Source organism: Narcine bancroftii, chromosome 1 (genome assembly GCF_036971445.1).
Source record: "Narcine bancroftii isolate sNarBan1 chromosome 1, sNarBan1.hap1, whole genome shotgun sequence".
Classification (NCBI taxonomy): domain Eukaryota; kingdom Metazoa; phylum Chordata; class Chondrichthyes; order Torpediniformes; family Narcinidae; genus Narcine; species Narcine bancroftii.
The window spans coordinates 46,192,697-46,481,054 of record NC_091469.1 but is presented as its reverse complement, the minus strand read 5'-3'; the positions used below and the strand labels follow the sequence as shown (position 1 = coordinate 46,481,054).

Sequence of the window (288,358 nt, the reverse complement as noted above, 5' to 3'; positions counted from 1 at the left end):
TAGTTTGTTTAAATACCGAACGCTTACGGCATCGTGAGTGACATATGTCAGGCTTCTTTGTTCCAGATCCTCCATCTTGTGCTCCTGCTGATCTGGCTTAACAGCTGCTTTGGTGCCAGCAATTGGATTTGTAATGTCGAGGATGTTCCGAGGGAGTTGCCCATGGGGGACACGACCCGATGCATTACACCAATGAGGTCCTCGGTCACTCGCCTCAAGTGCAGCTTATATAAATATGTTATTGCTGGTCATGGTTCCTTTATTCTGTTTGTGGATGGCCCAACTGAAGGAGTCGATCCCTACTTCTGTGATAGTCATTTTTGTACCCGCTTTTTGTCTTGTAATAACTCTGCACCGCCTGTCGCTAAGTGGTGGGAGGATTCCGGTTCTGTGGAGGGTTGGTTGTCTAGTTCACCATCTAATATTCCTTCAGATTTGTCTGACAATTCCTTTCTCCATGTTTCCTATGCGTATGCTCACCGATTGAATATATCTGATTGTTGGATTTGTACCATAGGCCCTTTGCATACCGGTACAGGCATTCCCATGATCCCCATTCTTTTCACCCGAAAGGAGGTTGCTGCCTGGAAATATTTTGATCCCTCCAAAGGCAGGGTTCACATTGATGTTAATAAGCCTGTGCCTGAGGAGGCCTGGTTCTTTAGTCTAAGTGAAATTTTGGGTATTTTTCAAGGATGGCATATTTCTACCCCACTTTATAATATCACACCCCCCTATTTTATTGTTTCTCAACATGTGAAGGGCTCTATCTGCTTTTGTAAGTTCCCCGATAAGCCTGCTGATGCATTGGGATACAGTGACTATCTGGCATATTCCCCTTTTATTTCCAAGCACCCTATGAATGGGACCTATTGGGTTTGTGGGTCTTGTGCATTTGCATGGTTACCCCTTACCTGGGGTGGTTGTTGCTATTTGGCATACACCGTCCCCTATCAGCATCATATTTCCCGTTTACAGGATCATCCCTCGCATTTGCATATGTCCCCTGTTCTTCGGCATAGACGTGCCCTCTCAGGTGCCAAGATTTTCTTTGGAGCCTTGATCCCAGGTTATGGCGTTATTCGTATTTCCCAAGAGGTTCACAAATTATATGATCTGATGAGCTCTATTGCCAATGAGATATCCTTCGCCCTTTTGTCTGTCAGACAGGGCCTTAATGACCTTAGTCACAAGCTCTCTACTGTCAGGACAGTGGCTTTACAGAATCGTATGGCCCTGGATTTTCTTTTAGCAAAACAGGGTGGCACGTGTGCTATTGTCGGTTCTGAATGTTGCTCGTATGTTCCCGATGTATCCACTAATGTATCTGATAATGTTCAACATGTTTCAAAATCTGTTCGTGAGCTTCAGCGTCTGGGTATTGTGACCCACAAGGATAGTTTTTTAATTTTTATTTTTCACACCATAAACCACATTAACCATGATACATACTTTTTCCTTTTCAAATATATACAGTGCCATTTTCTCCACCCCCCCTCCTCCCATCCCACCCTCCCTACCTCCCCACTCCCGTCCATTTAAAGTACAAAATCTAGGATACATTAAACCAGTCAAACAATGTTGTCATTCAATAAAAATAAAAAAGAAATTCCACTGAGTCAATTCTTTTCATTTCCTTCTCCTTTCGTTAATTTAGGTAGTGAATGTCCCCAGTAGGTTTTCGCTATTATGTTTCATGTAAGGCTCCCATATTTGTTCAAATATTTCAATATTATTTCTTAAACTATATGTTATTTTTTCTAATGGAATACATTTATTCATTTCTATATACCATTGTTGTATTTTCAAATTATCTTCCGATTTCCAGGTTGACATAATACATTTTTTTGCTATGGCTAGAGCTATCTTAACAAATCTTTTTTGTGCATCATCCAAATCAAATCCAAATTCTTTGTTTTTTATGTTACTTAGGAGGAAGATCTCTGGATTCTTTGGTATATTGTTTTCTGTAATTTTATTTAATATTTGGTTTAGATCTTCCCAAAATTTTTCTACTTTCTCACATGTCCAGATTGCATGAATTGTTGTTCCCATTTCTTTTTTACATCGAAAACATCTATCAGATACTGTTGGGTCCCATTTATTTAACTTTTGAGGTGTAATGTATAGCCTGTGTATCCAGTTATATTGTATCATACGTAACCTCGTATTTATTGTATTTCTCATCGTTCCAGAACATAACTTCTCCCATGTTTCCATTTTTATCTTTATATTTAAATCTTGTTCCCATTTTTGTTTAGTTTTACCATTTGTTTCCTCATTCTTCTTTCCTTGCAATTAAATATACCTATTTGTTATAAATCTTTTGATTATCATTGTATCTGTAATCACATATTCAAAGTTACTTCCCTCTGGTAAACTCAGACTGCTTCCTAATTTGTCCTTCAAGTAGGATCTCAATTGGTAATATGCCAGCACTGTATCTTGAGTTATATTGTATTTATCTTTCATTTGTTCAAAGGATAATAATCTATTTCCTGAAAAACAATTTTCTATTCTTTTGATCCCTTTTTTCTCCCATTCTCTAAAGGAAAGGTTATCTATTGTAAAAGGGAGTAACTTATTTTGCGTCAATATTAGTTTTGGTAATTGATAATTTGTTTTATTTCTTTCTACATGAATCTTCTTCCAAATATTGAGTAGATGATATAATACTGGAGAACTTCTATGTTGTACCAATTTTTCATCCCATTTATATAATATGTGTTCAGGTATCTTTTCCCCTATTTTATCTAATTCTAATCTAGTCCAATCTGGCTTTTCCCTTGTTTGATAAAAATCTGATAGGTATCTTAATTGTGCGGCTCTATAATAATTTTTAAAGTTTGGCAGTTGTAAGCCTCCTTGTTTATACCATTCTGTTAATTTATCTAGTGCTATCCTCGGTTTCCCCCCTTTCCATAAAAATTTCCTTATTATTTTCTTTAACTCCTTGAAGAATTTCTCTGTCAGGTGTATTGGCAATGCCTGAAATAGGTATATTATCCTTGGAAAAATGTTCATTTTAATACAGTTTATCCTTCCTATTAGTGTTAGTGGTAAATCTTTCCAATGCTCTAAATCGTCCTGTAATTTTTTCATTAGTGGATAATAATTGAGTTTATATAGTTGTCCGAGATTTTTATTTATTTGTATACCTAGGTATCTTATTGCGTGCATTTGCCATCTGAATGGTGATTCCTTCTTAAATTTTGAGAAATCCGCATTATTCATTGGCATTGCTTCACTTTTATTTACGTTAATCTTGTAACCCAACACTTCTCCATATTCCTTCAATTTCTTATATAATTCTTTTATTGATAGTTCTGGTTCTGTTAAGTATACTATAACATCATCCGCAAATAAACTGATTTTATATTCCTTGTCTTTTATTTTTATCCCTTTTATATTATTTTCTGTTCTTATCAATTCTGCTAGTGGTTCTATAGCTAACGCGAACAATAAAGGTGATAGTGGGCATCCCTGCCGTGTTGACCTGCCAAGTTAAATTGCTTTGATATATATCCATTTACTGTCACTTTCGCCAATGGCCCCTTATATAATGCTTTAATCCAATTAATATACTTCTCTGGTAAACTGAATTTTTGCAATACTTTGAATAAATAATTCCATTCTACTCTGTCAAAGGCCTTCTCTGCGTCTAAAGCAACTGCTACTGTTGGCGCTTTACTCCCTTCTACTGCATGAATTAAGTTAATAAATTTACAAATATTGTCTGTTGTGCGTCTTTTTTTAATAAATCCAGTTTGGTAAATCCAGATTTACCATTTTCGGTACATACTCTGCTAATCTGTTTGCTAATAGTTTAGCTATTATCTTATAATCTGTGTTAAGTAAAGATATTGGTCTATATGACGCTGGTGTGAGTGGATTTTTCCCTTGCTTTAGTATTATTGTAATTATTGCTGTTTTACATGAATCTGGTAAGCTTTGTGTTTTATCAATCTGGTTGATTACTTCCAGGAGGGGAGGAATTAATAAATCTTTAAATGTTTTATAGAATTCTATTGGGAATCCATCCTCTCCTGGTGTTTTATTATTTGGTAATTTTTTTATTATCTCTTGTATTTCTACTATTCCAAATGGTTCTGTTAATTTATTTTGTTCCTCTATTTGTAGTTTTGGTAGTTCAATTTTAGTTAGAAATTCATCTATTTTCCCTTCTTTCCCTTCGTTTTCAGTTTGGTATAATTGTTCATAGAATTCTCTAAAGTTTTCCTTGATCTCCTTTGGATTATATGTGATTTGTTTGTCTTTTTTCCTTGATGCCAATACCATTTTCTTAGCTTGTTCTGTCTTAAGCTGCCATGCTAGAATTTTGTGCGTTTTTTCCCCTAGTTCATAGTATTTCTGTTTTGTCTTCATTATATTCTTCTCAACCTTATATGTTTGTAGTGTTTCATATTTTTTTTTTATCTGCCAATTCTCTTCTTTTAGTTGTATCTTCCTTCATTGCTAATTCTTTTTCTATATTTACTATTTCCCTTTCCAACTGCTCTGTTTCCTGATTATAGTCCTTCTTCATCTTGGTTACATAACTTATTATTTGCCCTCTAATGAATGCTTTCATTCCATCCCATAGTATAAACTTATCTTTCACTGATTCCATGTTTATTTCAAAATACATTTTAATTTGTCTTTCAATGAATTCTCTAAAATCCTGCCTTTTGAGTAACATGGAGTTTAATCTCCATCTATACATTCTTGGAGGGATGTCCTCTAACTTTATTGTCAATATTAAGGGTGAATGGTCCGATAATATTCTAGCTTTATATTCTGTTTTTCTTACTCTATCTTGCATACGAGCTGATAACAAAAATAGGTCTATTCTTGAGTATGTTTTATGTCTAGCTGAGTAATATGAATATTCCTTTTCCTTTGGGTGTTGTTTCCTCCATATATCCAAAAGTTGCATTTCTTCCATCGATTTAATTATAAATTTGGTTACTTTGTTCTTTCTGTTAATTTTTTTCCCAGTTTTGTCCATATTTGAATCCAAATTCAGGTTGAAATTCCCTCCTATTAATATGTTCCCTTGCGTATCTGCTATCTTCAAAAAGATATCTTGCATAAACTTTTGATCTTCTTCGTTAGGTGAATATACATTGAGTAGATTCCAAAACTCCGAATATATCTGACATTTTATCATTACATATCTCCCTGCTGGATCTATTATTTCCTCTTCTATTTTAATTGGCACATTTTTACTAATTAATATAGCTACTCCTCTTGCTTTTGAATTATACGACGCTGCTGTTACGTGTCCTACCCAATCTCTGTTTAATTTCTTGTGCTCCAATTCAGTTAAATGTGTTTCTTGCACAAATGCTATATCAATTTTTTCTTTTTTCAGTAAATTTAGCAGTTTCTTCCTTTTAATTTGGTTATGTATTCCGTTAATATTTAAAGTCATATAGTTCAGCGTGGCCATTTTATACTTTGTTTATCTTCCCTTTCCCATTCTCCATCATTACCTTTCCTTCTTATCCATTTCTGCTTTCTTGTTTTGAACACTTTATAAGACAACATTTCTAAAACATCAAACATTTTCCCTATTCTCCTATTTAAAACTTCTTTAACCCCATTCTCCCCTCCCCCTCCTGAGTTGTCCTTTATCCCTTGTCAGACAACCACATCTCCCCTCTCCATTTGGATTTGCGAATTCACTCGCAAACGTCAGCTGATTTTGCAGTGACCGTAACTCCTCCCCACCCAGCCCCCCCAGAAAAGATTTCAATTTTCATATGTAACAAAGGTCACTCTTTTAATTCCCTCCTTATTCCCTCTATTCCATTTCCCTCCCTTATTAATTCTTGTCTATACTCTATATAATTTCCTCTAAATACTTACATATAGATCGTGGTCATTTTTACTCTTATTACATGTCTTCATCTCTCTGCTTGTTTTGTAGTTGTTCTGCAAATTTCCTTGCTTCCTCTGGATCCGAGAATAGTCTGTTTTGTTGCCCTGGAATAACTATTATAAGTACCTTAACATAAACTTATATCCTTTTTTCCATAAGATCGTTTTCGCTGTATTGAACTCCTTCCTCTTCTTCAGTTCAAAACTTATGTCTGGATAGAAAAAATTTTTTTGACCTTTATATTCCAGTGGCTTTTTGTCCTCTCTTACTTTCTTCATTGCTTTCTCCAATATATTTTCTCTTGTTGTATATCTTAAGAATTTTACTAAAATGGATCTTGGCTTTTGCTGCGGTTGTGGTTTTGGGGCTAAAGTTCTATGTGCCCTCTCTATTTCCATTTATTCCTGTAATTCTGGTCTTCCCAGGACCCTGGGGATCCAATCTTTTATAAATTCTCTCATATTCTTGCCTTCTTCATCTTCCTTAAGGCCCACTATCTTTATATTATTTCTTCTATTATAGTTTTCTATTATATCTATCTTCTGAGCTAACAGCTCCTGTGCTTCTTTAACTTTTTTATTAGATTTTTCTAATTTCTCTTTTAAGTCTTTTACTTCCATATCTACAAATGTTTCTCGTTTTTCCATATTTTCCACTCTTTTTGCCAATTCTGATATGGCCACTTCCATTTTATTCATTCTTTCTTCTGCATTCTTAATTCTTCTTTTTATCTCATCGAATTCTTGTAATTTCCATTCTTTCACTGATTCCATATATTCTTTAAAAAAAGATACATCCATTGTCTTGCTTTTCTCTTCTTCTTCCACTTCTTTCTGTTCTTCTTCCTCTGGGTTGACCATCTGTTGTTTCCTTGTTTTCTTTTTACCCTCTTCTTTCTTGTTGTCGTTATTGTCTGTGTTCTGCACCTGCTGCTGTGCTGCAGGTGTCTCTCTCAGCTTTGGAGATCGACTCCGCAGCTGTTCCCCCCTCCCGTCAGTGTGTTTTTTTTCATGCGCGGTTGCGCACTTTTACTCGGCTCTGCGAGCCATTTTTGTAGTCCCGAGCCTGGGACCTCCACTGACCTGTGGGAGCAGGCCTCTCTCCCCGCGGCGGGCCTCTTCGAACAGGTAAGGCCTTCACCTTCTTCTTCCGACGTCTTTCCTTCTTCTTTTCTTCCCGTTGTTTTTGGTTTTTCTTTCTTCGCTGCCATTTTCTTCACACTTTTACTTTCACTTTGTTTTGGTTTTTAAGTTTGTGCCTTTGCTTTTTCTCTATTTTTTTTAACTTTTCTGGAGAGGGCTGGAGTTCCCCTACCGGCCACTACTCCATCACGTGACTCCTCCTCTCACAATGATAGTTTGAGCCTTGGTTAGAATCCTTTTTCATGGTTAGCTGGTACATTTGGGGGATTGGGCCACAATATTCTCCGTTGGTTGCTCGCATTATTGCTTGTTTTTGTGCTTATTATAGTTTTTGTTTCTTTTTTTCGCTCCTTCTGTACTCAAATGCTTGTTAGGTCTCGTAAGTGACAGGCTGCGACCAAGGGGTGGAATGTAATGGAGGATTTAGACCAGCTTATGAAAGAAGGGATGCAGTTGCATCAGAAGACATAATCTCAATTCCACTATGAGGCCCAAGATGCAGTTGAAAAGGAAGACATTATCTAAAAATTTACACTATGGGGCCCAGGGATGCATATGAATCAGTAGACATTATCCTCCATCAGCCAGCTCCCACCATGACTACCAGCCCATCCACATCTCCATCGGGCACACAAAACTCAAAACGGTCAACCAGTTTACCTATCTCGGCTGCACCATTTCATCAGATGCAAGGATCGACAACGAGATAGACAACAGACTCGCCAAGGCAAATAGCGCCTTTGGAAGACTACACAAAAGAGTCTGGAAAAACAACCAACTGAAAAACCTCACAAAAGATTAGCGTATACAGAGCCGTTGTCATACCCACACTTCTGTTCGGATCCGAATCATGGGTCCTCTACCGGCATCACCTACGGCTCCTAGAACGCTTCCACCAGCGTTGTCTCCGCTCCATCCTCAACATTCATTGGAGCGCCTTCATCCCTAACATCGAAGTACTCGAGATGGCAGAGGCCGACAGCATCGAGTCCACGCTGCTGAAGATCCAGCTGCGCTGGGTGGGTTACGTCTCCAGAATGGAGGACCATCGCCTTCCCAAGATCGTGTTATATGGTGAGCTCTCCACTGGCCACCGTGACAGAGGTGCACCAAAGAAGAGGTACAAGGACTGCCTAAAGAAATCTCTTGGTGCCTGCCACATTGACCACCGCCAGTGGGCTGATATCGCCTCAAACCGTGCAACTTGGCGCCTCACAGTTCGGCGGGCAGCAACCTCCTTTGAAGAAGACCGCAGAGCCCACCTCACTGACAAAAGACAAAGGAGGAAAAACCCAACACCCAACCCACCAATTTTCCCCTGCAACCGCTGCAACCGTGCCTGCCTGTCCCGCATCGGACTTGTCAGCCACAATCGAGCTTGCAGCTGACGTGGACATTTACCCCCTCCATAAATCTTCGTCCGCGAAGCCAATCCAAAGAAAAGAAGAAAATTTTATCCAACTACCACCATGAGGCCAAGAGACGCAGTTGTCTTTTGTTGGTCGCAGACTGTCATGAGACAGACCTTGAAGATAATTAAATCATTTGTTCAAAGAGATAAGATCTGAAGTAAACAACTTTTGGGTAATATAAGCCATGGTCCCACTGCTGAAGTTTGAGACTCTCCAAGAGGTGGCAACATCTCTCAGCAAGAAGAAGAACTTCAAGATTCCAAACTGACGTCCCGGTCCGGGGAGGTGGAGAAGCTGCTACCGGCGCCCAGACGACCTACTACAAGTGTGCAGTCGTCGCCTCGCTTTGGCAGTTGGGACCAGTCCAAGCATTGATAAGTATAATTGGGAAGGGCTTGCATATTGTAGTGTGAGTTCAGCTTTAGATTTAGTAATAATGACTTGTATAAACTGAACTGCTCTCGGTGTGTGTGTCTATTTTCTTTCGGTAGCTTGAACACTGTGACCAATCTAAAACGAACAAAGTGAGAGGTACAAGTTTACCCAAGACACTTGGTACCTCTCATGAACCAATTGTGATATTTACTGACCACAATCCTCTAGTGTTTTTGAATAAAATGAAGAATAAAAACAGAAGATTGTTAAACTGGAGTTTAATATTACAAGAATATTATCTGCAAATTAATCATATCAGAGGTACAAATAATGTGATAGCAGATTGTTTGTCAAGATGTTAAAATTGATCGTATAAAAATACTCCCAAAATTGAGTTACTTTATTATAACATGTTATAATTTTGCATGGACTACATGGGGTTTAAACAAGCCGCCAGTTTGCTATGCTGCAGAAACAAGTTATGTTTCTCTCTCTCTCTCTCTTAGAGAAAGCCTGTTTGGTCTCCTCTCTCTCTCTCTCTGCTTGAAAAAGCTCATGATCTTCTGATGACAGCAAACTGCATTCAGACAGATTGTGGCACCGGACCCAATGTTCTGATTCCTTTCATCTGTTGTTTTCCAAAACAAAAATCCATGACTCCACAGCATGTCCAATTAACATCTACTTGTAAAGTCTCTATAAGCATTCTTCAAAGTTTTTTCAAAGGCACTTGGAGCCTGGACTGTCTGGCTTGAGCAGAGCTCTGACACTTTAAATGAGATCTGTTTTGTGAAGTGTTTGTTTGTGACCTACGCTACCCCCACATACAATATAAAATATGATATAATCCATCACACCATGCAGCTGTCAGTTTTTTTTCAGCGCTATTTCAGTGCACCACTGCAGCACACGATCCTTTCTTTCCCCTGTAGTTTCAGTCCTGTTCCTGGTCCTAAAATAAAATTGTCCATGGAGACTGTTGAACAAACCTAGGAACCATAAATTATTTTAAATATTCTTATTTTGATTGCTATATACAAAAAATGTTTGTGTGCACTATGGTCTGGAAATACTCTGTTTTGTAGGGTTGTATGTGTACAATCAGATGACAATAAACTTGAACTAATTGTCTGCAGACTTTCTTGTTTCACCCCATCTTTGTGTTTTATTAAGTAAATCACACTTTTATCAGGGTATTACTAATTCGCCTTGATCCATTTAATTAAGACATAATACCTCCCTCCCTCCAATATCAGATCAGCCATGAACAAAAGAAACATCCTGAGCAGATCACAAAAATCAATGTTCAATGCACTTGTTTGCTAACCTTTACCTTTACAGTCACACTCTCTTCTCTTGGATTGATACGCCCTGCCAAGCTCGTTTAAACTCTGCTGGGTGAGTTTCCTGACAGAATATTATTCAGGTAGGTGTAATCTATCGCTCTCGTACAGGTCATCTCTGCTCCAGAAGAGATCCCAATTGTTTATAACCTGAAACTATCCCACTACCACCTCGAAGGTCCGAATTTTTAATCTATGTCCTAACTTCCTATGAAGAATGCGGTGGATTCGATACGACGTGGGCAGTTGGGGGCAATAGCATCTAGGGGTCTCGCTCGATCTTAGTTACAGAATCTCTTGTCAGTCCATCTGACTACTGAATCTCCGATCACTAACGCATCCAGGAAGCCACTGAACACTTGGAACTGTTCATGAGAGGAATTTGCACAAGTCACAGAAAAGAGTGAACAGCGCACGACCTCTCAATCACCGATCCCGTAAAGCATTATCAAGTTCCAGGTGAAACCCCACCCCCACCCGTCAGTCTGCTCAAACACCCCCCCCCCCCCCCCATCAGAGTGGATCCTAACTACTCTGGATTCCAGAGTCCATCGAAATAGATGGAAAATCGAAGACCATCTAATTGAGAGCTGAGGAATTTTAGATGGGCAAAGAATTTAGTCAATTGAATCCTTTTCCTCTGCCAAAGACTTAATATGACACACTCAGGTCAATTGAATGTATAAAACGGATTAGGGGACCAGTTTAAATTAATGTAAATGCGCTAAATGCTGGATTTTGGGGCATTGTGAGTATTACAACTGGTGTCCGGACACTTTCTTGTTTCACTCCAGCTTAAATGAATGATAGGGGTTTATTAAGTAAACACTTACTTTTATCAGGATATGACTTGATCCATTTAATTAAGTCATACCCCCACCCCCAAAATCAAGATCTGCTACGAACAAAAGAAACCTTGTTGAGCAGATCACAATCATCGATGTCTACCACACTCCGTCCTGCCCTTGCACCACTCACTCAAGACACCGGGCTAACCGAGGGATGCCGCAGTCTGATTCTCCCGAGCCACTGGACAAGACCATAAAAGGGCGCGGCTCGTTCTCTCTGAACCAAGGAGACGGCCTTGATAGCTTCACCGCCAGCAGAACCACAGCATCAACCACACCACCGACTCGTTCGTTCTTTGTCTCAAGCAGCAGGAACCAATCAGCCCGAGCCCCTCAACTTGGGACCCAATCGGGGCGAAGGAAGGGTGGGGTCATGCGGTGGAGGGGCGGGCCGGGTGGTGGCCGCTATAAAGTCGCCAAGGCGGCCGCCGCAGCTATTGTTCGTGGTGGTAGCGCCGAGGACGGGGGAGAGCGGCAGGACGATCCAGCGTGAGTCGGTGAGGTGTGGCACCAGCTTTTTCCGTGATTGCCGCGTGGAGATTGCAAGGCGAGGACCATTTGCAACGCCATTATGTTTTAAAAAGAGGGCACCATTCGCGCTCGCTCCGTTATTCCCACTCTCTTAGATTCGGTGGAGGTGCCGAGAGCGGGGTTGGGGCGAGGAGAGCGGGCAAGCGGTTGTACACAAAGAGAGAGGGGGGGGGGTGGTGTGGGGTGGAAGTGGAGATAGTACATGGGGAGAAGTTGAGGAGTAAAGGATGCGGGTCCGGGTAGAGGAAATGGGTTGAATGCGGTGAAAATGATTTCAGCCGGTGCTGTAGAAAGTAGATGACTGCGGTGGGAATTTGGGAGGGTTTGAGGGGGGATGGGGGAGGAAATTAATGTGTGAGTTGAATGCAAAATACAATTTTGTTCTCTTTCCCCCCCCCCCCCCCCCCCCCCCCCCCCGGTGCATTGATAGAGTCCGACGGTCTTTTTCTTCATTGAAGTTGAATTGAGTGTTTACTAATTATTCTGTAATAGATTGAACTGAAATGGCAGACAAACCAGATTTCAGGGAGGTTGCATCTTTTGACAAGAGCAAGTTAAAGAAAACGGACACAGAAGTGAAGAACACTCTTCCCACAAAAGAAAGTAAGGATATCCACATTATCTGTTATCCGAAATCAGGCTTGTACTTCGCTGACTTGAATTAAATTTGATATTTATTTTCCAGCTATTGATCAAGAGAAGAAGGCAGAGAGCAGCTAGTTTCTGGAATTGCACTCTGTCCATGGCGGAGGGAATCTTTCAGACTTTTTCTTAAATAAATCAATCCCTGATTCTTACTGTGAACCAAACTACTGAAGGGGCAGAGCACTGGCTACCTGGCTGCTGGTTCTGAGACCTTTTGGACCATGGCTGTGGGTTCTCCAGTGTTGTAAAGGAAATGAATAAAAAAAAAAATCAATTTGTGCACAATATTGCCTTGTGTGTTGCTTTCCAGTGTATGTAACGAGACAAATCATGATCTAAAACTTGAAAGTCGTCAAGAATAGAAAATAACACAAGCTACAACTCAACTCTTGTGCATTTGAGTTGAAGTAGCTGAAATAATCTTTGTATATAAAATTTATACATACAGCTCAGTAGCAGACCATTTTGGCCCACGAGCCCATACTACCCAATTAACCTACACCCCTTGTGCATTTTGAACAGTGGGAGGAGCCTGGAGCCCCTGTGGAAAACTTGGGGAGAATGAACCAACTCCTAATGGACAGCATGGGATTCAAACCCTGGTCTCTTGGCACTACAATAGCATTGTGATACCCACCCTGCAACCGTGCTGCCCGAGTTGGATTTTTGTACTTGCTGATGATGAGATGCTTACTTTGAGTGCTTCTTGTGCTTGTAGCAGTTTTCCAAGACAAGCATGTGGCAAGAGTATTTTGGGTTATCAATGTAGTATTGATAAGAAATTGCAAGGGTGTTTACCAAAGTTGTCATTACTTATCAAAGCAAATGGCTATTGAAGACTGGAAACTGGACAGTATAACCATGTCTATGTATGAGAAAGGTGGGGTGGGGCTGAGACTGAATTCAACACTGTCCAAATGACTGGTTCTCTACCTTGACCACTTGACACATCAGATGGTATCTGTGGGGAGAAATGGCCAATAGTTTGGGTCTTAACCTGTTTGGGCAATGATGCTTTCGGGTGGTTAAAGATGGCCAGAGTGGATAATTAGTGATTAGGAATGTAGGAGCAGTATGAACTTTGAACTGTTACAATCCAGTCCCGCTGACCTCCCAGTCCATAGCCCTCCATACTCTTTCTATCCATGTACCTACCCAAATTTTTCTTAAATGGAAAAACTGAGTGCATTTTTTATTTCAACTGCCAGCTTGTTTTACACTCCCACTATTCTGTGTAAAGTTCCGTCTAATGCTCCTCTTAAATTTTCACCCCTAACCCATATCCTTTGGTTTATATCTCACCTCATTTATTCCATCTATACCCTTCAATTTTATATACCTCTATTATATCTCCCCTCATTCTTCTATGTTCCAGAGAATGAAGTCCTAACCTGTTAAGCCTTTTCCTGTAACTCAGTTCTTCAAGTCCTGGCAATGTTCAAGTGAATCTGCACTCTTTCAACCTTATTGATATCTTTCCTATAGTTAAGTGACCAAAACTGCACACAATGCATACTCCAAATTTGGCCTCACAAAGTTTTGTATACAATATTACCAACTCCTATACTCAATACTTTGATTCATGAAGGCCAATTTGCCAAAACATTTTATTACCCATCTTCCTGTGATGCTCTATTCCCAGATCCCTCTGTTCTTCTGCACTCCTCAGTGCCTGACCATTTACCGTGTATGTCCTACCTTGGTTAGCCTTCCAAAATGTAACACCTCACCTTTGTCTATATTAAATCCTATTTGTCATTTTGGAACCTTTTTTTCCAGCTGGACCAGATCCCTCTGCAATCTTTAAAAGCCTTCCTTGCTGTCCACAATGTGTCATCTGCAAACTTGCTGATTCTGTTCACCTTATCATCCAGTTCATTGGCATAGATGACAAACAACAATGGTTCCAGTATCAATCTCTGAGTCACACCATAGAAATGAGCCTCCATCTTCCAGAAGACCATATCAGTTTATTGGTTCAAGGATGATCTTGGAGGTGTAGCCAGAAAATTGATGTATATCTCGACTTGTGCACATTAGGTAATCTTTGACCTTGATTACTAGGACAATAACTGAAGTGGCCTATTTTCTACATTACTAACCATGTCCAGATTACTAAAGCTTCTCTTCACTTCCAATCTTTGTATCACCTGCAAACTTGCTGATCCAATTTGCTACATCATCTGGATCAGTAGTTCTCAACCTTTATTTCTTTCCATTCACATTCTTCTTTGGCTTGGCTTCGCGGACGAAGATTTATGGAGGGGGTAAAAGTCCACGTCAGCTGCAGGCTCGATTGTGGCTGACAAGTCCGATGCGGGACAGGCAGACACGGTTGCAGCGGTTGCAGGGGGAAATTGGTTGGTTGAGGTTGGGTGTTGGGTTTTTCCTCCTTTGTCTTTTGTCAGCGAGGTGGGCTCTGCGGTCTTATTTAAAGGAGGTTGCTGCCCGCCGAACTGTGAGGCGCCAAGATGCACGGTTTGAGGCGATATCAGCCCACTGGCGGTGGTCAATGTGGCAGGCACCAAGAGATTTCTTTAGGCAGTCTTTGTACCTCTTCTTTGGTGCACCTCTGTCATGGTGGCCAGTGGAGAGCTCGCCATATAGCACGATCTTGGGAAGGCGATGGTCCTCCATTCTGGAGACGTGACCCACCCAGCGCAGCTGGATCTTCAGCAGCATGGACTCGATGCTGTCGGCCTCTGCCATCTCGAGTACTTCGATGTTAGGGATGAAGTCACTCCAATGAATTTTGAGGATGGAGCGGAGACAACCCTGGTGGAAGCGTTCTAGGAGCCGTAGGTGGTGCCGGTAGAGGACCCATGATTCGGAGCCGAACAGGAGTGTGGGTATGACAACAGCTCTGTATACGCTAATCTTTTGTGAGGTTTTTCAGTTGGTTGTTTTTCCAGACTCTTTTGTGTAGTCTTCCAAAGGCGCTATTTGCCTTGGAGAGTCTGTTGTCTATCTCGTTGTCGATCCTTGCATCTGATGAAATGGTGCAGCCGAGATAGGTAAACTGGTTGATCGTTTTGAGTTTTGTGTGCCCGATGGAGATGTGGGGGGGCTGGTAGTCATGGTGGGGAGCTGGCTGATGGAGGACCTCTGTTTCCTTCAGGCTAACTTCCAGGCCAAACATTTTGGCAGTTTCCGCAAAACAGGACGACAAGCGCTGAAGAGCTGGCTCTGAATGGGCAACTAAAGCGGCATCGTCTGCAAAGAGTAGTTCACGGACAAGTTTCTCTTGTGTTTTGGTGTGAGCTTGCAGGCGCCTCAGATTGAAGAGACTGCCATCCGTGCGGTACCGGATGTAAACAGCGTCTTCATTGTTGAAGTCTTTCATGGCTTGGTTCAGCATCATGCTGAAGAAGATTGAAAAGAGGGTTGGTGCGAGAACACAGCCTTGCTTCACGCCATTGTTAATGGAGAAGGGTTCAGAGAGCTCATTGCTGTATCTGACCCGAATTTGTTGGTTTTCGTGCAGTTGGATAATCATGTTGAGGAACTTTGGGGGGCATCCGATGCGCTCTAGTATTTGCCAAAGCCCTTTCCTGCTCACGGTGTCGAAGGCTTTGGTGAGGTCAACAAAGGTGATGTAGAGTCCTTTGTTTTGTTCTCTGCACTTTTCTTGGAGCTGTCTGAGGGCAAAGACCATGTCAGTAGTTCCTCTGTTTGCGCGAAAGCCGCACTGTGATTCTGGGAGAATATTCTCGGCGACACTAGGTATTATTCTATTTAGGAGAATCCTAGCGAAGATTTTGCCTGCAATGGAGAGCAGCGTGATTCCCCTGTAGTTTGAGCAGTCTGATTTCTCGCCTTTGTTTTTGTACAGGGTGATGATGATGGCATCACGAAGGTCCTGAGGCAGTTTTCCTTGGTCCCAACAAAGCTTGAAAAACTCATGCAGTTTGACATGCAGAGTTTTGCCGCCAGCCTTCCAGACCTCTGGGGGGATTCCATCCATACCTGCTACTTTGCCACTTTTCAGTTGTTCAATTGCCTTATATGTCTCATCCTGGGTGAGGACCTCATCCAGTTCTAGCCTTAGGGGTTGTTGAGGGAGCTGGAGCAGGGCAGAATCTTGGACTGAGCGGTTGGCACTGAAAAGAGATTGGAAGTTTTCTGACCATCGGTTGAGGATGGAGATCTTGTCGCTGAGGAGGACTTTGCCGTCTGAGCTGCGCAGCGGGCTTTGGACTTGGGGTGAGGGGCCGTACACAGCCTTTAGAGCCTCGTAGAAACCCCTGAAGTCGCCAATGTCCGCGCTGAGTTGGGTTCACTTGGCGAGGCTAGTCCACCACTAATTTTGGATCTCCCGGAGTTTGCGCTGAAGATGGCTGCATGCGCAACGGAAGGGTTGTTTCTTCTCTGGACAGGACGGCTTTGTAAGGTGAGCCTGGTGGGCAGCTCACTTCTTTGCCAGCAGCTCCTGGATTTCCTGGCTGTTATCGTCGAACCAGTCCTTGTTTTTCCTGGAGCAGAAGCCCAGTACCTCTTCAGTGGATTGCAGTATGGTAGTCTTCAGCTGATCCCAGAGGGTTTCAGGGGACGAGTCCGTGAGGCGGATTGCATCGTCGAGCTTTGCTTTGAGGTTTGCCTGGAAGTTTCCCCTCACTTCGTCTGACTGCAGGTTTCCAACATTGAACTTCTTTCTAGGGGCTCTACTGTTCCTGGGGTTTGGCTTGAAGTGAAGGTTGAGCTTGCAGCGAACCAGCCGGTGGTCAGTGTGACATTCCGCGCTGGGCATGACCCTGGTGTGGAGCACATCTCGTTTGTCTCTTTCTCGCACCAGGACGTAGTCCAGGAGGTGCCAGTGTTTGGATCGGGGATGCATCCAGGTAGTCTTCAGGCTGTCCCTCTTGCTATATACCTCTCTTCTTAATAGAATCTCTAATAGCCCTTGAAAATCAAGGTTCTTTGTATATGTCAATTTTACCTTTAATCTTTATAGGAAACATGCAAATTCTGTATTTTCAAAATTTTACCTTTAAAAACCTTCAACTTGCCAGAAAACAACCTAGCTCAATCCACACTTTCGAGAACCTTTCTCATTTCCTCAAAACTGGTCTTTCTCCAATTTAGAATCTCAACCAGAAGTCCAGACCTAACCATAATTATCTTGAATCTAATGGCATTAAGATCATTGGACCCAAAGTGTTCTCTTACACATTACTTCTGTCACTTGTCCTGTCTCATTCCCTAATAGGCAATCTAATATTGCACTCCCTTTAGTAGATACCTCAATATAATGATTTAGAAAACTTTCCTGAACATATTTGACAAATCCTAGGCATTCCAGTCCTTTTACAGTATGATAGCCCCAGTCAATATGTGGAAAGTTAAAATCGTCTATTATCACAACTTTGTTTCAGATTTAGTACCAGTACATGCATGACTTACATGCAACCCTGAGATTCTCTTTCCTGGGGTTGAGGCAGAATTACCACTTATTGGTAGTGCAAAAAAAAACTACAACATGCACATGTAAATAAATAAAGAACTGTATACAGATAAAAAATGTAAACATACTACAATACAGAGAGAATTTAAAAAAAATCAATAAAGTGCAAAAGTAATAATCCTTAAATGAGTATCTGATTGACTTTGTTGTTGAGAAGTCTGATGGTGGAAGGGTAGCAGGTATTCCTGAACCTGGTGGTGCGAGTCTTGTGGCACTTAGACCTCTTTCCTGATGGCAACAGCGAGAACAGAGCATGTGCTGGGCAGAGTGGATCCTTGATTCCTGCTGCTCTTTGATGACAGCATTATTCTCAAAAATGCATAAGGTTTTGCCTATGACAACCTGGTCTGTGCCCACTACCTTTTGGAGGGCTTTATGCTCAGGGGTATTGGTGTCCCCATACCAGATTACTGCAACTCAGCTCTTTCTCTGCAGATTTGCTCCTCCAATTCTTGCTGCCTATTGGGTGATCTATAATATAATGCCATTAATGTGGTCCTGTTCTTCAGCTCCACCCACGGAGTCCCAGTAGACGAGTCCTCTGGTCTGTCCTGCTTGAGCCACGGATGTGATATTTTCCTCTTATGAGTAATGGCACTCTTCCCCCTTTCATATCCCCGTTCTATCACATCTGAGACAACGGAAACTGGAACATTGAGCTGCCAGTCCTGCCTCTCCTGCAACTAAGTTTCACTTATGGCCACAATGTCATGTCCACATACCTTTTCCCACTTTAAGCTTGTCTTACAATATTTCTTGCATTGAAATAGATGCACCTGGGAACATTACTTTTAGCATGCACAACCTTTAGATTTATGCCTTTATGTACAGTCTTATCATTTTTTGATTCTTCCATAGCACCACTCTCGTTCTAATCCCCCTGCAATTCTACTAATCTAGTTTAAACACCCCAGAGCAACACTAGTAATCCTTCCCACAAGGATATTAGTCCTCCTTCAGTTCACTTGCAAACCATCATGCCAGTACAGGTCTCACCTTCCCTGTAAGGAAGCCCAATGATCCAGAAATTTGAAGATACCCCTTCTGCGCCATCTCTATACCCACATGTTAAGATGCATTGTCTTATTTCTAACCTCACTAAAATGTGGTATGGGTAGCAATCTTGAGATCACAATCCTAGAAGTCCTGTCTTTTCACTTTGCACCTAACTCCCTGAACTCATTATAGGACCTTATCGCTCTTCCTAGCAACGCCACTGGTCCCTATATCGACCACGACATCTGGCTGCTCATACTTCCTCTTTAGAATGACATGAACTTGATCTGAAATTCCATGGACTCTGGCACCAGGGAGGCAACAGACCATCTGGGTTTCTCGATCTCTTCCCCAGAACCTCTTCTCATTCCTCTAACTATCAAATCCCCTATCACTACAGCTCACCTCTTCACCCTTCTTTTCTTAGCCACAGGGCCAGACTCAGTGCAGATAATCTACAAAGTGGATGGCCCATTGATGTTTATTTCCTCATTTCCTCCACCCATGCAGAGACAGTCTGACCATCAAATGCAGTATGCCTTTAGAAGCAGCAAGTGAATTGTTCTCCACTTGAAGGATGTGTGAGCCACTAGATAATGAGGAGGGCTGCATTGGAAGGAGCAATCCTGAGTTTGGTTGTGGATGATTGAGAACCATGGTGTGAAGAGTTCCTGTGAAATGCTGAAGAGTTTAGGGAAGATTCCTGGAGGCAGAATCCTATTAGAGGAGATAGACATGTGAAGTACCAGTTGATGAAGTAGACAGTGATACAGTGGGGCCACCTGAAATCCCTGCTGGGTGAGGTCCCTTTTGCTGTAATGCAAGGAGCAACCACCCTGGCTATAGCTTGGGAACGTCTGACTGCTTACTATGTGGCGCCATGAAATGTGGTGCTTGCTTGACACCAGTTGCTGACTAGATGCCAGAAACCTGGGGCTCAGTGCTCAGCTTGAAGGGCTAAAAGAGATCCACAGCAGAATGTGCAACCCAGGGCATCATGAGATTCTTCCACTACATAAGAGCTAACAACCTTCGTTACTCCCCAGAAGAAGTCAAAAAACTGACTAAAAGCTGTCCTGTTTGCACAGAATGCAAACTGCAGTACTTTAAAGCTCCGGAGACCACTCTCATCAAGGCAACCTGACCTTTTGAGAAGATTAGCTTGGATTTTAAAGGGTCGCTACCTTTCAACAACTGGTTCTGCCCCACCCTGTGTGATTCTGGTCCCGTCCCACCTTGTGTTATTCTGGTTCTGTCCTCCCCTATGTGATACTGGTCTAGTTACATTCTGTGTGATTTGGGTCTGGTCTTTTATCCACGTTGTGTCCCTAAGTTTTATACAGGGTTACCTATTGAAGCTTCTCAAAGCTGAATTAAGGGAATTGTTTCATGGTCATGTTGAAATGTACCCAATTCCATATTATTCTTGCAGTTTCTCATAAAACTAGGGTCTCATCCCAGAGAGAATCAGATGTCGATGTGACTACTCTTAAAGTTTGTGCTCTTGGATCATGCACAGTGTTTATGTGTTTCTTTACTTGAAATTTTTTAGGCTTCATACAGCCGGCTACAGAAAGTAAATGCACAGCTCAGCATTGGATGTGCAAGTAACATTGACCACCGCCAGTGGGCTGATATCGCCTCCAACCGTGCATCTTGGCGCCTCACAGTTCGGCGGGCAGCAACCTCCTTTGAAGAAGACCGTAGAGCCCACCTCACTGACAAAAGACAAAGGAGAAAAAACCCAACACCCAACCCCAACCAACCCATTTTCCCTTGCAACCGTGCCTGCCTGTCCCGCATCGGACTTGTCAGTCACCAACGAGCCTGCAGCAGACGTGGACATACCCCTCCATAAATCTTCATCCGCGAAGCCAAGCCAAAGAAAAAAAGAAAAGAAATAAATTCCAGTGTACATGCTGCAGATGGTGTATTTGGAGAGAAAATGATGAACAGGAACTACATTGGTACCTCTTAAAGTTCAGCTGCTGAGGATTTCAATGCAATCCTTGCAGGTTCTTTGGGAAGGCAGAGAAAGCAATATTGAAGATCTTCATCTCTTCAAACCTAATGAATTTACTAGGTAAATAGTTGGACAATGAAATCCACAATAATATTAAATGTAACACAGCCACAGCTAAACATAGTTAACTTCAGCAGAAGTTCAATGTCCTAGTTTCACTGCCATACTTTGGGGATGATATCAAGGTTTAGTTTGGGATGTGGAGAATGTTTGACATAATGATGCTGTTGAGAGGGTGTGCAGAGACCCTAGTGAAGAATTTCAAGGAAAGTGAGATTGGACTGTGAATCAAAGAACTTTTCTGTACTTATTATTACATTAAATACACGTGCGCTAGAATTAGAAGGGGGTTAAGTTAATAGTAATAAGTTAAAGTTTGATCCTGTTTTCATGTTTGAAGAACGTTAAAAGTAACTTTTATCTTGGTGAATTTCTATTGGTGCTGGCTTTTGTAGTCCTCTGGGCCCGTAACATTTTGGGGACTCATCTTTTCCGATAGAACATTGGAGTTTTGGGAGCTTAAACTTTTGGAGTTTTTGTGATTTATTAGTTAATTAGTTTTTCCAAGCTAATTTATAGTGTGCATGTGTGGAAAACAGCAGTAATGGATGTTAGTGCATTTTTAACACAACCATCACCTGCAGAGCAAGAGAATAGGGGGACTGAAGGTCATTGCTAAGGCATTAAAGCTGACTGAAGTCAAGCATTGGGTGAGGAAAATACAAATACAGAGGATTATAGTGAAATATTATATAGGTGAGGGAACATTTGTTGATAAAGACTTAGAAAATTTTCCAGAGGATAAATCTGTTGAATTGGAACTGGAGAGACTGAAGGTGGAGGAAGAGAGAAACAGAGGGTGTTGGAAGAAAGAAAGAAAGAGAACTTTCAGTTGCAGAAACAACAGTGTGAGGCAGGAAGAAGCTGGAAAACAAAGAGAGGTGGATGGAAAACAGGATATATGAGTTAGAGGTAACTGAAAAACAGAGGGAGGAAATTGAAAGAGACAGATGGTTTCAATTAGAGAAGTTAAAAATTGAGATGGAGAGAGGTAAGAGAATTGAGGCTGTAACTCCTGGGGAGAGGTAAATCTAGTTCCTCCTTGTGACTAGGGAGATATAGATACATATTTTCAGATTTTTGAAAAGCTTGCTGAGAGTTCAAGATGGCCAAAAGAAATGGCCTCATGTTCCAAAGTGTAGTGAAGAGAAAAGCCCAAATTGCACACTCTAGTTTGACTACAGAGGAAGTGGCAAATTATGATAATGTTAAACAAGCAGTATTGAAAGCTTATGAGTTGATTCCAGAAGCATATTGGCAAAAAATTAGGAGTTTAGTGACAACATGGAACCAATCTTGTATGGATTTTGCTCTGAAAAAATCTGTATGTTTTGACCGCTGGTGCATCTCAAAAGGAATAAATAATGATTATGATAGATTGAGAAAATTGATATTAATTGAGGAAATTAAAAGGTTTGTTTCAAATGAGATTAAATTATACCAGGATCAGAGAGATGTGGGAGCAAACTGCAAGGTTAGTGGATGAATATGCCCTGGTTCACAAAAACAAACTTCAGAAGAATAAGCCTTTTCAGAGGTTAATGTGGAACAGACTAGTAAGTTTGAAATTAAGACCAGGGAGAATGTTAAGAGAAAAGATAAGGGTAAGGTGGGAAAGGACAGAACTTCTGGATTTGTATGTCATTTTTTCAAAAAACCTGGTCATGTTATTGTGAATTGTTTAGTGTTGAAAAGGAGATGAGAAAAGGAGGTTTTACCGGAAGCGTGTATTCAAACAGTTGAATTTAAAGAGAGCATATATTCCAAGCCTGGTAAGGGTGTCATGGATGTTTTCAAACCTTTTGTGTCAGAGGGCTTGGTTTCAGAAAGGAGGAAGAATTACAGGTTCCAATTAAAATTCTTAGAGTTACTGGAGCTGCCCAGTTCACTGCTATTGGAGAATGTTGATCAAAAGACTGGCACAGGGGAGTCAACTTGGATTTTAGAGGTGTTGGAGCTGAGGTAAATTCAATATCTCTTCACAACATAGTGCTGAATTCAGAATTAGTTAAAGGACCTGTTGTAGTAGGAGTTATTTCAAAGTTACCCATGCAAGGGTAACTTTTTATTAGGGAATGATGTGGCAGAGGATAAAGTTGGGTCAGTTTTGAGATGAACAAATCAGCCTAGTAAGGATGAGGTTGAAGAGGATTGTGAGATTTTATCCTGCATGTGCTGTAACAAGGTCTTTGTCTAAGAAAATGATGAGAGCAGAGGAAGATCCAGTTGATAGAGATTTGCCCAGTACTTCTGAAATAGTCTGGGAAGAGCAGGATAATTGTGAGAGTAAGGATTTCTCTTTGTCAAGGGAAGAGTTAATTCAGCGACAGAGGATAGATAAAGATCTTGTTGACTTAAGGGATCAAAGCAGTAAGTGAACAGGAGATTAAAGAAATGGCCTATGGATATTACGAGGGGTGAATTGTTCATGAGGAAATGGAGACCTCTTGATATTCCTGCTAATGAAGAGTGGAGAGTGATTCATCAGGTGGCCATTTCTAGAACTTAATGGAAAGACATTTTAAATCTAGCCCACTGTATACTTTTGGGTGGTCATTTTGGTATAAAGAAAACTACGAATAAGATGTTGAGACAATTTTTCTGGCCTGGTTTGAGGAAAGAATATTTTGGCTTTTGTAACTCCATTTGGTTTATACCAACATACTGTGTTACCTTTTGGCATGAAAAATCCCCCTGCAACATTCCAAAGGATGATTAATTTGGTAATCCAAGGGTTGACACATAAAGACGGTTATATTGATGACTTGGCCACAAAAGGTTACACATGGGAAGAACATCTGAGGGAAGTGGACAAATTGCAAGATTATCCAAAGCAAAATTAACTGTCAATTTAGCTAAAAGTGAATTTGGACATGCTACTGTAACATACTTAAGTCATTGTAGCTGGTCATGGCAAAGCTGTACCTTTTCAAGCTAAGGTGAAGGCAATTTCTGAATTTCCTATTCCCAATGGCAAGAAAGTGTTGAGGAGGTTTTTAGGAATGGCAGGGTATTATAGGAAATTTTGCTGAGGTTGTCCTTCCTTTAACTAATCATTTGAAGAAAGGGGAGAAATTTGTGTGGGCTGAAGTTTGTCAGAAATCTTTAGAAAATTTTAAGGAGATGCTATGCCATTACACTGTTTTAAAATCTCCTGATTTTTGACAGACCATTTTTTTTAACAGTGGATGCCAGTGAGGGGGAAGCAGATGCAGTTTTGTTACAAAAGCATCCAGTTCCTTACTTTTCAAAATAATTCAATGTTCATCAAAGTAACTATTCCACTACTGAGAAGGAACTGTTGTCTATAATACTTGCTCTGCAGAATTTTGATGTCTATCTCAGTACCCCTCACAAACCAATTGTGATATTTACTGACCACAATCCTCTGGTATTTTTGAATAAGATGAAGAATAAAAACAGAAAAATGTTAAATTGTAGTTTAATATTGCAAGAATATAATCTGCAAATTAACCATATCAGAGGTACAAATAATGTAATAGTAGATTGTATACTCTCAACATTGGGTTACATTGTTATAATATGATATATATTGTGTATGTTATCACTTTAGTGATTTTAAAGTCAATTTAACACTTGAATTAAAATTCCTTTGTAGGGGGAAAGTGTGACAGATTATATTTTGTATTGTATATAGATATGTTTTAAAGGAGATAAATTGTGGGTTTTTTTCAGTTAGGTTACACCCAAACACTTTAGCACAGATCTCATTTTAAAATGCCAGAACTCTGCTCAACCCAGGCAGACCAGCAGCAGCAATTGGGACTGGAACATGACAAGCTGGCAAGCTTGTGGAAAAACCTTATTTTGAAGATGGGTTGTGAATTCTTAGTTCAGCCTGGTCAAAGCACTTGTGGTCCATACAAGAGGAGATGGCTGGCTGTATGGTGTTTCACCTAAGATAAGGGAAACAGAAAAGGAACACTGTGATAACCTGAAAGAAAGAGGTTATCATCTGAAAAACCCTGATGAGGCAAGTTTCTTTGGCAAGATACTGAAATGGCTGATCGGAAGGAATCAGTTTGTGTGTGTGTCCAAAGAGCAACAAATTTCTCTCTGAGACCAACAAGAACCTTGCACTAAAGCCTGATGCAATTCTTAAATGTTAAATTCTGTGTACAGTATAAGAATTGCCTGCAACCAGTGAACTTGGAGGAGTGAGATGTGAGATTGGACTGTGAATCAAAGAAATTTTATGAACTTCTACACACATTACATACACGTGCACTAAGAATTAGAAGGGGGTTAAGTTAATAGTAATAAGTTAGAGATTGATCCTGTTTTTATGTTTGAAGAACATTAAAAGTAACTTTTGTCTTGGTGAATTTCTATTGCTGCTGGGTTTTGGGGTCCTCTAGGCCCATAACAGGAGAAAGCAGATTCAAAGGAAATTTTCATACTTACAAGACAAATCATTGAAAGATTCTTGTATATCTTGTTACATAAAAATAAAATGAATCTTGAAGTAGATCTAAACAGAATAGCCCTTTCAGAGATAGGACTGGGACTGAATGGTCTCTTTTGTGCTTTTGGAATTTCTGAAAGCACCATTTCCCATAAATCGCAACTATTTAGTAGGCAGTGAGTTAAATCCAGTCATCCTAATGGGTTCACCTTCTCCCTGAGTTACTATTTTATTATTGCTTCCATCCCAATTAAAGGAAGTGAGTTCAAGGTTATGCTCAAATCATAGTTAAAAGGTAATTATTAGTCAACTTTTTTCTACAAATAAATAATTTTCAATCTATTGTAATTGACTTTAAAAGCCAACCTCATTTTATTTCACTACTTCTCAACCAGCATCTTGAGATCAAGAATTACTTGATTCCAATCCAACCTTTTGAGGAACAGGAGATGCCTGTTACTGATCCCTTTTAGTGTGAAATGGCCTTTGCCCACTGTTATCTCACAGGCTTGACAGAATGAGATCTGGGTACAATGGTTGGGAGGTTTATGATGACAAGAAACTAAGATCTGCTGAACAATAGTAGCATATGCCATTTATGGATACACCCAAACACAGACACAATCATATGCACACATGTGCACGCGCACGCACACACACAAGATGTAAGCTGACCAAACGCAGGAGCACTCTGACCAGAGAAACATGTGAACGCATGCACTCTATCATAGCTTATTCCTTAGCCCTGCAACAATACTCACCCTCCCCTAATCTCTCTTTCCCTCCCCTTTAGTCATTCTCCCTTCTTCCTCTGCCTCCTCTCTCTACTTTTTCCATTGTTGACCCTCTCACAATCTCTTCAGTGTCTCCTGCTCAGTGCCTAGTTCTCTTCACCTTCTTCCCACTCTCTTTTCTCTCATCCCTTGCTCTCCCCACCCCACACTTAGTAACCCTCTCTATCACCTTTTCCCTCCCCTCTGCTTTCTCCTTTTTCCTCTGTTGCGCTATCAATCAACCCCATTAGACAGGGAGTTGTGAATAATAGGCTTTAATCACCTTAAGGCATCAATACATCGCACATGTTGCTGGCCCAGTTCGAAGGCAGGTACTGAGGGAGGAGTTTGGGTGTAACAGCCTTTATGGGGATTACCAGGGGAGGAGTCACAGGTGCAGGGGGTGGGCCAGCTCATACAGTACATTCATACAGACAGTGCTAATATCTATATAGTGCTTGCACCACATTCACACCTTCTTTTGAAATGAAGCCTGGTGGGGTGAAGTGAATAAATGTCCATTATAGGTTCAGCCTGTCCAGTGGTCTCATCTATCTGTCATTGCAACATTCATTGGGTTTGCTGTGGTTCAGCTGCTAGTTCCTGCGTGGTGTCTTGTGCCACAGGCTGTGCTTCTGGTTAATAGGACCGTGGGTTTGTTCGATCTGGGGTCGGGTGGGGCAGGGGTAAACAGTGGGGCTGGCTGGCTGGGGTTAGTATGGCTAGATGTTGTTTGGTTGGTCAGGGGGTCCTCTGCATGTGCCAGGTCTTGGATGGAAATCATGTCCTGCCGCCCATCCTGGTACTTCACACAAGCGTATTGGGGGTTAGTGTGGAGGAGGTGGACCTTCTCGACCAGAGGGTCAGTATGGATCCAGGGGTCATCAGCCAGGATGGCAATGTGGTTCCCGACACTGACTTCCTAAGGAAGGAAAAGCACCTTTCATGCAGTATCACTTTAGTAGAAGTACAGAGGAAGAATCTCGCTGATAGGTGCGCATGCCTTTCGACCTGAAGGCTAGGAGGATTGCCTTCCAGATGGTGGCATTCTCCCTTTTTACCTGACCATTCCCCCATGTGTTATAACCCATGGTCCTGCTTATGATTATGCCCTTGGCCAGCAGGTACTGGCGCAGCTCCTCACTCATAAACGAGGATCCCCAGTCACTATGGATATAGCAGGGGTATGAAAAGAGTGAATATGCTGCGCAGTGACTTTATGGCTGTAGCCGTGGTGTTACGAGCCCAAAGGACCCCAAAACCCAGCAGCAACAGACATTCACCAAGACAAGTAGTTACTTAAACAAAAGTTGTTTTTAATCAACTTTAAACATGAAAACAGAATCAAACTTTAACTTATCTCTATACTTAACTAACCCATATTAACCCCCTTCTAATTCTAAGCACACGTGTATGTAATGTGTATGTAAATTTAAGAAAAGGTCTTTGGTTCACAGTTCAATCTCACTTCTCCTTCTTCCAAGTTCTCTGGATGCAGACAATTCCTATACTGTGCACAGAATTTAACAGGTATAAAGTTCACCAGGCTTTGGTACTTGAAAGGTAAATGTCTACCACTCAGGAAGGTTCTTGTAGGGTTTGCAGAGAGAAATTTGTTGTTCCAGGATTTCCACAACTGAGGTACCACCATTAGTCACCTCAATGTCTCGCTGATTAAACTTGCCCCATTAGGGTTTTCCAGATGGTAACTTCTTTCTTCAGGCTAATACAGAGTTCCTTTCTGTTCCACTTATTCCAAGAGAAACATCAGACAGATAGCACTTCCAGCCATCCACTGCTCTGGAACTTTCTGTTTCCAGCCAGCTCTTCCTGGCTTGCACTGTTCAGCTCCTTTTAGTGTCAGACACACAAGCTGAGAGAGCTTATTGAGATTGGTCTCATAGCTCTCTCTCTCTCTCTCTCTCTCTCTCTCTCTCTCTCTCCCTCTCTCTCCCCAACTGCCAGAAAGCCCATGTGACTCACTTGCAAAACCCCCCTCTTTCAGCAAACCACAGGAGTTCTCCTCATTTTGTCAAGCTGTTGTCTTAGATAAACAAAACCCAGGAGTGACCTTTCTGTGAGCACACTGTAGGTACTTGCAGCCAGTTTGTCTCCTCCAAAACAATGGCTATTCATTTCATGACATTATTTCAATTAGCACCTTCTTGTGAAATGTGCATAAAAGTCTCCAAAGATCCTGCAATGTTACTGAATAGATCTGTTTTAAAATGTGTGTATGTATGTAACCTACTAATCTTACCAAATTCTCCCAATATTTATCCATTACAGTGGTTATGTCTGGGCAGAGGATGGTGAAAGGGAAGCGGGAGTATTCATCGATGATATTTAGGAAATATTCATTCTTTTTTTTTTAATTTTTTATTTTTCACACCATAAATCACATTAGCCACGATATACACTTTTTCTTTTTCACACATATACAGTGACTTTTTCTCCCCCCCCCTCCTCCCAAGACACCCCCCCACCCCCCCCTCTCATCCATTTTAGGTATACAATCTAGGTTGCATTAAACCCGTCAGACAATGTTGTCATTCAACAAAATTACACCAGAAATTCTACTGAGTCCATTCTTTTCTTTCCTTCTCCTTCCATCAACTTAGGTAATGTTTGTCCCTGGTAGGTTTTCGCTATTGTATTTAATGTAAGGCTCCCATATTTGTTCGAATATTTCAATATTATTTCTTAAACTATATGTTATTTTTTCTAATGGAATACATTTATTCATTTCTATATATCTTGATGATGGAAGGGAGGGGGCGCTTGAAGTCCACACTCAGGCATTCAAAAGGGCAGTTCACTTTAAGCAGGTAGATTTTTTCTGGCTGATAGAATTAGGGCTTACATTTGGGACAAATCGAGCAGCTCTGGGTCAGCTCCCTGATATCTTTGACTGAGTAAGGGAGGTTGCGAGCTCTAATGAAGTGATAGAGCCTGGTGACCCCAGGGTGGCAGAGGTTGTTGTGAAGGACTTGGAGGCAGTCCAACTGTGCGTTGGCACATGTGCCTTGGGACAGAGTATCAGGAGGCTCGTTGAGCTTCCTGGGCCGTTACAAGTTTTTGTAGTTGTAGGTGGATAGCTCAATTCTCCACCTTAGAATCGTGTCATTCTTAATTTTTCCCCACTGTTTGTTATTGAATATAAAACTGACTACAGGTTGGTCAGTCAGCAGGATAAACGGTTTGCCAGCCAGGTAGTGCCTCCAGTGGTGCACAGCTTCCACTATGGCCTGGGCCTCCTTCATGATAGTTGAGTGACTGAGTTCAGGGCCCTGGAGGGTTTGGGATAAAAAGGCACAGGCCTGCCCACCTGGTTTAACGTGGCAGTCAAGGCAAAGTCAGACACATCACTTTCCACTTGGATGGGGATGGATTCATCCACAGTGTGCATTGGCGCCTTGGCGATGTTGCCCTTGATGAACACCATTTGGGCTTCTGCCGACAGGGGAAAGGTGGTAGTTTTCACCGGGGTGGGCTTTGTCCATGTTATTTGGGACCTATTGGGCGTAATATGAAAAGAAGCCCAAGCACTTTTTCAGGTTATTGACAGTATGGGGAAATGGGAGCTCCAACAGGAGGTGCATGCAGTCAGGGTTGAGTCCAATGACGCCATTCTCCACTACACAACCAAGGATGGCCAGCCGTGAATTGCTGAACACACACTTATTTTGGTTGTATGTGTGGTTGAGGCTTTTGGCCATCCGGAGAAATTTCTGTAGGTTAGCATCATGGTCCTGCTGGTCATGGCTGCAGATAATCACATTGTCCAAGTAAGAAAATGTGGCCTTTAGCCAGTAGTCATCCACTATCCAGTTTATCTCCCTCTGGAAATCAGAGACCCCATTGGTGACCCTGAAGGGGACCAGGAAGAAGTGGTAGAGGTGGCTATCTGCCTTGAATGGGCTGTTCTCCGGGCAGATCGGAATTGGTGGTAGGCTGACTTGAGGTCAGTGGTTGTGAAGACCCAGAAATGGGTGATATTATTCACCGTAGCCTATTAATCACAACTCTGTCTAATGTGGTTGATCGATAGTGCTACAATTTAATCACCTTAAGACATTAACCCATCTCACATGTTGCTTGCCTGATCCCAAGACAGATACTGAGGGAGGAGATTGGGCGTACAGCCTTTATGGGGATTTCTGGGGGGGATTCATAGGCACAGAGGGTGGGCCAGCCAATACAGTACATACATAATAGCTAAACAGTGGGTTCACCACAACCTTCCACCCTCCTGAACTACATTCATCACAGTTTCAGCCAAACTATATAATGAGACATCCCTTTGTGTCCTATGTAACTTCCTTTTTTCTTCACCAAGGTTTCCCTTCCACAGTAGTCAACAGGAACATGTTCTAATCTGTCATTTCTTTATCCACTAAAATCTTTGAAGATCCCCTGTTCATTCACCTTCACTACCAGCCTCAAAATTCGACAATTCTGCTTCAATGGAGAACATGGGACAGAAATGCCCATTGGGAGCCCATAGGACCCCAAAACCTAGCAGCAATAGATATTCATCAAGACAAATGGTTACTTAAACAAAAGTTGCTTTTAATTATGTTTAAACATGAAAACAGGATCAAACTTTAAGTATTATTATTAACCTAACTAACCTCACTTTACCCTCTTCTAATTCTAAGCACACGTGAATGTAACGTGTGTATATAAGTTCAGAAAAGTTATTTGATTCACAGTCCAATCTCACTTCTCATTACTCAAGGATCACTGGTTGTAGGCAATTCTTATACTGTGCACAGAATTTAACATTTATGAATCTTCACCAGACTTTTGTTCTGGAAGGGTAAATGGTTACTGCTCAGGAACGTCCTTGTCAGGTTTTAGAGAGAGATTTATAGTTCGCTGGACACAAACTGATCCCTTGCAATCAGCCACATCAGTGTCTTGCTGAAGAAACTTGCCCCATCAGAGTTTTCCAGATGATAAGCTCTTTCTTTCAGGTCACCCCAGATTTCCTTTTTGTTTCTCATATTTCAAGTGAAACATTAGGCAGCCAGTCCTCTCCTCTTGTATGAACCACAAGGCCTTTGACCAGGCTGAACTAAGCACTCAACCTGTCTTCCAAATGGGTTTTTTCCACAAGCTTTCCAGCTTGTCCTGTTCCAGTCCCAGCTGCTGCTGCTGAACTGTAGAACTGCAGAACTGAATTCTCTTTCTCCCCCTCTCTTTCACAGAGAGAAAACCTGTTTGATTCTCTCTGCTTGCAAAACCACATGACCCTCTTAGAACAGCAAGTTCCACTCCAGACAGCCTGCAGCTTCAACGAGTTCTTTCATGGAAACAACAATCCATTAGTGAAGTCTCTTGGACACTCTCGAAAGTGTTTGTATGTGACCTACACTAAAAAAAACCTTCCTCAATTTATCTTCCAAAAACATATCTATAACTGTCACACTGGGTACATCTGAAAATGTAATGTCAGTTTAAGTGTCAACTAAGAATAACATGCCAGACATTGAAGAATTAAACTGTATGCACAGCTAATCAATGTCACAACAAGTGGACCAGTTCAAGGATTTTTTAACAGCCCGTTTCAAGTCTACAACCTCCAGCTCAAAGGACAAGGGCAGAAAGAACTCAGGAACACCACTGCTTCCAAGTCACACACCATTCTAATTTGAGGATTTTTTGGACTGTCAGTAGCTCAAAGATCCTGCTTATAGCAGGACATCTTTGCCATCTGGGTTGCGGTACGCTAGAAAGATATTTCCCCTCAAACTTTAGGCAATAAATGATAGGAATGCCTAAATTCAGTGAAATTTGAGTGGTTCTTATAGAAAAATACTTGGCTTTTTGGATGCAGTAATAAGCTTCAAGGAAGGTTAATATGAGGAGAGAGATCAGTTGGTGAGTTCATTGCAAGTTGTTTAAATATTTTGAAAGTAAGTTGATAGCTCAGTCAATAAGTGAGAAAAGCAGCTTGTCAATAATCTCTGGAGTATTTTGGTCACTGTGACAGGTGAAAAGGGATTGGGGTAATGGTTCAGGCCAGAGGTTCAGAAGAAAATATGTAGTATATCCCTAGATGGCTATGTTTTAGCAGACTTCCCAGTCTGGTTGTTCAGAGAACTCTCCAGGAATGAAATAAGACACCCTGACATTTTGTTCATGTGTTCAGAGTTGCTGGAAAATCCTCATAGGTGTTCCCATAGCAACACTGACTGGATCCTGTTCAGGTCATTTAGGTTTATTTAAAAGAAACATCTTTTTCTTTGTGTGAGAGAAAGATAGACTAGCAGATAGATAGAGTTACAAATGGGGAATAAGAAACAGGAAAAGAGAGGAATGCATCAAGGATGAGAAGACAGAGACAGAAAGAGAGGACAGGCAAATAAGTGAGAGCTGTGCATAAAGAGAAAGGTAAGGAAATAGAAAAGTAAAACATGAAATAACAACATAGAATAACAGAAGTTATAAAAGTTATTCTGCACTCATGGCACAAGCTGGCAATGTATTCATATCAATATGTTCAAAATAATGACTTCAAATGAAGCAGAACCTTTCATTGCTTTCCTATAGAGAATTTTGGTCGTGTCTGTTTAAAATATTGTGTATGAGGATATTGCCAAAAAAATTACATTCAAACTTCCCTATACATCATATGTAGATGTTTATGAACATATGCAGATGTTTTAGTCATAAAATTAACTAGTTTGATCTTGTGATACAAACATATTAAAATAGGGGAAAATATGGAAGAATTACAATTGTTAAACATGGATTGGAGTTGACTAGCAGCAAGGCCATTCCGCCTCTCTTGAACTTGTTCTTGCCTCTCAAATTTCCTTGACTCAGTGGTAGCTTCCTCTTCTGTTGGGTTTACACTTTCCATTACTATTAATCCACCTTTACTTTCCATTATCTATCCTCTCTGCGATTAGGTTGAGAGGCTCAAGGCTTATGCTCCTGAAGTATGATGTAAGTGGTTGAAAGAACAGACATGGGGGGAGGATTTTATTGTAAAGACAAGGGATTTGAGGACAGGAGAGAATTTCAGGTGTGTGTGGTGTTGTTTTGTGCTATGGCTGCCCTTGGTTCAGCCTGGTATCCTCAATAGGGAGAATACTGGGGTTTGGAGTGGTTAAGGAATGTACCCTTATCCAAGGGTACATTAGGGATAAAGTTCTTTTTTTTTGTTTTTGTAGGGTTTTGGGTGTGGTGGTAAGTTATTACACCACTAATCACCAGGGACCACCACCATTTTACTTGCACTCTGTCTCGTGTGGTTGATGCTAGTCACCATCAATTTAATAGGCTAATATATATATATATCCAGAATAGATGTTGCTTCTGCCCTCGCCCATACTCCTGACTCCGCCGAGGCCTAGCTCAGGGACCTAGAAATGTGGATAGATCCCACGCACGTGCCGCCAAGTACAGACTGAACAGAAAGGATGGAGAGCTGCGGGATCGAAATCACGGGAGAGAGAAGGACTTACCCATTGGTCATAGTGGACTATGAGAGGGACAGGTAAAGAGAGGCCAAGGGCCCCACCTGTTAGCTAATTCACCGGGACTGGGACCGGCTAGACAACCCAATGGTTGTATCAGCCCAAGAGTATGCAGATGATCTTGTAAGGGACAGGATCGTGGCTGGCATCAGATCTACAGAAATCAGACAAAGGCTGCTGGAAAAAGGGATGCTTAAGCTGGAAGAGGCAGAGACTATTGCAGAGGCTCTGGAGGACTCCAGGAGAGAACTAGAAGAGTACTTACTGCTGGACTTGGTAGCCCCTCACAGGGAGAGGAATATGAGTGATCAAGGGCAGCATAGAGCAGCTGCAGCCCCACTGGAGTGCTCCAAGAACCCTTTTTGCAAACAGTCCAAGCACCCCAGAGATCACTGCCTGGCTAGGGAAAAGGACTATTCAAAGTGTGGAAAAACAGGACATTATGCGAAAGTCTGTAGAAGCCTCAAGGCTCTCACCAAAGCCCTTTCTCATGCAAATGAGAGGCAGGAAAGCTCTTTTACTTTCTCCTCAGGCAGGCAGAAGCAGAATGCCATGTGCTGTCAGCCATCTTGGGAAAAGGATGCTGGAAAGAGGACATCACTATCAGGAGATGACTACGAAACAGAGTGCTACTACAACCAGGATGCCGAGTACTACCAAAACGGAGAACGTGCCATGATATCCTCTCTGCGCTTGAATCAAATGAGTCCACACAATTTATTGGATGCTACTGTTAGTATTGTTAGAAATTAAAGTACCTTTAAAGAAATTGCTCGAGACAAAAATTGAGAACAAAGAACATTTATTACTACAACAATGCAAAGTTGGGTGCTTCCCCTTACCCTGGGAATACACACATACACTGGGGCTCACCCAACTTTTATACAGTTGATTTCAGTATAGGAATACCCTCCCCCTTACATTCTTCTGCCTCTTGCTGGAGAGGTTTGGCATAGGCAATCCTGCCTGCCTACGTGCAATTTCAGTATACTTGGAGGACCAGGGGGTATCCTGTCGGTGTCCCTTCATGTTATCGTCCTTATTCACACCTTCCTGATTCTCGGGGCTACAGTCTTTTGATATGCAGAGTTGGCTCATCCTGTCTAGGGTTGGCTAATTTAATATGTATAAATCTGTGTAAGGTTAGCTAATTAGATATGTAGGACTTGGTACTTCTGTCCAGGGCTAGGAGACCCTTATCTGATCCAGACTACCTCAACTTCCTACATTCTATTGTTCCTTACCACTCCTTATCTTAGTCTTATGGTCTTGTCACAAAGACTAGAAGATTCTTATGTTAATCGTGCTGACTCTGCTTTCCTGCATCCTAACCCCCAAGCTTATCCTGTTTGTACTGGTTACAGCCATTAACTGATGAACTTTAGTTTCTTCCATGTTCATAATTTTAGATCAATTTTCCCATCTCTCACAGTATTAAAGTTAATGCATTGACAATAAATTGCTTGATGGACAGTAGGAGTACAGAAAGTTTCATAGACCAGGGGCTGGTAGAACACCTTGCTCTAAACACGTACCCGAGTGACCACCAGATTTTATTAGTGTCTAACAGAGACGTAGCTAAGGTAAAACATTTCTGCAGGGTCACACTGGAAATACAGGGCACAGAGTATGAAGAGTTTAAGTTGCTAGTTCTCCCACACATCTGTGCTCCCATCCTACTGGGGCTGGACTTCCAGTGCCAATTGAAAAGCATCACAATAAAAAGGGGGAAGGTGGTGGTGAAGAAGCAGAAATGAGATGTAAACAGAATATGAGATGGCCATGTTGAACTTTATGACTATAAATATTAATGGAATACATAACCAAATTAAATGAAAAAGGCAATTAAATTTCCTGAAAAAAGAAAAAAATAGACATAGCATTTGTGCAGGAAATGCATCTAACTGAAGTGGAACATAATAAATTAAGGAGAGACTGGGTAGGGCACGTAGCGGCAGCAGCATATAATTCAAAAGCCAGAGGTGTAGCTATTTTAATCAATAAAAATGTACCAATCAAAATAGTGGAGGAAATAATAGATCCAGCAGGGAGGTATGTAATGATAAAGTGTCAGATATATTCAGAATTCTGGAATTTGATCAATATATATGCACCTAATGAAGAGGATCAAAAGTTTATGCAAGATAATTTTTTGAAGATTGTAGCTACACAGGGGAATATATTGATAGGAGGGGATTTTAACCTTAATTTGAACTCAATGTTGGATAAAACCAGACAAAAGACTAGCAAAAAAGAATAAAGTGGCCAAACTTATGGTTAAACCAATGCAGGAAATGAAGCTTATGGATATATGGAGGAGGCAGCACCCAAAGGAGAAGGAATACTCATATTATTCGAGTAGGCATAAAACATCAAGGATAGATATGTTTTTGTTGTCAGCCCATATTCAAGGGAGAGTTAGGAAAACTGAATATAAAGCTGGATTGTTATCTGATCACTTACCCCTGTTATTAGCAATAGAACTGGAGGACATCCCACCAAGAACATATAGATGGAGATTAAACTCCATGCTACTTAAAAGACAGGAATTTAGAGAATTTATTGAACGCCAAATTAAAATGCACTTTGAAATAAATACGGAATCAGTGAAAGACACATTTATATTATGGGATGCAATGAAAGCCTTCATTAGAGGGCAGATAATAAGTTATGTAACTAAGATGAAAAAGGACTACAATCGGGAAATAGAACAGTTGGAAAGGGAGATAGTAAGTACAGAAAAAGAACTAGCAACAAGGGAAGATATAACAAAAAGAAGAGAATTGGCGGACAAAAAAAAATGAAACATTTCAAACATATAAAATGGAGAAGAATATTAATGAAAATAAAGCAAAAATATTATGAGCTAGGAGAAAAAACACACAAAATATTAGCCTGGCAACTTAAAATAGAACAAGCTAAAAGAACTGTATTGGCATCAAGGAAAAAGGACAAACAAATTACATATAATCCAATGGAGATTAATGAGAACTTTAAGGAATTTTATGAACAATTATACCAAACTGAGAATGAGGGGAAAGATGATAAAATAGAAGAGTTTTTAGCTAAAATTGAACTGCTGAAATTGCAAGAGGAACAAAACAAATTGATGAAACTATTTGAAATAGAGGAAATACAGGATATATTAAAAAAGCTGCCAAACAATAAAATGCCTGGAGAGGATGGATTCCCAATAGAATTCTATAAAAATTTAAAGAGTTATTAATTCCTCCTCTCCTGGAAGTAATGAACCAGACAGAAGAAACACAAAACTTGCCAGATTCATGTAAGACAGCAATAATTACAGTAATACCAAAGACGGGAAAGGATCCACTAACACCAGCATCATATAGACCAATATCTCTACTTAATTCAGATTATAAGATAATAGCAAAATTATTAGCAAACAGATTGGCCAACTGTGTACCAAAAATAGTAAAACAAGATCAAACTGGATTTATTAAGAAAGGACGAACAGCGGATGATGTCTGTAAATTTATTAATTTAATTCATGCAGTTCAAGGAAATAAGATACCAACAGTGGCTGTTGCTTTAGATGCAGAAAAAGCCTTTGACAGGGTAGAATGGAATTATTTATTCAAAGTATTACAGAGGTTCAACCTACCAGAAAAATATATTAATTGGATTAAAGCATTATATAATGGACCATTGGTGAAGATAACAGTAAATGGATATGTATCGAACCAATTAAATTAAGTAGGTCAACTAGGCAGGGATGTTCACTATCTTCCTCATTGTTCGCTTTAGCAATAGAACCATTGGCAGAACTGTTAAGAACAGAAAATAAAATAAAAGGGATAAAAATAAAGGAGAAGGAGTATAAAATCAGTTTATTTGCAGATAACATCATTAACAGAACCAGAAATATCAATAAAACAACTACATAAGAACTTGAAGGAATATGGAGAAATCAATACAAGATCAACACAAATAAAAGTGAAGCGATGCCAATGAGTAATGCGGATTATACAGAATTTAAAAAAGAATCACCATTTAAATGGCAAAAACAAGCAATCCGATACCTAGGTATTAGATTAGATAATAATTTAAGCCACCTATACAAATCAAATTATCAGCCATTAATGAAGAAATTACAGGAAGACTTAGAACATTGGAAAGAATTGCCACTAACATTGATAGGGAGGGTAAATTTCATTAAAATGAATGTCTTCCCAAGGATACAATATTTATTTCAATCGTTACCAATTCCCTTAACAGAGAAATTCTTCAATGAACTAAAGAGAATAATAAGGAAATTCTTATGGAAAGGGGGGAAAATGAGGATAGGATTAAATAAATTAACAGAGTGGTACAAACAAGGTGGTTTGCAGTTACCAAACTTTAAAAATTATTATAGAGCAACACAATTAAGGTATTTTTCAGGTTTTTATCAGACAAGGGAAAAAAACAGATTGGACAAAGAGCTAGATAAAATAGGGGAGAAGGTATCGGAACATATACTTTATAAGTGGGATGAAAAGCAGGTGCAATGATAAAAGCTCACCAGTACTGCATCATTTACTCAATATATGGAAGAAGATTCACTTAGAAAGGAAAAAAACAAATTACCAACTACCAAAATTATTATTGATGCAAAATCAACTAATCCTTTTTACAATAGATAATCTTTCCTTTAGAGAATGGGAGAGAAAAGGAATTAAAAGAATAGAAAATTGTTTTTTGGGAAATAATTTATTTGAACAAATGAAGTACAAATATGGAATAACTCATGGTACAATGTTTGCATACCATCAACTGAAAACCTACTTAAAGGATAAATTGGGAAGCAGACTGAGATTATCAGAAGGAAGCAGGTTTGAATATGTGATTACAGAAACAACGATAATAAAAAGATTTATAATGAACATGTACATCAAGCTGCAAGAGAAGGAAAATGATGAAATAAGCTATAAACCTGAATAAAAGTGGGAAAAAGATTTAAAAAAAGATAAAAAATGAAATATGGGAAAAGTTATGCTCTGGAATTATGAAGAATATAATAAACACAAGGTTATGCATGATACAGTATAATTTGTTACACAGGTTATATATCACGCCCCAAAATTTAAAAAAATTGGGATCCAACCTTATCAGATAGATGTTTTTGCTGTAAGAAGAAAATGGGAACAACAGTACATGTAATTTGGGCATGTAAGAAAGTGTAAAAGTTTTGGGAAGATCTAAATCAGGTATTAAATAAAATCACAAAAAGCAACATACCAAAAAATCCAGAGATCTTTCTTCCAAGTAATATAAGAAGTAAAGAATTAGGCCTCAAACTGGAAGAAGCGCAAAAAAAAATTATTATGATAGCCTTAGCTGTAGCAAAAAAATCTATAATGTCAACTTGGAAATCAGAAGAGAGCCCGAGAGTACACCAATGGTACATGGAAATGAATAAATGTATTCCATTGGAAAAAATAACATATAATTTAAAAAATAAAGTCACATTATTTGAACAAATTTGGGAACCGTACATGGAACACAACAGAGAGGGCTTGCCTCGGACCTCCACCCCTTAAATTGATAAGAAGATAAAACGACTTGATCCAGTGTGTAAAAGTAGATGACACAATTTTCTTGTTTATTTTCATTGTATAATGACATTGTTTAATGGTTTTATTGTTATGTATATGTTGAATGTTTAATGGTTTTGGGGGGTGGTGGGAAGGTAAGGGGGAGAAAAGGGGAGAAAATGCCACTGTGTATATTTAAGAGGGAAATGTTTGTATGTATTTTGATTGATATGGTTCACAGTGTGAAAAATTAAAAAAATGTAAAAAAAAGAAAAGCATCACGATAGAACATAATGGGCCCCTTCCCTCACTGCTTCTTGAGAATAGATGACACTGTAGCCTGATGGCTCTGAATAAAGAACCCCCTCCCCCCACTATTCACTCACCTCACTCCCAACTGCACCCCAGTAGCCACCAAGAGCAGGAGTTACAACCAAGGGTCAGAGAGTTCATTAGAACAAAAGTCCGCAGACTCCTGCTGGAGGGCATTATAGAAAAGAGCTCCAGCCCCTGGAGAGCACAGGTCATTGTAGTGAAGTCAGGGGAGAAGCGAGGCATGGTGGTGGATTACAGTCAGACGATCAACAAATGGATGTCTAACCACTACCATATATTGTGGACATGGTAAACAGCATTGCTCAGTATAAAATGTTCTCTACCATAGACCTCAAGGCAGCATACCACCAGTTGCCCCATAGAGAGAGTGACTGCATATACACAGCATTCGAGGCAGACGACAGGTTGTATCAGTTCCTCCACCTCCCCTTTGGCATCACCAACGGGATATCCCTGTTCCAGCGGGAGTTGGACCACATAGTGGGTGAGTATCAACTTCAGGTGGTGTTCCCATACCTGAACAATGTTATGATTTGCGGCCACTCGCAAGCTGATCATGACACTAACCTTCAACATTGTTTTCAGGCAGCAGAGGAACGCAATCTAACGTATAATAGGGATAAATGTGTCTTCAGCACTAGGAAACTGGCCATCCTGGGCTATATGGTGCAGAACAGGGAAATCATCCCGGACCCCACCTGCATGCGCCCCCTTCTAGACCTTAAGAAAACCTTAAAGAGATGTTTGGAACTTTTCGCATATTATGCACAGTGGGTCCCCAACTACACCGACAGGGCCCGCCCACTCATAAAAGCCTCAGCTTTTCCTTTCAGCCCAGCAGTTATCAAAGCCTTTACGGAGATTATGGATCTGATTGCAAAAGCAACCCTGCGATCCATAGATGAAACTATTCCTTTTCAGGTAGAGACCAACGCCTCAAACATAGCGTTAGCTGCCACTCTGAACCAAGAGGGGCGACCGGTAGCCTTTTTTTCACAGACCCTACAGGGGTCCGAGTTAAAACACTCTGCAATGGAGAAGGAGGCTCAAGCCATTGTAGAAGTGGTAAGGCACTGGAGACATTATCTGGTATGGAAACACTTCACCCTTGTCACGGACCAACGATCCGTGGCTTTTATGTTTGATAACCAGAACAGGGGGAAGATTAAAAATAATAAAATCCTGCGCTGGAGGATAGAACTGTCTACGTATAGTTATGACATTCTATACCGTCCAGGGAGGCTCAATGAGCCCCCAGATGCACTGTCCAGGGGTACCTGTGCGGCCCTCAATCACATGTCCCAGCTGCAGAGCTTGCACAATGGGACTCACTAGACTGTTCCACTTCATAAGGGCCCAAAATCTCCCATTCTCGGTAGAGGAGGTACGGATGGTAGGCAGCGCCTGCCCCATTTGTGCGGAGTGCAAACTGCAGTTTCACCGACCGGATAAAGCCACACTGATAAAAGCTACAAGACCTTTCGAGTGTCTCAGCCTCCACTTTAAAGGCCAGCTCCTTTCCTATGACAGGAATGTCTATTTCCTTAATGCCATAGACGAATACTCACGCTTCCCTTTTGCTATTCCGTGTCCCGATGTATCCGGAGCCATGGTAATAAAGTGCCTGCAATCTATTTTCAGCATGTGTGGGTACCCCAGCTATATACCCACAGATAGGGGTTCCGCTTTTATGAGTGCTGAGGTCCAGCAGTACCTGAGAGATAGAGGCATAGCCACCAGTCGCACCACAAGCTATAACCCCAGAGGTAATTGACAGATAGAAAGGGAAAATGCCACTATCTGGAAAACAGTCCAACTGACCTTAAAGGCAAAAGACCTACCAGTAGCAAGGTGGCAAGATGTGTTACTGGAGGCCTTGCCCTCCATGGGATCGCTGTTGTGTACCGCCACTAACACGATACCTCGTGACCATATGTTTTCTTTCTCGAGGAAAGCCGCAACAGGCACGGTGCTGCCTCGATGGTTAATGACACCGGGACCGGCGCTCCTCCGGAAATACCGCAGGCCCCACAAAACGGACCCTCTGGTGCAGCGAATGGAAGTGAGACATGCGAACCGCCATGACGTGTACGTCGCATTCTCCATCTCCGATCCTCAAATGATGACTGGTTTTTCCTTCCTAAAGTCAACAATCAGCTCCTTGGCTTCGATGACACTGAACGCGAGGTTGTTGTTGGTGCACCATTCAGCCAAGTTTTCAATCTCTCTCCAGTATGCTGACTCATCACCCCTTTTGATACAATTATTAGCAAATTTGTAAATGGTGCAGCATTAAAGAAGGTAAGAGGAATAAGGACACAGAGAGTGAAATGTGAACACACCTCTTCGTGATGTTTTTATCATCATGAGACCAATCTTCTTGTTGGGTATCAATATAAACTTCAGAGTTAGCACGAGTTATTGTTAGCATATGAAATCTTGTCAGCTGCACTGCTGTGGTAGAACCCTGTATTGCAATCATTGTACTGGTTAGCTCACCTCCAATACTGTAACTTCTCCCCCTCCAAGATCCCTAATAAAGGAACTAGAGATGGTCCAACAGAATGCAGAGGTTTATTCCACCAGCAGCGGAGCCACCACGTGGGAAATTTGGGCACTGCCATCTTGGGATGTGGGGTCCAAAATTGCAGTGTTATCGCCGAGCACTCGAAGTTCTATTACTGCAGCCAGACAACGCAACCATGGAAGAACTGCCCTGCAAGAACCACGACCTATTGCAGCTGCAAAAGGACACTACGCACTGCCTCCCCCTTGCAGCCTACCCCCTCCTCCACATAGCTGACATAGTGAATGAGATTGCCCAATACTGGGTCTTCTCCACAATTAACCTCAAGTCGGTCTATCACCGGCTCCCAATCCGCCCAGAGGACAGCCCATACACAGCATTCGAGGTGGATGGCCACCTCTACCATTTCTTCAGGGATCCCTTTGGAGTCACAAACAGAATTTCAGTCTTCCAGAGGGAGATGGACCGAATGGTGGACGACCACCAACTGAAAGCCACGTTCCCCTACCTGAACAACATACCTTCTGTGCCCATGACCTGCAAGACCACAACGCTAACCTGCAGAAATACCAAAAGCCCTAAATCTCATGTATAACCAGAGGAAATGCATGTTCCACACTTCATGTCTGGCTATACTAGGGTGCGTGGTGAAGTCATTGGACCCGACCCTAAGCTTATGTGGCCCCTGCTGGAGCTCCCACTCCCCCATAACCTCAAGGCCCTGAAAAGGTGCCTGGGGTTCTTTTCATACTGTGCACAAAGGGCCCCAAATTATGAGGACAAAGCCCACCCCTGGTAAAAACCACTATTTTTCACCTGTCGGCGGAAGCCCAAGCGGCCTTTCCTCGCATCAAAGATGATATTGCCAAGGTGGCAATGCATGCTGCAGACAAATCCATCCCATTCCAGGTGGAGAGTGATGTGTCCGACTCCGCCCTGGCAGCCACGCTGAACCAGACGCCAGGCCAGCGGCATTTTTCTTCCATACCCTCTGGGGCCTCAAACTCCAATACTCAGCCATTGAGAAAGAGGCTCAGGCCATAGTGGAAGCTGTGTGCCACTGGAGGCATTACCTAGCCAGCAAACTGTTCACCCTGCTGACTGACTAACGTGCAGTTGCATTTATGTTTAACAACTAACAGTGGGGGAAAATTAAGAATGACAAGATCTTGAGGAGGATAATTGAGCTGCCCATCTACAACTATGAGATCTTTTGCTGGCCTGGGAAACTCAATGAGCCTCCCAAAGCCCTGTCTCGGGGTACCTGTGCCAACACGCAAGCAGATCACCTCTAAGCCCTGCACAACAGCCTCTGCCACCCCAGGGTCACTAGGTGTAAATATTAAAATCTCGTATTTTTTAACTCTTAGTTAATTTTGTGCTTGTCTCTTTAAGAGTTACCATAGTGACTATGATGTAATATGTTGTAATATCCACCCAGACTAATGGCTTGCCTTCTTTTACAAGATGTGAAGAAGTGTGAGCATAAGAAAATTTTCTTTGAATTGTGTTTCTCTTTCAATACTTTTTTGCATCTCTTCAAGTATCATTATATGTCTCTTTAAAGTTTGAGTTTCTTTATATATGTTTTATATCTTTATCATTAGACAGCAAATGCTTTGTTATTCATTGTTATGAAAATCTTAATGCGGTTATGCAAAATTATCCATTTTATCAACGAGTTAAAGCTATATAAAGCAGCAGTCACAGTGTTGGATTTATTGGAATAAAGAGATCAAAATTCAGAAGTCTAAGTTATATTTCCAACCAGCCCACACAAAACACACAAGATTCACAAAACTTCGAGCTCAACCGTAGCAAAGATCATAAACAAAATTCAGTTTTTGGTAAATTGAAGCCAAAAGATCTTTGAGAAAGAGAGAGAGAGAGAGAGAGAGAGAGAGAGAGAGAGAGAGAGAGAGGGAGAGAGAGAGAGAGCACAAAATTTGAAGTTGTCTTGTGTTGCTTGCAGAGAGAGGAACAACTGGCTTGGACCGGATCCTTTATCCTTTTTGAAATCCCAACATTCTAAACTGTCCTCCAGACAATGACTCATGCTCTGGGCCTTCTTCCACTCCACATCCACTCCATCATCCAATTCCAGAAATTTTTAGATAATTTTCTGCACATGCTCAGTCTGTCTCCCACTCTCTCAGCAGTCCACCTTCACCTTGGCTCTCTAAGGCAAACTGTCACTTTTCAACACAAAACCACACAACACATAGGCCAATACACAACACAGAACTCTGTAACACCGGGACCTGGCTTGTGCAGGGGCCCCCACAGCTGAGACACTTGGTGAACTGACCATGGTCTATCAACCAGCACCCTTTCCCTTCCCCATAACTAGCAGAGACATGGCTGAGGATCTGACCCCACAATCAGCACCTGCTGCACTGCCCCTATCCAAATCCACATTCTGCCCCTACCCGAACCCACATTCACCCCCCTCCAATCCAGCCCCAACTGATTCTGTTCAGCCATCCGAATTGCAGCCCATCACACAAAGCACTGCCCAGGAGCCTACAGCAACATCACAGCCGGCATTGCAATGGTCAGTTCGACAGACGAAACCACTGGACAGGCTGAACCTGTAAATAGACTGAATTGACACTTCACCCCGACAGACTTTGTTTCAAAAGAAGGGGTGAATGTGGTGGAACACTGTATTGCAGTCATTGTACTGGTTGGCCCGCCTCCAATACTGTAACTCCTCCCCCTCCAGGATCCCTAATGAAGTCAGTATTGCCTTGGATCGGGCCAACAGCATGTAAGATATGACTGTCAGTTTATAGCGATTAAAGCCTGCTTATCTCGAATTCTGGCTTATTGGGTCTAATTTGGCACTTTCAGATGGCCACAGTACCTGACTGTAAAGCTGCATATTATACTCCTTTGAGGCTGTCAGGTGGCCGTCTGAAACAGGAGAACCTGGCCAGGACTTACCTAACCCTTCTCCAGTAGGTATAATATCCTGCTTTGAGTATCCCCCGTTGCAGCTGAAAGCAGCCAGGCTGCCAGGAGACGGGCCGATGATGTCGCGGTGACGTCGTCAGCCATTCACTCTTGGCGCGATTTTTTGAAAATCCAGTCATTGTGCAGACTTGTGGTGACCAGTGCAGTTTAATATTTGCAGCATAATATCCAGGTTTGGCTTCCAACTGGTCAGATGCAGAGGTCAGACTTCTTCTGGACCATTTATCTCAGGGGGCACAGGAGAAGGAGCTGATGGGGACTATGAGGGACGGTCCTACATATGAAAAAGTGGCCACTGCACTCTCAGCCAGTGGCCATGCATGCACAAAGTCTCAGGTTGTGACCTAGCTGAAAAACCTCAGAAAAAAATTTCATGCCGTGCTGGATCACAATCGCAGGAGTGGCAGTACTTCCAGCAATGCCACACTCTCTGGGGGTCCAGCTGCTCAGCAGAACCGTTAAGCATTGCCAGTGCCACAGGATCTTATCCCAGAGATATCTCAGGCTGCCAACAGCTTTGCAGAAGCACCGGAGATGCAGACCCAGGAGGTGCAGGACACCGTGGATGACTCAACTGGCACAGCCCTGGATAGCCCCCAAGACAACAATTCACCACTCGCTAACTGTGCAAGTAGCGAGGCGACACTCGCACCAGGGGACACAGGTATACTAGCACTAAAGAGGTTTTGTTTATTCAGATCCACATTATTTAAATACTGATGCACTTTTCATGATTTGACGCTCAGTGCCTGGTCCAAGACGCAAGTGGAGGAGGCCAACAAAGGTGCAGGTTGTTGCCAAGGAACTTCAGAGCATGATGTCCGCAATGGACCAGGAGGAAGAGGAGAGGGTCAGCCAGCGTGCAGAATTGGCTCTGGAGCAGCAGAGAGAGCTGGTTGGAGATTTAAGGAACCACGAGAATGCTGTTCACTGGTCTGAGGGTGACAGGCAACTGCAGGCGGCGACATGCCTGTCATCCGCGCTTGAGCACCTCAGTGCAGCATTAGATAGGCAGTCCTCCACCTTCCAACAATTCTTTACCCAAATGGCTGCCTGTTCCCACACCCTTATGGATCACCGTCCATGTACCTTCCCCCCCCCCCCATGCTGACCCAAAATATTGTTCCACACCATCACATAATGGTGCTGGCCATTTGGAGATGTTGGAGATGCTGGGCTGCAGCAGTGTTTCCCCACCCAGCTCCTCCTCCTCCTCTTCCCCCCCTCCTCATTCATCTCATTTTTGGAATGAGTTGTGTGTCTGCCTGTAATCATGTTAATGCTGCCCTCAGTTACCAGCTACTTTTGATGGTAATTTGAGCAATACTCTATGCGTAAAGTGAAGGATTAGTGGGTGCCGGGTGGTGAAGTTGTAGTTCTTTAAATGTTTTTTTCTCCTTTTGTGACATATCTGTTGACCTGCTGTATGGGGTGGATTTGCACTGTCTTTTCTCCATTCCATTCAACAAAGCAAGTCTTTTGCAATAAATTTAATGTTTATGGCACGTTATCTACCTCAGGTATATATGATTGCGTACAAGTGTTATTGAACAATTTTTTAATTAAAGTTTTAAAAAGAATACAAGTTTCATCTACTTTGTCACTGCTCTGATCAAGCAATAAGTCTGTAATCTGGGGCTAGGCAACTGGTTCCTGTCACAGCCTTTAATCCAGGATTGGGGGGGGGGGTGGGGAGAAGACGGTGGTGGGAGTTGTGTTGGTGGATGTGAGGGACACACCTGCATCGCACGGGCAATCCTTCAGAGACACCCCGCTACAGGATGGACATAATCGCCGAACATATGACCTGTATTCCAGTGGGTCGGGGATCGTTACAGTTCTGGGTGCTGGGTGATCAGCTCGAACCAATGCCCACTCGGGCCAAAAGTTCTCCTTGTTGAGCTCACATATATTATGCAGCACGCATCAGGCAAACACAACATCTGGGACGAAGGCAGTCGCAACATCAAGCGTCTTGGATAAGCATCGCCAGCGGCCTTTTAGATGGGCAAAGGCGAGTCCACCATTATCCTAGTGGAATTTAGCACCTTGTTAAATTTTCACTGGTCTGCATCCAGTACTCGATGCTGTGTGAAGCCCTTCATCAGCCAGGTTCTAAGGGGGTATGCCGCATTGCCCACAAGATGAGCTGAGACCTCCACTCCATCAACATTTCTGGACACCTGTGGGGAAAAAAGTGCAGAGATGCCGATAGTTCACTGACCTGCCCGTTTAGCCAAGAGGCATGAACAACGTCACCGCGAGGAGCGTGTAAAGGTTATCACTCATGTCACGTGCAAAGAGGTATCCACCCTGCTCCTCCGCCTTTCTGTACAGAGGGGAGTTGGCAAGCACGGGCGGCCAGGCTAACCCACAAACATGTCCGAACATGGACAAGCGAGATGCAAAGAAGAACAAAAAATTAGGCTGTAACTCACCAGAAATTGTGGTCAACAATCACCTGCAGAACCATGGAGTGCCACCCTTTGTAATTGTAGTAGGCTGCAGGATCCACGCTGGGGGTGATAATGGGAATATGCGACCCATTGATGGTGCCAGCACACACTGGGTAGCCCCTTTCCGCAAAGCCGTCAATTGTCTCCTGGAGGTGTGTCCACTTGGCAAGGAGATGAAACGCTTACCAAGGTCGCCCTTCAAGGATCCTGTCACCTGCCATACCTCCATGCACACAGTGCTGATGCCTATCCTGAAGATGGCACTGATGGATTGATACTCACAAGGGGATGCATACCACCACAGGGCCACAGCCAGTCGAATTCCCGGGACCAATGGATGCAGCACATCTGGTCGATGAGGCTGCAGGTGAGGTTCAATGAGTTCCAGCATGAAGTCGAAGGTGCCCAGCGTCATATGGAAGTGTCTCCTTCACTCGTCATCATCAAATTTGGTGAGGACATTACTCCCGGATGCAGCCCCTGGGATCTGTTCAACCTTCGTAGAGACCGATTTGTGATTATGGCCAGTTGACTGAAATGCAGCATTCGCATCCGCATCCGTCTGTGGCGCCTACGCTCTGCAAGCCTTTCCACCTCCATCTACTGCCTGCTAGCAAATAACCTTTGCAGGAATTGTCCTCTGATTTCACTTACATGCTGTTCAGATCGCATGGAGCTGATAAGACCCTCCACAAATTTCATGATCTCACCAAGGATTTTGCTTATCTCGTCCTGGACGCAGACACAGGCTGACAACATCCCCATAAGCATTTCCCTTCTGTCCTCCATGCTCCTGATTCTGTTGTGTTCCGCTTCAGCCTGACGCGCTGCTATGGCGTCAGGGCAGCGTGGACGGGACTAGGCCACTGTCCCGAGGAGCCGGCGTTCGCTGATAGATGTCCATCAGTCAGCTGGCACGTTCAAGTGCCACCTAAACATACCAGCTGAACTTCCCTAGCCACGACTGCCGGCACATGATCATTGTGGGAAGACCTAAAAGCGGCTAAAGATAGTGGTATAACTGCATAAAACATTTGTTTTTCACATCTCCTTTACAATGTTCCCTCTTACCTTAAACCATTTCCACCCTGGTAAGAAGAATCTGACCTACCTTTTTGATCCCTCTCATAGAACATAGTACAGCCCAGGAACAGGCCATTTAGTCACACGTCTGTGCCGAACATCATGTCCAAGTCAAACTTAATCTTGTCATAGTCTTACACACTTCCATCAGGGTCATTCCTTGGCCTCTGTTCATCCAGAGGAATCGATCAAAATGTGTCCAACCTCTTTATAGCTAATTCATTCCAGTGCACCATGCTGGTAAACAACTTCTGCACCTTCTGCAGAGTCTTCACATGTGTACTGTAATGTGGTGACGAGCACTGCACACTCTACTCTAATTGTGACCTCACCAAAGTTTTATACATCTGCAACATGACTTCCTGGCATCTCCACTAAATCCCCCAACCAACAAAGGCAGGCATGCCTACACCTTATTTACCACTCAATGCCACTTTTAGAAAGCTATGGAATGCCACCCGAAATCCTTTGGTATCTAAAGGATTGTCCTATTTAATGTATATTTTCCTCTTGTACTTGACCTCACAAGGTGCATATCTCACCCTTCTTCCAATAAATGCTCTACCCAAATTTCCAGCTGATCTATATTCTGTTGTATGCTTTGACAACCTTCCTCATGATCCACAACTTCACAAATTTTTATGTCATCTACAAACGTACGAATTAGACCAGCTAGATTTTCATCCAATTCATTTTCATATATACCTAACAAACAACAGAGGTCACAGTATTCAAAAGAATAAAGTATTAGAATCCCAGTAAAAGACAGTTTCATTACATCCTCTGTCATCTCTGACTTTTGACCAAGTTAATTTGTGTTGAGCTTACCATTATCAACCCCATGTGACTTAGTTTTCTGGACCAGCCTATCATGAGGAATCTTGTCAAATGCTTTAATACAGTATAAATAGACAACATCCACTGACCTACTCTCATCAATCATCTCCATCACTTCAACAATAAATACTGAATTAAATTTGTGATACAGAACCTCCTGTGCACACACATGCTGGTGTATGAGGATCAACATTTGTGCTATAAATATTTCATAAGTGTATGTGCTGATTTCAATCAATTTAAAGTAACAGTGACAAGTTTTGAACATCCTTCTCATTATTTTTATAGGATTGATTTTCCTTTAAATAGTCAATCTATTTGAATGATCATATATTCAGAAAAAAAATACCAGGAATTTAACCGCAAAATTAAGAGATGAGGTATGGACTGCTGCAATCATGTAAGTCTCTATTGATAGTTAATTCCATCAATTCTCCTGTGCCTGTTGTGTCCCATTGAGTATCCTATGCCTGTTGTGCCCCATTGAATCTCCTGCAACTGTTGTGTCCCATTAAGCCTCTTGTGGACATTCAACATCTCCTCACATGTCAGACATAAAGGCAACTGCATTTCCTGAGAAAACAGGTGGATAATCTGAAGCGGGTAAGGCTGCCAGCCACCATTACGTCAGCCTTCTATAGGAGCTCTATTGAGAAAGTCCTGCCCAGCTGCATTACAGTGTAGTACAGTTACTGCAGAGAAATGCATCGGAGGTCAATCCTCAGGACCATGAGTGGCAGAGAGGCTCTCTGGAGTCTCCCTCTTCCCCCCCCCCCCCCACACCACATTGACGTGGTCTACCAGGATCGTTGTCTGAGGATGGCGTGCTAAATCATTGAGGACCCCTTCCACCCTGCACTCAGCATCTTTCAGCTGCTCCTGTCAGGAAATAGATACAGGAGTATCAGAGCCAGCACCACCAGGCTGAGAAAGCGCTTAGAACATAGAACACTTTAGAACAGTACAGGCCCTTCAGCCCTCAATGTTATGCCAATCCATATATCCCTTCCTAAAAAAAATGACTAAACCCTCCATAACCCATAACCCTCTATTTATCTTTCATCCATGTGTCCATCTAAGAGTCTCTAAAATGTCCCCAATGTTTCATCCTCCACCACCATCCCTGGAAAGGCATTTCAGACTCCCACAACTTTCTGTATAAAAAGTTTACCCCTAATGTCTCCCCTAAATCTCCCTCCCTTCACTTTGTACATACGCTTCTGGTGTTTGCTGATCCTACCGTAGGAAACAGGTGCTGGCTGTCCACCATATCTATGCCTCTCATAATCTTATATAATCATATAACAATTACAGTACAGAAACAGGCCAATTTGGCCCTTCTAGTCCACACTGATCCAAGCACTCTACCCATATCCCTCCACCCCCCTCCCATCCATATACTTATCCAACTCTTTCTTAAATGACAAAATTGATCCTATCCTTTCAACCTTCTACACTCCAAATTGAAAAGTCCCAGCTCTGGTGACCTTGCCTCATAACACTCGTTTCCCAACCCAGGCAACATCCTGGTAAATCTCCCCTGCATTCTCTCCATACCTTCCACATCCTTCCTATAATGAGGTGACCAGAACTAAACACAATACTTACCAAAGATTTGTAGTGTTGTAACATGACCTCTCTACTCCTGAATTCAACCCCCCTATCAATGAAATCCAACATCCCATAGGTCTTCTTAACAATCCTATCAGCTGGTACAGCCACCCTGGGGGAAGTATGCATTTATACCCCAAGGTCCCTCTGTTCATCCACACTCTTAAGTAACCAACCATTAACCTTGTACTCAGCCTTCTGGTTAGTCCTTCCAAAATGCATCACCTCACACTTATCCAGATTGAAATCCATCTGCCACTTTTCTGCCCAACTCTGCTTCGTGTCTATATCGTCTTGTAACCTTCAACAACCTTCAGCTTCATCCACAACTCCTCCAACTTTCACGTCATCCGCAAATTGACTGACCCATCCTTCTGCCTCTTCATCCATGTCATTTATAAAAATCAGAAAGAGCAGAGATCCCAGAACAAATCTCTGCAGCACTCCACTAGCTACTGATCTCCAGGCAGAATATTCCCTTCCACTACTATTCTCTGCTTTCTTCCAACAAGCCAATTTTTTATCCATACAGCTAATTTTTCATGACCTTCTGGATGCCTTTCTCATGGGGGACCTTGACAAATGCCTTTCTAAAATCCATGTAGACCACATCTACTGCTCTACCCTCAACTATTTCTTTTATTACCTCCTTAAAAAACTTAATTAGACTCATGAAGCATGACCTTCCCTTCACAAAACCATGCTGACTGTCCTTGAGTAGAATGTACTTCTCCAAATGCTCATAGATCCTTTCATTTTTTTAAAACTTTATTTATTCGTTCAAAAAACAAATAATATATGACATATACAGCAATTAAACATGAACATTTTTAAAATATATATAGAAAATAAGGAGAGCCATAAAGAAAGAATATTAAAAAAAGTTAAATATACATATTAAAATCTAATCAATATAAATTGAAATGTAAATATTCTGAGTATAACAGCCACTTATTAATAAAAAAATTATAATTATCATGCAAAACATACATAATTTTTTTCCATTATTAAACAATATTTAATCTCATTATATCAATCATATTTGTATCTTTCCACATACTAGCAATACATTTTTTCGGTATGGATAAAGCTAAATATACAAAAGCAAGCTGGAATTTATTTAATCCCAAACCTTTCAGAGGTTGCAAACTACCCAATAAAAATACTGTTGGATCTCAAACTATTTTAATCTTATAAAGGTATTCTAAACACGATTGAATTTTCTTCCAAAAAGATTGTGTATATATACATAACCAAACAGCATGAAAAAAAGTTCCAACCGTATCACCACATCTAAAACACAAATCTGATTCATTAAATTTTCAGGTGTCAAATATAATTGATGTAAAAAATTGTAATTAATCATTGCATAACGTGCATTTATCAATCGAGTTACACTATCATAACAAATATCTAACCAATCATCTTCATAAAAAATAAAACCAATATCTGCTCCCCATTTAATTTTAGATCTATCCCAACCCTTTTTATCCATACCATCCTGTAATATTTGATACATAAATGAAATATAACCCTTCTCTGGTACCTTCATAAGAAAAGTCTCAAATTTAGTCATTTTAGGTAAAATCATATCTCTACCAAACATACATTTTACCAAAGATCAAATTTGATAATAAAGAAATAAAGAATTCTTATCAATACCAAAATTTTCCCTCATCTGATTAAAAGATAAAAATTCACCCTCTTTAAAACAATCTCCCAAATTTTTCACACCTTTAAATCTCCAATGCAATAAATTTTGATTATGTATTGAAAAAGAAATAAGTTGATTATTATACAACGGAGTCAAAGCCAATAATTTACCCCTAGAGCCTATCATTTTATTTTTTCTTTATCCATAACTTCATTATATTTTTTAGTATAGGCACATTATATTGTTGTAACAAATTTATATTCCACCTAAACAAAAATTGATGTATTTCAAATTCAGAAATACTTGCCATCGCAATTTTATCCAACTAGGAGGCTGTACCAAATCCATCAATGAACTAATAAATTTAAGTTGGGCTGCCTCATAATAATTTTGAAAATGTGGTAAACGTAGTCCCCCTAACTCATATTTCCAAGTTAATTTATTCAAAGCTACTCTCGAAAATTTACCCCTCCATAAAAACTCCTTAACCATTTTATTCAAATCTCGAAAAAAAATTTATCAAGTAAATACAGAATAGATTGAAACAAATATTGTATACGTGGAAAGATATTCATCTTAATTGTATTTATCATTCCCATTAAATTAATAGGTAAATCTTTCCATTTAATCAAATCAGTTTTAATTTTTTTCATTAATGGAGCATAATTTAATTTATATAAAGATTGATAATTAACATTCAAAATTATACCCAGATATTTAATTCGATCAGTCCACTTCAAATTAATAATATTCTTATAAACTGAATAATCTCCTTCACTTACCAGTAATATTTCACTTTTTTCCCAATTAACTTTATATCCAGAAAGGCATCCATATTGTATTAAACATTCCTTCAAATGCAAAAGTGACTGAGCTGGGTTTATTAAATACACCAATACATCATCAGCAAATAAATTAATTTTATACTCCTCATCTAAAACTTTCATACCTTGTATCTGTGCATTTTGTCTTATCAACTGCGCTAAAGGTTCAATCACTAACGCAAACAATGCTGGTGATAAAGGATAACCTTGATGAGTTGATCGCGTTAACTTAAAAGATTCTGAAATCAAACCATTCGTCAATACTCTAGCTACCGGTTTACTATATAGAGCCCTAATCCAACCAATAAAAGAAGGACCAAACCTAAATTTCTCCAAAACTTTAAACAAAAAATTCCATTCACGAAGTAACCACTGAGCTAAAGCTGACGCCATAGATCCTTTCATTAAGAATGTTTACACACCACTGATGTAAGACTCACCAGTCTATAATTCCCAGGATTCTCCCTGTTGTCCTTTTTAAACAAGAGGACTATACTTTCCATTCTCCAATCCTCCGTCACCTCCCCTTTGGCCACAGGGGATTCAAAGATCATAGCTACTGCCCCAGCTATCTCTACCCACAGCAGCCTGAGGTATATCATGTCTGTCCCCGTGGACTTATCAATCTTGCTATGTTTAAGAAGATCCAACACTTCTGCTTCCTTAATGTCCACATTGCCCAGCACACAGGCCTGTTCAATTTCAACCACACTGTGATCAAGGTCCTTTTCTCTTGTGAATACTGACACAAAGCTTCTTCCCATGGACAGTGAGAATGCTGAATGACCAAAGGAATTGCTTACACTAAGTCTCCGAGACTCACATACAAACAAAACAATTTTTATTTATTTATTTATAATTATGAATACTTCTCCTGTATATATATGTATTATTTGTCTGTATGTGTGTTTTGCACTGAGAACCAGAGAGCACTTACATTGGGTTGTACTTGTGCAATCAGATGATAATAAACTTGACTAATGTTACTGTGAAGAAAGTGCATCAGCACCTTTGCTTCCTCAGGAGTTTGTGGAGGATTGGCAATGACAATGGAAACCTTGGCAAACTTCTGCAGATTAGTAGTGGAAAATGTGCTGACTGTTTGCATCACAGCCTTGTATGGGGGAACTTATACCACTGAGTGGCAAACCCTGCAAAAGGAAATGTACAACACCCAATACAGGCAAAACTCTCCCCATAATCGAGAAAATCTACAAGGAATGCTGCCATTGGAGAACAGCAGCAATCATCAAGGATCCAGATCACCCTAGACATGCTTTGTTCTTGCTACTGCCATCAGGAAAGAGGTATAGGGGCCACAAGACTTGCACCACCAGGATCAGGAACAGTTGCTACCCTTCCAGTATCAGGCTCCTCAACAAACTCAATTAGAGACTCATTTAAGGTCTCTTTCTTTGCACATTATTTATGAATGAATATTTATTTTTTTCTATATTTACAGTCAGTTTGTTTACACTTCTTACTCTGTTGAAATTTCTCTCTTTTATATATGTATCTATTCTTGAGTCCAGTTTATATTATCGTTAACTGCCGGGCCCACAGGAAAAAAAACCTCAGGGCTGTATGTGATGGCAATAAATTTGAACTTGAACTTGAAAATTCTACCTGCACTATTAGAATTTGACTATTTTTGCACTAACTCCAATCCCCTTGGCTCCTTTCTCTCTCCTTCTGACCCACCTTGGCGTTCTTATTCATTTCTTCTTCTCAAGCCTTCCCTCCCCGCCCCCCACCCCCTGACCCAGTTCCTTGTTATTTATTTGCATCCGTTCAAAATCCTCCCACTGAGTCTCGATATTCTCCCATGGCATTCTCATCTGACCACCACCCCTCTCTTATCAGATTCCACTCTTCATCTTCCTTTTCATTTCCGATCCCATAATAGACAGCCATTTGTTGTCTCCACTTACCAGCATCTGTCGTCATTTCCCTCCTTCCTTTTCCCATCCTCCTCTATCTGCTCTTTTCACCTGGATCCACCTATCACTTGCTTGCTCTTGCCTTGTGTCTCCCCCTGTTTATGCCTGTTATATCTCCTTTACACTCAGCCCTGATGCAGGGTCTTGAACTGAAATATTGACTATTTCTTTCCCTCCACACATCCTGCCTGACCTGCTGAGTTTCTCCAGCATTTTGATGAGAGCCATCTCACACCTGCACCTCAACAAATCTGATCGCCTGGCTGAATTTCTACTCCCGGAGTACGAGCAGAGATTGAGGACTACTGTTGAGGGAGGTGGAGGAGCACCTGTACAACTGCTTTGAATTGGTGGACCTGGACCATATTCAATGGCTCATCTTCATATTTGAATGAATATGCCATGGCTATCACTGACTTCATCAAGCCTGTATAAATGAGTGTGTGCCCACTTGCACATACCATAAGTACCCCAACCAAAAGCCATGGATAAATCCAAAGATTTGTATCCTGCTGAGGGTAAGGTTTTTTTTTAATTTTTATTTTTTATTTTTTATTTCTGAGGGTAAGGTTGATGGCGTTTTTGACTGGTGATCCAGATATTTCTAGGAACTCCATGCGTGACTTACGGAAAGCTATCTCAGCAGCAAATAGGCAGTTCCAACAGATAGTAGAAACAGGATCAGATACTCATCAGCTATGGCAGGGTTTGCAGGCCATTACATACTACAAGGTGATGCCTAACATCATAAATGGCTGTGTTGCTTCACTACCCGATGAGTTGAACATATTTTATGCTCACTTTGAAAAGGAGAATTCAACAGTACCACTGGAAATTTCTGCAGAAGCTGGTGACTCTGTGATATCTGTCTCTGAGGCCAAAGTCAGAACCTCTTAAGAGGGTGAATCTTTGCAAGGCCACAGGCCCTGATGGTGTATTTGGCAGGGTATCAAAAATCTAGCTGGAATGCTCACAGACTCTCTCATTGCTGTAGTCAGAGGTTCCCATCTGCTTCAAAAGGGCATCAGACAATCAGTCATGCCCAAGAAGAACAGGATGACCTGTATTGCCCAGTAGCACTCACATATACTGTAATGAAATGCTTTGAGAGGTCAGTCATGGCCAGAATTAACTCATACTAAGTAAGGCTGCATTTCTCCTACCACCACAATCGCTCCACAGCAGATGCAATTTCACTGGCTCTCCACTCAGCCCTGGTTCACCAAACTAATAGCGCATACATCAGGATGCTTTTCATCGACTACAGCTCAGCTTTTAACACCATCATACCCTCAATACTGGTCAAAAAGCTTCAAAACCTGGGGCTTCGCACCTCCCTCTGCAACGGGATTCCTAACTTCCCCATGGGATAGCCCCAGTCAGTATGAATCGGAAACAGCGTTTGCTCCTAACTGACCATCAACAAAGATGCACCTCAAGGATATGTGCTCTACACCCAAGACTGTGTGGCTAGGCACAAGTCAAATGCCATCTACAAATTTGCCAATAACACCACAATTGTCAACATCACTGAAGACATTTCCTGAGATCTCCATGCCAATGCAATTATGAAGAAGGCTCACCAGCAACAATACTTTGTGAGAAGTTTAAGGAGATTCGATATGTCACCAAAGACTCTTGAAAATTTCTACAGGTGTACCATGGAGAGCATTGGCTGGTTGGTATGGAGGTGACAAGGCACAGAACAGGAAAAGACCACAGAGAGTTGTGAACTCATTATAGACATCAGTCTTCACTCCATCAGGGACATCTACAGGTACACGATCCTTTATCCGGACATCTAAAATCCGAAAGCACCAAAATCCAACAAGTGGGGACTGGCAGTTGGGGGAGGTGGCCGAGGGACTGGCGGTTGGGGGAGACTGCTGGGCGGCTGAGGGACCGTGGTTGGGGGAGACTGCTGGGCGGCTGTGAAACCGTGGTTGGGGGAGATGTCTGAGTGACCAGTGGTTGGGGGAGACAGCCGAGGGACCGGCGGTTGGGGGAGGTGGCCGTGCGGCCAAGGGACTGGTGGTTGGGGGAGGCGGCCAAGGGACCGGCAGTTGGGGGAGATGGCCGAAGGACCGGTGGTTGGGGGAGGCGGCCGAGGGACCGGTGGTTGGGGGAGACTGCCGGGCAATTGGAAGGTGGTGGGAATGGGTACGGCAGCACAATTCGGGTGGGCTTTCTGAAATCTGGAAAAATCCGAAATTCAGAACACACTGCCCCTCAAAGGTTCCGGAAAAAAGGATTGTGTACCTGTACAAGAGGCAGTGCCTCAAGTAAACAGCCTCTATTCTTTTTTTTTAAATTTTTTTTATTTTTCACACCATAAATCACATTAACCATGGTACACACTTTTTCCTTTTCACACATATACAGTGCCATTTTCTCCCCCCCTCCCTCCTCCCATCCCACCCTCCCTACCTCCCCCCTCCCGTCCATTTAAGGTATACAATCTAGGATACATTAAACTAGTCAGACAATGTTGTCATTCAATAAAAATACACCAGAAATTCTACTGAGTCCATTCTTTTCATTTCCTTTTCCTTCCATTAACTTAGGTAATGATTGTCCCCGGTAGGTTTTCGCTATTGTATTTAATGTAAGGCTCCCATATTTGTTCGAATATTTCAATATTATTTCTTAAACTATATGTTATTTTTTCTAATGGAATACATTTATTCATTTCTATATACCATTGTTGTATTTTCAAATTATCTTCCAATTTCCAGGTTGACATAATACGTTTTTTTGCTATGGCTAGAGCTATCTTAACAAATCTTTTTTGTGCATCCTCCAAATCAATTCCAAATTCTTTGTTTTTTATGTTACTTAGGAGGAAGATCTCTGGATTCTTTGGTATATTGTTTTCTGTTATTTTATTTAATATCTGATTTAGATCTTCCCAAATTTTTTTTACTTTCTCACATGTCCAGATTGCATGAATTGTTGTTCCCATTTCTTTTTTACATCGAAAACATCTATCAGATACTGTTGGGTCCCATTTATTTAACTTTTGAGGTGTAATGTATAGCCTGTGTATCCAGTTATATTGTATCATACGTAACCTCGTATTTATTGTATTTCTCATCGTTCCGGAGCATAACTTCTCCCATGTTTCCTTTTTTATCTTTATATTTAAATCTTGTTCCCATTTTTGTTTAGTTTTACCATTTGTTTCCTCATTCTCCTTTTCTTGCAGTTTAATATACATATTTGTTATAAATCTTTTGATTAACATTGTATCTGTAATCACATATTCAAGGTTACTTCCCTCTGGCAAACTCAAACTGCTTCCTAATTTATCCTTCAAGTAGGATCTCAATTGGTAATATGCCAGCGCTGTATCTAACAGCCTCTATTCTTAAGGGCCTTCACCACCCAAGCCATCTCCTCCTCTCACTGTTACAATTAGGAAGGCTGAAAAACAAGAATAAAACAGTAAGAGACATCACCCAAACCTTACGATGACTAAAATCAACAGTTTGGAACATCATTAAGAAGAAAGAGCGTGCAGGTGAGCTCAGTAATGTCAAAGGGACTGGTAGGCCAAGGAAAATCTCCACTGCTGATGACAGACAATTTTCACCATAATGAAAAATTAACCAAATGTAAGTCCGACAGATCAGAAACACTCTTCAGGAGGCAGGTGTGGATATTTCAATGACTACTGTCTATAGAAAACTTGATGACAGAAAATCATATGCTACACAGGACTATCTGCACCAATGAAGCAATTAAACATGCTTGAGTACTCACAAACACCTGTGAAGCCAAATGTCCCAAACATTATGATGCCCTGAAATGAGGGGACTATGTATAAAAAGTACTGTAATTTCTACATGGTCAAAACAAGAAGTATACAAATAACCTGGCTGATTACAAATTGAAAACTGAGGAGGACAGGGGCAAATAAAAGAAAAAAGTGCCTTTGTACCAAACTTAGGGAGGGCACTGTAAGTAAACTGGTGATCTCATGGAGGTGGGCAAAACCATGAAAGGAATTGTTCGGGTGAACACAGAATGCCTTTTGCCCAGAGTCGGGAAATCAGAAATCAGAGGACAATGGTTTAAGGTGAGAGAAGAGAAATTTAACAGAGACCTGAGGGATGTGGTGCGCTGTTAGCCAGAATCAAACACACACAAGGTAAAGTCTGTACAACAACAGGCTTTAATCCATAAAGATTTCCACAGAGCCAGGCTGGTTTTAGGTGCAGAAAGTCTGAGTGAGGCTTTGGGAGGCCGGCGCAGGCTTATATCCCAGAGGTTGATTGACACCCGACCGAGTGGGGCTTGATCCATTCAGGCCAACTGATTGACAGCCGGCCAGGTGTTGTCCTCTCCCCTTACACTCCTGCAGGTACAGAGGTTGCCCCCTGCAGTAGGCCAGTGGTACACACCTGCAGGTTCAGATGTTGCCCCCTACAGTACGCCGGTGGTGTACCGCCGGGGTCACTGTGACTGTTGTAGGACTGCCTCTTGGTCACTGGTCGGAGGGGAAGTGGAGGGGCTGGCGGGAGGGGTCGGTGTGACTTGTGTGGTGCCGTGCGGAAGGGTGGTCGAGGGGACCAGGGTCAACGTATGAGAGTCGTATTGGATGGGTGGGGGAGCAGGTTCATTCCCCCAGGGTTGAAGCAGGCCCCTGGTGGTCAAGGAGGTCCTGCACACCCCATAGCTGCCTGGGGATGGGGATGTACGCCCAGTCGGCGTCGTCCTGGACTGAAGGATGCTGTGGAGTGGTGGGTGCTCCTGCTATGGCCAGGTCCCTGGTTGAGACGGTGTCCTCCCTGCCACTGCTGAACCTAACATAGGCATAATTGTGGTTCGGATGTAGGAGGAAGACCTGCTCGACCAGGGCTTTGGCCTTGTGTGTCTGTACGTGCTTACACAGGAGAACCGGTCCTGGGGATGTGAGCCATGTTGGGAGGGACATTCCAGTTGCCGACTTCCTGGGGAATGAGAACAGACGTTCATGAGGGGTCTCGTTGGTAGCTGTACACAGCAGCAACCGAACGGCATGGAGTGCCTCGGGCATGTCATCCTGGCAGTACTCAATGGCCCACCCTTTCGACTTGAGAGCCAGCAGAACTGCCTTCCAGACCACCCCGTTTTCATGTTCAACTTGCCCATTGCCTCTCAGGTTATAATTTGTCGTGCGACTGGTTGCGATGCCCCTCGCTGTCAGGTACTGGTGCAGCTCATCACTCATGAAACTAGACCCCGGTCGCTGTGGATGAAAGCGGGGTAGCCAAACATGGTGAAGATCTGCCCCAGGGCCCTGATCACAGTGGCCGTGGAGGTGTCCGGGCAAGGGATAGCAAAAGGGAAGCGTGAGTACATGTCCACAACCATGAGGAACTAGACGTTTCGGTTCATGGAAGGCAGGGGCCCTTTGAAGTCCATACCGAGATGCTCGAAGGGCCAAGTGGCCTTTACAACAAGGGCCTGGGGCAGGCGGAAGAAACAGCGTTTACATTCCATGCAGACCCGGCAGGCCTCGGTCATGTCCCTGACATCTTTGATGGTATACAACAGGTTCTAGGACTTAATGAAGTGGTACAACCTGCTGACAACCGGATGGCAGAGGGGCTCAAGTAATGTCTGCAGCCTGTCATCATGCATAGATGCGCAGGTCCAAAAGAGTGCATCGGGGGAGTCGTTAAACTTCCTGGGGTGGTACTGGATGTTGTAGGTGTAGATTGCCAGCTCGAATCTCCAGCGCAAGATCTTGTCGTTCTTGATCTTGCTCTTGTGGGTAGTATAAAACCTGAACATCACAGCCCGCTGGTCGTGAGGAGGGTGAATCTCCTGCCGGCCAGGTAGTGGCGCCAGTGGCGAACCACCTCCACAATCGCCTGGGCCTCCTTTTCAATGGTGGAATGCCCGAGGTCGGAGCCATGGAGGGTCCTAGAGAAGAAAGAGAAGGGGCACCCCCCCTTGGTTGAGAGTGGCAGCGAGGGCTATCTTGGAGGCATTGCTCTCCACCTGGAAGGGGGAGTCCTCCCACAGCCTGCATTGTGGCATCCGCGATGTCCTGCCTGATATGGCTGAGGGCTGCCTGCGCCTCGGGTGGGAGGGGAAAAGTTGTAGCTTGGGCCAGTGGGCAGACCTTGTTGGAGAAGCGAGGGACCCACTGCGAGTAATAGGAGAATAGGCCAAAGCACCTGCGGAGGGCCTTTAGCGTGGGGTGGAGAGGTAACTCCATTGATGGGCGCATCCTTTCTGGATCTGGGCCGATGACCCCATGGGCCACGATGTACCCCAGGATGGCGAGGTGGGTGGCGCTAAACACACACTTCTCCTTGTTATAAGTAAGGTTCAGTTCCCCAGCCATCTGGAGGAATTTTTCCAGGTTAGCATCATGGTCCTGCTGGTCACGGCTGCAGATAATGATGTTATCCAGATACTTGAATGTCGCCTTTAGCTTATGCCAGTCTACCATGCGATCCATCTCTCGCTGGAAGACGGAGACCCTGTTCGTGACCCCCAAAGGGAACTTGGCGGAACTGGTACAGGCGCCTGTCACCTCGAAGGTGTTGTAGGGCTTGTCCTTCGAGTGGATGGGGATTTGGTGATATGCCATCTTCAGATCAATCGTGGAGTAAACCCGGTAGCGGACTATCTCGTTGACCATGTTGGCGATCCTCAGCAGGGGGTAGGTGTCCAATTAGGTGTACCGGTTAATGGTCTGGCTGTAATCCATGACCATCCTCGGCTTACTTCCCCCTTTTACCACCAGGACTTAGGCTCTCCAAGGGCTGTTACTGGGCTCTATGACACCTTCCAACAGGAGTCGCCGCACCTCTGCCTTGATGAAGTCTCTGTCTGCAGTGCAACAGTGCCTACTTCTGGCGGCGTTCGGCTTGCAGCCTAGCGTAAGATGTGGGAAGAGCGCCAGTGGGGTGATGCATAGTGTGGAGAGGCTTCAGATTGGCCGGGGCTGCTAGGTTGGCGTGCTGTGTAAAAAGAGTGGAGGTTGAGGCCCCCCAAAGGCAAGGGTGACACTCTGCAGGTGGCACTGGAAATCAAGGCCCAGGAGGACTGGGGCACAGAGTTTGGACATGACCAGGAGCCTGAACCCTGTGTATGTCTCCCCTCCCACAGTTATATTGGCCGAGCAGCCCCCAAGGGTACCAACAGTTTTATCCTTGGCGGTGAGGGCAATCGAGCAGGTGGTAGGGTGGACTTTTAATCTCGAGGAGTGGGTCACGCTTAGGTGAATGAAGTTCTCGGTGCTGCCACTGTCCAACAGGCACTTTGTTACCTGCCCGTTGACTTGCACCTCCATCACAGAGTGCCTGAGGTCATGAGGGATGTCCCTGGTCAGTGTGGTGGCAGCCAGGACTGACTCAGAGTCGGAGATGTCGCTCTCTGGTTGTGCGCAGTGACTTATGGCGTCCAGAGGCATGGGGAGTGTCGGTAGGCAGCCTGGTCATCGCCCGTGTTGACCACATCGACGTCGGTCATGGGGTGTGGCATGCGGCAGCCAATAACATTTGGAGGCATGGGGAGCATCGGTAGGGCGGCTTGGTCATCGCCCGTGTTGACCACATAATTCTTATCATCATTGAGGGCCCTCCGTGTCAGCCGCTGCCTGGGCCAAGATGGTGGCGGCACATGGGGGCCCGCTGCATGGCTGGCCTCCTTCCCTAGTTGTGTTCGTTGCATCGGGGGAAGTGACATCATTGCAGCCAGTGGCAGTGACGTCATTACGTCAGCCAGAAGCGACATCACGTCGTGAGCTGGAAGTGACATCACTGTAGTTCTCGGTGAGCGGCGGTGGTGAGGGCAGGGGTGGTCCAGGTGCTCAGGGCACACACTGCGATCGTCGCTGGCAGAGCCAGATGCTGCACCATCAGAGTCGGGGAAGGCGGAAGTTGTAGCGGGGACAACGGCGCCGCCTGGCATGCGCACGTGGAGGGGTCCGCAGGGGAGGTGGGGAGGTCATAGAGGGCCGCTGAGCTGCCAACTGGTTTTGAGAGGCACACTTTAGCAAAATGGCCTTTCTTACCGCATCGGAAAAAGTACTGGTTCCTAGCTGGGCAGTTTCAGCGCGATCGTTGGTCTGACTCACACCAGGACCCACAGTTCTTACAGGGGCGCCAGGCGCCTGCTGCAGCGACGTTCTCCTCCCCAGTTCGGTCTGGGGCTGCAGCTGCAGTGTGAGAGGGCCATGAGGGAGCCTGGGGGAACCTGAAATTGAAGGCTTCGATGTGCAGGGCTACAGCTTCCAGGGTTCAGTCCACTTCCACTGTCTTAGCCAGGGCATAGATATTATCTTCCAGCAGCTTCTGCCGGATGGCCCTCGAGCATAGCCCTGGGACGAAGGCGTCCTGGATCAGCCTCTCGACCTCCTCTGCGCCTACCCCGGATTCAGCCGGACACAGTCGGGCCAACTCTCGTAGGTGTCCCAGGTAAGACTCAGCCATCTCCCCGGGTTGCTGGGCTCGGGTGTTGAGGAGGTACCTTGCACAGACTGCATTCATGGGGAGTTTGTACAAGTGCTCGAGAGTGTCCATTGTGCTCTTGTACGTGGAGCAGCCTTTGGTTGCCTGGAAGGTGTGGGGACCCAGCTTTGACCAGAGTAGGACCTGCCTCTTCCAATCTGAGTCCAGGATGCCGCCTGCGTGCACCTCGATGATTGCCTTGACCATGTGCCGCCAGATCTTAAAGCGTGTCTGGGCTTTTGGGTGGCGTGGGTCAACTTCAAGGCTCCCTGTGCTCAGGAGGTTTTCCATGGCAGCTGTGGGAAAGTTGGCCCGACTGTGTCCGGCTGAATCGGGAGACTGGTGCAGGCTTATATTCAGGAGTGTGATTGACACTCGACTGGGTGGGGCTTGATCCATTCAGGCCGACTAATTGACAGCTGGCCAGGAGTTATCCTGTCCCCTTACACTCCTGCAGGTACAGAGGTTGCCACCTGCAGTAGGCCGGTGGTACACTCCTGCAGGTACAGATGTTGTCCCCTGCAGTAGGCTGGTGGTGTACCACCACAAGGGGTAACTTTTTTTACACAACGGGCATTAGAAGTATGGAATGGGCTGTCAGTCGAGGTAGTTGAGGTAGATACTATTGCAATATTTAAGAAAAATATTGGACAGATACATGGATAGGATGGATTTAGAGGGATTATGGGCCAAATGCAGGCAGGTGAGACTAGTGTGGCCAGGACATTTTGGTTGGCAGAGACAAGTTGGGCCAAAGAGCCTTGATTCCATGATGTATGACTCTGTGACCTTCAACTTGATGGGTTCTTTCTACTTCTAATGGAAACTTGGAAATTGGGTGTGATCCTCAATGCTGAAAATGGAACTATGCCCTCTGTCTGAAATCACTTTGTGAAATTAACACAGGTTATTTTTGTTTTACAATAACATGGAATAAAATGACTACAGAAGGATGACCAGAGATAATTATCTTCAGCATCCACCAGGGCTTTTGGTAATCATAAGGAAATTCAGGACTCCAACAGCTTCGATGGATTCAAGCACTTAGAGTCACAGAGCATGGAACAGGCTCTTCAGCCCAACTCTTCCACGTTGACCATGTTCGTCTTCTGGATTTGTTGCCTTTGCCTGCATTTGGTCCAAATCCTTCCAACACAGTGGTTCTCAACTTTTTTCTTTCCTCTCGCATACCACTTTAAGTAATTCCTTTGCCATTGGTGCTCTGTGATTAGTAAGGGATTGCTTAGGTGGTATGTGGGTGGAAAGAAAAAGTTTGAAAACCACTGTTTTAATCATATCTAATTGACTTGTTATGTGCACAGTTTCATAACTCCAAAGGAAATGAACCAATGACAAGTTTTTTCAAGCAAAATATTTCAGTAACAATTGGGTCTAGAGCAGTGGTTCTCAACCTTCCCTTCCCACTCACATCCCACCTTAAGCAATCCCTTACTATGGCATAGGGATTACTTAAAGTGATATGTGAGTGGAAAGAAAAAGGCTGAGAACCACTGTCCTAACCCCTTTCTATCCACACATCGATCCAAATATTTTACGAACATTGTAATTGTACTCACTTTCTCTGGCAGCTCATTCCAATTACGGATTACCCTCTGAGTTCTTAAGGTCTCTTAAACCTCTCCCCTTTCATCTTAAATCTTAGTTCCAGAATTGGAAAAAGACTGTGAGCATTCACTTTAATCATGCCCCTCATTACATCGACAAGATTACCCTCAATCTCCTACACTCCAGGAATAAAGGTCCAACCTGACCAATCTCTCCTTAAAACTCAAGTCCACCAATTTTGACAATATTCTGGTGAACCTCCTCTGCACCCCTTTGAACATATTGATAATTTTCCTATAGCTGGGTGACCAGATTGCATACGGTACTCCAGGTGCAGATTCATGAGCTCCCAAATTCTTCACAAGATTTATATACAGTATCACTTTCTGATAGCATGGTGTTAATTTGAGGAACTGAAAGCTACACTGACCTTGCCTTCTTCAGAATTATGTCCAAGTTATCCATGTTTGGGTTGCTACACTCACTGATCTTTCATTGTATCAATAATTTCCTTTTAGGAAATAAATTTTAATTTATTGGGTTCTATTCTTATGTTAACGAATCAATGTAATTCCTTTATAGAGATTCCATTTTTTAAGGGCAAGCAAATTAATATTTCAATGGAGTGAAAAGGTAAATGAAAATAAATGTGGCTAAATATTGCTTGTAAACTTGGACTTCCTTACATCCATTGGACATTTTATGTCAAGATTTGATTTATTTTTTACGATCTATACTTTCATGGATCAACCTATTGAGAGACAGAACTTGCAATTACGTAGATCCATCTCACAGATTTATTTTTATGTGTAAGGAATTACTTCTAATATGCAGCTACTCTTTTTCTGTATCAAATTGGCCTGAGCATTATCACACAGAGGACAAATGAAATAAATGGATTGTGAATAGACTGGCTGAGGGATCTAGGACCCTAGACAAATTTCCTGTCCTTCAAAACTATTTCTTTTATTTAAAAAAATAAACAAGTAAATGGTTCCTTACATTTGTAGTATTATTCAATCCATACATTCACAGTGTTCTTGGCTCTATTCCTGAGTAGCATTGGAACATTGTTGGGTACATAGTACCATTGCCACTCATAACATTACATCTCAGTCCTTTCCCAGTTCTCATGAAATGACATAATTTTAGTTGCATACTCCCACTTGAAAGGCCATTCTAAGAACAGAACATTCTTGCAAAGAAAATTCCCCCAGTTCTGACTTTGACTCTATGCTTTTCCACACCAGCAAGTGATCCCTTGGTTTTGACAACATTGCAGCAACAAAGATGAAGAGAAGTGTTGGGGCAATAATGCAGTCCTGTTTGACACTAATATTGGTACTATCTTAGAATTATCGGCTAATATCATGCCTAGTATGCTACGGTGAAGAAAATGGAAAATTGGAACTGAGTTTTTGTGTTCGTCAGAGGCTTCCACAATCCCTTTTGATTGACGGAGCCAAAGGCTTTGGTGAGATTTAGAAAGAAGTGTACATAGGCTGGTGCATTCTGCTTGTTGTTGCAAGGTGAAAGTCATGTCCACCCTGACTCTGGATGGAAAGAATCTCCACAACGATTCAGGAAGCAGTTCTTCAACCACTTGAAAGAGATGGTCCAGAAAGAACTTGCCAATGGTGTTCCCTGTGGAAACACATGGTTTTAACCTCCTACACATCCACAGTTTGCTTGATACAAGAAATAAAACTGGGCCTTGTGAATTCAAGCCTTGCTACAGCATTAGCATGGGATTTTTCAATTCAGTGCTAATGAAACCCTTTGCCTGTTTTGGTGAGGCTCAAAAGCTTCATGACATTACTTGATGTCAGGTTAGGCTAGCATTTCCTCCTCTATACCAGAAAAATCAATCCCAGTTTCACTTAGCGACATGGGCAGTACTTATGGAAGTGCTGCACTGTTCGAGATGCCATCTTTCACATAGGCAGATTAACAAAGGCTTCATCTACCAACACAGATAAATTCATACAATAGTAGAACAGCACAGCAAACAGTCAAGTTCTGCATTCAAATATTTATCCTATTTTCTTTGCAAGGTGTCAATTAATCATCGAATCAGATAGAACATTTCTCCTTGTTACTGCCTCTGTGTTTTTAAATTAATCACCATTGTAAATAGATTATCTGCATTTAATCCATGATTTTAAATGTTTATGGTGAATTCTTCTCAAAGCATTTTCTGCTTGAAGGAAAAATATCTCAGCTTCTCCAGCCTGTTTCTATAACTTCATTGCTAGAATCATAACAATTTCGACAGGAGACCAAGTTGAATTACTGAGCTAAGGTTAGGAGACAGTCAGGGTTAAAGTCAGTAAAGGAAATAATGAAACAGGACAGGCAAAGAATGCAGAGAGAAGATAACTGAAAACTTGCTGTGGGGGAATATAATTTTTCTCTGGGAATTCTTGGTCAAATAATTACGTTTGTTGAATTTGAACAAAAGCTGAAAACTGAATTTAAAATGGATGCTGCCGTGATCTCAGGCAAGTGATTTGACATCTGGTGCAACCTGCTGGTGGTACTTCTGTTATACTTCTGATCCCAGTGAGCAACAGTGACACCTTCAGCCAGCCCAGTGCCTGTCAGCTGTTTTGAAAGTTCTCTGTGGAATTTAATTCAGGGTTGATTGACTGCTCCCATGTTGAAATGTGAGAGCTGACATGCAATCGAAGGAGACCACCTGGGGAAAATATAACAGGGGTGGTCTGCTGGTATCAAAGGATCTTGTCATGATGCATTATATTTTCTGCAAATTGTGAGGTGACTGTGTGACAAAGTGATTTGGAATTCCATTGAGAATCAGGAATAAGCCATGTGATAACATTGGGAGAGACAGCACCCACATCAAAGGGACAAGGATTGTCTGTGCAAGAGCCCTGGGAAAGTAAAAACATTACTTGTCAAAGCTGGGAGAAACTTAAATTATGGCCATTACTATAAAGTGCAGGCTGCCTACGCCCAGCAGCAATCCTAACAGGCAGGAGTGAAAATCTGGTATCTGAGCCCAACGGCTGAGGGTCTTTGCAATGGCTTCCAAGGGCAAGCAGGTGGTAAGGAGGTGGGATTGGATGGGAAAGGCACCCCAAGGTTTCCTCACGGGGCTGACCTATCAAAAATATTGTGATTTTAAAATGTCTTTCATGCAGAAAAAAAATCTAATTATTATTAATTTTTTATTAAATTGTTGAAAAATAAAAAAAATGTTGAGCAATATGTTCAACATTTTCATCTCAGGACATCTTCCAATCACAATATTTGCCTATTAATCGTTTATTTTTAAACAGCTCTTAGATTCCATCTGCAGTGGTAGAGGGTCCTAAGATGTGGTCCTTTACCATGGAGTCTTATCAGTGGCTGCGCTCTTACCTCGGCCCTTGGTCCTGAAACCCAGTTTGTAGCAGTCAATCATTGACCACATTTTTTAAGTCATCGACCACATTTTTATTACCTGCAAGTTTTCGTCAGACCAGTAGGTGTCAGTCACAATGCTGATATTTATCTCTATGTCTTCCTGGGAAGAGCCCATACAGCATACTTTGTGATATTATGTAGTTGTTGGGGACAAACCTTGACCAATGCTTCTGCATCTCTTTTCTGAACTTACAAACGGAACGTGCTGGAAATATTTAGCAGGTCAGGCAGCAGATGTTAACGAAGAAGAAACAGTTTTCTTTTACTGTTCTCCTCCCACATATGCTGGTTGACCTAAAGAGTGTTCAGCATTTCCTATTTTTATTTCAGATCAGATTTCCAACATCTGCAATTTTAAAACATTCATCACAGCAAGTAGCCTTCAAGAGGGAAGCATGCAGTATGGCCAATATACCTGCCATATATGAAAGATGTCAAGGGGAGAGCCAATCCTGCTGACAACCTTAGTCTTGATGTTTTTTGAGAGAGGCATAGTGCCGGAGGATTGGTTTATCACACATGTGTTTTCTTTGTTTAAAAAGGGTTTGAGGAGTAAGCCTAGCACTTATAAGCCTGTATGTTTGACATTGGTGGTCGGTAAGCTAATGGCAAGTATTCTTAGAGATAATATATATAACTATCTACAAAGGCAGCATCTGATCAGGAATACTCAACATGGGTTTACGTGTGGAATTTCACGTTTGACAAATCTCGTTGAATTTTTTGAAGAGGTGACTCGGAAGGTTGATGAGGGTAGGGTAGTAAATGTAGTCTATATGGATTTTAGTAAGGCCTTCAATAAAGTTCCATATGGAAGGTTGGTGAGGAAGGTTCAGGCGCTAGGTATTAATTTTGAGATAGTCAAATGGGTTCAACAGTGGCTAGAAGGTAGATGCCAGAGAGTCATGGTGGATAACTGTCTGTGAGGATGGAGGCCGGTAACAAGTGGTGTGCCTCAGGGATCGGTATTGAGTCCTTTGTTATTTGTCATTTACATTAATGATTTGGATGATGGCGTGGTAAACTGGATTAGTAAATATGCAGATGATACAAAGATAGGTTGAGTTGTGGAGAGTGAAGGCTTTCAGAGATTGCAAAAGGATTTGGAATACTTAGAAGAGTGGGCTGAAAGATGGCAGATGCAGTTTAATATTCAAAAGTGTGAGGTGCTTCTTTTTGGAAAAAATAATCAAAACAGAACATATGTAGTAAACGGTAGGGCACTGAAGAATGCAGAATAACAGAAAGATCTAGGAATAATGGTTCATCGTTCTTTGACGGTGGAATCTCATGTGGATAGAGTGGTGAAGAAAGCTTTTGGCATGCTGGCCTTTATGAATCAAAGCATACAATTTAGGAGTTGGGAAGTGATGTTGAGACTATTCAAGGCATTGGTTAGGCCACATTTAGAATACTGTGTACAGTTCTGATCACCAAATTATAGGAAGGACATCAATAAGGTAGAGAGGGTGCAGAGAAGATTTACTAAAATGTTGCCTGGATTTCAGAATCTAGATCACAAAGAAAGATCGAGTAGATTAGGTCTTTATTCAATGGGGTGTAGAAGATTGAGGGGGGATTTGATAGAGGTATTTAAGATTATCAGCTGTGAATAGGCTCTTTCCCTCAAAGGTAGGTGAGAGTCAAACAAAAGAGGTCATGAGTTAAGATTTGGGGGCAAAAGTTTAGAAGTAATATGAGAGGGAACTTCTTCTCCCAGAGACTGGAGGCTGAGTGGAAAGACCTTCCAGAAGAGGTGATCGCAGCAAAGTCAATTTTGTCATCTAAGGAAAAGTTGGATAGGTGTATGAATTGGATGGGATTGGAGAGTTATGGGCAAAATGCAGGTAGGTGGGACTAGAGGAGATCACTTAGATTGGTATGGACTAGATGGACCGAGATGGCCTGTTTCCGTACTGTAATTGTTATATGGTTATATATGATTTTCCTTATTGAACTGTTTACATGTTTTGTGCAACATTCATTTAGTATTTTTACAAATAATTTTGATATTTTTATCATAATTAGTTAAATTAATAGTTATGGAAGTACAGCATCAGGTTGCGATGTCTCTAGTCACTGCTCAAGGTCCAATTTACTTGTGGGATGGTTGGAGTGCTAAGACTTGAAGGCCACTGGAAACTTTAAGGCCACAAAATTTGCATAAGGGTGCAGTGCTCAAAGAACTGAGTGGAATCCAATCGAATAGGTAACCTACCTCCACCAAGGGAGTTGTGTCAAAATACCTCAATGCACTTGACTGAAACACAGCAATGACCTCATTGGAGAAGACACCCTTAACCTATCAATGTTTCTCCACCTCCACCAAGACACTTTTTCAGGTAATAATTGCCCCAAATTGATTTACCATCCAGTTTTCCACTATTTATCAGAACTGTACATTATTTGGAACTGTTAATTTCTCTATTTTAGTTATAAAATATTTCTTTAGACTCATTTCAGGAAAAAAACCTTGCAACTGCTCCAGAATCTTCTCAAGTGTTAACTTGCTACAGCATTTTAACCCTGCACTTTCCTGTGAAGTACCTGTGGACAATTTGCTATGGGACAAGCTGTTTTCTGGCTTGGTAATGGGAGGCCTTCCTAGGTTAAGTTTTGAGAGCAGAGTTTGCATGTTCCTGTTCAAATTAAAGGCAAAGTTAACAGGCATATTACGTGCTCCCAGTTAATTTTCAATTATGTGGGACTATCAGTTTAAGGAAACTATGTGGGACTATCAGTTTAAGGAAACAAATTTAACAAAGCCCTGTGGGCTTTGGAGAGTGACTGTGAACTGACAGCAGGCTGAAGACAGCATGTTCCTAAATTGGATACATCTGAAGAGAGAGAAGGTGCAGGTGCAGAGACAATGTGACCAACAAATTCATGACTGAGTACACAGTTTTGCTCATGGGCCATTTTGAGGAGGCAGTACTGTGGAGCAGTGCTCTTGGAAGTAATAGAATACTGAATGTGGCCTCTTGTGTGGTAATAGACAATCTGTCCGATTTCCACATATTATAGGGCAATGAGTGTGACCAATTTGAAGAGTCAGTACTTGGAGAAGCATCCTTTGGAGGGATACTGTGCTGATTTTGGCTTTGTGTTGTGATAAACAGTGTCTAATTTCTCCAGGTTATAGGGGAATGAGAATACCACGTTGTGACCAACAAGTGAAGGTCATTTTGATCAGCTGTCCCACGGAAAGGGTTCTGGAAGCAGAAGAAATACTGCATTTGGATTGTGACCATTGTGAGGGTTACTTGAATTTGGCTGACCCAGGAAAAGGGTTTTGGAAGCTTCATAACCATCTCTCCCTTCGTGTACCCTATGCCAAAAAAAGGGGGAGTTCTGGTTGTCACTCATCTAAAAAGGAAATTTCGCTGGAAGCATCTCAACAAGGGTTTCGTGTGTTAATAAACATTCTGTCATCCCCAGTCTCTTCCACCCACTTCATGAACTACTTCTCATACATTTAAAGCCTGCATGTTGCACCCATTTAAAGCCTGCTTGTCACATCCATCTAAAACCAGCGTGTCGCATCCATCTCAAGCCTATGTGTCAACACTGAATTTCTGAAACGGAACTTTGAATTGCCTTTCAAGAATTGTGCCTTGAGATATGGTGGCTTGGGGTATTCCACACACACACACACACACATACGTACATTCACACATAGCTGGGGGATAAGCTGAGATAAGGTAAGACAAGTTAGGTAAATTAGATAGTGTTATTGTTTATTAATAATTTAAAATATTATCTTAAATATAAAAGTCTGGGCTAATTTCTATTGCTGCTATGTTCTTTGGCTTGGCTTCGCGGACGAAGATTTATGAGAGGGTAAAAAGTCCACGTCAGCTGCAGGCTCGTTTGTGGCTGACAAGTCCGATGCGGGACAGGCAGACACGATTGCAGCGGTTGCAGGGGAAAATTGGTTGGTTGGGGTTGGGTGTTGGGTTTTTCCTCCTTTGCCTTTTGTCAGTGAGGTGGGCTCTGCGGTCTTTTTCAAAGGAGGTTGCTGCCCGCCAAACTGTGAGGCGCCAAGATGCACGGTTTGAGGCGTTATCAGCCCACTGGCGGTGGTCAATGTGGCAGGCACCAAGAGATTTCTTTAGGCAGTCCTTGTACCTTTTCTTTGGTGCACCTCTGTCACGGTGGCCAGTGGAGAGCTCGCCATATAACACGATCTTGGGAAGGCGATGGTCCTCCATTCTGGAGACGTGACCTATCCAGCGCAGCTGGATCTTCAGCAGCGTGGACTCGATGCTGTCGACCTCTGCCATCTCGAGTACTTCGACGTTAGGGATGTAAGCGCTCCAATGGATGTTGAGGATGGAGTGGAGACAACGCTGGTGGAAGCGTTCTAGGAGCCGTAGGTGGTGCCGGTAGAGGACCCATGATTCGGAGCCGAACAGGAGTGTGGGTATGACAACGGCTCTGTATACGCTTATCTTTGTGAGGTTTTTCAGTTGGTTGTTTTACCAGACTCTTTTGTGTAGTCTTCCAAAGGCGCTATTTGCCTTGGCGAGTCTGTTGTCTATCTCATTGTCGATCCTTGCATCTGATGAAATGGTGCAGCCGAGATAGGTAAACTGGTTGACCGTTTTGAGTTTTGTGTGCCCGATGGAGATGTGGGGGGGCTGGTAATCATGGTGGGGAGCTGGCTGATGGAGGACCTCAGTTTTCTTCAAGCTGACTTCCAGGCCAAACATTTTGGCAGTTTCCGCAAAGCAGGACGTCAAGCGCTGAAGAGCTGGCTCTGAATGGGCAACTAAAGCGGCATCGTCTGCAAAGAGTAGTTCACGGACAAGTTTCTCTTGTGTCTTGGTGTGAGCTTGCAGGCGCCTCAGATTGAAGAGACTGCCATCCGTGCGGTACCGGATGTAAACAGCGTCTTCATTGTTGGGGTCTTTCAGGAGCAAGGGGGAGACGGCGGCCCCAGCCTCGGTCGAGAGAGGCAGGCGGAGGCCCCGATACGGGCAGAGAGTTGGAGGCGGCGGCCCCAGTCCGGGCACAGGGAGAGCAGCAGCGGCCCCAGCCCCGGTCCGGGCGAAGGGTAGACGGCGGCGGCCCCGATACGGGCAGGAGCAAGGGGGAGACGGCGGCCCCGGACTCGGTCGAGTGAGGCAGGCGGAGGCCCCGGTCCAGACAGGGAGTGGGAGGCGGCGGCCCCAGTCCGGGCACAGGGAGAGCAGCAGCACCCCGGCCCCGGTCTGGGCGAAGGGTAGACGGCGGCGGCCCCGATACGGGCAGGAGCAAGGGGGAGACGGCGGCCCCAGCCTCAGTCGAGTGAGGCAGGTGGAGGCCCCGATACGGGCAGAGAGTGGGAGGCGGTGGCCCCAGTCCGGGCGCAGGGAGAGCAGCAGCGTCCCCGGCCCCGGTCCGGGCGAAGGGTAGACGGCGGCGGCCCCGATACGGGCAGGAGCAAGGGGGAGACGGGGGCCCCGGCCTCGGTCGAGTGAGGCAGGCGGAGGCCCCGGTCCGGACAGGGAGTGGGAGGCGGCGGCCCCAGTCCAGGCACAGGGAGAGCAGCAGCGGCCCCGGCCTCGGTCCGGGCGAAGGGTAGACGGCGGCGGCCCCGATACGGGCAGGAGCAAGGGGGAGACGGCGGCCCCGGCCTCGGTCGAGTGAGGCAGGCGGAGGCCCCGGTCCGGACAGGGAGTGGGAGGTGGCGGCCCCAGTCCAGGCACAGGGAGAGCAGCAGCGGCCCCGGCCCCGGTCCGGGCGAAGGGTAGACGGCGGCGGCCTCGATCCGGGCAGGAGCAAGGGGGAGACGGCGGCCCCAGCCTCGGTCGAGTGAGGCAGGCGGAGGCCCAGATCCGGGCAGAGAGTGGGAGGCGGCGGCCCCAGTCCAGGCACAGGGTGAGCTGCGGCGGCCTCGGCCCCGGTCCGGGCAGTATGTACCGACCTAGGAGGGGAGGCAGGCCCCTCCAGCCCGGGTAACAAACCTGCATAGGAGAAGGCCACTCCGATATAAAACCTACGACCCAAGGACCTCGCTGCCACGTCCCAGCTTGCTCGGCCACGGCACACGAACCATGGGTGTAAAGGGTGGGGCCAGTACTGCGCGCACTGCACTCGAGATGTGCTCCACACCAGGGTCATGCCTAGCGCGGAATGCCACACTGACCACCGGCTGGTTCGCTGCAAGCTCAACCTTCACTTCAAGCCAAAGCCCAGGAACAATAAAGCCCCCAGAAAGAGGTTCAATGTTGGAAACCTGCAGTCAGACGAAGCGAGAGGAAACTTCCAGGCAAACCTCAAAGCAAAGCTCGACGATGCAACCCGCCTCATGGACCCGTCCCCTGAAACCCTCTGGGATCAGTTGAAGACTACCATACTGCAATCCACTGAAGAGGTACTGGGCTTCTCCTCCAGGAAAAACAAGGACTGGTTTGACGAAAACAGCCAGGAAATCCAGGAGCTGCTGGCAAAGAAGCGAGCTGCTATGTGGTATATAACAAACAGGCATAATGAACCTTTGTTTCTGAGGGATATTAAAGATCTTGTTGAGAAGATGGAGGTTTATAACAGGTATGGTAAACAAGGAATAAGTGAGATATTGGATGAGTATAGAAAATACAATAAAAATCTTAAGAAAATCAAGAAGGCAATAAGATGACATGAGTTTGCTTTGGCAGACAAGGTGAAAGAAAATCCTAAGGCCTTTACAGAAATATAAAGAGCAAAACGATAGAAAGGGACAAAATTGGTCCTCCTGCAGATCAAAGTGGTCAGCTGAAGAGATTGGAGAGATCTTAAATGTTTTTTAGCACCTGTGTTTATTTATTTATTTATTTTTAAATTTTTTTTATTTTTCACACCATAAATCACATTAACCATGGTACACACTTTTTCCTTTTCACACATATACAGTGCCATTTCCCACCCCCCCTCCTCCCATCCCACCCTCCCTACCTTCCCCCTCCCGTCCATTTAAGGTATACAATCTAGGATACATTAAACTAGTCAGACAATGTTGTCATTCAATAAAAATACACCAGAAATTCTACTGAGTCCATTCTTTTCATTTCCTTTTCCTTCCGTTAACTTAGGTAATGATTGTCCCCGGTAGGTTTTCGCTATTGTATTTAATGTAAGGCTCCCGTATTTGTTCGAATATTTCAATATTATTTCTTAAACTATATGTTATTTTTTCTAATGGAATACATTTATTCATTTCTATATACCATTGCTGTATTTTCAAATTATCTTCCAATTTCCAGGTTGACATAATACATTTTTTTGCTACGGCTAGAGCTATCTTAACAAATCTTTTTTGTGCATCCTCCAAATCAATTCCAAATTCTTTGTTTTTTATGTTACTTAGGAGGAAGATCTCTGGATTCTTTGGTATATTGTTTTCTGTTATTTTATTTAATATCTGATTTAGATCTTCCCAAAATTTTTTTACTTTCTCACATGTCCAGATTGCATGAATTGTTGTTCCCATTTCTTTTTTTACATCGAAAACATCTATCAGATACTGTTGGGTCCCATTTATTTAACTTTTGAGGTGTAATGTATAGCCTGTGTATCCAGTTATATTGTATCATACGTAACCTCGTATTTATTGTATTTCTCATCGTTCCGGAGCATAACTTCTCCCATGTTTCTTTTTTTATCTTTATATTTAAATCTTGTTCCCATTTTTGTTTAGTTTTACCATTTGTTTCCTCATTCTCCTTTTCTTGCAGTTTAATATACATATTTGTTATAAATCTTTTGATTATCATTGCATCTGTAATCACATATTCAAGGATACTTCCCTCTGGCAAACTCAAACTGCTTCCTAATTTATCCTTCAAGTAGGATCTCAATTGGTAATATGCCAGCGCTGTATCTTGAGTTATATTGTACTTATCCTTCATTTGTTCAAAGGATAAGAATCTATTTCCTGAAAAACAATTTTCTATTCTTTTAATCCCTTTTTTTTCCTATTCTCTAAAGGAAAGGTTATCTATTGTAAAAGGGAGTAACTTGTTTTGCGTCAATATTAGTTTTGGTAATTGATAATTTGTTTTATTTCTTTCTACATGAATCTTCTTCCAAATATTGAGGAGATGATGTAATACTGGAGAACTTCTATGTTGTATCAATTTTTCATCCCATTTATATAATATGTGTTCAGGTATCTTTTCCCCTATTTTATCTAATTCTAATCTCATCCAATCTGGCTTTTCCCTTGTTTGATAAAAATCTGATAGGTATCTTAATTGTGCGGCTCTATAATAATTTTTTAAAGTTTGGCAGTTGCAAGCCTCCTTGTTTATACCATTCTGTTAATTTATCTAGTGCTATCCTCGGTTTCCCCCCTCTCCATAAAAATTTCCTTATTATTTCCTTTAACTCCTTGAAGAATTTCTCTGTCAGTTGTATTGGCAATGCCTGAAATAAGTATAATATCCTTGGAAAAATGTTCATTTTAATACAGTTTATCCTTCCTATTAGTGTTAGTGGTAAATCTTTCCAATGCTCTAAATCGTCCTGTAATTTTTTCATTAGTGGATAATAATTGAGCTTATATAGTTGGCCGAGATTTTTGTTTATTTGTACACCTAGGTATCTTATTGCTTTCATTTGCCATCTAAATGGTGATTCCTTCTTAAATTTTGAGAAATCCGCATTATTCATAGGCATTGCTTCACTTTTATTTACATTTATCTGGTAACCCGACACTTCTCCATATTCCTTCAATTTCTTATATAATTCTTTTATTGATAGTTCTGGTTCTGTTAAGTACACTATAACATCATCCGCAAATAAACTGATTTTATATTCCTTGTCTTTTATTTTTATTCCTTTTATATTATTATCTGTTCTTATCAATTCTGCTAGTGGTTCTATAGCTAACGCAAACAATAAAGGTGATAGGGGGCATCCCTGCCGTGTTGACCTGCTTAAGTTAAATTGCTTTGATACATGTCCATTTACTGTCACTTTCGCTAACGGTCCCTTATATAATGCTTTAATCCAATTAATATACTTCTCCGGTAAACTGAATTTTTGCAATACTTTGAACAAATAATTCCATTCTACTCTGTCAAAGGCCTTCTCTGCGTCTAAAGCAACTGCTACTGTAGGTGCTTTATTCCCTTCTACTGCATGAATTAAGTTAATAAATTTACAAATATTGTCTGTTGTGCGTCTTTTTTTGATAAATCCAGTTTGGTCTAAATTTACCATTTTCGGTACATACTCTGCTAATCTGTTCGCTAATAGTTTAGCTATTATCTTATAATCTGTGTTAAGTAAAGATATTGGTCTATATGACGCTGGTGAGAGTGGATCTTTCCCTTGCTTTAGTATTACTGTAATTATAGCTGTTTTACATGAATCTGGTAAGCTTTGTGTTTTATCAATCTGGTTGATTACTTCCAGGAGGGGCGGAATTAATTAGTCTTTAAATGTTATGTAGAATTCTATTGGGAATCCATCCTCTCCTGGTGTCTTATTATTTGGTAATTTTTTAATTATCTCTTGTATTTCTACTATTCCAAATGGCTCTGTTAATTTATTTTGTTCCTCTATTTGTAGTTTTGGTAGTTCAATTTTAGTCAGAAATTCATCTATTTTCCCTTCTTTCCCTTCGTTTTCAGTTCGGTATAATTGTTCATAGAATTCTCTAAAGTTTTCCTTAATTTCTTTTGGATTATATGTAATTTGTTTGTCTTTTTTCCTTGATGCCAATACCATTTTCTTAGCTTGTTCTGTCTTAAGCTGCCATGCTAGGATTTTGTGCGTTTTTTCCCCTAGTTCATAATATTTCTGTTTTGTCTTCATTATATTCTTCTCCACCTTATATGTTTGTAGTGTTTCATATTTTATTTTTTATCCGCCAATTCTCTTCTTTTAGTTGTATCTTCCTTCATTGCTAATTCTTTTTCTATATTTACTATTTCCCTTTCCAACTGCTCTGTTTCCTGATTATAGTCCTTCTTCATCTTGGTTACATAACTTATTTGCCCTCTAATGAATGCTTTCATTGCATCCCATAGTATAAACTTATCTTCCACTGATTCCGTATTTACTTCAAAATACATTTTTATTTGTTTTTCAATAAATTCTCTAAAATCCTGCCTTTTAAGTAACATGGGGTTTAATCTCCATCTATACACTCTTGGAGGGATGTCCTCTAACTTTACTGTCAATATTAAGGGTGAATGGTCCGATAGTATTCTAGCTTGAAATTCTGTTTTTCTTACTCTATCTTGCATACGAGCTGATAACAAAAATAGGTCTATTCTTGAGTATGTTTTATGTGTAGCCGAGTAATATGAATATTCCTTTTCCTTTGGGTGTTGTTTCCTCCATATATCCAAAAGTTGCATTTCTTCCATCGATTTAATTATAAATTTGGTTACTTTGTTCTTTCTGTTAATTTTTTTCCCAGTTTTGTCCATATTTGAATCCAAATTCAGGTTGAAATCCCCTCCTATTTATATGTTCCCTTGCGTATCTGCTACCTTCAAAAAGATATCTTGCATAAACTTTTGATCTTCTTCGTTAGGTGAATATACATTGAGTAGATTCCAAAACTCCGAATATATCTGACATTTTATCATTACATATCTCCCTGCTGGATCTATTATTTCCTCTTCTATTTTAAATGGCACATTTTTACTAATTAATATAGCTACTCCTCTTGCTTTTGAATTATACGATGCTGCTGTTATGTGTCCTACCCAATCTCTCTTTAATTTCTTGTGCTCCAATTCAGTTAAATGTGTTTCTTGCACAAATGCTATATCAATTTTTTCTTTTTTCAGTAAATTTAGCAGTTTCTTCCTTTTAATTTGGTTATGTATTCCATTAATATTTAAAGTCATATAGTTCAACGTAGCCATTTTATACTTTGTTTATCTTCCCTTTCCGTTTCTCCATCATTACCTTTCCTTCTTATCCATTTCTGTTTTCTTGTTTTGAACCCTTTATAAGACAACATTTCTAAAACATCAAACATTTTCCTTATTCTCCTATTTAAAACTTCTTTAACCCCATTCTCCCCTCCCCTCCTGAGTTGTCCTTTATCCCTTGTCGGACAACCACATCTCCCCTCTCCATTTGGATTTGCGAATTCACTCGCAAACGTCAGCTTATTTTGCAGTGACCGTAACTCCTCCCCACCCAGCCCCCCCAGAAAAGATTTCAATTTTCATATGTAACAAAGGTCACTCTTTTAATTCCCTCCTTATTCCCTCTATTCCATTTCCTTCCCTTATTAATTCTTGTCTATACTATCTATATTTTCCTCTAAATACGGATACATTCATGTATGCACATTATACATATACACGCATATACCTCTTTACCCACATATATATAAATCGTGGTCATTTTTACTCTTATTACATATCTTCATCTCTCTGGTTGTTTTGTAGTTACTCTGCAAATTTCCTTGCTTCCTCTGGATCCGAGAATATTTTTTTTTCCATAAGATCGTTTTCGATGTATTGAACTCCTTTCTCTTCTTCAGGAGTTCAAAACTTATGTGTCTTTTTAGTTCTCAGTCTTTTGTACTCTCGTTACACGTCTTCATCCCTCAGTCTATTTTGTAATTGTTCTGCAAATTTTCGTGCTTCCTCTGGATCCGAGAATAGTCTGTTTTGTTGTCCTGGAATAAATATTTTCTTTTTTTATTTTATTTTATTTTTTTATTTTTTTAAATTTTTTATTTTTCACACCATAAATCACATTAGCCATGATATACACTTTTTCTTTTTCACACATTTACAGTGACTTTTTCTCCCCCCCCTCCCTCCTCCCAAGCCACCCCCCACACCCCACTCTCATCCATTTTAGGTATACAATCTAGGTTGCATTAATTCAGTCAGACAATGTTGTCATTCAACAAAATACACCAGAAATTCTACAGAGTCCATTCTTTTCTTTCCTTCTCCTTCCATCAACTTAGGTAGTGTTTGTCCCCGGTAGGTTTTCGCTATTGTATATAATGTAAGGCTCCCATACTTGATCGAATATTTCAATATTATTTCTTAAACTATATGTTATTTTTTCTAATGGAATACATTTATTCATTTCTATATACCATTGTTGTATTTTCAAATTATCTTCCAATTTCCAGGTTGACATAATACATTTTTTTGCTACGGCTAGGGCTATCTTAACAAATCTTTTTTGTGCATCCTCCAAATCAATTCCAAATTCTTTGTTTTTTATGTTACTTAGGAGAAAGATCTCTGGATTCTTTGGTATATTGTTTTCTGTTATTTTATTTAATATCTGATTGAGATCATCCCAAAATTTTTCTACTCTCTCACATGTCCAGATTGCATGAATTGTTGTTCCCATTTCTTTTTTACATCAAAAACATCTATCAGATACTGTTGGGTCCCATTTATTTAACTTTTGCGGTGTAATGTATAGTCTGTGTAACCAATTATATTGTATCATACGTAGCCTCGTATTTATTGTATTTCTCATCGTTCCAGAACATAATTTCTCCCATGTTTCCTTTTTTATCTTTATATTTAAATCCTGTTCCCATTTTTGTTTAGTTTTACCATTTGTTTCCTCATTCTCCGTTTCTTGCAGTTTAATATACATATTTGTTATAAATCTTTTGATTAACATTGTATCTGTAATCACATATTCAAGGTTACTTCCCTCTGGTAAACTCAAATTGCTTCCTAATTTATCTTTCAAGTAGGATCTCAGTTGGTAATATGCCAGCGCTGTATCTCCAGTTATATTGTACTTATCTCTCATTTGTTCAAAGGATAAGAATCTACTTCCTGAAAAACAATTTTCTATTCTTTTAATCCTTTTTTTTTCCATTCTCTAAAGGAAAGGTTGTCTATTGTAAAAGGGAGTAGCTTATTTTGCGTCAATATTAGTTTTGGTAATTGATAATTTGTTTTATTTCTTTCTACATGGATCTTCTTCCAAATATTGAGGAGATGATGTAATACTGGAGAAGTTCTATGTTGTACCAATTTTTCGTCCCGTTTATATAATATGTGTTCAGGTATCTTTTCCCCTATTTTATCTAATTCTAATCTCGTCCAGTCTGGTTTTTCCCTTGTTTGATAAAAATCTGATAGGTATCTTAATTGTGCGGCTCTATAATAATTTTTAAAGTTTGGCAATTGTAAGCCTCCTTGTTTATACCATTCTATTAATTTATCTAGTGCTATCCTCGGTTTCCCCCCTCTCCATAAAAAATTCCTTATTATTTTCTTTAATTCTTTGAAGAATTTTTCTGTCAGTTGTATTGGCAATGCCTGAAATAAGTATAATATCCTTGGAAAAATGTTCATTTTAATACAGTTTATCCTTCCTATCAGTGTTAGTGGTAAATCTTTCCAATGCTCTAAATCGTCCTGTAATTTTTTCATTAGTGGATAATAATTGAGTTTATATAATTGGCCTAGATTTTTGTTTATTTGTACACCTAGGTATCTTATTGCCTGCATTTGCCATCTGAATGGAGATTCCTTCTTAAATTTTGAGAAATCCGCATTATTCATAGGCATTGCTTCACTTTTATTTACGTTTATCTTGTAACCCGACACTTCTTCATATTCCTTCAATTTCTTATATAATTCTTTTATTGATAGTTCTGGTTCTGTTAAGTACACTATAACATCATCCGCAAATAAACTGATTTTATATTCCTTGTCTTTTATTTTTATTCCTTTTATATTATTATCTATTCTTATCAATTCTGCTAGTGGTTCTAGAGCTAGCGCAAACAATAAAGGTGATAGTGGGCATCCCTGCCGCGTTGACCTGCTTAAGTTAAATTGCTTTGATACATGTCCATTTACTGTCACTTTCGCGAATGGTCCGTTATATAATGCTTTAATCCAATTAATATACTTCTCCAGTAAACTGAATTTTTGCAATACTTTGAACAAATAATTCCATTCTACTCTGTCGAAAGCCTTCTCTGCGTCTAAGGCAACTGCTACTGCAGGTGCTTTATTTCCTTCTACTGCATGAATTAAGTTAATAAATTTACAAATATTGTCTGTTGTGCGTCTTTTTTTGATAAATCCAGTTTGGTCTAAATTTACAATTTTCGGTACCTGTTCTGCTAATCTGTTTGCTAATAGTTTAGCTATTATCTTATAGTCTGTGTTTAGCAAAGATATTGGTCTATATGACGCTGGTAAGAGTGGATCTTTCCCTTGTTTTAGTATTACTGTAATTATTGCTGTTTTACATGAATCTGGTAAGCTTTGTGTTTCATCAATCTGGTTGATTACATCCAGGAGGGGCGGTATTAATAAGTCTTTAAATGTTTTGTAGAATTCTATTGGAAATCCATCCTCTCCTGGTGTCTTATTATTTGGTAATTTTTTTTATTATCTCTTGTATTTCTACTATTCCAAATGGTTCTGTTAATTTATTTTGTTCCTCTAATTGTAGTTTTGGTAGTTCAATTTTAGTCAAAAATTCCTCTATTTTCCCTTCTTTCCCTTCGTTTTCAGTTCGGTATAATTGTTCATAGAATTCTCTAAAGTTTTCCTTAATTTCTTTTGGATTATATATAATTTGTTTGTCTTTTTTCCTTGATGCCAATACCATTTTCTTAGCTTGTTCTGTCTTAAGCTGCCATGCTAGGATTTTGTGCGTTTTTTCCCCTGGTTCATAATATTTCTGTTTTGTCTTCATTATATTCTTCTCTACCTTATATGTTTGTAATGTTTCATATTTTATTTTTTTATCCACCAATTCTCTTCTTTTAGTTGTATCTTCCTTTATTGCTAATTTTTTTTCTATGTTTACTATTTCCCTTTCCAACTGCTCTGTTTCCTGATTATAGTCCTTCTTCATCTTGGTTACATAGCTTATTATTTGCCCTCTAATGAATGCTTTCATTGCGTCCCATAGTATAAACTTATCTTCCACTGATTCCGTATTTACTTCAAAATACATTTTTAATTGTTTTTCAATAAATTCTCTAAAATCCTGTCTTTTAAGTAGCATGGGGTTTAATCTCCATCTATACATTCTTGGAGGGATGTCCTCTAGCTTTACTGTCAATATTAAGGGTGAATGGTCCGATAGTATTCTCGCTTTGTATTCTGTTTTTCTTACTCTATCCTGCATACTAGCTGATAACAAAAATAGGTCTATTCTTGAGTATGTTTTATGTCTAACCGAGTAGTATGAGTATTCCTTTTCTTTTGGGTTTTGTTTCCTCCATATATCCATAAGTTTCATTTCTTGCATTGATTTAATTATAAATTTGGTTACTTTGTTCTTCCTGTTAATTTTTTTCCCCGTTTTATCCATATTTGGATCCAAATTCAGGTTGAAATCCCCTCCTATTAGTATGTTCCCTTGTGTATTAGCTACCTTCAAAAAGATATCTTGCATAAACTTTTGATCTTCTTCGTTAGGTGAATATACATTAAGTAGATTCCAAAACTCCGAATATATCTGACATTTTATCATAACATATCTCCCTGCTGGATCTATTATTTCCTCTTCTATTTTAAATGGCACATTTTTACTAATTAATATAGCCACTCCTCTTGCTTTTGAATTATATGATGTTGCTGTTACATGTCCTACCCAATCTCTCTTTAATTTCTTGTGCTCCAATTCAGTTAAGTGTGTTTCTTGCACAAATGCTATATCAATTTTTTCCTTTTTCAGTAAATTTAGCAGTTTCTTCCTTTTAATTTGGTTATGTATTCCATTAATATTTAAAGTCATATAGTTCAGCGTAGCCATTTTATACTTTGTTTATCTTCTCCTTCCGTTTTTCCATCATTACCTTTCCTCCTTTTCCATTTCTGTTTTCTTATTTTCAACTCTTTATAAGACAACATTCCTACAACATCCAACATTTTCCTTATTCTTCTATTTATATCTTCTTTATCCCCAATCTCCCCTTCCCCTCCTGAGTTGTCCTTTATCCCTTGTCGGACAACCACATCTCCCCTCTCCATTTGGGTTTGCGACTTCACTCGCAAGCGTCAACTGATTTTGCAGTGACCGCTATTTCTCCCCACCCAGCCCTCCCCAGAAAAGATTTCACTTTTCATATGTAACAAAGGTCACACTTTTAATTCCCTCCTTATTCTCTTTATTCCATTTCCTTCCCTTATTCATTCTTGTCTATACTATCTATATTTTCCTCAGATACCTTCACATATGCACATTTTATCTATTCACTCTTATACCTCTTTTCCCACATATATATCAATCGTGATCATTTTTACTCTCATTACCCGCCTTCATCCCTCAGTCTATTTTTGTAATTGTTCTGCAAATTTTTGTGCTTCTTCTGGGTCCGAGAATAGTCTGTTTTGTTGTCCTGGAATAAATATTTTCAATACCGCTGGATGCTTTAGTATAAATTTATACCCTTTCTTCCATAAAATCGCCTTTGCTGTATTGAACTCTTTTCTCTTCTTTAGGAGTTCAAAACTTATATCTGGATAAATGAAGATTTTTTGCCCTTTATACTCCAGTGGTTTGTTGCCCTCTCTTACTTTTTTCCATTGTCTTCTCCAGTACCTTTTCTCTTGTAGTATATCTTAGGAATTTTACTACAATAGATCTTGGTTTTTGTTGTGGTTGTGGTTTAGAGGCCAATGCTCTATGTGCCCTTCCTATTTCCATTTCTTGCTGTAGTTCTGGACATCCTAGGGTCTTAGGGATCCAATCTTTTATAGACTCCCTCATATTCTTGCCTTCTTCATCTTCCTTAAGGCCCACTATCTTTATGTTATTTCTTCTGTTATAATTTTCCATTATATCTATTTTTTGAGCTAACAGTTCTTGTGTCTCTATCGCTTTTTTATTAGATTCCTCCAATTTCTTTTTTAAGTCTTCTACCTCCATTTCTGCTGCTACTGCCCGCTCTTCCATCTTGTCCATTTTCTTTCCCATTTCTGTTAAGGTCATATCTATTTTATTCATTTTCTCTTCTGTGTTGTTTATTCTTTTTCTTAAATCATTAAATTCCTGTGTTTGCCATTCTTTAAATGACTCCATGTATCCTTTAATAAGAGAAAGTACCTCCTTTATCTTGCCTTTCCCTTCTTCTTCTATTTTACTGTACTCTTCCTCTTCCTCTTCTTCTTCCTCTGGGTTGGCCATCTGTTGTTTCTTTGTTGCCCTTTCCTTCTCTTCTTTCTTGTTTCCATTGTCTTCTGTGGTCTCTTCTTGCTGCAGGTGTTCTGCAGCTGTCGTTGCCGGCTGTGGAGATCGACTCCCCAGCTGGTCCCCCCTCCCGTCGGTGTGTTTTTTTTCATGCGCGGTTGCGCACTTTTTCTCGGCTCAGCGAGCCATTTTTGTAGTCCATTATCTACCGACCTGAGGGAGCGGGTTTCTCTCTCCACCGCGGGCCTCTTCGAACAGGTAAGGCCTTCACCTTCTTCCTCCGTTGTCTTCTCTTCCTCTCTTCTTACCGTTGCTTTCGATTTTTCTTTTTTTGTCGCCATCTTCTTTCCACCTTTATACTCACTTTTTTTTCACTTTTATTTCTGTGCCTTTGTGTTTTCCTTTGTTTTTCCCGACTTTTCTGGAGAGGGCTGGAGTTCACTGTCCGGCCACTACTCCATCACGTGACTCCTCCGAATAAATATTTTCAATACCGCTGGATGCTTTAGTATAAATTTATACCCTTTCTTCCATAAAATCGCCTTTGCTGTATTGAACTCCTTTCTCTTCTTCAGGAGTTCAAAACTTATATCTGGATAAATGAAGATTTTTTGCCCTTTGTACTCCAGTGGCTTGTTGCCCTCTCTTACTTTTTCCATTGTCTTCTCCAGTACCTTTTCTCTTGTAGTATATCTTAGGAATTTTACTAAAATAGATCTTGGCTTTTGTTGTGGTTGTGGTTTAAAGGCCAATGCTCTATGTGCCCTTTCTATTTCCATTTCTTGCTGTAGTTCTGGACATCCTAGGATCCTGAGGATCCAATCTTTTATAAACTCTCTCATATTCTTGCCTTCTTCATCTTCCTTAAGGCCCACTATCTTTATGTTATTTCTTCTGTTATAATTTTCCATTATATCTATTTTCTGAGCTAACAGTTCTTGTGTCTCTATAACTTTTTTATTAGATTCCTCTAATTTCTTTTTTAAGTCCTCTACCTCCATTTCTACTGCTGCTTCCCGCTCTTCCATCTTGTCCATTCTCTTTCCCATTTCTGTTAAGGTCATATCTATTTTATTCATTTTCTCTTCTATATTGTTTATTCTTCTTCTTAAATCATTAAATTCTTGCGCTTGCCATTCTTTAAATGACTCCATGCATTCTTTAATAAGAGAAAGTATATCCTTTATCTTGCCTTTCCCTTCTTCTTCTATTTCACTGTACTCTTCCTCTTCCTCTTCTTCTTCCTCTGGGTTGGCCATCTGTTGTTTCTTTGTTGCCCTTTTCTTCTCTTCTTTCTTGTTTTCGTTGTCTTCTATGTTCTCTTCTTGCTGCAGGTGTTCTGCAGCTGTCATTGCCGGCTGTGGAGATCGACTCCCCAGCTGGTCACCCCTCCCGTCGGAGTGTTTTTTTGCATGCGCGGTTGCGCACTTTTACTCGGCTCAGCGAGCCATTTTGGTAGTCCACTTTCTACCGACCTGAGGGAGCGGGTTTCTCTCTCCACCGCGGGCCTCTTTGAACAGGTAAGGCCTTCTCCTTCTTCTTCTGTTGTCTTCTCTTCCTCTCTTCTTACCGTTGATTTTGATTTTTCTTTTTTCGTCGCCATCTTCTTTCCACCTTTATGCTCACTTTTCTTTAATTTTTATTTTTGTGCCTTTGTGTTTTCCTTTGTTTTTTCCGACTCTTCTGGAGAGGGCTGGTCTCACCGTCCGGCCACTGCTCCATCACGTGACACCCCCTCAGCACCTGTGTTTATTCAGGAGATGGACACAGAGCCTGTAGAAGTAAGGCAAATGAGTAGTAAGATCATGGAACTTATACAGATCAAAGAGGAGGAGGTGCTTGCTGTCTTGAGGAAAATAAAGGTGGCTAAACCCCAGGGTTTACAAGATATTCCCTCAGACATTGAGGGAAACTATAGTAAAGCTATGGTTTTACAGGATGAAGAGACAACAAACACCACCTACAAACCCAACAAATACTTCCCAGGCTCCCTTTGTTCAGATTATTAAAAATAATGTTGTTTCATGAATATGAAAGTCTCAGATGGCAATTTATTTATTTACTTATTTGTATAGATGAGATACTTGTCCTGCATTTGTACTGTTTGTCTGTTTGTGTGTCGGCGTGTTTTGCATTGGGTTGTATTTGTACAATAAACTTCATTTGACTTGACTTATTGAAGGAGGTTTGTTTGCGGTTATGTACTACATTTTCAGTGGCCCAACCTTACATTTCCAACATTCATGCTTTATTTAATTCTTGAAAGTGGAAAATGTATTGTTACGAGCCCAGAGGGCCAGAAAACCCAGCAGCAATAGATATTCACCAAGACAAATGGTTACTTAAACAAAGGTTGCTTTTAATTATCTTTAAACATGAAAACAGAATCACACTTTAACTTATTAACTAACCTAACTTAATCCCCTTCTAATTCTAAGCACACGTGTATGTAATGTATGTATAAGTTCAGAAAAGTTATTTGATTCACAATCCAATCTCACTTCTCATTCCTCCAAGTTCACTGGTTGTAGGCAATTCTTATACTGTGCAAAGAATTTAACATTTATGAAGTTCACCAGGCTTCGGTGCTTGAAAGGTAATTGGTTACTGGTCAGGAAGGTTTTTGTCAGTTTTCTAAGAGAGATTTTTGGTTAGCTGGACACCCACAACTGATTCCTTGTAACCAGCCACTTCAGTGTCTTGCCGAAAAACTTGCCCCATCAGGGTTTTCCAGATGATAACTTCTTTCTTTCAGGTCACCACAGAGTTCCTTTTTGTTTCCATTATTTCAAGTGAAACATTAGGCAGCCAGTCCTCTCCTTTTGCATGAACCACAAGGGCTTTGACCAAGCTGAACTTAGCAAGCACAACCCATCTTCCAAATGGGGTTTTCCACAAGCTTGCCAGCTTGTCCTCTTCCAGTGCCAGCTGCTGCTGCTGACTGTAAAACTGCAGAAAAGCCTGTTTTTCTCTCTTTGCTTGCAAAACCACATGACCCTCTTAGAACAGCAAGTTCACTCCAGACAGCCTACGGCTCTGACGAGTTCTTTCATCTGTTGCCTTTTTGTAAATAACAATCCATTAGCGAAGTCTCTTGGGCACTCTCCAAAGCTTTTGCAAAGGCTCTTGGAGCCGTCTGTCTAGCATGAGCAGAGCTCCAATATTTTAAATAAGATCTGTTTTAAAGTGTTTGTATGTGACCTAGACTCAAAACCCTGTCCCAATTTATCTCCCAAAAACATATCTGTAATCTGTCACAATATTGCTAATCTTACATTACAACCTTGCAGGCAAATGTGCTGGATCACCCCAACTCTGACAAACTGTAGACCATTGTACTTTGTTCATTCCTTCACATCAAATGTTGATATCGGATGAAAAGTCAGACTGTTAGGAAAGTACTTGGACAGATTTCAGAGAGAATTTTACCAATGATCTAATGTGGGCATTGGTAGTGTGGACCTCGGAGAGCAGGCAGCAGAAACACAGCATTGTTCTGCAGGGTCCTACTGCCCAGCCCTGATGCCAGCAGCTCTGTAAAGGTTTTAAACAACTTGCTATAGAAGCCAATGGTGTTTTTAAAAAATACTGTAACTAGGTTCTATGCACAAGATGGAAGGGCCTGTGCTGGGCAGTGTACCATGAGGGGTTGCAAACTTTAGTGGTGCAACAGGCCAACACAGGGCACCAGAAACAGAGAGCAAAGCCCCTATTGAAGGAGAAGCATGGGAGATGACCCTACAGGGAATGTGACCATGCCAAATGACTAGTAAGAAACTCAGCGGCTAAAGGACCCACACAGGCTGTAGGCTATTGGGTGACTTGCATTCAAAGGACTCACACATATTGCAGGGTGCTGTTGATGTGGTCAAAGAACCCACATAGGCTGTGGGCTGCTGGAGACTGGCTCATGAGAACCAGGTATCGGAAATGGGATTCCAGAGGATGCTGAGGGCAAAAAGAGCTTACGAAGGTCATTGGGCACTGACAGCTTCCTGATTGTATTGGAGGTTTGGATCTGAAGCTTGAGTTGTCAATGGATTGAACAGGAGTCCACACGGCTGCAGAGGCTGTCAGAGTGCTGGAGGGAAATCCATGGACACTCAGTGTCTGAAGGGACTTTCCTCTGCTTCTCTTTCTCTTATTGTTAGGGGTGCTGGGCAATGCTTTGCTTTATAGCTGACGAAAGTTAAAGTATATCATGAATATTATATTTTATGTATTACTAGCAGAATACCGGCATTTCCCGGGAAATAAAACATTCAGTTTTTGGCTCCAAAAGATTTCATCTGAAATGCTGAACTGTAGGCTCCAATCATCTTTAGAAAATGTTTGGACTCTGCTGTGGTGGCTAGCAGCAGGATTTACAATGGCTGTGGAGGCTTGGCCATAAGAGGTATGCTAAGTTTTCAATAGGAACAACATATTGATGGTGTTTCACCTTTGCACTTCTTTTCTCCACAGTGTTGGCATACCTCTGTCATGGAGCCAATTACAACCGCATTAATGGAAGAATATTCAATGTTGACTGAGTAACTAAATGCAGCATTTAGCAGGTTGGCTGCAGTAAATGGTGATGCCCTTCAGCTGGTGGCTTTTGTTCGCATGGCTTGGAGTCTTGTTTGTTCCTCCTCAGCAGACTCTTGTTGCCTGCTCATGGAATTCCTGGCGGCATTAGGACTGAGGCGGGCTTGGCGTTGTTCCTCAGTTTCCTGCTGCCTGTTTGTATGGAGGGCTGAGCATTGAGGCGGTTATGGTATTGCTTTGGCCACTTGTTTTATTCTGAATGTACATTGATGCACAGCACGATAACTAATTGAGATGTCCCTGGTGCAAGTTCACTTTTTTTAAACTTTTGAATTTCATGTGACCTTAAAGGTAAAATGCAATGTGGTCTGACATTCAGCATCAAATGTTACCATAATTGTGGTAAACAGTTATGCAAGTCAGTGCTGGAAAATACTTGTATAATAAACGGAAATGAAAGTCAGTGCAATCTAGTAAAAAAAAACTTTTGAACTTCATATGACCCTAAAGTTAAATTCAATGTGGTCATGACATTCAGCATCAAATGTTACCCCTCCTTGGACATTTCTAGAGTGCTCCATATTGATTTGTGTGGAAAACAGACAGACAAACAAACAGACATACATGCACAAATATATATTAGATTATGTGACAAGAAGCCTTGAACCTTATATGAAGTAAATCAATCACTGATTTAATTTTGAAGACAATCAATAAAGAATAACCTACAAGGTCATGTGAGCCTCAAGTACTTTCCTTCACAAATGTTTCATGCCCTCAGGACATCCTGGCTAATAAATAATTTTAAGGTACAGTATGTACTGTGATGAAGTGAAAATGCTAATTTACATTCACATTCATCAGTTCTCAACCAAAGGCAATCTCAAATGAAGGAATGGCTAAGGGAGGAATTAGTGCTTTGAATAAACAGATGGAGGCACCAGTTGCTGGTTTAAGGGAGAAGGATGGATGATTTTTTTTTAGCCAAATTACAAAGAAGCCTGTCTATCTGCAACACGCAGTACCAGTGAGCATGAAGACCCCATGAAATCAGTGTCTTCAGTTATCCCTACTCACTGCTATAGGAAGTAAGACACATTCGGAGACAAACAGTTCACATCCTGCTCCTTCTTTATCAACATCTTCACTGTATCATGACACTGGGACAATATCGCACAAGAAGTACAATTTTCTCCAACATGTTTCAGCTTCTCTCCATGCAGACCTAATCCAGATGGCTTCTTCCTGTAGTTAATTATTTTCCTGTGACTGACATTAACAAGATGTTTTGTGGCATGGGAGTATACTTGGGGTGCATGTGGTAGCTGTAGCTTGGGAGAAACAGATCCAGGTGAATAGGTCATATATTTTGATCCAATCCTATCTCGTCAGTTTTGGGATTCTCCTGCTGTAAATTTGATGAATGGCAAGTTCTTTCTCATTTCCTACCTACAACCCCACCTTCATCCTTGCTTGGAACACAGCGATCCTATAGAGATGGCAATTGTGTGTGAAGGTCATTTATTTTCAGGGTTCACAACAGAAGTTACATTGCAGCTTGTAAAAGTCTTGCTGTGTATAAATTACTTACTTATCAATCACAACAGGGTGATCAATTGGCCCCTCAAGAAAACTGGCCCTCAGGGTGCAGACCCATTATTCACATTCAGGCTCTTCTTATTTCCTGGACCTCTGCAAATCATTCACTCTCAGAAACCCATCCATTCCTCTTCAATCCTTTTACAACTCACCTACATTTCAGGTAATTTACAATAGCCAATGAACAGGATGTAGAAAGAAGCAAAAGTGCACTGGAGAAATCCATGCAGTCACAGGGAAAACAAGAAAATCCATACAGACACTGCTTAAGATCTGAATTGAACAAGACAAAAGAATTAAAGATGATTTGCTATGAATGTGTGACTGCGAGTATGGCAGGTAGGGGAGATCCAAGAGAGAGTGGTCATGGAGCCTCAGCCCCTGAACCTGAAAGGAATTCATTGTCCCTATTAAGAACTTTTGCAAAGAGGCACAGAATATAGACTATAAATTATTTTATATCTCCTCTGTCATAAAATTGCTCTTCATTTATTAGGATTTTTTATGGAGTTCTGATATATAAATGCAAAGTGTTGCTTTACAATTTAAGCCATCAGTGTTACTTTTTGTTTTAAAGAGATGGGGCAGTTATCACATATCAATTTTTAAATTTTAAGGAAAAGCCTGGAGTTAAAGGGAGTTTGTGCCAGTCATTGGATTCTAGAATACCATTCAGATGAAGCACAACGTAATAGCTCCAGATTAGGTCTTAGTGCTAATATAGTACACCAATACTTTGAAACAAAACACGGTTGCCAACAAAACTGGGACTTTTCTGATGGGAAAAAGCTGATGCCACTAAACTTAGTCTTGATATATGCTTTTCTTAGTTCTTTATACTGGGTGAACAGTATGTTCTTCACGCATGACTTAACACACTGCGTTCCGTGCTGCAAATGTTAGGTTGTAATAACATTTATTGTACATCTGTAAGCATACATCAAAATGTGCGACAGTCAGCAGCAAGAGCAGATCTGTCAGTAATAATTTTTTCCTCTGAATTCTTTTTGCAAAAAAGAAGCTGCAGATCCATATTTTGAGCTGTCCAAAATAATTTGCTTTAATAACACATAACTGAGAGTCGCATTATTTTAACTAACAATATAACCTGTAACTACATGGAATGTACTCATGCAGGCACTCTGGATCTGCACCAAATGCTATCAAACAAGAACCTCCCATAGGATTTATAGCCAAGATTCAGTTGAACAAGTTGAGGAGAGGCGATGCAGGTCAGTAAGTAGGGCAACACCATGCATCATATGATGATGACTTGAGAAGGGAAGTATCGTTCCTTTTGGGGCTGGAAAGGTGCAGGGTACTTGAGGTCTACCCTGTCTTTCTGGTGTCAGGGAAGGAGAGCCATGGCGAGATGCCCCAAAGCATGTAATCATACTGACCAAAATTGCAAACTAATGTGCATAATTAAGCACCCATAAGATAAATCAAAAACTGGGAATGAGGAGGGGGGGGGGGGGGTGGTCACCGCTCAGTTGCAGGAAAGAACAAAGTCAAGTTCAAAACGGCTATAATAGATTGGGTAACTTCACAAAATGGGACATTGATGGATTAGCAATGGATAATATTCATACAATGATCAATCCCTGTCCAAGTTTTATTCCCTCTGCACATGCACATCCCACCCTTTGTAAACCTGTTCAACCTAATCTAGGAGATTATATTTAGGTGTGTACCAAAACGTCAATGCTCCCTGAGAAAATTCTTGTCTCTCTGTGGTACATGGATCTGCAAGATTTACTAGCATCTCTGTTAGTGCTCCAGTTCCTTTGTCATATGATCGTTATTCACTGCAGGAGTTACTTGAGGATGTATCAAAATTGTTTGTTTCCGTATATCCGATAGCACTTCTGCTATCTAAGCTGTTCCTGGAGGACCTTCAACCTCTCCAATCAGATGCACACTTATTGTTTCTCCCTCCCGTGGGAGTTCATAATTTGTTCCAGTAGGATCACATGGATTGGATAGTGCAGAAAAATTTGGGGCTAGCAGCAAATCTATTGACCTCCACTATGGGGGATTTATAAGAGCCATTGTTCTTGCCTATATTGCTGGCATATTTACATACAAGCCGATGTCATTGCACATTATCTGAATTGCCAGCCCTGTGAGCATAGTAGTAAGTTAACTGCAGAGGCATTGTGGTTTGATAATTGCAGGGGTTACCTTCCAGACCAGATAGTTGAACTGTACAATTGGCTACAGGAATCCCATGTTCTTCCACAAGTTCCTGAACCAGGGCGGATAATGTTGTCATGTACACTGGGGGCCTGGGCAGAGTCCCCAGGATTAGTTTAGTCCCTGAACCACAACCTGTGTTTGTCCACTGATATTCAGCCAATCGTCCCTGTTATCATTATGTGCCTTTGGTGTTCTTAAAGGAAATTCATATTTCACTTGGGTTTACTTGGCCAGAAAGATTGTTCTTTAGTATTATCTGACCATCTAAATTAGTATTAACTGGCAATGCCGTCCTTTTTCTAGTTGACATTGCATAAGGATTGCATTAAATTGAGCCAAGGGCTGGCCTTCATTAAATGCCTGATCTCCAGCATAAGTCTGGTATGCTAAAGTGGTCCCAGAACTCCTGTGCAGTTTCTTTGGGGAGAGGCTTACATTCCATGTCTTTATTCATGTCAATGGGTCATTTTAAACTATCAGCTAATGCTATGAACAAGGTATTTATCTGATCAGCTGGATGGGGCCGGTGTTAAGTTCTTCATTCGACAGTATGGGATCTTGTGGTATTCAGATAGCTATCTTCAATTTTGCGCTTTCCTCAGGGCTTAAAATTACATGGCATAAGGAGAATAAGTCCTGCAAAATGGAAGGTGGACATGGGAAGAACATACAAACTCCTTACAGACAGAATGGGATTTCAACCCCGGTCCTGATTGCTGGTGCTGTAAAGGCATTGCGCTAACTGCTTTGCCAACTGTGCTGCCCAGAAGACAAAATATGGTTTACTTGTGGTACATCTTGCAGAGCAGATTGCCTGTGAAGGGGAGGATGTTGGTACTGGTCCTGATGGTAACCTCCCATATGACATACTTAAGGCTGCTATTCTGTGGCATACTCAGTCATTTGGGAAGACCTAGGGCTTTTGTGCCAGTGGCAATGAGGGGGGAAATTTTTAGTCTCTTCTTGATCTATCTCATCCTGGTAGAAGAGCATCAATCAAAATGATTATGGAACATTTTACCTTGCTTCATGTTAAATGGGATCTTGGATTATAGCCAAGGACCTGCTTGCCATGTCAATGCTCTAAAATCTCCAGACACACAAAATCCAAGCTAAGGATTTTATTGTTCTGGATTCCTGTTTCCAGCACAAGCACCTTGACTTAGTCGGCCCGCTTCTGCCATCCAGGGGATATAATTATCTGCCATTCCTGTCACGGTCATCTTTTTAAAAAATATTTTATTTTATTTAAGAATTTTAAAACCTCATCAATATAAACCCCCCTCCATCCCTTCAACCCTCCACCCATCCTCCCCCTCGGAATATATCAAAAGAAGAGAGAGAAAAAAATGTGTAAGAAAAAGAAAGTCTGGAGAACGTCAATAAAACATAAAATCTCAATACTAATAATGGAGCTTGTTTACCAACAAGATAGGCTTTCGAGAGTCCCTAAAATTTTTAAACCAACACATTGTAAATATGGTCTCCATATTTTCAAAAAAAAAATTGATATTTATTGCTTAAATTATAAATATCTTCTCAAGTGAATACAGCTACATAGTACAGCATCCCTAAATCTCCATCCCCAAATCTGTATCTGATTTCCAAGTAATGGCTAGAAACAGCTAAAGCAACTCATAAAAATTCCATTTGATACATAGTTAACCTCAATTTAGGTCTAATCACTTTAATATTACCCAAAAAAATATAACATCTGATACTCTGGAGTTTAATTCCCATTATTTTCTCCAAAATATTTCCCTACTTCTAACCAGAAAGGTTTTACCCTTGGACACTTCCAAGTAGAATGCAAAAAGGAACTGACTGATGTATAAATACTCATAAGTGCCCACATCTCTGAATAAATTTGACAATGTACTAAAACAAACATTCTAGCAGGATCTGAATCGATAGATTCAATCTTAACAGGTAAAATCTTATTAATCAAAATAGCAACCCTTCTTGCTTTAGAATTAAAAGATAAAGCTGCACTTGTCCTAACCAATCTCTTTTTAATTTTTGATCTTCTTTCTCTGTTAAATGCATCTCTTGTAATACAAGCTAAACCCCCTTTCTCTTAATTGTATTATTAAGCCCATTTATATTAAAACTTACAAAATTTAATACCTTACTAGCTGCCATTTCCTAAATCTAAAAAATTAAAACATCCTCACCACCCATTAGACCCCCAAATCCATAAAACCTTTAATTACATTTGGCCTCTACAAATAGAAATAAAAAGAAAAACAGAAAAAAAATTGAAAAAATGCCCCTGAAAAAATAAGTAGATGAAAAAAAAAGACCAGTACTACTTCACTCTATTATGGAGAAGTGGCTTCGCCACAAAGTGGGACATGGTTACTGAAGGAGAAGATAAAAAGTCTGCCCCCCCACCCACCCCAGATAGACTATCCATTACTTTAATTAAACATTTCACTTTTAAGTGTAAAGAGCTTGTTCAAGGTCTTTATTCACTTGCTCATCATCAAACTCAACCAATTCTTGCTGCTTCAACAATTCTTGCTACTTGCATTGTCTCAGGTTGGTCTGCCAAAACTTGCTGAGTACTGAACTCTGCACATCCATTCGTTGATCTTGTTTAATATTTTGAGAATTCGCAAATTCCAAAAGCTACTTCTTCATTTGCAAAGAACCATGATCACTTTCTCCAGAAAATATTTTAAGTGTAGGTGGATATTGAAAAGAAAATTTATATCCTTTTTTCCACAGGACTGATTTTGCAGGATTAAACTCCTTTTTTCTTTTTACTATTGAAATGCTTAAATCCACACAAAAAAATCTTATTATTTGCCACTGTTAATGGACCTTGATATTTTCGGGCATTTTTTACAGTCACTCTTAATATCATTTTTATCTTGATAATGTAAACATCAAATCAAAACAGAGTGTGGTTCTTGACCCGGCAATGGCTTATTTCTATTAGCCCTCTATGCTCTATCCAATTCAAGTCCATTTGGAAAGTTCTCAGTACATAGAACTTCTGGAATCCATTTTTGAAAAAATGTACCAGATTGGAGCCTTAAAAATCTTCAACCAATCCAACAATCTTCACATTATTCCTGCGACTACGGTTTTCCAATACATCAATCTTTTGTAAAAATCCTCTCCTTTGCACATCTCATGCCATAACAGAATCTTCCATTTTATTAACTGTATATTTGCATTATTCTACTTCATATAGATAGTCTTGAATATCATCTTCAATTTTCTGAACTTGAATTTTAACTTTATCAACAGCTCTTGTATATTTTGCCATTTCTTTAATGTTTTCATTTCACCCATTACATATTCAAATTGTTCTTTAACATCACTTTTGACAGATGCAAATTGCATATCAATATATTTACACATTAACTGCATTTGATTGATAATTATAAAAGTTCATTCTTGAACTTCTATACTTTTGAGTTCCGGCTTCAGGATATCTGAATTGTATTGCTTCAATCCCTTATTTCAGTTGGGCTTCATGTTTTTCATATTCTGCTCCTGCTCCCTCCAATTCTTCATAACCTTTTTCTTCCTTCTCTTTGTTTTGATCTTCATCCTTTTGACCATTTGATTCACTTCCAGATGATCCAGACTCAATATTTAGTTGAATCAATGGCTGTGTCTGGCTAGCAACACTGCTGACAACTTCATTCATCGATTCAGCTGTTCAGCTTTTAATCGGTTTTTAATTAATTCTGCCTGGAGAGGCTTATTTTCACATCTCCAACCTATGCCATCACACCACATCACCCCCCGCCCCCCCACCAATATCTCTGTTGAGACAATAGCATGGGCTTTTGTGGATCATTGGATTCCAACTTTTGGTGTTCCAGCTACTATTATGATGGACCAAGGGTCTCAGTTCGAATCAGTGTTGTTCTGTGCTCTCACTGATCTTCTAAGCACTATCCATATTCGCACCACAGCTTACCATCCACAGGCCAACAGCCTTGTTGAGCGTTTCCATCAACAACTGAAAGCTGTATTGACAGCAGGTGGTGATGCATCTACACGGAGCGAATGTTTATCCATGGTTCTCCTTGGTGTGCATACTGCTGGATGTTCAGCAGGAGAGCTAGTATATGGCACTACGCTGACCTTGCTCGGCAAGTTTGTGAATCTGAGTCCAGCGACAATACTCTTATGATCTGGCTAGTTATGTTGATCATTGGGAAAACATGAGATTACTTCGATCAACTGCTGAACGACATGCATCACCTGCAGTTTATGTGCCAAATGATTTACAACGCTGTACTCATGTGTTCCTCCAGCATGATGCTGTTCGCAAACCACTTCAACCTGTGTACAATGGTCCTTTTCAGGTCTTACAAATCCACCTTAAAACTTTTGTGATTGACAGGAATGGAAACGCTGACATGGTTTCCATCAACAGGTTGAAGCCAGCATATTATTGACTGTCCATATTCTGTGTCAAGGCCAGAGTCGGAGGACCATAGTCATACCCCTGCTATTCAGACTGTGCATCATCTATTTTGCAGTATCGCACAACGTTGGGCTGAACTGTCAGCCCTCCAGACCATTATAGTTCCATTCAGTCACCTCTTTGCATAGCTCGGAGGCTGGGGGGGGGGTGGGAGGGGGCAAGAAGGGGGTGGCTGTTGTGGTCATGTCTTATCTGTTGTACTGGTCGCCGCTGATGACGTTATTGATGCAAATGCACGGAAGTAATAACAGTCAGCATAAGGGTGATAGATCTTGGATGCAGAAGAGTGAAAGTATCATATGACAGAGAAAATGTGGAAAATCTTATGAAATGAAGCAAGGATAAAATCCTGAAATGTGGACAAGGTGAAGGAGGTGATTGTGGACTTCAGTCGCACCAGGGTCAACCACCCTTCACTTCACATTAATAGCTTGGAAGTGGAGAGAGAAGAGAGCACAAAGTTCTTTGAAGTCCTGGAAGTAGTGACTTATCCTGGACACAAAACATCTCCTCACTTGTTAGGAAGGCATAACAGTGACTGCACTTCCTGCGAAGACTGAGGTGGGCAAGGCTACTGGCCATCACCCTGTTAACTTTCTACAGAAGCTCTATTAAAAGTGTCCCAGTTGGTTGCATCACAGTGTGGTACAACTGCTGTAGACTAGAGCATTGGATAGGAGGTGAATCCTCAGGATCATAAAAGCAGCAGAGAGGATCATTAGGGTCTCCCTCCCCACCCATCAATGTGATCTACCAAGAATGTTGTTTGAAGAGGGCTCGCAAAATCATTGAGGACCCCATCACCTCGCACACACCATCTTTCTGCTACTCCCATCGGGAAAGAGATACTACCAGGCTGAGAATCAGCTTCTTCCCACAGGTAGTGATACTGCTGAATAATTGATGAACTGTTAATGCAAACCCTCTGAGAATCCACTATGTATTAACAATATTTAATTATTTTTCTAAATGTATATACCTACTACATATGTATCATTTGTCCGTGTTTGCATATTTTTACACCAAGGATCAGAAAATGTTGTTTTATTGGGTTGTACTTGTACAATTGGATGATTATAAACTATAACTTGAACATAAACCCAAAGGACTTAGTAAGTTTACCGGAGAGCCTTTCCCACTACAGCATGATTTACTGGGTTCGTCGGGAACTCAGCATTTTAGGAGAGGTTCCGCCTCCAGCAGTGACGTCAGAAGTGTCATGTTACATACTTGCTGGATGTCAATTGCGCAGTCAGTAATAGGAAACGGGAATGATTTTCGGATGCTGGCCCCGTAACTCTGTGGCGCTATTACAAAACAGGCCAACATCAACAACATATGGATACACTGGCTGAAGAAGACTGCTTGTTCACTGAGCATATGAGAAACGCATAGGAGTATGAGGAAGAAAGGCAGTCTGTCATTCATTTATTTCAAGTTGTAGACACAAACGGTTTGATATTCTGAGGCATTTTGAACATCAATTTAAAAATAGAGCAATGTGGAAGAAAGAGAGAGAGACCAGACGGGCCCGTGTTCTGGGAAAATATCAAATATAAATTTGATGATGAACAATGGCGGGCATATTTTTGAATGTCTAAGAGCACGTTCAGCTTTGTATGCGAGCTTCTTGAGCCTGAATTGAGGTGCAGGGCGACAAGGTCTTTGGAACCGATTTGCCATCGCTTTGTGGTGGTATCAATCAATGTTCTCTTTGGTGTGGGTATTTCCACTGTGTGTATAGTGGTATTCCAAGTTAATGTCGCTTTAAGGTCGACTCTCATGAAATGTTTCATCCACCTCCCAAGTGGTGCACACCTCCAGGAGACAATGGATGGGTTTGCAGGGAAAAATCAGATAATATAGCATTCAAAAAATGTCTAATATGAAAATATCTAAACAGATGAGAATTAGGCAGATCATACTTGTTTCAAAGTTGCTCAAAGAACATAAAATAATCTTCCATGACCAAATCCCGTAAAGAAAGAATATCCTAGCCTTCCAAAAAGTAAAAGCTTGGTCATTCACAGATGGTTGAAAAAAAAAATCTCATAGAATAAAACCAGAAAGAGCAAAATTTTTTTCCAAAGAACCTTTGGAACTGTAATGTGTGCTTGGGTATAGGATTGGTTATCAATTTACTAACCTTGGTGAGTGCAAAAGGAAGGGAAGCTTCCAATAAAGAAAATATTGAAAATTCTTCAACCGATTTCAATTCCAGATTTATTCATGACAGATGTTCAAATTTATCAGAATAAAAAAATCAGAATATAGTATATCTGATATTAATTGCCCAAATAGTAAAATCTGAAGTTAGGAAGAGCCAAGCCCCATCCTTTTACAACTTCTGTAATTGAGATTTATTTAATCTTGCATTTTTATTCTGCCAAATATAGGAAGATATCTTAATATCAAAATATGATTTTGGAATAAAAACAGGAATGGCTTGAAATAAACAAAAAATTTAGGTAAAATCATCATCTTGATTGCATTAATACAACATATTTTTTTATAAATTTTAAAAAATTTTTATTTTTCACATCATAAACCACATTAACCATGATACATACTTTTTCCTTTTCAAATATATACAGTGCCATTTTCTCCCCCCCGCCCTCCCTCCTCCCATCCCACCCTCCCTACCTCCCCCCTCCCGTCCATTTAAAGTACAAAATCTAGGATACATTAAACCATTCAAACAATGTTGTCATTCAATAAAAATAAACAAGAAATTCCACTGAGTCAATTCTTTTCATTTCCTTCTCCTTTCGTTAATTTAGGTAGTGAATGTCCCCGGTAGGTTTTCGCTATTGTATTTAATGTAAGGCTCCCATATTTGTTCGAATATTTCAATATTATTTCTTAAACTATATGTTATTTTTTCTAATGGAATACATTTATTCATTTCTATATACCATTGTTGTATTTTCAAATTATCTTCCGATTTCCAGGTTGACATAATACATTTTTTTGCTACGGCTAGAGCTATCTTAACAAATCTTTTTTGTGCATCATCCAAATCAATTCCAAATTCTTTGTTTTTTATGTTACTTAGGAGGAAGATCTCTGGATTCTTTGGTATATTGTTTTCTGTAATTTTATTTAATATTTGGTTTAGATCTTCCCAAAATTTTTCTACTTTCTCACATGTCCAGATTGCATGAATTGTTGTTCCCATTTCTTTTTTACATCGAAAACATCTATCAGATACTGTTGGGTCCCATTTATTTAACTTTTGAGGTGTAATGTATAGCCTGTGTATCCAGTTATATTGTATCATACGTAACCTCGTATTTATTGTATTTCTCATCATTCCAGAACATAACTTCTCCCATGTTTCCTTTTTTATCTTTATATTTAAATCTTGTTCCCATTTTTGTTTAGTTTTACCATTTGTTTCCTCATTCTCCTTTTCTTGCAGTTTAATATACATATTTGTTATAAATCTTTTGATTATCATTGTATCTGTAATCACATATTCAAAGTTACTTCCCTCTGGTAAACTCAGACTGCTTCCTAATTTGTCCTTCAAGTAGGATCTCAATTGGTAATATGCCAGCACTGTATCTTGAGTTATATTGTATTTATCTTTCATTTGTTCAAAGGATAATCATCTATCTCCTGAAAAACAATTTTCTATTCTTCTGATCCCTTTTTTCTCCCATTCTCTAAAGGAAAGGTTATCTATTGTAAAAGGGAGTAACGTATTTTGCGTCAATATTAGTTTTGGCAATTGATAATTTGTTTTATTCCTTTCTACATGAATCTTTTTCCAAATATTGAGTAGATGATGTAATACTGGAGAACTTCTATGTTGTACCAATTTTTCATCCCATTTATATAATGTGTTCAGGTATCTTTTCCCCTATTTTATCTAATTCTAATCTAGTCCAATCTGGCTTTTCCCTTGTTTGATAAAAATCTGATAAGTATCTTAATTGTGCGGCTCTATAATAATTTTTAAAGTTTGGCAGTTGTAAGCCTCCTTGTTTATACCATTCTGTTAATTTATCTAGTGCTATCCTCGGTTTCCCCCCTTTCCATAAAAATTTCCTTATTATTTTCTTTAACTCCTTGAAGAATTTCTCTGTCAGGTGTATTGGCAATGCCTGAAATAGGTATATTATCCTTGGAAAAATGTTCATTTTAATACAGTTTATCCTTCCTATTAGTGTTAGTGGTAAATCTTTCCAATGCTCTAAATCGTCCTGTAATTTTTTCATTAGTGGATAATAATTGAGTTTATATAGTTGTCTGAGATTTTTATTTATTTGTATACCTAGGTATCTTATTGCTTGCATTTGCCATCTGAATGGTGATTCCTTCTTAAATTTTGAGAAATCCGCATTATTCATTGGCATTGCTTCACTTTTATTTACGTTAATCTTGTAACCCAACACTTCTCCATATTCCTTCAATTTCTTATATAATTCTTTTATTGATAGTTCTGGTTCTGTTAAGTACACTATAACATCATCCGCAAATAAACTGATTTTATATTCCTTGTCTTTTATTTTTATTCCTTTTATATTATTATCTGTTCTTATTAATTCTGCTAGTGGTTCTATAGCTAACGCGAACAATAAAGGTGATAGTGGGCATCCCTGCCGTGTTGACCTGCTTAAGTTAAATTGCTTTGATATATATCCATTTACTGTCACTTTCGCCAATGGCCCCTTATATAATGCTTTAATTCAGTTAATATACTTCTCTGGTAAACTGAATTTTTGCAATACTTTGAATAAATAATTCCATTCTACTCTGTCAAAGGCATTCTCTGCGTCTAAAGCAACTGCTACTGTTGGCGCTTTACTCCCTTCTACTGCATGAATTAAGTTAATAAATTTACAAATATTGTCTGTTGTGCGACCTTTTTTAATAAATCCAGTTTGGTCTAGATTTACCATTTTTGGTACATACTCTGCTAATAGTTTAGCTATTATCTTATAATCTGTGTTAAGTAATGATATTGGTCTATATGACGCTGGTGCGAGTGGATCTTTTCCTTGCTTTAGTATTACTGTAATTATTGCTGTTTTACATGAATCTGGTAAGCTTTGTGTTTTATCAATCTGGTTGATTACTTCCAGGAGGGGAGGAATTAATAAATCTTTAAATGTTTTATAGAATTCTATTGGGAATCCATCCTCTCCTGGTGTTTTATTATTTGGTAATTTTTTTATTATCTCTTGTATTTCTACTATTTCAAATGGTTCTGTTAATTTATTTTGTTCCTCTATTTGTAATTTTGGTAGTTCAATTTTAGTTAGAAATTCATCTATTTTCCCTTCTTTCCCTTCGTTTTCAGTTTGGTATAATTGTTCATAGAATTCTCTAAAGTTTTCCTTGATCTCCTTTGGATTATATGTGATTTGTTTGTCATTTTTCCTTGATGGCAATACCATTTTCTTAGCTTGTTCTGTCTTAAGCTGCCATGCTAGAATTTTGTGCGTTTTTTCCCCTAGTTCATAATATTTCTGTTTTGTCTTCATTATATTCTTCTCCACCTTATATGTTTGTAGTGTTTCATATTTTATTTTTTTATCTGCTAATTCTCTTCTTTTAGTTGTATCTTCCTTCATTGCTAATTCTTTTTCTATATTTACTATTTCCCTTTCCAACTGCTCTGTTTCCTGATTATAGTCCTTCTTCATCTTGGTTACATAACTTATTATTTGCCCTCTAATGAACGCTTTCATTGCATCCCATAGTATAAACTTATCTTTCACTGATTCAGTATTTATTTTAAAATACATTTTAATTTGTCTTTCAATGAATTCTCTAAAATCCTGCCTTTTGAGTAGCATGGAGTTTAATCTCCATCTATACATTCTTGGAGGGATGTCCTCTAACTTTATTGTCAATATTAAGGGTGAATGGTCCGATAATATTCTAGCTTTATATTCTGCTTTTCTTACTCTATCTTGCATACGAGCTGATAACAAAAATAGGTCTATTCTTGAGTATGTTTTATGTGTAGCCGAGTAATATGAATATTCCTTTTCCTTTGGGTGTTGTTTCCTCCATATATCCAAAAGTTGCATTTCTTCCATCGATTTAATTATAAATTTGGTTACTTTGTTCTTTCTGCTAATTTTTTTCCCAGTTTTGTCCATATTTGAATCCAAATTCAGGTTGAAATCCCCTCCTATTAATATGTTCCCTTGCGTATCTGCTATCTTCAAAAAAATATCTTGCATAAACTTTTGATCTTCTTCGTTAGGTGAATATACATTGAGTAGATTCCAAAACTCCGAATATATATGACATTTTATCATTACATATCTCCCTGCTGGATCTATTATTTCCTCTTCTATTTTAATTGGCACATTTTTACTAATTAATATAGCTACTCCTCTTGCTTTTGAATTATACGACGCTGCTGTTACGTGTCCTACCCAATCTCTGTTTAATTTCTTGTGCTCCAATTCAGTTAAATGTGTTTCTTGCACAAATGCTATATCAATTTTTTCTTTTTTCAGTAAATTTAGCAGTTTCTTCCTTTTAATTTGGTTATGTATTCCGTTAATATTTAAAGTCATATAGGTCAGCTTATCCATTTTATACTTTGTTTATCTTCCCTTTCTGTTTCTCCATCATCACCTTTCCTTCTTATCCATTTCTGCTTTCTTGTTTTGAACACTTTATAAGACAACATTTCTAAAACATCAAACATTTTCCTTATTCTCCTATTTAAAACTTCTTTAACCCCATTCTCCCCTCCCCCTCATGAGTTGCCCTTTATCCCTTGTCGGTCAACCACATCTCCCCTCTCCATTTGGATTTGCGAATTCACTCGCAAATGTCAGCTGATTTTGCAATGACCGTAACTCCTCCCCACCCAGCCCCCCCCCAGAAAAGATTTCAATTTTCATATGTAACAAAGGTCACTCTTTTAATTCCCTCCTTTTCCCTCTATTCCATTTCCCTCCCTTATTAATTCTTGTCTATACTCTATATATTTTCCTCTAAATACGGATACATTCATGTATGCACACTATATATATATATATATATATATATATATATATACACACACATATACCCCTTTACACACTTACATATAGATCGTGGTCATTTTTACTCTTATTACATGTCTTCATCTCTCTGCTTGTTTTGTAGTTGTTCTGCAAATTTCCTTGCTTCCTCTGGATACGAGAATAGTCTGTTTTGTTGCCCTGGAATAACTATTTTAAGTACCTTAACATAAACTTATATCCTTTTTTCCATAAGATCATTTTCGCTGTATTGAACTCCTTCCTCTTCTTCAGGAGTTCAAAACTTATGTCTGGATAGAAAAAAATTTTTTGACCTTTATATTCCAGTGGCTTTTTGTCCTCTCTTACTTTTTTCATTGCTTTCTCCAATATATTTTCTCTTGTTGTATATCTTAAGAATTTTACTAAAATGAATCTTGGTTTTTGCTGCGGTTGTGGTTTCGGGGCTAAAGTTCTATGTGCCCTCTCTATTTCCATTTCTTCCTCTAATTCTGGTCTTCCCAGGACCTTGGGGATCCAGTCTTTTATAAATTCTCTCATATTCTTGCCTTCTTCATCTTCCTTAAGGCCCACTATCTTTATATTATTTCTTCTATTATAGTTTTCTATTATAGCTATCTTCTGAGCTAACAGTTCCTGTGTCTCTTTAACATTTTTATTAGATTCTTCTAATTTCTCTTTTAAGTCTTCTACTTCCATCTCTACAATTGTTTCTCGTTTTTCCATATTTTCCACTCTTTTTCCTAACTCTGATATGGCCATTTCCATTTTATTCATTTTTTCTTCTGCATTCTTAATTCTTCTTTTTATCTCATTAAATTCTTGTAATTGCCATTTTTTCACTGATTCCATATATTCTTTAAAAAAAGATACATCCATTGTCTTGCCTTTCTCTTCTTCTTCCACTTCTTTCTGTTCTTCTTCTTCTTCCTCTGGATTGACCATCTGTTGTTTCCTTGTTTTCTTTTTACCCTCTTCTGTCTGTGTTCTGCACCTGCTGCTGTGCTGCAGGTATCTCTCTCAGCTGTGGAGATCGACTCCGCAGCTGTTCCCCCCTCCCATCAGTGTGTTTTTTTTCATGCGCAGTTGCGCACTTTTACTCGGCTCTGCGAGCCATTTTTGTAGTCCCGAGCCCGGGACTTCCACTGACCTGCGGGAGCGGGCTTCTCTCTCTGTGGCGGGCCTCTTCGTACAGGTAAGGCCTTCACCTTCTTCTTCCGATGTCTTTCCTTCTTTTCTTCCCGTTGTTTTTGGTTTTTCTTTCTTCGCTGCCATTTTCTCCACACTTTTACTTTCACTTTGTTTTGGTTTTTAAGTTTGTGCCTTTGCTTTTTCTCTATCTTTTTTTAACTTTTCTGGAGAGGGCTGGAGTTCCCCTACCGGCCACTACTCCATCACGTGACTCCTCTCATTAATACAACATATTAATGATAATGGGGCCATACAGAGAGGGATTGTTTCACATGATCAATCAAAGGAAAGAAATTGATCTTGTATAAATCTTTAATTTTTTTAAAGGAATTTTAACACCTGGATAGATAAAATAATCTTTAACAACCTTAAAAGGTACCTGATTATTCAGGGGAAGTAATTCACTCTTATGAAGATTTAATTTATAACCAGAAAAAAAAATTGATTGTGACAGCAAAGACAACAATTTCTCTGGGTCAGAAACATATAATAAATCATCTGCATATAATGATACTTTATGAATACTATCCCCACTAGAAATCCCACCAATATCATTAGAATCTCAAAACGCAATGGCTAAGGGTTCCAAAGCTAGATCAAACAGTAAAGGGCTACGAGGACTGCTGAACCCAGGGAATACCTTTGATTGTTAGTAACAACAGATGCAGAAGGAGCGTGAGAGATCAACTTAATCCAAGAAATAAAACCAGGGCCAAAATTAAATTTCTCTAAAACCTCAAACAAATAAGGCCATTCCACCCTGTCAAATGCCCTCTCCGCATCCAATAAAATGACACATTCCAGAATCTTAGCTGAAGGAGAATACATTATATTTATTAATCTGCAAATATTTGAATATGAATAATGATTGTAATTAACCTGGTCTGATCATTAGAAATAATACAGGGAAGAACCTTATCCAATTTACCAACTAAAGTTTTAGAAAATTTTTTTTGAATCAACATTTGGTCTACAAGATTCAGTAGAATCTTTATTCTTTTTAAGAATTAAATAAACTGATGCCTTGTAAAAAGTCGGAGGCAGGGTTCCCAAAGAGGTAGAATCCTTAAACACTACATAACCAAGGAACCAGTAGGTTAGAAAATGATTTGAAAAACTCATCCGTGTACCCATCTGGGCCATGTGCTTGCCCGAATGAAGAGAATCTCATCCTCAGAGATAGGTTCCTCTAAAGATACACAATCATCATGAGACAATTTAGGAAAGTTTAATCAACCCAGGAAATTATCCATTTAACTTTTTTTTATTTAAGAATTTTAAAAGCACATCCATGTATACATATTCAATAAAGCTACAAGAGAAAAAAATTACACGTGGTGTGTGTGACACACACACACACACACACACACACACACACACACACACACACACACACACACACATTATATATACATGTTCACACACACACATATATGTAGTGGGCTGAATTGCCGCCCCGTCATCCGACTCAAAATGGTGCGGGTTCCCCTTCACTCCCGAGAAGCCAGCGGTTGATGCTATGTTTGCCCAGGGGAACTCCCGCTTCTGGGAGGTGCACCACTGGCCAGGGAGTGAAGCCGTGATGCGCTGACATTACTTCTGGAGGCCAGTGTACGTATGACTGGAATTGGGTCTTCCCCTGCGTGCAGTGCAAGGAATTCAAATAATAGTTACTGGTTCACCTTTGCACCGTGTGGACATCACTTTATTCCATAGCACTGCCGTAGCAGATGCTACAGTGGTGATCCTGACAGTTACAATGCTTTTGAAATCCAATTCGAATGTGACAGAATGCAGGATGCTGCTACCACTACAGTTGCAACAGCTGTGGTCGTGCATTTGCTGCCCTTCTGGGCGAGTCCACCCAGGAATTGGCTGCAACTGGCCAAGTCACAGTTCCACATCAGAGGCATTGTCTCAGAGGACACAAAGTTCTGGCACATCGTCAGCACCTTGGACGCTGCCCCCGCAGCCAAAGTAAGCTCCTTCATGCAGAATCGTTCCATGGAGTGTAAGTACGAGCAATTCTGGTGTTTTCTTCTCAATTCCCTGGAACTCAGCCAGCATGAGCATGCAATTTGCTCCTAATTATGCAAGGCCTGGTCAATAGGAACCCCTCTGAGCTCATGCACAAAATGGTGGCCCTAGCGGATGGACACACAGACTGCTTCCTCTTCAAGGCCATGTTCCTTTCCAAGCTGCCGGTACACGTCTCCTCAGCAGTTTCTGACATGGATTTCAACACCCCAAACCTGGTAGCCAAGGAAGCAGACAGACTTATCCATACCCCACCAGAGCTCCATCCATGTGCAGCCCATCTACACAGTCAACTCCATGTCTCAGAAACTCCGCCGGTCCCCCAGCCATAGCCACGGCTGAACCACAGCATGATGGGCGCCCAGACAAGCAGAACATATACTGTTTCTATCACCGCAGATGAGACCCGAAATGCCGGGTGGTGCACCCCCCCCGTACCCTTACCCCACCACCAAACCAAACACGGTGACGGGAAACGGGCAGGCAGGCTGCTAATAGCAGCCTCCGCAGTTGGTGCTCAAAGAGGCCTGCTCTACTTCAGGGACCAACGAACCAAGAGGGACTTTCTAGTCAACACAGGCACAGAGATAAGTCTCATCCCACTGATGTATTTCGAGATCAAACACAACCCAAAGGGTCCTCCCACTGCAAGCAGCCAATGGCTCCTCCATCCCAAGCTACGGCACCCACCTGGTCACAATCAACACAGTTTTCCAGTGGAAGTACACTGGCCCTACTTAGAGCAGACTTACTCCGGGCACATGACCTTTTGGTGGAGGTGTCGAGATGCCGGTAAATGAATGCTCCCACTTTTCAGTCATACAGTGCCCGTTTCTGCAATTTGGAATCCACACTTTGGACTGGAATGTGTATGCCAGCCTACTGGCTGTACCCAGCCCTACTGGCACCTAATTTCCAAAATGCCAAACCGCCACATGGCATGGAGCACCACATCAAGACCATTGGGGCTTCAGTGCATGCACGGGCTAGACGCCTCCCACAAGACAAACTCCAACAAGCCAAGACCGAGTTTGCCACCATGGAGGAGCTAGGGATTGTCCGCCATTCAAACAGCCCCTGGGGTCCCTACTCCACATGGTACAGAAGAGCTCTAGCAGCTGGCGTCTGAGCAGCAACTGCAGGCAGCTGAACGATACTACAGTCCCAGACAGGCACCCTATCCACATTTCCATGACTTCGCCACAAGTCTCCAGGGCTGCCGAGTCTTTTCCAAGGTAGACATTATCAAAGGGTACCCCAGATCCCGGTGGATCCCAGTGATGACCCAAAAATGGCCATCATCACACCCTTCAGATACTCTTTGCACTGAAGAACACAGCCCAGACATCCAGCAATTGATGGATGTGGTCAGTAGGGACCTCGACTTCTTCATTGTCTACCTGGACGACATCTTCATTGCCAGCCCCGATGCCAGTACACACAGGACGCACCTGACTTGCCTTTCAACAGGCTGCAGCAGTTTAGACTCACGATGTAGATGGCCAAGTCAAAATTCAGCCTAGAGATAATCGATTTCCTGGGATACCGTATCACCCCGGAGGGAGCCACACTGCTGCCGGTCAAGGTAGAGGCCATCCAGAACTTTCCCAAGCTGAGCATGGGAAACTTTTATCATTGCTTCCTGCCAGGAGCGGCCATCCACATGAAGCCCCTGTTTGACCTCATCAAGCTCGGTGACAAGACGCTCCAGTGGATGCTGAACACCACAGAAGTGTTCCAGACAACGAAAGCAGCACTAGTGCAGGCCATAGTCCTGGCCCATCCAGATTCAACCTCCCACCTGGCTCTTACAATGGACACGTCGGACAGAGCAGTGGCCACGGTACTGAAGCAATGGGTTGATGAGCAGTGGCGCCCCCTCGCCTTCTTCAGCAAACACCTCCGGATTCCTGAGCTCCAATACAGCGTGTTCGACTGTGAGCTGTTGGCCCTGAACCTGAAGATACAACACTTCCAGTACATGTTAGAAGGAAGGACCTTCACTGCCTACATAAACATCTCACCTACACACTCAGCAAAGTCTCAGGCCTGTGGTCAGCGAGGCAACAGCATCACCTCTCCTACATCTCAGAGTACACAATGGACATTCGCCATGTCATAGGTAAGTCCAATGTGCTGGCCAATGCATTATCCAGACCCATGACTGTTGCCACCTCAGGAGGCTCAACATCGCCCAGCTGGCCAAGGACCAGTTGGAGGACGCAGATGTCCAGACATACCGGATGGCCATCACCAGCCTGAAGGTCAGTGATTTCTGCCCCTCACCAGGAGGCCCTTCTCTACTGTGCAACGTATCCACATGGTTCCTCAGACCCATCCTACCCATGACCTGGTTACAGCAGTTGTTCGACCAATCTACGGCCTGTCCCACCACTCCATAAGGTCCACAGTCTGCCTGTTGTCCAACAAGTTCGTGTCACACAGCCTCCACTGTGATAAGACCCTGAGGGCTAAAACCCATTTGAAGTGCCAACAGGCCAAGGGGCACTGACCACACCAAACCCCACTCCAGACTTTCAAGCTGGCATAGCGTCAATTTGAGCATATGCACGAGGACATTGTCAGCCCACTCCCCGTGAGCCAAGATATGCAGTATCAGTTCACAACAATCGAACACTTTACCCATAACTGGAGGCCATTCCCCTACCCACATGCAACACAGAGACTTGTGCCAGACCCTTTTTATCCATTTGGGTCGCACGTTTCTGAGTTCTGACTCACATTACCTCAGACTGAGGGGTACAGTTCACTTCCTCACTCTGGACTAACCTAACCAAGTTTTGCGGCACCCAGTTACACCACACCACAGCCTACCACCTTCAGGCAAATGGCCTGGTTGAGCATTTCCACCACCACCTGAAGGCAATCCTGAAAGCCCGACTGCAAAGCCCGAATTGGATGGACGAATTTCCATGGGTGCTCTTAGGCATATGCACAGCACTAAAGGAAGACCTACCAGCCTCATCTGCTGAGGTGTACGGTTCCCCACTTACCATCCTTGGAGACATTTACTTCAACCCCCTGGTCCACAGTCCAGTACCCTTGATGTCCTCCAGAGGTTGAGAGTGCAAGTGGGTAAACAGGCACCCCCGCACCTCCCACCCCCGCAGATCTACAGTCCACTGACTTCGCCTTCGTGCGGAGAGGTCAGCAAAGAGCACGCCTACAGTGTCCCTAAGAAGGCTCATTCAAAGTGTTGCAGCAGGACAGCGTTATTTTTACACAGGATATTATCAGACGAAAAGACAGGCTTACTATCGACCACCTCAAGGCAACACACCTGGACTTAGGCCTGCCGGCCCCGGACCCTCAGGTCGGGTGCAGAGGCTGCCGTCCAGAGACTATACAGTAACCTGCTCAGAGGGTGGCAGAAATTCAGACAGGGGGGAGGTGTTGTGTATCGGGCCGAGCTACTGCGCAGTTAGACAGGCCAAATCACTATCCCTGACATCCGACTCAAAATGAAGCAGGTCCCCCTTCACTTCTGAGGAGAACCCCATGGTTGATGCTACTTGTTTCCCAGGGGAACTCGCTGCTTACAGGTGGCGTACTGCCAGCCAAGAGTGACACCATGACGTGCTGACGCCACTTCCAGAAGCCAGCACACAGGTCACCGGAAGTGGGTGTTCCCCTGCACGCAATTCAGCGATGGTCAGGAGAGGGCAAGGGAACAGGCAGTGTAAGGTACTCCTGTGGCTGTTTCCCTCAATAATGTATACTGTTTTGGATGCTGCTGAGGGAGATGAACTACCAGAGACAAGCTGTGGTGGTCGGGTCCCTGGCCCTGTGGTTAAGAAAGGGAAGGAGTAGAGATGAGCTGTAGTGATGAGGAATTCAATAGTGAGGGAAACAGAAAAGAAGTTCTGTGGAAGAGACTGAGAAGCCTGGATAGTATGTTGCCCCACAGGTTTCAGTGTCTGGGAAATCCCAGATTGAGTTCACAGCATTCTTAAATTGGAGGGTGAGCAGCCAGATGTTGTGGTCCAGGAAGGAACCAATGATGTGTATAGGAGGGGTGATGGGGTCCTGCAAAGAGAATTCAGTGACTTAGGTGTGAAGTTGAGGGACAGGACCTAAGCATAGCTAAAAAGGTACAGGATGGAAGGCTTCAGATTTCTGGATATCTGGGCTCTCTTCTAGGGAAGGTGGGACCTGTACCAGCAGGACGGTTTGCATCTCAACTGGAGGAGGACTGATAACCTTGTGGGTAGATTTATTAATGCTGCTCCAAGGGGGATTTGAAGGGTGATGGAAACCAGAGTGCCAGAGCAGCTAGTGGTGTGGAGGAGGAACAATATGATATTAAGACTGCACATAAAAGCAGAAATCAAAAGGTTGTGTATGGTGGAAATAATGTTCTCAAGTACATTTATTTCAATGCCAGGAAAATGGTAGGAAAGGCTGATGAGCTTAGAGCATTGATTGGCACATGGCATTATGAAATTGTGGCCATTAGTGAAACTTGGTTGCAGGAGGGGCAGGATTGGCAGCTCAATGTTCTGAGGTTCTGTTGTTTCATATATGATAGAGTTGGAAAGATGGAAGGAGTAGCATTCATCATCATGGAAAATATTACTACTGTGCTCAGACAGGATAGACCAGATGGGGTCATTCACTGAGGCTATACGGGTGAAGCTGAGAAATGGGGAAGATATGACCACACTCATGGGATTGTATTGTAGTTCACCTTTTCACAAATATATTTTTCACATATTGACTGGGACTCTCATTCTGGATGACTTAGAGTTTGTCAATTGGACTCAGGAAAGTTTTCAAATCAATTTGTTGAGGTACCAACCCGAGAGTTCAGTACTCGATCTTGTATTAGGGAATGAGACAGGATAAATGACGGAAGTATGTGTAGGGGAACACTTTGGGTCTAGTGATTATAATACCATTAGTTTCAAGATAATTATAGATAAAGATAGATCTGGCCCTAGAGATGAGATTCTAAATTGGAGAAAGGCCAATTTTGAGGAAATAAGAAAGAATCTAGAATGAGTGGATTGTGATAGGTTGGGTTCTGGCAAAGATGTACTTAGTAAATGGAAGGCTTTCAAAAGGTAAATTTTGAGAGTAAATTTGTACATTCCTATTAGGATTAAATGCAACATTAAGAGGCATAATGAACCTTGGTTTTCAAAGGATATTGGGGATCTGGTTAAGAAGAATAGAGAGGTGTTTAGCAGGTATTTGCAACAAGGAGCAAATGAGGTACTTGAAAATGCAGATATGGGGGGGGAAGGAAGGCTAAAAGAAGACATGAGGTTGCTTGAGCAAGCAAATTGAAGGAAAATGATAAAGGATTATAAAGGTATATTAAGATCAAAAGGACAAAATTGGTTCTCTTGTAGATCAGTCATCAGCTATATATGGAGCAATAAGAGATGTGCATTCAGGAAACTGGCACAGAATCTAGGAAAGTAAGGCAAACAAGCAGATTAAAGAGGAGGAGGCACTTGCTGTCTTAAAGTGAATAAAGGTGGATAAATGACAAGGTATTCCCTTAGACCTTGAGGGAGGCTAGTGCAGAAATTGGATGAGGCCTGGGCCCACGATGGTAGTGCCTGTGTTCAGGTGAAGTATGGACTATAGCTTATTATCCATTGTTTAAAAAAGGCTCCAAAAATAACCAAGGAAATTATAGGTTGGTGAGTCTGATATTAATAGTAGGTAAGTTATTGCAAGATATTCGAAGACACACATGTCAAACTCAGGCCCGCAGGCCAAATTTGGCCCGTGATATAATTATATTTGGCCCGCAAGATCATATCAAATATGTATTAGAGCTGGGACGCTGGCCGCCGCGCCAGTATAGCGCATGCACAGCTAATACTACAAATCCCAGAATGCTTTGCAAATGCATTGGCGCCGACCCGTCAGCCCGCTAATCGCCCCCACCTCCTCTCTTTACTTTCATTAGCATCTGCGACCTGTCGCCCAACTCACATGTAATAAACCCCTTACGAAAAATGGCCAAACGAAAGACAGAAAACAGGACCTTTCAAGACAGGTGGGAGGCAGACTATATGTTCATCATTTTAATAGACAAACCTGTTTGTCATTGAAGCAAGTTGTTTTGACTTGTTGGCTTGTGAAAAAATATACATTTAAAAGGAGCTTAAAGGCTATAGAGAAATATTATTAATTTAATATTTTATTTCTCATTTGTTAATGCTTCTTCTGGAAAGAGTTTAACCAAAACTATTATTAAAGATTTATTTTAATAAGAAAAAGTTTAACATTACATATGTTGAAAGAAGAGAAAACATGCAGATGTTGTTGAAAATTTTCAATAAATATTTAGTTTGGCCCATGACTTAGTCCAAGTTTTTAATTTTGGCCCTCTGTGAATTTGAGTTTGACACCCCTGTTCTAAGAGTTCAGATCAGTGGTTCTCAACCTTTTTCTTTCCACTCACATACCACTTTAATTATTCCTTATGCCATAGGTGCTCTGTGATTAGTAAGGGATTACTTAAGGTGGTATGTGAGTGGAAAGAAAAAATTTGAAAACCACGGTTTTAATCGTACCTAAATGACTCGTTACGTGCACGGTTTCATAACTCCAAAGGAAATGGGTCAATGACAATTCTTGTCAAGCAAAATATTTCAGTAACAACTGGGTCTAGAGCAGTGAATCTCAACCTTCCCTTCCCACTCACATACCACCTTACGCAATCCTTTACTAATCACAGAGTACCGATGTGGTATGTGAGTGGAAAGAAAAAGATTGAGAACCACTGGATTAGATATACAAGGATTTGGATTGTCAGGGACTCGTTAGGGACAGACAACAAGGCTTTTTACGTGGAAATCGTGTTTAACAAATCTTAAAATTTTTTGAGAAGGTTATCAGAAATGTTGATGAAGGACTATGGATGTTGTCTACATCAACTTTAGTAAGGCCTATGACAAGCTCATGCATGAGTAGTTAGTTAGGAAGGCTCAGTCATTCAGAATTCATGGTGAGGTAGTAAACTGAATTTGACATTGGCTTTATGGGAGAAGCGAGAGTGGTAGTGGATGATTGCCTCTCTGACTGGAGACCTGTGATTTAGTGGTGTCCATCAAGAATCAATGTTGGGTCTATATCAATGATCTAGATGATAATATGGCAAATTGGATCAGAAAGTTTGGAGGTGTAGTTGACAACAAGGAAGGCTTTCAAAGCTTGCAGAGGGATCTGGACCAACTGGGTTGCAAAATGGCAGATGGAATTTAATGCAGACAAGTATGAGGTGTTGGATTTTGAAAGGACAAACCAAGAAAGGTCATGCATGGTAAAGGGTAGGACACTGAGGAATTCAGTAGAACAGTGAGATCTGGGAATACAGATACACTACTATCAGAATCAGGGAATTGTGTAACAGGTACATGGGGTCTTGAAGAGAACTTTTGGTACATTGGTCTTCATAAATCAAAGACTTGCAAAAAGGAATTGGGATGTTATGGTAAAGTTGTTCAAAACATTGGTGAGACCAAATTTGGAGTAATCTGTGCAGTTTTGATCACCTAACTACAGGAAAGATATCTGTAAAATTGAAAGAGTGCAAAGAAGATTTACTGGGATGAAATCAGGTCTTGAGGAACTTAGTTGCAGGGAAAGGTTAAACAAATTCCCTGGACCGTAGAAGAATGAGGGGAGATTTGATAGAGGTATACAAAGTTATGATGGGTATAGATAGAATAAATGCAAGATAGCTTTTTCCACTGAGAGTAGGTGAGATACAAACTAGAGTATGTGGATTAAGGGTGAAAGGGAGAATTTTAGGGAGAAAATTATTGAGAATTTCTTCAAAAAGAGATGGTGGGAGTATGAAATGAGCTGTCAGCTGAAGTGGTTAAAAAAATGCTGGCACAGCTGAACATGCTGTATTGGCAATCCTGGAGAGGACACAAGGAGAGAAGGGACCAGAGACACAATGCTCCCCTGTAGGTTCCTACTGCCCTGTCTTAATGCTGACAGCTCCATACAGACTTTAAACAGTCTGTTAAAGGAGCTGATGGTGTTTCATATAAAATTCTGTGGCTGCAGGTCTGGGCCCACGATGGTAGTGCCTGTGATCACAAGGGATTGCAGACTCCAGGAGAGCAGCAGACTAGTGTGGGGAACCAGGAACTGGGAGAACATCCATCTTGAGAAGGAGAAGCAGAGGATGTGAAATAAAGGACTGTGACATGGTGGCAGCCCATTGAGGGGCTCTACAGCTGAAAGACTCTCATAGACAGCAAGCTGTTGGTCATTTGTGGATGAGGATCCCAGACAGGCTGCAGGCTGCTGGGAAACTGGCTCATGAGAACCAGGAATCAGAACTGAGATTTGAGAGGGTGATGAGGGCAAAAGTGCTCCTAAAGGGCCCTGAGCACTGAAGGCTTCCACATTGTCTCAGATGTTTGGATCTGGGCTTGGGTGGCCAATGGTTGGAACTGAATTGGAGTCTTGTTTAGCTGCAGGAGGACAAGAGGTGAATCTGTGGACACTCAGTGACTCTGGGGGAACTCTTTTTTGCTTCTCTTTCTCTGACTATAAAAAGGTGTTAATAAATGCTAATAGCAAATACTTGTCTGCCTTATTGGCAGAATAAAGGCAATTCCAGGTAATATTGCATTTCTATTTTATGACAATAAATAGAATATTTAAGAATAATTTGGAAAGGTACTTAAATGAGAATAGTATGGAATGAGTGCAGGTCAGTTGAACTAGGCAGAATAATAGCTCAGCACTGATAAAGGACCGATGGTCTCGTTCTGTGCTGTAATAAGTTAGTCATCAGGATTGTAGATGATTGGATTTAAAAAAACTAGCAAAATCAATTGGAAAATGTGAAAAATAACAGAAGTAATTTAAAACTTTTAATTGAACTGGATGTGTAAAATGTACATGTAAGTATGTATGTACAGACGTGTGTGTAATATATTCCTCTTTTCTTTCTTTGGCTTGGTTTCGCGGACGAAGATTTATGGAGGGGTAATGTCCACGTGTTGGGTTTTTCCTCCTTTGTCTTTTGTCAGTGAGGTGGGCTCTGCGGTCTTCTTCAAAGAAGGTTGTGCCTGCCGAACTGAGGCGCCAAGATGCACGGTTTGAGGCGATATCAGCCCACTGGCGGTGGTCATATAATAGTACAGAACATGACTGTCCAAAGTGTTGTCCGGTGCCTCTTACAGTAAAAGAGAGTTCCTGGGTGAATGGATTCGCCTCTAGCGCTCCCACAACCTCTGCAGCCACAATTCCTGTTTGATTCATCAACAACCCAAGCTCCAAATCCTAACCTCTGATGTGATCAGGAAGCCTTCAATGCCCGATGCCCTTTAGGACCCTTTCTTGGTCCAGGCAGGCGTGTGCGTGCATGTGTGTGAGAGATGGAACAGATCAGCTAATGGAAAAGACAGTTGACATAGTAAATTTAATGCTGATAAATTTTATAAAATATACAATTTGTTAGTGGAGCAATTTGAAAAGGGTACAAAAATCAGATGAAGGGATGAGATACATAGTTTTCTTTGCAAGTGTGGGACAGATTGGCAAAATTATTAAGAGCACACAAGTTTCAAGCTTTAATAAATAGAAACACCAAGTAGATAGGAAAAAGAAAATGCATGATGAACTTTTATAAAAGATGTGTCAACTGTGGTTGAGTCGATGCATCCTATTCTGGACACTGCACTTTTGGAAACACGTCAAGGTTTTGCTAAGGGTGCAGAAAGGATTGAACAAAATAATTCAGAGACGAGGCACTTCAGTCACGTGGACAGACTTTAGCACAGAGGAGGAGATTGCAAGGGGATCACATCTCCAGTAATGAAAGATGATGGTAAATGGGGTCTTAAAAGACAGCGAGTTGGTCAGCGTGGATTGCATTGGCACGAGTTGCTGTGGAACCCAATTCAATTGCAGCATTCAAAAAGAGAGCCGTTTGGGTGGGGTTCAGCCGTGGAGAAAGGGTAGGACAGTGGGGCCTAGTGAATTCTTCTTGCACAATTTGTGGAACATTTCACAGAACAAATTGCTTCTTTCTATACTCCAACATATTCAGAGCCGAAATTACGTCCAGAAAATAATCAACTAAGTCAAAAAAAATCAACAAGATTTTCAAGAGAAAAAAATAAATGATTTTGACGTTAAGTCATGCTAAAGAAAACTATTGCTTAATAAGTACCTTCTTTAATCAATCACTTCTGCCATCCTATCCCACTCGGAAAAGAAAACCAGCCTCGTGTATCTTTGTTATAATAGAGTTCATGCACCCCACCACACTCGTCAATTCTATTATCCGATTCAGTGTATGAATTCCCCCTTCCCCCTCCCCCCTCCCTTCCCCCTCCCTTCCCCTTCCCCCTCCCCCTCCCTTCCCCCTCCCTTCCCCCTCCCCTCCCCCTCCCCCTCCCCCTCCCTTCCCCCTCCCCCTCCCTTCCCCCTCCCCCTCCTTTCCCCCTCCCCCTCCCTTCCCCTTCCCCCTCCTTTCCCCTTCCCCCTCCTTTCCCCTTCCCCCTCCTTTCCCCTTCCCCCTCCTTTCCCCTTCCCCCTCCCTTCCCCTTCCCCCTCCCTTCCCCTTCCCCCTCCCTTCCCCTTCCCCCTCCCTTCCCCTTCCCCCTCCCTTCCCCTTCCCCCTCCCTTCCCCTTCCCCCTCCCTTCCCCTTCCCCCTCCCCTTCCCCCTCCCTTCCCCTTCCCCCTCCCTTCCCCTTCCCCTTCCCCCTCCCTTCCCCTTCCCCCTCCCTTCCCCTTCCCCCTCCCTTCCCCTTCCCCCTCCCTTCCCCCCTCCCTTCCCCCTCCCTTCCCCTTCCCCCTCCCTTCCCCTTCCCCCTCCCTTCCCCTTCCCCCTCCTTTCCCCTTCCCCCTCCCCTCCCCCTCCAAATTGCAGACCTCTTCTCCAGCCTTAATCTCATACTTGCCCCAAAGACATACAGTCTTTTCCATTGCATTCTCGAGGCTATTATTGAACTTGCGTCTTCCAATCTTCTGGAATAAGACCAAGATCCAAACTTATATTTTGCGGCGAAGGCTCCAAATGCATTGAACCCGCACTTCCCGTTTTTACCGGCTGCCCGATGACGTTGCCGCGCATCAGCCCATAGCTTCCGACAGAGCGTGCGCGGTTTTCCTCGCCCGAGGATGCGCGCCGTCTCCCAGCGTGTGCGCGCTCAGTCGCGAGCGAGCGGTGGCGCCCGTTTTTGCGTCCTCATTGCGAGGACGACGTCACTCCCAGTCTACGCGGCTCGCGCGCCGAGAGTGAGGAAAACGAGAGAGAGGAAAAAAAACCTTGCCGACCGAGCGAGAGAAAGCTGAGCAACAGGAGCGGCGGCGGCTCCACCTTCCCCCACCCCAGTAGCAGAGCAGCCACTTCCAGCTTCATGACCGTTTGGCCCGGTAGTTGTCGTTGTCGGAGCCCGGTGTTGAGACGCTGCGTGGGAGGCCGCGGGGCCGCTGTAATTGTGTGTGTAGGATGTCCCGACATGAAGGTGAGCGAGACGCTTGAGGCGAGAGGCCCTGCGAGCAGGCCCTTCGTTGCCCTCGGCATCTCTGTCTGTGAGAGATCGGGGAGCCGCCATAACCGCTAGGCCCGGGCTCCGAGGCGGAGACTGAATGCAGGATTGGGCGCTCCCTAGTTGTTGTGCTGCCGGGGCGGAGTGTTGATCTGGTTTTCGGCCTAGTTCCCGGGTATCGTTCAACGCCCGCCCTCACGAGCCTTCTCGCTCCCTGGCCCACCCGGCTCCGAATGATTGCACTGTCATCAAGGTGGCCGGCTACTCGCTGCGGCCTGAGGCAGGCTGCGGGGCCTACCCTTGGAGTCTGGTGTTACCTCTCGTCTCGGGAACAGGCTAATGTGACAGCTCTCTTCCGGGGAGGGAAGCAGGTTGCTAGAACGGGAACATCTGTGGTTCCGATCTGTAGGCCTTGGAAGACCTGGTGCAATTAGTACTGCACCCTGTTAATACAAAACTTGAAAGACACTTATTGTAAAGTGAAGTCCTCCCTCTCCCGGCGGGGGTGACTGATCCTCTAAGAGGCTGACATGGCGGCGGCGGCGGCAGTTTATTAAACTTTCTGTCAAAAGTGTTCTAGGAGTCCGGATAGTTTTGATTTTGTGGTCGGTTGGGTAGTATTAGGGTAATATTTTATTCGTTCCCTTTTTTGGGAAACTGATTTGAAGAATATGCCTTAAGTTTTCTTTCTATATGACCAACTTTTCTAACTTTTACATACAAGGATAATAAATTGTAACCAGCATTTCCAATCTGGTAATATTGCAGTGACAAGTTTTCCAACTTGTGTAATATTCAAGAATATGACTTGAATTTCTGATTATAGAGGTTATTGTGGGTTTGAGTTGATTTATTTTGTAGGCCTGTTTTACTTCAAAACTTTACAGTTGTGTACATATCAATAGCTATGACACTGACCAGGTCAATCAACATCTATGTTTAGAGCGAGTGTGAGACAGAAATGAAAGTATTCATTTTTATTCACCCATCCTGCAACATCAATATCAATTCCTAGTTAATAGGAAATAAACTAAGATAAATATTTTATCACTTTAATTTAAATCTTTAGTTTAATGTAATAGCAAACCATCTTTATGTACATTGTTGATAATACTAGAAAGGGCATTGCTAAATAATTTACTAAATAATGTTTTTTCCCTATTTTTCTCAAGTTTAACCTTTAACCCAATGACTTCACAAGTTTTAGATATTTGGAAAAGGGTTTTATTGGATTTATCTGCCATCTTTCTAAATTCTGTCTAAAACATTTTAAATTTAAACATACAGCTCTATAGCAGCCCATTTTACACCCAATTAACCTACAACCCTCTAAGTTTCAAATGGTGGGAGAAAACCCATGCAGACAAGGGGAGAACATACAAGCTCCTTACAGACAGCATGGGATTTGAACCATGGTCCAAATCACTGGCCCTGTAAAGATGTTGCGTTACACCAACCATATAGTCTGTAACGAATATAGTCTTGAATATTGATAGTTTTAAACTAACATGCCAGCTATAGAAACTCACATCTTGATAATTCTTTGAAGAAATTTCACCTGTACTTGTTTATAAATCTTGCCTTCAGTGGTCATGATTTCTTATTTGCAGGCTTTTATCTCTCTTGTCCTATCATGTCTTCATATCTGCCATATTTGTCCATTATATTTATTACTATATAAAAATTATGCAAGATTAAAAAAAAACTTTTGAATTAGGTAAAAGTTTTATAAAAGTAACAACTAAGTTTCTTTAAGAAAATGACCAAGAAGAAAGCCATCTCCTGGCATGTTCAGTTTTAATCTAGGTCAGTCATTGGTATTTGCATGGATATTGGGTTTACTGCCTGACACCTGGTTTGAAAATTAGGATATAAATTTCCTCTTATCATAATACAGATTACGCAGATTTTTGTAACTTGTCAAAACTGCACATATGGTTAAATATTCCACATGATTTAAAACAAAAGCCTGTAATTACCAAACATTGAAGACACCTGGGCATTTCTATGAATTGTGTTCTATTAATTCAAAGGAGGTTGCTGCCCGCTGAACTATGAGGCGCCGTTTGTGGCTGACAAGTCCGATGCGGGACAGGCAGACACGGTTGTAGCGGTTGCAAGGGAAAATTGGTTGGTTGGGGTTGGGTGTTGGGTTTTTCCTCCTTTGTCTTTTGTCAGTGAGGTGGGCTCTGCGGTCTTCTTCTGACGTGGACTTTACCCCTCCATAAATCTTCGTCCACGAAGCCAAGCCAAAGAAAGAAAGTTCTATTAATTATTATACTGGAAGAAACTGCTAATGCTGCTTGTGAATTAAAAAAAAATCTATAGTTTTTAAAATTGTTTATGGATACGTATTATAATTGAGCACTAATGATAAATTTTATCAGTGCTTTGAGTTCTGGTAAATTTGTTTTATAACATCATTGGAGTTCTAGTTTACAATAGTATTTAACAAAAATAATTTGATTGGTGAAAATGTTGACTTCATTTATGCAAGATGATTCCAATTGAATAAATCTGAATGTTTGTAGAAAACTTAATGAATGTTAGATGAAGCACTGCTTATGAACCTTTTAAAAGTTTGCAATGGTTTGAAGGGAGGGGTACAGTTATTAACAAAAAAATGATCAACATCTAAGAAAATTAAATGGATACCTGAACGTTGGATTATATAGATTAGCCACTACTCCATTTATTCTGACTACTTTAACATCCCCTAATTTGACCCACACTCAAATCATATTCTGCTGAAACCCACATCAATGCCTTTGTTTTTTAAAAAAAATCACTTAACAAATTCTTAAGTGGTCCTGCTTGGGATTACATGTTATCTGCTCTCTTTAAACTTGATCCAAAGTTCTGCTGACTTGTCTTTGCTTGCAATGTTCCATTCTCCCATTTCCATGGTGCCAAGGTAGGTTTATTGAACTACTTTGGCACTTGCTAAGCAAGTTCTAAAATTCTTATTCCATTGTTCAAATCCCTTCTTGATTGTACCACTTTTGAAGTTGGCAGTCTCTGCCACTTCTACCGTTTTCAATGTTTGTGGTCTTCAAATTCCAGTCTCTTTCATATCTTCACATTTAATTGATGTTCCTTTGGTATTCTTGCTTTCGGCTAGCAACTCTGGAAGTCGCTTTAAAGGTTTCTGTTTTTCTTTTGACATTTGAGATGCTACTGAATTCCTACCTCTGGATCATTACTTGGCTCAGCATAATTTTGTTTTCTTTTGAAGAGGCAACATGCTATCTAATAATATTTCTCATATTTCTATTCTGGGTCTGCTTGGCAAATTACAATTTTATATTTTCAAGGAGCAAATTAGATGAGATATGAGAATCTGTCACCTAGGTCAACTGTCAAATAAAATTCTGAGCAGTGAATCTAACTTTTAAACTGAGATCATTATCCCTGGGGAGACATTTTATTAGGTAATTGTTTAAGTTTACATATTGTTTTTCATAAGCCCACATTCTTATTAAAGGTATGAAATTTTAGCATTATTTCTTTTCAAATAGTTAATGCTATGTTTTGAATATTAGGATAGCAGATTGTAGTATGTCTTCAACTTTGCAGGAGCTTCATAAATGCAGGAGGATCTCAGGTACAATCATAATTACAGGAGGATCTCGGGTACAATCATAATTGCAGGAGGATCTCAGGTACAGTCATAATTGCAGGAGGATCTCAAGTACAATCATAATTACAGGAGGATCTCAGGTACAATCATAATTGTAGGAGGATCTCAGGTACAATCATAATTGCAGGAGGATCCCAGGTACAGTCATAATTGCAGGAGGATCTCAAGTACAATCATAATTACAGGAGGATCTCAGGTACAATCATAATATCATAATTGTAGGAGGATCTCGGGTACAATCATAATTGCAGGAGGATCTCGGGTACAATCATAATTGCAGGAGGATCTCAGGTACAATCATATTTGCAATACCTCAGCAGTATTGTGATGATTATAAATGATGATCGTCTTTGCCTCTTGTACCCTTTCATCTGTTTCCTGCTTCATTACATATTCAAAGCTGATCATCTTCCTCATACATACCTGTGTATCATCAGCATACAGAGCTGTATCATCTTTGGCTTGGCTTCGCGGACGAAGATTTATGGAGGGGGTAAATGTCCAGGTCAGCTGCAGGCTCGTTTGTGGCTGACAAGTCCGATGTGGGACAGGCAGATACGGTTGCAGCGGTTGCAGGGGAAAATTGGTGGGTTGGGTGTTGGGTTTTTCCTCCTTTGCTTTTTGTCAGTAAGGTGGGCTCTGTGGTCTTCTTCAAAGGAGGTTGCTGCCCGCTGAACTGTGAGGTGCCTAGATGCACGGTTTGAGGCGATATCAGCCCACTGGCGGTGGTCAATGTGGCAGGCACCAAGAGATTTCTTTAGGCAGTCCTTGTACCTCTTCTTTGGTGCACCTCTGTCACGGTGGCCAGTGGAGAGCTCGCCATATAACACGATCTTGGGAAGGCGATGGTCCTCCATTCTGGAGACGTGACCCACCCTGCGCAGCTGGATCTTCAGCAGCGTGGACTCGATGCTGTCGACCTCTGCCATCTCGAGTACTTCGACGTTAGGGATGAAGTCGCTCCAATGAATGTTGAGGATGGAGCGGAGACAACGCTGGTGGAAGCGTTCTAGGAGCCGTAGGTGATGCCCGTAGAGGACCCATGATTCGGAGCCGAACAGGAGTGTGGCTATGACAACGGCTCTGTATACGCTTATCTTTGTGAGGTTTTTCAGTTGGTTGTTTTTCCAGACTCTTTTGTGTAGTCTTCCAAAGGCGCTATTTGCCTTGGCGAGTCTGTTGTCTATCTCGTTGTCGATCCTTGCATCTGATGAAATGGTGCAGTAAACTGGTTGACCGTTTTGAGTTTTGTGTGCCCGATGGAGATGTGGGGGGGGGCTGGTAGTCATGGTGGAGAGCTGGCTGATGGAGGACCTCAGTTTTCTTCAGGCTGACTTCCAGGCCAAACATTTTGGCAGTTTCCGCAAAACAGGACGTCAAGCGCTGAAGAGCTGGCTCCTTGTCAAGCATTCAGATTCCTCCATCACCTTGCTTCACCTCACAGCTATATCCTGCAATCCTCTGATATCGATCAGCCTGGATTGCACAACTTGAGTAAAGGGGAGCGATTGGATAGGCTGGGTTTCTTCCTTGAGCTGAAGGAAGCTGATGGTTGATCTGATAGTGCCTACTAGAATCCATGAAATGGCTGAGGACCCTGTAATGATGGTCTCTGAGGACGACATTAGAACATCATTCAAGAGGGTGAACCCTTGCAAGACATCAGGCATTGACGTATGCAGGTATGCACCTGGCAGGGTACTGAAAATTGGCACCAACCAACTAGCTGGAGTGTTCACGGACATTTTCAACCTCATTGCGGTTCCCACCTGCTTCAAAAGGGCATCAATCATCCCGGTACTCAAGAAGAGTAGAATGAGCTGCCTCAATGACTACTATCCAGTAGCACTACTTTCTAGTGTGGTGAAATACTTTGAGAGGCTGGGCATGGCCAGAATTAACACGTATCTAAGCAAAAATCTGATCCACTGCAATTCGCCTATCCTCATAGTTGCTCCACAGAAGATGCAATATCGCTGGCTCTTCATTCAGCTGTGGATTATCTTGAAAACAGCAATTTATACATATGGCTGCTCTTCATTGACTACAGCTTGGTCTTCAGTACCATTATTCCCTCAGTGCTATTCAATAAATGACAAACTCTAGGCCTCTGTTACCCCCTCCCTCCACCTCACAACTGGATTCTTTGTCATCAGAAGAGCACAGTCAGTATGAATTGGAAACAATGCTGTCTCCTCACTGATTATCAACACAGACACACCTCAAGGATGCGTGCTTAGCCCACTGCTCTACTCATTATACACCATGAATTTGTGGCCAGGCACAATTCTAATGCTATCTACAAGTTTGCTGATGACACCACAATTGTCAGCAAAATCACAAATGACAATAAGGAAGCGTATTGGAGGGAGATAGATCAGCTCATTGAATGATGTAACAACAACCTTGCGCTCAACATTAGCAAAACCAAGGAGATGATTTTGGATTTCAGGAGAACATGACCCAATCCTCATCGAGGGCTCAGTAGTGGAGAGAGTTAAGAACTTCAAATTCCTGGGTGTCAACATCTTTGAGGATTTGTCCTGGAGCCTCCACATTGATGCAATCACAAAAGGAAAGCTTGCCTGCAGCTATACTTTGTGAGGTGTCTGAGGAGATGCGATTTGTCACCAAAGACTCTCGGAAACTTCTACAGGTGTACAGTGGAGAGGATTCTGGCTGGTTGCATCACTTGCCTGAAATGGAGGTGCCAACTCTCAGGACAAGGAAAAAGTCCAGAGGGTTGTTAACTTAGCCTATGACATCAAAGGCACCAGACTTCACTCCATTGAGGACATTTACATGAGGCAGTGTCCTTAGAAAGCATTCTATCTTCAAAAACCCCCATCACCCAGTCCATGCCCTCTTCACTTTGCTACCATCAGGGGAAAAAGGAACAGATACCTAAAGACGAGCATTCAACAGCACAAGGACGGCTTCTTACCCGATGCCATCAGGTTTCTGAATAATCAATGAACCAAAGACGCTGCCTTACTTTTCGTGCTCTTATTTTTATTTATAGTAATGGAAGATGGTAATAATGCAATGGTTCTCAACCTTTTTTTATCACTCACATACCACTTTATGTAAACACTATGCCATTGGTGCTCTGTGATTAGAAAAGGACAACCCGGCAAGTTATCATTCCTAGTACATCACTGATTTGACACAAGGTCTGCCAGATTGAGCTGCAATTATGCAACAAAGGTAAAAGTTGATCTGGCTGATAGTGAGTAGTTCACTTGGCAGGTACTTGGGGTGTAGCCCATCTCAGATGTCTATGCATTCTCCTATAAATGCAGAAGTCTGAAATGAGCTGGTGGTGTACTAGACTCACCATTTCATTAGGTGGGTGAAGCACTGAGGAGTTGCTGGAAGAAGAATGAGACATGATTTATTAATTCATAATTCATGGTTTTGACAGAATCGAAGTGGGGTGGCTGTTGGTCTTTCAAAATAGTGGTTGATCATTCACGAATGAGATAAAATATGTATGAAAGGGTAGGAAGGAGCTGGAACTGTACAGAAGGAGTGTGTGAATGCTCAGTTACTGAATGTTTTCAAGACAGTCATTGACAGACTTCAGTTATTAAGGGAGAGGAGATTAGTGTGAGGGAGTGACATTTTGATAAAAGACCAACCCCTACATTGATCCCACTGCCACATTCTCAGCTGTCCCTAGGTGTCTCTAGTCACCTTCTGCTGTGAGGCAGCTGGTCTATGGGTTTGTTCTCAGTTTGAACAGTCCGAAGCCCACCGCCTGCTCCCTCCCCCCCCCACCAGCCCCCAATGATTACTTGAGGTGGTATGTAAGTGGAAATAAAAAGTTTGAAACCACTGCTATAGATCAATGCTTGCAGTAGATTTTCCCATGCCCTTTTATAAATTGTTCACGTATGTCATATTAAATTGTGTTTTTCCCACATTATAATTTGTGCGTGTTTTAGTCCTCCTACGATTTTCCCATGCTTTTCTATTGTGTTTTAATAAAAGTAATGTTCGATTGCAAGCCCTTGTGTCCAGAGATCTCTCAATGTGGGGACTGACAATGTTACTGTCAGTGTTACTTACCATTATCATTTCAACCTCGCATATAAGACCAGGGGAATATTTTTGAGCCATCAGATACAGTATTCATACATGACACTAGACGCAGACACTGTTGAATTGCACGTCCTGCCTCTTTTGCTTGTGGAATGTCAGCTTGCTGTGTAAAAAGCCACTGAGCTGGAAAAATGCCGGCTTTTGCTGTTTCAGTGTAAATGACCAAAGCCTGCTTAATAGTGGGTTTCCTTATGGAAATATCACTGAATTTCTGTATATATAAAAGAAAACAAATGTATATTTACTTAATTATCTTCCCAGCCAATGATCAATGCTGAAAAAAATGGATTGCAAGCTGAGAATATTTTGCAACTTAAATAGATGTCTTAAACTTCTCATCTTACCAACATAAAGATTTCTGCTTTCAGCTCTTGTATCATCTATTTCCCACAGTCTGTCCATTTGCTGCTGAAATTACATTCATGGATGGGCTTCCAGGAGTTGTGAAAGCAAATTCATAGTGTTGATGGCATTTAAGAAGGTTCTTGATAGATACATTCCTCTATTCCCTGCATATTCGTGTATCATCTTCAAATAAGTCTTTAACTGGAGTTCAGTACAGGCACAGACTGAAGTGCCTGTTCCAGTGCTGTACCTTTTCTATATGGTTTATTTTCTTCTCAACTTGATTATTTCAGAATTTCTTCTGACTTTGATGCTATCTTCTTTAAATCAGTGGTCATGCAGAGCTTTGCTGCCTGTTTCCCATCTGATGCCAAGATAACCTTTCCTGTATTTGGTTAATTAGTGTTTCCTAGCCAAGCATTCAGATTCTTGCATCACTTTGCTTCACCCTACAGCTATATCCTGCAACCCTCTGATATCTTTTCATTTTCTTTTGCAAAAGAAAAGCCAGCTGCCTCAAATCTGGATTCAGATTTATTTTCAGAGTATATACATGACATCATATACATCCCTCAGATTCTTTTTCCTGTGGTAGTGCAAAAAAAGGCTCAATATACACATGTAAACTAATAAAGAAATGTAAACAAACTGCATTTCAGAGGGAGAAAAAAAGTGCAAAGGAGTCCATAAACCCTGATTGAGTTTGTTGAGGAATTTGATGGTGGCGGGGTAGCAGCTGTTCCTGAACCTGGAGATGCGAGTCTTCTGACAAAAAAAAATAGAGTACCTCTTTCCTGATGGTAGCAGAGTGTGTGCTAGGTGATGTAGATCATTGATGATTGCTGCTGCTCTCTGTTTGGAGCGTTCCCTGAAGATGTTCATGATGGTGGGGAGGGTTTTGTCTCTATTGTTTTGGGCTTTGTCTACTACCTTTTGCAGGGATAGCCACTCTGAGGTATTGGTGTCCCCATACCAGACTGTGATGCAGCCGGTTAGCACACTTTCCACCATACCTCTGTAGAAATTTGCCAGGGTTTCTGATAGCATACCAAACCTCTGCAAACTCCTGAAGAAGTCGAGGCATTGACATGCTTTCTTCAAGATGCCATTGTGTGTTGGGTCCAGGAAAGATCCTCTGAGATGGTGACTCACAAAAATTTAAATTTGCTTATCCTCTTAACCTCTGATTTTCCCCCAATGATCATTAGATTGTACACCTCTGGTTTTCCGTTCCTGAAGTCAAGAATCAGCTTCTTCGTTTGGTGACATTGAGAGTGAGATTGCTGTTGGTGCCCGATTCAGCCAAATTTTCATCTCCTTCCTGTATGCTGATTCATTACTTCTTTATACAAACCACTATCGTGATATCGTCTGTGAATTTGTAGATGATGGTGGTGTCTTACCAAGCCACACAGTCATGGATGTATAGTGAGTAGAGCAGGGGGCTAAGAATGCAGCCCTGTGGTACTCTGGTACTGATGGAGATGTGAAGATGTTTTGACTAATCCTCTCTGATTGTGAGGTCTGGAGGTGAGGAAATCCATGATCCAATTATACAATGAGCTGTTGAGTCCCAGGTCTTGGAGTATGCTGATCAATTTTGAGGTGGTGATGGTGTTAAATTCTGAACTGTAGTCGATAGAGCATCCTCATGTATGTATCTTTTCTGTCCAGGAGTTACAGGGCTTTGTGTAGAGTCAGTGAGATGGCATCTGGAGTAGTCCTGTGGCTATGATAGGTGAATTGGAATGGATTCATGTTGCCACTCAGACAGGAGCTTCAACACCAGGTCTTCAAAACACTTCATCACTGTTGATGGGAGTACTACTGGTTGATGGTTACTTGGGTAGGTTACCACACTTCGGCACTAGTACGATTGAGGTCTGTTTGAAACATGGGTACCACACCCTCCTGAAGTGAGATGTTGAAGATGTCCATGAATGTATTAGCAAGATAGTCAGCACAGATTTTTAATACTCAGCTAGGTACACCATTTGGACCCAATACCTTATCGGGTTTACTCACCTGAAGGCAGCCCACACATCATCCTTGGATATGGACAGGAGAGAAATATCAGGGGACATGGAAGTACACAGTGGTGGTTCTTCCTTGTTTTTGTGTCAAATCAGGTGTAGAAGGCATGAGTTCATCTGGAAGTGAATCTTTGCTATTTCCTACTGCATCAGGTTTGTTTTTGGAGCAGGTTATGTCATGTAGGCCCTGCCACAGCTGCCAGGTATCCTTCGTTTCTATTTTAGTTTGGAAACTCCACTTCGCCTTGGAGCTTTCCATAGGTCATGCCTGCTCCTTCTGTAGCAATCTGAATCTCTGGACTTAAATGCCTATGATCTGGCTCTCAGCAGGTTCCTTTCTAATTTTAAGTGGGTGTATGCAATGTGTATATGCTCAGGAAAGTTCTTTGTTTCACAATCCAATTACTTCTCACTTCTCCAAGTTTGCTGGTATCAGGCAAGTCTTATACTATGCATAGAATTCAACATTTATGAATCTCCACCAGGTTCCGGCGCTTAAAGTTGAATGGTTACCACTCCGGAAGGTTCTTGTTGGTTTCAGAGAGTTTATTGGAGACACACAAACTGATTTCCTCCAATCAGTCACTTCAGTATCTTGTCGAAGAAACTTGCCCTATCATGGCTTTTCCAGAGGATAACCTCTTCTCCAGGTCATCAGAGTTCCTCTTGTTTCTCTTATTTCAGGAGAAACATTCTAGCCAGCCATTTCCTCTTGAAAGGACCACAAGGGTTTTGAACCGGCTGAACCCAGAACTCCAAACCCGTCTTCAAAATGAGGTCTTTCAACAAGCCTGCCAGCTTGCCATTTTACAGCCTCAACTGCTGCTGTAGAACTGATCTCTCTCTCTCTCTCTCTCTCTCTCTCTCTCTCTCTCTCCCCCTCTCCCTCTCCCCCTCTCTCTCTCTCTCCCTCCCCCCCCAACCCAATCTTTGAAACGTCTTATCAGCACTTGAGCTCTGACTTTTCCATTTACACCAGCTTTTGAAGATCTTTCCAAACCAGTTCCATTGTTTTTTGCAGAACTGACTGGAGCCTGAATGTCTGGCTTCTGCAAAGCTCTTGCATTTTAAATGAGATGTTGTTTGTGAAGTGTTGCTCTGTTTGTGTAATGACCTATGCTAAACCCCCCACAATCTATCTCTTTTAAAGACATATTTATTCATAACCATAATAATATAACCTGTAACAGGACACACTCATCCACAGCTGATTTGATAGTCTGTAACAGTCCTGGTGTGATCATTCAGACCCTCAGCTGAGTCCTTGAACTTTGTTCAATCTAAGCCAGTTCAATGTAAGGTAATTGATCAATGATTCAATTGGTTTAAATATGTTAATAACTTTAAATGGATAATAATGTAGGGCTTGTTTTTAAGCAGCCTTTATTAATAAATATGTGATTACATTTTAAGTTGTAAATAATCAGTCTGACACTTTTGGATATAACTTTCTAATTCAGCAGCTTGAATATATTTCATTTGCTCGGTGAACTCATAGAGTTTCAAATTGAATTTATTCTTTAGATGTGAAGCAGTACAGTTGCTCATTTATTGTTCTTCATGTAAATTGTAGCATGTTTAGACTGATGCAGCTGGTCATGGTAGTTACCCGATACTTGTCCTAATTAAGTGATGAAAATGTAACATGTTCACTAGCTATGGTGATGTAATCCAGATAATTATGTTGCAAGTGTTTTGTTCATAGAAAATAATCACAAACACATTTAATCAAACTTAGTGAATCAAACAATTTCTAAAATATTTTCATTCTTTATAATATCCAATCCTTTACAGAATCTATTTTAATCATTTTAATTTTACATTGGCCTCATCAGTTTCTAAAAATGAAAAAAATTGCTGAAATGGGCGGCATGGTTGGCGTAGCGGTTAGAGTAATGTCTTTACAGCACCTGCAATCGGGACCAGACCTGGGTTCGAATCCTACATTGTCTTGAATAAGTTTCTATGTTCTCCCGTGTCTGAGTGGGGTTTCTCCTGGGACTCCGGTTTCCTCCAACACTTCAAAAATGTTCTGGGGTTTAGGTTAATGGGTGTAAATTGAGCAGCATGGACTCTTGGGGGAAAATTGGCCTGTTACAGTGCTGTATGTCTATATTTAAAATTTGTCATTTCAAATGTTTCGCTGGAAACGTTCTTACCAGGTCTTTGTAATGGGCCGTTTTCTACTTGTAACTTGTTGCAAGTTACAATTTTCACAAAGTTTTTAGTGTAGCTCAGGGGCCACAGAGAAAAAGGTATCAAAAGTTTTCCTGCACTTTTACAAAAATATTAGTTTGTTTAGGGTCTAAATTTTGTGTAATAAGAGACATGCTTCCATTCATTTTTAATAACCAATTGCTATATCCTTTGGATTGTAGTGTCTTAAAGATAATTCACAAGAAATCTACCACTTTAAAGTATAAATGCTGCAAATTGTGTACAATACAACTCCGATTATCCAAAATCTGATTCACTGAAATCCTCATTTATCTGAAATTTTAAAAAAAATTTGGATAAATGAAGATATCCGAAACAAAACAGAAATCTCACTTATCTGAATTTTTTTGGAGCCGAACTGATCTCACAGGTTGGAAAAAAAATTCACTTGACGTGAAGTTAGAACGATGATTGTCCTTGTTTCAGGTAAGTCCTTCCCCTCTCTTTTTCCATTTCTTCTTTATCTTTTACTTTTCAACTCTCCCTCTCAAACTGCTTGCCATTGTCTCCCAGCTGCAAGTGGTCGGAAGAATCTTGTCCCAGTGTCATCAAGGAGAGCGGTCCCCCGTTAAGGAGCGGGTGTCTGGCTCACTGATGTTCCCTCTCCTTACCTTCACTGCTATCCCTTTCCCTCCCTCCTCGGCACACTGAACGCCAATTCTGAATCCTCCCCTTGGCCTACTTCCCTGGTGTGCTTGTGCGGTAGGCCTAGGGGAGGATTCGTAGTTGGGATTCTGGCGTCAGGAGGTCCGAGGATCGGGGAGACAGGGGCCTACTGACGCACCAGTGAGTGTTCCACTGGCCTGGTGTGTTCATATCGGGGATTGACATTGGTTTTTGGGTTCGCCTCTGTGACAGCATTTTTTTTTGTTGAGAGTTAAACATTTTAATACTTAAAAAGCTTTCCCTTGTTGTTTGTTGTTATTTAAACATTGAAACAAGTGATTTGCTGTTGTTACTGGGTTGCTTTTTATAAAAAAAATCTGTTTTCTGAAACAAAATGTTTATCCAACTTGGGCCCAGAAGGGACATTGGTCAGTATTTGAGTGGGTGTAGGTACAGAATATGGAGTTTAATAAGGACATCCATTTCAAACTTGAAAAAAAGAGATTAATGCTTTTCTAGATGTATGGGTCTGGGGCTACTGAGGAACAGAAAAATTTAGGGCTCCATGTACAGAAATTACTAATACCTACAGTAATGAAAACATAACAGTGAATTTACACAAAAGGTCAACAGGCATCTGTAGAAAGATTAAAGAGCAATAATGTGTCAAATGAAAAAAAAATCTTCACAGTCCACACTTAAAGCAGCAGAGTACTTAAAGCATTCTATTTTTCAGATTTCCAGGATCTGCAGTTTATTGCTTACTGATTCTTAATAATTAAGAAATTGAATGTAAACCTTTATTACAAGGAGATGAAATATAAAGTAGTAGATGTTATGTTTCAGTTCTTAATTATTTGGGTTAAATGATGAAAATGTAAAGTGTTCTGTGTATTGTGTTCAGCTCTAGACACCCACCACTATTATGGGTGCATTCTCTTTTTTAAAAAAAACTTTATTTAAATGATTTTTAAAGAGCATACAATCAAACATAACAAAAAAAAATCAATTTTTATATAAAAAAGAAACCCTTCCCACCCCCTCAGCCAGCCCCCTTAAAGTAAAACATATAAAATATTTCAATGTATTTCCAAATTCATATCTTCCAAATAAGAAGACCACATTTTAACCAAAAAATGATTATCATGCAAATTACATGTAATATTTTTCCATAATAATACAAGCTCTCAATTCATTTTGCCAGTGTGTTATATTAATCTCCATGTTATCTTTCCAAGTATTAGCTACACATTTTGGTGCTGCAGATAACACTGGGTGCATTCTACTCTAAGGAAAGATTAATTGGCCTTGGAAGAGGTGCAATGTATTTGCACCAAAATGGTTTCAAATATAATTGAATTCCCTTGAATACGATAGATTAGGGAGTATAGTAGTATGACTGCATTCTTTAAGATGATAAAGAAGTTGATGGCTTAGGAGCTGTTTCCTTTGGAATGTTCAGAAAAAGGGAATGTGACTGAAGTGAGGATGGAAATCAGTAGGTGACATCAGGAAACTTCACACAAAGATGTAAATCTACCAGCATTTTATTGAGAATTGTTTATTTGAACATTTCAATACTTAATAGTTTTGCTAAAAATCTAACGTTTATAGATTGAGCTAATGATTAATTAAATGGTGTAATTTACTTGGGATTAATGGAGCAACTCTTGTTTTTCTGTTGACATTGCTTTGTCCCACTGGCTCAGTAATTTTCTATTTTGATGGTTATCTGGATAGTATGATTACTTTTTGGAAAATCAGATTTCCCAATCATAACATTAAATGTCAGTTTGTCTACCTTGTTGAATAAATATTTTGCCCATCAAAATGTTTGAAAATATGAATTTAGATGGCTATAGTTAAAATGGTTGAAATATTGTGGATAAAGCATTCAAGAGACATGTGAAGGCTGTATTAGTCTGCAAAACAATCACGTTTTGGAAAGTGGGTTTCTGTGACAAGTGTAATTGGGATGGCAAGGGATTATAATACAGTTAGAAATTATTCCAGATTAATTTCTATTATAAGAGTCATCTGAAACCTGAATTAGTTTATTCTTAAAATCTCAACTAAAGAGAATTCAATGCAGAAAGTTTTTCCTTTATTTTTAGGATATAACATTTAGTCAGATACACATGATGCATTTACCTTGAAGTTCACTTTTCAGATGCATGCTCTGATCAGCTTTCATAGACTTGTGCTATCTTAAACAAGTCATCAGGTTTGCAAGTAATTGGATTGAATTGATTTGCTCAAATTGTAGATATAAGTTTTCCAGTTAATAGATTATTTATGTAGTGGGATGATATCGGTGAAGTCAGAATTTGTGGGTATTTTTAATTCTGTATAATTAGAATATCCTATATAATGGAATCCAAAGTATTAGTTTGACTGGATTTGTTTAATTCCCCTTTTGGATCAAAACTTTTGGCAGAAATTTCAGGAATAGATTAATGATGCCATTAATGAGATTTAAGGATGAGGAAGGAATGAGAGATGAGCTAGAAAGGAAATCGACAGAGATTGAAATAAAAATAGGGTCTTAGTTTTGTATTATTTCCTTTTAAACGTTGGAGCAAGCTCTTCTTTCATTGAACAAGGAGCAAAATATTAATACCATTACTCTGCTTATTTCATTATAACCTATGCTTTCTCTCATGTTCATCAATTTTACCTCTTGTCTCACCCAACTACACCAGATCATTTCCAGTAGCCAATTAACCAATCGGCATATTTTTTGGGAGAAAAGTGGAGCACTTTTAAGCCTAGTCATGGTGAAAACTTGGAAGCTTCACATACAGCACCTGAGAGCAGGATTGAATCACTGGAGCTCTGAGGCAGTAATGCTTCCTGCTATATGACTGATTGGATGGGGTTGATGTTGCTTTGCTAGTAGTGGGATGGAAATTAATTCATGGAGGATATGTTACATTTTAAGCAACTTCCTGTAGGATTGAGATTCCACATTTTGAATAGTTTCCATTAAGGTGAAGTTGTGGCCTGTTAGGAACGTAAATCTCATTGTTAGAATGATCCTTGTATTAAATAATGGCCCTTTCCTTTCGCAGGAAGTTTTATATGTGGGACAATTTCCTGAACTGCTCAATGGTTATTTATTTTAATGAAGCTAACGGTAACATTGTGCAAATTGTCCGGCAATTTCAATTGTGAATTACAGTTCATTTCTAGGTTATTTGTACTTTAGCAATAACCTACACATTTAGCTAATTGTTATTCTTGCCAACAATTACAGCATAAATAAGAGTATTCAAATTGTTAGTTTTATGTAATTATGAACTGATTTGTGCCTTGTAAGATGCATACCAAAATGATAATTTAGATTGTCTCAAAGTTGTCATCCAGGAAGGCAGATATCTATAATGCTTTTGTTGCTTTACTCTAAAGTTTCACTTAAATTTCAAAGATAGTCTTTGATTGTACTAGATGTTCACATGTGGCTCAAATAGTCAGGATAAATTAGCATCCTTTAATTTAAACAATTATATATGTTTTATATATTTTTTCTTTTATTTCTGGATATCATTTCTTTCATACCATAGTTTTTCTGTTTACTGTACTTGTGACAATCAGAGTAGTCTAAAATGATGGAAATCGAGCATTTTGAGCAGCGAATTGCTTGTTATTGATACATGGAGGACATGAAGGATCATTGTGAATATATTCCATATCCTGTCAATTTCTTTCTTGTATTGGTGCTGTCATTCTAGAAAAACTCTTCTAACTCTGGATATATACGCATACCCATGGCTATCCAACTGTAGGGCATTGGACAGTTCATTCACAGGAGGCATTCCAAATGACCATGATCCTTTCCTTGGCCAATGTCCCCACACACAAGCATCTTTCTGAAAGTAAAGGAATCGTCAACTTAGAATTTTTCTTGCCCTCTTCTGAGCTAATTGCAGCTCCATTTTTTTCCAAAGAAAGTCATTAGCTTACTTCAGGTTAAAATAAAAGTAGCATTATTTGAGGATTATATAACATGTTGGTGGTTTTGTTATCCTGAAATGTGGACAATAATTTGCAAATCTTATTGTGGCTATACTCTAAGATCACAATTCTGAAGCTGAGTGTATGTAAACTAAAAAAAATTCAATTAGAGTTGATTACAAGAACTCTATGGTGATGATGTCTTGCTGTTTACTATGTGTTGCTGCATAATGGTGCAGTAATTGGCAAAAGCAAGTGTCTTGGTAGTGTGACTCATTTTGCAAATCTGATACAGCATATATAAACGCATCTGAAAGCAACAATACTACTTTGTAGGCTGAAGTTTGTACAGTAGTGATGTAATTGCTCTCAGCTTTTTTTCAAATAGGTGGAAAGGGGTTAGCATTGTCACCTGAATTATTCTGTATAAAGTTTTAATTCTAAATATAAAAACCTGTTTGTAATAAATTAATTTGTCTCATAAGAACTGACTATTATCTGAAGCCATTTCTCCAAAGCAACATCATTTGGGTGGCTCAATAAGAAAACACCACCAGCATAAATATTTTGACATAGTTCTAGTTGAATCCTTAATTGAAGTATAAAGTGCCTCTGTTTTGCAATAAAGTTCGATTGGGGCTGGTCCTGATGGATCCTTACCTTAAGCAAACAAAAAAGAGGACATAAACCGTGCCGGCCAACATGTATGTCACACATGTATTTGGCCCGCAAGATCATATTAAATATATATTAGAGTTGGCCCGCTGGCCGCCGCGCCAGTATAGTGCATGCACACTGAAGGTGAAAATGAAGACGCCGGAAGTGTGGAGGGATCTCAGAGTCCCGAATCCCGGGGATCGGAGCGCCGCACTCAGCCCGCCCGGTTCCCGGACACACAGATGCGGCTGGAGCTGGGGACCATCCTCGCTGGGTCTGCGCTTCAGCGGTGGCGCCGGACCGAACGTCTCGTTGGCGATGCCTTCCCCCTCGCTCCGTGCGCGGCGGACCCTGCCTCCCGCTCCTATTGTTGGAGACGAGCCCGGCGCCGTGAGATCGCAGTTTAATCCCTCTCCAACCATGGGAGGGGGGTGGGAGCAACGCGCTCTTCTCAGCCAATTCCTCCACCGCCCCGGACGCCGGCGTTTCAATGGGGGGTTCGGGTGCCTTCGTCAGGCGACCGACCTATTGGTCCAAGACAAGGGGAGAGTGTACAAACTCCACACAGACAGCACCTGAACTTGGGTGAACGTGGAGCTGCGACCCCACATTCCACATTAGGACTGTGTGTAAGATTGGGAGCAGTGAGACGGAAGCTTATTTTGTTCCTGTGATTTAAGCCTTTCTTGGGGTGGGGGGGGGTCCTTCTCTGACCACTTGCCTAACAATTAACCTAATCAGATGTGGAGTTACCACAATACAACAGTTCTCAACCTTTTTCTTTCCACTCGCGTCCCTGTGCCATTGGTGCTCTGTGATTAGTAAGGGATTGCTTAAGGTGGTCTGTGGGTGGGAAGAAAAAGTTTGAAGACCACTGCTTTAATCATCCCTCATTGACTCGTCATGTGCACGGTTTCAGAACGCTAAAGGAAATGGGCCAATGACAATGAAAGAGTTTATCCAAAACTATTATTAAACATTTATTTTAATAAGAAAAAGTTTAACATTACATATGTTGAAAGAAGAGAAAACATGCAGATGTTGTTGAAAATTTTCAATAAATATTTAGTTCGGCCCTCGACTTAGTCCAAGTTTTTAATTTTGGCCCTCCGTGAATTTGAGTTTGACACCCCTGATGTATGTAAACAAATGTCATGGTAACAGTACAATAAACATGTTGTGGGAAAAAATACTTTTTATGTCTTATCTCGGTATGTTTAGTTTGTTGAATTGGTTGCACTCTTTCAGAAGTCTTCAAATTGGAGATTTATTAACTAAGCTGACAATGAAAGGAACCCAGAAGCAGAATTGTAGTTGCTTTGGCCTCATTTTGAAATGAGGATGGTTAGCTTATCATTTTACACCAAGAACTGTTGATGATTAAGATCTTGGTGCTATTCATTGCCAACTCTGAATGGTGATCTCAAAGCATTCTGTGTTAAAGATAATGGAGAAAAAGAATGATTGCCACTAAATTTCATATTTGGATTCTGATTTCACAGATTTCCAGTGAAGTAGATTGAAAAAGGAAGTTCACATTAAAAATGTGCAAATACCTGCTTTTCCATTGATTTAAAAAAAAATTTGGACATGCAGCATGGTAGCAGGCCCTTCTGGCTCATGAGCCAATTCCCATCAAATACACTGATTCACCTCCAAGCTCTGTTCGGTTTTGAAGGGTGGGAGGAAACTGGAGCAGTGTGGGTTTCATGGACCAAAAGGACCTTCTACTGTGTAATATTATTGAAATGAAATTTGAAACCCATGCAGACATGGGGACAGCATGCAAACTCTTTACAGATAATGGGAGATTTGAACCCTGGTACTGGCAATGTATTAGCATTGCACTAACCGCTATACCAACTATGCTGCCCAATTATGTTCTTCATTGCAAGTAACCTGGTATATTGCATTGTTCACCTGTTCCCACCTTTCTATATTTCAGTAAAATGTCAGAGTATGAATGGGGAGTAGACCTAATGTTTGGACTCCAAATTTAGATGGGACTTGGATAAATTTCAGTGAAACAAAAAGTGGGAGAAACGTGCATAAATGTCTTTACTAGAGGAAGGAACATTTAAAATAAGCAATTTACTATTGCTCAGTCTAATTGTTTATGTAAAGTAGTAGAAACTCGTGTTTTTTAAAAAAAAGTTTAAAAAATGATTTGGCTTGAAGTTGCAAGCAAATCTTTGCCATTTTTTACCTATGGTATTTATTATTCCTAGCTATGTTACAATATAATATTGCTGCTTTACAGTTTTGCTGGCCTAAGTGAAGCTGTCATGGCAGTGCTGATGTGGAAGTGATTCTTGGTTCATGTTGTTGACATAGATCCTTTAATTCTAGGATGTGTAAGATGTACTGTTTATTGGCTAGTAAACCACAGGGTAGTTACTGATGAAAAACAATACAGGTAGTCCCTGGGTTAAAAATGTCCGATATACGAACAACTCGTATGTACAAACCAACAAGCCAGCCGGAAGTAGAATGTTGTCAACTTTCGGTTTGAGCATGGTTGAGTCAGCATCATGAGAGAGTATGCTGTACGAGTCTCTTGCATGATGCTCCCATCATCCAGCATCATGAGAGAATAGCGTACCGCATATTGCAAGCACGGGAACAGATTCAAATTTGAGAAGTACTGTATACATTTATTTTGTCTGGTTTATAAGTGACTTGTGAACCAACAGTTTGATGACTTGGGTTAAAGGCAGCTATAAGTGAATATGTTGCTTTGCAGCTGATTCCACCTTCAAGTTTCACATGGCATAAATCCTAATACACCTGTACTGTACTAAATTTTCCAGGGGAAAAGCCCTGAAACTACTATGATGTATGCGCATAATAACAGTAATCATGCCTCCAAAGTGCAAATCCCATGTAAGTGCTGGTGATTCCCCCTCTCTAGCAGCAGAATGAAATCCTGACTCTCCAGCACAAGGTCATCCTTTCCAATAGTAGCCATCTCTCAATCATCTTCTACATCATTCAATTATGTACTGAAGTATTATGTTTAGGATGTTGTAGTGTATTTGGAAATGTTTAAGTGTTTTACATGCATAGAAAGGTCAAATATATACTAGACATGCTCCACACCAAGATAAACATATGACTAACTGATGCTAAATGAGGACCATATGTACTTGTTCTGACTTTAATACAAATTTGAGTTAAAGACACTTGGGTAACGGAAATTGTTTTTCACCGGGGATTGCCTGTCATGAGTTTAATGATAACAGCGTGGTAATTTTAGCGTTCACCATCATGAAGTGCTTCAGGAAGGTGGTCATGGCTCACATTAACTCCAGCCTCCCAAATAATGTTGACCCACTTTAATTTGCCTGATGCCACCAAAGATCCATGGCAGATGCCATAGCTCTCTTCCTCCATTTAACCCAGAAACAGTGTACCATCAAAGATAAATATATAAGTGTAGCATCTCCTGCGGCAGCACTACCAAATAAAGAAACATCCACACAAGTTGAGTGTAAAACAAAGACTGACTTTACTGGTTTGAATTCCCCATGTGTGCACTGGCCCACCCACTTCTGGTGACATACCCTCCAACTTCCAGAAGTGATGTCATCACGTTGCAGTGTCACTCTGGCAGGTTGGCCGCTACACGGAAGTGGAGGGCTCCTTAGCCTGCACGTGGCGCTAGGCACGGGCTCCTTGACGGTGAAGGGGAGCCCGCGCCATCTTGGACCAGACGCATGTTGTGGCAATTTGGCCCATTTCTTCGTGTGGTCGCTTGGTTCGCTACTTAAGATTATTTAATTGACAACATCTCGGTTTTCAGCATTCCAAATTATGGGACCTTGGTCTCAGCACAGCACCCCCATTCCTGCAACTGGATCCTCGACTTCCTACCCAGCTGACTGCAGTCTGTGAGAACGAGAGGCATTGTCTCCTCCATGATTACCCTCCCTGCAGGTGCCCTGCAAGGCTGTGTACTCAGTTCCACGATTGTGTAGCCAAGTACCTTTCCATCTACAGGTTTGATGATGACACCACCATTGTAGGCCAGATCTTAAACATCGACCAGCAGGTGTGTAGAAGGGTGTTAATCTAGTGGTTTTGTGCCAGGGCAACAACCTTTCCCTCAATGTCAGCAAGACTAAGGTCATGTGGAAGAAGGATGGAGCTTATTCTGGTGTTTGTCTTAATGCTGTTGATGTGGGGATAATAGACAGCTTTAAATTCTTAGGCGTTAATATCACCAACATCCTCCTGTGGTCAAAACGTGTTCACATGCTGGCAAAGAATATTCACTAAGGTCTCTGCTTCAAAGATCCTGTCAGAATGCATCACTAGGTTATGGGAACTGGTCTTTCTCAGAGAACAAAAAAATTGCGGAGAATGGTGAATGCAGCTCAAACCATCACATATGTAAGCCCTTTGCTCCCCTCCTTTGATTCCATCTTGCCTTCCTGTTGTCTTGAAAAATAAGCTAACGTATTTTAAAAAAACTCTCCCACTCTGGTCATGCTGTTTTCTTTCGGAAAGAAGATTCATATATGCAAAATCGTGAACCACCAGATTCAAAGACTGATTCTTTGCCACTGCAATCTGATTCCTGAACGAACCTCACTAACAAGATACTATTGGCCTTCGTTTGAACTGATCTCTCTCAATAATTCTACTCTCTGCATTGAGTTTAATTCTACTGTAGCGGGCTGCACCGTTTCGCAAGCGAACTGGGTCACAGAGGTTCGGGCTCGCACGGGATTGAGAGCCCCGAGACATTGGGAGCATTGCCAGTCCTCCAGGCTGATGTTAGAATGGTCCCGGGAGCACCAGAGTATCATGGGCTTATAATTTCACACGGGAGTTCCAGTAAAATCGGTTAAATCAATTCATGCTGACTACTGTGTTTTTGTTCGCTACATTACTATAGTTGTGCATGAATATATCTTTTATTTCTTCAGTATACAGGTACTCCCCAATGTTTTTTGAATATTTTGAATTTTTCAAGTCCTGTATGCATCCATATTCAAAATTCATTTAACAATATAATCATATATAAACCATGTTGCATGTTGACTTTAAAACCCAAATCTAATCTCACCCACCAGCCCTCTCCCCCCAAAGAGAACAAAGTAAAGTAAAATTCCCTCAAAAAAAGTAAGAAAATAGATAGAAATATCTTAGGACTCATCCAAACAAGAGGGATCTAATTTTCTTGACTCTACAAGATCTAAGGGTTATCGGTGTGGGTTTCAAAAATATAGGAAAATATAGCAAATATAGGATTCTGTACCAATGACACTTCCCAAGAAAAAGGTATGAAAAAAGAGAAAAGTACCTTTATTAAATGGTAAGAACCCTCCCTTTAGTGTAAAATAAACATTACCCCCCTCTATTGTACAGTAGTGAGAAAACCCACTAACATGCTGTATAGATTCTGGAGGCTAACTTTCCGAACTCCCAGGAAAAACAATTTCAGAAAATTTTACTTTTTTTTCCAAAGGATTAATATCAAACAAATACAAATGTACAGAAAGAAAAAGTGTCATTCAAATTTTATAAAATCAAATTCAAAGTTCTCTCTTTTTCAGTTTTCTTCAATGTGGGTAGCTTGTTCACAAAACTTTTTGCTACTTCAAGATCAATAAAAAAACTTTTGTCCATTTGGCATCATTATTTTCAAATTGGCTGGTTAATGCAACACTGATTTGTAATCTTTTATCCAATCTGTGGATTAAATAGCGCAGCACTTGTATCTGGATTTTTAAAAATATTGTTTCACCTTCAATTTCCATTGGTTTTCATTCTCTCCCCTTGACCTTTTTCGCTGCAGCTCTTAATATTTTTTCACGATTCTTACATTTCATGCATCTAATAAATATAGAGCATGGATTTTGATCCATTCCTGGACATGAAAAGGGAGATCTATATGCCTTCTCAATTTCTATATTTGCTCTGACGTTTTATTCTCCCAGGACTTTTGGTAGCCATTCTTGAAGGAAGCAGATGGGATTGGCCCCTTCTCCCTCTCTGAGTTCCACTATTTTAACATTGTTATGTTTACTAAAATTTTCTAAAGAATCCATCTTTTCCCATATTTTTGCTTTTTCTGTTGTCTAATCATTTAATTCTTTTTCCACATTAACCACTCTTCCAATAGTTTCATCCCTCCATCTTCCACTTCTGTCACTCTTTCATTTAAGATCCCAATTTCTACCTCTAACCTGATCACTACTTTTAAAATAGAATTCAGTTTTTTGTGTTCTGATCTTTCAGTAGGAGTACTTTCATTATATCTTCATTAATATATTTTTCTTTAGCTTGTACTATAACTTTCTTAACTTCACTCACTGGTTTAACATTTACCAGTTCATCCCCTTCCTCTGTACTTTGGTTGATCTCTGAGTTGCCATTTTGGGAGAGAGCTCCTTCTTGTTTATGCCATTGTTCCTTTGCATTGTGCATCGTGCATGCGCACATCAGTGCAAGTACTGTCCTCTTTTCCTCTTCCAGAATGTCTCTTGGCTCCACTGCAGATGACATTCCACAATTTTTCGTAGGCTTCAGAGTGTCTGCACAGGGTGGCAGGACGAGCCACAACCCCTGACTTCTTCCTGTAGCTAGGCCCTTTCTGTTGGAAAAAGTCAACTTCTCGCTGGGATCTCAAGGTTGCCGACAATTGCTGATTCTTCTTCGACTTCTTTACCATAAAGGTAAATTCTTCCTGATTGAGTTACTGTAAATTATTATATTTCTCCTTTATAATTACCCGGGAGTTTCAGGGGGCCACCTCCTTCCTCTGCATCATGTGACATCCCCCCAGTACTCCCTGACTTGCGACCTATGCAACTTGCGTCCATCACACGTACGACTGAGAGATTTGCATTTTGGACTGTAGCTGTTCTTTTACTTTAAAGTAGGGTACTTTAACTCCATTGCAGCTATGTAGATTTAAATATAGACTCAAGAACCTATTTGTTTCTCACTTCCAAATAAATAATTGTATGTTTATAGTTTTTGAGGTTTTCATCTTCTAGCGATTTGATTCACGAAACATAGTCTCATTTTTTAAAATTTCTGAATGTTTGCTCTTCATTGTATCTTTTATTTTAGCTTCAGATTCCAGCATTTGAATTATTTCATTTTAGCAAGTGTCTAAATCTTTGTTAAAAGGGGATGAAGTGATGATACTGAAAAGTTTGACGGGCAGATTTAAGATGTGAAAAATAAGTGACCATTTAGAAGTATCTGTAAAGTCAGTAAAATAACAAATCAGAGGGCTTATATCAGATGGAATTGGATAACTTCAGCTAAGTATTCACTTGGAAAGTATGTGGAATCATGGGCAAATTTTTATTTGCAACTGGGGCAACATTGTTAGCATTATGGTTAGTGCAACACCATTAACAGTGCGAGTGATCTGGGTTTGAATCTGGCACAATTTGTAAGGAGTTTGTATGTTCTCCCCATATCTGCATGAAATTCCTCCCACATTCCAAAGATGTAGAGGGTTGGTAGGTTAATGGGTCACATGGATGTATTTGGGTGGCACTGTCTCTTGGACTGGAAGGGCTTGTCACTGTATCTCTATATTTAAATAAGGTTAAAATAATTCTCAGTAAAACAAAATCTGCTTCCTCTTTTGAGAATATAATTTCTATTTGAAAACAGTCATATTGTAGACTTTTTTCAATTGAGGTAAATCCTTGATTATTAGACTTCCTCATTTGTTTAACATCACTTATTGAGGAAATTGTTGTGATCATGTATCCAGAAGAGTGGAGAATAACTAATGTTCCTTTATTTAAGGTGGGCAACTGGGATAATCCAGGAAATTATGGCCAGTGAGCTTTGTATCAGTGGGAGTGAAATGATTGAAGATTTTCAGGGACTAGTCTTGCCTGTATTTCGAAAACCATGGTCTTATTAGATTTAGTTAGGAAGGCTTTGTACAGGTTATGACTTGTCTCAAATTAATTGAACTTTTTAAGATGATGGGAACATAATTGAGGGTAGAATAGTGGACTAGAGTAAAGCATTTGACATGGTAGGCTGGTCAGGAGATTGTCACATTGGATGCATATGAATTTGGTAGGATGTTTATTGACTGGAGGTCTCTGCACAGTGGCCTTCCACAAGGATTGGTTCTTAGTCCTGCATCTGGTGAGTAAGTTTTCTGACTATCTAAATATTGGAAAAGTTTTATGGGGAAATGGTAGATAGGGAGAATGAGTAGGGGCAATGTGAGCAAAATGGTACAAATTTTAATGCAGTTAGTTAAAAAATGGTGACAATATTGCAAGTACAGGAATCTTTGAAAATGGCAGAAGTTGAAAATGAAAGAAAGCAGGTGAACATTGGCTACTTGACAAAACCAATGATGCTATGCTTTTATTCCCTATTATTTTAGTCAGAGCTGGCGTATTATGTTCAGCCACGGGTCTTGCAGGAACTCTTGATATTAGATTCATTGGAGTTGTTTCAGAAATAGAGCTACAGAATTCAAGGTTCAATTTGAAGTGAAGAAATGGTGATTTAAAAACAATTGTTTGAATATTTAAAAAGAAAATATTTCCATTGTCAGAAGAGGTGGTAATCTTAACAATGAAAAAAACAAATGGCAATAGAACCAAAGGTAAATATTTTTCATATTTTCTTATGCTATAGAAGGACATGCAGCCCATAGAACCTGCAGTTGGATCTGAGAGCTTTCCACATTTCTTTCCCTGTCTGTTATCTATTCTCTCTCTTTTTTAATGTATTGTCTTTATAACTTATTCCTTGAAAGACAGGTGGGATTAATTGGATAGCAATCATGTTGGGCCGACTGAGCTCTTCATTTACATTTGTGTCCTTCACTGTAAGAGCCTTAATTTTAATTTGAATGATTTGAGTTGTTCGCAAGAATAATTATTATGTGAACCATTCACAGTTTGAGTTGAAAGCTGTCTGTACTTCATTGTTGAACCTGTTCTTTTAAAAAATAGTGGTCAAATTTCAAAATGGCTAAGTTTGTAATAAATTCAGACAGGCAAATTGGTACATCAGCTATTACACAAAGCTGCTTGTAAGGATATTCAGTTAATCCACAAAAGTGCTGGTTTGAGGAGAACAGGGAGTGCAGATGGGGAGCAGTAAGGCTCACAGAACCCCCTTTTGAAGAGAGAAGAATCTTCAGTCTCCCATAGCACTTTAGTGTATTAACTACAACCACAGCATCTGCAGACTTGCTTGTTTCACTACAAGGATATTCAAACTGCTTGTACAGTGGAACCCTGATTTAACATGACCTGATTTAACACGAACCCAGTTATAAATATGATCAGCCAATGGACCCCTTTTTTTCTGTTTTCCGAATTGAAATTGTTTTCAGATCAAAATGGAATGCATCACTAGAAGACAAAAATCTATCTCAGTGAAAGATAAGCTTCGTGCACTTGATGTGATCAAGAATAAAAGCCAAACCCAAGTTGCACGTGACCTCGGCATGCATGAATCAACACCTTGGCTGTAAATCTCAAGAAGATGAGTTACGCTTGTTGCTTTAGAAAGTTGAGGAAGAGGCGGGACTAAAGGCCAAATGCATGAAGACAGCTAAAAATGTTAGCCTTGATGACTCCTTATACGAGTGGTTTGTTCAAGTGCGCTCAGAAAGGGGGGGTGTGGCAAGATGGCGTAGAGAACAGACGTGCAATCCCACCCTTCCTCAGCTAGTTTTTTTAAAGTACCCATTTTTAAAGTTTATAAAAGTGATTAAAATTGTATTTTTATTTTTTGGAACATTAGTGGGTTATAATGGCTACTAATATATATAAAAAAAAAGAAAACTCAATTGCAGAGGAAAAAGGTAAGAGTGCTGAAGAATTGAGGTCTACCTGCTTAACTGAAGCCACGGAGTCTATTTCGGGAATTCCCAAGGCACAGAGGACCCCTGCCTGGCTGACTATGACACCGGCGCCGATCCTGCCTTCGCAAGATGGTGCCGGCTCGACAACGAGCTCGGTTGGTGCCGAACCGTGCGCCCGTGATGCCAGGCGCGCAGGCGACTCGGCTGAGAGAAGAGCCAGTGAGCCCACGCTGCCATCGGGTGGGCCGGGGATGTGCAAAGTGGCGTTGGAAGCCGCACCTGCGCAGTCCCTGGCTTTACCAGGCATGCGTGGTGCCTCTAGGTTTCAGGAGTTGTTGGATCGGGTGTGGACTGTGGGGGGGCCCGAGTGGCGGTGTCCCGACGTGGTCGGGGTGCCGTCATCGGGTGTTAAGACCTGCAGCCCCACCGGAAATGGACTGACGACATTTGAAGAGGAAAAAAACTTGCCTTTACTGGGCAGGACGCAGGAGCAACTGGAAGTGGAGACTAGAGAAGGTAGGCCTCAAAAAGAGGCACTGGAATCTGGAGTGGAGTGTATGTTTGCTGTTTTGGAAGGGATTGCTTATCAAATGGATAATAAGTTTAAACAAATGACTCAAGGATTTTTGGAAGTGACAACTAAAATGAATACTATGTCTGAAGATATGACTGCAGTTAAGAGTGATGTTTATAAATGTATTAAATCAGTGGATACAGTGCAAGAAAATAAAAAAAAAATTGAAATAGCTTTTTTTTTAATGTAAAAATCAGGTTGAACGTAATAGGGAAAAAATGGAGAAAGTGGAAGATTCTTTTGTCGATTGGGGAATTCAGAAGAAGGAATTATTGTAAAAAATTGATTCACTGGAAAATCAAAGTCAGAGAAATAATGTGAAGATTGTGGGGCTTCCAGAAGATATTGAAGGTTCCGATCCAATAAAAATTTTTAAGAAATGGATTCCCGAGATGTTGGGCAAGGAGTTTTCTTCGGAAGGCCAAGAGTTGGACCGGGCACATAGAGCGTTACGGAAGAAACCGCTTCTGGGACAACCACCAAGGGTGGTTTTAATCCGTTGTCTGAAATATCAGGATAGAGAAACGATACTAAGGTTGGTGGTGCAGAAGGGACGACAAGGTCAATCTCCAATGATGATTCCAAATAACAGAGTATTTTTTTACGCAGATCTGAGTCAGGAGATTATTAGGCAACGTTGGGAATTCAATTCGGATAAAGAAGTGTTGTGGGGAAGGGTTACAAATTTGCTTTTCATTACCCTGCAGTGTTAAAAGTCTTTTATGGTAATTTTCAATCTCAATTTTTAAAAAAACGACCATGATGCATTAATTTTTGCTAATTCACTACCAGAGTTGCAAGGAAATGGTAGATTTTCGCCGTCGTCGCCTAAAAGGAAGACAAATGGAAATGGGAATGGGAAGAATGGGAGAAATGGAAAGAGTGTTAACTCAAAGTCTTATTGACATTGAAGACCCAGAACAATCATTGGGATTGGAGTCAATGGGTTAAATATATTTGATTATGTTGATGTAAATGATCTATTTCTGGCTGGCGGGGGAGGTGAATGGCACTGAAATCTTTGATAGTCATCTGCCACTAGTGGGGTTTACCACACCCAGTTTTTTTAGGGCATTACTTTGGGTAGTTTTTGTTTTGGAATTTTTTTTCTTTTTTTAAATATTTAGGGGAGGGATAGTGATTTTAAGATATTATAAGGGTAATGATTTGTAGTGAGTGATTATATTGTTAATTTGTAGGGATGTCTAATCTGAAATTTGCAACTTTTAATGTTCAGGGGTTAAATAACCCGATTAAGCGAAAAAGAGTTTTGGCTTATATTAAGAAAATGAAAATTGATATTGCTTTTTTACAAGAAACACATTTGACTGCAAAAGAACATCTCATATTGAAGAGAGATTGGGTTGGTCATGTGTTTTTTTTTCTTCATTTAATTCCAAGGCAAGAGGTGTAGTGATTTTTAATTCATAAAAGTTTGCCTTTTGAATTACAATCTATGGAAGGAAATGCTGGGAGGGTTTTAAGGGTGAATTGTAAAATTTTTGCTGAATCTTGGAGTTTGCTTAATGTTTATGGACCTAACGTAGATGATGAGCGTTTTATTTCTGATGCTTTTTGTTGTTAAATCGGGCTAATGAAAATATTTTAGTTGGGGGAGATTTCAATTGTGTTCTGGATTCTTTATTAGATCGCCAAAAAGTATAAATAAATCAAAGATGAACATACAAATTAGGGCCTTGATGAAAGACTTAAATTTGGTGGATATTTGGAGAAGGGTCAATCCTATGGAGAAGGATTTTTCCTTTTATTCGTCTCTACATGATTCATTTTCCAGAATAGATTTTTGTTTTAGTATCGGCACATTTACAAGGAAGAGTATTACAGGCAGAATATAAAAGTAGGGTTATATCGGACCATTCTTTATTTATTTTTTCTTGTGTAAGTTCAGAAGTTCATCTTATGGATGGAGATTTAACACAATGTTGTTTAAAAAAAAAACCAGTTTGTTCCCTTTATTAAAGAACAGATCACTTTGTTCTTGACTGAGAATGATAATTCTGTAGATAGTCATTTTCAGTTCTGTGATGCACTAAAAGCTTATTTAAGAGGGCAGATTATTAATTATACCACTAAAGTTAAGAAACAGTATATGGTAGAACTGGAGAAGCAAATTGCTGAATTGCAGAAGGAATTTCAGAAAGATGTGACCGAAGATTTAAAAAAAAGTGGTTTTGGCTAATTTGAAACTACGTATAACACATTGCAAACATATTAATTTGAGTGTTTAATTAATCGATCTAAGCAGCATTATTACGAGTTGGGTGAGAGCACATAAGGTACTTGCATGGCAGTTAAAGATGGAACAGGTTTCACGGATTATTAATGCTGTTAAAAAGAATTCAATAGTTACCTAGAAACCTCAGGAAATTAATGACCAGTTTTATTAATTTTATCAAAAATTATATACTTCTGAGGGGAAACAGGATAGTGGTTTTATTGAATCTTATTTATCTAAATTAACGTTACCAGCATTAAAGGAAGAAGATGTTGTGGAATTGGAAGCTCCGTTTACAGAATTTGAGATTAAGGAAGCTATATAGGAGATGCCAAATGGAAAGTCACTGGGGGATGATGGATTTTCTGTGGAATTTTCTAAAGATTTTTTATGAAGATTTATCCTCTGTGTTTGAAGATGAATTACAACAAGTAACTGAAGGGCATGAGTTACCGGAATCTTGCTCCAATGCTTTAATTACTGTAATTCTGAAAAAAGATCGAGATCCGTTGCAAGTGTCTTCACAAAGACCTATTTCTCTACTGAATGTAGTTAGCAAATCGACTTGCCAAGTATTTACCTAAATTGATACATATTGACCAAACAGGTTTTATTAAGAATAGAAACGCATCAGATAATATCCTTCGATTGATTACTTTGGTCAATACATATCGACAGCAGCCCAACCATCCAATGATGGTTACGCATGATGAGGAAAAAGCCTTTGACAGGGTTGAATGGGAATTTTTATTTAAGGTGTTGGAGAAGTTTAAATTTGGCCCTTTTTTTATTGGTTGGGTTAAAGCTTTATATACAAACCTGATTGCCAGGATGGTGACAAATGGTCAAGTTTCATTACCGTTCAAATTGACGCGTTCAACTCGACAAGGGTGTCCATTGTCACCAGCCTTATTTGCATTGGCTAATGAACCGTTAGCTCAAACAATAAGACAGAATGAACAGATAAGAGGGATGAGAGTTATGGATGAAGAATATAAGATTAACTTATTTGCAGATGATGCTTTGATATATTTGACAGACCCAGAGCAATCATTGCCGCATCTGCAGGAATGTTTATTGCAATATGGAACATTATCTGGATATAAGGTTAATTGGGATAAGAGTGAAATTTTGCCTGTTGGAGAAGGAGATTATTCAGAATATAAACATATAAAATTGAAATGGTCTGATAAAATTAAATATTTAGGAATAATTGTAAATGCTGATTATCAATCTTTATATAAGTTAAATTATGTTCCTTTACTAAAAAAGATTAAAGCAGATTTAATTAAATGGAAAGATCTCCCTTAATTTTAATTGGTCGAGTTAATTGTATTAAGATGAATATTTTTTCTTGAATTCAATATTTATTTCAATCAATACCATGTCCTCTTTCAAAGGGATTTTTTTCAGGATTTAAATAAAGCCGTGAGAGAATTTTTATGGAAAGGTAAATTATCGCAGGTAGCATTATATAAACTTGGAAGTATGCGTTAGGTGGGCTTCAATTACCTCATTTTCAAAATTATTTTGAAGCAGCCCAGTTGAAATTTATTAGTAGATTGATGGATTTGGACCAATCCCCAAGTTGGGCGAAAGTTGAGATGGCTTGTATTTCTGAAATTGAGGTGCATCAATTTATATATTGATGGAATATAAATTTGTTGTGGGAATATAATATGCCGATATTAAAGTATTTATTTAAGGTGTGGACTAAAAGAAATAAGATTTTAGGATCAAAAGATAAATTGTCAATTTTAACCCAATTATATAATAATCAGCTTATTCCTTTTTCAATATTTAATAATTATTTAGAGTTGGGATTTTAAGGGTATAAAGACATTGCAGAATTGTTTTGTAGAAGGACAGTTTCTTTAATCAATTGAGGGAACGTTTTGATATTGATTAAAATTCTTTGTTTGTTTATTATCAACTTTGAGCTTTGGTGAAAGATATGTATGGTAGAGAGATGTAGACTCTACCTGTATTGACGGAATTTGAATCTTTGATTTCTTCTATACCAAAAAAGGATATATTTCTGTTATGTATCAAGTGTTACAAGACAATATAGATAAACCGGAATGGGAGAAGTCTAAGCTTAAATGGGAAAATGATTTAGCTTTTGTTTTTCCTGAAGATTATTGGGCAGATATGTGCTACAACAGTGTAACTAAATTGACGAATGTACGGTATGGAATGGTTAATTATAATTTTTTACATCAGTTATATTTAACTCCAGAGAAATTGAAAAAAATGGTTTTAATAATTCAAATTCTTGTTTTAGATGTGTTGTATGTACTGGTACTTTTTTTATATGCTGTTTGGTCTTGTATTTATGTACAACCATTTTGGGAAGAAATTGGGTTAATTTTGGAAAAATTATATAACATTAAGTTACAATTAGATCCATCTTTATTTAAATGGGTTACATGGTTCCTTTAAAGGTATTAGGGCTGGATAAATTTCAAATTGGATTTGTACGTTTAGTACTGTCTATAGCTCGAAAATGTGTGGCAAGTACATGGAAAGATAACACAGTGATTAATATAAGGTGATGGCATAATGATTGAAAGCCTGTATTGTTATGGAAAAAGTTACATATAATTTGCATAATAATTATTTTTTTCATCAATAAGTGGTTACCATATTTGGAATATATGCATTTAGATGTACTTTGATACAAAGATCAGCGTGTACAGAGCCGTTGTCATACCCATGCTCCTGTTCGGCTCCGAATCATGGGTTCTCTACCAGCATCACCTACGGCTCCTAGAACGCTTTCATCAGCGCTGTCTCCGCTCCATCCTCAACATTCATTGGAATGACTTCATCACCAACATCGAAGTACTCGAGCTGGCAGAGTCCGCAAGCATCGAATCCATGCTGCTGAAGATCCAATTGTGCTGGGTGGGTAAAATCTCCAGAATGGAGGACCATCACCTTCCCAAGATCGTGTTCTATGGCGAGCTCTCCACTGGCCACTGAGACAGAGGTGCACCAAAGAAGAGGTACAAGGACTGCTTAAAGAAATCTCTTGGTGCCTGCCACATTGACCACCGTCAGTGGGCTGATATCGCCTCCAACCGTGCATCTTGGTGCCTCACATTTCGGCGGGCAGCAACCTCCTTTGAAGAAGATCGCAGAGTCCACCTCCCTGACAAAAGACAAAGGAGGTAAAACCCAACCCCAACCAACCAATTTTCCCTTGCAACCGCTGCAACCGTGCCTTCCTGTCCCGGATCGAACTTGTCAGTCACCAACGAGCCTGCAGCAGACGTGGACATACCCCTCCATAAATCTTCGTCCGGGAAGCCAAGTCAAAGAAGAAGAAAGATGTATATATTTTTCCTCTTTTGTTAGCTCTCCTTAAGAGAGCTGGCTGATGGGATGGAAGGGGTATATTTTTTAAAATCTTTTTTGTTTTTCAATTTTCTTTTTTATATATAATATAAAATTACTTATATTGGACTGTATATTGTTTTTCTATTAACGATTTTTAAAAATAAATTTTTTTTAAAAAGTGCGCTTAGAAGTCCTTCCAATTTTCGGGCCTTTTCTTAAAGCTCAAACTGAGAAGTTTGACCAACTGATCAACAGAGAAACCTCACAGTTCAAAGCAATGGATGGCTAGACTGGTTTAAACACCATCACGAGACAGCCAATAGTGCTGCTGCTAGTGAATACCCAGCAGAAATATATCGAAGAAGACGAGCAACTGTGATGAAACAGGCCTCTGCTATGAGATGATCCCAGACCACACACTGTCTAGCAAAGATGATGCCCATTGATGTGAGGGGTTCAAACAACAGAAAGATTGTAATGTTGTTGTTTTGTGATAACAATACTGGAGCACACAAGTGAAAACCACTCATGATTGGCAAATTTTGCTCGGTCGGCTGTTTCCACATGAAGTTGTTACAGTTTGAGTTTATGCATAGCAGCAATGCTTGGATGACCTGTCATCTTTGAGGATTGCTTTTTACAAAACTTTTGTCCCTGCTGTCCGCTCTCATTTGCGTAAGCAAAAGCTAGAAACCAAAGCTCTTCTTTTCCTTGACCACTGTCCTGCCCACCCGCCAGCTGCCAACCTATTAAGCTGCAACGGAAAGATCAGAGTTTCTTACCTCTCAGAGAACACTACATCCAAGATCCAGCCCCTAGATTAGGGGATCATCTCTATGTCCAAGAAGAATTACAGACGTGAATTAATTTGTAGATTGTAGACAAATCAACAAAGCTGGAAGACTATTTGAAAAGCATGAACATTAAAGAAGTTTGCCGCTTAGATGGGAAGTGCTGGGCAGCAGTCAGCTCCTCGTGTGTGGAAAAATGCTGGGAGAAGGGGCTGGATCCAGCCTTTTCATCACAAAAATACGCCAGGGAAGATGAAGATGATGATAAGCAAAAATTCTATAGCTTAACAGATGAAGAGGTGGATGAGGCACAGAGGCTGTTTGAAATTAGCAAGGATTTCACCAGTGGTACTTTGCTGATGACGAATGCCCAACATATGAGCATCTGACTGACTCTGAGATTGTCTGTAACGTTACTATAGCACTGATTCCTGAACCACAGGAAGATGACAATGAGGAGCTTCCACCCCCACCCCTGATGAAAGTATCTGAAGCCATTGAGTACCTCGAGGCCAGCCTATGTTGGCTGGAGACCCAGGATGTGGACCACATAAAAATTCTCCAGCTCAAAAGCATTTTGGATATTGCTCACTGCCAGTGACATTGCTGCATTCAGGCAATGTCACTGTTACTTTTTTAAGAAATAAAATGATGATATTAAGAAATAAAAAAGATGATTTCAAATACAGGTATTGTACATGTGTTCTTTTTTTTTGAAAATGCTGTTTTTAGCAAAACCCCACTTTCTTTGTGATCCAATTTTTTGAAAACTTGAACCATTGCATTATCGCAGGATTCTACTGTACTTAGAACAAGTTCTGTCTGGAGCTTCCATTCTTGTGTATTTATGTCTGGGTAGAAATCAGTTGGTGTGAAACTATAATGTTATGGACAGCCTTTGGTTTAGATCAGCCATTCTCTATGGAGGCCATAGCTCATTTTGGGTGGGCGGTGGGGGGGGGTGCATGGACCAAAATGTTTTTTTCATGTAGTTGGTAGGAGGGAAGTACGGAAGAAACCGTTTATCTGAAATGGTCGGACTGGACCTATTAGGGATAAGCGATATTTTTGGAGAACTAATCATTTTTCTAAAAACAGCCCAGTCGCAACAGCAAATCACTTATAAACAGTGTTTAAACAGCAACAAACAATAAGGGAAAGATTTTTAAGCATGAGATAATGCTTAATTCTCACCAAAAATGTGAACAAAAGATTTTTTTTTTTAATTAAAATTTTTTCAAACTGTGGTCAGTCAGCTCCTGGAAAAAAAAATTAGATAAATGAAGATTTCTTTTCAGATATCCTCATTTACCTGAAAATTTTCAGAGCCGAAATGGTGACATTTTGGCTTCAAAGTTTTTTGGATAAATTAAGATTTCTTATTTTTTCTGAAATCAATTATCTGAAAATTTTTTTCAGGCCGAACAAATGTTACTTCCAGGTCCAAACATTTTTTTAGATAACAGGATTTCAGATAATCTGATTTTGGATTATTAGAGTTATACTGTAAATTGGAGTTCACAGGGAAGGGGTCCATAAATTTTGAGCAGAGTCCTAAGGGGGCCATAGTCAAAAAAGAAAGGTTGAGAATGGCTGTTTAAAATATCAGTATCACTGTATTTGACCTGATACAGGGTCTTGACCGAAATATTGGCCATCTCTTTGCCTCTTCCTGCTGAGCTCCTCCAGATTCTAGCCTCTTGTATCTTACATATTGCATTTAACTGTGTTTGGAAAGCAGCAGTAACCTGATATTTACTGAATTTTTAAAAAATCTGGCACCAGAGCTCGTCCTCCATCACCAGTGAAGCTAATTTGGTTGTTTATGATTGTCTTATTTTTGCCTGAGGTCCTTTTTACATAATGAGTTGTATTCAATTTAAAAAAACGTCTGAAGGCTCCTCAAGATGCGAGTAGAAATCTGCCTTAGAATATAGAAGGCCCTTTTACACAGTGCTTGAAAGCTGGATTTTCTCTGCCTTCAAGCTGTTTTTTTTTAAATCGAAGGGGGAGGGGTCTCCAAACTCACCAGTCTTCGATCTGCCAAGAAGGATACTGTCAGTGGTGGAGTGTAGAGCTCTGAACAAACTAAAATGGTACACCTGACTTGCTGGGTTGTAACAGGATGGGCCGATGACTTTGTGATAGCATCTTCAGCCCGCGACGAAAGTGTGGGAAATTCAAATTCATTTTGAGTACGCAGCAGTGACATTTACAGGCGCTTATGTTTTATGTCACATTTGACGCCGATGTTGATGCAATAAACGTCCCATCTCCTTTGCTTTGGGAAGCCAGCTTGTGGTGTGAAATATCTCATGGAGCCAGTTTTTTTGTGCTCAATGTGAACATGCAAGCTGGCTTCCCAAGATGGCTCATGTCTACTAAGATACTGTGGCTTTGCAGTCTAAAAAGACCAAGAGACTATTACTTCCTGATTATGCTATACAGTTGGCCATGAACATCATTCAAAGCCATGTTAAAACAAAATAAATCTACTGATGACAGGCAGGAAATAACTACTCTTCTATCTGAAGAGTTCTAATCATTTGTGAAAGCTACAACTGAGAATAAGTCACTAATGATAGAGATATAATCTTAGGATTTTTAACTTGCATTTGTGGAAAAATTAGTTTTCTTTGGGATAATTCATTGAGTGAATCTTGCTCCAATTTTAAGAGGGGATAGTGATCTATTATAACTAAGCTGTTGCATAGAGATTATGAAGCTTTCCTATCCATTCTCAAAAGTAGTCACCCACTGGACTACTACATTAGGACTAAATATTTGTTCAACTCTATTTACAAATAAGAAAAACAAGAAAAGTATAAGAAAGTAGCAATAACATCACATTTTAGCTGCACAGTTGATGCCAAAAAATGTCAAAACATTGAAAAGTAATACAATACGGTTTCTTTTGAGAAAAATTAGAGATGATGGCTGCATTGAATCCTATTGGACTATCCAGCATGGAACATGGGCTTCTTTGATTTGTTTTGAAGTACATGGGCTAGTTCATTAAAGCTTTCTTACTCATTGTTCACTCTTATTTTGTTTGTTGCCTCATTTTTGATCTTACCAATAAAATTAATTTCATATCCATCAAATAAAGATGTCAAAGACCCCAGAATTTTGCCCTATTTGTCAATTGTCATTTAAGTGATCAGGAAAAAATATCCTCAAGCCTTAAAAGCAGCATACACTTGGGACTAACCTAGATGTCAAGTGTTACACTTGATGTTTATTTTCATAGTAGCATAAATAAGTAAAACCACTCGTGGCATATTAACATTATTGATGTGCAGCTTGATAAATTGAAAACTAAGACATTTTTATTTTGATACTTGGTCATACATGGTTTTCATCTGATGTATTTCATAATTTTCATTCTTCAGCTATTCATAAATATCATTTAGATTTGATTTGGCAAATAATAGATGCTTTACTACTGATGTCAGAGTCTTGCAGCAATCAAGCAGACTCTTCAATCCTGCTGATCATCAAGTATTTATCTATACCAATCCTGTTGGTCCGTAACCCTCCCTTCATTGCTAGTTCAAATGCTTCTCCATATGCTTCAACGATGTGGGAGTATCTGCTTCCACTACCAACTCAAGAATGTGTTCCAGATGTCAGCCAGTATCTAGATTAAAAATGAACTTCGTCAGATCCCCTGTAAGCCTCTTGCTCTCCTGAAACATGTGCTTCTTTCAATTTATCCCTTCTATTGTTCCTCCTAATTTTCTACACCTCTATTAATGCCCCCCTTGGCCTCCTTTGTTTCATGGAAAGCAAGCCATTGAAACATTATATTCCAGGCCACATCCTGGTGAATCTCCTCAGCAACCTCTTTAATTCAGTCGTATCCTTACTGTGATGCATCCACCAGAATTGCACACAAGATTCTAGCTGTGTCTTGATCAATATTTTATAAAGTTCTACCAAAACTTCCATGTTTTATGGTTTGTCCAATGATGACAAGCATCCCAGATGCACCTGCTTTGACCAATCTAACTGCTATCATTTTCATTGATCTTGGGATTTTTACATGACGGTCCTATTGTTTTTCAATTCCTGGTACATGTTCCTCAAAATTGATCACTTCACAATTCATCTGTGTTTTTACATGAAGGTTCTATTGTTTTTCAATTCCTGGTACATGTTCCTCAAAATTTATCACTTCAAATTTCATCTGTGTTACTCTGCCCAGTTTATCAGTTGATCGTTATTATTCTAATCAAACACTACATAAAAGTACATAAGCCTGAGGTCCATTATCTCTAGGTTCAAAATGTCTTCATCCAATGCTACTATTCTCTTGAACCTCTTACCCCAACTCTAACCATAAACTACTTCGGGACCACCAAAACATCTTCTTTATGATTGTAATGTCACTTATTTTTATACTCGTGGCAACTAAATATTTATCCTTATACATTTATAATCTCTTTTTCTGTCTTGGCATGTTGTGATAATTTAAATTGTCGTTGCTGTATTTCATGTATCTTTGTGGATACAGCAAGTAATCTGGGTACATCTGTTAATTGAACGTTTGTATACGTAAGAAACTGCATCCCTATTATTTTCCCTGTGTAAGGGCAGGGAAAATACTATATCACTATAAAGACAAGAAAGATGGAAGTGACATGGGTTGACTAGCTTTCTCCTTTTCACTGCAGAATAACTTCACTTCAGCAGGAAGCTTTTAGAGTAAGGTGTGGCATTATGGCAAGAAAAATTGTGAGAGGTGAGATGATGGTCACCTGATCAATACCTGTTTGCTCCAAGATGCGCTCTTTTGTGGACTTTTTGATTAATATCACAACTTTTGTGCCATTGTGTAGCAGATGGAGGTGAATTTCTGCATGCATTCTAGTAACTGAGGGACAGCCTGTGCTGACTCAATTAAACAGCATGTTTGGTTAAAGAGCACTTGTCAAGCCTAGGAGTTATTGGACTTCCTAACTTATAGTTCAGACAATAAATTAATAGATTGCTTAGATAGTAGATTAAGGCTGAGAGAAAAATGAGCAGGGTTTCTCCTCTACCTAAATGGAAAATACTAAGGCTGTTGCTAGAGTTATTACAGTATGGGAGAAAGCTATCCTCTCTCTGTAGAACAATCCAATTTTTCTTTATACTCTGCTATTTCCTTGTGGCCTTGCAAATTATTTTTTGTTCTGTACTAGCCAATTCCCTTTTGAAAGCCCTGATTGATTTTGGTTTTGTAGCCTCTTTGGCCAAGGGTTCCACATCATCACTATTCTGAGTTTCTCTTGTCCCTTCTAAATCTTCAGTGATCTATTAGCATGTCCTGGTATTTTGCTTATTTAAGAATATCCCTCTGTTCTTGTACACCCTCTAAAACCCTGCTATTTAGCCAATATCTATGGTGTACAACTTTTTTCCAAGGAGAGCCAAACTCGGGCCACTTGTGAGAAACACTATTTTAACTAGACACTACTTTGTACTGATGTTTCTGTCAAGTCTAAGAACAAAAAACTGCATTGGTTGTTCTCTCACCAACTCCTTATTGTTCAACTCAATGCATTCTTCTATTTCCCTTCTGATTCATGATTTCTCTTTCCAACCAGTCAACTATCTTGATCTCTAAAATTGAACGAAGAAATACTTAAAGGCAGCATCTGTGGATTGAGAGACAGATAACGATTTGGGTCTATGATCCTTCTGATTTAAGTTTATTGACTTGAAATGTGCTTCCTCCCCACCCTTTACATAAATGCTTTCTGACTTGGCTTATTTCTTCAACCAAGAAAGATGAAAGCAGCAGGCATTTGGGAACATCAACACCTGATGTCTCACCTCTTAAGTTCCACAGCATATATTGTCCTTGTCTAAATCCTGAAGCAGACTGCCTATTAGCATTATAGAATAAATTTGCTAGAAAATTGCAATGTTTCTAGAAGCTGTTCCATTAAAAAAAATTAGATGGAGGAACTCATTGTGTTTTGGCTAAGTAGTACATTGAAGAGGACACCAATTTAAAGATCTGTGCCTCAAGCATATTTTTCAGCAAACAAAAAGGTATATACTTGGATGAAAATGTAATGGAAAAGACCCAACTCAATGATAAGTAGGCTAGTAAAATATGACAATGCTAAAATGGCACCTTGATTTATGTTGGTCTAATGGAATTTACAAGAAATCGCAATGCAGTTCTGATACTGATATAAAAATAGAAAAGTTGATTCTTAATGAAAATAAGATTCATTTTCTCCAATAATTAATGGCTTGAGATGATTAAATATCTTCAGACAGATGAGGGCAAGCCTAAAGATTGTTATTTAGTAGATAAATGCATTTGCAAGAATGGCAGCAATATACCTTGAGGTTGATTTGCGCAGTATACTTAAAAAAAAAGGTAATGTTAACACTGTTGAGTTTTTCATATTTGAAAGGACAGCAAAATGGATTAACCACCCAGAGCACCTTCTGACCTCTGATCCTCTTTGTGGAATGTGCAACCTTTTCCTGTGACCAGTTGGGTTTATTCCATGTGCTTGTCCTCAAAATGGGATGGTTAGTAGATTAGTTGTCTGCTGTCAGTTGCTCTTGTGTGGATAAGTGGTCAGGAGACTGGGTAATTGATGGGTGAATAGGTTACTGGAAAATAGGACTGATGGAAATGCTCTGTTAAATATGACAGTTCTTTTTGTCTTATTTTAAGGTCTTTTATTAGCATGATTAACTTTTAAAAGTTTGGGTGAGGCCCCAACTTTATTTGCTAACCTTTTCATTCAGCAAACAGTGGAGAAGATTTCTAAAAAAATAATATAAGTTGTGAATCACGAAAGGCCAACACTTCCAGTACACCACAGGTTATATCTTGACAAATGAGAAGAATTTATTCAAATTCATTTCTTTCTAGCTAGTAACCAAATCTCCAGCTAAATATTTCCCCCATTTCTAAAGGCTCTAACCTTGTTAACAAAACTGGGATTTTACTAAAAACCTCTGAAAATCCAAATATACTATATTTACAGTTTTCCTCAATCTGTTGCACTTTAAAATATTATTTTATTGAGTTTAATATACAAATCCTAGTTACATAGTCTTACATAATCACAATAGTATTCTATGAATGAGCCCCACATCTTTTCAAACTGAAACTTTGCCTTTAATGTTGTATCTAATTTTCTCCAAGCTTAAATAGGATATTGCATCATGTAACCACTGTGTATGAGTAGGTGAAGAGTTATCTTTCCATTTCATTAAAATTGCTTGTCTGGCTATCAACATGATAAAAGGCAAAACTTTCTCCTGGGTTGCAGACAGGTATATCTGGTTTGTGAGGAAAAACTAATCATGGCAATTAAAGGGCATGGTTCTATTTTGATCTTAAAAATTGTTGATAAAGTTTGGAAAATGTTTTCCCAAAATCTTCCTAAATTTGGGCACTTCCAAAACATATGAATCAGTGAAGCTTCAAAAATTTTACACTTCTCACATAGTGGATCAATATCTGCATAAAAATGAAATAATTTAAGTTTGGATATGTGTATTGTATGTACCATATTAAATTGTAATAAACAATGCCTTGCACAAAATGAGGAATCAGAAACAAGCTACGAGTAGAATACAAATCTTCATCTGAAAATTTTATATTCAAATCACTTTTTCAATCATTCTTAATCCCAGCCACTGAGGCAGATCTTAAATCTGATAGGTTGTTATAAATACATGATATTAATCTACCGCAAATAAACTGTAGGTTAAAAAAAATTAAGAATATTTGTGTTTGAGATTCAAGGAAAATGAGAAAGTTTGGATTGAACAAAATGCCTAACTTGTAAATATCTAAAACATAATGTCTGTTAGAAAGATTAAAGTTAGCTGACAGTTATTCAAACGAGGCAAAGTTGTCTTGAACAAAAAGATCTTTATAACTTTTTATACCTTAAAACATCCGTATAATGCAGACGGATGTAAAGGGTTATTATCTATAATGAAGGTAGCAAGAGAAAAACTATTATAACCAAAATGTTTTCTAAATTGAGCCCATAACCTATTTCTCACTATTAGATTGTGTCATTTTAGAAAAGGAAATGGGTAAAAAAGGAATGTACAATTGCTAACATCAAAGATTTTTAGAAAAATTCAGTTCCATTTCTACCCAAGAAATGTGATTCACTAATTTATCAAAATGTAATAATAAAAGTAGATTACTTATATTAATTGCCCAATAATAAAATTTAGTCTTTTGAAGATGGGCTTTATTTATACCTGGTTGCTTTCCCTGCCATATGAATGAAGAAATTACTGAATCTAAAGAGTTAAAGAAGGATTTAGGAATGAAAATTGGTAAAGCTTGAAAAAGGTACAAAAATTTAGTTAAAATGTTAATTTTAATCAAATTGATACATCCAACCATTATAATAGATAAGGGTGATCATCCCAATAGTAGTACTTTAATATGAATAAGTAATACCAAAAAAAAATTTCTTTCAATTAATTTTTTTACAACTTTTTGTAATTCCTAAATATTGGAATTTGTCTTTTGCTATTTTAAACAGGATACCTTTTAAAAAGATTATTTTAGGGGTAAGGAGCCAGATAGGAGAGGGTGGTGGTAGAGCCAGAGGCTGGAAGGTGTAAATGGAGACGCATGAGGCTACAGATGCTGTAATTGTGTCAAAGACTTGGGAGACGGACACAGAACCTATGGAAGTGTGGGATGGATCAATGAGGTAATGGAACTTGTATGTAACAGAGGAAGAGGGAGGTACTTGAGGAACATAAGGTTGGATAGATCCCCAGGGCCTGATGATGTATTCCCTCAGACCTTGAGGGAGGCTAGTACAGAAATTGCATGGACTTAGAAGAGGTAGCCACAGGTGAGATGCCAGAGGATTGGAGGATAGCTAATGTTTTGTTGTTTAAGAAAGGCACTAAGAGTAATCCAGAAATTATAGTGGGTAATTTATTGAAAGGTATTCTAAGAGTTCTGATACATAACTATGTATATGGATAGACAGACAGATTTGGGTAGTCAATTTGCATGGTAGGTAATGCCTCGCCAATCTTAATTTTTCGATGAGATTTCGGGAAAGTTGATGAAGTGAAGGTAGAAGATGTGCACATGGACTTTAGTCGGGCCTTTGACAAGATCCCACATAGGAGGTTGTCAAGAAGGTTCATTTACTCAAAGTTCAGGATGAGGTTGTAAATTGGATTGGACATCACCAATGTGGGAGAAGAAAGAGAGTGGTACTTCTCTGACTGGAGGCCTGTTACTAGTGGTTTGTCTCGGGAAACAATGCCGAATCCATTGTTATTTGTCATCTATGATAATGTTACATTTGGTTATGTGGTAAATTGCATCAGCAAATTTGCAGATGACTTCAAGATTGAGAGTGTAGTGGATAGCAAAGAAGGCTTTCAAAGTGTTCAGAGGAATCAGGCCCAGCTGGAAAAATGGGATGCAAAATAGCAGATGGAATTTAACATGGACAAGAGTGAGGTGTGACACTTAATTTTAATTTAGTTTAGAAATACATCATATTAACAGGCCCTTCTGGCCTACTAGCCCGTGCCACCCTAATAAATGCACCAATGAAAAAACAGTTAAAGATTCCATTATTGTCACGTAATACTAAATTTAGAATGTAACATGCATGAAATTCTTTAACTTTTGTCTACTGTAAGGCAGACAGAGTCGCCACTTTGTCCAGCATCCCTCACAGAAACCTACAGCACCTGGTGTTCTTAAGCAGTCTCCCTTCCAAGTACTGACCAGTCTTGAGCCTGCTTAGCTTTTGAGATCAGACAATCTCAGGCATATTTGGGCTATTAATGCTATTGGTAACTTACAAATCTTGCAGATTTTTGGATGGTGGGAGAAAACTGGAACGTCCGGAAGAAACCCATGCAGACACAGGATGAACATGCAGTACTGGATTTGAACCAGAGTTGCTGGCACTGCAGTAGCATGCTAACTGTGTTGCACCTTTGTGAGGGCAAACCATGGTATGACTTGCTTGGTAAAAAGGGTAGGGAACTGAGGAAGGTGGTAGAACAGAGGGATTTGTGAATACAGATGCATAATTTCTTAAAAGTGGCATTACAGGTGGATAGGGTCATAAAGAACTTTTGACACATTAACCTTCATAAATCAGAGTACAAGAGTTGAATGTTATGTTGAAGTTGCATTAGACATTGAGGTCAAATTTGGATATTTGAGTGGAGCTTTGGTCACCTATTTATTGGAAAGATATCAATAAGATTAAAAGAATGCTGAGAAGTAGCTGGGATAGAAACATAGAGAAAAGGTGCAGAAGTAGGCCATTTGGCCCTTCAAGCATACACCACCATTCAGTATGATCATGGCTGATCAGTACCCGGTTCCTGCCTTCTCCCCATACCCCCTGATCCCCTTAGCCACAAGGGCCAAATCTAACCTACTCTTAAATATTGACAAGGAATCAGCCTCAACTACTTCCTGTGGCAAAGAATTCCACAGATCCACCACTATCTGAGAGAAGAAATTTTTCCTCATTTCGGTCCTAAAAAAACTTTCCCCTTATCCTTAAACTGTGACCCCTGGTTCTAGTTTTTCCAAGCATTGGAAACAACCTTCCTGCGTCTAGTCTGTCTAAACCCTTAAGAATTTTATGTTTCTATAAGATCCCCCCCTCAATCTTCTGAATTCCAGAGAATGCAAGCCTAGTCTATCCAACCATATGCAAGTCCTTCCATCCCTTGTATCAGTCTAGTGAACTTTCTCCGCACCCCCTCTAAGGTGAGGATGTCCTTCCTCAGATAAGGAGACCAAAACTGCATGCAGTACTCCAGGTGTGGTCTCCCCAAGGCCCTGTTCAGCTGCAGCAGGATCTCTGTACTCCTGTACTCAAATCCCCTTGCTATGAATGCCAACGTAGCATTCGCCTTCCTCACTGCTTGCTGCACACCCACTTTCAACGACTGATGCACCGCAACACCCAAGTCTCTCTGCATCTCCCCTTTCCCTTAACAGATACCATTTAGATAATAGTTCTCTTTCAGTCTTGGCCCACTCTCCTAACTTGTCCAAATCACTCTGCACCCTCCTAGCATTCTCTACACAACTAACCCCGCTACCCATCTTCGTGTCATCTGCAGATTTTGAGATATTACTATCTATTCCCACATCTAAGTCATTGATAAATATTGTAAACAACTGTGGCCCCAACTCAGACCCCTGTTACCCCACTAGTCACTGGCTGTCATTCTGAAAAGAACCCATTTATTCCAACTCTATGCTTCCTGTCCATCAACCAATTCTCTATCCACCTTAATACCATACCTCCTATACTGTGCATTTTAAATTTGTACGCTTGTCTTCTGCGCAGAACCTTATCAAATGCCTTCAGTAAGTCCAGATATAACACATCCACTCTACTGGTTACATCCTCAAAAAAACTCTTAAATTTTGACAAGGAACCAGCCTCAACTACTTCCTGTGGCAAAGAATTCCACAGATCCACCACTATCTGAGAGAAGAAATTTTTCCTCATCTCAGTCCTAAAAAAACTTCTGATTCGTCAGACATGATTTTCCATTCACAAAACCATGTTGACTCCATCTGATGATGCCACTACTTTCCAAATGTATGTAATTGCATCTTTAATGACTGATTCTAGCACCTTCCCTACTACTGATGTCGGGCTAACTGATCTGTAGTTTTCCGGTTTTTCTCTCCCACCCTTCTTAAAGAGTGGGGTTATGTTGGCCACCCTCCAATCCTCAGGAACTAGTCCAGAATCTGAGGAGGTTTGAAAAATTATCACTAATGCATCCACTATTTCTTGGGCTACTTCCTTCAGCAGTCTTGGATGCAGACCATCCAGCCCTGGGGATTTATCTGCCTTTATTCCCTGCAATTTAACTAATACAACCTCTCGACTTACAATTATTTCCTTTATTCCCTCCCTCATATTAGATCCCCAATCCTCAACAATTTCCTGAAGATTAGTTATGTTTTCCTTGGTGAAGACAGACTAGTCATTCAAACAGCCTGCCATACTCTTGTTCCCCATGATTAACTCACCTGTTTCTGTCCGCAATGGACCCAAATTTGTCTTAACTAAGCTTTTCTATTCAATTTTTATGTTCCCTGCCAGCTTCCTCTCATAATCCCTTTTACCTTTCCTAATTAATCCTTTTGTCCTCCTCTGCAGAACTCTGAATTTCTCTCAATCATCAGGAATATTTTTTGGCTAATTTATTTACTGCTTCTTTGGATTTGATACTCTCTCTGATTTCCCTTGTTACCCACGGATGCACTACCCTACTTGATTTATTCTTTTTACAAACTGGGGTGTACATTTGTTGTACTTGCTCCAAGCTATCCTTAAAGGATTGCCATTGCATTCCTACCATTAGACCTTTAAGTACCATTTGCCAATCTGTTTTAGCCAATTCACATCTCATGCCATGAAAATTACCCCTCTTCAAGTTGTATCTGAATCAACTCTGTCGCATTCCATTCTAATGAAGAATTTCACCATATTGTGATCACTCTTGCCCAAGGGGTTCCACACAAGAAGATTGTTAATTAACCCTTCTCCATTACTCAATACCCAGTGTAGAATGGCTTGTTTCCTCGTTGGTTCCTCGACATGGTGATTTAGAAAACAATCCCGCAAACGTTCTAAGAAATCCTCTTCCTCCTTTACCAATCTAGTTCACCCAATCTACACGTCGATTAATGCCACCCATTATAATTGCTGTCCCTTTGTTGCATGCATTACCAGTTTCCTTCCTAATGCCATCCTTAACCTCACTGCTATTGTTAGGTGGCCTGTACACGACTCCCATTAGCATCTTCTGCCCCTTTGTGTTTTGCAGCTCTACCCACATCGATTCCACATCTTCCAAACTAATGTCCTTCATTTCTATCGCATTCACCTCTTCTCTTATCAACAGTGCTACTCCACCTCCTTTTCCATTCAGTCTATCACTCCTGAATGTCTAGTAACCCTGAATGTTGAGCTCCCAGTCACGGATTGCCTGAAGCCATGTCTCTGTGATCCCAACTATATCATAGTCATTAATAGTATCATCTCAGTATTCAATTCATCCACTTTATTACGAATACTCCTTGCATTGAGACCCAAGGCCTTCAGACTTACTTTAGCCACACTCCTATCCCTTTTACCATTATGTAAATAAGTATCTCTTTTTGATTTTCACCTGTCACTATTGTTTTCACCTTGCTATCTTTTGCTTCTATCCTCATTTTACACCCCTCTGACTCTCTGGACTGATTCCCATCCCCCTGCACATTACTTTAAACCTTCCCCAACAGCGGTAGTAAACAAACCCACAAGGACATTGGTCCCGACCCCGCTCAGATGCAGACCATCCTGTTTATACCAGGATTTCAGGAGCTGATTTATACATTTGAACAGGTTAGGGCTTGATTTCCTGGAGTATCGGAGAATGAAAGACTTGCGATCTATGTGACTTACGACTGGGGGAAAAAAAACTGTATATAAATTTTAATAAATAAATAAAAATATGTAATTATAAAAATTATGCTTGGTTGTACACCTACTAACAGTTGCATGCATATGGTAATGACCATCAGATGATATCCCAGTATTGTGTACATCACATCATCTCTCTCTTAGAATGAGAAAATGCTGTTCAAGTACAGCAGGCTGTCAGGAGAGCGTGGGATTAGTATGGGGACTGATGGCGTATTGCTGGGAGAGTGTGGGGCAGTGGGATTAGACTGGACCCTGATAGTGGGCTGTTGGGAGAGCATGGGGAAATGGGATCAGTGTAGGGACTGATACCATGGGGGCTACATGCTAACATATGTCCAAGTTGCATCCATTTCAAGATCTGACTGACCAGTCAGAATGGAACTTGGACTTGTGTCAGGGAATGACTGCATACAAAATTATGAGGGGTATAGATAGGGTAAATGCAGGCTTTTTCCATTGAGGTTGGGTGGGGGAAGAACTAGAGGACATGTGAAGAATGAACGGTGAAACATGAGGGGGAACTTCTCAATTCAATGCATGTTACATTCTAAATTTAGTATTACGTGACAATAATGGATGGTGAGAGTGTGGAATGAACTTCCAGTTTAAGTGGTCGATGTGGGCTTGATTTCAAAATGTAAGGAAAATTTGGATTAGTACATGGATGGGAGAGGTATGGAGGGCTATAGATAGGGTTACAGGTCAATGGGACGAGGTGGAATAATAGTTCGACATAACTAGATGAGCCTGATTTTGTCCTGTGATGTGTTATGACTCAATATTCGAAGAGCCACTTGCATGTGTCAGAATGAAGTATTCAAGGAATGTTGAATGTTAAACTATTATATTTTTTATTGGTGTGCAATATTTTGTCTGAGATTACTTTTTAAAAATATTTTAAAGTTCTCACCTACAGTGCAAGCAACATTAAAATAATTACATAAATTATTAATCATTTATACATTGCTTTGTCTTTTTAACCCCCATCCTTACCCTGCTAACACATTGTGTTATGAAGAATTCTCTCTCAAGGAGTATCTAACATAAAAAGTAAATGCATCAATTAATAATTATTAATGCATTGCATTATATTTAATTCCCCCTTCCCCTTAATATTGTTCAAATGGGTAGCAATTATGAAAGGATCTCAACATTCAAATAGATTTTTTTTAATGCTTATTTAAAAAAAACTTTCTTGAAAATTCATTGGCCTTTTTCTTGTAAGGTAGATTGGTAAAGAAATGAAAGTGGAAGGTAAGCTGCATATTTTAACCTTTTCTATCAAAATTATAGCCTAAATAGGTATTAAATCCAAATTTGTTCTCCACAATTGCTGCAAAAGTTTTTATTAGTCATTTAACATGTACAGGTACACAATCCTTTATCCGGAACCCTTGGGGGACAGTGTGCTTCGAATTTCAGATTTTTACGGATTTCGGAAAGCCAGATTTAAACCCACCCAAATTGTGCTGCTGTATCCACCCCACCCACTTCCAGTCACGCTTCCTTCTCTCTCCTCCCCCCCCCCCACCCCACCCCCCAACTTGTGCTGCCGGTCTCCCCCCCCACCCCCCACCTGCAGATTTTGGAGCTTTCCAGATTTTAGATGTCCGGGTAAAGGATTGTGTACCTGTACTAAGGAATACTTCCTCTTGGCTACAAGTCAGGAAGTGCAATTTGAGACTTAATGTGTTTCATTGAGGATTTCTACCCTTCAAATGCAACCACTGTCTAATTATGAACTGCAGTATGGGACTACAACCATGTATTTTTGCTTTGCCTGCCATAATGTTTATGTCATATATCTGAAAAATGGACACACTCCAGCCCCCAAATTGCGCTCCATTGTTGGTATGTCACATAATCACCATCTGAATCAGCAAAGACAATAGTTCTAACCCAGATCTATTTCCTTTCAATTTCTACACATCTCCCACCTTCACATAGCCTTTTTCTCAATTTTTAATATCAGTTTTTGGGAATACATTATCAAGTAATATCCATGACTAACCCAACACATTATTCTCCGGAATTTATGGCACTTACAACAGGATCCCACTACGAGACACATCTTTCCCTCTCCTCCCCTTTCTGCCTTCCTTCAGGACTTTTCCCTCCATGACTCCCTCGTGCACTCATCCCTCCCTACAAATCACCCCACTTCCCTGGCACCTTCCCCTGTGGCCGCAGGAAGTGCCACACATCCTCCCTCACTAGAATCTGGGACCCCAAACAGGCCTTTCAAGTGAAGCAACACTTCTGTAGCTGTAGTGTTTACTAGTGCTTCTCCAGGAGGGTTTAAACTAGATTTGCAGAGGGAAGGAACCAGAGTGATAGAGCAGATAGTGAGGTGAAGGATGGTAAGGGTCATGCAAGGACTGCATGTAAAGATAGAAAACAGAGGTTCGTAAATGATAGAAATGATCTCAGATGTATCTATTTCAATGTGAGGAGTATTGTTTAGGGCATGGATTTTGCACGTGGGATTATGACATTATTGCTATTTGTGAGACTGGGTTGCAGGAGGGGCAGGACTGGCAGCTCAGTGTCCCAGGTTCTGATGTTTCCGACATGATAGAGGGGGAGGGATGAAAGGGGGAGGAGTAGCATTGCTCATCAAGGAAAATACCACAGCTGTGGTTTCTCAGGACAGTACTGTAGACTTGCCTACAGAAGCCATATGTGTGGAGCTAAGGAACGGGAAAGGTGTGAGCACATAGGCTTATATTATAGAGCGCCCAATAGTCCAAGAGAATTGGAGACACAAATCTGTCGGGAGATAGCAGATCATTGTAAGAACGGAAAGTTATGGTAGTAAGAGATTTTAAGTTTCTGCATATTGAATGGGACTCCCATACTGTAAAAGGACTGGATGGGTTGGAGTTTGACAAATGTCTACACCTAGAGGATCAGAGTGATCAACTATGTGTGGAGCCTCACGAAATGGGAGAGATCTTAGTTTTTTTCCATCACTCTTTACTCAGGAAACTGGCATAGTGTATACAGAGGGAAGGGAAACAAATAGAAGTGTCATGAAACATGGAAATTGAGGAGGAGGTGATTGCTGCCTATCAGCGAATAAAGGTAGACAAATCCCTGGGCTGGATATGATATTCCCTCAGACCTTGAGGGAGACAGTATTGAAATTGTAGAGGCCCTGATGGATATATTCAAAATGTCCTTGGCCATGGGAGAGGTCTGGGAGGATTGGAGAGTAGCTCACATTGTCCTGCTGCTTAAGAAAGGCTCCAAGAATAAACTGAGTAACTATAGGCCGGTTAGCCTGATATCAGTAGTTGATAAATTATTGGAAGGAGTTCTGAGAGATGGAATATGGACAGTCATGGGCTGTTTAAGGACAGCCAGCTTGGCTTTGTGTGTGTTATGTTGTGTTTAACAAATGTTGTAGAGTTTTTTGAGGAAGTTACCAAGAAGGAAAGCCTGTGGATGTTTTCTAGTAAGGCTTTTGACAAGGTCCTACATGGGTTGTTAGTTCAGAAGGTTAAGACACTAGGCATACATAGAGGGGTTGTAAACTGGATTCAAAATTGGGTGTCTGGGAGAAAACAGTGTGGTAGTGGATGGTTACTTCTCAGACTGGAGGCCTGTGATGAGTGGTGTGCCTCAGGGATCTGTGTTGGGACTATTGTTGTTTGTTGTCTATATCAAAGATCTGGATGCTAACGTGATAAATTGGATCAGCAGGTTGGCTGATGACACATAGATAAGATTTTCAAAGCTTGAAGGATCTGAACCAACTGGGCCAGTAAATGGATGACCAAGTTTAATGCTGACAAGTGTGAGGTGTATTTTGGAAGAGCAAATCAAGGAAGAATGTCATTCTAAATGGTAGGGCACTGAGGAGTGCGAAGGAGCACAGAGATCTGGGGATACAGGTACATTGTTCCCTGAAGGTGGTGTCGCAGATGGAGAGGTTTGTAAAGAAAGCTTTTGGCATCTTGGTCTTTATAAATCAAAGTATTGAGTTTAGGAGTTGGGATGTTATGTTGAAATTATAGAAGACATTTATGAGGCCATATTTGGAATATTGTGTACAGTTCTGTTTGCTTAGCTACAGGAAGGATATCAATTAGATTGAAAGAGTGCAGAGAAGATTTACTAGGAAGTTGTCAGATCTTCAGGAGTTAAGTTGCATGGGAAAGATTTATTCCTTGAAATGAAGAAGAATAAGGGGAGATTTGAGAGGTTTACAAGGTAATGAGGAGTATAGACAGAGTAAATGCGAGTAGGCTCTTTCCACTAAGATTAGGAGAGATAAATGAGAGGACATGATTTTAAGGGGCAAGATTTAGGGGGAACTTCTTCATACAGAATGGTGGGAGTATGGAATGAGCTGTCATCTGATGAGGTGGGTGCAGACCTTATCTTGAGTTTTAAGAATAAATTTGATAGATGCATGGATGGGAGAGGTCTGGAGGGTTATGGAATGGGTGACACAGACTAGAAGGGCTGAATGGCCTGTTTTTGGAGCTGTAGCGTTCTATAAGGTAACTAAAGTGCAGTGTTTAGTCATTGATTTTTCTCTTGTGGTCTTGAGCTTCAAATCATGTCTTTTTACTTCTCCATTCCAATTTGAAGACTTTGTTCTCCACCTGGTCATATATTCCCCATGAAGTTCTACATGAATTTAAGCAATAGTACATCATTCATTGAGGCTTCTTACTGCCTTCTGGACTCAATCCAACAGTTTATGATGATTATTGTGCAGGTCACGCAGCAGCTAAAGGAAGTAAAGGGTAACCAATATTTTGGGCTTGAGCCCTCAAGGTGTGAATGAAAAACAGGCAGGTGCTTGAATAAAGAGGTAGAGGGAGGGAGGAAAGGGGTGGGGGAGGAGCACAGAGAATCATCTCAGATGGGTGAGAGGGTAGAAGGAAGAAAAGCTGAGAAAAGATGGGGAGGGATAGCTCACAATGGAGAGGAAAGGGTGTGGGAAATTGGAGGAAGGGAGACAGGGAGAGGGAAAGAGATGGGGAGGGGTTAAACAGAAACTGGAGAAGTTGATGTTGGAGAGTGCTAATAATTCTTCAATTCTGAATGTTTGGATGTCTGGTGGGATGTTAATCGAGCCGTCTGCTTTTGTTCCTCTTCAGTTTTTTTTGAGCAACACTCATCCAGACAAGTAGAGAATAATCCATACTCCTGATTTTTTTCCTTTAGATGTCTCAAAGTAAGCCAGTTGCTGCTTTAATGGATATACTATATCTGGGAATTGTTTGGTTAATTTTCTTGTCAATGGTGATCTGGGGCATTTGCATGGTGGAAGACACTGTGATGCTAATGTCACTAAATGTGATGGATAGGTGGTTAGCCTCCCTTTTGTTATAGATGGACATTGGGTTTTTTTTTATGTGATTAATGCTTATAACTTACTAGCCTAGAATTTCTCACTGCTCTCCATCTATAATTTCTGCTGCTCTCAAGCTCCACAACCATTTACTCACCCAGACTCACTTCCACAATTACATTGCCTTCCTTGCTACTTGCCTCTGCTGCCATCTTGTGCCTTGTGGTTTACAGCTCTGATTCCAGGCCTTGCAGTTTGGCCCCTCCGCAAGGATCTCAAGTACTTAAGCAGCATTGACTGCTGCTCTCTCCACTTCTCCCAATGAATCCTACGTACCACCCTCACCTTGATGTGGAGATATCAACGGCAGCTCGCCCTCACACTGCCACAGCTCCAGACCTTCCTGGTCATGACCAGCAGCGGACCCCTTCTGTTCTACATCTGCCGCTGAATCCACATGTTCAACCACCAGCTCTTCACCCACTGGCATCCATCAAGGATCGCAAGCTCATCTCCCATGAGACTGCGGTCCTCAATGTGGGTTCTCATCTTGGCCTTAGTTGCCTACCTACTGGAACTCCCAATGCCTCAGCGGTCCTCAATGTGGGTTCTCATCTTGGCCTTAGTTGCCTACCTACTGGAGCTCCCAATGCCTCAGCTGCCTACTCGAACCCTGGCCCCGACTGCCTACCCGTCGGAACTCCCAAGATCTCAGCTGCCTACTTGAACTCTGGCTCCAGATGCCTACTCACTGGAGCTCCTAACACTGTGGCAACTGACTGGTACCCTGTGCCTGGCTGCCTACCCACCAGAATTCCCAATGCCTCAGCTGCCTACGCGAATCCTGGGCCAAGTCACCTACCCACAGGAACTCCTGATGTCTCGGTCACCTACTGGAACCCTCTCCCTGGCTGCCAATCCACTGGAGGTCCTGCCACTTTGGCGTCTGACTAGCTAGGCAAACAGAACCCTGGATGCCTACTCACTGGAGCTGCAAACTCCAGACCTGGTCCCATCGCTCATTCATTGGAGTTTCTGGCGCTGTAGTTGTGGACTCCTTCTTGGACCCCGACCAGCTACCTGCAGGAAGTCCTGATGCTTCAGCTACCTACTCTTATCTGGGCCCTGGCTGCCCTCGGGCCGCAGCTTTGCACACTGATTTCCACCAATGACTCCTGACATATTATCCTACCATGGGCCCAACCTTGTTGCTGGATCCGATATACTCATCCCACCTCCCCCAACCCCCAATACTCCTTACCTTTTTCCATCGTCTTCTCAACCTCCTAAGCCTCAGATATCTTCCCTTCCCCCTTTGACCTCTTCCCATGACCTCCTCTCCCCCTCCCACCTCCTCCCTCTGACCTCCCTAACCCTCCACCTCCTCTCAACACTCTCGACCACACCGATTCCCACTCTGACTCCTGCTTGGTCTTTGCCATCCCCTCTGCCCTGCTCTCTTTGAGACAGAATGCTTGACCCTTAGCAGAGGCCTTGCCTTCATCCCCCTCTGCTCACACCTTAATGCATTCCACACACACAACGATGCCGAACTCTTCTAATGCTACTTCCATCTCTGGGCGTACTTCCACGACTGTGACTTGTGAAGAGATGTGTTTTTGGGAGATAAATTGGGACAGGTTTTTTTTAAGAGTAGGTCACATACAAACATTTTAAAACAGATCTTATTTAAAATATTGGAACTCTGCTCATGCTAGACGTTTGGGGCCAACAGCCGTTACAGAAGCCCAAGAGTCTTCACTAATGGATCGTTGTTTTCAAAAAGGCAACCAATGAAAGAACTTGTCGGAGCCGCAGGCTTTCTGGAGGGGAACTTGTTGTTCTAAGAGGGTCATGTGGTCTTGCAAGCAGAGAGAGTCAAACTGGCTTTCTCTCAGAGAGAGAGAGAGAGATCAGTTTTTAGTCAGCAGCAGCAACTTGGACTGGAACAGGACAAGCTGTAAAGCTTGTGGAAAATCCCATTTGGAAGAATGATTGTGAATGCTTAGTTCAGCCTGGTTAAAGCCCTTGTGGTTCATGCAAGAGGAGAGGACTGGCTGTCTAATGTTTCACTTGGAATAAGTGAAACAAAAATGAACTCTGTGGTGGCCTGAAAGAAACAGGTTATCATCTGGAGAACCCTGAGGGAGGAAGTTTCTTCGACAAGACACTGAAGTGGCTGGTTAAAAAAGGAATCAGTTGTGGGTGTCAGTGTACAATGAATCTCTCTCTGACTACCGACAAGAACCATTTACCTTCAAGTATCAAAGCCATGTGAACTTCATAAATGTTATACTGATGTCTACCATTGGGGCTGCCTCATGCACCCACGATGAGCTCGTCAACTTCATTCACTTCACAGCCACCTTCCACCCCATCTCAAAATCACCTGGTCCATCTCTCAACAACACTCTACACTTTCTGGATCTTTCTGTCTCCATTTTTAAATTTAGATATACCTCACGGTAAAAGCCCATTTCAGCCCAAGAGTCCGTGCTGCTAAATTTACATCCAATTAACCTACACCCTTGATACGTTTCTATCTCGGAGTGGGTGGGAGGGGAGAGAGGAGGAGGGTGGGGTGGGAGGGGGCATGGCTAGCCACCGGCCTATATTACAAATCCACTAACTAACTCCCACAACTCTCAACTATGCTTCCTCACATCCTGTCCCTTGCAAGGATTCTCTTTCCTTCTCTCAATTTTTCCATCTCAGCCTTATCTGTTTCAAATACGAGGTCTTCCACTCCAGATCTTCTGAAATGTCTGCCAAATCAATGACCAAATAATGCTTGTGTGGAAAGAATTAACGGGATTTTTATGTATAACCTCTGAATGGTGAAGCAGTTGAGACTATAGAAACATGAAAAGGGGTAGTTATAGAGCTGTAACATAATGCAGGATGAAAACAGACAATTTGTCCCACCGTGTTTATGCTGACCGACGGATGTCTGTATTAAACCCATCTTCAAGCGCTTGGCCTGTAGCATTCAATGACTAAGCAATACTTGTTGAATCACCTATTAAATGGTGTTGGAGACACTGCTTCTATCAATCTCTCTGCCAATACTTTCCAGGACTGTGGTCTTCTGCTGAGGAAATCAAGGATCCAGTTGCAGAGGAAGGTTTTTGAATCTTGCTGATCAGTACTGAGAGTATAATGTTGAAAAAAGTAGCCTAATGTACGTGTTATTGTTGTTTAGGCAATTCAGGGCAGAGTGGAGAGGCAGGCAATGAGATTGTGGTGGTAGTTCTATTCACCTTCTCGTTCTTTTTTGTAGTTCATAAAATATTCACATATTGTGTGAACTACATAGCGATAATGATAATTTATTGCCATACACAATATCCATATGCACTGAGATTCTTTTTTGCTGCTTCTGAACTACAAAAAAAATCTAATAAACTAATCGAATTAAATCAAAAGATCCAAATGCATAAGATAAATGTTCACAGTACCAGTAATTCTAGTGCAAAAAAGTGACTTGCAGTAGTGTAGGCTGCCCTATTGTGGTCTTGAAGCAGTCCATGATTAATGTACCAAGGCTTGGTTAAAGAGTCTGATAGTTGTGCTGGAGGTGCCAGATTTTAGACTTCTGTGCCTTCTGCCTGAAGATAGTAGTGAGCAGAGGATATGACCAGAGTGATGATGTTTGCTGAGTGGAAATATTGTCTAGAAAACCTTGCATCTTCGTAGAGCTCAACATTAAAAGAGTGCAAAGATTTCTGCTCATGTGTCTAAAATTTGGAAGAATTTGAATGTGAGACATTTTTAAAACCTGGAAAATATTTTTGAGTAAAGGAATGGGTCTCAATAAGAGTGTAACAGTGTGTCACTTTTGTAAATATATTTTTTGTTTTATTAATTTGTCTAAATTATCTCCCAACTTTATTGCACAATTGATAATTTTTGGAAAAAAAGTAGTGATTTCTGATTGTAAACACATTTTATCCTTCAGTGAACAGAGAGCAACAAAAATCTTTAAATTTGTGCTGAAAATTAGAAATCTTAATGTAGGTAGACAGTGTATCAGATGCATTAAGGCTGCAGTGTTTGAAGCCTTAATCTTAGAACTTTCTTCCTTGGATGAGCAAAGGCGTTGCTGGTGTTCTAAAGCAAAAGTAATTTTTGTCATCAACGTTTGCCTTTAAGAGGTGTCTCCTGAGATATGGGAAGAAGTTTGACACAGTCTCGATACAGACTGTTTGATTGTACAGCAATGGTAGGTAGAGGATTTGGATATGCAGAAGTTTAGGTTTATTCACTTCTATGTTTTGGGATTTGGAGGTTTCCTCTGAACATACACATATAGTCTGTGTGGTGTGACTCAAGGTTGGTGTTGGATGTAATTTGAATATACGAGACCTTGAAATCATAGGAAAATCATACATCACTTGACTTCTCAAGCCTGCTCCACCATTAATACCATTTTGGCTAATCAATTCAGCACTACGACCAACCCAAGGTAACCACTCACCCTCTGACTTTCTTTCTGCTTAAAAATATTCAAAGACTGCTTTTGATAACTTTTTAAAGAAGAGAATTCCAAACACTTCTGACTTCGTCAGAAAATAAAATTGCTTCACCTCAGTAACACCTCAGGGCTGTGTGCTCAGCCTGCTTCTGTTCATGCTACTGACCCACGACTGCATCACCAGATTCATCTCCAACAGTGTCATGAAGTTTGCAGATGACAACAGTAGTCGGCCTCATTAGCAACAACGATGTGTCACACTACAAAGAAGAGGTGGAAAATCTTGTGAAATGGTATGTTGTCAAGGCAAAGGAGATGATTGTGGACTTCAAGAGGACCGGGAATAACCATCCTCCACTACACGTCAACAAGAATGGAGAGCAACAAGTTTTTGGAGTTCACTCAACGAAGACTACCAGCTACCATTATGTCAATTATCTATAGGAGCTCTATCAAGAGCATCCTGGCCAGCTGCATCACATTGTGATATAGTTGCTGCAGAGAAATGAATCAGAGGTCAATCCACAGGACCCTAAAAGTGGCAGAGAGGATTACTGGAATCTACCCCTCCCCTCCCCCCCAACTGTTGTGATCTACTGGGATTGTTGTCGGAAGAGGGTGTGCAAAATCATTGAGGACCCTTTCCACCCTGCCCATAGCATCTATCAGCTACTCATGTCAGGAAAGAGATACAGGAGTATCAGAGCCATATGTGTGTATGTATATATGTGTATGTGTAAATGTGTGTATGTGTGTGTGTGTATGTGTGTGTGTGTGTGTGTGTGTGTGTGTGTGTGTGTGTGTGTGTGTGTGTGTGTGTGTATGTGTGTGTGTGTATGTGTGTGTGTGTATGTGTGTGTGTGTATGTGTGTGTGTGTATGTGTGTGTGTGTATATGTGTGTGTGTATATGTGTGTGTGTATATGTGTGTGTGTATATGTGTGTGTGTATATGTGTGTGTGTATATGTGTGTGTGTATATGTGTGTGTGTATATGTGTGTGTGTATATGTGTGTGTGTATATGTGTGTGTGTATATGTGTGTGTGTATATGTGTGTGTGTATATGTGTGTGTGTATATGTGTGTGTGTATATGTGTGTGTGTATATGTGTGTGTGTATATGTGTGTGTGTATGTATGTATGTGTGTGTGTATCAGAATGCTTGAAGGGACAGCGATAGCAAGCAAGTCATCTTTAGGTGATTTTTAAGTTGCCTGATAAGTTTCTTCTTTGTCTTACAGAACCCATGTGCTCTTTTATTAGCATTTCCAGGGAGATTGTATTGATTTGAGATATTTATATGTCAAACTTCCCAGCTTGGGAGTTTGTGTGACACAGTCAACTTAATACCATTTTTTCTACTAAGATAAACAGCTATTATTTGTATTTTGTTTAAAGCTCTAAATATTTCAAAGCTGGTTTTCTCAGATTCTTCAAAAGTTGAAGTGTCTGGAGAACATCTGAGCTTTTGCGATTATAAAACAAAGATAAGTGAATGTAAAAATTAGTATCTAAACATTCTACAATAATTTTTCTGTTCAAATTATTACGAGTCAACTTCAGAAAACTGACAAAAAATTTAAACTGAAAATTGAACTTTTTCTCTTGTTCTTCTTTATTTTCCAGGTGTCAGCTGTGATGCATGTTTAAAAGGAAATTTTCGAGGCCGCAGATACAAGTGCTTAATTTGTTACGACTACGACCTGTGTGCATCTTGTTATGAAAGTGGGGCTACTACAACAAGGCACACAACTGATCATCCAATGCAGTGCATATTAACAAGAGTAGATTTTGGTAGGTATTTTGCACATCTTGGATGAATAAAATAATCGTGTCCTGAAGGCTGAATGGAAATTTTTAATTGAATATTGTGAGAGTAGTGAATGTTTTGAAATTGTTCACTTTTATTGTAATTGCTTTTAATATCTTCTGGACCTTGCACAACCTGTCTTATCTCTGAGAACCATGATCAAAGATTGTTTTAAATAGGACAAATTTCAGTTAATTTCATTTGTATCAATCAGTTTTGTAAGATGCATAAAGGAATTAAGATAAGAGTTCAAACAGATTTATAAATTGACAAATATTGAACTAGATAAAAGAGATAAGAGGAGGGAGAACATCATCTCCCATAGTGATATTGAGTATGGGGAATCTTGTTGGGACTCGGTGTTTGTGATTTTGTTTTGATAATAGACAGAGGAGCAACTGCATTTTGATTCCAGCTGGCATTATTGTTAATGGAGTGGGATGATGAAAGGTTGAGTGAGATCTGTTCATTACAGGATGCAATAAATTTCAGCTGGTAGAGTTAGGATTGTATTATCTTGTAGTTCTTCTGATGCAATTTAAGTCCTTGTTAATAATTTTAATCTTTCACATTTTGACATTGTTCTCCCATGAAAGTTTTCTTTTTCTTCTGGCTGCTCATGCTTTAATGATAAGCTGTTTGGGTTGAGGCAGTGGGGCTCTTGGCCACCAATCTGCAGTCAGTCTTAAGCCTGGTTGCAATTAGAAATGTGTATCATTGGGAAGGGTGGGGAAGAATGGCATATTTTGTGAATAAATATAATTGTCTGTGTTCCCAAAGGTTGGGCTGGTGGACTTGGGTTTGATTCCTAAACCATTGCTAATTATTTTGTTCTGTGTTTTGCTCTCAGTTTTATCTCAAAGTAAGATTTTTTTTGTGTTCATTATTTGGCTGCAGCAAAGTTCCATTAGAATTCTGTATATGTTTGAATTTTTTATGCAATTTTCACCTCAATAATTGTTTGACTGACCTAAAGAAGATTTTCTACCCATTTGATTTTTAAAATATCGGAATAAAGATATTGTTTGGCAATGATATTTGCTGTATTGAACTGATTCAGGGAAGCAACAATTACTTCATTTGGAAAAAGAGTTCTTGAAGTGCTTTTTAATCGGTGCTGTGGGAATGTGTGATATCTCCGAGCAATAGATATCATGATCTTTTCATTTAACACATCTACAGTACCACCTACTGTTGGAAATTACATGGAGCCTTGAAATAATTTTTATTTAACCAACAGTGGCTTTTGAATTTGTTTGAACTCTTGAAAGTTCAGTTCTGTTATCTTTAACAAGTTGCTATTCAAAGGGGTAACATCATGGCAAATTACTTTGTAAATATTAAGAATAGCGGTGGCAATTAGCTCTTTATGGACATTTGAGACTCTTTGAGATCTGTATTTCAATGTCTGCAATGGCATCCCTGATATAAATCTCAGGCTTAACATTGACTGCCTATTGCTTTCCATGGATGCTGCATGACTTGATGAGTTCCAACAGCACTTTTGTGTGTTGTTTCAATGGCTCTAGACTTAATTTGACTAGAGGGTTTTATCATTTAATAATGGTTTTGCACTTTTCCTCAATGTTTGAGGTGGGTGCAAGTTCCATTTTAAGTAACCTTTGAGCTGTTGCTTTACATCTTATCAATACAGTATAGTTACATTGGTGGAGAAAACGAGTATTGAATACAAATAAGATGCCAGCTAATCTTAATTTCTTTAATGCTATGGCATTATTTAACCATATTTTAATCATTACTTAAGTTGTATAAAAGTTCTTCTGAACCTCTTATCTGAAAATAGTGCATTGAACATTGCAATTACAAGACTGTGTTCAGAAATATTGAAATGTGGTATGGTTAGTTTTCATAGATATTAGGTTTCATATATACCATGATAGATCCAAAACTACTATGTCCTAATAGTAAGATGGATCACTGAAGTCTTATTATAATAATGTTCTTTAGAAAAAATTGAAAACCTGACTGTGTAAAGCAAAGTGGAACTAACTGAAATTTGAACCTCAGTTTTAATTTTGTTTCTATAGCCTCCATGTAAAAATGTTCACATTCTTTTCATTTTTTCAAACAAGATTTTGAGCTCTACAATAAACTCAAAGGCCACCAAGTAGTTCAGACTTTTTTTAAAAAAAAGTTTGTATGTATGGGGTCTGCGCCCAAGATGACGGAGCTTCTGATCAGCAGCAGTTTGGGGGGGGGGGGGGGGAGGTTTACAGACTCTAGGGGAGTGGAGGACTGGCACAGGGCATCAGGGAACGGGGAGAACATCCTCATCTGAGAAGAAGCAGAGGAGAATACCCACAGGATGGTGACCACAGCGGTGGACCATTAAGGGGGTTCTGTGGCTGAAAAACCAATACATGAGGTGGGCTGCTGTAGACTCAAGGCGAGGAACCTGTGGAGGGTGTGAGCTGCTGTAGACTGGTGTTGGGAAACATGCTGGGCTATAGAGTGCTGGATACTGACTTGAGACTGGGTGAAGGGGTGTCAGAACCGGGATGTGGGGGATTCTGAAAGGTTCCTGATCGTGTCAGAGGTTCGGATCTGGAGCTCGGGTTGCAAATGATTTGGACTGGACTCTGTGTGGCTGTGGAAGTGCTGGAGGTGAATCTGAGGGGTCTCTCATTTGCTTCTCCAAGAGGCGCTTCAGGCAATTTATGCTGATGGCAAATCTGCCTTACAGCAGGAAAAAGCAATTTCATGTAATATGACACTTTTTACAATGGCAATAAATTGAATCTTGATCTTTATGTATGTATTGTTATGCACTACGCATAACAAACAGCAATAGACAATGAACCAGACAGTGTTTAATTTTAAACCACTACTTAAGCTACAGAGTTAACTCTTAAACTATCCTTAACACTAAATCCATCCCCAGCTGTGCAGGTGTCTTGTGTGTGTGATATACCCAAACCATTACAGTCGAGGCCAAAATCTAGAAAGTTACTCCAAAGTTCATTCTTTCAAATTCAGGTTGAAGTGTAGGCCTTTGAAATTTGATACCCAGAATTGATGTTGAACTGATGGGAAGACTGGAGTTGTTACTGCTACAGACTCACGAATTCTTCTTGCATTGCCTTTGAAGAAATGTCCATCTACACGAGCTGAGGTCACAATACTCCTACTCCTTTTTTAGGCAAGACTAGAACTGGGTGGCCTCCAAGACCCCAGCACCAGTCTCTCCAAGTAACTTCACTGCTAGTCACATTTAAAATGAAGCAGTCTCTCTAAAGCCATTTTCAGGTGTTCTGGGAGAAGATTAGGCGTCTGCAGGTGTGGCTAGAGGAGTTCAGCTGGCACGTTTAGGTGGCCACGGAATGGACGGCTTTCTGGCACCTAAATGTGACAGCTGACTGCTAGCCATCTAGCAGTGAAAGCCAGCTACTCTGGACAGGTGCCTAGTCCCGCACAGTGTCTACTATGACAGGTGCCTCATGTCTGACAAACAGCTCAGGCATGACTTGACTCCCTCTCGCCCGCCCGACTCCCGTTGCTGCTGCCGGTTCTCCCCCCACCTCGCCCGCCTAACTTCCGCTGCCCATTCCCCCTCTTTCCCCCCCCCACCTTGCCCGCCAGACTCCTGTTGCTGCTGCCGGACTTCTCTCCTCCACCACCCTCAACCGCCCGTCTGCCCCTTCGGGGGTGGGTGGGAGGGAGACCGGCAGCGGGATTTGGGCGGGCGAGGATGAGGGGAAGGGAGACTGGCAGCAGGAGTTTGGCGGGGGAGGGGAGTCAGGTGGACAAGGTGGGGGGAGACTGGCAGCGAGAGTCGGGTGGGCTAGGGTGGGTGGGGGAGAAACCAGTAGCGGGAGTCAGGCGGGTGAGGTTGGGGGTGGGGGTGGGGGGGGGTGGGAGACGGGCAGCGGGAGAGGGTATGAAATAAAATTTGAAATTTACTTTAGTCTGGCTTTCTTGTCCGTGGAGTCGATGGCTAACGATGTCATCAGCCCATCCCCTGGCTGCCCGGCCACTTTCAGCTGCCACGATCGATACTCTGAGCAGGCTAGTTATACTTCTCGGAGAAGGGTTAGGTGAATAACCCTCCTGGCCGCCTGACAGCCGCACAGGCGTATTCTGTGCGGCTTTACAGTTGGGTTTGCGGCCACCTGAAAGCGGCTTAAGTGACCTTCACTGTTAGTCACAATCAAAATGAAGCACTGTTTCCCAAAAGACCCTCCTGGCGCAGTTCAATCCACCTGAAAAGGCCCAGTCATTCACAGAGAATGCTTTGCTCTGAATTTCACAAAAAATGGCAGGACACAAGAGCTGCTTCAACAAGCTGTTCTCTTCAGCAGTCAGGATGGTTCTCTCTCGCAAAATCACAATGTCTGCAAATGTATCGAATCTGGAACAGACTGTGACAAGCCTTCCCTCACTTCTTCCAACTTATCGAATTATTGCTGGGCTGTGACTTGTGCCTGTGTGAATGTTAAATGTTATTTGTGATTATTCAGTCCCTCCTATCCATATTGTCCCTTACAGTGATAATCCCATTTTAGTAAAGTGGGAGCTTGTGATAGTATGTGTGTGTGTATATGAATGATTCAGGGAAACAACAGTTACTTCATTTGGAAAAAAAGAGTTCCATTTGGGATAACTAGATTACAATCAGCAGCAAAATTATATTTGCTTCCTCACCTTTTCCAATTCCGATATGAAGGCCTATCTTTATCAATGCATGCTATTTCAATATGGTTTGTGATCAATCAAGAGATAGCAAGGATGAGATCAGAAGTATCTTTGAATAAATTGGATGAGAGATTAAGAGTATGGGTTAGTATCAGGTTATAAAGTGAATGTTGATAAAAGTGAAATAATGCATATGGTGGATATGGATTACTCTCAATGAAAAGATTGACAAAATTTAAATGGCAAAATGAAGCATTTAAATATTTAGGAATTAAAATTAGTAGAAATATAAGTAATTTGTTTAAACTAAATTATTTATCATTATTTTAAAAAAATTGGAAGAGGACTTGAAAAGATGGAAAGATTTACCAATAACATTAATAGGATGAGTGAATTGTATTAAAATAAACATTTTTCCAAGAATACAGTATTTGTTTCAATCATTGCCCATTCAAGTACCAGAATTTTTTTTTCGAAACTTGAATAAAATACTACGTGAATTTCTTTGGAAAGGTAAGATGTCAAGAATTGGTTTAGAAAAAATAATGTGGAAGTTTGATCAGGGTGGACTCAGATTACCAAATTTTAAGAATTATTTTAAAGCAGCTCAATTGAGGTTTTTGTCATCCTGTTATCAACAGGATGAAAAACCAGCTTGGATTCAAATAGAAATGAGTAAAATTGGTGAAAGTATTCCAGAGTTAATTTTGTATAAATGGAATAATGAGTAATTTAAAGGAACTAAAGATTTTTCTGTATTGAAACATATATTAAACATATGGAATAGAATTCACATGGAGAGAGGAATTAAAAATTATCCATTACCAAAATTGTTGTTAAAACAAAATCGCCTTCTTTCTTTTACTTTGAATGATTCTTTATTTGATCATTGGTTTAGTAAAGGGATACAGAGAATAGAAGATTTTTTTTAAGGATCTTTTTCCTTAACTTTTGATCAATTAAAAGATAAATATAATATACATAATAATACAATTTTTGTATATTATCAATTAAAATTTTATTTGAAAAAGAGACTGGGAGCAGATTTGAGACTCTCTAAACAGAGTCAATCTGAATATATAATAACATCTGTTAAGAAATTTATTACTGATATGTATATAAAATTACAAGAGACTAAAGAAAAAAGATTTATTTTAATCAAAAATGCGGTGGGAGAAAGATTTAAATATACAAATTCAGGAGGGGATTTGGTCAAAATTATGTCAAGAAAACATTATGAATACAGTAAATGTTAGTTATCAAATGGTTCAATATAATTTTCTTCATCAATTATTTTATACTCCATATACGTTAAATGGACTTCATTACTCAGATAAGTGTTTTCTATGTATGAGAGAAATAGGGATTTATTTGGATTCAGTGTGGTCTTGTGAAAAAGTGGAAAGGTTTTGGAATGAACCAAGTCTATTATTAGGGCAAATTATGAAGATAAAGATACCAAAGGATCCAAGAATATTTTTACTTGGGGATATATATGAAAAGGATACAAAATTGAAATTGGACAAGTATCAAGAAGAATTTTTAAGTATTGCAATAGCAACTGCAAAGAAATGTATAACAATATCATGGAAAGATGATAAAGAGGTGTTACTAAGTAGACGGTACAGTGAGATGTGAAATTGTATACTTTAGTAAAAAAATTACGTATAGTTTAAGGAATTGTGTTGAAAATTTTTATAGTATTTGGAAACCCTATATGGATTTTATGAACAATTTTCCATTTACCTCTTCTACCTTATCCACTCTTTTTAATCAGAGATTTTAAAAATAATTACTGATTGTATATGCTAATATTATTGTATATTAAATGGTAGGTGTTTTCTTTTCTTTCTTTTTCTTACTTTGGGTGGGGGGGGGTTGGGGAGAAAAAATATAAACTTTTTAAAAATCATTTGATATGGATACTAATTAATGTTTTATTCATTGTTTTTTTTCTGTAATTATACAGCTAATTAAATTTTAAAAAATAAATTAATAAAGAGATAGCAAGCATTTAGAAAGTCTCTATCAGACCAATAAGACAAACATTACTGGTCCTGCCTTGAACACTGAATTTTTTAACAGACTGTTCATCTGACTCCAGCCACATGGGAACATAAATTCATTTTGACTGAAAGGATGCACAGTTTATTCCAAAAATTGGAGACAGACACAAAAAAATAGATTTGGGCCATGTGGCAGAGTACATAGAAATGTTTTTGGGAGATAAATTGGGAAAGGTTTGTTAGAGTAGGTCACATGCAAACACTTTAAAACAGATCTTATTTGAAATACTGGAGCTATGCTAGACATAGTGGCTTCTCACACTTTTTGCAAGAGCTTTGAAGAGTGCTCAAGATACTTCACTAATGGATTGTTGTTTACCAAAGCAACAGATGGAAGAGAATGCTGGCACCTTTATTGTTTGCAGGAGAGTTTTGCTGTTGTAAGAGGATCATGTGGTTTTGCAAGCAGAGAGAGTAAAACAGGCTTTCAGTCTCGGTGTGTGTGAGAGAGAAAAGCAGAGATCACTCTGACTGTGTTTCAGCCAGCGAGAGCAGCTGGAACTGAAACAGGAAAAGCTGTCAAGAAGCCCCAATGAGGAAGATGGTCTAGTCACAGCCCTTGTGGTTCATGCAAGAGGAGAGGACTGGCTGTCTAATGTTTCACTTGGAATAAGAGAAACAGAAAGGAATTCTGTGGTGACCTGAAAGAAAGAAGTTATCATCTGGAGAACTCTGATGGGGCAAGTTTAATCACCAAGACACTGAGGTGACTGATGGAAGTACTAGCCCTAATGTCCTGGAACAACACATCTCTCTGAAAACCAATAAGAACTTTCTTGAGCAGTAACCATTTACCTATTAAGCACCAAAGCTTGGTGAACTTTATATACGTTAAATTCTGTGCACAGTATAAGAATTTGCAACCAGTGAACTTGGAGGAATGAGAAGCAAGATTGGACTATGAACCAAAGAACTTTTCTGAACTTACACACACATTACATGCATATGCGCTTAGAATTAGAAGGAGGGTAAGTTAAGTTAATAATAGATAAGTTAAAGTTTGATTCTATTTTCATGTTTAAAGATAATTAAAAACAACTTTTGTTTAAGTAACCATTTGTCTTGGTGAATATCTACTGTTGCTGGGTTTATGGGTCCTCTGGGCTCGTAACAGGTCAGCATGGGTTTTATTGTCAATAAAATCGACATGATGGTTGGTTGGATCTTGAGAGATGTGTGCTGTGACAATTTGTTGTTTCATAAGTATTCTTAGTGAGGAGCTGTAAATGCTTTGATCATGATTTCACTATAAATTCTAATTTTTTGTTTATGTAAACCTAAACATTTGATCATTTCAGGAGTAACATATTGATAATAACGAGCATAGCGCTGCAGCTAGCAAGAGCTGCGTTTCATAGACCCCAATTCAGTCCTGTAGCCTGGTTCTCTGTGTATATGGAGTTTGCATATTTTGCCTGTGACTCTCTGGGTCTTTGATTGGCCATTGTAAGCTACTCCTGCTGCGTCAGTGAGGGTTAAAATTGGAGGTAGGGGAGGGGGCATTGCCTGGTAGGGGAGGAACATAGATTAAATGGACAATTGGTGGGAAGATGGTATTACTTGATGCATTGACACAGTGGGCGGTTGCCATTTCACTGGTTCTACACAAAGCCATGAAACACATGGATAGCAAAGAATGCTCTTTATCAACTGCAGTTCAGCATTCAACACCATCATCTCCTCAAAACTGATCATTACGCTCTAAGACCTGAGCCTCAATACCCAACTGTGTAATTGGATCCAGAATTGGTAAGAGCATCTCATCCACAATCTCCATTAGTGTGGGTGCACCATAGGGCTGCGTCCTTAGACTCCTGCTTTACTCATCTTACATCTTTAACTGTGTGGCCATGTATAACTATAGCAAAATCCACGAATTTACTGACAATACCATGGTAGTGGATTGTTTAAAAGGGGTGATGAGTCATCATACTGGAGAGAGATTGGAAACACGGCTGAGAATGGTGTACTAACAACAATCTCACATTCAATGTCACCAAAACCAAGGAGCTGATGAATGTGGATTTCAGGAGGGGTAAACAGGAGATGTACTATTCAGTGTTTATTGCGGGATCAGGGGTGAAGAGGGTGAGCAAATTTAAATTCCTGGGAGTCACTATTTCGGAGGAATACGCATGAATGTCATTGTGAAGAAAGCACGTTATTGCCACTACTTTCTCAGGAGTTTGCGAGGTTTGGTATGACACCAGAAACCCTGGCAAATTGTAAAGATGTGTGGTGGAAAATGTGCTGACCGCCTGAGTCATGGTCTGCTATGGTGACACCAAAACCTCTGAGCATATAGCCCTGCAAAAGGTAGTGGACCCAGCCCAGGACATAACAGGCAAAACCCTTCCCACCGTGGAAAACATCTGCAGGGCTGCCATCAGAGAGCAGCAGCAATCATCAAGGATCCACATCTTACTGCTACCATAAGGGAAGAGGTATTAGGTACAGCAAGACTCGCACCACCAGGTTCAGGAACAGCTGCTACCCCTCCACCATCATACTCCTCAACAACTCAACCAGAAACAAATTTAAGGACTTTTACTTTGCACATTATTACTGAATATTTTATTTTCTGTATTGCTGTTTTTTGCTCTTTGTTTATATTTCTTTCTTTTGCATACGTATCTTTATCTTGAGTATAGTTTTTTTTTGCACTAATAAATAGAAATTCTGCCTGGCCCGCAGGAGAAATAATCTCAGGCTTGTTTGTAATGTAATTTATGTACTCAATGAAATGGCACCTCCAATGCCATTAGAACATATAGGGGGAAAAGTGTGGAATATCAGCCATGCATTTTAAATCTTTGTCATCACAATAATGCGGAACATACAGTTCCAATCTTTTAATTTAAGAAATTATGAATGGAACACTTATCAGCTTACTACGTTCATTGAAGTGGCAACTGATGGTATCTTAAATTCCTGTTAAATAAATTCCTGTTAAATTAGACTGCGGCTAAAATTATTATCATTGTCTCAGCCATTTGCTCTTGTGTTAATTATGATTCTAATCAGTGTAAGGTTGTCCCCATTCTCTTAACTGCTTGATTTCATGCCTGTTTAATTACTATCTAAAACTGGTTGCCTCACCTGTGAAATTCAGTTAAATTGTTCATGTGTAATGAGATCTGGAGCTGAATATCGTTAGTTGAATACAAACCAGTGGCTGTGGGTAAGTAAGATGATGGGTTTGTCATGTGAGGGGAAATGTTGCAGACTGGGCCTATGCTCTCGAGTTTAGAGGATGAAATGTGATCTCAGTGAAACACAAAAAATATTTTGTGATTTGACAGGGTAAATGTGGAGTTGATGCTTCTCCTGTCTGGGATATGCAGGTCAGATGTAACTTTTCAAAATAAAGAATTGACCATTCAGAGTTGAGAAGAAAATGTTGATGTTTGGAATTTTCTACCAAAAGGGCTGTGATGACTTGGTCATTGAATACATTGAAATGGAGAGCAATAGATTTTTGTATATTATGAATTTGTGCAGGAAATGAAGATCAAATCCCTCATGATCCCAAATGGTTCAGTCCTATTTCTTTTGTTCTTGACCACTATTGTTGATACATTATGTAAATACTATTGATTGTGAATAGACTAATAAAATGTTGAATGGCTAGATTGCATTTGACCTGATTTTGAGGATAAGAAGGGCAATCTCACTTGGTTATAGACATGCTAGTTCTGGAGTACCAGTTGTTAGTAGTAAACTGGGACGTTTTTTGGATTAAAGACTTTTCATCTATCTGATAAGATGACTGTTGTGAACAAATCAAATTGAAGAATGACACCTGTGATGATTGAGACCTTGGGACGAGACTGAGCTGGATTATTAATTTGATGTTTTCTGTGGAGTGATTGCAAACATTGCTATTCTTTTTAGTGATTTTTAATTGTCTGAGGTGCAGAAGGATTTTTAAAGCTAAGGCTTGATCAATTGTGGGATCACTTTCTCCCAATTGCATGTTAGATTGGCTTTAATTGTTCATTTGTCCTGGCTGTAGTGACATAAGGTTTGCATTTTTTTAATGCCTGGTGATGTATTTTATCATCCTGTGTTGACTGTGGGTCAGGGAATGTGAGCCCCAGGTGACTTGATATAAATTTCCACTTTCTTATTTATTCATCTTCATTTTTGGCATGCAGATGCTGCTGTGAATGTCTAAGATAGTGTGGTGAGTCCTCTCAAACTACCACAGTACTTTTGATGAACATAGGAGATTTGCATTGTGACAGACAGGAAAGGGAATTGAATTTCAATTCAAGCCAGCATGACATGTCACTAAAAGGAGAACCTGAGGTGATGCACAAATTATTGGTTGTTCATGTGTTTTAAAGGTACTGTCAGACTAACCTGTCTGAATGCCTGCAGTGCATTTTGTAGATGATACATGTGACAACCCTGGTATAAAGGTAACTGAATGTTTAGGATGGAGAATGGTGTGCTGATCAAGTGAACTCTTATTCTGAATAGTGTTGACGTTTGTGAGTTTTTTGGAGCTACATTAATATAGGCAAGTATTCAGGAATACTCCCGACTTTAGCCCTCGTAAATAGAAAATTTGTAGATGGATATCAGGAGTTGAAACCCCACTGCAGGATATCCAGCTACTGATCTGCTCTTGTAGTAACCTTATTTGTGTGGTTGGTGAACTTCTCCAAGACTTTCTTAAGTACAAACCAATATTTATTTATTTTTTATATATAATACTTGTCCTGCATATGCATTACTTGTTATGTCTAGTCGTGTGCCTGCATATTTTGCACCAAGGACTGGAGAACGCTGTTTTAGGTTGTACTTGTACAATAAACTTGATTAATCAGTTGTGTCTTAATCCCCATTGCCAACTTATTGTAAGCATGAAAGGTGAGAAAACAAGTTCAAGAAATCTTGGATGCCAAGGGATATGAAGGATTGGATCAATAAAGCCTGATAAATATTGAGATCAGAAAATAGATGTGAAATATCAGAGAGAAAAGAGAAAGCAAAAATATGTTTATTGAGTATGGTAAAGGCAAGAGATTAATCCCATCAGAGACCAAAGCAGTAATTTTTGCATGGAACCAGACATCAAAAATATGATATACTTATTTCAATGCATTTCTGCATTGCAATATGCCATACTTAGATGTGAATGAGACTTCCAAGTAACTGCTATACATTTCTGGCCACTGCCAATTCATTTTTAACAAATTCTGTTTGATGCTTGGATAGTTTCAGTTTAGATCTTATCCCTATAATATTCCCCAGTAAAAATAATTCTGGGTTTTGTGGAAACTGAATTCCTGTAATCTGCTCTGAGTAATTTCCTAATCTACAAAAAAAAGTCTCACTTTAGAACATGACCAAGTAGAATGTAGAAAGGTTCCTATCTTCTTACCACATCTAAAACATTAGTCTGATGTCTGATTTTAACTTATTTAGTTTCTATGCTGTGAGATATAATTGATGCAAAAAGTTATATTGTACTAATCTATATCTTACATTTATCATGTTAGTGACTAACATACTATTATGACATAATTCAACCAGTTTTGCTTGCCAATTCTTACATTTAAGTCTGATTCCCATCTCTGGACTTGTGAACCCCTTGTTTGGGGATTCCCAGTCAAAATAAGAGATACAGAATCAGTCTCCATATCACTAGTTTGGAAAGACATTGTTGAGCCCGGTTTATCCCTTAGAGCATTTGCTCTTATTTAAAAATGGCAAAAGATAATATTAATAAGAATTTCAAACATTTTTTTAATTGTTCAAATGACATCAATTGCCCCCGCTCATAAAAATCTTCAATGTATCTCGTACCTTTACAAGACCAAATTTCAAAAATGTTGTTTCCCATTGTACAGGATGTAAGCCTGTTATGAGTCAAAGGGGTTTTGTTCCAATATCATTATTTATTTTATACCAAGCATTGATTAAATGTTTTAGGAAAGGGGGTTTTTTTAATCACCAGTTACTAATTTCACATCCCATTTATGTATAAAATACTCTGCCATTCTCTCTTATCCAATTCTATTTTCACCCTACTTGCACTAATTTTGACTGATTCCACACTCCTGGTTTTTGGACTTCTCTGGTTGGCATTGAAGGGTCAATTTCATGCAATAGTATCTGACTCTTAAGAATTGAAAGATTATAGTACAAATTTCTCAAACAATGGTCAAGCTACTTCTGGAATACTGTTCAATTCTGGTTGCCACAGTGTAGGAACGATGTTACTGTTCTACAGAGAGTACAAAGGAGATTCACCTGTTTTTTCTTGGATGGAACATTTTAGATAGGAGAAATTAGATTTGTTTTCCTCAGAGTAGAGACAGCTGAGGGGGAACCTTGTGAAATATGCTTTTCCAATTCCGAGAGGCTGATAGTAGTGAGAACTTGAGTGTCAGGTAGCGGGTCTTAGTGGGATGATGATGTTTTTCACCCAGAGACTTGTTGGAACCTGTAGCACACTGCCTGAGAAGTTAGTGGAGGCAGAGATTCTCAAATCTTACTTTTAAATTTTACTCATCTAGAGTGTACTTGAATGGTGTAGTAGTGTAAAATGGGATTAGTACAGATGTGCACATGATGGCTGGCATAGACCAGAGCCAAAGAATCTTTAATCTATGATATCTGACCAGTAACTTAGTTGGAGTTGAGTTTTAAAGAGGAAAAGAGAGATGAAAAGCCTGAGTGATGGAATTGCATAATTTAGGGCCAATTACACCTAAAACTATTCTCATTAATACAGAGAAACTGAAAATTAAAGATTTTAATGTTAATGGCACTGTAAATGCTAGACACTTTGTTTTTGAGAAAAAAGTTGCCAAAGTACATCCCAGATTGAGCATTGTTCCTAATACCATATAGCTTGCAGAATTTTATTTTTATTTCCACTTCCGTGCTCTGAATGATTTTTTGTTTACATGTGAAATAACACGTAGTAGGTGGTTTCCCAGTTTTCTCTGCTTGAAAATTTATGGCAATGCTGAGTAATAAATCAATTGTTCATACTTGGCAGCTAGCACAGGTATTGAGCATAGCTGATGCACAACATTTTCATTTTATTCTGCTTATGTAATATGAACAACATTAAATTTACTTGGAACACTGCATTTGGCTTAACTTTTCTGCTTCCTACATTAATTATTATCATGGGCTGCTGGATTGAGACTTCAATATTTGTTCCAATTTCTGTTACATTCATTGCATTTTATAGATTGTCACAGAAGCTAACAGTTTTAATCTCTTGTGGGATGTGTACTGTAAGCAGTAAGCACTTCTTTTCCTCTGTCGGACCACAACCCCACCAACCCTACCCTACAATTATGGGCTGGTTTTAAACTTGGGTCAAGCAGATGGTGTATTGAACGGTACTAGAAAATTGTTGCCACTGAAAGTTGAAGAAAAAGTGTATTGATATTTTCTTTATCTATGCTTAATAAATTTAGAAAGTGTCCAGAGAGGCACCGTGGCTACTAGTGATAGACAGATTACTGATGCTGAAATCTGAAGCACAATCGTGCTGAAGGAACTCAGTGGGTGAGGCAGCATCAGTGGGAGAAAAAATTTTGACATTTCAGGCTGAAACCCTATTTTGAGATTTATTGTTTGAGTGCCTATGTTACATCCTATACAACCCTGAGATTCTTTTTTTTCTGCAGGCAAAGCAGAATTACCTCATTCCTATTGCAAAAAAACTCTACACACCATATAGATGTAAACAAATAAAGAACTGTAAACAGAATGAATGTAAACAAACTGCAATACAGAGAGAATAAAAATAAATCAATAGTGCACAAATAAGAGTCCTTAAATGAGTCCCTGATTGAGTTTGTGTTGAGAAGTTTGATGGTGGAGGGAGGCAGCTAGCTGTTCCTGAACCTGGTGGTGTGAATCTTGTACCTATACCTCTTTCCTGATGATGGCAGCGAGAACAGAGCGTGTGCTGGATGGTGTGGATCTTTGATGATTGCTGCTGCTCTCCAACGGCAGTGTTCCCTGTAGATGTTCTATTTTTAAACTTTATTTAATATTTTCAAAAGAAAAACTTATACAAAATCCATAATATAAAAATGAAAGTTACCACTAACCCACCCCCCTCCACCCACCCTCAGCAAACTCCCCAAGGGAAGCATTAAGAGAATAAAAGAAACATATACAACAATTTAAGATATTACTAAACTCATACATTTCAAGTAAGGTGACCAGATCTTAACAAAAAAAGTCGTAATTATCATGCAAGTTGTATGCCAACGAGTTACATTTACCTCAACCTCATCTTTCCATGAAATCGCAACACATTTATGTGCAACAGCCAATGGTAAATGAAGAAATGTTGTCTGAAACTTATCTAACCCCAAATCAATAAATGGGGCAATACAACCCAACAAAATTTTTTTTGGATCTAACAAAAATTGGATCTTAAACAACTTTTGAAAAAATTCCCTAATTTTCTGCCAAAATGATTGAACCTTATCACAAAACCAAGCTGATTCTAAAATGTTCCAACATATGATCCACATCTAAAACACAACTCTGAATTACTAAATCCATTTTTTTTCAATTTCTCAGGGGTTAGATACAACTGATGCAAAAAATTATAATTAACCATACTGTATCTTACATTAAGCAATTTAGTCACACCATCAAAACATATCATCTCCCAATCGGCCTGATTAATATCACAGATTAAATAGTTTTTCCATTTAATCCTAGATTTATCTAAATTTATCCATAGTGTCTTGCAACAACATATACATCTCAGAAATAAAACACTTATTTACTGAATGAGAAATCATAAACTCAAATTACGTTAACTTAAGAATTTTCATTTCTCTTCCAAAATTATCTTTCACTAATGCTCTAATTTGATAATACACATAAAAAATTCACTGGAATTCCAAATTTCTCTCTAAGTTGATTAAGCGATTAAAAATTTACCCTCTTTAAAACAATCCTACAACAACTTTATTCCTTTAATCTGCTATTCCCTTAAAAATCTATTATTCAATGAAAAAAGAATCAATTTATTTTGATATATTGGAGCTTGAACTGATATTTAACCTTTCGGCAGAATATCGATAAATTCCTTTTAGTCCAAATCTCTAACAAATGTTTTAAAATCCGTACATTATATCTGTAATAAAACAGAATCCCATTTAAATATAAATTGATGTGAATAGGTTCAGAAATACCAGACAATTCTATCCTAGCCCAGCTAGGGGGGTACGAAACATCCAGCATACGGTTAATAAATCTTAATTGAGCTGCTTCATCGTAATTTTGAAAATGAGGTGATTGTAAATCTCCCAGAGCATATTTCCAAGTCAATTTATGTATCACTACTCTAGCTAATTTTCCCTTCCATAAAAATTCTCGTACGACTTTATTTAAATCTTGGAAAAAAAAGATTTCGGAAGTAAACAAGGAATCGACTGAAAAAGATACTGAATTCGCAGAAAAATATTCATGTTAATACAGTTTACTTGACCTATTAATGACAAAGGTAGATCCTTCCACTTAATCAAATCAGCTTTGATCTTTCTCATTAACAGTACATAATTTAAATTATACAATGATTGAACATTTACATCAATCATTATACCTAAATACTTAATTTTATCAGTCCAATGAAATTTAGTAATTTGTCTACACTGATCATAATTTGCCTCCAAAATTGGTAATTTTGTTCCAATTCAATGACCAATTTATTATATTGTTCTAAACATTCTTGCAAATAAATTAAAAATCGTTCTGGATTAGTTAAATATATCAAAACATCACCAGCAAATAAATTAATCTTGTATTTATCGTTTGCTATCCTTATACCTCTAATATTCTCATTCTGCCTAATAGTTTGAGCTAACGGTTCGATGATCAATGCAAATAGAGCTGGTGACAAAGGACAACCATGCAATAATTTAAAAAACCAAGAGGTTTGACAATTTGTCACCATCCTAGCAACTGGATTATTATATAGTGCCTTAATCCAACCAATAAAAAAGGGTCCAAACTTGTATTTCTCCAAAACTTTAAATAAGAAATTCCATTTGAACTGATCAAAATCTTTTTCAGCATCTAGAGCAAGTACCATTGGTTGCTGATGTGATGCATTGATCAGTGAAATTACTTTAAGAATATTATCAGAGGCATGCCTATTTTTAATAAAACCAGCCTGATCTACATGTACCAATTGAGGTAAATACTTAGCAAGTCTATTTGCCAATAATTTTGCTATTATTTTATAATCTCCATTTAATAAAGAAATTGGCCTATATGAGGCTACATTCAAAGGATCTCTTTTTTTTGGTATAACCGTTATTATTACACTCAAACACAAATCTGGTAAAGCTTGTTCCTGCATTACTTGCAGAAGAACATCCATAAATAAAGGGGACAAATCATCATAAAAAACTTTATACAATTCAACAGTAAACCCATCATCTTCTGGAAACTTTCCATTAGGAATTTATTGAATAACATCCTTTATTTCTAAATTCGTAAAAGGAGAGTCCAATTTCTTCACATCATCTGCCCCTAATAATGGCAAGTTTAAATCTGACAAAAAAGATTCAATGGAACCATAATCTCGAACTCCCTCAGAAGTATATAGTTTCTGATAAAATGATAAAAATTGGTCATTTATTTCTTGAGGTTTAAAGGTAACTGAATTATCTTTCCTCACAACATTAATAGTTCTCGATGCTTGTTCTGTTTTCAATTGCCACGCTAGAACTTTGAGCTCTATCTCCTAACTCATAATAACGTTGCTTAGATCTTTGACCTCTGGTTCTTGGCTCCTTATCTTATTGATATGTTTGTAATGTGTTATATATTATTCTCCGTACAATTCCTCTGAAATTCTTTTTCCGTCGGCTATCTGTTTTTCCAACAACTGAATCTCCGTCAAAAATTTCTTCTTTTCTATTGATGCATAGCTAATAATTTGACCATGTAAAAATGCCTTCAAAGCATCCCATAAAGTAAAATTACTCTGAACTGTAATAATCAAAACAGCACATGCATAGTAAATGGGAGGGCATTAAGAAATGCAGTGGAGCAGAAAGATCTAGGAATAACGGTACATCATTCCCTGAAGGTAGAATCTCATGTGGATAGGGTGGTGAAGAAGGCTTTTGGTATGCTGGCCTTTATAAATCAAAGCATAGAATACAGGAGTTTGAAAGGGATGTGGAAACTATTTAAGGCATTGGTGAGGCCAAATTTAGAGGGCAGTTCTGGTCACCAAATTATAGGAAGGCAGAGAGACAGTGCAGAGAAGATTTATGAAAATGTTAACTGGGTTTCAGAATCTAGATTACAAAGAAAGATTGAGCAAATTAGGTCTTTATTCTTTGGAGCATAGAAGATTGAGAGGGGATGTGATAGAGATTAAGATTGAGAGGGATAGATAGAATTGATGTGGATAGGCTTTTCCCACTGAGAGCAAGAGAGATTGAAACAAGATGCCATGAGTTAGAGTTTAGGGGTAAAAAGTTTAGAAGTAACATGAGGGGGAACTTCTTTACTCAGAGTGTGGTGGCTGTGGAATGAGTTTCCGGGAAAAGTTGGATAGGTATATAGATGGGAGGGGAATGGAGAGTTATGGGCAGGGTGCAGGTAGGAGGGACTAGAGGACTGTTTAGCTCGGTGCAGACTAGAAGGGCCATATGGCCTGTTTCCATGATGTAATTGTTATATATGAATCATTCATACAGATTGTCCAAATTTCAAAACAACTCCATTCCTCCTCCCCCAAACAAAAACCCCATGATAAATAAAATACAAACATAAAAAGAAAGTGAATAACAAAATAGAATGAAGAAGAAGAAGAAAAAGAAAGAGGATCAGGATCTGGAATCCAATTCAGAAAATCCTGGATCTTAATTATGGGAGGAGAAAAGGATAGAAAATTCAAAAACAGAATAAGTGTCTTAAGTATTCAACCCTGCATTGAACAAATATGGCTGCCATACCTGCAAAAACATAAACTTCCTTAAATTGTAAGTAATTTTCTCCAGGGGAACACAGCTATGCATTTCTGCATTCCATCAGGCTATATCCGTCCTTTGCCAATGAAATTATAAGAAATTCTAATTGGTACTTGGACAGCCTTCTTTTAGGTCTATTGTCCACAATAGAAACAATTCTGAACTTTGTGGCAATTGCTTCCCAATTATCTGATTTAATAAAATTCTTAATTTCCCAAAATCGTTTCCATTTAGAGCAGTGGTTCTCAACCTTTTTCTTTCCACTCACGTACCACTTTAAGCCTTCCTTATGCCATAGGTGCTCTGTGATTAGTAAAGGATTGCTTAAGGTGGTATGTGGGTGGAAAGAAAAAGATTGAGAATCACTGTTTTAAATGTACATAATTGACTCATTATATGCACGGTTTCATAACTCCAAAGGAAATGGGCCAATGACAATTTTTAATCAAGAAAATATTTCAGTTACAGTTGGGTCTAAAGCAGTGATTCTCAACCTTCCCATTCACATACAACCTTAAGAAATCCTTTACTAATCACAGAGCATCGATGGCATAGGGATTACTTAAAGTGGTATGTGAGTGGAAAGAAAAAGGTTGAGAACCACTGATTTAGAGCATGACCAAGTGGAATGTAAAAAGGTTCCTGTTTCTTCCCCGCATTTCAAACATATATTGGGTAAATTAGAATTTAATTTATGCCACTTCTGAGGGGTAAGATGTAGCTGATGCAAGAAATTATATTGTACCAGTCTATATCTTACATTAATTGTATTAGTCATGCAATCATGACATAAATCAGATCAAGTCTTATCAATACTAATATTCAAGTCTGATTCCCATCTTTTTTTTTGACTTGTATAACTCCTACTTAAGAGTGTCCAATTAAAGTAAAAAATACTTTACTGATATTCGTTGTGTTCCTCTTTTCGAATCAGAATTGCCATTTCACTGCACTCTAGTAAAATCATGGTCAGTTTAATTCATCTCTGGGGGGGAAAAAAAACTTCATTGAAAGTAGCAGAAGATTGTATTATTATGAATATTGTATTTATTTTTTAACTGATCAAATGACATAAACCCCTCGATAAAGTAGGCTTGGGCCTATTTGGTTCGGCTGGGAGTCGGAGGAGGAGCTTGGAGAGAGTCGCGCTGTGAATCAGAGGAGGAGGAGTTTGCTGAAAGTGACAGGGTTAATTGGTCAAGGGGCCAATAAAAGGAGTGAAATGGGAGGGAGCGGCCAGCGAGGAGTGGCTCAGTGAGTGAGTGGAGCAGTGAAGGAGTGAGACTTCTTGGCTTTGGCTTATCAGGCTTCGGCGAAAGCAGGCAAGGAGAAAAGGTAAGCTGAGTTATTTACCTTCATATTCAGAGTCATGCCAATAGGGTTAGTGCTCTGTACTGGGTGTCAGATGTGGGAACAATGGGTGACCTCCACCCTCCCAAATGGCCATATCTGCACCAGGTGTACCGAGATGCAGTTACTAAGAGAGCGAATTAGGGATATGGAGTTGCAGATTGATGACCTGTGGCTTGTAAGGGAGAGTGAGGAGTTAATCAACTCAACTTTCAGGGCGATAAATACTCCAGAACCCATGTCAGGTAAATGGGAAACCATCAGGGGGGGAAAGAAAAAAGCACACCAGTGACTATCCCACTCAGCAACAGTTATGTTGTGTTGGATTCTGTTGAGGGAGATGACCGGACAGAAGATGGCCACGGGCACCAGGTCAATGGCAATGAGCCTGGCAGTGTGGTGCAAAAGAAAAGGAAAAGGAAAAATGCAGTAGTTATTGGGGACTCCATTGTCAGGGGTACAGACAGGAGGTTCTGTGAGCCAGATAAGTATACCCACATGGTGTGCTGCTTCCCTGGTGCAAGGGTATGAGATATCACAAATCAGGTCCAAAATATTCTGAGAGGAGAGGGAGAGCAGCCTGATGTCTTGGTACATGTGGGTACAAACGACATTGACAAGAAAAGGGAGGAGGTAATGAAAAGGGATTACAGTGAGCTGGGATGAAAGCTGAAAGACAGGAACGCTAGGGTGGTGATCTCGGGATTGCTACCTGTTCCAAATGCAAATGATGAAAAGAATGTAAGGATAAGGAAAATGAACGTGTGGCTGAGGTGCTGGTGTACAAGGCAAGGATTTGGCTTCTTGGATCATGGGGATCTCTTTTGGGGAAGGCATGATCTTTACAAGAGGGACGGGTTGCACCTAAATCCAAAAGGTGTCAACATTTTGGCAAGTATATTTTGTACAGCAGTGGGGCAAGATTTAAACTAATTTGGCAGGGGTATGGGAACCAGAGTGATAGGGAAAAGGGTAGGGAAGATAAAGTAATGGCCATGAAAAGTAATGTTGGGAGGAGAAAGTAAAAAATCAGATGGTGCAGTGACTTTTCGGGTCAATGATAGTCTTAAGAAAATTACAAAGAAAAATAGTGGGCAGAAAAATCAAAAGAAAAGGTTACAGAATTCACTAGATATTAAAAGGACAAAGAGCATAAGGGCACTTTATCTGAATGCCCGCAGTATTAGAAATAAGGTTAGTGAACTTGAGGCGCAAATCGGTACCCATGCCTATGATTTGGTAGCCATCACGGAAACATGGCTACAAGGTGACCCTAAATGGGAATTAAACTTTCAAGGGTATCGGGTGGTGCAAAGAGATAGACAGGATGGTAAGGGAGGTGGAGTTGCACTCTTAATCAAAGATGAGCTCCAGGCAGTAGTGAGGAATGATATAAGATCTAAAGAGCATAATGTTGAGTCCATTTGGGTAGAGATAAAGAATAACAAAGGGAAAAAATTATTGGTGGGTGTTATCTATCGCCCACCAAATAACAATAGTTTAGTGGCACAGGAAATAAATAGAGAGATAAGTGAGGCATGTAATAATGATACGGCAGTCGTCATGGGGGACTTTAACTTCCACATAGATTGGGAAAATCAAGTTGGTCATGGGAGTCTGGAAGAGGACTTCATAGAATGCATCCGCGATAGCTTTCTTGAGCAGCATGTTAAGGAACCCACAGAGAAAATGCTCTCCTGGATCTAGTGTTGTGCAATGAGATAGGTAGAGTAAATGATGTAATAGTCAGAGACTATCTGGGAAATAGCGATCATAGTATGATTGAATTTCTCATTCAGATGGAAGGGGAAATAGTTAGATCTAAAACTAATATGCTTAAACAGGAGTGACTACCATAGGATGAGGGAGGAATTGGGCAGAGTGGACTGGGAGCACAGGCTAATTGATGAAACAGTTGAGGAACAGTGGAAGATTTTCAAAGAAATATTTTGTAATGCTCAACAAAAATATATTCCGGTCAGGAAAAAGGGCAGCAAGAGAGGGAAAAATCAACTGTGGTTAACAAAGGAGAGTATAAAATTGAAGGCGCAGGTGTACAAAACTGCAAAGAGCAGTGGGAAACTGGAAGATTGGGAAAACTTTAAGAGACAACAAGGGGTTACAAAGCGGGTAATAAGAAATGGGAAAAAGGATTATGAAAGTAAATTGGCACAAAATATAAAAACAGAAAGTAAAAAATTTTATAAATATATAAAACGGAAAAGGGTGGCCAGAGTTAACATAGGACCCTTGGAGGATGAGAAAGGAAAACTGGTAGCAAAAAAATGAGGAAATGGCCAAGGCATTAAACAAATATTTTGTGTCAGTCTTCACGGTGGAAGACACGTCCAGAATGCCCAAGTGCGGAGTTAAGGGTGCGAATGTTGGGAAGGGCCTTGATAAAATAGTTGTTACAAAGGAAGTATTGATGGAGAACCTAATGGGACTAAAGCCAGACAAATCACCTGGTCCTGATGATATGTATCCAAGGGTTCTGAAGGAAATGGCAGAAGTTATAGTTGATGCATTGGTGGTCATATACCAAAATTCCTTGGATTCTGGGCAGGTCCCGGCAGACTGGAAATGTCATGCCACTTTTTAAGAAGGGATGTAGGCAGAAAACTGGAAATTATCGGCCAATTAGCTTGACGTCTGTAGTTGGAAAAATGCTTGAAGATGAAATAGCGAAACTTTTGGAACGTAAGGGTTCAATCAGGCAGATGCAGCATGGTTTTAGAAAGGGAAGATCTTGTTTGACAAACTTGTTAGGATTCTTTGAAGATATAATGGGTGCGGTGAATAGAGGGGAACAGGTTGATGTTGTATATTTGGATTTCCAGAAAGCGTTTGATAAGTTGCCGCACAAGAGACTTATCAGTAAGTTACAGGAAAGTGGAGTCCAGGGAAGTATATTGGCCTGGATTGAAAATTGGTTGTCTGACAGGAGGCAGAGAGTCAGGATAAATGGGAGTTTTTCAGGTTGGCAGAGAGTGGTAAGTGGGGTGCCGCAGGGGTCAGTGTTAAGCCCACAGCTGTTCATCATCTACATTGATGACTTGGAGGAGGGGACAAAATGTGGTGTAGCCACGTTTGCGGATGACACCAAATTGAGTGGAAGAGCAAATTGTAATGAGGATGTGGAGAGTCTGCAGAGGGATATAGTTAAGCTGGATGAGTGGGCAAAGGTCTGGCAGATGGAGTACAATGTTAGTAAGTGTGAGGTTATCCACTTTGGCAAGAAAAATAAAAGAGCTGAATATTATTTAAAGAATGAAAAACTACAGCATGCTGTTGTGGAGAGGGACTTGGGAGTGCTTGTGCATGAATCGCAAAAAGTTAGGTTGCAGGTGCAGCAGGTTATTAAGAAGGCAAATGGAATGTTGGCCTTCGTCGCTAGAGGAATTGAATTCAGGAGTAGGGAGGTAATGTTGCAACTGTATAAGGTACTGGTGAGACCACACCTGGAGTACTGTGTCCAGTTCTGGTCTCCATATTTGAGGAAGGATATACTGGCTTTGGAAACGATCCAGAGGAGGTTTACTAGGTTGATTCCTGGGATGAAGGGGTTGACTTATGATGAAAGATTAACTTGTCTAGGATTGTATTCGCTCGAGTTCAGAAGAATGAGAGGAGATGTTATAGAAACATATAGGATTATGAAGGGTATGGATAGGATATATGTAGGAAGGTTTTTTGAGCTGGCCGTGGAAACTAAAATGAGAGGACACAGTCTCAAGATTCTGGGGAGTAGATTTAGGACAGAGATGAGGAAAAATAGTTTTTCCCAGAGAGTAGTGAATGTTTGAAATTCTCTAACCAGGGAAGTGGTTGAAGCTACCTCATTAAACATATTTAAAATTTGGTTAGATAAATTTTTACATGATAGAGGAATTAGGGGATATGGGGAGAAGGCAGGTAGGTGGAGTTGGGTCATAAATTAAATCAGCCATAATCATATTGAATGGCGGAGCAGGCTCGATGGGCCATTTTTGGCCTACTCCTGTTCCTACTTCCTATGTTCGAATTAATCTATTTTAAAATGTTACGAGCCCAGAGGCTCCCCAGGTGAAAATGGCTTTCCACCAGAATTTTACAAAGAATTTAAAGATTTATTAATGCTTCTTTTTATGGAGATATTGCATCAGGCAGTTCGATTGCATACTTTGCTGGAATCTTTCTCAACAGCAATAATAACGAAGATTCCTAAGAAAGAAGGGATCCATTGAAATTGTCATCATATTGGCCAATTTCTTTGTTAAATATGGACTTTAAAATACTAGACAAGGCTTTGGCAAATAGATTGGCAAAACTTTTGCCTAAATTGATAAATAAGGACCAAACAGGATCTGTAAAGAAAAGGCAATTAGCAGACAATGAAACAAGACTGCTTAGTGTAATTCATTTGATCCAGAAAATAGATGAATTTAGTGTTCCAGTTGCTCTCGATGCAGAAAAGGCCTCTGATAGATTGGAGTGGGACTTTTTAATTTAAAGTATTGGAGAAATTTGGATTAAGTCAAAATTTTATAAATTGGATTTTAGCTCTATATCATGAACCCAAGGGTAGAATTTTGACCAGTGGTCAAATATCTTCAACATTCCCACTATCTAGGTCTAGTAGACAAGGATGTCCACAATCCCCAGTTCGCTTCGTATTGGCCATAGAACCTCTGGCGGAAACTATTCGACAGGATCCAAGCATTAAGGGGTTCAGAGTGGACCAAGATAAACATAAGATTAGTCTTTTTGCAAATGATGTTTTAATATATCTGACAGAGCCTGGAACTCCTCTACAAAAATTGTACTTGCAATTGGAAGATTATGGGAAGTGAGATTATATCTTTAACGGATGGGGATTATACGAATTGTAAAAGAAATACATAATTTGGATGGCCGATAAATGGGATCAAATACTTGGGGATTAAAGTAGATAATGATTTTTAAAAACTTGTATGAATTGAACTACCTCTGCTTGCTTAAGAATGTTGAAGATTTAAATGAATGTTTTTTTTTGTACTGCCAAATAAGTTTGTTTACATTTCTCTCGTATTCATATCTTTCTTGAGTGCAGTTTTTTACACTGCCTGGCCCCCAGGAAGAATACTCATGCATGAACTCTAACAATAATTATGCATGTGTTTTGACAATAAATTTGAACTATGGAGCAACATTTATCCAAAAATCCATAGGAGTTATTTATTGCATCCATGCTTCCAGGTGAGGCCTCAATATTGGGAAAATTATATGCAGATTGGGGGTTAGCTTCGTTGAACACCTTCATGCTGTCCATTACAACAGCAAGGGTTCTCCAGTGGCTAGCCACATCAGTTTTCACACTGACATCTATCCATGGCCTCGTGTATTGCCAGGTTGAGGCCACAAGCAAGTTGGAGGAACAATGTGTTGTATTCTGTTGTGGCAGTCTCCAAACAGACTGAATCAATATTACCTCCAGTTTCTGATAACCTCCCCCCCTCTGTTTTTCTTCACCACCCCTACTCCCCACATCCCTCTGATTCCCTTCCTTCTTTTACTCCTTCTCATCCCTTCTCTTCCTATCAGAGACCATATTTCTCAACCCTCAGTCCCCTCCCCTAAACTCTTTGCTTCTTTCTTCCCCCTCTCAGGGACATTCATCTATCATCTGCAAACCTCCCCCAGCCCACCTGCAACTAAACCTTCTTATTTAGCTGTCTGTCTATGTTTTGGCATGCCTGATGAAGGGGTCTGGTCTGATGCTGCACAATCTGATTTCCTCCAGCACTTATTACTTCAGTAGATGCAGACTCTTTGTTGACTTACCTCTTCTCCCATCCCCAGTCTTGATGAAGCGTTTTGGATGAAAAGCCAACCATTCTTTTACTCCCTCCAATGCTGAATTTCTCCAGTTATATTATGTTTAGCTGCAGCTGCTGGTGTTGAGTTTTGATAATAATTTCAGAATTATTTGCATACATTTCATTGCAAGTGTAAAACATACAAAACAGGAAGGAGGTTTTCAGGTGGGCCAATGTACAAATTTTGATTTTGGTTTAGAATTTCTCTTGGAAACAGTATTGCATCCTATCTCCTATCATTGGTCTAAATGTTATTCCCTTTAAGTAAATGTATTATCGTATAATTGGGAGTGTACCAACAATCATCCATTGTGGAAATGAGAAGTTGCAGATGCTGTAAACTCGAACAAAAAACAGGCAGCATCTGTGGAGGGAAATAGACAATTAGTGTATTAAGTTGTGACCCTTCATCTGAACACAAATCAAATCAATTGTAATTTGAACTAATTAAATATCTTTTTGTACATGGTCTTAGAATTGCCAGTCCAATCTCTAAAAATGAGAAATGTATTATTTACCTGTTATATATTCCAGATTATAAATTAACACAAAAGATAATTTGAGGTTGGGTAAATTTGTTCCATTATCACCTCTGTATAATGAGAGCCCACCAGAGCCCACCTCACTGACAAAAGGCAAAGGAGGAAAAACCCAACACCCAACCCCAACCCACCAATTTTCCCTTGCAACCGCTGCAATCGTGTCTGCCTGTCCCGCATCGGACTGGTCAGCCACAAACGAGCCTGCAGCTGACGTGGACTTTTTACCCCTCCATAAATCTTCGTCCGCGAAGCCAAGCCAAAGAAAGATAATGAGAAAAAAATATTTGCCCAGATTTTTTAAACAGTTATCTGATTCCATTTCAAAATTACCTTTCTTTTCTGATGACTAATTCTTCCAACTTGTTGTAGGGCTCATTCCACATGAACCCCATTCTGTAATTTAAGATTGGCATTTTCTTTACTACATTCTGTTGAAGTGGAAAGTCAAGAAAGACTTCCAATCTTATCCCAAACTGTAGATATTCCAGCAGATGTGTCAGCAAGAGTAGGCAATCTCTCCAAAATTTTTTTTTTGGCAGATACATCATATTGTTTTTATTGGCTTTGCTGAGAATAGTGTGAATATTTTTAGGATTCAAGATATGTCAATAGTGAAAGTTAACAGACTAAGGTGTTTTTAAAACCTGTGATAGTTCAATTTCTTTACAGAGCATTGTTTAAGTACAATTAATTCTGAAGCTCCTTTTGAGAAATGAGAAACTAGAATCAAAATTTCCATCAACAATTCCACTTTCAATCTTAATCCAAAAATCTTATTGGACATCATATTTTAAAGAAGGGTTTGAATGATTTTTGTCTTGAAAAATAAGACATTTGACATCTATTGCTGAATATTCTCATCCACCTCAATTATTCTACTTTTATTTGCATTTGAAGTCCATTATCATTGAAGATTTGCAGTGATCCTCTTTAGTTTTAGATAATAACATCTTGAAGGAATTTGACAGTCTTATCACTAAATCAACTCTCATTGTCCCTTTCTTCCTCTGGAACCTAGACCCACTGACTTTCCATTCCTGCCATCTTACACACTGTCTTTTTCTCTAGTCTGAGAAATTGCATTAATTTAATGTTTGAGTACTAAAGTCTTAAATCTCATTTGTTGTACCTTCCCAGAAGTATACTTATTGGTGGATAGGACAAGCTGATTCTGCTTGCATTGGTGCCTTCTTCTGGTCATTCAGCTGTACCCATAGAGAATTGTTTGTCAAATAGAAACCTTCGAGATTAAATTGACAGAAGTATTGATTCATCAACTTTAAACAGGTGAAAAAATTAATATTTTACAGTAAATTATGCTTGATCTACCCAAATTTATTTTGAGTTTAAACCCATCCCTTAAATGAATGATACATTACATTTTTAACAAAACAAGGCTTTAACAGCTTGTTTTAAAGATACAATGCATCCTGTTTTGTAATCTGCACAAATATATGGCCTCTAAAATGTGCCAATTGCTTGTACAACATCAATTTACACATTTGTCATTTTCCTTTGGGTTGTAGATATTGCATCACGAGTATTTAAGGCATTCAAATTTTGCCCACCCTCAGACCAAACAAATTTTGCCCACTAGGTTACCATATTCCCATGTACAATTTTCCATCAACCACCCATTTAATTTATTCTTGAACAATGAATACTTTAGTTGGATGTTCTAAGCCCTGCAATCCTAAATCTCATAGTCTGCTCGTTTTTTAGAAGCGATCCATATTTCTGTCAACATTTTTTTTCATAATTGTACAAACCTGACCCCTCTCCGCTTTAGCCAAAAGTCTTGAAAAATTGAATGTATTTTCATCTTTGTTCTTGATATAACAATGTGGAGAATATTTATCACAAATTTCTGATAGGTTAACAATTTTAAATGGTATGAAACTATGCAGCTATTACATTAACTATTCACAGTTGAGTTTCAGCTTGGTTTAACACTTGTATAGATCCAGGTTAGGGCTGTTTTGGGGGAAAACATCCTGTGATATTTGCACACATGTTAAGTACTCAGGCTATTCTATATATTGATCTGTACGTTATTGTTTTGCAGATTTGTATTACGGTGGGGAAGCCTTGTCAGTTGAACAGCCACAGTCTTTTACTTGTCCTTACTGTGGGAAAATGGGGTTCACTGAAACAACTCTCCAGGAACATGTTACTTCAGAGCATGCAGAAACATCAACAGAAGTGGTAAGAGGCATCTAGGACTTTAAAAACAAATGTTTAATGTGGATGAGACTGACAAGGCTACTTTATGGCCCATCTCCAGTTCTTTGATGGAAATGAGTCAACCACACTTGTGGGACTGGAGTTGATAATAGGCCAAACAGTAGGGGATGTGGTGCCTTGCATAAAGGTTATTAATAACCATTTGGCTCTGCTTATAAAATGGTGGCTCTCATTATTGTTTATAGTGTATTGAGTTTATTTTCAAAGCATGTTATGGTGGACGATGAACCTCTCACCTCTGAAGTAATTTTTCATAATTATTACTCCAAGATGAATTCAATTATCCAGTGAGTTTAAATTTGAATGCTCTGGTACACACCCTTCTGTTTTGTGTTAGCAACTTGGATTTGTCTATCATAATCATTTCTGTGCCCATGTAATTTTTCAATTCATTTTGTGTCTATTTGCATGTGTATTTTGGCTGCTGCTTTAAAGCCAAGCCCATTATTTATCTACCCTCTTTTGGTATTTCTTGGTACCAATTTTATGCTCTCTTCTGTCATTGAGTCACGCCAACCTTAATTTCCCCTGACTTTTATATCTAATCCTTGGTCTCAATCATTATTGTTTCTCTGCCTTCCTATTCTTTATCATTATCTTTGGTTTGTTGAATTTTCTCATGGACAGGTGTACAATTATTACTTATATTCTCTGCATAATCACAGATTGATCACATCTCCTGCCCTTGCGGAGCCAACTCCATTTGAGCAATTTTCCTTGTTTAATTCCACTCAACTCTCCTTAAGATATACTTCCTTAAGTATGAGTTCTTTCTAAACATAACCTCAGTGCTCAGTTACGTCTCATCCTCTCTAGTTTTGATCCCAATCTTTGCCTTACTGTTTTACTGTTATTACATCTATGCACGTTCTGCTATGACCGTCCTCTTGAAAGTCAATCACCCATTATCTCCTTCATTACTTCTCTTTGTTTCTTTCAAATCCTTTCATTCATTCACTGCAATTCTGTCAATCTGATCCATCATATCCTTCTTTGCTTTGGAAAAAATACATGCCAATCTCTTGGTCCGTAAATACTGCTTCAAATCATGGGGTCTAGATAAATGTTGTTGGTGCTCATTTCATCATCCATTACCAGATTTGGCTGAAGGTTATCAGTTGTACTTCAGAATTAATAAGGAATGCATTGATAATAAAGAAGTCAAGAAATTGCAGTTGCTGAAATCCAGAGCAAGCAAATAAGCTGGAGGAACTCAGCAGGTCAGGCAGTATTTATGGAGAGAAATGGACAGTAAAGGTTATCGATTAAACCCTTTTTCAAGTCTTAAGATGGGGAAGGGATTATAGCGAGCATAAAAAGTGGGCTGAAGAGGGACCAAGACATATAATATAAGACTGGGACAAATAAAGGAGGGAGTGGTGAAGTAGAAGTGGAGACCACTGGGGTGGATATTTGTTGGGAACAGATAAAGGACAAAGGAAAATCATGAAACCAGAATGGATTACCTGAAATTGGAAAATTCATTGTCTGTACCATTGAATTTTAGGCTGTCCAGGCTATTATGCCATTTTTCAAGTTTAGGTTTGGCATGTCCTGGCAATAGATGAAGTCAAGGGTAAATGGGTCTGTAAGGGAATGGGGAGTGTTGTGTTTGGAAAGTATCAGGCTTGGTAGGTTCACAGAAAGATGAATCTGGACACAAGTAGGTCATTATTGAGCACAGGAAGACAAACGGGAAGACATCAAATGATACTTAATTGCTCTACTACTAAACAAATATATAGACTTTCAGATCGGTCCCAGATTGGACTCCGATACCAGTGACTGCCTATCTTGGACGTGCTCCTGCACATGTACACACTTCACAGACAGGGACTTTCAAACACACTCCTGATTCCTTGTACCAATGGAGGTGCTGCTCTCTGCAAGCACTGCTCCATCACCGTATTATGGCTCAACTTAAGTGTAGTGCACACCTTACCCATGACTCTTCCAACAATGTCCACAGTAGTGACATGGTGTGGAATGATGTCCGGGACTTGGATCAAGAAGCAGAGAGAAAGAAATGTCACGTGCAACGATGTTTTATACTCTTCTTACCTGGGCATCTAGCCAATAATGACACTGAGTCATTTAAATGAGCAATGGTAAGATGTGCACTAATGGGTGGCCTTCATGACTTCCGAATTTGTTTCAGACAGCGAGGTCATGTGATCCTCTGCAATTCACAGTGTTCCAGACAGATGCAACATGCTCCTCCACAATCCACATATAACAGGGAGGGGAATTAAAATGGCTGCCAACCAGGATCTCCGCTGATGCCTGATGACAGTCTGTAGGTAATTAGCAAAGTACTGCCTCTTCTGTGTTTGGTTTCACCAATGTAGAAGAAACCATATTCAGAGCACTGAATGCAGTAGATGAGGTTGGAGGAGGTGCAAGTGAAACCATACCTCACCTGGAATGTCTTTTTGTGTTCCTCGATGGAGGTGAGAAAGTCGATGTAGGGACAATTCTTACATCTACAGTGGTTGTAGCAGGAGGTGTCTTAGGGGCTGGAAGAATGGTCAGGATGGAAGAGCAAATCAGGGAGACATGAAGAGTGTGGTCTCTGGAAAGGCTGAAAGGGTTGCGGCATGGAAGATGTGGCTGGTAGTGGGATCACTTTGTAGTTGCTGGAAGTGTTGAAGAATGATGTGCCAGATGTGGTGGCTGTCAGAATGAAAAGTGAGGACCAAGGGAACTCTATCCTTGTTCTCTTTGGGAGATAAAGGGTGGGGTTGACTGTGTTTGAAATGGGGAAATGCAGGTATCCTCTCTCTTAATCCACTACATTTCGTGCTATCTCTGTGGTCTTTAGATTAGTGAAACCAAATACAGACTGGGCAACTACTTTACTGATTACCTGTGCTCTGTTCTCGGAACTCCTTGTTGCTAGCCATTTTAATTCCTCTCCTTTTTTCCCCCATTGACTGTCTGTCCTTGGTCTCCACTGTTTCCATTTATCTGTTTCCAACATCCCCACTCCCCAAAGGTATCATCCCCCACCTGTCTCCCCACTTTCTCCCACCTTAATACGTCCAGTGTCCTTTATCCTCTTGGCCCTTCCTCAGGCCTTTCTCTCCCTCTTCTTTTTATGGTTGCTTTCTCCCCTTCCCAAAATATTGAATATTCATTTCTCTCCATGACCTGTGGAGTCCCTCCAGCTTCTCTTTCTATGCAATGGTAATAGCCATTTTCTTCATCACCATTACCTCCCTCAGCCTTTCTTCCCTTGCAGTTTCGTCCTTCTAGTAACACCAAGAACAAGGAGGGCAAGAACTAGATAACAAGTTCTGCTGTATTAGGATCTCTCGTTCATTCCTCTTCCCCATTCCTGTTAATCGAACTTCTGCATGATAGTCTGTCTTGGTCCATTTCTATTCATCTTCAAATTCAAGTTAGGTTTATTGTAATCTGATTGCACAAGTATATTGTTCTCCAGTTTTCGGTGCAAAACACGTAGATGCACAACCAGACATAACACAAAGAAACAATATATATGCAGGATAAATATTCATATATACAAATAAATTAATAAATACTGCTTTGTCAATATGAGAGTCTCAGATGGTTAATGTGAGCAGTTCCTTTGGTTGATCAGCATTCTCACTGCTTTGGGAAGAAGCTATTCCTCAGCCCGGTGGTGCTGCAGCTGAAAGATTCTATGTGCAGAGTGGAAGGGGTCTTCAGTGATTTTGTATGCCCTCTTCAGGCAATGATCCTGGCAGCTGAAGATCTTGCCTATGAATCTTGATATCTCAGGATATGATTAGCTTCCTGTTTAGATATTCTTGTGAATTGGTATGACAAATTGTTTCCTTGTTTGATTATAGTCTGCATGCACTATTAAGCACTTCTGCTGGAGATGGAAAATCCATTGGATTATATAGTCTTTTATGGGCTTTACCCTGATCTTTACCACAATTTCACCCAGAAATTCATGAGAATTTTGAGAGGATTGAGGAAAAGAGGACAAATGAAGGAGAAATGTGTGAGAGGCAATGGAGAGGGAAGGGGAGGCGAAGGTAGGGCCAGAGGGAGAAACTCTTTTCCTTATTTTTTTTTACAGTACTAAAAAAAAACTATCTGTCCCATTGACTTTATTTACAATCAAATCTCTCATTCCATAATCATTTTCTTGAAAACTATTCTTGAAATGAACATATTTACCAAGTTGCTTGCCATAGACTTGGCTTTTTCAGGTTGGAGACCAAAGGCCTATAACATTGATATTTGTCTCTGTAGTTCTTTAAATATCAGAAAGAAGTAGCAACCTTATCCTTTTATAATTTTAATACCTCTCATTACATTTTTCAATCACTTGCAGATTTTGTCTTGAAAATCTTTTGTATTTTTTCACAGTAGGCACTTTTGTAGATAATCTATTTTCTACTGTTTTTTAATTTTACACAAGGTAAAACATGAAAGTCTCCAGGCACCATGGTTGAAGTAAAAACATAATGCTGGAGAAAGTCAGCAGGCCAAACAGTGTACTTTATGCAGCAAGATAAAGATACATAACCAACGTTTCGGGCTTGAGCCCTTCATTAAGCTATGTAGGGAGGCACCAAATGTAATGGTGGGGTGAGGGGCAGGGGGAGGTGGACAGTCCCACAGGCAGAAGCTAATAGGTGGATAAGGGAGTGAGGACACACCAGCAGACAAGAGGAGGAGGGATGGTTCTATATAGACCTGTGAATGGAGAAGTAAGAGGATGGAGAGCTGGATGAAAAAAGACAAAGGGGAAAGGAGAGAGGGAGAATGGAGAATAGGCTAGCAGAAACTGCACCTATATTAATACCATCTGTTTGGAGAGTGTCCAGATGGAAAATTAAGTGTTGCTCCTCCAATTTATGGGTGGTCTTGGTGAGATAGTACGAGACCATAGAAAGACACGTCAGCATGGGAGTGATTTGAAGTGGTTGGCCACTGGGAGATCCCTGTCACTGATGCAGACAGAGTGGATAGAACTATAAAATCTTAATTTCATATGAGCTTTAGATTATCTAGGACTTTATTTTATTTCTTAATTTCTGAATTTTCAAGAGAATTGGTAATACATGAATTACTTTAAAAGTCCTGACAGGGGAAGGCAACCTTTTACCATGCATGGGCCGGATGGTGTGTCAGTGGTTGAAAGGTAGGTTGCACTGCTACTACCACAAATGAAATAAATAGACATAATAAATAAATAAATAAATTGACACGACAATGCATTTCAGGTCAGCAAAGGCATCTTCAATTCTGGAAATGTACCAAAAATCACAAGTTAGTCATTAAAATGACACAATTAAAAAAAAAACATTAAAATCAAAAAGGAGAAAAATTAGTCTCATTGAAAACAAAATAACTAACCCCAAAACTGACAGCAGTGGGGGGGGGGGGGTGAATGTCACACACAGAGAGGGTGAGCCTCCTACAAAGAGAGGGGGCTCTCACTCCAAGAGAGAGGGGCATGTCACAGAGAGAGAGGAAGTGACAAAGAGAGATTTATGGACAGATATGGGAGAGGGGGTCGGGGAGTCTCCAGCACAGAGGGCGGAGGGGAGTCTCACATAGAAGGCAGGGATGGGGTGTATACACAACAGAGGATGGGGGTGTCTCCAAGGCACAGAGTGGGGTGGGGAGGATGCACCCAATGGGGCAGCTATGCACTGGGCCATATAAATATAGTTCACGGACTGTAAGTTGCCCACCCCTGACATGAGGTTATCAATTCCCTCTGCTCTTTTATTCTACTAAGCTGTTGCATTAAAATGTATAAACCTGTCCTTTCTCTTTGGAGAACTTTTTACTCAGATGAATAGTTTCATCACTGAAGAGAGTGGCTTTCCTGAGGTTGATTTTTGTCAGAAGATTATTAATTAAAAGGTGCACTCTGCTGTTGTGCAGAGGGACTTGGGAGTGCTGTGCATGAATTACAGAAGGTTGGTTTGCAGGTGCAACAGGTAATCAAGAAGCAAATAGAATGTTGATCTTCACTGCTCGAGGAATGGAATTTAAGAGTAGGGGCATTCTGCTTCAACTTTACAGATGCTGGTGAGGTTGCACCTTGAGTAGTGGCCACATTGTATGCTGCCCTTGTGAAGGCTACCCATCCACTGTCATTGAAAATTTTTAAACTGTAGATGCTGGAAATTTGAAATAAAAACGAGTACTGTGTACAGTTCTGGTCTCCTTGCTTGAGAAAGTGCTTGGAGGTGGTGCAGAGAAAGTTCACCACATTGATGCCAGAGATGAGGGGGTTAATCTTTGAGGAGAGATTGAGTTGCTGGAATTCAGATGAATGTGAGGACATCTTGTAAAAAAGAAATGTATAAAATGATTGGTAAGTTAGAGCAGGAAAGTTGTTTTCATTGGTAGGTGAGATTAGAACTAGGGAAAATCTCAAAATTTCAGGGTGTAGATTTAGGACTAAGTTGAGGAGAAACTGCTTTTCCTAGAGAGTAGTGAATCTGTGTCATTCTCTTCCCAATGAAACAGTAGAATCTGCATCATTAAACATCTTTTATAAGATGATTAGTTTTTTTTGCATAATGGAGAATTTAGGGTTAGGAAAGGATAGGTAGGTGGAGCAGAGTCCATGGTTACTGGGTGTTTTTAATTCAGTTAAACATAATAACTTTAGATACCAACAATGGTGTTACTGGAAGTTCTCTGGTGCAGTTCCAGAGATTAGAAGGCAAACAGTATAAACCAATCTTTTAAAAATTACCACTTTTTGGATTTTGCTTTCTTGTCCCAGAATTTGGTTGGGAATTGAACTCTTTATAAAGGCTCTCTTTAGATTTCAAGTCTAACTTAAAAATCACTTGGATTCATGCACACATGTAGGACCTTTTAGTTAAAAATAGTCTTTCGCTCTGCATTACACAACATGTAAGGGAGGGGCAGAACTTTCTTACACCCCTCACTTTTTATTCATGGATGAGCATTTGTCTCAGAACTGTTTGAGATTGATAGGTAAGATCAAGTATTTTACTTGTAAGTATTTTGGAAGAAAGAATCAAGATATCGTAATTGTTGAGGCTAAGAAAGTTTGGTCTGATTTAATTCCCTCACTTAATGCCTAAAATTCTATTTCAGGATAATTTAAAAAAATGTTCCCCTAATGACAAAGTAATGATTCAAATTTATCCATTCTTTCATCTGTTTTGCTGAAAGGACACACTTTTCTTGACTGTTATAATAATTCAGAATTTGTTCTTCTCTGTGTTGGTTCATGCTACTTTTCATTTGGCAGCCAACTATAAAAGTGTGGTTTAGAGAGGTAATCTGATCATGGCATTAGGCACTTTAAGTCTTCCAGTATCAACTTCATTGGCTTTATCGACTGCTGCTTTGTAAAGGTTGGATCATTTGAGGATAAAGAGTGTGCAACTTTTCTAGAACTGTTTGAGGAAAATGTCACCTCCATTTTTGGAGGTCATAATTTTTTCATTTCCTGCTTTGGCATTGGATTACATTTAATAAATTATTTCTACTTGCATGTTTTATTCAACTCTTTTTGACCTTTTTGTGCTCCTGCTTAGGTTGACATCAACTGTATATTTGACTAAGTCCATTAAATTTCTGAATTTGTTTTTTTTTTGTAAATTAGAAATAACGGTAAGCACACCATCAGATTCCGGGACATTTGCTAATTATGTGCCCCTTTCATGTGCAGCTTTGCCAGGTGCACTTTGGGAAGCTCCTATTGGTATAGAAATTCCATTTATTTACAGGTAGTCCCCTCTTACGGCTGTAATCGGTTCTGAGGAACCGATCCTATCTCGAAATGGCCACAAGTCGGAAGTCCCTGTATCTGTATTGGAATTGGTGAAATCCAACATAGTGTCCCCATGCTAGCTCTCGCAAGAGCTTGAAAACCAAGGGCAAGTTTTGCTAGAGCTTGGCCACCATTGCTGGAGGTGTTATTTTTGAAAGGTATGCCCCTACTTTTATCAGAAAACCATCAACTTTTATAGATAAATATAATTTTTCATTATATTTATTTTGGTCATATGTGCGGATAGTCAGATGTTGCAAGACAGGGACTACTTATATTTGGATTGTCATTTCTTGAAATAGGCTTTCATGATTGGCTTACATAATTTTCCCTCTTTGACTTTTTGTTGACTGATTGTTCTAGTACAGATCATTCTCAAATGTACTCCTGTTTCTTGTTTAATCCAAATTTTGAAGATCAGCACCTACTTAGTCTTTTTCCCCCCAATCAACCTAATCTCCCCATTATTTACTAACTCCCTCATAATGATTCCCAATGCCCTTTCAGTCTCTTTTGGCACAATAGCCAAAAAGCTCAGACTGTTTGCGATACAAGATGGAAAAAAAATCCTGGGGCAACAAGTAAGGTAGCAATCCTGCTAAGTCTTCGGTAACCTTTTTTCAGTTTTTCTAACAACTGGCGTTTTATCTTTCTGTCTTGTGATTTGTTTGAGCTTTTGTGTTTGGTTTGTTCACATTTGAAATACTGTAATTTCATTGGTATCATTTTTTTTCTTGAATGAGGATCTGGTATAGTTTGAAAAAAAAATCGTTCAAAGTATTTAATTTTTTTACTCTGATTTGAGGATATGTAGAGTCACTGGCAGGTTGATGAACAGAGCTATATTATGGTGCAAGTCCATAGTTCCTTGAAAATGGCAACTCAAGTTGATAGGGTGGTGAAGAGGGTATATTTGTTCATTATTTGGGGCTTAAAAATATAAGAGTTGGAACATAACCATATAACCACTTACAGCACAGAACAGGCCAGTTCGGCCCTACTAGTCCATGCCGTAACAAATCCCCACCCTCCTAGTCCCACTGACCTCTCCAGTCCTCTCCTCTCCATGTAACTATCCAGTCTTTCCTTAAATATAGCCAATGATCCCGCCTCGACTACGTCTGCCGGAAGCTCATTCCACATCCCTACCACCCTTTGCGTAAAGAAATTTCCCCTCAAGTTCCCCTTATAATTTTCCCCCTTCAATCTTAAACCATGCCCTCTAGTTTGAATCTCCCCCACTCTTAATTGAAAAAGCCTATCCACGTTTACTCTGTCTGTCCCTTTTAAAATCTTAAACACCTCTATCAAGTCCCCTCTCAATCTTCTACGCTCCAGAGAAAAAAGCCCCAGTCTGCACAACCTTTCCCTGTAACTCAAACCTTGAAATCGTGTCAACATTCTCGTGAACCTTCTCTGTACTCGCTCTATTTTGTTTATATCTTTCCTATAATTTGGTGACCAAAACTGTACACAGTACTCCAAATTTGGCCTCAACAAGATGGCCTCATCTTGTTGAAACTTTGCAAAACACTGATTAGGCTGCACATGGAGTATAATGTGTAGTTCTGGATGCCATACTATAAGAGGGATGTAGTTGTCATCTGACTATATCTCATGGAACGAGTTCTTTGACTTGTCTTATACAAGTTGACCATGTTGTTGTTCTGCGATATTCCCATATGCCTGGACTGGAGAGAGTGCAAAGAAGACTGACTGGGAATGTTGCCTGGATCAGAGTACCAGTTATGGGAAGATTAAGGTAGGCTGATATTGTTTCCTCAGGAACAATGACAATAGAAGTATATAAGATTATGGGTGGCAAAGATAGGATAGATAGTCAAAATATTGTCCCATGATATAGGTATCAAAAACAAGTGGATGCATTTAAGGTTAGAGGGAGGAGCTTTAAAGGGGATTTTTACATAATGGTTGATATCTGTATTGGCTGCCAGAGAAGTTGATGAATTCAGATACAATTACTACATGTAAGTGACATTTAGGTAGGCACTTAAATAGGGAAGGCATAGAAGGATATAGTCCTGATGTGGGCACATGGGATTGGTGTTAATGGATAAAAAGATCAGCATGGACATAATCAATGGGCCTTTTTCTGTGCTGTATGGCTCTATGACTGAGTCTGTAACTTTAAATCCTTTGAGTCAAATTCTACATTTAACTTAGCCACATATCTGCAATTCAATTTGGATAATGTAGAAGATAGCAAGCCATAACTAGCACCTGGGCTCTTTTTCTTATTTTAATTGTCACTCTTCTTCAACAGGCTTTGATCAATACAGTGGTAGTAGCAATAAGTTTTTAAAGGTTTGTATGAGATGAATACAATGATTTGTCTCTGGGTGTATTAGTTTATGGGATAATAATGAGCAGATTTATTCAGAGAGTGTTGCAACTGGTAGGTTTGTTGCTAAAACTCCATACTTTCTGATATAGATGCTCTGAGCTTTAGATGTGGATCTCAGGAGGCTATTTAAAAAATCCCTTTGTCTAATACAGGTACACAATTCTTTATCCGGGAGGGGGGAGTGGAGAGAGACGGCAATGTGACTTGGGCGGGGGTGGGGGTGGGGGGGGGGAGGAGAGAGAGAGAGACGGCAGCGTGACTCAGGCCAAGGGGAGGAGAGAAAGACGGTAGCGCCACTTGGGTGGGCGAGGGGGAGAGAGACGCCAGCGCAACTGGAAGGGAGTGGATACAGTAGCACAATTCGGGTGGGCTTAAATCTGGGGCAGCTGGCATTTGTTCTGAAATCTGGAAAAATCCAAAATTCGGAACACACTGTCCCCAAAGGGTTCCGGATAAAGGATTGTGTACCTGTATATCTTAAATTGAATTATGTTAAAGTAAAAGATGATTACTTGCCCAGAATCTTAATGCTGCAAATAAGGAGCTGTCTGTACATTGAGAGTATTGCTAATCATGGGGAAGTAACATTGAGTTTAGTTACTCAGACACCTACTATATGGAGCACTCATACTCCCCTTTGTATTTTTCAAGGTTAACTTGTAAAATTCCCTTTAAGATTCATTTTCTTTGAGTGTACCTTTTTTCCCTGTGGAAACTGCAAAGTTATTTTTTTAATCAAAAAGCATTTAGGTAATCTATCCCATTGAGCCTGCTCTGGAAACAGAAACTTTGGCCCATTTCGTTCTTGCTGATCAAGATACCCTTCTGCACTAATTCTATTTGACTGCATTTGGCACACATTTCTCCAAACCTTTCCTATCCATATACCTATCCAAATGCCTTTTAAATGTTATCATTTATATCTGCCTCTGCTACTGTCTTTGGCAGCTCATTTCATATACCCTTTACCCTCTGGGTAGTGGGAAAAACTTGTCCCACAGATTCTTTAAATATTTCCCCCTTCATCTTAAACCTATTACTCCAGTTTTAGATTCCCCTGCGCTAGGAAAAAGACTATGGCTATCTTGTCTATGTTTTCAATCTTCTGTATGGTCCTCCTTTGCTCCACGTGGATGAAAAAAACAATCAATCCATTCTCTTGTAATTCAAACCCTCCTGTCCAGACATCATTTCCTGTGAAGCTGTTCTGCACTCTCTCTGGCTCAATTGCATCCTTTCTCAATTAGTGACTAGAATAGCACACAATACTTCCAAATGTAGTCTGACGATCAATTTGTACAATTGTAATACAGGTCCTTTATCCAGAACACTTGGGGGACAGTGTGTTGCGAATTTTGGATTTTTCCAGATTTCGGAAAGCCCACCCGAATTGTGCTGCCGTATCCACCCCCACCCCTTCTAGTCGCCCAGTCGCCTCTCCCAGTTGCCCGGCTGCCTCCCCCAAGCACCAGCCGCCTCTCTCCCCACTTACTGGATTTTGGAGCTTTCCAGATTTTAGATGTCTGGATAAAGGATCGTGTACCTGTATATCATCCCAACTCTTGCACTTGATGCCTTGGCCAATGAAGACAAGCATGCCATACAACAACTTTGCCACTCTCCCAGTCTTGCTACTTTCAGAGAACTATATCATTGTCCCCCAAGGTATTTCTGTTCACCAGCATTTCCCATAGTTTTGGCATTTGCTGTGTAAGCCCTGGGCTGGCATGGTTTAATTTACATAGATTTAGAAAGGCATGGTCAGATTCAGGAGAATCAGCATGGCTTTGTGTATGGCAGATCATGTCTTAAATATCTGATAGCTTTTTCAGGAAGTGATGAAGTTGACTTGCAAGGTTAGGGCAGGGGATGTTGTCTACACGGACTAAGTAAGGTATTTGACAAGGTCTCTTGTGGTGAGCTGATCCAGAAAGTACAGATGCATTTGAGCTATGATGAATTGATGGTTTGAATTCCAAATTGGCTGGCCCATAGAGGTCAGAGGGCAATGGTGGAACGGTTTTATTTGGCTAGAGGCTAGCGACTCGTGGTGTTCCAGAATGATTGATGGTGGGGACCCCTTTTGTTTGTCAGAAATGTATATTACTCAGCTGAAAAAGTACTGCTATAGCCTAAATAAAATGCAACAAGCTCATTGGCATCAAAAATAGAAAAGTCAGGTTGACAATTGGCTATAAATCATTGTGTGCACTGAATTATAATACAGTGGAGCCCTTGGTATCTGGCAATGGGAATAGTTAGATGCCAGATAGATGCACTTTCTGGTTGCTCTTAACGATGCCTAACAAGTACACCTGCATTAAGAATAAACAGTTTAAAAGACAAAAATACTATCCTGTACTTTCACTGAACAAACTTCACTTGCATGAATATATAAACTGTCAAGCAATTTACTTTATTTTTTAGTCACATTCTTTGGAAAAAATTTAACCATTGCTGCTGCATCTGCAGGTTCCTCCCTCCCCCCCCCCACCCACACACACACACACACACACACACACACACACACACACACTCACACACACAATGGAGCCACCTGAAAGACTAACAATATTGTTATAGATAATTAACCCACCCCCCCCCCCCCCGCCCTTCCAAGTTTACAGATAAAGCCTGACTGGGATAACTGTTACTAAGCATGATAAGGAGACACTTTGAGAGTCACCCCAACAGTGAGCGGCATCAACCAGTTCTTCATCCAAGGCGACACCATCACTGACTTTATTCAAACAGCTGCTGCGAGCAAAGCATGACCAAGGCACTCCACTAACTGAATGTTTGCTTCCATCTTCACCAAAGGCTTATGTGTTACTTCAGAGAACACCTACAATTTTAAACTTGCGTATTATTTTATTCTTATTTATTTAATTTTTTTATTATTTGTTTTTGTCAATTTCTTAAGGCTGCCAGTTGCTTAAATTCCAGATACCAGGGTTTACAGTATAATGTTGTAATTGGTGAGGCAGAAAGAAGGAAGGAGAAAGATAATTTAATTGTGAACTTCAGTAAATAATAAAACAAAATTACATTTGTTGAAAATCTAAAAGACAAAATGCTGGAATTGTTCAGCAGGTCAGGCTATATCTGGTGGAAAAGAAACCAAATTAATATTTCAAGTCGAAGACCTTTCACAAGAACTGGAAAGGAGACAAAATAAGATGGTTTGACCTGAAATGTTAATTCTGTTTCCCTACAGATGCACTCTGCTGAGTGTTTCCATCATTTTCTGTTTTTAATTTGGATTGTTTTGGCTGAATGACCACCAACCAATAATAAATTATACACAAGATCATCTTGTTTGAAGCAATGAAGTGAAAAAATAAAATGGAAATTTATAAAGATGGTATATATTGGAAAAGATATTAAAGGAAGCTGAAAGATCTACAGATTTGTATACAAGTATCCTCCCACTATCCGAAATGAAACCTTTTGTAAGCCAAAATGGCGCAAAGTGATAAAGCAATTACCATGAATTTATATGGGAAAAAATTTTCAGCGTTCCCAGACCCATTACCCGTGCTCTCCCAACAGCCCACTCTCAGTCCCCACGCTAATTTCATTGCCCTGCGCTCTCCTGACAGCCTGCTCTCAGTCCCCACACTGATCCCACTGGGCCATGCTCTCCCGACACCCTGTTCTCAGTCCCCACGCTGATCCCACTGGCTCTCCCTACGCCCGCTCTCGGTCCCCCATGCTGATCCCACAGCCCCGCGCTCTCCTGACAGCCTGTTGAATACCATATTTGCTTTACGTCTTTTTTCATGAAAGCCAAAATCCTCTTTGGATTTCTTTCAGTTAACAAAAAAAAGTACTAATGTAGGTCTTTCATAAAACATTCTTTTGAAAAGCGGGAAATATCCTTGTATCTGGAAATTTTTTTAAAATAAAGATGATGAAAAGATACCCAGCATTAATTAACATAAATGGAAATTTATTGAGGTTTCAGTTGGATGGGTCATGATTTATTGAAAGCACGTACTTGAGGGGCCAAATTTTCCTCCTCCAATATATAACTTTTTTCTTTTGATGTGTTGCAGGTTTGTCCAATTTGTGCAGCATTACCTGGAGGGGATCCTAATCATGTCACAGACGACTTTGCAGCTCATCTTACACTTGAACACAGGGCTCCAAGAGATTTAATATCCTTTTTTTGAGTTTAAAATTAACTGTAGGTGCCTAAAGGAAAATTGTGTTGCGCACCCATTCACAAAGATTTTGGAATGGGAAGTTTTCATTTATCATGTCTTTTTATGATAATACAGTAATGAATTTGTCAGGTTCATTGTACAATGCTATGGCCAAACAGACACTGTAAACAACTACAATAGTATTCTTAATTGAATTAAAAAGAGATAATAAATACCAAAGGTAGGTGATAAATATTCAGTTACAGTACTGCAAAAAAGGTGACTTTTCAATGGTGTAGAATAGATAGGCCTTTTGTAGTGTTGGAGCAGTCCAAGGATCAAGAGCCTGATAGCTTTGGAAAGGAACTGCTCTCGAACCTAGAGGTGCTAGACCAGGCTTCTGTACCTTCTGCTTGAAATGTTGGCTTCCTTCTTGAGGCACCGACTCTCACAGATGTTTTCAGTAGGTCCTATGGAGGACCTAGCTATGTTTGCTACCTTCTGGAGCCTACAGCACTACTGTGCAATTGAATTCTCAGTCTAGCCTGTGATGCAACCAGTCTCCATACTTTCCACAGTGCATCTGTAGAAGTTAGTGTTCAATCTGCCAATTCTCCTTTGAAAATAGAGACATCAGTGTGCCTTCATCACGGTTACCTCTATGTGCTGGCTTCAGGAAAGCTCTTCTAAATATGGATTCCCAGGAACTTGAATGTTTTAGCACTTACCACTCTCAACCCATCAATGCAGACATTTGAGTCCCTCTGCCTTTCTTTCCTAAAATTATCCACAGCTGTGGATGAGTGTATCCCCATTGAATTGTTTAGAGCTATCCCCAACCAGAAGCCCTGGATGAACAATGAAATCCAGAACCTGCTGAGAGCCAGATCAATACAGAAGGAACAGGTATGCCCTGCGAAAAGCTATCTCCTGGTTGAAGTGGAGATGATGGATGAAAATGGAAACAAGGGACACCGACAGCAGTGGCAGGGCCCATATACCATAACCTGATACAAAATCAAATCTGGTGAAGTAGCAGATGGCAAAGTTTTGCTCCCAGAGGAAAACAATGCCTTCTACACCCAATTCGATGACAGTAGCAAAGAAGAACCACCTCTCTGCACCCCCCATGATCCCATCATGTCCGTATCTGAGGATGATGCGTGTGCTGTCTTCAGGAGAGTGAATCCAAGGAAAGCATCCAGCCCAGATGGAGTACTAGGCCGAGTATTAAAACCTGAGTTGACTTACTTACCAATAAATTCACGGATATCTTCAATTACTCACTCTAGTAGGGCATGGTACCCACCTGTTTCCAACAGGTGTCAATCATACTAGCCTTAATGACCATTGACCAGTGGCACTTACATTAACAGGGATGAAATGTTTTGAAAGGCTGTTGTTGAAGCATATCAGCTCCTGGATGCATTCCAGTTCGCCTATCATAGCAACAAATTTTTCGGTGGTTACCATCTTACTGGCTCTACACAAAGCCCTGGAACACCTGGACCACAAAGATGCATTCATCAGGATGCTCTTTATCAACTACAGTTTGGCATTTAACACCATCATCCCCTCAAAATGGATGGGCAAACTCCAAGACCTGGGACTCCCAACAACCCCACTGTGTAATTTGATCATGGATTTCCTCACCTCTAGACCACAATCATTGAGGATCCATAAAAACATCTCCACAATATCCATCAATACAGGAGCACCACAGGGCTGTGTTCCTAGCCCCCTGCTCTACTCACTTTACACCTATGACTGTGTGGCTCGTCTGACAATAACACCATCTACAAATTTGCCAATGATACCACAATAATGGGTTGTATAAAGAAAGATGATGAGTCAGTATATAGGAGGGAAATTGAAAACTCGGCTGCACCAATAACAACAATAACCTTGCATTCAATGTCCCCAAAACTAAGGAGCTTGTCTTTAATGAAGGAAAAGCCAGGGGTGTACATTCCAGTGATCATTTGGGGATCAGAGGTGGAGAGGGTGAGTAAATTTAATTCCTGGGAGTCGCTGTATAGGACTATCCTGGACCCAGCACACTAATGGCATCATGAATAAAAAAGCATGTCAGCACCTCTACTTCCTCAGGATTTTGCGGAGATTTAGTATGACATCAAAAACCTTAGTAAATTTCTACAGATGTGTGATGCAAAGTATGCTGACTGGCTGCATCATGATCTGGTACGGGGACAACAATATCCCTGAGCATAAAGCCCTCAAAAATCTAGTGAACACAGCCCAGGGCATCACAGGCAAAATCCTCCCCACTATTGAGAACATCAATAGGGAACACTGCCATCAGAGAACAGCAGCAATCATCAAGGATCCCCACCACCCGCTCTGTTCTCGCTGCTGCAAACAGGAAAGAGGTACAGGTGCCACAAGATTTTCACCACCAGGTTCAGGAACAGTTGCTACCCCTCCACCATCAGACTCCTCCACAAAAACTCAATCAGGGACTCTTACTTATGTACTTTATTGACTTTTTGAAACTTCTCTATGTTTTGCACAGTTTGTTTACATTTGTTTTTGTTTACAGTTTATTTGCTTACATGTATACGCTGTATACAGTCTTTTTGCCCTGCCAGTAAGTGGTTATATTCCTTGCCCACAGGAAAAAGAATGTCAGAGTAGTTTGTGATGTCAGGTATGTACTCTCGCAATAAATCTAAAATTGACAATCAGCTCCTTTGTCTTAGTGATTTTGAGAGAAGGACTGTTGATCTGGGACCACCCAACCAGATTTTTGATATCCACTCCATGATGACTTATCATATACAGTTACTCAGCCAACACTGGTGGTGTTGGCAGCAAATTTGTAAATCGAGTTGGAGCTTAAATTGGCTACACAGTTGCTAATGTTCAGGTAGTAGTGTTGATGGTCAGCATTGAGATGGGCCATGCCCCCTCTTAGTCTGTCCAAATCACCCTGCAGCTTCTTGGAATCTTCATCCCGGCTTACATTACCACTCATCTTAGTGTCATCTGCAAACATGGAAATATTGCATTCATTTCTGTCCTCCAGATCATTAATATTTATTTTACCCCAATCTGAAAAGGCCCCATTTATTATCATTCTGCTTCTTGCATGCCAGTTTTCTATCTATATATTACTTCTTATACCATGTTCTCTAATTTTGCACACCAATCTCTTGTGTGGGACCTTGTCAAAAAACCTTTTGAAAGTCCAAATACACCACATCAGCAGGTTCACTGATTTCTACTCTACTGGTTACATCCTCAAAAATTTCCAGAAGATAGGTCAAGCGTGTGATTTCCATTGGGCTAATCCTGTCACTCCTATACATAAACATGGGAATGACATCTTTAATAATTTAATCTCTTTAATAATTGACTCCAGAATTGTTCCCATTAAAGACAAGCTAGCTGATCTATAATTCCCTGGTTGCTCCCCTTTTTCGAAAAGGGTGTGGTATTAGCAATCCGCCAATCTAAAGGAGATGCTCCAGAGTATAGAGAATGATGGAAAATTATCATTAGTGCGTCCACTGTCTCTGAAGCCACCTAAAGTATCAGGCCCTGGAGATTTAGTGACTTTTTACAGCACCAATTGACTGCTTCATGACTGATAACAATTTCTATCGATTGTTCCTCTGTGATTGTTGACAATAATGGAATGTTGTGTACTCTTGAATATTAAGTTCCCAAGTTAAAACACAATGCTGGAGAAACTCAGAAGGTCCAAAAGTGTTCTTTATATCGCAAAGATAAAAATACATAACCATTGTTTCATGCTTGAGTGCTTCATCAAGGTATCCTTACCTGCTGAGTTTCTCCAGCATTGTGTTTTTACTTCAACTGTGGTGTCTGCAGACTTGGGTGTTTTACCATCAAGTTCCCAATCCTGGTTATCCTAGAGCTATGTTTCAGTAATCCTAATCAGGTCAGAACCATTAACATTTATCTCTGCTGTTAGTTCAACTTTATTGTCATTGCTCCTTGCATTGAAATAAAGAACCTTCAGGCTTGGTTTGTTAAAATTAGACTTCAAAGTGGCTCTTTTTGTTCCTTTTATGCTTTTCATCCCTCTTCTTACTTTTGCTACTGCCTCCATTCCACGCCCTTCTGTCACCCTACATAGATCCTCATTCACTGCCCTATGAGTTTAAACTCTTCCCAACAGCACTAGCAAACCTCCCCCACTCTCAAACCCAGGACATTGATTCTGGCCCTGGCCAACGTTGGTTTGTCCTGCTCCCATCTTCTCCAGAACTGGCTGTAATGGTTCAGGAATTTGAATTCCTCCCTCCAATACCTCTGGTCAAATTGTGTATTCCTCCTCACTTTCCTGCTGTTTCTAGTCTGACTGACATTGTCATTGGTAAAAATACTGAGATTTCTTGGAGATCCTACTTTTTAATTTATCTTGTAACTCCCTGAATTCAGCTTGTAGAATCTCGTACCATTTCTTACTTATGTCGTTGCTACTTGCATGCATTAATAGATCCTTCTCTATTTTGCAAGGTCCTTGGGCCTCATTATTCACAATCCATTTCAATGATTTGTCTGAAGTGTCCAAAGTGTTTGGGGTGTATGGTTGGCATAGCTGTTAGTGCAACACTTTTACAGCAGCAGCGATCGGAACCAGAGTTCAAATCCCACCCTGTCTGCAAAGAGTTTGTACCTTCTCCCTGTGTCTGCAAGAGTTTTCCCCAGGGGCTCAGGTTTCCTTCCACTGTTCAAAACTTACTAAGGGTGTAGGTTAATTGGGTGTAAATTGGGCGGCATAGACTTGTGGGCCAAAATGGCCTGTTACCATGCTGTACATGTAAATTTAAATTTAAAATGTTTGCTAACGATACCAAACCAGGTGGTCATCAGGATGAGGGGACTTGTCTATAGTGTATTTCTCAGTCCTACCTCTAATGATAGCTATTACATCCAGATCCTCACCTCCTGTCACACCCATAACTTCTGTCTTTGGCATGTTAGACATGCCCCTCCATCGTAAAGAACGACACAAAATAGTAATTCAAAGCCTCAGCCTCATTACCCAAAATTAATTCCCCTTCTCATCCTCCAAGGCACCAACTTTCACTTTAGCCATCTTTTCCGCTTTATTAATTCTTAACAACTTTTACTGTCCATTTTTATATTTTGTGCTAATCTTTTGTTATAATCTACGTTCCTTCCCTATTGCTTGCTTCATAGTTTGTTGCTTTTTAAAGTTTTCCCAATCTTCCAGTTACCCATTGATCTTGGCAACTTTGTATGCATGAGCTTTTAGTTTGATGCCTTCATTTCCTTAGTTATCTAAGATGGCTGTCCCCAATCTTTGCTGTCCTTGATTTTAACTGGAATATACTTTTGTGGAGCACCATGAAAAATCTCTTTGAAAATCTTCCACTGCTCTCAATCGTCACTCCATATTATCTGCGTTTCTAGTCAACCTTGGCCAACTCCTCCTTCATCCCCTTGTAGTTTCCCTTGTTTAGGCAAAATCCACTAGTTTTATACTGAACAATTGTAGCCTCCATTTGTATGAGAAAAATCAATCATACTCTGATCACTCTTTCCAAGAGCACCCCTAACTACAAGATTGCTGATTTTACCTGTCTCATTGCACAGGACCAGATCCAAGATGGCATGCTCCCTTGTAAGTTCAGTAACATGCTGTTCAAGAAAATTTCTCAAGGTGGCTTCAACCAACCTGATTCATCCAGTTTATGTGCGTGTTAAAGTCCCCCACAATAACTGCTATTCCATCCTTGCATGCCTCCGGTATTTCTTGGTTCATTACCTGTGTGACTAATGTTGTTATGGGATGGCCTGTGGACAACTTTAATCAGTAATTTTTTTCCCCTTTAGTTTTCCTCATCTCTACCCAGATGAATCCAACACTTTACTCCTTAGATCTTGCATCATCTCTCACTATTGCCCTGATCTCAATCTTAACTAAGAGCGCTTCCCATCGCCCTTGCCTTCCTGCCTGTCCTTCCATATGGCCTGATATACTTAGATATTTAATTCCCAATCCTCTCCCCTTTGTACTGATTTGTACCATAGGTTCACTGCCCTTGTTTTGGATACCACGAGCATTCAGATTAAGTGCCCTTCTATTCACTGTGCTTTTAAAATCTGGTAATCTTTATTTCTTTTACACTTGACTTTTATTCCCCCCACCCCTTACTTTTCTCTTTTTATATCTTTTGTTTTTACTTTATCCACACTTCTTTTACTTTATCCATCCCTCTCCAATCTGTTGAATCCACTTTATTTAGTTTAAAGCCCTGTCCACCGTCCGAGTCAAGCGATTTTCCAGGATCCATTTCCCATGAATTGGAACTCACTTTTCCCACACCAATCCTTGAGCCATGCATTTAACTCTCTAATCTTCTGAACCCTTGCCAATTTGCACATGGCTCAGGTAGTAATTGAGGGATCACCACCTTTTTGATTCTGCCTTTTAATTCAGTCCCTTGCTCTTTCAATTCCCTGGTTTTCCCTATGTCATTGGTACCCACATGGACAATGACAACTAGATCTTCTCCTCCCACAACAAATTTCTCTTCAGGTTAGCAAAGATGTCCCAAACCTAGGAACCAGGCAGGCAACATGGCCTTTAGGACATTCTATCTCTGCAACAGAGAGCTTTGTCTATTCCCCTAACTACTTGATCCTGGATTACCGCTACATTTCTCTCCCTCTATTGAATGCCTTCAGTGCCATAGTTAAGTTGCTCATTCTTCCTACGGCCCCCATTGCGATCCACACAAGGAGAAAGAATCTCGGATTTGAGATAAGATCAAGGGCTGAGGCTCCTCCAGCACTGACTCTTGGATCCCACTACCTGCCTCACTCACAGTCACTCCCTTTTGTCCATGGCCACAGGCCAAATTTAAAATTTGAGGAAGCTGTTCTAATGGGTGTGAATGTCCAGGTACCCCCACCCCTGATCTGCCACAGTGCTTGAAGCTCTGATTCAAAGTCATCAATTTTGAACCTAAATTATTTGAGCAACCAACACTTGCTGCATGTGTATTCATCGGGAACTACAGTGGTGGTCACCAGCTCCCACATTATGCTGTAGATGTATTCATCGGGAACTACAGTGGTGTCCACCAGCTCCCACATTATGCTGGAGATGTATTCATCATGAACTACAGTGGTATCCACCAGTTCCCACATTATGCTGCTACAACACATGATCTGATCCTGCATGAATACTTCATTTAATTACCTCTAATTTGGTGATTTATATTACCATTACAAAAACTTTACCTGCTCCTCACCTGTATCTCCTCGCCAAAGCCTTGTTCCCATTCCTGCACTGCTCATTCCCACAATGGCACTCCACTCTGTCCTTGTTTTACTTTCATTTGCTCCTGCTTCTGTGCTTGGTTTTCTCACCCTGTGAATTAATTGCTCCATTTCGCAGTACTTCCCTGATAAATGCCCTGAAAGCAAAGTCCAGCTCCTGACACTCACCAGTTGCTGAGTCCAGTGGAAAACGCCTGCTTGCATTTATCTCACGACCGTCATAATTTTGTATACCTTGATCAAATCTCCCCTCATTCTTCTATGTTCAGAGTACATGCATGACATCACAAACCACCCTGAGATTCTTTTACCTGCGGGCGAGACAGAGTTACCACTTATTACTAGTACAAAAAGAATCTATGCAGCATTTGCATGTAAACAAATAAACTGTAAACAGATAATGAATGTAAACAAACTGCAATACAGAGAGTATTTTTAAAAAATCAATGAAGTTTAAAAGTAATTCCTTAAATTAGTCCCTAATTGAGTTTGTTGTTGAGGAGTTTGATGATGGAGGGGTAGCGACTGTTCCTGAACCTGGTGGTGCAAGTCTTGTGCCACCTGTACTTCTTTCCTGTTGACAGCAGCAAAAATACAGCATGTGTTGGGTGGTGGAGATCTTTGATGATTGCTGCTGCTCTCTGATGACAGCGTTCCCTGTAGATGTTCTCAATAGTGGGGAGGGTTTTGCCTGTGATGACCTGGACTATGTCCACTACCTTTTTGAGGACTTTACGCTCAGGGATATTGTTGTCCCCATACCAGACCATGATGCAGCCAGTCAGCACATTTTGCACCACACATCTGTAGAAATTTCCCTGGGTTTCTGGTGTAATAATAAACCACTACAAACCCCCCCTTGAAGCCGAGGTGCTGATGTAATTTCATCACAATGCCATTAGTGTGTTGGGTTCAAGAAAAATCCTCTAAGACAGTGACACCCATGTATTTAAATTTGCTTACCCTCTCCAACTCTGATCCCCCAATAATCGCTGGGTTGTATACCTCTGGTTTTTCCTTCCTGTTTTGGTGATATTGAGTGCAAGGTTGTGTTGTTGGTGCCCCATTCAGCCAGGAGTTCAATCTCCATCCTGTATGATGACTCAACACCTTTCTTTATACAACCCACTATCGAGGTATCATCGGTAAATTTGTAGATGGTGATATTGTCGTGCCCAGCCACACAAACGTAGATGTAAAGTGAGTAGAGCAGGGGGCTAGAAACCCAACCCTGTTGTGCTCCTGTACTGATGGAGATTGTAGAGGAGATGTTCTCATCAATCCTCACTGATTATGGGTTGGAAGTGAGGAGATCCATTTACACAGTGAAGTGTTGAGTCCCAGGTCTTGGAGTTTGCTGATCAGTTTTGAGGGGACACTGGTGTTAAATACCAAACTGAAGTCAATAATGATCATCCTGATTAATGCATCCAGGGCTTTGTGTAGAGCCAGTGAGATGGCATTCGCTGAGACCTGTTGCTACGATAGGTGAACTGGAATGTATCCATGTAACCACTCAGGCAGGAGCTGATATACTTCAACCCCAGCCTTTCAAAACACTTCATCACTCTTGATATAAGTGCTACTGGCCAATAGTTAAGGCCAGTTACTATACTCTTCTTGGGGGCCTGTTTGAAACAGTTGGGACCATGTCCTGCTAGAGTGAGATTTTGAAGTTATCTATGAATACATTGGTAGGTTGCTCTTAATCTACCTGTAGATGCCTTTAGGATTTTCCTTCTCCTTGCCTGCCAAAGTGGCCTTGTGTCTTTTAGCCCTCCTGATTTCCTCCTTGTTTTTTTTTCTTGCATTTTTAAACTGCTCAAATGCCTCATTGCTGCTTGTTGCATGTATCTACTCTATACCACTCTTCTTAGCCAGATCCTCAGTATCCCTCAAAAACCAAGGTTCCTTATGTCTGTTAACTTTGCCTTACAGGAACACTTACAAATACTGTACTCTCAAAATTTCACCTTTAGAAGCCTTCCACCTACCGAGCACATCCTTGCCAGAAAATGTTTCCCAAATCCAAGCTTTCAAGATCCTTTCTCATTGTGTCAAAATGGGCTTTTCTCCAATTTAGAATCTCAACCTGAAGACCAGACCTATTCTAAACCATATTAAATCTAATGGCATTATGATCGCTGGACCCAAAGTGTTCTTCTATACATACTTCTGTCACTTGTCTGGTCTTATTCCCTGATATTGCATTCTCTAGTTGGTCCCTCAATATAGTGATTTGGAAATCTATTAAGTGGCCTGTAATCATTGTCCTCAGTAAATTGGTTTAGTTCTTTTTTTTTTTAAATGTTCTTATTTTTGTCATTTTTACATACAAATTCCTGAGTGAATTTTTATTCTGCATCTTGAATTTTTTAGTGATGATTTGAGAATTCCATCAGTGAATTTCCATTACAAAGACTGCCATAACATGAGGGTATATGCAAATGATTTCAAAAATGTTTATTTGTTGGATTTATGCATTTCCTTAATGATTATTTATGATGAATCCAGTGGCGTTCGACACGTACGTAGGATGTTTCATCCTGGCCGAGGCCTTGGAGGACCACGTGCTCGTAGATCAAACATGCACTTTACTAGCAGTTCCACTGGCGGACTTTCGTCCTCACAAAGTTCATATTCTCCGAGCAATAGGGAAGCAATGGATCCAATAGCTGGTAAGTTTAAATTTTTCATGATGGGATGTGATAATAGGAATGTAATTGCACAACACCATCCTGATAAGATAAAAGAGACTGCAGATGTTGGAATCTAAAAAAAAAGCAGTTCTGCAAGAACTGTAACATCTGTGGAGATGACCAATGTTAGGCAGAGGTGTGAAGGAAATAGCAGTTTGTGGGTGATGGATGGAGTCGACAGGGAGGGGACGATGGCAGTTTGAATCAGGATGAGGGAGGTGAACAATGTGATGTGTACACCTGGGATGACCACATCAAAGGTTTCACTTACCTGAAATTTGAAAATTGAATGTTCATACCATTTGGCTGCACTTAATTATACCAATCTAGAAGATTCAAGATTTTTTTTGGACATATAATAAAACAGAAAATGTGACATTAAATGAAATTTCCTTCAGTATACCGTAAGGCAGAAAAAGATTCACTCTCAGCAACAATTGCCCAGCACCCCTAACAGCCAAAGAGAGTCCCCTAGAGCAGGGGTGTCAAACTCAAATTCACGGAGGGCCAAAATTAAAAACTTGGACTAAGTCGAGGGCCGAACTAAATATTTATTGAAAATTTTCAACAACATCTGCATGTTTTCTCTTCTTGCAACATATATAATGTTAAACTTTAGGATATAACTTTAGGAGGATAATGTTACAGGTCAGGAGTAGGTAGCTCAAGTTCACCCTTTGCTTGATCTGAGGGAAACATATTTGGTCCCTGTGGAGATGTCGTCAGCATTCACAGGCTGTGTCCATTTTGGCCTGCATCAGGACTCAGCATTTCCTGCTCACTCCTCAGGCTCTAGGCCTCTATTCACCCTCGACTCACTATCCCTCTACCTGACCAGTCCTTTACCCAACCTCTACTCACCCCTCACTCCACTCGCTCTGCCTCTACCCACCCCATCCTATACATGCCCCTCTACTGCCTCTCCCCTCAACCTGTTCCTCCCTCTACCCGTCTCTCACCCTCTAATCACCCCTCCCCTACTCGCCCTGCCACTCCCCTTTTACCTCTTCCCTATCCACCCCTCCTTCTACTCATCCCTCCCTCTAACTGCCCCTCGCACCACCATAACTTCCCCTGCCCATTACTCCTCACCTACACCCTCTGCCCACCCCTGCTTACCCACCCACTCAGGCCCAGCGCACTGCCGATCAGCCTTTGCGGAACAGCGGGGGCTGTGCGCAGCCTGCCATGTCCGTCGCGCCGACAGGAAATCACAGGCGCTAGCCAATCCGCCGCACCACTCGACAGGTGGGAGAAGTGACTGGTTGTGCGGGGAGCCTTCCATCTGGCTTGCCGGCTGATGACATCGACAGACTTCTCATGTTACAATTTTGTTTTCCCCGTTCTCAAAGTTTGCACGGTCAACCTGCAACACTCTTGCTCCCTCCGCGTCCCGTGGATCTATTGCCCGGGTGTTGTTAGGATTCCCAGCAGAAGGTTTGTGGAACTTTACCATTCTGGATTCCTTTTTGAGAATGTTCTGGCCATCTTTTAAGGGGGGTGGTTTTAGGGGGGAGGGGATAGTTAGGGGGTGGGGAAGGATGTGCAATGAAGGGGGAGGATGGTGGGGTGACATTACCAAAAAACAGCATCGGCTCTCGCTGCAGGGCGGGCCACCTCTAATACATTTTTGAAATGATCTTGCAGGCCAAATATAATTATATCGTGGGCCAAATTTGGCCCGCGGGCCAGAGTTTGACATGTGTGCCCTAGAGTAACTGAATGTCCATGGCTTCGCCTTCAATGCTGTCACACCATTAATCCAAACCCTGAGCTCCAGGTGCGCACCTCTGGCACAATAGAAAACCTTCAGCACCCTTGACATCCTCTCGCATGTCATTTGTGATACCTGATACCCTCACAGCCAGTCTTGAGCCAGTTTCCAGCAGTTCGTAGCCTGGCGTGCATCCCTTGACTGCAGTCGCCTGCAGCTTGTGTGGCCCTGTAACTCCTCGAGTCACCAATAGCTCGCTGCCTGTGCTTTCTTTAGCCTCAGCATCTCACTGGACTGCTGCGTTGGCCATCGTCCTGTACATCAACTCCTCTGCTTCTCCTCAAATGGGGGTGGTGTGCCATTTCTGGTGCCCTGCACCAATCCTCTGTTTCCCCAGAATCTGCAGCTCCTTGTGGCAGCTGCTGATCATAACGTCGTCATTTCGGGACCAGACCCTATGTTTGCAGGATTTTAAAATAAACCACTGTTGTCGTCTTTAAAGCCTGTACAGAGCCGACAGCAATCAGACAGGGTGGATGGACGGCGTGGGGTAGCAATGTGTCTTCGCTCCCCTCTCTCCATGGGATTGCGGCAGCACTGCCATTGCAGTAGCTCTGACAGCACAACCTTTTTTACAGTAGACCAGTTTGGAAAAAGTAGAGCCTTTTACCTGGAAGATGGTAGACGAGAAAGTGAAGGGAAAAGTGTAATATCTCTAGTTGCAGGATAAAGTATTAGGGAGGAGGAGTCATGAGTGGGTGAGGGAGTGGAGAAGAGAGCAGTCCCTGTAGAAAGGGGCAGAGAAGATGTGATGTGTGGTTGAATCACATTGGAAATGGCTGAGGATTATCTGTTAGGCTGGTGGGATGAAAATGAAGACAAAGGAGCTCTCTTGCTGTTCTACACTGGGAGATTGTGGAGTGAAGGGTTGATGATAGACGTGTGGGAAATTTAGGAAGTTCAAGTGAGCTTTAGCAGAGAGAAAACCATGCTTCTGACAGGAATATGACAGTTCAGGAGCCTTGGGAGAATCTTTATTGAATAAACAAATACAATGGAGTCAAAATTGGAGGCAAGGTGGGAAGAGTTATAATCAAAGTAGCTTTCTAAGCTCATGGGTTTAGAAGATGTCAATGCTGACTCTTGAGATAGAGCCAGAAAGGGAAGTGTTTGAGGTATATTTTAGTGTATTTGAGGGAGGGGATAACTTGGTATCTACAAATTGTCAAGTCCTGCACAAGTACAGGACAAACACAATTGTTGATGTAGCAGGGAATGAGTGGGGGGTGGGGGGTGGATGGAATGCTGGAATGGATTTGAAACAAGGACTGTTCCATGTAGCCAACAAAAAATGGTTCAACTTGGAAGTGCCTGAATGTCCATGGTCTACCCTATTGATTGGCAGAAAGGAATCAAGCAGTCGTTGAGGGTAAGGATGAGGGTTAGTGGAGAGGAACTGGTTGGAACTTGTCCAAGAAAGAAACAGAAGGTCTGAATACTTACTGGCCAACAAAAAATGGTTCAACTTGGAAGTGCCTGAATGTCCATGGTCTACCCTATTGATTGGCAGAAAGGAATCAAGCAGTCGTTGAGGGTAAGGATGAGGGTTAGTGGAGAGGAACTGGTTGGAACTTGTCCAAGAAAGAAACAGAAGGTCTGAATACTTACTGGATGAGGGCTCGAAGTGTATAAGAGACTATATGTCCATAGTACAAGTGAGCTGGTTAGAAACAGGGAACTAGAAGTTATCAGGGTGGAGAGCTTGAAATGTTTCTTGAATTTAAGTGGGAAGGGACTAGACAAGGGGTAACAGAATGAGGTCTAGGAAACAATGAGTTGAATGGGGCAAGTGCAAGCGGAAAGAAAGGGTCTACCAAGGCAAGTTAAACAAAAAGTCTGCAGAAGGTGTAATTAGAGTTTACACAAAAATGCTGGAGATACTAAGCAAGTCACGCAGATTCTCTACATTTTGTAAAGGTATGAGCAAAAAGCAGACAGGCAACTGAATAAAAGATGGAAGCTGGCAGTATGGGGATGGGGGACTGAGGCTATGGATGGAATGCGATGAGATCTGTTATAGGGAGATGGTGGTTACGTGTACATTAATGAGTCATTGTCTACGTGAAGATATGAGTTATATCACAGACCAGCAGCAATAGAAATTCACCAAGATAGTTAATGTTTTTCTAAAGCAATATATTTATTAATAAACTACTAATAATATAACACATTATTTAAATCAACCCCAGCTATGCCCGAATGTACTTGTGGTATATGTGGGATACCCAAACCATTCTAGAAAGTCATTCCAAAATGCAGTCTGTGTTGAATTGCAGACTTTTAAACTGATACCCAGAAGTAATTATGAAGGAATGGGAGAGACTAAGCAACCGGACTGCTAAAAACTCACAAATCCTTGTTGAGTTTCTTGCTGAAAAATATCCTTTTGGACAAATGGTTGCAAAACTCCCCTTTTCCTTGCGTAGGGGAAACAAAACATGAATTCCATGATGCTTCCACGACCCAGGTACAGGTCAATCAAAGTGACCTTTCCTTTGGTCACGGTGTGGTTTAATAATTCCCCTGACAGGGAGAATCAGCCAAATTGTCCATTTCACACAGTGCCACTCCACCTCAGTGTTTCATAGATGGCTGATGGTCAATAATGAATGCCATTTCATATAGTGTTCCACTCACGTGATTCTCTCCACCTGTGTCCCTGGATTAGGCAACAAATGTTCTTTCTCTTCCTCCAGAGTATTAGCTTTGGGTATAGTCTGTACTAGATGTTGCCACCTCAGTCTCTCTACAGCTGCGAATAGTTGCAGCGGTACTAGCCCTTAAAGTGATACTCATACGGGAGCTTGTAATAGTCAGAAGCCTGCCATCTGGCCTCTGCAAGGAAGAACCTTGTCCCAGACTACCACGTTGTCCCCTTTGTTTGCATGTTTGATCACAAGGTTGGAATTGGTCTAAAATAAGTGTTGAGATGCAAATTCAGAGATGGTAAATTCCTAATAAAGCATGATTTTGAGATTCTTGAATGCAATATGCTGATAAATTAATATATATTTTAATAAAACAATTCAATTTGTATTAATTACAACCAAAAGTATTAGGAATTACTTTATTTGCAATTTTTTTTTATAAATGACCTCTACATAGCGAAATTGCACACAATTGAGAGGCAGGATTGCCAATCTGGTGATTAGAGATGAAATTTTTTCATGGTTACTGGGCAAGTTAAAGACATCTGGAAATTATTTTACTAAATACAAAATATAAAATAAAGACCATTGATAATAATAAATTAGGACAATAAAATTGTAAAAATTCACATAGATCACCTTGAAAATCATGTGCTGAATTAATGAACATTCTCAATGATTGGAAAATACATTGCATTCCTTTTTGATTGTTTAATTTCCCCTCTTTTTGTAAAACTGGCTAGGTTGAGTGTAATTACTCGGTTAATGAATTGCCAAGTCCTTTGCATTTATGTAATTCTTCACCTTTGTCTCTTTTGCCACACTACATTTGTATCTTAGCAGGCTTGCCAGCCTCCGGCAGCCAATTTAATAAATTTGAAGTTCTGTGTTTTAAAAGTTGAACATTTAGAAAAATATTTGTTGTTCTTCAGTTGTGCAATGCCTCAATAAATGGTATAAATTCTGTATTGAAGTTCGCAATGGTATTTCACTAATGCTATAAACAAATGATCACTTTTCTGTTCCTGTTGCCATGTGTCATATGGAGCCATGAATTGCTTATTCAGTGAACTCTGGAAATAATTTTTACTATCCCCCAGGATGTATAGGGATATGAATTATTGGCTTTTTAAGAGACTGTCCACAAATAAGAGAATTGGATTTGTATTGTGCCTTTCATTCTAAAATGCTTTACAGACAAATAAATATTATTTAGGGTAGTAGCAAAGGATATATATTAGGATATTGAGGAATTCCTGCTTCTCTTAGTGGTGTCATGGTTTCTTTCCTTTCACTTGCATGCTTAGGTAGGACTATTTTAAATATAGTACTTTTGATGTTGTGGATTTTCTTCAGTACTATATTGTTCCATCAACTAGATTTTATGCTGAAGTCCTTTAAATAAGCCTGGAACATGCAACTTATGAACTTGAGTGTTAAAATTGGAATTACAGGAGATGCTGGTCAAGGAATATATCCTCTCCTCATAGTAAAAAGCTCTCAATCTGAAGTACCCATTTTCTTACACAAAAAAAGTTTGCAGTCACTTTTTTTAATCATTTGATTCAAATTGCCAAGCATAATGTTGAAGTTGTTCCTTTGAAGTTCTCAGGTTTTCTTACTATTCTGAAGTATCAGTCTCTAGATGTGATGTTTTTCTTGCACTCAGAATTTAGTAGGCCTCATGTCAATCCATGCCAACTCCTGGAATTGTATCCAGAACTGAAGGGGTTTTACAGTGTTGCTTTCAGGACTCTTGCAACTTGATCTCTAAGCTAATCACATTTGCTGATGTGTGACCTTTTCCATCAATGTACCTGTCTAAATTCCTTTTGAACTTTACAATTGTACCTGCTTCTACCATTTCCTCCACCAGCTAGCTTCATATTACACCAGATTCTGTGCAAAGAAGACGCATCTTGGGTCCTTTTTAAAGGTTTTTCTCCTTACATTAATTTTCTTCTAATTTTAGATTTCTACTCTGGTGGTTGGGGAGGGGGGTGGGGGGGGGGGAGTGGTAGTGGTGAGGAATGCTTCAGGGAGAAAAGCCCCATCCTCTCCTTATATTCAAGCCTACCAGTCCAGGCAACATTCTTAGGAATCTTTTCTGCACACTTTCCAGTTTAATATTTCTTGGTGGCCAAAACTGTTTATAATACTGCAAGGTCAGTCTCATTAATGTCTTTTACAGTTGTAAAATTACATCCATGCTCCTGTACTCAGTACTTGACTGATGAAAGCGAGCATCTCTTCAACCACCTTTTCTACCTCCTTTACCTCATTAGTATAGCTGACACAAAGGTGGATCAAGCACTGATTCCTGTGGCACACCACTGGTCAAGAGGCTTAGAGTGTAAGTAATATCCCTCCACTACCACCCTCTGTGTCCGATTATGAAGCCAATTCATCTCATTCATAGATATAAGCCCCTCATTTTATTTTTCTATCCAGACATCAGCTTTGAGCTCTTAAAGAAATGGAAAGAATTTAACTTGACAAAGCAGATACTATGGAAGAATCGGTATAATTTTAATCTATGACATCCAGCAATATTAAAAGTTTTTATTTCCGGGGAAAGAAATAGACTGTTCTCAGACCCGAAGGATGCCCAATACTTTGCTGAACAACTGCTGAACGGACAATAAAATGAGAAGTATTAAAAAAAGACTTTCAAAACATTGTATAGAGATGAATTGTAAAGATAATATTGTAAATATTAAGTTGAAGTTTGAAAAAGATAGGGGAAAAAGATAAGAAAAAAATTTTGTTACATTTTTGAAAAATATATAGTGTTTCTCTGAGGGGGCTAGGGAGAGGAAAAGAACTACTACCACAAAATCTGTTGACGCTTATGGTTATTACCGCAACCTAAATAGATAAGGGTATTGTGGTTGTCTGGGAAGGAGCCAAAGACGAACCAATACAGGGGGGACTTTCATTATTTTGGATAGGAATATTTTATGTGTTAATTTTAATAGGAGTTTCCAGGATAATTTGTTTTTTAACTGTATTGTAATGTACTGTAATGTGCAAAAATAATTTTAAAAAATATTGGGGAAAAAAGAGATGGAAGAGTTGAGGAGGTGAGAGACAATTGAAAAAAGAGGTACATTAAATTTCATGACTAAATATTAATGGAATACACAACCAAATTAAAAGGAAGAGGTTACTGACATTACTTAAAAAAGAAAAAAATAGACATTGCTTTTGTGCAAGAAACACATTTAACCGAGATAGAACACAGTAAATTGAAGAGAGACTAGGTCGGCCATGTTGTGGCATCATCATACAATTCAAAATCCAGGGGAGTAGCTATATTAATCAACAAAAATCTACCAATCAGCATAAAAGAAATAATAACAGATCCAGCAGGTAGATACGTAATGACAAAGTGCCAGATTTATTCTGAATTTTGGAATTTACTAAACATCTATGCACCTAACAAAGAAGATCTGTTATTCATGCAAAACATCTTCCTAATGATAGCAGATACACATCTTGCTTGGAGGGGATTTCAACTTCAACTTGACCCAATGATGGACAAAACTGGGAAGACAATTAACAATAAAAATAAAGTAACTAAATTTACACTAAAAGCAGTTGAGGATATGAAGCTAATCCATATATGGAGGAAACAACACCAAAAAGAGAGAGAATATTCACACTACTCAAATAGACACAAGACCTATTCAAGAATTGACATGTTTTTGTTACAGCACAGATCCAAGGAAGAGTTTAAAAAAAAACAAAAAAATAAAGCAAGATTATTATCAGATCACTCTCCCCTGTTATTAACAATTGAATTAGAGGATACCCCACCAAAGACGTATAGATGGAGACTAAATCCTACACTGTTAAAAAGACAAAATTTCAAAGAATATATTGAACAACAAATTAAAATATACTTCGAGATGAATATGGAATCAGTAAAATATAAATTCATTCTATGGGATGCAATGAATGCCTTTATTAGAGGACAAATAATTAGCTATACGACTAAAATTAAAAGGAATATAATCGGAAAGTAGGAAAAGAGATAACAATCATAGAAAAGGAATTAGCAGAAAGAAGGTACAGAGAAAAAGAGAGAACTGACAGAGAAAAAATCATTTTAGGAATAATTTTGATTAAGATTTTCTATAACCTCTTCAAAGTATTTGGAACTTTCCTCAAATGTGGTGCTGAAAACTAGTTGCTTTATTCTGATAATGGCTGCACATGGTTATTACACAAATTCATCGTGAATTCTTTGCTGTTGTGTTCCATGCCTCAGTTTATAAAGCCAAGAACAACCAAACTACTATCTTTCTTTCTCTACAGGTGCTGACAGATCTTCAATGTATGTTCTAGCATTTCCTATTTTTCTTTGACAATTTATCAACCTGCTCTTAAATAATTTATTTGTATTTGTTGCAGAACTGTTATCGCAATTGTCGGGTGTGAGACGTTCTGCTGGAGGACAACTCAACTCCTCTGGTCCATCTGCTTCTCAATTACAGCAGCTGCAAATGCAGTTGCAGTTGGAGAGGCAGCAGGCACAGGCAGCACGACAACAGCTGGAGTCTGCACGTAATGCAACAAGACGCACCAACACAGGCAGCCTCAGCACCACAGTCACACAAACTACAGTGACTAACAACACAATCACCACAGAAAATAGTCACCAAGCATCCCAAAATTCCCAGTTCTTGCTCACAAGGTAAGAGAGTCTATTGGAGTAACCATTTTAAAAGATTCTCACAAAACATTTTTGCCTTGTGCAATAAAATAAACCTTAAACATCAATTTTACATTTTCTTCTCCCTCATTTTGCAGTTGTATTTACATAATTTGATGTTTTTTTTCCCCCAATCTATTTTCTACATTAAGTTGTGAATAGAAACACTCATGTTAATTGTCAGCAGTAGTTTGACAGATGTGCATGATGCTTTTTTGTTTATTAAATGTGCTGTTTAAACAGAGATAAAATGCTGTTCAAATCAACCAGCATCTAGGCTGTAGGAGATACAAACCCTGAACTGAATCTGGTAATCTGATTTTCATTGCAATTAGCCATACTCCATACCTTATTGCAACAGCAGGAGGTGCAGCAATGATCCCAGCCCTGTTTTATGTATGAAATCCAAATTGGGGGTTTTGTTTTCTCTTGGAACAGTTAACAGTTCTTCTCTGCTTTTCTTTTTCAATGCTCCTTAAAGCCATTTTGCACAGAAACTGTAGAAGGAAATGTTAGATGCTATTCCTTTACCCTCTCCCAAAATGTCTGAAATTAGGTGATAGCTTTGCCACTAAAAGGTTGTTAAACATTCGTTGTGGTCTGATCATTAGTTCTGTTTATTTATCTTTTTGATTGAATTTTCAACAGACCCCATTCCTCCTGGTGTCTCACATTTAAAGTTCTTCCCTTGGTATTGTTTATCTTTTCCGCAGACACTGTTCCTTTCAGGTTAACCCGTCACCTGCAGTATTGGACCTGTCTCAATTTTTCCTGAGGGGATCTGTTTGGATTGAGGATGATTTTCTCCACATAACTTCAATTGATGAAACCAGTATAGGATCTGAAGACACAGGCACGGCTCGTGTTGGAGGTGCTTGATAGAAGAGGGAGAAAGGTGGGGTTAGTGTGAAAGGTGGTGTGATCTTTTTGACATTTTACTTTGGGCTTCTGCACATGCATGCTCCAAATAAGTGGATGCAATTCTCAGTGCTATCCCAAGTACTTATTTTTCATTTTAAATGGTGATGGATGAGGAATTTCCCCCAAGTTGATGTATGTTAGATTTTTTTTCATAGACACTTGATTCCTAGTAGTTGTATATGGACCCAAATGGCTTTAGATTCATTGCATATATTGTGCTATGATGGCAGGTGAGTAGGATGTCTCTTCTTTTACTGGGCACTTGTGCACCAAGATTCACTAACTCATCTGCAGAGTACTTTGGGAGATAGCAGTAGATGAGCATGGGGTGGGTAGCTGCAGATAGTTACAAGGTTTTCTTGAAAAGTGTGGGGTGCTGGAAAAAGCATTACGTTTTGGGAAATATATCTGCTTGGAATGGCGGGTGGATGGGCCTATTGGCAGTCAGAGAGGAGCCCTGATAATGACAAGAAGCAGTGTTGGTGGTCATTCTCCAGGAGACGAGCAACTCGAAGTAGATTTTTGGGTAAGTGTGGCTGAAACTGAGTTTGAAGTTTAGTGAAGGAAAGGCATTACTGAGGGAGGCAATCAAGAGAAGAGACTGAGATAGGAGATCAGGAGGAAGAGTTAATAATGGAGGTTGTGTCCAGGAGAGGGCTAAGGAAAAGGATGTGGGTATGTGTGTGTTAAAATGCACCAATGTGTGCTTGGAATATTTGGGTCTTCATACAAGTGTGTGCTTAATCTATGTAGAAGAGTTTGGCCTCTAATTGGATCTCTTGCCTTTGAAACAAGATCTTGTTCTGTCAAGGCCACGTGGTAGCTGATGTGCAAACGCCACCCGTTAGGATTCATAGCCATCTTTCATTCAAATAGGTGTCGAAGCAAGTTATCCTTGATTCCAAGAGCCTCCCTGAATATTTTCGCTTGTTTTTTTTATTCCTGCTCCTTAAGAGTCTCAATGAAGTGTCCTGACCTGAAACCTTTGACCATTTCTATCCATGGACACTGCCTAACCCACCGATCCTCCAGTTTCTTTTTGTTCACTCAAGTTTCTAGCATCTACAACTTCTGTTTCTCTCCTCCCTGCAAACCTCATCTTTAGATGTCAACTAAATTTTAGTCATTGACTATTTTCATTTGTTCCCTGTGCCCTGCTGGATAACCATCTTCCTCTTGAACATTTCCACTCCTCTTAAGTATGGTTCTTTTGTAGAGTAAATAATCTGACAATTCCTTCTGCTTTTGTCTGTCATCTCCATTTTCAGTAATGCTGAGCTGAAGAGTTTCAAAACCTGCTTTCTGAAGATGTGGCAGTCTGGAATGGTGCTGTTGTTCAGAAAATTTCATATTACCCAGTTCCAATATACAGTTCATTTCAACAGATATTAATTATTTCTGGTGTAGGTTACATTATTAGACTAACACCCAGAAATCTGGACAATTGATGAGGGATTAGACTTCCTATACCACTGTAGCAGTTGGGGAATTTATATTCAAGTCACCAAATAAAATCTGGAATAATAGTGAATTTAAGTAATGGTGAGAACTGAACTATTTCAATCCCTGAAGGATATCTACCTGGTGTGACTATATAGGATTCCAGATACATCATTGTGGATGATTCTTAGTTCTCTCCCTCGTCAGTGCAAAGTTCAGAAGGGTAAAGAATTCTGGAATTGCCAATGATGCCCCTTTCTCTTAAATAGAAACAAAGTGATGAGTATCGTAATTAATGTCATCACAGCATTCCTGTCCATTCTGTGCTCACTAATGAATATTTTTCCCTTTTTACCTTGGAATGGACTGACCCTTTCAAATTCCTAATGAACTGTGCTCTTGGGTTTTGAATATGTTGGTGGCAGTGGCATATTTTGGAATGGTGCAGGCTATAATCTCAACTGTCTTCCTTAGAGGGATCCTGTTTATTACTGGGATGTTTGTAGTAGATACTTTTCCACCTGCAAGCATTTCCAAACTAGAATGTGAAATGTCTAGATTTTAAAAAAAATGCTTTGCTGAATCACTTAGGAGTGTCGAGTTTTATCTAGTAAGTATGAAGTGTTTTAGACAGTTAATGAAATCTGTAGTCTTACCATAGTGTGGGTAAGCATTAGATAAATCACCATAACTTGTGGCTGGATTCAATGCCAAGCATGGATTTAAATGTTTACATCTCTAATGGAAGAACTTGCAAAAGGATTATGATAGAATGAAGTAGGTTTAACAATAAATTTGAAGAGCATTTTTTACACACCTCAATTTTACTAACCAGTTGGGTGTGGAAGGGAGAGTAGCTGCTGGTTAGGAAATTAGATAGAAAGTAATCAGTGTCTGTTTTTCAGGCTGGGTGATGGTAGACAATGAGAGAGTAGGAGGGAAAGTTGAACCTGGAAATCATAAATAAAGCAAAGAAAAAAAGTGGGATGATCTTTGGAACTTTTCATAGAACACTGGTTAGGCCTTAATTGGAGTATTTCATCCAGCTTTGATTACCTCATAGTCAGAAGAATGTGAAATTCCTACTGTGAGCAAAGAATCTGTGCATGTGAGAATAAACAATTCATTTTGAGATTTACTGGAATGAACCCAAGGATGAGGGATTTCATCCAAAAATTTATAATGGGGAAGCTGGAGCTGTTTTTGAAATAAAAACAAAATTGAGAAGAACTTCAATGCAGGTTATATGGACACGTTAGATGGAAAAGGCAGAAATAATTGATGGTCTTTTATTATTGTATTCGTTTTTCTTATTCTTTGAGGAGAAGTGTTGTTTTATTTTGAGATGGAGACCTGGCTGCATGGATTATGGTGATTATTTAGTAGATCGCTAGTTTAAAATTTGCTACCTTTAATGTGAATGGGCTCAATAATTCGATTAAATGCAAGAGGATATTAACTTATATCAAGAAATTTAAAGTTGATATTGCATTTTTACAAGAAGCTCATTTAACGGAAATTGAACATCAGAAGTTGAAAAGAGACTGGATAGGACAGGTTATGTATAATTCTAAAGCTAGAGGGGTGGCAATTTTAACTCCTAAAAATTTATCTTTTATTTTAGAGTCGGTGTATGAGTCAGTTGGAAGCGTATTGATAATTAATTGTAAAATCTTTTCGGAATCTTGGACTTTGGTGAATATTTATGCTCCAAATGTGGACGATGAGATGTTTTTTCAGGATGTTTTGTTTAATTTGTCTTTTTCTAATGATCAAATTATGATATTAAATCTTGACTAAGTTTTTGGCAGTATTTACCAAAATTGATTCATATTGGTCAGACGGATTTTATTAAGGGTAGATACTCTGTGGATAATGTATTTAAATTAATTAGTTTAATAAATATTTTTCAGGAGGAATCCAACTAACCAATGGTCTTATTATTGGATGCTGAGAAGGCATTTGATAAGGTGGAATGGGGCTTTTAAAGTGTTGGAGAAATTTTGGTTTGGATCAATGTTTATAAGTTGTATTAAGGCAATATATAAACAACCCAGAGCAAGAGTTATGGGTTTTATCTCAGTCTTTTAATTTAGAGAGATCTACTAGACAGGGTTGCCCTTTATCACCAGCATTATTTGTATTGGTGATCGAACCTTTAGCTCAATTAATAAAGAAATATAAAGGATATTAAATTAGGATTGGATGAATATAAGATTCATTTATTTGCAGATGATGTATTAATTTATTTAACTGAACCATTAGGGTCGTTGAAGGTGTTATAGGAAAAGTTAATACAGTATGGGGAATTATCTGGTTATAAAGTGAATTGGAATAAAAGTTATGCATTGTCTGAAGCTGATTATTCTGGTTGTAAAGGAATGATAGGCTTTAAATGATCAAATCAAATTAAGTATTTAGGTATTAAAGTAAGTAAATATATAGATCAACTATTTGATTTTAACTATTTATCGTTAATTTCTGTCATGAAAAATGATTTAAATAAATGGAAAGAATTACTTTTAACTTTTGTGGGTAGAGTAAATTGTATAAAAATGAATATATTTCCTAGGCTTCAGTATTTTTTTCAAAATAAAGCTTGTAATGTTTCTAAAACGTTTTTTAAGGATTTGAATACAATGGTAAGGAAATTTTTATGGAAGGGAAAATTAGCGAGAGTTTCTATGCATAAACTAACGCGGAAATGTGAGTTAGATGATTTGCAACTTCCAATTTTTTTAAATTATTACAAAGCTGTTCAATTAAAAATTGTAAATAGAATGTTTGATTTGAATAGTCTTTTGACTTGGGCAGATATATAACTAAATAGAATTGGAGAAGATAGAAGAGATTATTTATAAATGGAATGGTAAATTAATAAGTTTTATAAATAACGTATTTTATTTCATTTGATAGGTTTTTGGGAAGGGGTAATCAAGGTAAATTGTTGCGATATGTTCCTTTGTCTCAGAATAAATGTTTTCCTTTTACAGTTCATAATAACCTTCTCAAAATTTGGGATCAGAAAGGAATTAAGACGTTAAATGATTGTTTTGAATTGAGTCGTTTTTTATCATTTGAAAGATTGAAGGAAAAATATCAAATACCTACTCGTACACTTTTGTTACTATCAAATTAAATCAATGTTGTATGATTATTTTGGGAGACATTTGGTTTTATCTAGAGTCAAAATTTGAAACGTTGATTCATGATGGAGGGACAAAAGGTTTTATTCCTGAAATGTATAAATTATTGCAGCAGAAAATGTCTAAAATTGAGTTGCATAAATCACAGCTTAAATGGGAGATGGACTTGGGAGTTGATTTTGATAGTGATCATTGGAGAAATATTTGTAGAGATTACATGACAAAAATTGTAAATGTTAGGTATAGACTTGTAACCTATAATTTTATACATCAATTATCTGAAAATAAATAATCTGATGTTTCTGACTTGTGTTTTCCTTGTAATAATCAGAAAGGTACGTTTTTACACTCAGTATTGTCATGTGATAAGGTTAGGTGTTTTTGGTATAGGGTAAGAGATTGTTTGCAGAATATTTTGAAAATGAAATTTTCTTTAGATCTCAAAATTTTTTTAATTGGAAGTATTAGTGAATTAGGTTTGTTTTATAAATTAGATAAATTTCAAATGGCTTTTTTGAGATTAGTTATGTATAGCTATTTCGTGGAAATATCAAATGGATCTTAATTTTCAAAGATGGCATTTGGAATTGAGATCGTGTATTCCATTGGAGAAGATAACATAATTTAAGGGATAAATATTATGTATTTATCAGAATTTGGAGCCCATATTGGATTATTTTAATTTGAAAACTTAAGGATAGGGTTTTAAGTGCTGCCAAGTCTCCTTATATATTAAATGAATTGTGTTTGGTATTCTCCTCCTCATTTTCTCTTTTTCCTTCTTGGGTGGGTAAGGGGTTTCCATGTAGGATAGAGGGAGGGTTTTTTTAATCGATTTTTAAGGTTTTTTTTCTGTAAACCATGTTTACATTTTGATATATTGTTATATTTCATTTCTTGTAATCATGGTTGTTTCTTTTCTTTCTTAAATAAAATGTTTTTAAAAAAAGTATTGATGGTCTTTGGACCAGATTCTAAATCATGCTGTCAGAGACTGCAAGATTGTCTGTATGGGTGATCAAAATGGAATCAGTCAGGCTTTCAAAGGGGAATTGAATGAGTTTGAGAATAATTTGAATGACTGTTGGGAAAGGTAGAGTGTCACTGAGTTTCAAACTCCGTGGAATTGATAGGCCAAATGGATCACCTGTACCATAACAGTTAAAAGTTTCTATAATTCTTTGATAATGTTTTATTGCTCATCTAATATCTATGCACAACTAGATTGATAATTTTATTGGCATTTTTGCAGTCATTGTAACAGCATAAAAAAGCATTTAAATGGGTCGGCACCTCTAACTACTTTCCTGATACTTTGGTGATCAAATCAGTTTGTCCAGTCCAATTTAAAAATGAATTGAGAATAATTTTGATGGATTTTTCCATTTGTGGTCTGTCTGTGGTTTAAAAAGTTGTACTCTTGAATCTTTGGGGGCAGATCTATTTTGAGATGACATACTTAATACTATCTTGTGATTACATTGTATAATATGATATGAGAGTTATTGTAATCTACATAAGAATAGTGTAAAGCTGGTCTGAAATAATGCAGATGGATCTTTTGGTCGTCCCAGTATAGATTATAGTTTGGATAGATCATGGAGCTTCAAGAAGCTGATAGGTGATTTTGGAGGGGGTTGGGGGGGGTAAGGGGGAGTGTTTGGATTGTTCTTGGATCTAGAGGTGCCAGACTTGAGGCTTCTGTATCTTCTGTGTGAATGTATTGACAAGAAGAGATCATGATCAGGATGAAGGGGATCTTTAACACTATTGGCAGCCCTCTTGAGGTAGCAACTCTTCTATTGACTGTGATGGACTTGGCTTGGTTTGCTATGTTCTGCAGCTTTCTGCATTCCTGTTGCAACAGGACTCTGAGTGTTATGGAAGGAATGTATTTTGTATTGCGTAGTCTGAAAGCTCATTTGGATTTAGAAATGAGGTATTGATTGGCCATGTAACTGTTCCAAAATATTGTGGTTATACAATAGGGCAGCACGGTTGGTGTAGTAGTTAATGCAGTACCTTTACAGTGCCAGCGATTGGGTCTGGACCGGGGTTCGAATCCCGTGCTGTCTGTAAGGAGTTTGTAAGTTTTTCCTGTGTCTGCGTAGATTTTCTCGGGGTGGGGGGGGCTTTCCTCCCGCTGTTCAAAATGTTCTGGGGGTATAGGTTAATGGGATTTAAATTGGGCGGCACAGACTTGTGGGTCAAAATCGCCTGTTATTGTGGTGTAGGTCTTTTATAAAATTTGGACTGCTTAGGGATTGGTTCAGTCCATATTTCCAACTTTTCCGGATTCAAATTTAAGGAGGAATAAAGAAGAGATGATCAGGTAAATTTTGATGGTGTATTTGCAATTGAGATAATAAACTTCATTTATCAAAACGAGCAGTTTTAATGAAAAAATAGTTAACATTTGAAAAAAATATAAAAAACATCTTTTCACTACAAATAAGTGTGTAATGCTTGAAATCATTTTTTAAAATGAACATTGTAAAAGACAAAAACAGTATAAAAATTAATTTCTTTGAGATACTGCCTGTATTAAGCATGGTCGCTGGTAGCTACTGTGCATCTATGGTGCTTGCGCAAGCACACGCACACACAGAAAAGCCTGCTAAATTTAAAACATTTGCAAGTTTTGACAAACTCCAGATTCTTAGGTTGTTCGGATTTCTGGCATTCGGATTTTTAGACTTCTATTGTACTGGTTTTAGCCATTGGTGTTTAAATTGAGACAGGTTTGAAACAAAAGATATATTGAAGCTTAATAGTTGTCTGTTGCTTTTGGATTTATTTTTAAAGTTGCAGTAGTTCTCGTGAAAAAATTTCATGAGAAATGCAGGTATCCCTTTTTAGCATATGATTATCTTGGGAGAAGCAAAGTTACTTGTCTCATTCAGTTTGCTGAACATTAAATTGCAACAGTAAGTTGTTTTTTTTTCCATTTCAAAAGCAATTAGAAACTTGGACAAATTCAAGATTTAAATCTGTGATTTGTGTGCTCTTGTTTAAAACGTTATTTGAGCAGCCAAACAAAATTTGGTGAAAGGAATGTATATTGTCCATATGAACATTGTCCTACACACTGTGATGGTGGATAAAACTTGTTTTATGTACTATCAACAGGTTGAATGAACCGAAGATGTCTGAAGGAGAACGTCAATCACTGGAAAGTGAACGGGCAGACCACAGCCTGTTTGTGCAGGAGCTTCTCCTCTCTACCCTGATGCGAGAAGAAAGCTCATCCTCCGATGAGGATGAACGAGGGGAATTCACAGATTTTGGTGCTATTGGCTGTGTAGATATTATGCCTTTAGATGTTGCTTTAGAAAATCTAAATTTGAAAGAGAGTAATAAAGGAAATGAGCCTCCGCCACATCCTCTTTGATGATGTCCCACTTTGCAGACAATGTCCTCTGTGCTGTAACTGCCAATGAAAGTGGACAACAGCTATCTTTGGGTTTGTTTGGTGATTGTAATTTCAGGTCTGTCACTCTTGTTACATTGTGTACATTCAAGGAAGAGAAAAAAATAAGATAATTGATTCCACTTACTAATTTTTACTTCTAGCAGGTAAATGTAGGTAGCAGTGCCAGAGGCAATCTCTGCTTCCTGTACCTTGACATGCAAAAGGCTCTCCTAATACTCCACATTCAACCGAAGAGGAAAACAAATTGAAAAAATCTCTAATGAAGCTGCTGTGTGTATTTATGAATATTAATGAATAAAACTGCTTGGATGGTTTACCTTAACTACTGCATGAGGTTTTTTGCGGAGTGCATGAGTTTTAGTAGCCTTGTCATTTCAGAAAAAGAAAATCCCAAAGCTTTCCTAAAGGATATTTAAAGGTTACCTGTCTAGAAATGACCAACAATCACAGAGAGCTTATTTTTAAAAACTGTTATAGCTCTTGGTTAATTTAACACCTCATTACTCAGCTGTTTATCATGGCACTTGTAATGCGAGATCTGCAATGCCATTCTTAGTTAATGTTCTGAGTCCCCATTATCATGGAGACTGTTAAAATCATCTTGTAACATTTCAGCTTTTGAATGCTGTATTTTTTCCCGCCATATTCTTGACACACCTGAAGATAATATGACCCAGTTACCAGTATGTAGTGACTTTATACATTTGGGTCTTGTTGTTTATCCCTCACCTAGGGCAAACTAATTAATTTCACTGTTTTGATGTAATGATTTTAATTTTGTTAAATATTGCTGTTCTAGTTGCTTTGTCTAATTATAGACAGTTTTATGTTTATTCACCTTTTGGGGAAAAAGACAGTGACTCTATTTTGGTAGGGTTTAAAAAAAACTTGTTTTCTCCTCCCCAGTCTTTCTCCCTCTCCCCCATCCCCCCTCTACCCCTCCCCCCTTTCTCCCCCTCTACCCCTTTCCCCCTTTCTGTCGCCCCCCCTTCTCTCGCCCCCCCCCTTCTCTCTACCTCTCCCCCTCTTGCACACACGCACTCTCTAAAAGTTTCACATCTATATGCTTTAAAATAGTTTGTGGAGAGTTATCATCAGGAGAGCTTGAGGATTTGGTATCACATTGTGTGCAGTATATATATTATATCTAAGAATTTGAAGTCTAAATGCTAACGGTAGCACCTTTTTATTTATTTTATTTTTATTTCCTAAGTGAAAATTAGCCTTTTGATGAAATCATGCCACCTACATGCCTAAACTATTAATCCTATATGTAAAAAATGAGATGTACAATGAATTTGTGAGAAAACTTTCATAATGGTTATAGGCCAGGGACTGCGATTTTTTTTTTTTTTTTGAATGTAAAGATAGAATACAAAGAAAATAAAACTGCGCACAGCTTTTCATGACTTTACCAGTAGTCCTACAGTGATCGTCTTTCTTTATGCTGATAGCTTATGTATGATCAAAGTTTGTATCTGCCTTCACATGCATTTAACTCCACATCATTACTTCAGATCTCTCAGCAACTAATAAAACCTAGCCTGAAAACTAGATGTCCTCAGAACATTCAGTACTTGCCTTGGCATCAAAAGCTGGTAACAGTTGGTCAATTTACACATACTATAAAGCACTATATTTTAATTTAAAATATAAAATTAAAAACTAGCATACTGATGACATCAGTAACATTTCAGAAGTGTACAACAATAAGACCATTTAAGACTCGAGTACTGTGTGAAATAATTAATTTTGCTTATACTAATAAAAGCATAAAATGTCTGCTTTAATAATATAAACTATAATTTTGTATATTTTTTTGCATACCCAAGAATATCAACTATTTTTAGTAAACAAGTAATTATACTGTTCTACATGGAGGGTTACAAAGCAGTTTATAGAACAAATAGCCAATATAATGCTATGAGTTATCTGTCAAAATGATTGGTGGAATAACACTGTATCCAAACCAGGTTTTAGCTAACAAACTTAATTAAATTTTACAGTTTACAGTAATATGCCCAGAATTGATATAAATAATGTATGTAGATTTCTAGACTTTGATATGATAAACATGTACTCCCGTACAAGCAACCAACTAAAAATTATTACTGTTTCAATATTACCCTTGGAATGCACATATTCTAAAAGCCTAAATGTGGACCATTGATCATTATCAGCGAGTCAGTGGGTATTGGAAAGACTAAAATATTTACAGTACAATTTTCAAGTCCTTAATTTTCAAGTAAGGGGGAATTTTTAATCAGTAAAATAGGCAGTAAATGAAAACTTGAGAAATATAATTTTGTAAACGAGAGCCAAAACGCCTCCAAAAAGGAAAAATATTATAAATCTTAACTTTTTTTATTGTACTCTGTAATAGGTTCCAAATCCTACATGTGGTATGATTAAAATTAAAAAGATGTTTTTAATAAACTTTCTCCCAAAGGATTGCAGTTGCAAAGGATGAAAAAAAAAATGACATTAAACTGAGTGGCGAAAGAATGAAAAAAGTGCTGTCTTAACAGGTAAGTATAGAGTTGAGTGGTCTCGCCAAGCATTGTAAGACTTTGGAAGCAATGATTTAAGATGGCCTAAAGATTCCCCTGTCTGCGATACTTCAACAAGAGATGCTGAAAATTATTTATTGAAAGTGATCAGGCAGCTGTTTTGAATTTCTAATTAAGTGAATTGTTCATTTTAAATTGTATACTGAGCATTGACATCTACAATGCTTTAGATTTGTCAGAGCCCCTGTATAAATAAATATAAGAAAACATAATGTATAGATTTTCAGGATCAATATTTCTCATGAAACTGGTATCTTCATGAATGGATCAGACTATTCTATGTCTCTCATTAATTGTGAAATAAAATTAGCAAGTTAATTTTTTTATATGGACACTGCATAGGAGATCCTGACTAGCCTCTCAAATAGAACAATTTAAGTTTTGGTCTGCAAATTTAATCCTTGTCATCAAATCAATATTTAAATCCAGAATTTTGGCAGTGGCACTGATCAGATTAATTAGTAGGCATTATCTTTACTATTTTTAAATCAATAGTCGATCTTCATTGTTTAATGACCAAGGACTAAAAAAAATTGAAACAACATATTAGAAAAATTCAACTGTTCAGGTAGCAGCTTTGAATCATTTCAGATTCATGGCCTTGTATCATAATTCTTAGTTTGATTTCTCAAAAAGAGTTGGCATTTTCATCAAAAGTTTTATTCCCTGTGGATCAAGTAAAACTGAAAAGTTAAATGCCATTAAACTTAAAAATATTTACAATTGAATTAGGTTTAGGAGGTTGGGGAATATATTTGCAATGATTTTAAACTAGAAGAATTGAGTATCATTTAAGGTGTCCAGCCATGTTCAGGATATAAATTCAGGAATAGAAAGCCTAAAGAATTTATTTTTAATGTGTAAACATTGACACAATCTAGTATCATGTCCACGATAATGAGTTATAGGCTGTTCCTCAGTGTTAAGGATAACTTCCTTCCTTAACACTAAGTAAAAGATCTTATTATTCCACTCTCACCACAGACATGCCACACACAGGTAAAATATGTGGATGAGGGGCCTCCTAATTACAGGTTTTTGATGACAGATGGAGGCAGATTCTTGCAGCATCACTCATTTTCCTGCATCAACACAGTAGCCTTTAATCCTGTAATGTAATTGGATATGTCTTTTAAATCTGACTGAAGAACCTGTTGTATATTTTCAGTTTGCAGCTTTGAATCATTTATTTCAAATCTCCAGCCTGTGCAATTTCATTTTTATATGTTACCTTATTTCTACATTTAAAAATATATTCCAACTGCTTTAATTAAATCAAACCCAAAAAGTTCACCCCAGTAGCAGTCATACTTGTATAGGTGCTAGAGAGTTACTGACTCAACTTTACATGTAGTTTAATTTGCCTGCTGAAAATGGGTAGAATTGGAGAATTGGACAGATGAGTTGCTGTATTTAGCAGTTGCATAGAGACAAATTAACTGAATTTCCTAAGCTATATAGTTTTATTATTTGGCAATTTGATAATTTTTTAGATATTTGCCATGAATGAATGGAAGAAATTGATTCATTTTCCCAAAAAAATCATTTAATTGTGTGTCTGTACATGTATAGTACCTGTATATTCTGTTTCAGATTGGATTTGAGCATGTTTGAAAAATTTTATTTTCGGATGTTCTATTTGAGGCATCGCTTTAATTGAAAACAATATGATGTCAATATATTATTAATTCCAAATAATGTTAATAAATTAGACACTTTGCAGCCTGCCATCAGAAAATGTACCATGAATGGTGCTCAATTGTGATTTTTTTTTTAAAGGCCTTTGGTTCACCATTAGTCTCTATCCATAACTAGTCTTCAAGTGACTTTCATCAGATTTAATGTATTTGGTTTTCAAAACTGAAAGAGCCAACATGGATAAATATCGTCTTGCTGCTTAAATCTCAAATAATTTCAGCCTTGCTTGCATTTGATAATTTTGAGGTTCCTTTGAGCAATTGCAGTTGAAAATGGTGAATCTTTCCTTTTTATTCTTTTCATCTGTGTCAGGGTATCAAGAGATACTGAATCAAGGACAATTAGCCTACCAATTTAAAACAAAAAGATGGAAGGATGCAAGAGGTAAGGAGACCAACAGTTCTGATGAGGGCAGAGTGCAATGTGGCATTTGAAGTTTTAATCACCTTGTGCAAGGGATCCAAACCAAATTCCAAGATAAAATGAAAGATTCTTGAACCTATAGTTATTTTGGAGTTTCTCTCTTGAAGCTATAGGCTTGGATGTTAACTCAAAATGTTTACAAAATTGAGAGCTTGGTCATGAGATACAAGAGGATTTGATGAGAGTGACAAATTTTATTTACCTGACTATAAATGTGGGAGATGAGTACAGCACCATGACCTAGGTCGAAATCTGGCACTGTCTAAGGAGTTTGTTCTCCCCATGTCTGCATGAGTTATTCCAAGGTACTCTTGTTTCCTCTCGTTAGCCAAAACAATGGGGTTGAGGGTTAATTTGGGTGTAATTGAGCAGCACTAGTTTAAATGGCCAAATCTGCTTCTGTGCTGTAATTTTTTTTTAACTTAAAAATTTAACATTTCTATCTGGATAGACTTTTGATCTTCGAGTTTTTATTGGGGGGGGGGGGGGGGGACATTCCTAAATAAGGTAGAGACATGGACATGCTCTTTGAGGTGACATCTTAGTGGTGGTATTGTAGGTTGAATAGAAATCTAGAAGATTCTGGACAGAGGAAATGGAATACAGAAGACCTTTTAGGATGTTTAAAATATGCAAGACTGAAAAAATCCTGTTGAGGTACAAAACAGTGACTAAATATAAGAAGCTGGTTTCGCACTATTCATAAAATCTTAGAATTTCTGTGGGGGAAAAATATGAAGAATTTGTTTATTTTGAAATCATTTAAAAAGCAAAATACAAATGAAAATAGTTATACTATAATGTGATCACCATAAATAGCTGCAAAATCTAATCTTTTTACTCTAAGATACAACAAACTTTTTAAACAGTTTTTGATACTTGCTAAATATTTTGGTACTTGTTGAATTTGGAAAAAAAAAAGAAAACTTAAGAAAAGCCTCTTTAATAACAAAATGCTTTCATGAGCTAAAGATGATTTCATCCTAATCTTAAAGATGTTGATAATTTATGAAATCCAGAACCAGTTCTGATGGAAGGTAATCAGGATAAAAGATTGTGTCTCCACATATCCTGCCTGACATGCTATTTCCAGAATTTAGACAATAAGATTCAGGAGCAGAAGTGGCCATTTGGCCTGTCCAAGTCTGCTTCTTCATTCCATCGAGTTAATTCATTCTCCCACTCCCCTGTCTTCTCCCCATAATGTTTGATATCCTGATTATTCAGATACCTGCCTTAAATACATCCAAATACGTGGCTTCCAAAGCTGCCCGTGACAGCAAATTCCAGAGGTTCACCAGCTAAAGAAATTTCTCCACATCTATTGTAAAAGGGCATCCTTCAATCCTGAAGTTGTGCTTTCTTGTTCTTTATTCCCCTACTATGGAACCAATTCTGTCCAGGCCTTTCAACATTCTAAATACTTCTCTGAGGTCCCCCCTCATTCTTTGAACTCCAAGAACTACAGTCCAAAAGCTGTTAAACGTTCCTCATATCCCTTCATTTCAGGAATTATCCTTATAAATCTTCTCTGGCCTTCTCCATTGCCACCATAAGGAGCCCAAAAGTATACCTCATATTCCAAGTGATGCCTCAGCAATGCTTTATAAAGCCTCAACATTGCATCCGTGCTCTTGTATCCTATTTCTCTAGACATGAATGCCAACATTGCATTTGCCTTCTTCACCGACTCAACCTGCAGGTTAATCTTTAGGGTATTCTGCATGAGCACTCCCAATTCCCTTTGCAACTCTAAATTTTGAATTTTTTCCCCATCAAAATAATAGTCTGCCCATTTATTCCTTCTACCAAAGTGCATGACAGTACACGTTCTAACATTGTATTTCAAGTTAAGTTTATTGTCACCTGATTGTACAAGTACAACCCAACAAAACAGTCTTCTTTGGTCCTCGGTGCCAACCAGTATAACACAATACTGATAAACAACACGTATGCAGGATAGTATTTTAATCTATACAAAATAAATAAATATTTTGTACGAATGAGTCTCGGGTGGTTAGTGTGAGCAGTTCCTTTGGACATTCAGCATTCTTACTGCCCACGGGAGGAAGCTGTTCCTCAGCTTGCTAATGCTGGTTCAGATGCTCCTGTATTTCTTACTCAATGGGAGCAACTAAAAGATATGTGTAAGGTGGAAGGGGTACTCAATGATTTTGTGTGCCCTCTTCAGACAACGATCCCTGTTGATGGGGGCTGGGGAAGACTCCAGTAATCCTCTCTGCCACTCTTATGGTCCTGTGGATTGATCTCTGATCCATTTCTTTGCAGCAACCATACCATACTGTGATGCAGCCAGCCACGACGCTCTCGACAGAGCTCTTATAATGGAGACGGGTAGCTTTGCCTGCTTCATTCTTTTCAGGAAGTGTTGTACCTTCCTGACAAATGAGGAAATGTTGGATGTCCATGATGGGTCACTAGTTAAGTGAACTCCAATTGCCACTTTGCCCATTCTTTTAATCTATACAAATCTCTCTGCAACCTTTCTCTGTTTCCCTACTACTTGCCTCTCCAGTTGACTTTATATCTGCAAACTTAGCCACAAAGCCATTTATTCTTCAATCTAAATAATTAACATACCGGGTTAAAAAAAAAAGGGCCCCCAACACTGACCCCTGTGGTACGCCACTGGAACACTACACCACAGCCAACCCGAATAGTATCCTTTATTCCTACTCTGATTCTGGCCAATTAGCCAATGCTCTACCCACGCTGTAGTTCCACGGGCTCTCATTTTGTGAAGCAGCCTTGTCAAAGGCCTTTTGAAAGTCCAAATATACAACATCTACTGCATTCCCTTAGAAAATCCTGTCGTGCACCTCCAGATTCTCTGTAACTTGATCCTTGACATTTGACTCTAACAACTTGCAGTTTGTTTTTGTTTGAACTGACAAAATGCACTACTGGAGATGAGTGCAGTAAAATCTTTAGAACTTGTTTTGCAAAATTGTCTTAATTGGCATATTTATCATACCTTTTTAAAGTCCATGGACTTCTTCATGAGTCCAGGGTCAGACATTTAATTGGAAATAGATCAATTTAAAAACATTACATCACCTTTAATTACTTGAGTATTCTCAGTAGTAAAAGCTCTAAGATAAGATTTGTCACCACTCTACTTTCCTAGAAAGGTACAAGTAACTTGTAATTAATATGAATAATGAGTTTCTGCAGAGAAAAGCATAGATTCCTACAATAAAAATCAGCAAACCACTGCCTTACTTTACCTTGTTAAATAGTTAAAACAAAATTTGTTAAACAAATTGTTGCACAAAGTCGACTTCAGCTATTAACCAGTTGGATGGAACCTGTATCATTGCAAAATTTCAACTTAGTGGCAACAGATGTGGTTGGAATAATTGATGTAACCAATGATAGTATCTATAGCTCTACATGAAAGGAGAAGAAAATGAAGGGTGCAAATGAGAAGTACACGACTGACTTATAAGGCTATGAGAAAGTAGAAAAAAGGGGTTTGACTTGATTGCCATCTCATTGACATAGGCTATTTTCTGTGTTTAGATCATACATTTCATTGAATCTTTGAGCACAAATGAAAGCTAATCCCTGGCTTGCAGAATTGTGTGTGTTCTTTGGTTACTAATGGGAACAGGCACTGGGATTTATTTTTATTTAAATTGAAATACTACTGAAGTTATAGTGGTAATTTTTTTTAGAACATTCATTGCTCTTAAATGTTTCTAGAATTTGCAGGTTTGCTCTCCTTTAGGATTTTCCCCTTCACTTTAAACCTATTCCCTCTAGTTATCGGCTTCCCTACCCTGGGGGAAAACTGTGGCAATTTCATGATCTTGTAAACATATATGAAGTCACGCTCAGCCTCCTCCATTCCAGGGAAAACAGTCCCAGCCTCATTAGTTTTTCCTTGTAATTTAAACTTTACAGCCCCAACAACATGAGAATTTTTTTGCGCCCCCTGTAGCTTAATCCCATCCTTCCTGGAGCATGGCAACCAGAACTTTGCACGATACTCCATGTGCAGTCTTACTGTCTTGTACAGCTGTAACCTGATGCTCTAATTTTTGTATTCTGTGCCCTGACTGATGAAGGCAAGCACACCAAACTATCCAGGTTTTGCCACTTTCATGGAATTGTGCACTTGTACCCCAAGTCTCATTTTCTGCATTATTACCTGGGGGCCATGGCAATCACTTTGTATGTTGTGGTATGTTTAGATCAAAATATCTCACTTTGCACTTGTGTGAATTAAATTACATATGCCTCTTGGGCTGTTTTGCCAGTTGATCTTTATTCTCTTGTATCATTATACAACCTTCTTCACTGTCCACTGTGCCACCAATTTTGGTGACATCTGCAAACTTAAGAATCATGCCACCTGCATTCTCACCCAAATCATTTCTGTACATGACAAACAATAGGACCCAGTAATGACCCCTATGTCACACCACACCACTTTTCACAGGCCTCCAATGTGGCAAAACAACCCTCCAATACCACTCTCAGGCTCCTCCCTATTGGCTTTTTCACCAACAAACCAGCCTAATGTGGGATTGAATCATGTTGGGTGCTGCACTTCCCTCATCAACCCTCTTAGTCATCTCTTTAAAAAAAAACAATCAAATTCTCAAGACACAATTTCCCACACATAAGCCAATGCTGACTATCCCAAATCAGTCCTGGCAGTTCCAAATGCAGATTGATCGTGTTTCTCAAAATCCTCTCCATTAACTTCCACACTGCTACTGATGGGTCAAATAATCTGTAGTTCTCTTCCCTCTCCTTGCAGCACAGCATTAGTCACCCTGCAATTTTCCAGAACCTCACCATGGATAGCAAAGATACAAAAGTCATTGTTAGAGTCCCAGCAATTTCTTCCCTTGCTTTCCACAATGTCCAATACAACCAGTCAGGCACTAGAGATTTATCCACCCTATGTGCTTTTAGACTGCCAAGCCTTCCTCTTTTGTGATGTTGATATGTTTCAGGATATCACTGTACTCTTCCCTGAACAGCTACCTTCCATGACGTTCACAACTACAGACAAGAAGTAATCATTCAAGTTCAAGTCACTTGAGGCAGTCTTGAGGAGAAGTTCATAAAATGCATCTTGAACAGCATTTTATAAAAAGTACAAGGGAGCATGGTATCTTAGATCTAGCTTGTCCTGTGTAATGAGTCTGGTACAATCAATGATCTCACTGTTAAGGATCATCTCAGAAAGAGTGATCACGGTATGGATGAATTTCTAACAATGAAGGAGAATGAGAGAGTAAGATGAAAAACAAAGAATGCAATGATACAAGGGACATGTGGGCAAAAGTAGGGAGTAGAAGCTAAGTGGTGGAACAGTGGAGGACTTTACAAGGAGATTTTAACAATGCTCAACAAAAGTAAATTGCAATTAAAAGTGAGGGCAGTAGGAGGAGAAATAGTCAGCTGTGGATAACTAAGGAAATAAAGGAGGGCATCATATTAAAAGCTAATGCATTCAAAATGGCCAAGGACAGTGGAGGAACTAGAAAAATGGGAATATCTGCAAAAAAAAAACCCACAAACAAAACAATAAAGAAAGGAAAGAAGGTAAAGGGGGGAATTAATGATGTGTAATGCAGAAGCAGCCAAGACCGGACAGTATTTTGTGTTTTCACAAAAGACATGGGTAACATGCAATAGATTGATGTTCGGGAGGCAATATAGAAACATAGAAGATAGGAGCAGGAGTAGGTCATTCGGCCCTTTGAGCCTGCTCCGCCATTCAATGAGATCATGGCTGATCTTAAAGTTCAGTACCCCATCCCTGCCTTCTCTCCATAACCCCTAATTCCCTTATACTGAAGAAATATATCTAATTCCTTCTTAAATATATTCAATGAACCTGCCTCTACTGCCCTCTGTGGCAATGAATTCCACAGATTCACCACCCTCTGGGTCAAGAAATTCCTCCTCATCTTGGTCCTAAATGGTTTGCCTATTATCCTCGAACCATGGCCCCGGGTTCTGGACTCCCCCACCATTGGAAACATCCCGCATCCATTCTGTCCAGTCCTGCCAGAATTGGTGAGGACCTCTAGTGCCCTCCATAATGTTTGCAACAAAGACGCTTTCTTTCCTTTATTCGCCCCTGTGCTGTACAATTTTAAATTTGTAATCAAATAATTCATGTGTAATTAAAGTGTGCATTCCAGATTTTATTCATGGTTATTTGTATATATTTTGGCTTGACCATTTAGACATTACGGCACTTTTAATACATAGTCCCCTCATTTCAGGGCACCATAATATTTGAGACCTTTGGCTTCACAGGTATTTATGACTACTCCGGTATGTTTAATTGCTTCATTGGTGCTGGTATAAGAGAACTAGGTTTGCTTCAAATCTGTCATTGCGATTTTTCAACACGAGGACCAGAGCTGTGCCAGTGGAAGTCAAAGAAGCCATTATGAAGCTGAAAAACAAGAATAAAACAGTAAGAAACATTGTTCAAACATAAGGATTACCAAAATCAACAGTTTGGAACATCATTAAGAAGAAAGAGGGTACTGGTGAGCTCAGTAATCACAAAAGGACTGGTACCCCAAGGAAGATCTACACTGCTGATAACAAGAATTCTCATCATAATGAAGAAAAATCCCAAAATGCATGTCTGACAGACCAGAAACACTCCTCTGGACAGAAGAGCTCATGAACAAAATGCATTCAGGAAAGTTTTCTAAATCAATATATAGAGATAACAATGAAAGAGGATGTAATTCTTGATCTATTAGGGAATCAAACAGGTCAGGTGACAGAAGTATGTGTAGGAGAACATTTTAGTGACCATAATGTCATTAGTTTCAAGTTAATTATGGGTAAGAATGGGTCTGGTCCTTGAGTTGAGACTCTGAATTGGAGAAAGGCCAATTTTGTGGAAATGAGAAAGGAACTAGGAAGAGTGAATTGGGAAAAGTTGTTTTCTGGCAAGGAAGTGTTCAGAAGTGGAAAGCCTTTAAAGATGAAATTTTGAGAGTGTAGAGTTTGAGTGTTCCTGTCAGATTAAAGGCAAAGTTAATGGGCATAAGGAACCTTGGTTTTTAAGGGATATTGGTGATCTGGTAAAGAGGAGAGAGGTGTATAGCAGGTATAGGCAACAAGGAGCAAATGAGGTACTAGAAGAATATAGAAAATGTAAGAAAAAAACTGAAGAAATAAATCAGGAAGGCAAAAAAGACATGAGGATGCTTTGGCAGATAAAATGAAGGTAAACCAGAAGGTGTTCTACAAGTATATTAAGAGTAAAAGGATATTAAGGGACAAAATTGGTCCCCTAGAGGATCAGAGTGGTCGTCTATGTGTGGAGACTCATGAGGTGGGGGAATAATTTACAGTTTTTTTGCCTTAGTATTTATTCAGGAAACTGGCCTAGTATATAAGGGAAACAAACAGTAGTGGCATGGAACATATAAAGAGGAGGAGGTGATTGCTGCCTTATGGTGAATAAAGGAAGATAAATCCCCCAGGCCTGACGTGATATTCCTTTGGGCCTTGAGGGAGACTAGTGTAGAAATTGCAGGGACCCTGGCAAAAATATTTAAAATGTCCTTAGCCACAGGTGAAGTGCCAGAGGATTGGAGGATACCTCAAGTTGTTCCGTTGTTTTAAAAAGGTTCCAAAAGTAAACCAGGATATTACAGGCCAGTGAACTGACGTCAGTAGTAGGTACATTGTTTATATCACTGATCTGGATGATAATGTTGTAAATTGGATCAGCAAGTTTGCTGATGACGCTAAGATTAGAGGCTTTGTGGGCAGCAAGAAAGACTTTCAAAGCTTGGAGAAGGATCTGGACCAACTGGAAAAATGGGCCAGTATTTAGCAGATGTAATTTAATATAGGCAAGTGTGAGGTGTTGCATTCTGGAAGGACAAACCAAGTTAGGACATACACAGTAAATAGTAGGGCACTGAGGATTGTGAAGGAATAGGGATCTGGGAATACAGATACATAATTCCCTGAAAGTGGCGTCACAGGTAGACAGGGTTGTAAAGAATCTTGGCCTTCATAAATCAAAGTATTGAGGGCAGGAGTTGGGATGTTATGGTGAGGTTGTATAAGACATTGGTGAGGCCAAATTTTGAATATTGTGTGAAGTTCTGGTTGCCAAACTACCAGGAAGGATATCCGTAAGATTGAAAGAGTGCAGAGAAGATTTACTAGGATGCTGTTGGGTCTTCAGGAGTTGAGTTGCAGGGAAAGATTAAACAGGTTTAGAATTTATCCTTGGAGCATAGAAGAATAGATAGTAGTTTACAAAATTATGATGGTGAGTAGACTCCATTTAGATTAGGAGAGAATAATGCAATAGGACGAACATTAGGGGAATTTTCTTTACTCAGTAGTGGGAGTGTGGAACGAGTTGCCATCTAACATAAATGCAGGTTCACTCTTAGGTTTTAAGAAAAAATTGGATAGATAAATGGATGGGAGAGGTCTGGAGAGTTATAGAATGGGTGCAGATCAGTGGGACTAGCAGAATGATGTTTCAGCACAGACTGGAAGGGCTGAATGGCCTCTTCTATGCTGTAATGTTTTATGATTCTAACAGAAATACAGAGGCTACACTGAAAAATGTAAATCATGGCAGACGTGGTATGCTTTGGATCTTGGGCATTTTCTTTACTCCTTCACACTTTGCTCTTGCTATCACTGTGATACAAGTTAATTTTTGTCTCATCTGTCCACTAGACCTTTTTCCAGAATTCTACAGGCTCTTTTAAATACTTCTTGGCAAACTGTAATCTGGCCATCCTTTCTGTGGCTAACTAATGATTTGCATCTTGCAGCGTAGCCTCTGTATTTCTGTTCATGAAGCCTTCTGTGGACCGTAGTCATTGACATATCTACACCTGCCTCCTGAAGAGTGTTTCTGATCTGTTGGACATGCATTTGGGGATTTTTCTTCATTATGATGAGAATTCTTCTGTCAGTAGTGGAGTTCTTCCTTGGAATACCCTCTTCTTTGTAATTAATGAGCTGCACAGTACGCTCTTTTTATTAATGATGTTCCAAACTCTTGATTTTAGTCATCCTAAGGTTTGGCTGATGTCTCTGTTTTATGCTTGTTTTTCTGCCTCATAATGACTTCTTTGACTTTCATTGGCACAACCCTGGTTCTCATGTTGAAAATTGGCAACAATAGACTCCAAAGGTGATCAAACCTTAGAAACAAGCCTAGCTCTCTTTTACCTGCACTAATTAAACAATTAAAAATAACTGAGTACTCACAAGTATGTATGAAGCCAAATATCCCAAACATAATGGTGTCCTGAAAAGAGAGGACTTTGTATAAAAAGTCCTGTAATTTCTACACAGTCAAGTCAAAATGTATACAAATAACCTTGAACAAAATCTAGTGTGCACTTTAATTAAATGTGAATTGTTTGATTACCACTGTGGATCACGCTATTTTAATAGATCGCTTCCAGCAGAGGGTTGGTGTTGATGGCGTAGCCCTGAACTGGTTTAAATCTTATCTTAGTGATAGGATTTTTCAGTCAACGTGGGTAAATTTTCATTCTCCTCTGCTATCCTTTCCAACAGGTTCCCACAAGGGTCTATTCTGGGCCCCATTCTCTTCACCTTATACATGCTTCCTCTTGGCCATATCATCCAAACAAAAAGGCATCTCCTTCCACTGTTACCTGGTGATAGTCAGCTCTATCTCCCCCTGAAATCCAATGATCAAGCAAAGATAACCAGCCTCAAGGTCTGTTTGGAGGACATAAAGTGCTGGATGGCTCAAAACTTCCTGCAGCTAAACAAAGACAAATCCGAGATCATCCTATTTGCCCCCCCCCCCCTCTTCCAACTTCACCAAAAGTATCTCCAATACTCTTGCTAACTTACCCACCCTCATCAAACCACACATCAAATTCCTTGGTCTGATATTCAATTCCACCATCAAGTTTGACAAACAAGTTAATGCAGTAGTAAAAGCTAGCTTTCTCCAGCTCCACGCTATTGCCAAAATGAAATCATTCCTCTCACTGAAAGACATCGAGAAAGTTAATTATGCCCTCATTTAGACCACTCCAACTATCTATATATATGGGAATTAGTCAGTTGTCATTTTCCCATCTGCAACTTATGCAGAATGCTACAAGGCTCCCAACAGTAATGCCAGTACTGGCTGCCATTATGGCTCAGAATAGATTTTAAAGTTCTCCAGTTTGTTTACAAAGTCACTAATGGACTAGACCCCTCCTACATCACCGATCTCTTAATGCTCTACTCCACTTCAAGACCCCTCAGGTCACCCAATTTAGGGTACTTGGTTGCTCCGCGCTCAAATCGCAAACAATGTTCCTCACTCCATCAAAACAGCCCTTCCTTTAACTCTTTTAAATCCAGGCTGAAGTTGTATTTTCACTCACCAGCATTTTAAGGTGATTGTTGATTACTACCATGTCATATGTACAATTCTGAACCTTGAGTACCCATTTTATACTGCACTTTAAATAGCTGCTTAAGTTGAGATGTAATATATGATCTGTACAGTACTTTGGTCAACATGAGTTGTTTTAAATGTGCTATATAAATAAAATAAACTTAAAACCATGGAGCCCAGGTGCAAATAAAAGAAAAAAGTGTCTTTGTCCCAAACACTATGGAGGGCACTATATACATTTGCTATCACTAAAGAGGTAGTGTTAGGCAAACTAAGGGCCCTCAAGTTGGATAAGTCCCCTAGACCTCATGGAATGCATCCCAGGATATTCAAAGAATTGTGGAAGTTGTAGCGCATGTGCTTGTGGTAATTTAACAAAATTCCCGGGATGCTAGGCAGGTCTCAGCAGATTTGAAAACAGCAAATGTAACTTGACTGTTTTAAAAAAAAAGGGAGGTAGACAAAAGGAAGATAACATTTGGCCAGTTAGCTTAATGTCTGTGGTCAGAAAGTGTTAAAAGCTATCAAGGAAGAAATAGCAACTCATCTGGAGAGAAGTTCCTTCAGGCAGACACAGCAGATTTAAGAAGTAAAAAAAACACAAAGCTGGGGGAACTCTGTGGTCAAACTTGTACTTTATATAGCAAAGAAATATGCATAGCCAACATTTTGGGCTTGAGCCCTTCATCAAGGTAATGTTCAACAAACTAAGTCGAGTTGTTTGAGGATACAACAATGCATTGGGTAGAAGGGAGTAGATAATATAGTGCTCTTAGATTTCCAGAAGACGTTACAAGTTTGACAATGACACCACAGTTATCGGCAGAGTCACAAACAGCAATGATGGAAGCGTACAGGAGGGAAATGGATCAGCTCGTTGAATGGTGTAATAATAATAACAACCTTGCGCTCAACATCAGCAAAACCAAGGAGATGATTGTGGACTTCTGAAGGAAGTCAGGGGAACATGAACCAGTCCTCATCAAGGGGTCAGCAGTGGAGAGGGTCAAGAAGTTCAAATTCCTGGGTGTCAACATCTCTGAGGATCTGTCCTACCTTTTCCATAACCATCTTAAAACTAGTAGAAATATGGTCAATGGTCCCACTGACGTGTCCTCCATCTATCCAGCTTTATTTCTTAAAAGGAGGTTAAGTATAGCCCTGTGTCTAATTGGGCCATCTACATATTGTTTGGACATCTTTTATGGATGCGCTTAAATTTTTATGGAAAAATGCAACATTTCCGAAACCTTCATTCTCTCAGAAGGCAGCATATCGGCAGAGAGACATAACATTATAAAACCAGTACCAGATATAGCCAGCAGGGGTCATCAGGCAGCAGCACTTCTGTCACATACATTTAGATGTGTTTAATAGCTTGTGGTAGGAATTCTGTTTAGTCTGAATCTGACACTACAATTAGGGTTTACCTGGAATGGCAGGAATGACTTATGAGGAAAGATTTGCGCAAATTGGGATTGTACTCGCTGGAGTTTAGAAGATTGAGAGGGAATCTCATAGAGACATAAAAAATTCTGGCAGGACTGGACAGAATGGATGCAGATGGGATGTTTCCAGTGATGGGAAAATCCAGAACCCGGGGCCATGGTTTGAGGATAATAGGCAAACCATTTAGGACCGAGATGAGAAGGAATTTCTTGACCCAGAGGGTGGTGAATCTGGAATTCATTGCCACAGAGGGCAGTAGAGGCAGGTTCATTAAATATATTTAAGAGGGAATTAGATATATTTCTTCAGTATAAGGGTATACGGATTGAAGGCGGGGACGGGGTACTGAACTTTAAGATCAGCCATAATCTCGTTGAATGGCGGAGCAGGCTCGAAGGGTCGAATGACCTACTCCTGCTCCTATCTTCTATGTTTCTATGTTTATTATTCAAGGATGAAAATCCGTGATCATATTCAATATTTCACAGTAACCTTTGGGAACTGCTTCTGCAAAGATTTTTTTCCCCCTGTGAAATTCGACTCAAGGCAGAAATCTGATTACTTAGGTTATAGTCAGTTTCCAAAATCAAATGAAGAACATGGACTATAGTTGCAAGTATGTATTGGGGAGATCTGATAGGTCTATAAAATGATGGGGGTTCTGTACCACGAGAGACTGTCCTTTTGGTGGAGAGTTCAAGGAAGAGATGTCTGGAAGGTCATGCATATTGACAGGAAAATATTTATTCTGTGTGTTGGAATCTGGAAGGAATTGTCTGCAGAGGTGGATCTTCAAGACAAAATTAGATAAACATATGGTGAGGAAAGATTCATATATACAAAGAATTGTATGGCACAGAAATGGTCATACAATTCCTTAGACTTTATCAACACAGTAGTAGTTTCTTCTGGAGTTGGTTAGTGCTCCTGTTTGACCACTTCTAGATCCAGGCATATCATTGCTATCTATCAGATTTCTCTGGGTACAATAATGTTTACCTTGTCTGTAAATTAGTGTCTTCTATTATAATTGCTCTTTGCTTCATCTTCAAGAGTTCCTTTTCAAACTTCACCGGCTTCAGGATAAGGAGCAAGTCAAGTTTATTGTCTTCTGATTGTACAAGTACAACCTGTTGAAACAGTGTTCTCTGGTCCTCACTGCAAAACATGCCGACTCACAACCAGACATAACACACATACAGACAAACAATACATATGCAGGGGAAGTATTTCTACAAATAAATAAATAGATATATGAATGTGAAAGTTTATGAATGTGAGAGTCTTGAGTGATTAGTATGAGCAGTTCCTTTGGTTGCTCAGCATTTTCACTGCCTATGGGAAGCTTTTCTTCAACCTGGTGGTGCTGGCTCTGATACTCCTCTATCTCTTCCTTGATGTGTGCAGGGTGGAAAGGGTCCTCAACGATTTTGTGCGCTATCTTCAGACAATGATTCTGATAGATTACATCTTCTCTGCCATTCTAATGGTCCTGTGGATTTACTTCCAATCCATTTCTCTGCAGCAATCACACCACACTGCACTGCAATTAGCCAGCATCTCTCAATAGAGCTCCTATGGAAGGTTGACATAATGGAGGCTGGTAGCCTTGCGCTTCAGTCTTCTCAGGAAGTGCAGTCACTCTTCTGCCTTTCTAACAAGTGTGGAGATGTTGACCATCCATGATAGGTCACTAGTTAAATGAACTCCAATGAACTTGGTGCTCTCCACTCTTCTACAAAATTGTTGAAGTGTAGTGGAGGGTGGTCATTCCTGGTCCTCCTGAAGTCCACAATCATCTCTTTTGTCTTGTCCACGTTGAGACTCAGGTTATTACTCTTGCTCCATTTCATGAGATTTTCCACCTCTTCTCTATAGTGCAACTCATCGTTGTTGCTGATGAGGACATTGTTGGAGCTCGATCTGGCGATACTGTCATGGGTCAGTAGTAAGAACAGGAGCAGGCTGGGCACACAATTCTTGCACAATAAGCTCAAAATTTTGATTTTAAGTTTTTCAATACATTTTTTAATACCCTTCCACGTTTTTCAGTTTCTCGTTTTCTATCTCTGTAATCTCCACCAGTTCTACAGTAAGGGAACAATATTTTATTTCTTGGTACCAATTCACTAAAATGAATTGCTATAAATTTGAGAGTCTCAGATACCAGGGTACAACAATGTCCTTCATTTAAGTTAATCTGGTAAATAAAATTCTTTAATCACTATCTTGGTCATCGGAATGAATAGCTTCTTATGTGGCTGTAATTCATTTTTGTATTTGTTAACTTTCTGTGAAGTGCTTTTGATGTATTTTGTGATGCTAAAAGACGTCTTGCATTGATCTCTCAGAGGGAATGTCAAGCCTTGATAGACCCTGAGATAGCATGCTAAACAAAATGATGAGGGCAGTTTTATCATATTGGGACCAATGTGAAAGGGGAAGAAGGTGTTAAATAATTTAAACAAAGAGATGATAGAAAATATATATAAACATCATCTATGGGAATAAACTGAAATGAATGTGCAAGAACATTAAAGGAACTGGGAACTCCATGATATGAATTCTGAAGAATGTCAAAAATAGGTAAATATTAAAACTCAAAAAAATGTATAAGCCAGACAAATTTGTAACAAAATAATCTGAAAGCAAACTACTAAATATAAAGCTCAAATATTCCTATTATAACCAGAATTAAAATGCTAAGTGGAGATTCTTTTAATCAGCAATGAAGAGGCAATGAAGGAGGATGTAGGTCATGTCCAAATTGTGCTGTACTTAATTAATACCTATGAGGAGAGTAACATTGTCAGTACAGCTGCAACACTGACATTGGTACAATGGAGGAAGTTTCCTCTAGAGGAAAGGGAGTGGAGTTACATAAGAGAGCTGGAATCTGGAGTAAAAACTAATCCGTTGGAAGATCTCGGTGGATCGAGCAGCATCAGTGTTGAAGAAGGATTCCAACCCAAAACATTGACCATTCTTTATCTTACATCAATGCTGCTTGACTCACTGAGTTCTTCCAGTAGATTGTTTTTTGTTGGAGTTACAGGAGATTCATGTATTAGTAAAATTGAAATTATTAGAAATTTATGGTTTTTGGTGCAAAGAAATGAACAACTTTGGACAATTCCAATTTGTAGATCTTAGTTTGTGCCTGATGGGTTAGGTTTAAGCACTCAAGGTACTCTTTAGATTTAAATAAAATTGAATATCATATATATTTGCCATGTTATAGATTTATCCGCTACAGGTTCATTTGTTCATATCCATTATTGTACACATCTCACTTAAATCTCCTCTCAAGGGGTCTATGCGCCCCTGGGATCTATGCCTCTCTGTCTCCTCAACTCCCCAAATAATTTAAATTCTCCAGCTTTGACTTTAAAATTAAGTTGCAAATTATGAGGGAGAGCCGTATTTATGCTGGGTCAGGAGAAATACTGTATGGAAATTTCAATGAGGTCACTCAGGTCAATAACCTCATCAGAACAGGAAAATTTCAAGATTCAGAGAATGCACGAAGAGAGAAGGGAGCATAGTTGTCAGGTATTGACAGCAGTGGAGTCCAGATAAATATGCTTGCATGCATCATATAGAGGGATATGTAATGTGCAAGTAACTGAAATTTACTTTAATTTGGCAATATATTTAGTTGAAGCATTATGGGCCAAGGTATAGCCCTGTCAAGGTACAAGAAGTTCAACCAACACACAGAGAATGTATTGGAGTCGCACTAGCGGGAATGAGCAGTAATTAGGGTTGGGTAGACAAGGTCACCTCCCTAATACTGTTGAGCCTCAAAGTAAAAGGTTACAGGGTACAATGTTTAAGGCATTTTTGCTGCAGATGAAGTAAGGCTGCGTTCTCGCACCAACCCTCTTTTCAATCTTCTTCAGCATGATGCTGAAACAAGCCATCAAAGATCTCAACAATGAAGATGCTGTTTACATCCGGTACCACACGGATGGCAGTCTCTTCAATCTGAGGTGCCTGCAAGCTCACACCAAGACACAAGAGCAACTTGTCCGTGAACTACTCTTTGCAGACGATGCCGCTTTAGTTGCCCATTCAGAGCCAGCTGTTCAGTGCTTGACATCCTGTTTTGCAGAAACTGCCAAAATGTTTGGCCGGGAAGTCAGCCTGAAGAAAACTGAGGTCCTCCATCAGCCAGCTCCCCACCATGACTACCAGCCCCCACACATCTCCATCGGGCACACAAAACTCAAAACGGTCAACCAGTTTACCTATCTCGGCTGCACCATTTCATCAGATGCAAGGATCGACAATGAAATAGACAACAGACTCGCCAAGGCAAATAGCACCTTTGGAAGACTACACAAAAGAGTCTGGAAAAACAACCAACTGAAAAACCTCACAAAGATTAGTGTATACAGAGCCATTGTCATAACCACACTCCTGTTCGGCTCCGAATCATGGGTCCTCTACCGGCATCACCTACGGCTGCTAGAATGCTTCCACCAGCATTGTCTCCACTCCATCCTCAACATTCATTGGAGCGACTTCATCTCCAACATCGAAGTACTCGAGATGGCAGAGGCCGACAGCATCGAATCCACACTGCTGAAGATCAAACTGTGCTAGGTAGGTCACGTCTCCAGAATGGAGGACCATCGCCTTCCCAAGATCGTGTTATATGGCGAGCTCTCCACTGGCCACCGAGACAGAGGTGCACCAAAGAAGAGATACAAGGACTGCCTAAAGAAATCTCTTGGTGCCTGCCACATTGACCACCGCCAATGGGCTGATATCGCCTCAAACCGTGCATCTTGGCACCTCACAGTTCGGTGGGCAGCAACCTCCTTTGAAGAAGACCGCAGAGCCCACCTCACTGACTAAAGACAAAGGAGGAAAAACCCAACACCCAACCCCAACCAACCAATTTTCCCTTGCAACCGCTGCAACCGTGTCTGCCTGTCCCGCATCGGACTTGTCAGCCACAAACGAGCCTGCGGCTGACTGGGACATTACCCCTCCATAAATCTTCGTCCGCGAAGCCAAGCCAAAGAGACAAGAAAGATTAAGTAACCATTCCTTTGAGGGTATTTTTTACAAGCTAAGGTGTTGCAGTCAGTGTTTGCTCATTTCTTAAGGCAAGAAAAGGGTTATCATTGATTGGCTTTCTATAAGTGCATGACATAATTAAAAGATATGAATTTGTGGCATGACATAATTAAGAAAGATAGATTTGTGGCAGACGTGAGAACAATAGTTCAAAAAGGTCCTTTAAGACAGTGCAAAACTGTTGGCCTGGCATATGTAAATGATGCTTCCCCAGGGATCTCATATTCATTATCTTTAACAGGGTTAGCTAAATTCCAGAGACTGAATCAAAGCCTTTGTAGACCCATTGTTCTGCAGGCTTTTGATGTTTCCACATTCTGCTTGACAAGCTTGTAGTGTGCAGAGGACCAGGAATGGCTTTGTGGAAGAGGTGACAATGGATGATTGTCTGGAATGTTGTTAGTTGCAGCTAAGCTGACTGGGAGGGGGTTCCAATACCCATTTCTCAATAAGTCACAGCAATCATTCAAAATATATAAAGTTATATATTTTAACTTGTTACACTTCTACACAGCACATTCATTTCATGACATTGTCAGCCAATACTACAAAAGGGCCTCTTATTGATGTGGACTGATCTATATTCCAAATTTGCAAGTTATAATATTTTTGAATGATAAATATTCTGGACCCTAGTCTACTGAAATGAATGCAACAGATATCTCTGCACTATTCCAAAAAGAATAATGTTCTACGCTAACATTTTTTAACAGAATATACAACAAATTTTAGTTTGCTATTTGAGAGATGCTGCTGTCCTTGGACATCTAATGAGCGGTTCTGCTCTTCAGAAGTCATCTATTTGTGGGGTTCTGTAAACGCATCGCTCTTGTTTCCATCTTGCTATTCAAACAGCAGAGAAGCAGCCTCAGTTTCTGCTTTATGATTGACAACCTGCTACTTTTCCCATCACAAAGCAATTAAAGCTGAAGAGAAGAAATGGATCCAGGGGAGTGGAGACACAGAGCTGCTCCTCATGGTCCAACTGCCTGGTCTAAATGCTAGCAGTCCCATACGGTCTTTAAGTGGCCTGTTAAAGGAGCAGAAGGTATTTTTAATTAAAATCATGCAGTTGCAGGTTTGCTGCCCAAGATGATAGCGTCTATGCTCAGCAGAGGCAACGATGAGTTGCAGACTCTGAGGATCAGAGGACCGGCACGTGGCATGAAAAATGAGGAATACACTCCCTGTTGAGAGGAGAAGCAAATGAAATGACCCTACAGCATGCTGCATTCGATCAGTGACCTGCAGTCGTGCTATTCACACAAGTTACGGCTGCTGGAGACTGGTTCATGGGAGCCAAGAATCAGTATTGCTTGGACGCTGAAAGCTTCCTGATCACGTTGGAGCTTTGGATATGGAGCTCAAGTTGCCAATGCATTGTACAGAGTTCTGTGCACTTGCAGAGGCTGTGGCGGCACTGAAGGTGAATTCACGGACCCTTGGTCTTTGATGGAATTCTTTGCTTTTCTTTCTTGCTGTAAGGGGGGCTGAGCAATACTACTGGCAACTCTTTGCCTTGCAGCAGGCAAAAGAAAATTTTGTTAATATTACATTTTCTGTATTGTTAGATGTCCATAAGGGAATCTTGAAATCTTAAATTCATTCATTTTCAAAGTCAAATGTTGAAGTTGTGCTTGAACACAGTTCATTTTATGGAGGAACAGGAGTGCTGTGTTTCTCGGCTGTGGGTTTTTTTTCTCTACGGTGAATGTAACAACCCAGGCCATGAGATTGGAAGTTATTTTTGATATCTTAGCCAATATTTGTCTTTCAATCACTCTTACAGAGAGTCAACTCATTGTTTCCTTTCCATTTGCTGGATCAAGCTAAGTCCAGCAAATAAAAGTTAACGGCTGTCTTCATTGCATTAAGAGCCCTATCTGAATTAAGAACATCCTGTGTAATCAGCCAATGATAGTTTAAATAGCTTTCACCTGAATCATCTATTGTGTTTGAGGGTGTAAGGATTAGTTAAGCAATAAGACAGTTGGAAAAGTTGAGAGGGCAACCAGGATAACAAAATAATGAAGCTATATTAAGAGAGTACAAAGTATCCGATAGGGCAATATTTTGCAACATAGACGTTAATTGGGATTAAACACTGCATTTTATTAGGATTCTTTTGTTCTCTCACTTTTATTGCATTATGGTTTGTTGAGGACTCCCTCTTAAAAATGACAGCAATTAATTTATGCAATACCATTCGGAGAAATGGAGTTCTTGGTTAAAGGAATTTCACTAGAGGTCACTCTTGGTCTGAATGAGGAATGAAAGTAGAGATTCTTCAAGCATGGAACACTTCAGGGGAGAGTGACGAGTGCAAGATAGATAAAATGGGTTTACCGCAGAGAAGGTATAAAAAACATCTATATTTCTCTGGATCATGGCAAGGGTAGAGACATAGAGTCGGACTCAGTTATAGAATAGCGATAGTCGTAGACAGCACAAAAACAGCCTTCAGCTCAACTCATCCGTGCCGACGGAGCTGGCCACCTGGAACTCCTGACGGGCTCTGATTCTGTACTGTAAAGCACCCTGAACCTTTGTTAGAAGTGGATGTATAGTACTCACATCTACCCAGCAATAAAAAAAATTGTGTTCAATTTTCATTGGCACTACCAAGCATATCTGAATTAAGGGAGTAAGTAATCAAGACTATAATTGTCTGCAAACTCAAGAATTTTAAAGAGATTAATTTATTTTCACTTCCTGTTTCAGACATTTCAACCTTTTGACCCAAGTAACCCCCTCCCCAAACAGGTTGAAGCAGGGCAGAACAACTGCTTGTATCGCCAATCAACTAGTAAAATTAAAAACATAGAACAGTGCAGCAAACTCCAAGTGTTTCAGCCTACAAAGTTGCGCTGGTCTAAATAAACAATGACCAATCTAACTCTTCCCTCACTTGCAATCCATATGGCCCATCCCATTTTTCTTGCATTCATGTGCCTTTCTGAGTCTTTTAAATGTCCTTATTTGTATCAATCTCAACCAATTCCCTGGCAATATATTCCAGGTACCCACTCCTCTCTGTGTTTAAGAAAAAAAACATCTCTGACATATCCTCTAAACTTCCTCCACGCTGGTGGGAAAGATTACTTGAGCTGTTGGGGAGGGTTTAAACTAGTTTAGCTGCGGGGTGGGAATCAAAATGTGAGTGGAAGGGTAGAAGGATGAAAACATGATCTGAGTTGGTGAGGAAGGACAGGCAGGGGACAAAACATAAATGTAGCCAGTTAGAGCAGTTGAAATGTGTCTATTTTAACTCTAGGAGTATTAGGAGTAAAGGAAATTAAATTAGAACATGGATCAGTAAGTGGAACTATGATGTTATATGGCTGTTACTAAAACTTGGGTGGAGGAAGGGCAGGATTGGCTGATGCAGGTATCGGGGTTTAGGGGTTTTAAAAGCAATAGGACAGGAGGTAGAAAAGGGGGTGGGGGTAGCATTACTGGTCAGGGACAGTATCACAGCCTTAGAAAGGGAGGATGCTGTCGAGGGACTGTCCACTGAGTCAGTGTCAGTGGAAGTCAGAAATAGGAAGGGAGCTATCACTGTGCTGGGAGTAGTCTATAGACCCCCAAATAGCCCTCAGGACACAGAGGACCAGATAGCATGCAGACTTTGGAAATGTTATACTTATGGGTGACTTCAACTTCCCTAATATTGACTGGCACCTACTGACTGCAAGAGGAATAGTTGGAGCTGGATTTGTCAAGAGTATTCAAGAAGGATTCCTGACAGAATGTGGACCAGCCAGTGAGAGGAGAGACCATACTGGATCTAGTTCTGGGTAATGAACCTGTTCAGGTGGTGGACCTCTCGGTGGGGGGGGCATTTTGGTGAGAGTTACCACAGCTCTCTTAGCTTCAACATAGCTATGAGAAAGGATAAAAACGGACAAAATAGGGAAGGCCTAATAATTGAAGAGATGAGGCAGGAACAAGCGAGAGTAAATTAGAAACCAATATACAAGAGTGAAAGCACAGAAGTAACGTGGAGTAAGTTTAGGGACCATTTGTGCTGGGTTCAGGAAATATTTGTCCCATTGGGACAAGGAAAAGATGGTAGAAATAGGGAACCGTAGCTGTCAAAACAGATGAAGCAACTAGACAAGAGGAAGAAGTAAACAGGAAGGGCTCATGAGAAATATGTGGTGACCAGAAAGGACATCGGAGAACTCGAAGGGGGCATGAGAAGGTGTTCTTTGCGCATGTGAAGAACAGAAGGATGACAATAATGAAAATGGGGCTGATAAAGGAGCCAACACGTGCCTGGAGGTTGAGGAGGTCCTAAACGAATACTTTGCGCCAGTATCCACAAGAGAAAAGGGCTTGACCAGAGTGAGGTTGAAATAGAACAGGCCTGTGTGCTGGTCGATGTGGAGATTATGGAACAGGAAGTGTTGGATCTTTTTAAAAACATTAAAATTGATAAGTCCCTGGGGCCAGATGCTATATACCCCAGATTGCTGTTGGAAGTGAGAAAAGAGATAGCTGGGCAGTAGCTATGATTTTTTAATCCTCTTTGACTGCAGGGGAGGTGCTGGAAGTTGGAGAATAGCAAATGTAGTCTCATTGTTAAAAAAGGTTATAGGGAGAATCCTGGGAATTATAGACCAGTAAGTCTTACATCAGTGGTGTGTAAACTAATGGAGAGGATTGTTAAGGATAAGGATCTATGAGTATTTGGAGAAGTACAGTCTACTCAAGGATAGAAAGCTTTGTGAAGGGAAAATCATGCCTCAAGAGCCTAATTTAGCTTTTTGAGGAGGTAACAAAAGAAATTGATGAGGATATGGCAGTAGATATGGTCTGCATTGATTTTAGCAAGGCATTTTGCAAGGTCCCCCACAAGAGACTCATCCAGAAAGTCATAAGGCATGAGATCAGTGGAACCTTGGTTGTGTGGATAAAAAATTGGCTTGCGGGAAGAGAGTAGGGAGTAGTAGTGGAAGGAAAAGTATTCTTCCTCGAGATTGGTGACTAGTGGCGTGCAGCAAGGATCTGTTCTGGGATCCCTGCTCTTTGTGATTTTTATAAATGGCCTGGATGAAGAGACAGAAGGATGTATCAGTAACTTTGCGGATGACACGAAGGTTGGAGGAGTTGTGGATGGAGCTGGAAATTGTTGAAGGTTACAAGTGGATATAAACAGGATGCAGAGTTGGGCAGAAAAGTGGCAGATGGAGTTCAATCTGGATAAGTGTGAGGTGATGCATTTTGGAAGGACAAACCAGAAGGACGAGTACAGGGTTAATGGTCGGTTACTTAAGAGTGTGGATGAACAGAGGAACCTTGGGGTTTAAATCCATACATTCTTCAAGGTTAATAGGATAGTTAACAAAGCCTATGGGATGCTGGGCTTCATTAATAGGGGTATTGAGATCAGGCATAGAGGTCATGATGCAACTCTGCAAATCTCTAGTAAGTTCAGTTCTGGTCACCTCATTATAGGAAGGATGTGGAAGCTATGGCGAGGATGCAGAGGAGATTTATCAGTATGTTGCCTAGATTGGAAAACAAGTCATGAGGCAAGGTTAGCAGAGCTAGGACTTGTCTCATTGGAGCATAGGATGAGAGGAGACTTGAGAAGCATAGATAGGATGGACAGCCAACGTCTTTTTCCCAGGGCAGGAATAGCAAGCACCAAAGGACATGAGTACAAAGTGAAGGGAGGGAAGTTTAGGGGAGACATCAAGGGTATGTTTGTTACCCAGAGAATTGTGGATGCCTAGAATTCCTTGACAGGGAAAATAGTGGAGACTGAAATATTCGGGGCATTTAAGAGACTCCTAGACAGGCACATGGATGGGAAAAAAAATTAGGGTTATGGTTTAGGGAGGGTTTCATTTTTTTTAAGGAGTTTATGGGTTGGCACAACATCAAGAGCTAAAGAGCCTGTACTGTACTGTTCTATGTATGATTACTGCACAGCTTGCACTTAAAACAATGGTGATAGTGAAACAGTGTTTTGATTTGGATATTGACTGAAGAAGCAAGATAGACCCAGAGATTGGGGCATCTGCACTGGTGATATTCAAAGTAGCAGTATTGGATCTTTTATATCCACCTTAGCCTAAATGTTGTAAAAACACAAAATGCGGGAGAAGCTCACCAGGTCAAACAGTGCCCTTTGTGTAGCAAAGGCAAAGATGCATCACCAATGTTTCAGGCTTGAGCCCTTCATCAAAATAGAAAATACCGGCTGGCATCCAAACAAAAGATTGAGGGGGTGACAAAGGCAGGAGATGATAGGTGGAAAAAGAAGAGAGGGGACAGCAGCAATGAGGGGGAGGAGGGATGCCTGGGTGGGTGGAAGAAAACTGGAAAGACAGGAAAGGGGGAAGGGAAAGAAAAGGCGAGCTGGTCTAGTGGAAAGCAGAAAAGTCGATGTTAATGTCATCTGGCTGGAGAGCGCCCATACAAAAAATAGTGTTGTTCCTCCAATCTGTGGGTGGTCTGGGTGTGATAGTACACAAGGCCATGGACAGAAATGTGAGTGTGGGAGTGTGACTCAGAATTGAAATGGTTGGCTACTGGGAGGTCGCTGTTGTTGTGAGCGGAAAGGAGGTGCACAGCTAAGCGATCTGTACCCAATCCTCAAAAGACGGCAGTTCCCCTTCTTTGCAAAACACCTTGAAACCCACCCATTTAACTAAACTGGTACAATAAAATCCCTGGTATCCAGAATTCAAGCAAACAACAAGTTGAGGAAAATAAATAAAAGAAAATGAAAATAAAATAATAGATAAAAAAATATGCAAGTTTAAAATTGTAAATGTTCTCTGAAGTAACATATAAACATTTGGTGAAGATAAGAGTAAATATTCAGCCAGCGGAGTGCCTCGGTTGTCTTTTACTTGTAGCAGTTGTATGGATAAAGCTTGACTAATCTTGTGTTTGAATAAAATGGCGACACCCAGGATAAAGAGCTCGTTGATGCCACTCACCTTTGGGGTGATTCTCTCAAGGTGTCGTCTCCTCCTTGATCAAGTAGCCCCGATCAAAGGCTTTATTTGTAAACTTGTAGGAGGGGGGTTAATTATCTATAATAGTCTTTTGGGTGGCTCTGTGAGGGGCAGGAACCTGCAGATGCAGCCATGGTTAACTATTTTTTAAAGAATGGGACTGAAAATAAAGTAAAATGCTTTAAGGTTTAAAGTGGTTTGTTCAGTGTAAGTGCAGTATACCGTATATATGTGTGCAATAGCCAATACCATGAAAAAGTAGACCCCTATTTTTGACCACAAAATCAGGATATTCCATATATCACATGTAAATGTTGATTCGCCCTATATTTGGCCTCGGCTGCCCGTCCACTGGAGCTTCCAATGCCCTGACTGTGGACTCTTACCTAGGCCCTAGCTGTCTCCCCATCCGAGCTTCCAACGCCCCGACTACCCAGCCATCCTAGCTCCCAAGGCCCCAACTGTCTGGTCCCGGTCACCTGCCCATGTATCAGAAATTCTGATGCCTCGAATGGGGGATCTTGCCACCCTGCCCCAGCCATCCACCAGCCCATCCAAGCTCCAAGAGCTTTGAAAGATGCAGACACTTAAGGCAGTTAAAAGGAGTATGCATGTAATAATTGACCCCCCCCCCTCCTAAATTTTACCAGCAGAAGGATCATTAAGTTTTTTTTTGGGTGGCATGGATAGAGTAGCAGTTAGCGCAAAGCTGTTTCAGTGCCAGTGACCAGAGTTCAAATCTGGTGCTGTTTGTAAGGAGTTTGTACATTCTGTCTGTGTGGGTTTCCTCTGGATGCTCTGGTTTCCTCCTATCATTGAAAAATGTAGGTCATTTTGGTGTAATTGGGCAGCACGGCTCGTGGGCTAAAAAGGCCTATTACCATACTGTATGTCTAAATAAAAAATATTGATCCACAAAATTTGACTATTACAAATAGTACTCGACTTTAGGCCTTTGTGAGTTACGTTCACCTCCTTGTAACATACAACCGAAATGTTTTATAAAAATATTAAAACTACTGTTCAAGTACATATTTTGTATCAAAAGTACTGTATACAGTGGTCCCTGCTCCCTGTCGGCAGCCCAAAGTCTCCATTCCCCAGCGGCAGCCTGAGGTCCCTTTTCCCAGCAGCAGCCAAGGTTTCCGTTCCAGCCCAAGGTCCCCGCTCCCCATAGCAGCCTGAAGTCCCCATTAAAGGTTAATTTGTTGAACGTTGCATGACCTCGGCATGCACAGTGGAGTGAATCTGACTTACAACCAATCCAAGCTACAACCAATCCTTCGGTCCCCATTACTGTCGTAAGTCGGGGACTACCTGTACATGTAGACGGTAGGATTTTTGTCTTTTTAAATGTTTTTTTCTTAATGCAGCTGAATGAATTAGACATTATAAGAGTAAGTATCAAGCAAATGGAATCATTCTAGCATTTACCAATCTCCCATAGGTGCTGGATTACAATTTACTGTAATTGGCCTGATGTAATGTCTCTTTCATTCACGAAGTATTTATTTTAATGCATGATACATTCCTGTACACTACAGAAAAGCAGATTTTGAACGTGAAATGTTAATTCTATCTGCACAGCTGAGTATTTCCAGAATTTCATGTTTTAGTTATTGTAATGGTCTTATTGAAGGACATCCAGTGAAGAACCTGGCAGAGGCAGCTGGTCAGAGAGCAGGGTGCTGGAGGGAAAGTTAGCAGCAGGTTTCTCCTGAAAGCTTTTCTTCATTTTTCATCCCACTCCATTTTATGGATTACTAAGAAAAATCTAGCATAGACAGAAGTAAAATCCAGTAGAGAACCAAACTCATAAACACATTATTAAACATAAACACACTTTCAACACAAATTATAGAGAAGAACTAAGAATGCCAAAAAAAAGTCAAATTAAGGTAACTTAAAATTGAAATGCATACTTTATGGAGGTAAAAATGTGGTCAGGTAATCTTAGAGGCAGCACAGGAGCTTGCACTCAGAAATCCGAAGGTAAGTGAAGAGGTAAAATCTGAAAAGCATTTGGTTTGAAAATGCACAAAGTGCAAAAGTCATCCTACTCTATAAATCACGAGTTAGCCCTCAGCAGAATATTTTATCAAATTCTGTATAGCACACTTTCAGAAGGATGTTTTGGCCTTGTAGATGAAACTGAAGATTGGTACCTGTAGCAAAAGTTAAAATCTTCCATTTTGTGGAGAAGCCAGAGAAACAGAGCAGTTGGGTATCCTTGGAACAAAGCAGGTTAATATAAAGGCCATTCAAAATCATTGACAATGAAGTAAACATCATGTGACTCCAGTTTAATGCCTTTCCCAGTGAGGCATGAAATAACAGGGCAGAATTCAGTGAAATATTTGTGATTTCAGCAAGGCACTTGTGCTGGCTCCATCTCCTTCACCGTGCAATGTTTATGGTTAAACTGATGCCACCTTCCTAGATAGTCAATTTTGTTCTAGGAAATACTGGTTTTAAAAATTGAGGGACAATATTGATGCATGATCAATTGCACAAAGACTGAGGGTTTTTATTAGCAGTGGTAGACAGCTGGCTCACACTGACCCGGACTCGAACTGGGGGCAGGCTTGTGGCATGACAGCCTTTATGGGGGAGAAGAGGGGAGGAGTCACAAGGTGGCCAGTGAGAGCTGGGTCAAACATAAAAAGGTCATATCATTTACATATACGATAGTGATTTCACCACATTCACCCCCCCTCCTCTTTTAAAAAGAAGTCCCAGGAAAGGGTTGGGGGAGGTGTGATGCGGTCAGCCAACCTCATAAGTTCAGTCTGTCCGGCGGCCTCCTTTGACGTCTGGGGGTCCGTGGCAGCCTCCGTCGGCTCTAGCTGATCCATCTCGGTTGGCCCGGCTGGGGTACTTGGTTGAGCTGGGAGGATGGGTATGTAGGTTGTCGAATTGGCAGGGGTGGTTGGGGTAGGGAAATGAAGCCCTGGAAAGCTTGGGGGTACCTGTTGGCTGGTTGGGGTGAGGGGGTGGTCCAGATGCTCCCGCGTGTTCCAGGTCCCAGATGGTTACTGTGTCTTCACATTCGTCCGGGAATGCCATGTAGGCGTACTGTGGGTTTGCGTGGAGGTGCTGGATCCTGTCGACCAGAGAGTCAGACTTGTGGGTCTGCAGATTAGGACTGGCCTGGGGAACGTCAGCCAGGTAAGTAAGGTGGTTCCCAACACCGATCTCCTGGGGAATGTAAAGAGTTTTTCATGAGGTGTCTCATTGGTGGCCATACACAGGAGGGACCAGATAGCGTGGAGTGCCTCTGGGAGGACCTTTTGCCAGTGGGGGATGGGAAGGCCATTGAACTTTAAGGCCAGTAATACTGCCTTCCAAGCTGTGGCATTCTCCCACTCCACCTGGCCATTCCCTTTGGGGTTATAGCTGGTGGTCCAGCTAGAGGTGATGCCCTTGGACAGTAAATAGTGATGCATAAAAGTGGTGAACAGATTGTTCAGTGCCTTTATAATGGTAGCCGCAGTTGTGTCCGGGCAGGGGATGGCAAAAGGGAACCATGAATACTCATTGATGATGTTGATGAAGTACACGTGGTTCGTGGAAGGCAGGGATCCTTTGAAGTCCATGCTTAGACATTCAAAGGGGTGAATGGCCTTGATCAGGTGTGACCGGTCAGGCTGGTAAAAGTGCAGTTTGCACTCTGCGCAGACCCAGCAATTTTTGGTCAGCGACCTGATGTCCTCTATGGAGTGGGGGAGGTTACAGGCCTTGATGAAATGAAAAAAAAACGGGTAATTCCTGGGAGGCAGAGGCAGTCATGGAGTGCCTGCAACTGGTCCATCTGTGCACTGGCACAAGTCCCCCGAGACAGGACATCTGAAGGCTCGTTGAGCTTCTGGGCCAGTACAGGCTTTCATAATTGTAGGAGGAGAGCTCAATTCTCCACCTCAGGATTTTATCATTTTTGATTTTGCCCTGCAGCTGATTATTAAATATGAAGGCAACTATCCATTGGTCAGTCAGCAGGGTAAAATGCTTACCAGCGAGTTTCAGATCTCAGGGCCCTGGAAGGTATGCAAAAAGAATGCCACAGTCCTGCCTGGTTAAGTGTGGTGGCCAGGGCAAAGTCGAATGCATCACTCTCCACGTGGAACAGGATGGACTTGCCCACTGCATGCATCGTGACTTTTGCAATGTCAGCTTTGATCCGGTCGAATGTCTTGTGGGCTTCTGTCGACGGGGAAAACGGTGATCCTGATGAGGGGTCGGGCCTTCTCCGCATAGCTGGGGACCCACTGAGCGTAATAAGAGAAACACCCCAGGCACTTTCTCAGGGCCTTGAGGCAGTGGGGGAGTGGAAGTTCTAATGGGCACATGCGGTCAGGGTCTGACTTGATGACTCCATTCTCCACAACGCAGCCTAGTATAGCCAGGTGATGTGTGCTGAAGATGCACTTCCTTGTGTTGTACATCAGGTTGAGGCATTTCGCGGTGTGGAGTTTTTGAAGATTCTTATCATGGTCCTGCTGATCATGGCCGCAGATAGTAACATTGTCGAGATATGGGAAAGTGGCTTGCAGCCAGTGTTCGTCTACCATCCAATCCATCTCCCTTTAAAAAAACAGACATCCCATTTGTGACTCCAAAAAGAACTCTCAGGAAGTGGTATAGTCGACCATCTGCTTCGAAGGCTATATACTGGTGGACTTTGGGGCAAATGGGGAGCTGGCGACATGCAGACTAAGGTCTGTGGTCGAGAACACCCTGTATCGTGTGATCTGGTTCACCATATCAGCTATGCGGGGCAGGGGTTATGCATCAAGCCAGGTGAACCAGTTGATGGTTTGGGAGTAATCTATGACCATCTGGTGTTTCTCCTCTTCACCACCACTACCTGAGCTCTCCAAGGGCTTGTACTCTGCTCTAACACCTCCTCAGCAAGGAGGCATCTCACCTCTAACTTAATAAATGCCTTGACCCCAGCGCTGTATCAGCGATAGGCTTTCAGTCGGGTAAGATTGGTGAACAGGAGCTGGGGGTGGGGGGGGATGGATCCAAAGTGTGGAGAGGCTGCAGTGATTGGTTTGAGGCTGCTGGTTGCCCACGTAATGAGGGGGGTGGTCAGGCAGTTTATAAACTGCTCATTATAGACTGAGGGAGGGTGGGGCCCATCGTATTCCATGGTGATGCTTTTTAAGTTGCACTGGATGTCTAATCCCAGAGCTGTGGCAGTACTAGGAACCTAAAGTTACGTTATACCATGCCCTAGACAGTCAGTGTTACTGTACAACAGCCACACACTTTTGCAGAGTGGGATTGGGACACTAGGTGCTTTCAAGCAGCCTTGTAAAATGGGGTTAACTGGGCAATTTGCCCAGTTAGTGCCCCACTCAAAGCAGCTTGAAAGGGTCCAACCTGGTTAATGTTGTCCAAAGTCAACTGGGTCCCTACCCTACCTCAGAGGTAATCAGGGAACCCAGTTAAACTTACCCAGGATGCATCCACTGGTGGCTTGAACAGCAAAATGGCTGACCCAGTTACTCCTGTGAAGTCAGCGCTTACGTGTTGGTATCAAACGGAAAGCACTGCTGAAGTTTCTGCTGTGATCAGGCGAGAGAGAGGTAGCTGTTGGGGCCCAGGATGAAGAAGGGGGGGTGGGGGGAAGTAGGTCGCTGCTGCAAGGGGGAGAGAGACAAGGGCCACAATTGGGGGGAATGAGATCGCTGCCATGGGGGAGATGTCAATGTTGCAGAGGGTGCCACAAGCAAAGGGAGAAGGGTCAGCTGCTGCGGGAGAGAGAGGAGAGGAGAAGGTTCAGCTGCCGTAGAAAGGGAGGAGTCGGCTACCATGCGGGGAGAGAGGAGAGGGGTGCTGTAGTGGGAATGCGATTAATGGTGGGAGGGAAACTGACAGCTGGTGGGGGTGTCGTGGGAGACTAGTTTGCATGACACGTCTCTTACTGTGTCATCGTGGGGGTGGGATCCCCCTTAAATTGCCATGTTGGCGATATCCCCCTTAAAGTGCCGGGTTGGCGATATCCCCCTCGAACCGCCGGGTTGGCGATATCCCCCTCAAAGTGCCGGGTTGGCGATATCCCCCTCGAACCGCCGGGTTGGCGATATCCCCCTCGAACCGCCGGGTTGGCGATATCCCCCTCGAACCGCCGGGTTGGCGATATCCCCCTCGAACCGCCGGGTTGGCGATATCCCCCTCGAACCGCCGGGTTGGCGATATCCCCCTCGAACCGCCGGGTTGGCGATATCCCCCTCGAACCGCCGGGTTGGCGATATCCCCCTCGAACCGCCGGGTTGGCGATATCCCCCTCGAACCGCCGGGTTGGCGATATCCCCCTCGAACCGCCGGGTTGGCGATATCCCCCTCGAACCGCCGGGTTGGCGATATCCCCCTCGAACCGCCGGGTTGGCGATATCCCCCTCGAACCGCCGGGTTGGCGATATCCCCCTCGAACCGCCGGGTTGGCGATATCCCCCTCGAACCGCCGGGTTGGCGATATCCCCCTCGAACCGCCGGGTTGGCGATATCCCCCTCGAACCGCCGGGTTGGCGATATCCCCCTCGAACCGCCGGGTTGGCGATATCCCCCTCGAACCGCCGGGTTGGCGATATCCCCCTCGAACCGCCGGGTTGGCGATATCCCCCTCGAACCGCCGGGTTGGCGATATCCCCCTCGAACCGCCGGGTTGGCGATATCCCCCTCGAACCGCCGGGTTGGCGATTTCCCCCTCGAACCGCCGGGTTGGCGATTTCCCCCTCGAACCGCCGGGTTGGCGATTTCCCCCTCGAACCGCCGGGTTGGCGATTTCCCCCTCGAACCGCCGGGTTGGCGATTTCCCCCTCGAACCGCCGGGTTGGCGATTTCCCCCTCGAACCGCCGGGTTGGCGATTTCCCCCTCGAACCGCCGGGTTGGCGATTTCCCCCTCGAACCGCCGGGTTGGCGATTTCCCCCTCGAACCGCCGGGTTGGCGATTTCCCCCTCGAACCGCCGGGTTGGCGATTTCCCCCTCGAACCGCCGGGTTGGCGATTTCCCCCTCGAACCGCCGGGTTGGCGATTTCCCCCTCGAACCGCCGGGTTGGCGATTTCCCCCTCGAACCGCCGGGTTGGCGATTTCCCCCTCGAACCGCCGGGTTGGCGATTTCCCCCTCGAACCGCCGGGTTGGCGATTTCCCCCTCGAACCGCCGGGTTGGCGATTTCCCCCTCGAACCGCCGGGTTGGCGATTTCCCCCTCGAACCGCCGGGTTGGCGATTTCCCCCTCGAACCGCCGGGTTGGCGATTTCCCCCTCGAACCGCCGGGTTGGCGATTTCCCCCTCGAACCGCCGGGTTGGCGATTTCCCCCTCGAACCGCCGGGTTGGCGATTTCCCCCTCGAACCGCCGGGTTGGCGATTTCCCCCTCGAACCGCCGGGTTGGCGATTTCCCCCTCGAACCGCCGGGTTGGCGATTTCCCCCTCGAACCGCCGGGTTGGCGATTTCCCCCTCGAACCGCCGGGTTGGCGATTTCCCCCTCGAACCGCCGGGTTGGCGATTTCCCCCTCGAACCGCCGGGTTGGCGATTTCCCCCTCGAACCGCCGGGTTGGCGATTTCCCCCTCGAACCGCCGGGTTGGCGATGTCCCCCTCGAACCGCCGGGTTGGCGATGTCCCCCTCGAACCGCCGGGTTGGCGATGTCCCCCTCGAACCGCCGGGTTGGCGATGTCCCCCTCGAACCGCCGGGTTGGCGATGTCCCCCTCGAACCGCCGGGTTGGCGATGTCCCCCTCGAACCGCCGGGTTGGCGATGTCCCCCTCGAACCGCCGGGTTGGCGATGTCCCCCTCGAACCGCCGGGTTGGCGATGTCCCCCTCGAACCGCCGGGTTGGCGATGTCCCCCTCGAACCGCCGGGTTGGCGATGTCCCCCTCGAACCGCCGGGTTGGCGATGTCCCCCTCGAACCGCCGGGTTGGCGATGTCCCCCTCGAACCGCCGGGTTGGCGATGTCCCCCTCGAACCGCCGGGTTGGCGATGTCCCCCTCGAACCGCCGGGTTGGCGATGTCCCCCTCGAACCGCCGGGTTGGCGATGTCCCCCTCGAACCGCCGGGTTGGCGATGTCCCCCTCGAACCGCCGGGTTGGCGATGTCCCCCTCGAACCGCCGGGTTGGCGATGTCCCCCTCGAACCGCCGGGTTGCCGATGTCCCCCTCGAACCGCCGGGTTGCCGATGTCCCCCTCGAACCGCCGGGTTGCCGATGTCCCCCTCGAACCGCCGGGTTGCCGATGTCCCCCTCGAACCGCCGGGTTGCCGATGTCCCCCTCGAACCGCCGGGTTGCCGATGTCCCCCTCGAACCGCCGGGTTGCCGATGTCCCCCTCGAACCGCCGGGTTGCCGATGTCCCCCTCGAACCGCCGGGTTGCCGATGTCCCCCTCGAATCGCCGGGTTGCCGATGTCCCCCTCGAATCGCCGGGTTGCCGATGTCCCCCTCGAATCGCCGGGTTGCCGATGTCCCCCTCGAATCGCCGGGTTGCCGATGTCCCCCTCGAATCGCCGGGTTGCCGATGTCCCCCTCGAATCGCCGGGTTGCCGATGTCCCCCTCGAATCGCCGGGTTGCCGATGTCCCCCTCGAATCGCCGGGTTGCCGATGTCCCCCTCGAATCGCCGGGTTGCCGATGTCCCCCTCGAATCGCCGGGTTGCCGATGTCCCCCTCGAATCGCCGGGTTGCCGATGTCCCCCTCGAATCGCCGGGTTGCCGATGTCCCCCTCGAATCGCCGGGTTGCCGATGTCCCCCTCGAATCGCCGGGTTGCCGATGTCCCCCTCGAATCGCCGGGTTGCCGATGTCCCCCTCGAATCGCCGGGTTGCCGATGTCCCCCTCGAATCGCCGGGTTGCCGATGTCCCCCTCGAATCGCCGGGTTGCCGATGTCCCCCTCGAATCGCCGGGTTGCCGATGTCCCCCTCGAATCGCCGGGTTGCCGATGTCCCCCTCGAATCGCCGGGTTGCCGATGTCCCCCTCGAATCGCCGGGTTGCCGATGTCCCCCTCGAATCGCCGGGTTGCCGATGTCCCCCTCGAATCGCCGGGTTGCCGATGTCC

General features: G+C 40.5%; 3 protein-coding genes and 1 long non-coding RNA gene across 6 annotated transcripts in view; 2 read left to right on the top strand and 2 right to left on the bottom strand.

Moving 5' to 3' along the window:
* Positions 1 to 11,394: 11,394 nt before the first annotated feature.
* Positions 11,395 to 12,465, top strand: LOC138736104 (thymosin beta-10). Of its 3 annotated transcripts, none has more exons than XM_069885151.1 (3): positions 11,395 to 11,501; positions 12,028 to 12,138; positions 12,221 to 12,465. In XM_069885151.1, the coding sequence occupies exons 2-3, from the start codon at positions 12,039 to 12,041 to the stop codon at positions 12,253 to 12,255; spliced, it is 135 nt and encodes a 44-aa protein (XP_069741252.1). In that variant the 5' UTR covers positions 11,395 to 11,501; positions 12,028 to 12,038; the 3' UTR covers positions 12,256 to 12,465. The 3 variants fall into 3 exon arrangements, with proteins under 3 accessions (XP_069741252.1, XP_069741171.1, XP_069741344.1); XM_069885070.1 differs by having other exon boundaries at positions 11,404 to 11,506; XM_069885243.1 differs by having other exon boundaries at positions 11,405 to 11,493.
* Positions 12,466 to 117,587: 105,122 nt separating this feature from the next.
* Positions 117,588 to 120,661, bottom strand: LOC138757802 (uncharacterized). Its single transcript, XR_011353903.1, has 2 exons — positions 119,652 to 120,661; positions 117,588 to 118,121 (listed from the first exon to the last, which is right to left on the bottom strand). It is a non-coding gene; the product is annotated as an uncharacterized lncRNA (long non-coding RNA).
* On the top strand, positions 119,891 to 252,082 carry kcmf1 (potassium channel modulatory factor 1). The gene is made up of 7 exons (XM_069925718.1): positions 119,891 to 120,205; positions 179,439 to 179,606; positions 208,126 to 208,265; positions 222,499 to 222,600; positions 232,394 to 232,568; positions 241,428 to 241,710; positions 250,365 to 252,082. Exons 1-7 carry the CDS (start codon positions 120,190 to 120,192, stop codon positions 250,624 to 250,626), a joined length of 1,146 nt encoding a protein of 381 aa, XP_069781819.1. The 5' UTR covers positions 119,891 to 120,189; the 3' UTR covers positions 250,627 to 252,082.
* Positions 252,083 to 282,080: 29,998 nt separating this feature from the next.
* Positions 282,081 to 288,358, bottom strand: part of LOC138760620 (collagen alpha-4(IV) chain-like) — a 6,676-nt gene continuing 398 nt past the window's right edge. The window contains exons 2-3 of the mRNA XM_069931829.1: positions 286,800 to 288,358; positions 282,081 to 282,494 (exon numbers count right to left, since the gene is read on the bottom strand). The exon at positions 286,800 to 288,358 is cut by the window's right edge and continues 235 nt beyond it. Coding sequence (XP_069787930.1) covers positions 282,081 to 282,494; positions 286,800 to 288,358 — 1,973 coding nt within the window. The remainder of the gene's footprint in view (positions 282,495 to 286,799) is intronic.

Bases quoted from the DNA above. Each gene is read 5' to 3' on its own strand.
- LOC138736104 (XM_069885151.1), top strand. From the start codon at position 12,039: ATGGCAGACAAACCAGATTTCAGGGAGGTTGCATCTTTTGACAAGAGC. The intron at 12,139-12,220 runs GTAAGGATATCC...TTTATTTTCCAG, and splicing joins CACTCTTCCCACAAAAGAAA to CTATTGATCAAGAGAAGAAG.
- kcmf1 (XM_069925718.1), top strand. The intron at 222,601-232,393 runs ATATCCTTTTTT...ATGATTATTTAT, and splicing joins ACAGGGCTCCAAGAGATTTA to GATGAATCCAGTGGCGTTCG. The intron at 232,569-241,427 runs GTAAGTTTAAAT...TATTTGTTGCAG, and splicing joins AGCAATGGATCCAATAGCTG to AACTGTTATCGCAATTGTCG.